Here is a 252,935-nt window from a genome sequence, read left to right as displayed (position 1 = left end):
GAAATAGGTGTGACGCACATCAAACATTGAAAAGAGAAAATCTATGTATTGAAAAAAGTCCCACGTTCTGTTGTGATTTTTCTAAAAATCGGTGATGCTTAGCAAGAGTAGTGTGCAGGATTTTTTTCATTTCAATGTAAATGTTGAAATGAAATATTAAATAATGAATAAAACAATGAAAAAAGGAACACCTTGTTGCATTTTAAACATGTTTAAGCATGTATAATTTAAACACTTTCATAAACCATGCTGTTGTTTTGATCAATCCTAGTGAATAAATGATCTTTTTAACCCCTATCACAGATTTAATCAAACAGACCATGAGGGTATAATGCTGTTGTACTTCAGACTATGAGTGTGTTAACTTTAACTTGTCACACCTACATTTGCCATACACGATGTATCTTCTTTCTCCTGCTCTGTTATCTATGTGTTCTCCTGATTTGCATCCTTACACAAAACAATACCACATTATTTTTTCTCTTTGCAGAGTTACCTTACGGCTGGGAGGAAATTGACGATCCACAGTACGGCACATACTACGTCGAGTAAGTCATCATCAGTGCAGATTGTTTTATCTAACTGTTTCCTCCTCGCTGCTCATAACATACGAATGCATTTCTCTGGATGGATCGCAGCACGAGTGCAGATCACACTGCTTAGTGTACATTAGCAGTGGACCGGCATGAATCATTGTTGTCTAAAAATAAACAAATGGATGTAGCACACGGCTCATTGTGTTTGTGAGGAGAGAAGTTGAGAGTTCTTGTCAGGATTGTCCAATTGCTTACCAGTGGGTGGCAAAATGAAGCTCTGTGGGTAACATTGCAGTGACCTGTGTGTGAACACAACGCTGATTGTGTTCTTGCTATCTCTTGCAGTGATTGTTTGCCAAGTATGTGTATAGAAGTGTCTCTGCATACTGTTTATATGCATAGATTTGTCTATGTGCAAAGTGAGATTTAGTGCTTTTTGTCCATGCAGAAAATCAGTGAAATGGTCAGAGGGAAATTGGGGAGATTTTCATATACAATGCATGGAGGGGAGAGTGTGGGGGGTAAAAGGGAGGTAGCAATCTGTTGTTCTGAAAGGAAAATGGAAATTCATGTCTTTTCTGATTGTTTACACTGCCAGCAGAATCAGCCAGCTTGGACAAAAGGAGTCAACACACCATATTTACATTGTAGCCATTTATCTGTGTCGTTGCCCTCGAAGGAAGCCTGTTGTGATAAAGTTCGACTGCTGTATTCTCAGTCATAAGTCCTCAACAGTCATTATTCTGCTTCTCCATTGATTAGCTGCTGACAAGAGAATGAATAGTTAAAATCCAAGGAGGCATGGGGTCATATTTCAAGATTTGATAACACCAAACATACAAATGTTAACAGCTAGCAGGGCAGCAGTGGCTCGGAAACAGAGCGGATGTAATCCAGATAAGAAAATCAGCACTTCAATCCTCTGCTTGTCCTGCATGTGCGAGTATGCCTGGGTAAGATACTGAACCTATGTGTCCTTGGGCAAGACACATAGCCTCAAGTTGCTCCTGCTTCATCTGCATCATATGATTGTGTGTGAATGAATCAGTTAAAACTGATGGACACTTCACAAAGCAGCCTCTGCCATCAGTCTGTGAATGGGTATGAATGGGTAGGTGTGACCTGAAGACTAGAAAAGCGCTATACAAGCTCAAGTTCGTTTACCATTTATTTATCCACCCCCTCATGGTTGGCTATTAGGACCCAGGAAGAAGCCGACCTACATGATAAGCTTATGCTAGTATTCAGTCACTATAGGTTAGAGTTTTGTAAGCAGGGGAGTGTCGGTTAGTTACCTTGAAATGAGCTCTTTGGAAAACAATGGCTGTTTTATGCCGGGGGGACAACAGGCTGTTTACATGCTGTAGAGGAACAGGATGTTGCTGGCAATCAGAGGTTCATTTCCTACAATATTAGATGGCTCAAAGTCATATTAGCTTCCCCACATAAAGAAGAGGAGAACCGGCCTATACTGTTTGTGTGGTGTGTTTATGAATGTATTTATAATGAAGCCACTATACCTTCCCTCGATTAGAAAATCATTTATAGGGAAGGTGCATACATAATTAATTGAGAAAAATGGTGCAGTGAGCTCAATAAGTCAGAGATGTGTGAATGTGTGTGTGTGTGTGTGTTTGTGTACGTGTATGTGAGTCACTTCTTCTCAATCTCGGCCTGTTTTTGTTTCAGCCACATCAACCAGAAAACCCAGTTTGAGAACCCGGTCCTGGAGGCAAAGAAGAAGCTGAGCCAGGAGACGGCTGCGATCCAACAAGCTGCAGCGGCACCTACCCAGGGTAAAAACACAGAACATGTCTCCCTCTTCAACTTCCTCTCTAGTTGGAAAAAAAAAAACTTCAGGATTTTCTAACTGCAGAGGGGTTAACTAAAGGACATTGGGAATTATTCTTTGAACATATGAGAACCTAGAAGTGTGATATTTCTGCTCTAACAAATGGGACAGTGGTCTTTAAAGAGATACAGGTATATGGCATATCTGCCTTGCTTATTTAAACCCCTGTTATAAGTGTTTTAGTCAAGACTACACCAACCGAGACCAAGACATACCTGAGACGTTAAGGGATCGAGACCGAGTCAAGACCAAGAGACCAAGACCAAGAGACCAAGACCAAAGCAGGAAGAGGCCGAGACAAGAACAAAACCATAAATATCAATAGAAAATCATCATCTTGTGTGCATTGGGCGTGTCACTCACTTAGACCTTAACACTGGGAAGTTTGCGGCCGCAAATGGGGGAACAAAATGGAACTACAAATGAATTGAAGTTATTCGTTCTTTTAGAAAGAGGCGTTTTCCTTCGAATCACAGAAATGGAAAAAACAGTGGTGGTCTGAACTGGTCTTGATTTAAAATCCAGAGTCCGACCAGTCCAAGACCGACACAAGACCAAGTAAAACTGATTTAGATTCTAAGACAAAGCCGTGACCTTTAAAAGGTGGTCTTGGGACCAGTCTTGAGACCAACACCGATTTTGGGTACTACAACTATAACACTACCTGTGTACATACCTTTAAGATTCTGATGTCGTGCTCATATTTCTCTTTATAATATTTAAAAACAGCATCAAAATCGTCAGCTTTTCTGAAGATTATTTTATTTCCTTTCTCATTGTTTTGCACTCTGACCATGAGCTTCAGCTAACTGTCGAACAGTACAAGTGTAATTTCATTACTTTAGATCACAATCTGTATACAAAACACAAACCACCCTCTCTCCTGAGTCAGTGTGATGTGATAGATAAGATTACCCTGGAATAGAGAGCAGTGTGAACGTCATTATTTAACGCAAGGTCAGCTGAACATGTCAACCTTCAAGTAGCCTCGGACAATAATAGACACTCAAAATGACCCTCCACTTCCCTGGTTCGTTATTTAGGTTGGAAAGCTATTTTTCTCCTACAGTAAACATTATGAAGTAAGTATGTTTTCATTACAATAGATGTATAATAGATTACAGTGCTGCAAATGTGGAGATATAAAGGCTTGTGCACCTCCGAAGGGTGTCGGGGAAAGAGAGGGGGAAAGCTGAGGAAGAGGAAGGCTTTTAGCGTCGCACATGGAAAGAGCTTGTGGAACAGAGCGCCAGAGAGGCCATGTAATCAGACATTTCTTTGCTGAGGTGTGTGGGGACTGAAGAAGGCACCATCTCGCCCCTGATTACCGATTACACACCCAGTGAGCTGTCAGACTATCACTGTGATGAAACCGGAGTATCATCAGCGTAGACGGTTACACCTCAGGCTAGAATTGAGATTTTTATAGCTTCAATGATACGAGTTTCTCTGGGAGTTTTATCGCATGGAAATTGCTTCTGTTAAAACATGGATACCCATGTAAATGAACCTTATTGTGGTCCACTACTTCCTACTCCTACTTCCTTATCCTGCTAGTGTACTAACTGTATTAAGTTTAAAACGTTGGAAATTCATAATAAATCAATCTTGTTGCAACTTTACACATTTTAAGCGTAAATGAATCAGGATCATTCTTATGCTTCTTGTTAAAGGGAATTATGGAGTCCATCACCCTGTCTTCTCAAATCTGCAATCTAAAGAGCATATTCATTTGTCGGTTTGTAACATTGAAGGGAAAATTGTTATTAAAAATCAAATAAAGTTCTGTGAATTTTGTCTTGATGCCTGAATATTTGACTTCAGTATGAAATCAGCCTTTTTTATTCATCGACAGCTTTTACTTAATGCCTGTTGATTGCAAAGGTCAATCCACCTTCTGCTTTTATGTCGCTATGTTTAGCTTAACGTGGGCAGGGCATGCCAGTGGTGGCTCAAGTTTTTAGTTCACCACCTGGAGGATACAGAATGAGCATCTAATACCTACTAAGAAATTATTCTAGTGAATTAAAGATATGTTATAATTTCTGCTCAGTATGCCAAGTGCAAACTTTCCTCCACAGAGAAGCAATAATATTTTATATTTTCTCCCTGCATGGATTTTTACTGTTGAACCGAAGTCAACTGTATCTATAAAACAACTTATATACAAATATGTTGCTGAAATAGCTTCACGGGGGCAGAGTTGGTCGTCTTCTAAACGGGAGGTCGAGGGTTTGATCCCCAGTTCCTGCAGCAACAAGTCCGATGTGTCCTTGGGCAAGACACTCAACCCCAAGTTGCTCCTGCCGCTTCGTCAGTGCTCCTGCCGCTTCGTCAGTGGGCTATGAATGTGTATGAATGGGATTAGTTACTTCTGATGGTCATTCTACATAGCAACCTCTACCATCAGTGTGAATGTGTAGGTGTGACCTGCAGTGTAAAAGCGCTTTGAGTAGTCTGAAGACTAGAAAAGCACTTTACAAGCTCAAGTCCATTTACCATTTACATCCAAAAAGACAGGAAATTTGAACAGAAAGTGACCAAAATGTGTACAATTTGAAGAACTCAAACTTACAATTAAAAAACAGTAAATACACCAACAATGAACCAAGACAAAAACAACAACAAACAGAGATCAGAACAAATACAATGATAAAAATATGGCCTGTTTATAAGCTGTGTTGGCAATGTTGAGGTTCATGTTATATGATGTGTTGCTGCAGATCAAACCAGACTGTGTTTTGTCAGTTAGCCAAAAAAGCAGGCTCTGTGCCCACATGTCTTCATTGTCTGTTTTCACTCTGATAGGCTGTCCACATCAAACACAAGGAACTTCCTCTGTTTGTCAAACTCTTGGCCTTGTTGATTTAAAAATTCTGCTGCACAGGATGCATTCGTAGAAAACAGCTGCTTTTGCTGCTCGCTTGATGTACCGAGGAACATGTCTTCCCAATTATGCTGAGTAATGTCACTGCAAGATTTACAACGCAACTGAGTCACACATGAGAAATTAAAAAGCCCGGCTGTCTGATGCTCCGGATCAGATGGTTCTGTCTGCTGCTGGCTTTCAAAGTCTGCCCACAATCATCGGCACAGAGACCTTCTTCGGCCTCTCCCACACAAGTCAAAACTCACAAATCATTTTCTCCATTACAGCTGTCTGTTTCTTCACACACAAACAGGCAGTCAAATGGTTATTTCAGGCGCCAGCGGGGGGAAGATAAAAGAACATTCAGGGCTGAGTTTATCAAGTAATTTGAATGTGATTATGTAAATGAGCTTTGCTCGATCCATGCGGCACTGTGGACATCTGCAGTCCACACTGACTGTGATAAGTTGCACTCGCTCACACCCGTTCATGTCTGCAGTGAATGTTTATGGCTGCTCATCCATTTGCTGCATTTAAATTCCTCACAAATGCCTCCTGAGAGTTATAGAGTGTTTTTAAAATCTAAAGAATGAGAGGGAAAATATGCATCAGTTGCTGATGCATAAGGCTGATGTTGTGATCTTAAATCTTTGATATGAATAAGGTCACATCGTGATCACTGTTCATTCACAATATTCGACAGAGAGCGATAAAGAGGTCAAGCTTTAGAGGAGGTGTTTTCAGGTGAATTGTACACACACACACACACACACACACACATTGATGCAGTCCGCAAAAATCCAATTTGAATTGTCTTCAAAGTGGCAAGTGTAAATTTGACCAAAGGGCACCTGTTCTGCTCTGATTTATAACCTTTGACATGTGTCACATGCTTTCAGATTTTTACTCCATGATGATCCACTTAGCTTACGGCATGCAGCTGCTGTGGTTCTATGATTTACTGAGTGTGGACAAATATCATTAAAAGACCATATCCAATATTAAATGGATCCTTAGAGCAAGTTCTGACTGTAGAGCCAAATCCTTTTTTTTCCCCACAATTATCCTCTGTGGGAGAGAGCGCCATTGTTTGACAAAAACACATCAGTAAGCCACATTGTTGCACTCATTGACATGTTCCTTCATAACAGTAAACCCTCGTTTTTTTTTGTCCATCCCACGTACTCAATCCTGCTGGCTCAAGTACTCACTATAGTGGAACAGTTGTTGAAATATTCCCCAGACATGCACTAAAATAATGTTTGAAGCATAATTTTTGGTCAAGGAAAAGAACTACATGGCCCAGCTGAATAAGAAATGTTTGATCTCATTTTGTAAATAAAACTGTCACACTTACAGATTGAAGTCGTCAGTTGTGATAAAAAAGTTTGGGAAGACAGACTTATGCATTACAGTCAGAATGTCGCCAATCTTATTCCTTACATTTTGCGGAAATTTACAACTGAAAGAGTAATCCAGTTAAACCTGTAAGCAGCATGTGACCAGTACACTTTCGTTCAAGTGATTAAGTTTCTTAAGATTAAGTCAAACAGCAGCAACATTGGAACTTCTGCTAGCTAGCAGCTGCCTACCAGGTGCCTACTTGTATCTGCTAACGTAAAGTTAGCATTAGCCTATTTAAGGAGGAGCTCACTACACTACTACTCCCTTCCTACCATTGGAAAACACTACTTTTTAATTTAAACTCAAAGTGAATGTTTTGAAGTAAATGATGTTTGAGTAAATGTAATGTGTAACTCTTAAAACTGAAAAGCTCATTCATTGTTTATGATAGAGAGTTAAAAAGTATGACTTTGTTCTCAGTATGTTTGCTACTGCATTTCTGTCTCCCAAAAGGGTAGCTGCAGTTTACTCTCCTTTAAATACACTGAAACTGGAAACTTTTTTTTTTTTGAAACGGTGACAGACCATTTTCTAAATGTACAATGACATTTCTGGCATCCCGTAGACAAGCAGCCACATCACACTCTCTTTATATTCACCACACTTGCTGTAATGTGCATCATTTCTCACCAGCTGGCTTCACTTTCACTGTTTTTTGAGTCACAGCTTTAACGCAGCGCTGGCCAGAAACCATCAGACAGGGAGGGGGAAAAAAACGGTGTGTCCATGATCTAAAGTGCTGATACGGTGTAATGCCAGATAGGGAGGCTGCACGGTGTAATGCAGTGTGACCCTGACAGTCGGTTATCTCGTGTATTGCATATGCCAGAGCCAAGCTGCTGGTCCATATTGATGTTGCCACTGACCTTAAGTTGTTCCTTACTCAAGTTATAAAAAGTCGACTGTGACAGAACTCTTTTTCTGTGAGTCACTGGCTGCAGTGTGTAGGGGATAAGAGAGGACACTGAGCTAAATTGGACTCTGTCAGAGGTGTTTTATCTCTGCACTGCTCTATGGTTTTGTAATAGGATCAGGCACTTAACAGTTTACAAGTTAATTAGCATCTAAAGTGAATATTTTAACAGATTTTATCCATCTGTTTGTGCTCCTTTCTCAGCAGGGTTGTAGGAAAAGGTCTCTGTTGATGGGTTTATCTAGTTCAGGCATGATCATCATGCCTGTTAATTAGAAACGATTAATTACAGTGTTGATCCTCTGCACATAATGCGTGTAATTATCACTCAATGCAGACAGGGATGGATGTTTCTGTCTTTCAAGAGGGATGTGAATTTATTTGTTCATTAGAGTTACTGTGTGACCCCTGAGAAGTTTTAACTTGTGTGTTTGATGTATACAGTATATTCATTAACTCTCAGCGCTCTTTAACACTATATAACACATATGACTGCATTCACACTGTGTTTGCAGGTAAAGGAGGTGCGTCTGGCTTCACTGCAGACCCCAGCCAGCTGAAGGGTGAGATGTACCACACAGCGCTGAAGAAGAGCCCACAGGGGTTTGGATTCACCATCATTGGAGGCGACCGCACAGACGAGTTCCTGCAGGTGAAAAATGTGCTGAGCGACGGCCCTGCTGCCCACGACAACAAGATGGCATCCGGTGAGTTTATCCTCCAGTAAAAAATACTGTACATCAATCAAATCTTTCTGAATGGGACCCCTCATGTCTCACTTGGGCTTTATGATATTGATCCTTTTTCATTATTAGAAAATGATTATTTTCTATTTCTGTTTTATCTATCTCATCATCTATCATGTTTGCCACGGGTCCTCTCCAGGGGCGTGTCCAGAGGGGTGGCCAGGGGTGGCATGGGTTGCCCTAGATATGTGATTGGCCAACCTAAGTGCCACCCCAAAAAGCCTAAACTGTGATCTGCAAAGGCTGCTCATAGTTTTTTTCAAATATCAATGTAGAATATTTTCTTTTGTTTTTACTTTAAATTGTAAATAAAAGCTTTGTACACCTACTGAATGTGTGTGAATGTGATTAGTAACTTCTGATGGACACTTTACATAGCAGCCTCTGCCATCAGTGTATGAATGTGTAGGTGTGACACAGAAAAGCTCTATACAAGCTCAAGTCCATTTACCATTTACCATTTTATCAGACTGGCTGATTATGATAGATGTGAAGCCATCTTTGTTGTGTAGTTTCTGATTTTTCCACGGCCTCATGGCTGTCTACCCAAACCGTCAGTTGTCAGTATGTGATGGATACAATCATTGATATTGACAGAAGTCTACGCCTATTCTCACCTTCATGTAGCTTTTGCACAGAGTGCTGTTCAAGTCTTTTTAACAATGGAGCAAGTGGAGGAGGTACAGGGATACAGCAAGACTGAGATAAGAGGAGAGAGAGAGAGAGAGAGAGAGGAGGGACAGGGAGCTGCCAAAATGAGAAATATGGGCGAGCAGTGAAGAGGAAAGGGACATTTTATAGGAAGGATTCATCTGACAAAGGAAAGGAATAAGTGCTTTCCACAGGAATAGAGAGGAGTGATCTCTAGATTAAATATCAGAAGAGGAACTCCCCCTCTCACTTTCTTTTTTCCTCACTTTACTTTTTTTAAGGTGATGTGATTGTTGAGATAAACGGGTTGTCCGTGCTCGGGAAGACCCATCCAGAGGTGGTGCAGATGTTCCAGTCCATTCCCATCAACCAGTATGTGGACATGGTGCTCTGCCGTGGTTACCAGCTTCCTCCAGATGTGGATCTAAACAGCGATGACCCTCTTCCACCTCCTCCGCCCCCGCCTGCCTCTCAGCCCCCGCAGGCCCTGCACGGCGGAGAGGTGGTCACCGCTGTGCCGCTGATCAACGGACAGCCGCTGCTCGTGAAAGGCGATGTCCTCCACGGCTCCTCGCAGGAGCTCCACTACGTCACAACAGACGCCAGCGGCCGACCTGTGGTGGCCGCCATGCCCAACGGCAGACAGGGCGGGGAGTTGGCCGCAGGGCTGCTTCAGCCCGAGCTGGTGAGCGTTCCGCTGGTGAAAGGGCCCGGAGGATTCGGGTTCGCCATCGCTGACTGTCCGCTGGGTCAGAAGGTGAAGATGATCCTGGACGCTCAGTGGTGCCGCGGTCTGCAGAAAGGCGACGTCATCAAGGAGATCAACATGCAGAACGTCCAAACGCTGAGCCACGCCCAGGTGGTGGACATCCTCAAGGACTTGCCTGTGGGCAGCGAGGTCAACGTGCTCGTGCTGAGAGGAGGTGAGAGACTCAAAGTACTACGTTTGTCGGTGTAACAAAGTCTGTTTTGGCAGCGTGTACACATTTGGGATCTCAGACACCTGTCAACATCATCAAGAATAGCTATTTAAAAAATGATAACTTTCTTCAGGGTCTTGTTTGCTTCATAGGTTACATAGTACAGTTTAAAGAAGACCCTAAGACAAAAAGCAGGGATGCATCAGAAGATTTACTGGAGCCAGAGGGGAACGAAGGGATCAGACAGATAACGTTGCACCAAGCTTCAGAGAGCTTTGGAGTCAATGAATAATATTTTGGAATCTAAAAGCCACAGGTAGCCGGCATAAACCAATCAGGTGCACACTATTCTCCAGAGCATATGTGAAGCATATGAAAAGTGAGCCACCAAGAGTGGATTTAAAAAGCGATGGACTAGAAAGGGAATGGACTGATTAAAGTATAAATACTTAACTAAACTGCCAGTTAGCATGAGTCACTTCACTCCAAAAACTAATTAAGATACAAGCCACATCTTAATATTTCAGCAGAAACTAATTGTGGGCCTCTTAAAAGATGCTAATAAATGAAATATATCACCCCCCCGACCCTTTTATTGTACTGTTCCCCCCTCTCCTAACATTATTGTGGCAGTCTGCAGTGGCTGTTATCTTTACCAGCGTTGTTTAAAAAGAAAACCCCTCTCATAAAAAACAGAAAAAGAGAAGACAAACACTAAAAGCATCAAGCATCTTCTGTTTTCTTCTCTAGGGCTTCAAAATAATATCATGTCAAATGACTTGACTGTGTATTTTTACATTTATCTGACAGTCTGAACGGCTGTATGTGTGTGTGGCGGTATCATTCCCTCCATCTTTTATTCTCATGCTTCATGCCCTCTCTTGACATAACTTGCTATTGCTGTCGATACACGTTCAACAGTTCCCCTGGGAGGTGAGGTCAGCGTGCTGATACTGACAGGAGGTGAGGGGGTGCTGTGGCTGGTTGGGGGGGGGGGGGGGGGATCACTGACCACACACTGTTGTTCTGCAGAAGCCTGGGTGATGCCACTGTGTCTGTGGTCTATTGAAGGTCACAACATCCGAGCCTGCTGCCTGTTTTTTTTTTTTTAAATGAAAAGAAGACACCTGCACCCCTCTAGCTGCAGCATTCAAACATCAGATGCGTTCAGATTAAGCCTGAAACACACGTTCTCACTTCCTGCTCGTCAATGATGGCAGCCTATCCTGTGGTCCAAAGCTTCAAAATATGATCCAGGGCCCACTTCAGTAACAGTTTTCTATGTAGTGGTCGAGGCTGCAACAATAGGCCTACATCAGCAGAAGTTAGTCTCAAGCTGGGATGTGAGGTTGTCAAAATGCTTTGATACTTTCTGACACCACATGTTTCAAAGCGATTTAATGCCTGTTATTTAAAATGGAGCGGTACCTTCAGCATCATATTTTGAAGAGTTGGGCCACTGACTACTGGCTAATGCTGCATTTAACGAGCAACATTTACATCTTGAGCATTTTCGAATGCATTTCCTCTGTCTACACTCACTTTGTTGCGGTCTGTTACAAGACTGAGAGCAGAAATTACATAAGTGTGGGGATGTGCCTGATTCTGACGGAGAGAGAGAGAGAAAGGGGGAAGAGGGAGGAGGTATGCACCCTTCAAATGTCTCCTACATCAGCTCCAGCTGGCCCCCGGGGGGGGGGGATACACTGTGTGAGTGGACAAACTCCGGATTGGCTTTGATCATCAGCACAGCACAGGCGATTTCTTCTCCGACTCTCCATCCACGACGCCCGTAAAGAACCGTGGCTAAACGACTGTAGAGGAAATGTCCCCCGAGGGTTCTCCGCCCTGTAGCCGCACCCAAACCCTTTTCTCTCTGCTCGCTTAGCTTCACTGCTGTGCCACCACCACCATGTCTTACTCCACTGCATGAGCGCACAGTCCGAGCAGTGCTGGACTTAGCCTGCCCAGTGGAAGAGCTAATGCCAGCTTTAACCCTCATTAGACAGCAGCCTATGGCTTAGAAGGGGATCCCTGAGTGAGTGTGTGTGTGTGTGTGTGTGTGTGTGTGTGTGTGTATTTGGTTGTGTTTGAGCTTCAGACATCCACAGATAAAGGTGAAGCAGTGCTAAGAGAAAGGATGGAGGGATATTAGATTTCTTTAAGGTGCGTCTGTAGCCAGCTTTTCTTTTTTTTTCCAGGCCTGTGACGACAGTGATGTTGAAGCTTGAATTTTTGCAGTGGAGCAGAAAAACACCACTGCGTCTCCCCTTTTACATCAGGCTCCATTAACCCCTCATCAAGCCAAGTGTCAGCCGGGGCCCCACAGGGCTGCGGGCTCCAGAAGAGTGTTTGTTAATCCAGTTTACGCAGCGAGTGTAGGGCAGAAGAGGGGATGAGGAGGAGGGAGTAAGAGATGATCTGTAGGGAACAATCTTAGCGCCTGAGATGGAGCGTGTGGGTGTACTGTACGGCAAACAGAAAGAAAAAAAACAAGGGAATTATTGGTTATTAATTATATGCATGAGTCTGTAATGCGCTCACAAGCTTCCTGGGCTTTCACCATATCGTCAGCACTCCAGCATATGGACTCCCCTTTAAATTCCCTATGTATCTTTCATTGCACATGGATGTAAATTCCCTAATGGAGCATTCTATAGTGAGTACACCTCTTGAGTTTAAAGCAGCTCACTGGTCTATTTTTATGCCTCCTGCTGCTGATTCTCAGTCAGAGACGCAGTGCCACCTAGTGGAGGAAGATCTAGGGAATATTTGTCCAAACCCTCTATGCATTTCTCACCATGTTCTTGTTGTGTATCGTTTCTCTTCATAGGTCAAACGTCGCCCGTGAAGAGTCTAAAACCTGTGAGTAAAACACATATCTTTTTCCGACTTTCCTCTCCGTCGTTTCCCCCTCAGAGACTTATCCTTCAATTTAATTTCCAAGCTTTTGTGTCCTTCAGCTTAACCAGGAAGCCTCCACGTTGCATGGAATTAAGTGATAGCAATAAATTTGAATATTGATTATACTTCTTGCCGCCTCCTTTTGTTTGCTCTGAAAAACGCTCTTAATTACTTCCTTTCAGTATTCGTATTCTCAGGGCTATTGTCAGGGGATTGCAATGGTAATGAAGCATGGATGAGCCTTTTCGGATATGCTGGTATCATTAATACAACAGTTTCACCAAGAGGAGTTGCCCTTTCTGGTTGAATAGGTCCTTCACAGCCACGGGAAAATCTCCTGTATTTGGCGGTGGATTTATTTTTTTATTTCAATCCAAATCTCATTGTTTAGTGTTAAAAATAAGTGGAGGCATGGAAATTAAAATCAGTCTGCGCCCTAAAAGAAGAGAGCGAGAAGAGTGACCTTTATGGCTTTTGGTAATCTATCACCGTTAGATGCACAGCCACTCGTCTTGTATAATGAGCGGTACAGACTATCAATAACAAGTGTCCTTCATGGGTGAATACCAAAGAATATGAGAGCTAATGACATTTAAATTGTAATAATATTGTAAATGATGATACTTAAAGTCCCAATGAAAGGGAACCTCAAGAGTATCTAACTGCCTCATCGTAAATCCATCTGAAGCCGGATAGAGCCAATCACAAGATATTAGGCGGGACATAACGTTGGGTTGGCTGCGACAAGGCTTTTTAAGTCCAAAAATTAGTAAACACCAAATGGCAACCTCAGGTCTTGAAAAGTAAAGCCAATGCGGAAGTGCAAAATCCTGCAGTTCATCGAGTGTCCGCTTGAATCAGGCTTCAGGAACATCAGAAGTCACATACTGTACAGGCGAAAAAGTCATTTTTACATCAAAAACTAACATGTTTACAGCCATGGTATACGCCCCTGAGTGCAGGATGAGTCCTCAGACACTTGAAATGTTTTACAGGAAGAGAAAAAAGATCTATTCTATTTTGGTCTAAACATATTAAGATAATGCTTTATTAAAAAATACTTACTACCGTATTTTTAATTTAACTTTAAAGGTATATGAGGTGTTGATGGTACATTTATTTCTTCACAGAGACAGGAAATGACGGCCAGCACAGAGACTCTGGATGGCATCATGGACTCCGCCCCCCAGGCGCTGCCTTACCACTCCAACACGAGCACCCTGCGCTCCGTGGAATCCCCCAAACGAGACGCCACCGAGTTGTACCTGAAGTCCAAAGCTCTACTGGACAGCAGACGTATGTGAACACACCATTAGTTGTCTGGTTGAAGCCATAATCCCTGACTCAACCGCCAATCTATAAATCAATAACAAACATTTATATAGCTCCAATCATAAGAAAAGTTATATCAGGCATTTTAAAATCAGAGCAGGTCTATAATGAACCTCTTTGTAATGTTATTTAGAGAGACCCATCTTTAATCAACATGTATAAACCAGACTCAATAGTGAGCAGCCTTCACTGATGACAGAGTTTATACTGTAAGTTTGTCGTTGGCCGTTGTGAGCAGTAAAATATTCAAGTAAAAAAAAAACCTTATTAAGTGTAGTGTTTACCTATCGCTGAATGAGACATGAGACGACGTCGTTTCTACACAATGCAAGCGATGAGCTGAGATCCGCTTCTGGAGCAACGGCGCTCTTGCTTGAAGTTAGGGGGCGTGGCTTTTGAGGGAACACAGAGGAGAGGTGAAGGGATTTAGACCATAGACTGTAGACGGACAACTGAGGGAATGCTACTTTCCAAATCAAGCTAGTTTTTCAAGAATTACCAACCCCTGCGTTTAAATAGCAATGACAGAGTGTTTGGCTGTTTCTGGACGTGTTCTTGAGGTTGAATTTCTCTGTTATGTTTGTATCTGCTGTCAAAAATAATATATCCCCCTCTGCATTCACGACACAATGTTCTCTTTCTCTTGACAGAAAGACCCTTTACAGTGTCATTCATTTCTTGTGTTATCTTTTCTATTTATTTATCAATATGAAAGTTGGCTCTTCTACCATTTTCAGCTATTTTATACTATTACAATTTATTTGTTGTCTGTATGTAAATGCGCGTTTCTGTTTTTTTATGAACACATTACATCCAGAGTTGAATGAATGAAATTGATTGATTGATTTGTTTATTGATCCACAGAGCCGCACACCAAAGACATCGATGTTTTCCTAAAGAGAGACATTGAAACAGGTTTTGGTTTCCGTGTTCTGGGAGGAGAAGGTCCCCAGCAGCCAGTAAGTCTACTATATTTATCATTTGTTTGCATGTTTAAATCTATAATAATATTATGTGTCCTGCAAAATAAAGAGGGGATTAACAGTTCAGTTAAAATCAAGGAAAAGTCAAGGAAAGTGAAAGCACAAAATTAAGCCTGATCAAAAAACTAGACACATTTAATAACTCAGTAAGAAAATCTACAATGTGCTGTAATAACTTTATGTAAGACCGTTCTTCAGTGAATTAACCCTCCATCAGAATGTCTTCCCGCAGGTGTACATCGGGGCCATTGTGCCCAACGGAGCGGCTGAGAAGGACGGGCGCCTGAGAGCCGGAGACGAACTCATCGGCATCGACGGCGTGATGGTTAAAGGTCGTTCGCACAAGCAGGTGCTCGACCTGATGACCAACGCCGCCAGAAATGGTCAAGTGATGCTGACTGTTCGCAGGAAGGTCATCTACAGAGGTGAGGAACGAGCAGAACAGCGACAGACATCTTTTTCTTTTCTTTTTTTTATGAAGTTAGGCCAAAAGTACACTCAATGCTTTTTGAAAGATGTGGAACGTCGGCTCACACTGCGCGACTGAATCATTGATGACGTACAACCAAAGCTCATAATTAATGTGCTCACACTTTACAGTCCTGCGTTTGGTCTCCACCCGAGGACTCACATTGTACAAATGTAATCACGACAGAGCCTTGACAGGTGTCAAAAGTTTCCTTTAAAAACTCTTGACCGGTCATGGATTCAGAGAATAATAGCTTTACACTGACGTCGTTTTCTCTCCACTAACGGTAGCCACTGGCAACCTCTTCACCATCCACATTAAGTAGCTCCTGCTGCACACTGACTTTGTTCATTGGCTTTCAACACTCCTCTGTATTACTTTGATTTGCATCTCTTCCCGCTTGTAAAAATACAGAACATCCACACTGTTCAGTAAAAGCCCTCAGGAGTGCACACACACACACACACACACACACACACACACACACACACACACACACACACACACACACACACACACACACACACACACACACACACACACACACACATACGCACACACACATTATCACCTGTATCCTCTTGTTTCAGACGCCACCGATGAAGAGGTTCTGGAAATGGCTCCAGTGCTGGTGAACGGGTCCCCCAAGCTACCTCGCATACCCATGCCCAGCGCTCTAGACCACGAGTCGTTTGACATCACGCTCCACCGCAAAGACAACGAGGGCTTCGGCTTCGTCATCCTCACCTCCAAGAGTAAACCCCCGCTGGGAGGTAAGCGTGACTTCTGGATGACATCAGTGTTTACATTTTAAGTCACACCGTCGTCATGTTGAGCTGGAGATCTGAGAAGAAAAAACACCTTTTGTTCAATATTCATGGTCACGAGTAGAGAATGAAGCGATAAGCAACAGTTGTTTTTATATTATTGTCTCTTCACTGTTTTTGTATTTTTCATTATTGTAAGTCAAATTAAATAGAAAAATAATCATGCTGAATATAAAGAGGAAAACATGTTTAGCGTTGCAGGATAGAACCTGCAGAAAATAATGTAGGTTTCATATTGATTTTCTTAGTTTGATATGATAACTCATCATGCATATATAAATATATAAATTTATTTATAAAGAATATGATTATGTCATAATGTGACGTCCCGCCCTTTCTGCCTGCACGTGTTAGGTTGATTTGGTTTAACTTCCTGGCTCAATGGCCAATAGGCAGAGTCGGGAAGGACAGCTGGAAAGTGTGTACATCTGACTTTTATGCGCGTTCCCGTTAAGTCTGTGACGGCTCATGGCTGTCCCACTGTCAAATCGTGAGGGATCAAATCGTGAGTGATCAAATCGTGAGAGATCAAATCGTGCGCGGGGGATCTCTCGCTGACTTCTTGAGCTCTCTATGCACCCTGTCCGTAAGTGAGGGAATTACCCATAGTTCATAGCATTGTGACGTGAAACATAAGGTTCCCAGGGGAAGCCCGCAAGAAATGAAACGGCAAACAAACGACATAAAACGGGGAAAAAAAGGGAGAAACTGTAAATAAGCAGGAAGGTAAAACCACTCTCTATTTACAGTCTACCAAAAAGGTTTATTCCGAACTCTACTGCAAGTCTGTTAACAAAAACAAGAGAGACAAAGAGCATATTAGTCCCGTTATATATATATATAAGAGAAACCTTTATTTATCCACCAACGGAGAAATACACATAGCCTATATATTAAGTAGAACTTTTTATAAGGGCAATGGCTGTCAGTGAGTAAAGTCAAAAATGGAAAATAAAAATAGGCTACCTAATGCCACATGACATTGTGCTGTCATGGTTACAGAGATTTTGCAAAATGATGTCCCATTCCTATTTAACCATTTCAAGCTCTTGCAACCTCGTGTACTCGATCACTTTCTAGGTGACGTCAATTAGAAGTCCATAAGGGCTCAGGACTCAGGGTTTAGGGAGGACATCAAGATTTAGCCTCTCTTCCTCTCTTCCTCCCTTCCTTTAAACCTTGTTTCATGTGTGATAACCCCTTCTTTGTCACTTACTTTGAGCCACTTTGTGACACATCAATAGTTAATAAATGTGCACAATTCTTCAACAGTTTGCTTAAAGTGTAAAAACCAGTATATGTGTATTGATAACATTTATGTAGAAGTCATACAAATTATAAGAAAAAACCAGCACAACATGAACATCCAAAGTATTCTGGAGGACGAAAACATTGTAATCAGAGTTTTTGTCTGTTACAATAAAAAGATAAATATACTGCAGCTTGTACCCGGGGAGATTTCTGTCCGTTGCTTTGTATTTGAACGCAGTCACAGCCGTCATTCGTCTCCACAGAGTCTGTCATCACGATGGCTTTCAAAACACGTGAAGGTTTTCGTGAAGGTCACTCTGTTCAACTCTCTTTGTCTCCTCTTCTCTTCATATCTGCCCCTTTCAGTGATTCCACACAAGATCGGTCGAATCATTGAAGGCAGTCCCACGGACCGCTGCGGCCTGCTGCACGTCGGGGATCGCATCTCGGCAGTCAACGGGCGCTCCATCATCGAGCTCTCTCACAACGACATCGTCCAGCTCATCAAGGAGGCCGGAAGCGTCGTCACCCTCACTGTGGTTCCAGAGGACGGTCAGTGTCTCTGTGTGTGTGCACACGTATGGAGTGATTATCCTGATATAGAACTTTTGTGATCAATCGGCTTTTAGACTTTATTGCATTCAAGGGGACACGAAGTCGGCCGCATGTTCAAACGGTCTGAATGTTTTAAAATCAGAGAAGATTCAGGACCTAGTTTGACATTTTCCAAACTTGATGTAGAGAACACCTGTAAACGTTTACAATTCTTCATTTAAGTATGCAAAGTCTTCTGCGATTAGACTCCTCCGTCATGATGACGTCGTGCACTCAGAGGGGCAGAGAGGCCGACATTAAGATAGGATCCCACAGGTGTTGGTGGTGATAGTAGAGTGCAGGATGTGATGAGGAGTGGGTTTCTGAGGCTGTATCTGGACTCTGCTGAGCTGGACTGGAGGTTACCGGGGCAGAGGAGGGTCAGAGTGATCGCACTGAAATGACAAACTGACTGTGGAAGAGAGAGAGCAGATTTTAAAATGTGACAGCAGCAGAATGATTGGTTGAGAGAGGTTGGGGCAGAATCTGGTTGGTTTATTACTTATAGAGTAAACACCCACAATCAGCTGATCACCAGAGCAGGGAGACGGAGGGAGTGGTGGAGAGGGAGTGTCTAAGTTGAATGAATGTGTGAGAGAATATTCTTTCTACGCTGAGCTCTATTTAATTATTGAAACTTAGACAATGATGTCAGGATTTGATTTTAAGGTCATTGCATTAAGTTGGACATTTCTAATGATACTTATTATAACGGTTCAGGCTACATTTCCCCAGGTTTGTGAAGGAGCATGTTTATGATTGGTTGCCTTGAAAAGTTGACAACGAGAAAACATTTTAAAAAAGTGAAAATGAAGGCAGAGTTCAGGGTCTCTTCAGATCGAGATCATGTCACACTCTTTTGGTACAGCGTAACTGATGATTGAGTTTATATAGTCTTTAAGAAGATCTTTCTCACCATGCCTCCGTAATGAAGTGAAGGATTTAATTTTATTTTGCTCAGAGAGAATTTGAAACATTTTGTAGAAGGATTTTTGAAGAAAATTTGCTTTGATGTCTTTTAAATCCTACGTTTTTTTTTTTTTTTTTCAGAATACAAGGGCCCTCCATCTGGAGCGAGCTCGGCTAAACAGAGTCCAGCTCTCCAGCACAGAGCCATGGGGCAAAGATCAGCTCTGCAGGATGAACGGTAAGAATTGACTCTTATTTATATTTTACCCTCGAGGGGAAATTACTTATACACTCTGTCGTTGAGACATGCTACACACACAGGCTGAAATACACACACAGGCTAAAATACACACACATGCACAAACAGGATCCTATGGACATTCACTCATGGAGAGATGTGAGGGACTGCCAGAGCTGTTGGGGGTTTGGCGCCTTTGCACAAGGGGCAACCCCCCGGTTCCAGACTCAAGTCCCAACAGACTGAGCTATTGCCACCCTCAATGTTGATACTAAACAAACATAAAGAAATGCTTTCACTTTTACATCTTAGTAGATTTTATCCTAACTCTGCTTCATCATATAATGCTGAGAATTGTTTGTGTTTACTAAAAGATGTAATATTTCCAGTGCCTATGCACAACAATTCAATATCTATGCCAGTGAAAGAAAGAATGGAAAATCGAAACGGGGCGTTGCGGTATAAAAAATGGCTTGTTTTGTTGCGCTGCTTCATCTTGCAAAGCTGCGGGCTTTTAGGACACTAGTACAGGAAATAGAATCAGGATAGAATCAGGCTGATTTTGTCGCTGATGCTGATTCATGTCGCAGGCTGTTAGGACATGCAAAAAGGCGGAGGGATACACAGTGTGAAAAGTCCCTGTGATGTTGTCCTCTATATCAGCACTCATAGAAGGCCTCTCATCCACGAACTATCTGTAATCTACTCTACATAATGTTATTTGCATTGAATATAAAGTGTTTGTACTGTATTTGACCCTGCAGAAAGAATAAAAATGCAGTATAGTCAAGGTTGCTTATAAATATTTACTGAATAAGAGAGTCTTTCTGATGGTTCATTATAGTAGATAGACAGTTCATTATTACAAAATCTTTGTTAACATTAATGATACATACATGCACATTGCAAGATAGCTCTGTTTTTTTGTCTTTGTTCATTTGCAGCATATTAAGAAGTGAAATATTCCGTTTGAAAAACGCGCATGTTGTTCATTATTAAGACTTTAGACTTAATTCCTTTGACCCTCTGCCTCCCACCCAGATCTTTTGGCCTGAGGACAATATGCACAGAAGTGTTAAAGGAAATGCACCAAGAACAGATTCTAAAATTGAAAAAAAAATGTAAATGATTATGGTGCTAATAATCCAATGATGTTTATACTCGCCTCTGACAAACTCTCATGAAATAAACATGACATAATAAACATTTCCACATCAGAGCAAACAGTAAGAGAAACACATCAAAGTGTGTGAGTGATAATATGGAACATAAAGAGAAAAATACAGCATACAAATACAACATCAAAGTGTAAGAAAGAAGCTCCCTCCTATTTAATATCCAGCATTTTATTGGGTTTTATTGTTTGCATAATTGCATTGTTGTGTCTATGGCCTGCAGTGTGCTGTTTACAGCGTGTTACTGATGAAACGCCTCTCCTGCTTGTTGCAGTTTTAACCTGGACATGGAGGAGAAGAGAGAGGCCGTCAGCTGGTCCGACCACAAAAGTCTCTCCCTGACTGAGCAGGGGACGCTGTGTGTGACAGGACCCAACCAGGTCTGAGTAATCCTCTTATTTCATCCACTATGTGTTTTCATTGTGGAGGTTTATACCTAAAGGGAATTTAAACTCCAATCTTTATGACTGCATATAGAAGTAAAAGTATATTTTTTTCTGTGTTTATTTGTGCAAAATATGTCTGCATATGCTCGTATTTATGACTGTTTTATGTTCCTGTTGTGTAGGGTTGTCTGACGGTGGAGTTGGAGCGGAGTCCCAGAGGCTTCGGCTTCAGTCTGCGAGGGGGGACGGAGTACAACATGGGTCTGTACATCCTGAGACTGGCTGAGGACGGACCTGCTCAGCTGGACGGGAGGATCCATGTGGGTGCTCCTTTTAATCGACAAACAAACATGTATATTTTAACATCAAAATGTCCAAAGAGCGACTCTTAACATCAGAAGGGTGTATTACTGTACTTCCTGTTGGAATGAGCCACTGAGGTAGGATGCAAAGTGATGCTTCCCACGGGACCATAAAGACAATGGATCAGCATGAGGTCATAATGTGAATATTTGCTGTCAACTTTTTCTTTAGCCAATTAACTTCCACTCACATGACCCCCACTCATGTCATAAGCAGCACCGTGAAGTGGGGACGTGGTGAGTCAAATTTGGCAGGAAAATCTTTTTAGAGCGTCTAAAAAAATCCACATCAAGCACCAACGAAAGTCGTATCACAGAAGTCAGGACAACAAAAATATGACTGAATCTACAACATATACTGTCCCACCATTACTCTGAAACTCTGTAGAGTTTGAGCTTCTCTTATGCCAAGTTGAAACTGTCTCACAATACACAACTAGTCCCACCTGAGTGTGAAACAACAACATGCTGCTAGTTTTCCTCTTATTAGAAGTATAACAGCGATGGGGCTAAAAGTGAAAGGTTTGCCTCAGGGTGGTGCTAAAGAAAAGTCACAGCTCATTAATATCTGAGGTCGTTATCTGATGGGGTAAATGTATTTGCTGAGAGTGTTTCAATAGAATGTGAACATCACTATGAGATATTTCTCTGTGCATAGACGAGTTAAAGCAGAGCTTATTATGGAACTTCTACATAATGAAACGAGTTCTCTATACCTAAATACTTTTCAATAAAAAAATTTTTTTAAAAGATGCTCCATTACCTTCATGATTGATATTATTAATGTAAAAGCTAAAATGACACGACATCCCTCAGTGAGTGCTGGATCCAAAAACACGACTAAGAAAAGCAAAGATCCACACACCATGAAGCTCCCGTTTGAAGGAATTATTAAGTCACGTTTCGAGCCAACATGAAATGCTTTTGATAAATCCTTCAAAAGCTGCCTTGGACAAAGAAAGAGAGTAAAACATCGGCACCTAAACAATGCCAACGTATTAATGCAACTTAGACAATGTGCAGGAGTTTGTTTGCAAGTTTTTTAACTGATTTAAAACAAGATATTGATGAATATTTGGTGCCTAGGACTTCTATTTTTGTTGCCGTGATATCAAAACAGGTATCTATATCGTTTGGTGAATGGTAAATGGACTTGACCTGCTTTTACTGTACACTGCAGGTCACACCTACACATCCACACAAAGAGGCTGCTATGTAAAGTGAAGTGAAGTAATGAATCCCTTTCACACACATTTATATGCGAACAACGAAGCAGCAGGAGCAACTTTGGGTTTAGTGTCTTGCCCAAAGACACATCGGACATGTAGCTGCAGGAGCTGGGGATCGAACCCCCAACCTTCCGGTTGAGAGACGACCAACTCTTGAGTACAAACTGAGCCACAGTTTGATTTGACTTGTATCATATCTAATTAGAAAATTCTGGTATTATGACAACCTGAACTTAAACTGTGCTCTGGCTAAACCAGAACTGTTAATATTTGTTCTCTCTGGATCGTATCATCCGCTGTCAGGGACATTTAGCCCGTAATGTTGACATGCCTCTCTCTAGACTCTAGAAGTCTTGAACCGACTGGCCAAATGACAAACTTCAACCCCCGCAGGACCTCAGGCATAAGAAATATCGAGTAAAAACAATCCATTAAAAAGAGTCAGTGCATTGTGGGAAAGCTGATTTGGCCTCACTCAGTATTGTTAGATGATGTCCAGTGTGCTATTAAACATTTTATTACATTGCTGAAATTAAATGTAACAGTTTTTATATAGAAGAGAGGTAGATCAGAGGCTCGGTTTTTACTGCTGTGTGTGGAATTCAGCAGAGATGAAACTAATGAATTGTGTATCAACAGCTGAAAGTTAAAGTGTTGAGGGTTTAAAGCTGTTTATTTTTTATCTGCTATGTGTTTAGAGTTTATTCGTTTTCATTTAGCAAAGTAATTTCAAGCTCCCTTCACAGCAAACACAAAGAATGAAGAGCTAGTCTCTTGTCTCAGGTTGGATTAGATTTATTGTGTTTTTATTTATTATTCAAACACTGTTATTACCTTCTGTACATACTTAGGTTTCCATCCATCCATTGACATCAGCAAGCATGCGTCCTTCTTTTGTATGAGACACTGGCCACTTCCAGTAAGGTCACACTGTAACAGATTCTGCACTTTTTCCTCAGAGGAGCTTTTGGGAGAATCAGAATCCCCCCACAGGGAAGAAATTAACACAGTGTCATTGTTATTATTATCAGGGTGAGAGTGGTGCTGAACAGAAGCTCGGAGCGAGAATCAATCTAAGACTTTCCAGATGAAGATCTGTCGGCATGACTTTGCCTATGGAGGGAGGAGAGAAATGTCAACACAGATTAGATCCAGACAGACTGACATGTTTACACATTTTATCCTGAGTTATGTTGTCATCTCCAATAATAGAGGGACCCTTCAGGGTGTTACAAGGCTCTGCGTGTGTGTGTGGAAAGAAATGTATACTATTTGATAATGCCTGTTCGTGTGGAGGCATATTGCTTCTGTGTGTTTGAGTGACAGAGCGTGCTTGCAAAGCGTCGATGTGTGGGTTTCTGTTTTAAAAGAAAAACATTTTCTGCATTGCTAACAGGTTGGAGATGAGATCGTGGAGATAAACGGGGAGCCTGCACGGGGAATCTCTCACACACGGGCTATTGACCTGATCCAGGCCGGAGGAAACAAAGTGGTTCTGCTGCTGAGGCCTGGAGCCGGCCTGGCTCAAGATGGCAGTAAGTTCTGTATGATTTAGTTCATTCTGTGATCGTTTTAACACAAAGAGAAAAGACCATTTCATATTATCTTCTAAAGTTAACTCTTTGATATGGACTGCCTTCAGGCCTAGAAAGCCAACACTTATGCTTAATTATAAATGACTTTTGGTGTAATGCTAAGGATCGCTGCTTGTAGTTTAGATATGTTTTTAATGAATGACATTTAAAGATTGAGTCATCAGGACCCAGTTGTTCAAAAGTAATCTGCTGGAATTCAAACAATCAGATTGGATCAAATCTTAAAATTTGGTTGTTAAAAAGAAAAGAAAAGTTTTACAAAATCAGATAAAATCAGATAATCCAGTCACGTTTGGATCTTGAAAAAAAAAGTGTTGTTTAAAACTTTGCAGTCGGATTGGTATAACGTTCCAGCAGAGAGCAGGATTCAGACTGGATATATGACATATATATATATATATATATATATATATATATATATATATATAGATTTTCTCCGGTTCACGTTTAGTTAACGACAAAACAAAATCTCATTCTGCTTTTATTAAACAATCTAAAATATCCCTCATCGAGAATCTTGGACGTGAAAATATAAAAAGGCTGTTCAGCGGCTTGCAGCTTAGCACTTCATCTGATACCTACAGCAGCAGTTTTAGGCATTAAAAATTACTATAATGAAATAACCTATCTTGTGGTCGATGGTCTCTTTTTGCTTTTGGAGGCCATAAAGATACATCAGTATGAACTTCAGTCTGTTTCATAACCAATTAAAAACTCCTCATAGTAGCTTTAATACAGCCGAGATATGAGAGTGGTTTCCGTCTTTTCATGTATTTATTTGCTTAATTTACCACACAAAATATCAAACTACTCTTTTATAATTATAGCTTAATAAATATGATTGACAGTCGAGTTTTGCCCACAAAGTGTTTGATGTGTTTTGCAGTAAAACTTGAGTTAGCAACAAGAGTGTATTTATTTCCTCGATGTGTTTGCTGGTTTACGAGGCGGGAGCAGCAGTTAAACACATGTTTAATCCACTACTCCACAGCTAATGTTTTGCTAATGATAATGACTCCATTTGCTTGTAAACTGATGAAGCCTGTTTTGGAATTCGGCCCGTGTTGATTTGGATGCACTGTTTTCTTTATTGGGTGTTTTATTTATTCATTAAATCTCTAACCATCTGCTTCCTTGTGACTCTTCTTCTCTTTCCCCTGATGCAGGTAGTACATCTTCTTCTACTGTGTGCTACTACACTGAGCACCAACACTAACATCTTCACTGCTCTTTAGTGGCCTCTTCTCTTTTACCTTGGTAATTCTCTGCTTTCTAACATACCTTACCATACTGTTGACCTCGAGGTGTAATCTATATTTCCCTTCCTTACTTCTCTATATTTAAAGCCTCTGGAAACACAACAATAAACGCTGAGCTGTAAATTACAATAAATGTATATAAGCATCGAAAAACTATTAGAAAGTAGCTTCAGCCAAAACACAAATATTGTTGTTTAACTTTCTGTAAACTTAACCAATGTTGGTTTAGTGGCTATATGTCTCATAACATAATCAAATGGCCATTGGTGCACCATGAGGATTTGAAGTACGCAGGCAAACGAAGTCCATTGTCCATGAAAAAGATCTTAATTTCAGATGGTTTATTTACTAAAAAGCTCGCAAGCAAACTAAAGAACAAAGAAAACCATGGCTCCTGCTGCACTCTTGATAGGCCCATCGCAGCGCATGCTGGTCCTCTACCTGGAGAATTTCAGGAGGACTGCCCCTGAAATCCTCCTGTTCTGGTTGTTCACACAGGCACCTCACAGTGAGACTATACCTGTTATACAGGGGCGAGGGGAGGGGGGTTAAAATGAGAATATTTGCTTTTATTTCAGTGACATGTGTAGCTACACAGAATCACAATATCCACAAAATAAATGGAGAACAACATACTGGCAAACAGAAAACATAATGCGGCTGTTCAATTACATGCATGGAGATCACAATATTGGCGTACAGACAGTCTATGGTCGTGCTCTGTTCGAAGGGAACAAACCTAACCACCCACTCCCAGTCGCTCGAGGTGAATTCTCCTGCTTCCTTCTCCCATCAGCTAACTCGGTCTTTATTTAGAAAAATACCAGTTAGCTGGTAAGAGAAACTTTTGCCTTGATTTGTACAGTAGGACAGATGAATAGAGACGGTAGTGATTGGAGGGAGAGAGTGTGGGATGACATGCAGCAAAGGGTCAAGGGTCATTGTCCAACCAGGGGCCATTGCATTGAGGACTGTAGCCTCTGTATGTGGGTCTCATGCTTTAACGGATGAGCTTAACCGATGCCCCTACACTAAGATTTTCAATATGTGAAAGTTTATTTTCTCTAAGATTGGAATGGATGCTTAATATGACTTTCACACCACATTTCCAGAGGTTTTAAGTTGTGTGTGTGTGTGTGTGTGTGTGTGTGTGTGTGTGTGTGTGTGTGTGTGTGTGTGTGTGTGTGTGTGTGTGTGTGTGTGTGTGTGTGTGTGTGTGTGTGTGTGTGTGTTTATTTATTCACATGTCAATATTGTGTGCCCATCTGAAATCTGTGCTTCTCTCACAGGTCAACATGATCAAAAACTCATTTCACCCGCAAGCTATTCCGGAGAGGTGTTTTTCTCTGACACATCATCCCCGTCCTCTTCATATCCAACCGGGGCTTCCATGTTTGTTTCTCCTCCCTCCTCCAGCAAACTGAAACATTCCCGCAGCTGGAGCGCCATATCCCCACAGAGTCTCAATTCCCGCAGCAGCAGGGGCTTGAGCTCAGTGGAGGAGATTGGCGAGTGGGCAGACAAGGAGGTAGAGAGGCCTTCTCATGCCTCCCTTGAGCATTTGAACTTCTACAAGAGGACCAGGCCCATAAAAGTCTCCAGAGAGCTAAGCAGCCCAAAGAAAACCGGGGAGACATTTCCTAAAGCCAAAGAGCAACATCACAGTCCCAAAAAGACTGAGAGTCAGGCACAGGACGAAGCACTGAGCAGGAGAAGGACGTCACAGAAGCAGGTGAAAACACGATCCACGAGCCCTAGGAAGTCTCTGCAAGCTGGACAGCAAGTGGCTTCAACCGTGCAGCGCACAGAGCAACAACAAGGACCTCAGAGGAGATTAAAAGACTCTTCCAGCAGAGAGAGCTTGAATCATGAAAAGAGAAACGGCAAAGGGGGGACTCTCGAGATCAGACAGTACTCTCAAGGAAAGGAGATGGAAGGGAGAGGAGATAGAACAAGGTCTGGCCGTGAGCAAGAAAGTGTTCAAAGAAGAGTGGTGGAAGATTCTCAGCACCACAGGGTTTCTCCTAATACAGGGAGACAAGCAGAGAAGGGTACAGGTAAAGACTCAAGGCAGAGAGATGCTATTGGGAGGAGCAAATCTACAAAAGAAAGGAATACAAGTAAAGAGGCAATCATCAGGAGGGAATCACAGTTTTCATTTAAAGATGCGCTGAGTAGGAAAGGTTCTGTTGTTTCACCAAAAGGAGCTGAAGATACATATACGTTCTCCAAAGAAGTCCGTGGTAGGGAGGACTTTGTGGCCTCTACGAACAGTTTCCCAGGGACCCCGCAGAGTCCTAAAGGACCTCTAAGTCCTGGACCTTGGAAAGTACCCAGCTCAGCCAAAATCCTCTCTGCAGCAGAAGTCTTTCGTGACCCTTTGTGATAGAATATTGAATCAACAAGACTAGCGCTGTGCCATGGAAAATTTAACAGCACCCTCTGTGGATTGTTTTTCTGAGTTCATCCATAAAACAGAAAAGCTCAACCCTGTGCCACTTTTATTACCTTTGGACCAGATTTGTCTTTTTTGACAAGGTCTTTTTTTGGGAGTCCTGTGACATCACCTGTGGCATGTAGCAGCTCCCCCTCTCCGCCTTGTCCGCTGCTTCAGCAGTCTTTGATGTGGGGTTTTAGCATGTGCGGCATGCTCGGGGCCTTGCCAGAATTTTTTTTTTTTTTTTTTTTAAATGTGAATATGTGCCAATCCTGGGAGCCTCCTGTGGAACTACGACTACCAACAGCGCTTCACCCATTACAATGCAATGACCCATATGCAAAGAAAGGCCTCTAGCCTGTAGTATACACCACTTAGGACTGTCACCTGGGGTTTCATTTTGCTCTCGAAGTCATTGTGGAATACTTTGACTTGTCTTTTTCTTAAAAAGTTTGCTCAACTGCATGCAGTAGATCCTTCAGTTTGTTTTTTCTGCACGTGTTCTGCACATCACTGAGGATGATCCTGTTTCTTGTTTCTAATTCTCATTCTCGACACCAAGCAGATTTCTAATACAACCCAGCAAGCGCTCACTTTACCAGGGACTCTAGACTGTTCTATGGTTATAGTCACGCCTCTCCTCCGTATAAAAAGTATCATTTAAAAGACCAGAAACTTGTGGTTTGAGATCTTGTTTACCATGTGTATGATAACCAACCCGTGTGTAATTTATTGAGATAATAGATTGATATGTGTATATGTAGCTGTACCAAGCCATTCCACATTTTGATATAGACTTCAAAGATTTGTCCCATGTTATTTGAGCTCTCACTTTCCTTCCAATGTTCTTCGGTGGTAGGACTTACCATGGATCTTGTAGTACATGAACTGTATAGGTAATGTGCAAACTGCTGTACCAAATGTTTGCAATCGCTCAAAACGTGTCTCATTGTGAAATATAATATAATATATATATTTGAATGTGTCATGTTTTGCAGATTCTAACTTTTAAAATATCTATTGAATTCCATTGCACTGCATCTGCCCTTGTAGCAAAACAGAATGACCATGAGTCGTATTTAATTCGTGATGTTGACTTTCTACCATGCATTGCCATTTTTTTTATTTTTTTTTTATTTTATAAAGACAATTGAGTTTTTATTGTAAGTTTTTTTTGTCAATCCTGCTGTGTGATTATGTGCCAGGGTATAGCTTGAAGGATAAAGGAGCTTTGAGAGTTATGTGGAGGTTTAGAAAGATATAAAGCATGCTGCTGATTTAAGACAGGTTTACAGGGATCCAATCTTCCAACACACTTTAAGGGTAGTTTAGCTGTAGGCTTTAAAATACACAACAACATGCATCGGGTCAGTGAAATTGAGACATAAGCTGTGTTTCCACCAAATGAAGCTGGAACTTTAGTCCCAGGAGCAAATTGTCAAGGGATTAACATTTTTGGTAAAACAAGTTTATTCTGTTCAAGAACTAATCATCTGTGTTCTGTTAGTAAAAATGTTCAGCAATGCAAGTCCAACCTGCAAAGTCCAAGTATAAAAAAGGACCCTCCCCCAGGCAGGAAAAAGTACTTTGGACTCTATTTAAAAAGCACGTAAAACCTTGGAAAGTCCATAAGTCCGTCATGGGAGGTTCTCAGGAGGCAAGGCATGATGTAAAAGAATGCTGAAAATGTTTTGCCTTCATATCAATCCGACATGAAATTGGACATATTTATAATATCATAATATGATATACTAATTGCAACCCCTTCCAACTTACCACTTGAACACTTTTCTGACTTTTACCTGCTGTGTTAAAAAAATTTTTACCAGAAAGCTGGCAGGGAAAAGTCAGAGTAGTCAGGGTAAAGTCAGGAGGAGGAAAGTGGCAGTTTGCGTTCACCCAAAAATTACTGAGCTCTGTTCATGTGTGAAAACACCAATAGTCAGTTGCTATGTGAGTCCTCTGAATAATGTGAGAACTCAATGAATCTTCAAGTCCTCCCTCCAAAGTCACGGTACTTTCAGAAGGTACTAACTGACTTGCAGGAACCTCTTGGGTTGTAAAAAAAAGTCCCAGACTATTTTGAGGTGGAAACGCACTGAGAACCTTCTTCAGTCCAAAGACCACGGGGAAAGTTCTGGCAGTGGACACAGCTATAGTCTTGTTTACTCTTAGGTTGGTTTCCAACAAAAATACACAGAACTTTTAATGCCAGAGGTTATTTTCAAAAAATGAAAAGGTAGTGGTCTGTATCTCCCCACTGGTCTTATGACCCATGAGCATGAGCAAATGTGCTGATGTGTAAAAAGTTTGATGCAAGTACTCAACCATGTTCAGCTGTGCAAGTTCCGCCCCTAAAGTCCCAGTACTTTCAGAAAGTACTACTCCCCTAGCAGGAACTTTTGGGATGTAGAATAAAGTCAAAGGGACATGAAGTCTTTGGGAAATTTTGTTTTCCAGGACTTTATCCACCCCCTGATTCCCATTGTGAAATATGAATACCTCCTAAGATCAAAGTCCATGGGGAGGGTTCCAGCAGTGGAAACGCAGCTTTAGTCTAATTTCACTGTTTCTTTAGTTCATTTTTGATGCTATTGCTGTGGAATCTGAAAAAGTAAATAAACTAAACATACCCGCTGATACAACTCAAGAGATTAAGATTTATATTCAGATGAGCTCAGGGAACACAGCGTAGTAGCAAAGGTGCATCACTGTGTGTCAAGTCAATATCAATGAAAGTCAATGGGTGCTTATGTTCTGTGAAAGGCAGTGATGTGGGCCTGTGATTGTAAACGGGTGTTTTCAGGTTAAAAATCACTTGAGGATGTGCCATGAGCCCATCTGTGGTAGGTGTTTGTGCAATAGTTGGGTTGGTAAAATAAGTTGATCCAACCTTGAGTGTCAGGTACAGGCAGTTCACTCTGGTTTAACAGATAATGCCCTTTTTTTTCTATGTCCCTTTATGTCACTTTTGTTCTACTTATGCTTTTATTTTCACCGTTTTCTATCTAATTTTGGTGTCATACTGTGGCCTTGCATCGCTTCATTAGAAAAACAATCCTTGTGGTTTCTTCTACATTCTGTAGGGACGGTAGATGTAAATGTTTGTACATTGTACAGCACCTTTATAAATACTTGCTGAGTGCTCTTTCTGCGGGGAAAAAATAGAGGTATATTAAAATCGCTCCATTATTTTTTTATGTAAAAAAAGAGGAAATATTTAAAAATGGATTGAAAAGGATAGACTATGACCTTGACATGGTGTTCCGTTCATGCACTGAAAAATAAAGTTTTACTGAAAATACTATCTGGATCTCTTTCACTGATAATAAAACTCACAAAGCACAATATTTCAATTTAAAACATCGTATCTGTTTCTGAACATTATGTTTTTGGAACTGCTGAAGATGTGAAAGGGTGAATGGGATTGTGCAAAAGCACTTTGAGTAGTCAGAGGACTAGAAAGGGGCTATACAAGTCCAAGGTTTGTAATGTTGCAGTTCTGATTGAACGTTTAAAATAGTCTACACATTCTTGATCCAACAAATTTATAGTACTGTGCTTTTTTTCTGGGGCGGGGGTCTTTCTATGCCTTCATTTAGAGATAGGACAGTGGATAGTGTCCGCAATCGGGGCGAGTGAGAGTGGGGAGTAACATGCTGGAAAGCAGCCACAGTTAGGATTCGGGCACCCCCTATAGGACTCAAGCCCTCCGTACATGGGTGTGCGCAGTGACCACTAGGCTACCAGCATCCCCCAACAGTAAAGTTTTGAAGTTATCCTAGGAGTCAAAAAGATTCAGTTGGGTTTGTGCTTGCTAGTGTGTTCAAGCTAATCAGCAGATTAATGATTGCTTTCCTTTAGTTGTGGATAAGAAACAAAAACTGGATGATGTGTAGGTTATATGAAACAGACTGCTTTCTCCAGTGTTTCGGTTTAAAGGCTTAATATACGATTTTTTTGATCCAGCAGATGTCGCCCTTGAGCACCAGCATGAAACCAAAACAACTTGCGCTGCATTGTTATGTTAGCATGCTAATGCTATCTTTATTATGCTCGTATCTTCACACTGCATGTAAATTTACCCAAAATGATCATGATCTAAAAACGTTTACATGACATTCAATTAAGCAGTGAGTACAGTATGTTATTCTTCTTTTCTCTAGTCCCTCGGCCGGCCAGCCATCACAAAGATGTAAACTAAGTGAAGCTACGGGAATGCTCTGAAAACATCACAGACAGTGGGACTCAGGTGTTACACCCATTGTAGACAGTCATGACTCACAGAGTTATTTTCAGAGGATATATTGCGTTCTATTACATTTAAGTGTGAAAAATCGCATATTAAGCGGGAGGGAGGGACTGTGATAACAGGTGACTCAGTCGAATGTGTCTGTGGTTGTCGTAGTTTCAACAAGTAAGGAGGAACGGAAAGATGATAAAAAGCTGTCACCATGAATGGCTCTTTGTTTAGTTTTTCATTAGATAAATGTCTGGTGAGTATATTTTATAATCTAAAAAAACTCCTCAAAAAGGCATTAGCATGGACAGCTACATTCCCTGTCCGTTTTCAGCAGTTGTAACTACCGCATTCTGCTGAAGCCGATACACCAGGATGCTGATATCCACTGAGGCAGAGGATATGTGGTAACAAACATGATGATGATAAAATGAGAATAATGAGGAGGAGGAGGATGGGGAAGAAGACAATGGTCTGAAAATACAACATTAATATCATATTAATGTTGTAGAAACACAAGAAAATAGAAGTTAATAGCTGTTTTTCGGGCTAACGTTAGCAACAGCAGGAAGGTCGCTGCTAGCTAAAAGGAATCGTGAATTAAGGTCAGATGAGTTTGCTTTTTCTTGAAGCATTTAATTTATAGAAGTTTTTGCTGTGAGATAGCAAGATAGATAAAATGTATTAATAATAATATTTATTTATTACATTTTTATTTGTAAAGGGCCCATGTACAATATTCAACATAAATGCTAGCATTTGCTACATTCTGGTACAATATTGTACCAGAGTTAGCGTAAAGCTTATTTAATTCTTTAGTCCCTTAGCAGGTTAATCAATGATCCTTTTTTGGTTTCTATTAAGGGTTTGTGATGGTGTATGTGCGCTTTCCATGTGCATTTGATTTATTTATTCTTAACAGGTGGTATTTATAGTTCTTGTGTCGTACCTCACATTTTCAGGTCTTTACCCAGGGTAGTGAATCTCTGTTGTTATATTACATGTTTATTGTTTGATTTGTCAAAAATCATTAGCACCTACTTTAAACAACCTAGAGGTCAAACAAGGTGTCTGATTCTACCTCAGGGATCTCCAGCTGATCTCTGACCCGCTCTTTTCAGTTAAGGGCATCTTAACGGGAATATTTGTATCGACACAGTTGTTAAATTGAACTGTGAACGGCTGCCATTAGCCCTGCTACAAATGGTATCATTCAGAGTTACAGTCGTAAAAGGGTAGGTGTAATGGCTACAGAATGGCTGGTAATTGCATGTGGTGTGATAATGGACTAAATTACTTTAAAATGGCTTCAATATGATACATACTTTCGTTCTATTTCAGGCACAGGCGTATAATAAAGTCTGGAAGAACCTACGATTACACAGCTGAGGTATGTTCTTCTGTGAATGATTGTTTTGAACTTCATTTGAAACTTTTCAGAAGAAAGTCTAAATGTTAAGCTTCACCTTAAAGTGTTTCTTTTGTCTGTCTTTAAAGATAAATATTCTATCTTCTGTTTACCTTAAGAGCAGATAAGAGACAGACAGAATCAAACTTTCTTTATTCCAGTCTGTGCAAAAGTAACACCAGATTTTTTAATTTTGATACGGTTCAAGTAAAAATCCAATGAAATAGAAACTTCTTACAATATCACAGCAACAATAATAGAAGTCCTAGAGACCCATTATTTGGCCTTTTCTGGTTTTCAATCACCACAAACTCGTGCACACTCTCTAAATTCAAAATTCAAATTCTGACGATGATATGAGATTTGTAGGGTTTCTTTTTTTAGTCTTCTGTACTTTTCAATATTATCGATCTTAAAGCTTTAAAGAGATTGTTTTCATTTGAAACACGTGGAATGAAAAAGTTAGCATCAAAAATGTTGACAACTTTAGTATGTATTAATAAATAGCTGCTTTTATTTATTTTTTGGAGGGCTTTTTGTGCCTTTAATGGAGGGACAGGACAGTGGATAGAGTAGGAAATCTGGGAGAGAGAGAGTGGGGAATGACATGCGGGAAAGGAGCCACAGGTGGGATTTGAACCTTGGCCCCCCGCATGGAGGACTATAGCCTCCATTCATGGGGCACGCGCACTAACCACTGTGCCACCAGTGCCCCAATAGCTGCTTTTATTGAAGTCTGTGCCATAACAACACCATCCTCTCCTTCCATTTCTTCACAACAACAACAACAACAACAACAAAAACACATCCAGACCATATTTCCTTTCTAAGTGTCAAACTTATGCTGTGTGCTCGTGCTTATTGTAAAACAAACAGTCCTCTAAATGTCAGGATGTGTGTGTGTGTGTGTGTGTGTTTGTATTGTTTTAGGGACCAGAGTTGACATGATGAGTACTGGGTGTTACATTTCTGCTCCGTGCATTAATGAGAAAGAAGTGATTTTTTTTTATTACACATTATTTTACCATTCAGGAGTATTTGAGCTGCTGTTCACCATTTACACCACTAGATGTCACCAATTTACAGTGAATGGCTACGTATAGATGAAAATGTCTGGGTGAAGGGAGCTGGGTTTATTCTTTGCTGGGGTTAGAAACGGTTTTAAGAGAGCATCATAAGAAGTAAAAGATTTTAACATGTTTGTGGAAAATGCATGTTTCTGGTTGGCAGGAAATATGTATCAATGAATTATATTAATGAAAAATTATTAGGGGTATAGGGATGGGCAATATGGACCAAAAATGATATCTCAATATTTTTTTAGCTGAATAGTAATACACTATATTTTTCTGTAAGGAGATAACACAGACACAGTAGGTTTTATTTCAAATCCACATGAGCCAATTTCTAATTGTCAAACAGGCAATTATTTTAACAGTAAGCTGCACAATGTCAACGTGTACATGAAAAGATAATGAAGACTACCCATTTGTTAAATAAATAAAACAAGAAAAATCTCTTTAATACAAATTAAAAATGTTTGTTTCCTGAATTACAAAATACATACAGCTGCCTATTCTTTTTTTTATGAAGGTAGATTTTGAGTTTTGCTCAGAGAGGGAGGGAGAGCAGGGAGAAGAGGGACAGCCATCGAGAGGAGAAAAAGATGAACTGGTGGATCTACAGAAGGAACATATAATGTTATTTTAATGCGTCATGAAAGATATCGATATAAACGATATTGTCTTACCCTATATGTAATTAGAAAATATATCAATGTATCTTAAAAACTCAACATAATGCCCAGCTCTCATTAAGGGTCATATTAAGGGATTCACAGATCAAGATCCTTCGCTGACATTGTTTGAAAATACAACAAATAATAATTTTAAACTCTTGCGAAACGAGTGGTTTCCTTTGCTTCTGAAAAGAGAACTGATACGTCTTATCAAGGCTTTTGACCCTGCAGCTTCTGTGAAATCTGGATGAATGAGAAAAGAGACCATTTCTATGAAGAAGAAGTTAAAAGATGTCCTTTGTTCGGTAGCATCTTTTGTATCAGACACATGTTTAAAGATACACAGTATAAAGTGTAAAGTGAGGCCTGCTACTCCATCACATCCTCAGAGCATGAGAGAGGTGAACTGTGCAACAGCAGACAGACATGTTGCTGTTGGAGCCCCTTTCATCTATCATCAGACGTGAGGAGAAGCAGCTGCATTCTTCTTGGCTCGTTTTTGAGACGGGAGGTGTTGTAATCTTCCACTCTGGCAGGGTGTCTGCGGAGATAAGAAAAGCAGGTCATGCCACGTCTCTCGCACTTCTAAAGAAGTGGGAAGTTACCAGCTGAACGCCATAAAAGGACATGAGGGGGCAACACACAGTTTTTTTTTTACAGGTGGATTGTGCTGGCCGGGGAATTTTCCAACCACATACCAAATTAAATCTCCAGTTTCTTTTACTCTTAAGTGATGTAATTAGCATTTACAAGAACACTGAGTCTCCCCCATACTGATGTTTCTTCAATGCTTCAGAAAGAGAATACAGCGTGCGAGGGCCACTAAACTTGATTTGCACTGTGTTGGCAGGTTTCTTTGTAATCCGTCTGTGCGTCTCCGTGGAAACCCTGGGTGGAGGAATGAGAAGGACCCTGTCAACAAACTTATGAGGTTTAAAAAATGGGCGGTGGTGCAAACTCCTTGGAATTTACCCCAGTTTGTGTGTGTGTGTGTGTGAGGCTCAGCCCTGTTGTTGGAGAAAACTATGAAATGTATCCATGACAATAACACAAATGCCAGAAAGTGACTCAGACTCTTAATGAGGCATGAAATACAACAAAAGAAAAAACAACTGAATCTAAAAAATCATGACTCAGAATCACTTCTCCTGAGGTTTATTTCCCCCCCAAAAAATATGATCAGCACTATTGTTATTTTTCTTATATTAGATTTATTGTGTCTACATGTCTTAAATTTGGATTATTATGAGCTTGACCACGGGTTCTTGTTGTCACTAAAAAACAACGGAACGGTAACAGAAGAAAAAAGGGAAGGTTCCCCCTCTCTCGAAGAGGAATACCCCTTGTTTCCAGGACACACCCATCATATTAATGTTTCCCTTTTTTTTTTTTCCACTGTTGCAACACACAAGGAGACCTCTCCGCTTCGCACTGGAGATGGGATCAGACTGGGCTGCTCTGACATGGTGGTCAAACTGGGAGTAGCCTATGTGTTTATGCAGTGCTCATTCAAAGAACACTCACTTCTTTAATCACATTTGTGTCCACGTCTTTTTCATTCACAAGTCTTTGTTCACGCTGGGGAGGGAGTGTTTGTGTTGTGTGCGCCTGCCTGTCTTCTACTCCGGCGCCGGGACATGTCAAGTTAACTGCTTTAGACGGAACATTTCCTGTCTGGCCTTTCAGAATAAGAATAAGCTGATAAGTTTTATCAGCATCTGGAGCCAGGCAACTACTGTAGAAGGACAGACAGCTATTGGTTTGTTTATGGTTTTTTTGGGGGGGGTTTTTTAGTTAAAGGGCTCAATGACAAGTAGGCCTAAGATATTTCTACACTACATAAGCAGCAAAACGACACAAAAAGTAAAGAAAGATAATAAATAAACATGAAGAAAACACCCAAATCTTAATTGTATATAAAATCTAACAATGCATCCTTAGGTTCAAGATAGAAAGCAGATATAAGCGTATAATGGAGGTCAATATTATGATTTATCCAATTCACAATATTCTGTGTAGAAAGGTTTAATAATATTTCTTAAAGTAGGGCCAACAGTGATTTGCAATTTCATCTTTCTTGCATTAGCATTAAATATGTATATATATATATATATATATATATATATATTTCTTTTATTATTATTATTTTTCTTTTAATCTAATTTAGTGGTTAAAATAAATTATTTCTGAATTCAAAAGAAACATTGCAAGCTGCGTATTGTGTAAAAACATGAAAAACGGCATATTAAGATTCAATCTGTGAGTAAACCTTAAGTGCTCTTTGATTTGTGTTTATTTATCACACTTCATATAAATATTTTAGTATTGACCAACGATATCTCACATCTCATGTTTCTCCTAAATGTGCATGCCTGGTCAAAAGCAGGGCTAATTATAATGAAAAGTTCTTGCGAAAATATGCTTTTATTGTGAAGGCGGTCTTCAAAGTGCCTGTCCTCGTGGCCTTGAGAGGAGTGAACTTGATAAGCCGGATAGTACCCTGTGGTGGTGCGTAGTGGTGCGTTCAGTGCGGGATCAGTGTTGACCGGCCGCCTGAGGAGAAAGTCATCGTCTCTCAGGATAATTTGGAATTAAAGTGTCCGGATTTAAATCCGAAACTGGATCTTAATCTCCTCCTGCAGACCGACATGGACGTGTTACTGAACACCTGTGGACGGAAAAGAGTCCAAACTGTGCTCTTTGTATTCCTCCTCGTCGTAAACGCAGCAGGTCAGTATATAGCTGAAGTTATGATGAAGCATCAGCCACGCTGTCTGGTTAATGAGATAATATTTATCAACGGAACGAGTCTCATGACAGCTTCTGTTTTAAAATATAACTTCAGTGTATTGCTGTTAGGACTTTATTCCTCAGATCAGAAATCACTGGAAAGCCTATCTTTTTTTTTTAAATAAGCGATTTATAAGAGTCTAAACGCTGACATACTAACTGAATGTAAATTAAATATACGAGTTAACTTTGTTTTTTTGTTTTTTTTTTAAGATATTGATACATGAAAACTGTTCTTTGTAAAGTTTTAACTCTGGGGGCTTAAGTTTTTTTGTAGTCTGTTTAATTTTAGCACTGATGTCATTATCAGTGATAGTATTTTTTCTATAGCCTACTGCTTTATATCATTTATATTTATTTTTTTATGTTTATAAATGTGAACGACAGAAATCATCAATACAACATCGTCAGACTCAGACGTTGACCTCAAGTACATTTTATCGGCATCGAGGTGTCGCTGATGAAGAGGCTCTGAAGTGGGAAGAGGTTTTTAAGTTTTTAAATTCCAGGAATATTTTATTCACCAAGACAACATGAGTCTTCACTTCCTGGGAAGATGACAATAAAAAGCAGACTGTATTCTTTTTGGAAGACATCTGATTTTTTTTCCCAACAGGCTTTCTCTTTCTAATAAGAGAACTTTTACAAAAGCTTCTAAACTTGTAAGTTAAAAAGACATTCTCAAGTGTTAAAGCTGCGATCTTAAAGATTACAAATCCTTTCTGATGGCTTTTTTAACATCCATGAATACTTAACACACTGGTTCCCAACCCTTTATCCCTCTGAGCTAAAAAAAAAAGATGAGAAAAAAGTGAAACATTGATAAAATCAGAATATGCAGACACACTGTGTTGTTCTACCAAAAATACATTTATAGACATTTCCCAGTAATGTTTTAAAAGATTTTATTTAATATGTGCAAATCTCATTTTGACATACTCAGAGCAGCCTAACTTGTCTACATTTCTAGCATCATGTTGAATGGTATAAAAACACAATTTATTCATTTTGACATTTTACAATTGTATCTGAAGATGAATCGATTTAAAACCCTTATGACTTATATAAGTTTATAAGTGCTGCCTTAATATTTTACCTCCCTTTAAAACAACATACTTTATAAACAAAAAAAACTTTTGAGTGACGTGAAAATATTTGACCTGCAGGTCTGATGACCTGTTGAGGAACCTGAGAGTATTACTGACAGTGATAACTGCATTATGACCCAATAGACACACAGCCATTTATATTGAAAGCTCATAAAGATAAATCATTTATTTATGTTCTAAATTACATTTACCACATTAATAATACAGTTGTTAACACTTTATAAATGGCTGCCTCACCACAAAGACAGACCTTTCATGATATGCAAAAACTGAAGGTTTTGCACAAAGGGAAACCAAGACATGACTTTTCCCTCACTTGCTTTGTGTCATCTCTAAAAAATAATGATATTAAGTCTTTTATTAGTTTTCCTTTATGGTTATTTAATCACAAACAGTCATTCAGGTAACCGGTGTTATTGACAAGACCTCGATCATCTGACCTGATTCTGAAACTAAAAGTGCCCATGCTGATTTAGTCTATTTTGTTTTCCCCACAGCTGAGTGTCCGAAGCCTGAAGGAAGAGACAGTATCATCTTAAGCGAAGCAGCCCTTTTGATGAATGACTTTCCCGAGGGCTCTGATGTCAAGTTAGAGTGTGGTACTGGATTTGAGACAGATAGTGGCTCTGGAGTTATAACCTGCATCGACAGGAAGTGGACTGAACCAGATCTCATCTGCAAAAGTGAGTCCTGTTTTCATAATGCAACTTTTATCAAACTATCTAACATTGCTGACAGTGAATGTCAATGAATGCCCGTTAATTCAAGTCAGATTTAATACTCTGTTTTTATTTTGCAGAGAAAGACTGTGGTCCCCCTACACCTTTTCCCAATATGTCCTTTGATTTGAGACAAGGGACCCTGTTCAGAGCTGTAGCAGTAGTCATTTGTGATAAAGGGTGAGTTTAAAATATCCCAAATCTAATTACTATCTCATTGACATGCGTCTAAAAATGACCTTAGTAGGTTCTTCTTAACTCATAAACTGTGTAAGAACTGGACTCAGCCTTTTGATTTTAAAAGTGAAGCAAATGCAGAAGTGCCTTAAACTTGCATTCTTTCTGTTAGCCAGCAGGGGGCGACTTCACTGGTTATAATCTGTAGACTGTATAAACATATGGAAAACGCACCTCAACCTCCTCCTGATGTACAATGATAAAGCCAAAATACCCATGTGAGGACTGCTGGTGTATTGTTTAACTGAAGCCAGAGTATGCGCTGTAAGAGCCGCAGTTTTTAGGTCACGCCCCTTCTGCTAAAAAAACCCCCAACACATTTAAACTTAACAAAAAATTGTCTAAGGTCCCTCAGGTCAGTACAGCCCACAGCAAAAAGATTCATATGTCATTTTGAAACAGCCAGACACTTACAGCTATTGAAAGTTTAACGACTTGTGCTAGTGTTCGTTAAATTCCCTCTCGCAGTTTCTCCCCTTCTCTGCTAATCCAGTGGACAAAGCGTCTCAACAGAGATGTCAATCACGGTGTTTTATAACTGTTTGTATCATCTAATTAATTTAAAGAAAGACACTTTTCGGAAAAAAAGTTGACTTGAACACAAACTAGCATGACAGTAACTATCATGATGAAACTGGGTTTAGTTTAACCCACGTCCCATGCATTAACATGGAAGTCGCAGGTTGTAAAACCTATACCGCCAGTCAGGGAGCTCTAAATCTTTTGGCTTCACTTGAGGTGAGGTTTTGCACTCTCCATTCTGTATAAAGTCTATGGGACAAACACAAGTTAAATTGTGTATAACCACATGAGAAAATGACCACGCTTTCTAGTCGACTAATCCTATTTTTATGACCAGTATCAAGTCTTCTTATAACAGCTCACATCTTTTTAAAGGCGTGTATATCTGTGATTGACACGTTGCTACCTCAGCAATCTGGAAAGACAGGAAACTATGTGGTTCTCATCTTCTAAATATGAGCACTCCAATTCCAAGAAAAAAGATACCAACATTAGTAGAATGGGTGTGTATGTGACTGCCAGGACTTTTGGAACCAGCCTCAAGTGGACACTTAAGGAACTGATTACAACAGCCAAAAATACCTGCTTCAAAACATTGGTCTCAAAAACACATTCGTCTTGCCCACTTATATATACAGTCTACATCTTAGAAGTGGCAATGAGCAAAATAAATATTCTAATAGACTAAATCTTCAGCCTGTCCATCTGCTTCCTTGTATCACTCCACTTAGTCCCTCCCACCAAATGACTCAACAAACAGGTGTCACTGCTAACTGTATGTTTCACTCTGACAGCCAATCAGTATGATGATTTCCTGATGCGTTTTTTAAAAAGAAATAAATACAAAGACAGACGATCAAACATCGATCAGACGCACAATCATTCAAAGAACATTTCAATATAATTTAGTCAGTGACGTGTAATGTTCAAAATGAGTTATTTTTAGCTGCATTTCTAATAAAATAATGCTAGTGAAGCTTTAACCTAGGGAAGCAGGTGTTGGCACGGAGACATCACACATCCTGTTTATTTAGATAATAACTACAAAGTTCCTCTATTTGCTATAGCACCAACAGACGTCTCCTGGCAATCAGGACTGGTGTATTGAACTTGAGGTGTTTGCCTGATGAAACACGTCTCTAAAGAAAACAAAAAGTCTTGAAAGACAAACATGGCAGCGGCTAAAGAGCGTTACATCATAGTTTCACTGATTAGAAAAACCGGATCTCCTTTCACAGACAGCGAGCAACGTTGATACGTAGTTCATGACTAAACTAGAATTTAGGTTTCATTTACCTTCTTATTACAGTGAAAATCCTGGATTTATAGTGTCAATTCCTCCTCAAATAAACATTCCTGCTTGTTTTCTTGCTTTTTTTTCAAACAGCTACAGGGTCATCGGATCCAGTTATAAACAGTGCTTCTCGCTAGGGTGGAGTGGAAGAGCAAAATGTGAAAGTAAATCTCTCTCACTTTTTATCTTTTGGAATACAGAACTAGAAACTGCAGAACATTTATAAAGTATAGTCCTGTTAAAAAAAGATTCCAATATAAAAGCTGTTAAGTTTACATCATAACAATATGGATCATTTGTTTTTATTGTGAATTATTTTGCAGTCAAATGTGTGTTTCCTTGATCCTCAGCTATAACCTGTAGTAAACCTGGTGGAGTGACCAATGGCAGGAGCTCCTGGGATTCTCAGGATGAACCAAAATATGGAGAGACTGTACAGTACGTCTGTGATCAAGGATTCAGTCTCACTGGGAATGACAGCATCATGTGCACTGAAACGGGTGCATACAACGCCGAGCCTCCTAAATGTGAAGGTAAGCTCACTTTATACTTGTGTTTGACATTTGCTGATGAGAGGCAGACTGAGGAGGACAAAGCTGAATGTCTTTCAATCATTGTTGAAGTTATTAAGGGGCCTCACAAGTTTACTTTTGTATGTTTCAACCCATCATTTACAATCCACTTTACATTTTTCAAACTGTGACTCACATTTGTAGATTTCCAGTCTTCTACACAGACGCTGGCTTATATTCATTTCACTGCAATGTGAAAAATCAGCTTGCAGAAACTTATTCAAGATTCAAACATGCACTGTGAACATCCTGCTTTTCAAGCTGGTGCGTTCAAGTACATTCAGACATCAGTGAGATGCATTCACAGGCAATTGAATTGAACATAGAGAAGACTGAAAGTGAGACTAAACCTTTTTGGATTTTTTTTTTAAGAGTAGTATGCTAGCTAACGTTAGCCATATGTTGTTTCTGGAAATATTATCATTCCTGGAAAGTACTGACAATGTCGGGCTAACCTGGATGAATCCGCAAGACATTCCAGAGGTTTAAAACTGAATCTTTAACTTGCATTACCACATAAAGCGTGAAAAAAAGTAGTGCTGACCAAGGTCAAACAGGATTTAAAATAGACCATAACTCCTGTAAATCTGCGCCCTGCCCGAGGATCAGTCTGTGCCAGGAATCCAACTTGTGAATCTTCAGTTTCTACTTGGCTTCTTCCTCCTGAAGGCCGCACAGAGCTCACTAACAAATCTCAGATATGAGAGTGTTGCAACTAAGACGAGTGTTTAGCAAGTAGCAAAGTTCAAGTGAAAGTCGATTTTCATACTGTTGAGAATCAATTTAAAACTGTGGCTGCCTGGAGTATCATACACCAAAAACACCTGCCACGCTTTGAAATGTTGGCATGTTATGTGTGCATGATGTAACAGTTACTGTGCTAAAACATGCCGACGTGGTCCTATAATCACATTCACACACTGCGTGATCAGCTGTGAGTGTGCAATGCACCTTCACGCATCGGTAAATACTGCACTAAATTAAATAAAGAGCACTCATACTGTAGCTGTTACTAAGGACACTGAGCATTTCTCACAGCTGGCAGGTTTAAACATAATCACTTAAAGCCCTCTCACAAACTCCTCTCCAGACTCAGAGCTCTACTCTCCATTCATGTGTGTACTCACTGCACGTTTGTTTGTGTACTAACTGCTACACTTATCCTCCCAAGAGCTTAACCGTGTATTAAATCAGGAGCAACCTTTAGAAAAGAGTTGGTCTAGATTGACTTCACCAAAGTAATTGATTAATTAATTAATCCCATTTCATTTCTTTCTGTGACCCAACATTTAGTACAAAGAGAAGCATGGCACTGATGCAAAACTTTTGTTTGCCGTTCAAACACTTCCTGCATGTTAAAATAAGACTACGTGCATGCTCCTCTGCCATTGTTTTTTAAAACTGCTGATGTTCTTTATTTAAAGGTCAGAACATTTTAAAAGTGTTTTTATTTGTAGGTGTGTCAACAAATGATAGAATAACAATGACAGTGTTTACACCAACACCTGCAACAACAGAACAAGGTATACAGTACAAACATTTTACAAGCAGAAATCGATGATGTATGAAAATGCTTAACATTTTAAACTCAGATTTAAAGATCAAATGATGTATCTTGGGACAACTTCTCTTTGTAGGTGGCAGAGATATTTTGACGACACTTTCACCTATCAAAGACACAACTGTTACAAACAGTGCAACAACTCCTCCACCTTCACTACAAGGTACAGAAACCTGTCTGAAACCAAGTCAGCCAGCATGCTATTACGTTTAAAGAACCTTTAAAGGAAGAATGTGCAACTTTTTAAATCCGGTAGATGTCGCCCCTTGAACAACAGCATTAAACCAAAACAAACTGCGGTTTGGCCACACCTCCACTATTCTGAAGCCTCCGCTCTCTTCCAGCGACACACCTCCATGCTTTAAAATGCTTAACATTTTAAACTCAGATTTAAAGATCAAATGATGTATCTTGGGACAACTTCTCTTTGTAGGTGGCAGAGATATTTTGACGACACTTTCACCTATCAAAGACACAACTGTTACAAACAGTGCAACAACTCCTCCACCTTCACTACAAGGTACAGAAACCTGTCTGAAACCAAGTCAGCCAGCATGCTATTACGTTTAAAGAACCTTTAAAGGAAGAATGTGCAACTTTTTAAATCCGGTAGATGTCGCCCCTTGAACAACAGCATTAAACCAAAACAAACTGCGGTTTGGCCACACCTCCACTATTCTGAAGCCTCCGCTCTCTTCCAGCGACACACCTCCATGCTTTAAAATGCTTAACATTTTAAACTCAGATTTAAAGATCAAATGATGTATCTTGGGACAACTTCTCTTTGTAGGTGGCAGAGATATTTTGACGACACTTTCACCTATCAAAGACACAACTGTTACAAACAGTGCAACAACTCCTCCACCTTCACTACAAGGTACAGAAACCTGTCTGAAAGCAAGTCAAGCAGCATGCTATTACGTTTAAAGAACCTTTAAAGGAAGAATGTGCAACTTTTTAAATCCGGTAGATGTCGCCCTTGAACAACAGCATTAAACCAAAACAAACTGCAGTTTGGCCACACCTCCACTATTCTGAAGCCTCCCCCCCCCCCCCTCCACTCGCGTTCGGACGAAGGAGTTATCAGTTAGAACGCACCATAATTAAGCACCATTAAGCGCAGGCCGCAGACAAAATGTTCCTTTGCTCGAGCTGCAATGGCCTGCATTGTTGTGTTAGCAGACTAATATTAGCGCTCTTTAGTTAGCTCATATAGCTTCATATTGCACATAAATTGATACAGAATGACTGTGATCTAAAGACACTTATGTGACATCCAAATAAGCAGTGAGTATGTTGTTCTTCTTTTCTCTAGTCCTTGACTGAAACAGCTTTAAACACAAGGCCGTCCAGTCCATGTAAATGCGATGTAAACACAGCTCCAACAACAGTACAGCTGTTCTCACTCAGAGAAGTCCTTACTCAGAGAGACATTTACAGAGGATATACAGAACTTTATTTCTGCTGTATTTATGTGTAAAATGTTGCACATTCTTCCTTTAAGACACAGTATTTGACAGCATGAATGGATTATGTGCATGTTGCATGCATGAAGTACTGTAGTTCATCAGTTTAAATAGACTTTTTTAATGATCAACACTTGGACTCTTTATCATTCTGATCGTTCTGTTCAAAGGTGGCAGAGGCATTGTGACAGGTGAGGATAAAGATACTCCAACTGCTGTAGCATCAACAACTTCATCACAAGGTATTGAACGACTCAATGGAAAAGCAGTGAAGTTTTAAATCGTCTTTCCATTTGGAAGTTTTAACGATTACAAGCTTAGGTTTAATAACAGGCTCCTGCTTGTGGAAATGTTACTGTACATCCAACGAGCAGATACTTTTCCTATCAGGACTTCACGTTGTACCTTTAAACTTCAGACAGCTGCAGACTTCTAAACTTAGCGTGTGTCATTTCTTCTTGGTCTGAGATGTGTGCTTTCAAACCCGGTGATTTTTATTGGAACGTGTGTTCTTTATGGGAAAGAAATGACCACTCGTGGAAAGTATAAACAGCACATAAGTGAAAAGTAATGACCTCTTTTCTAAGCTTCCAAACGGTTTACAAGAGAAATAAATAATCAGTGTAGACAGCGAGAAATTGCTCCATTGATGTTCTTAAAGCTGCTTGGTTTGTATCGATTTGACCCCAAAATGTACCTTTAATCTCTTATCTTAGCTTGCCCTTTGCATTATTAAGTAGTGACTTGTTGTAAATTATCTTATCACACTTCCTTTTAACTGTCAAACAAATGTCTTATCTTGAAATTTTGCCGTTTTGGCGTTTGCCTGATCTGACACCTACCCGGTGGCGGCACTTTGAGGCTTGAAAATAGCAATATATAAAATAATCAATCCTGTTGCCGATGGTATGTTGGCATTTATAGATCATATAGAGACAGTAGTATTAATTTGTGTCTGCTTCACTACCAGCTTAAAACTCCTCACATGAAATTTAAAATACAAACACGAACACATTAAATGTACAGAGAGAATGACATTCTGGGAAATACACTTTCTGTATTTGAAGTGTTGGAAGGAACAACATTGACAGTTTTGTGTGTTGAATGAGTTGAGGCTGCTTCTTGGCTCTTAGCAGTTGCTAGGCAACAGATCAGAGAATCCAGGAAGCCTCTTCTCACAGCCGTGATGTAATCTTGCAAATAACCCTTTGTAAATGATTTGTTTTGTTTTGTTAAAGATTAGACAGACAAAGATTAGACAGAGATGACATGTTATGTTGGGAGTTTTTCTGGCTGGATGATTTTGTCTTCCTAGATGTTTCCCTTTTTCCCAGTCTTTGAGCTAAGATAAAATAATCACCTGCTGGATATTGTTCAGTAACAGACACATATGATAGTGGGGATCAACCCACTTCTTTTTACTCTACTAGCTAACCTTATGTAACAAAGTGTATTTCCCAAACGGTCACACTGTCTCTTTTAAGACGGCCTTTCTAATTTGTTGTTTGCAAAGCACAGGACAATCATTTTAATTCACTGACTGGAGAGAACTGTCATTTAATATTATCAGACATGCTTCACTCACTGTCCCTGTTAATATACTAATTAATATTGTGAATATAATTGTGGTTTGTTTTACCCCTCACTGATGTGACATGAAGACACTGAGTCTCTAATCAGCTGTAAACAAAGTTGACTTAAATGATTGTACGAGATGTTCAGTTTGTACTTGTGTTGTAGTACTCGAAATCGGTCTTGGTCTCGAGACCACTTTCTGATGGTCTCTGTCTTGTTTTTCGGAATCAAACGCATATTTACTCGGTTTTGTCTCAGTGTCAGACTGGGCAGACTCTGGATTTTATATCAAGACCAGTCAAGACCATCACTGACGAGCTTCTTTGTCATGTCATCACTGCGATTAGAAGAAAAACAGCTCTTTCTAAAAGAACAAATAACTTCAATTCATTTGTGGGTTGATTTTTATCCCCCGGTTACAGCCGCAACCTTCCCGGCATTATGGTCTAAGTGAGTGACATGCATGATGCACACCAGATGATGATTTTTCAGTGATATTTTTGGTCTTAGTTTCGGTCTCGCCCTGCCTTGGTCTTGGTCCTGATTGGTCTCGATATCTAAATGTCTTGGTCTCGGTCTCAGAGCACTCTGGTCTCGTGTATGTCTTGGTCTCCGTTCGTGTGGTCTTGACTACAACACTTGTTTGTACAGATCTTTTTTAACAGAGGTTGATGTTGATTTTAATGCAGCCGAGCTCAGTCCTGTAATTACGGTTCAACAAGCTGACATATTAATGATACACTTTTATACTTGCAGACATGCATGGTGCAACTGATGAAACCACCCAGGATAACGGTGAGTTCCTGAGCTCCATTCGTACCAAGATGTCAGTATGAGGGGTTATTAATGCCTTTAAAATAACCCTGCATGTGTCTCTTTCAGGACATTTACCTGTTATAATCAGTGTGATATGCACTTCAGCAGGTAATGTAAAAGTCTTTGGTCCAATAATTATTACTTTGTCTCCATTTACAACACAGAACAGAATTAAATATTTTACTTTTTTCTCTGCAGTGGTGTTTGTAGTTGTTATCTGTATAAACAAGTATATCATAAGGAAAAAAGGGTGAGTTTAATATTTTACTTTTTAAATATTTACTGAATGACTCGTATCCGATTCTGCTTTCTATCCTTGCACGTTCTCTCCAATGCACACAGTAACAGGTCAATGTGGGCACCATATTTCTGTGAGCAAATACAGCATGGGTAACTTACTGTAGCTAACTCTGCAGCTGGTTCAGATTCCTCACTGAAATCTAGATGTCTGTTTTTCCGGACTTATGCTTAGGAGAATGAGGGAAGTCAACAGGAAATCCTTTAGCTAAACCTGTTGTGACATGGAAAACTGTATCAGGGGGGAAATCCCTTCTGGTTAGATATTATCCATGTGTTTTTCATGAGTTAAAAACATATGCATGATGTTTGTAAGTCACATTCTGTCTACACAGAAAGAGGCAGACTTACAATGTCTCTTACATGACATTATTTATGCATGACCTAAATGTTGACTAAAAATCAAAAGATGAAAGAAAGTCACTTAAAGTCTGTGTAAATCTATAAAAATGTTTATTTTAAAGGTCCCAAATTCACCATGTGTTTCTAACAATAATATGCGTCCCCAGTCTTTCTACAAACCCCCCAATTATGAGACCAAGTCCGTCCTCTCCGTCTTTTGCCTGCTCCACTGTTCAGAAAATGTGTGCTCAAACAGGCCGTTTGTAGATTATCACTTGGGGGAGGGGTTACTGCCCTTTGTGATATCACAAGGGGGAAAATCTCCAAACGGCCTGTTTGAGCGCACATTTTCTGGAAAGTGGAGAAGGTCAAAGACGGAGAGGATGGGCTTTTCTCATAATTTCGGAATTGTTAACAGGCTATGGACACATATTAGTGTTTGAAAAACATGGTAAAGTGTTTTTTTCTCATTATGTGACCTTTAAGTTTCAAAATCATGAAAAATTAAGCAGTCATTTCTGATCTGCTATGGGCGTGGCCGTTAAAAATGGCCAAAAGCACGCCCACTCATTAGAAAGACACTCCTTGTAAATGTTCAGACGTGCAGTTCAAATTCTTTATATTTTGTCTGCTGGAGAAGATGCACTTGCAGAATGAAGGCATAGCTAACATGACTGCAGAAACCAAAGATGCTAAAGTGCTCAATAGATTTATATCATTGAAGCGCTATGGAGGCGGGATTAACCAGAGGAAATCCCAGTGCATCATTGAGCCCCCCTAATTGGCCCCCAAAAACCTAAACCTTACAGTGATGAAAAACATTCTTGTGGCCAAAATCCTAAAATTCAGTCAGATGAAGTTTACAGTTTTTTCAGATGTTTCCAGCCATTTTTCCCCTTCATATTTATTGTGTTTGGAGACCAATTTCTGATTTTGCTTTACACTGACTTTAACACTTCTAACACCTGAGAGGTTTCCTTGGTGCATGAAACTTCCATTAACTCTAAAACCAAAGCTTTGCATATTGTAAAAAAACATACAAAAAAAATCCAGATTCTCTCAAAGGTGCCGTCACTAATCTATCTCTGTGGAATGCTTATTAAAACTAATAAGATTGCATCATACGAATAACAGAACTGAGTAATTCTGACACGCATTCCTTATTTGATGACACTTTAGCTCATATGACACCAGGGAGGACCTGAAGCCGGAGTTATTACAGTTCCAAAATCTTTAGATTGCCCGCCTCACTAAGGTACCGGTCAACTTCTGTGTATTTACTGTAATTAAAATCTGATACCACCACAGTACCCTTTGAAAACACTTATAAGCTTTGTACAAGATACTTCCCAAATGTTGTACACTCAGTTTTAATGAGGAGCTAGAAATACATTATAAATGCTAAACAAAGAGTTTCAGTTCTCTTTCTGCTCTGCTGTGTGAACGACGCTCACCTTAAACCCTTCTCTCTTCATGTCTTGTCGACTGCAGCTTGATAAATGGAACGTTGCCTATCTGTTCAAGAGCATCTGTGACCCCGGACAGACGTGCCGACAGATTATAGCGGCGCCTCTCGGGGTTGAAGAAAAGGAAATCTCACTTTACTGTCAATGCACTTCAAAACAGCGGATAACCCAAACTGCTGCATTCGAGGCTCATAATTTAAATCAACTACCGACGATCAGAAAAGCACTTTTTGTAATGATTTATTTTTTTATGACCACTTTATTCTAAGTATTGTAAATAGATTGTGCCACTTTAGTTTCACTATTTTGTATTATTGACTTATTTATGTTGTAAACTGGAATTAACATTCTGGTCGTTGTATTATGAGATTTCTAAAGCTATTTAAACTTTTGAGTTCTGAGTTTTTAAGTGTTTTTGTGTTATTAATGTTGCTGTTTTTGTTAATACACATTTGTGTAAAAGGGATACAAGCAGCGAACACTGTGGTCAGTTCAGTATGCAGACTGTAAGAGCGGCTGATAAAGATACCATCAGCAAAATTCTTCGCCTCCTGACTTTCTTTTCATCATTGTCTATTGTGTTGGAGCTCTTTCTGCAAGCTGTGCAAAAATAATGCAAGCCTTTCTATCAAGAAGAAATATACATTACTGCCCAACAATGAACAGCGTCTACCATGTTTATGCATGCTTTCAGGGAAATTCTCAAGGAATTTTGCTAAATCTTTTTAAATGGGTTAAACAAGACACTACTGGAAGATTAGGTTTTAATATGTTCAAACTTTTGCGACAAGTCAGAAATCAGGGAGAGAGAGAGAGAAACAGGGGAATGACATGCGGGAAAGGAGCCACAGGTCGAATTCGAACCTGAGCTGCCCACTTGAAGGACTATTGCCTCTATGTAAATCTGTCCTTTTTGTTCTGCATTTCATGGGACTATATATTCTGTAAAAAAGAATAAAAGCCTCGATTCAAGAGACGACCTTGAAGCTAAATGTTAAACATTTTTCCCTTTTAACAAAGGAACAGTTTTTAGTCCTCAAAGGAGGAACTCAATGGTAGCATTGATAGTCATGGCAGCAGAGAAAGGCCAGGCAGTAATCCTGGCAGGGGTGTGGACGAGTACAGAGGAAATCCCCTTAATAAAAGTGACTCCACTGTTTCATTGTACCCGGGTCTGCCAGAGGCCTGAACTGTGCCCTCAAGGATCAAAGAAAACGTGACGCTAAATTACTGTCAGTCATGTATTACAGTTTGTGACTTTGACAATAAATGAGCTTCAGAGGGATTAAAGGAGGCTGTGACTAACTTGTGAAATCTGGAAGAGGAAAACATGGCCATAAAGAAGATATGCACTCATCATGGCAGTAATTTATCTTAGTTATGTGGACAGACAGTATGATCAGAAAGGGGGGAGGGGGGTTAGCATTTTTCCCAGAGAGAGAGAGATCTGGATCTGAACAGAAGTGGTAGTCATCAGCTATCCTCCACAACCAGCTCCTCCTGAAAAAAAAAATATATATATGAGGTAGCTGGGGTGCTGGATAACCTAGCAGTTGAGCCCCATGCACAAAGGCGTGTCCTCATGGCAGCGGCCAAGGGTTCGAATCCAGCCTCGGCTCTTTGCTGCATGTCATCTCCCTCTCTCTCTCCTCCCAACTTTTCCTGTCTCTCTTCAGCTGTCCTATCCAATAAGGGCAAAATGGCCCCAAAAAGATATTTTTAAAAAACATACAAAAAACCAGGGAGCCACATTTCTGAACCACATTTTTTTCTTTCATTACAATGACTCCAGACACTCTTGTATGGATTTAGAAATGGACTAAATAAACTCTGAATGCTGAATGCCAAGACGAATGTTTCCAATTCATTTGATACATACTCTCCACTTTGCCAGGGGATTTGCCAAAAACTACATTTCCCAGTAGTTTGAGGACATAATGCAACATTTAAAAAGGTGAAAGTTCAAATCTGTGATAGCTTTTGACGTTAAAATGTCTTGAAATGACTGAAAGTATTGAGAACAAACAGTTGGGAAAACAAGAGGCTCTGGAGACAGACGGTTAAAGAATGAGGAGAATTCCGATTCCGATTCAGTTTTATGATTTGCTTACGTTAGACAAAGAAGTTCACAAATTGAACAGATTTTAAAATGTTTGATTATATCCTTCTAAGTGTGTATATTTATCATTTTGATTTAGCTTCCCACCCTAAGTGTGACATCAGAGCAAAAATGGCTGCCTTGTAAAAACGATAGGATACGATCGTAGTTAGATGGCTGTCAGGACAAAAATACTCCAACTCAGAGAAAAGTTCAAATCATGAGGGTGTAACATGACAATTTAAAAAGGATCAGGTCGAACAATCCCTCATCCTCTTAGGACTGTCCACATACAGTGTAATCACAGTTTATTAGATTAATCACCAGGCCTATAGTGCAAAGTGGAGGACCACCCGACTGATGTCATATTATTTCAGCACCTCTATACTCCAAGAAAAACATCATAGATCATACCAAAACCAAGTGAGCACTCTTCAAGGGTGCACGTGAGGGACGAGCCATGTGAAGCTCACGTTACAGGGCAACCTTTCTAAGTGCTTAGTCACCGTACAGTTAACACAGCGGCTTGACCTCAAAATAAATCTGCCTCTGGCTCAAGGATCCACGTTTAATCCAGTAAGGGACTATTTGAGTGTCATAATGACACAAAAACCTGCTTTACTGGTTCACTTCTGTATCTTACAACAGACTGGGAATTGACAAATCACTTGAGTGACAGCAGGAAGCGTTGCCTGGTTTCCTCCCTCAACAAGTTTTCCATTGCTACAACCACAACCACTGATTCATCTTTCTTCTCTTTCTAAACTTGTTTCTTTTCCCACTGTACTAGTTAAGAACCAACATTCCCAGTCTGGCTCGTATCAGCACTGGCGGAACACCTTTGAATTTTTATTTTGATTCCAAAATATGAGATCATAGAGAACTTGTTTGAACAGCTGAGCACCATTCAGGCATTTTAACACGTTTCCAGGTGTCTGTAAAGCCTGGAGACTTTGTAGAGATGTATTTTATGTTTCACACACATCAAAATGAAAACATGACATTTCTATATCCCTCTTGGCTTTCAACAGCTTTATAGTAGGCTTTCCACTGGTCTGTATCCTGTTTGTGAAGGACGGGAACATGGTGATGATTAACGTGTCCATCTTCTTTCAGCCAATCCTTTCACAGGAATTCCTTTTGTACCAAACACTTTCACTTTAACTGAACTAAATACAGACTATTTTAAAGATGATGAGGACATTGATGTTTAACTTTTAGCTATAAAAACACTTATTTTAAATGTATGGACACGCTGCGAGTGGTTTACAGTAAAATAGTTAAAAATACCATCATGTTGTTTTAAATACAGTCTTTAAAAGATTTTCAAACATATATCTTTATAACATGTTTTAAATGTTACATTTCATGTGATCATGGGAATCATTCACACATTTAGAGACACAACTTATCTAAAACATTAACATTTCTAAATATAAAAAAAGAAGCCATTAAAAATACGACGATGTGCTTTTTTCCTGCCTTTTCTGTCAGAGATTGGATTGATTTATAACTCAGAGTGAGAAAGAAGGGAAGGATATGAGGGACAGGAGATAACCCGGGTCCCCCGTTTGGTCTACAACCTCTTTACATGGGGCGTGCACACTATTCACTAGACTACCAACATTTTATAAACTCAGTGTTTTTTCACTGTATATTTAACGTTGATTCACACATTTATAGAGACAACGCCCCCTTTTGTTTTATTGGGGGGGATTTACTTTGGGCTTTTTAAGCCTTTATTGTAGAGAAAGGACAGTGGATAGAGTCGGAAATCAGAGAGAGGCAGAAAGAGTAGTAAATGACGTGCTGGAAAGGAGCCACAGCTCGGATTTGAACCCAGGCCGTCCACTTCGAGGACTACAGCCTCTGTACATGGGGCAAATCCGCCACGGGCGCCCCACAACGACTCCTTTTAACCATTTGTACACATACTGTAAGCACACAAAACTTGCGTTTATACTGCTACATGGGACATAAAGATTCTGATTATTATCTGAAGCTGGTGACAGTTTCCTGGTCAAAATATTCAAGCAAGAAAACTCGATGTGACCAGATCAGAGCTGATTTTTCAAGACCAAGACTGAGAAGCATTTTAGTGGTCACGACTTTATTATCATTCAATTAGAAGCCACAGCAAAACAAAGTATCAACTGTGCACACTTGCTATAAACTGTGTCCTCTCAGTTAGATGAGTATATCTGTGGATATCATAAATACGTGCTTAAATCTAAGTTTAAGAGAGTTTATTAGCAGAACAGACACATTTAAAGATTATTTGTGATGTTCTTAATGTGTCACAGAGATCATTCTCTTTCAGGCTGTTTCAAATCAAATACAATGCAGCCAGACTTTAACCTGGCCCAGTGATATGATCTTTTCAATACGATTAGTTTGTTATAGAGTCGGGTCACAAAGAGGAGGAAATCCTCCCGTCAGGCCTGTGTGAGACTCTCCTCTTTATCTTGTTCCAGACATGTGTTCAAGCATGACTGGAGGGAAATCTCGCCAGAGGAAGTGATCCAATTTACACATGAAGTAAACAAGGAAAAAAATAGCACCCAGCACACACTCACGCTGACACGTTCCTGGGGCAAAATACTGTAGAATGAATGTGGCAACCCAACTGACGTGCATAGCAGAATCATTTACATAGTGACACATAATGTGGGGAATGTGGTTAGAGGGGTTATGGCGCAGCAGAGTTTTGTTGTGTGTGTGTGTGTGTGTGTGTGTGTGTGTGTGTGTGTGTGTGTGTGTGTATGTGGGGGGGGGGGGGGGGGGTGAATAAAAAAAAAAAGGATGAACCCACTTGTTGACAAAAGGCTTCTCTTTAAAGATGTTCTCATGATTTCAGCAGATGGACATCTTTAGAATGAAGACAAACAAGACATAAACCGTTCCTACTGTGGCCTCTGCAGTCAAACAGAAACAGATGTTAAGCGAGAATACCCACCATCAGTGTGGCAGTTATCTCAAAGTAAACATTTACATTCTTTAATAGAGTAACTCTGTGTTATTATTACCTTTAACAAAATGGATTATCAGTTTTATATAGAGAACCACCCCCATTCTAACTTCTCTAAAACATCTTTAAGGCATTACACATCAGGTGAAGTAAATCACTGAGGGCCACAGGTGTTAAAAATCAGCAAAAAGCTACAGAAAAATAAAGGAGTAAAATGTAAGATATCCACTGAATTCAATCACAAAATGACCTGAAGGGAACATGCTGTGTAGAAATACTGGCTTCTCTGACAACAATGCAGCAGACAGTATGTTCTTTTAAGTTTCGATTCCGGTTCGTACTGTATTGGTCTCTATTTGTTTTGCCCAGAGAAGGTTGCGGACAATTAAGCTTCAGTGTTTAGCCAGCTCTTGAAACCTTTCCCTTCAGATATGAGACCAGTTATCACAGCACACCAACAGGTGTTGCAGCTATGATTCAAATATAACTTTTATTAGCTCCATGAGCAGAATCGTGGTAAAACTAGGATAAATATTGGAGATGCTTTTAACAAATTGAGAAAGGTTAGAACACAGAAAGAGCTGGCTAAACACTGAAGCTTCATTGTCCGCGACATGGCAACCGAGAGCATCGACTCTAGGGAGGAGGGGGAGGGGGGAGACAGCTCTTTCCAATTTGAAATGCTACTTGTCAGAGTTACATATTGCGCCTTTAATATAATGCATCTGGCGCTTGTGCCATATTGTATGTAACAGTTTGAAAGCTGTTGCTTTGTCCATGATTCTTTATGTCCGATGACTACTGACACCCTTTTAACCCCCTCTACAAGTATCAGTAATCTGTGGTTCTACTTGTTGCTGTGAGTTATTTCCCTGCCATGACGGATGCTAGCCGTCGGCTGTAGTCTTTGCTGTGTGTTCAAGGGCAACTTTTTATCCAAGACTAAAGGCGACAGCCTTCGTCGCCACTAGTTCTCGGCTGTCTGCTTGGTGTGTCAGGGCCTTAAACCTTTATCATATCCCGCCCTTATTATGACAGCTTGGTTTTACACTTTGCTTTTGAGTTCAGCATTTGAATCAAAAGTGAACCGCTCGTCCTTTTGTTTTTGGGACAACGTGTCTCATAGGATAGTTTTTATTTCATTTTAAATGGATCTAACCTTAGGGGAGGCTCAAGCCCTAAAAGAGAACAAGTTATTGTATTCTAACATTAGCTAATACAATAATATTCTTAAAACAACTGGACATAACAGACCTATCAAGCTTCCAGACACAAGTGGAGACATTTGATGTTATTTTGTTTGGATCAGAATCAGAACATTGTGCATTTTTTTTAAAGTTCCAAAGTCTTCAGTTCAGTTCAGTTCAGTCCTTTATCGTCCCTGCAAGGGAAATTTGATTTACACCAGGGAGTTAAAACACAAAAAATAAAACGACATAGGGCAGTGCAGCACAACCTGATGTAATAAGAACATGAATAGAAAATGTGACTGTTCGTTAAACATATCACTGGAATGGTAGCAATAGGTGTTTTCGTACCGCAGGAACTTTTTCATGGTTCTAGGAACTGTTGGAACCCTCCTCCTTTTTTATTCATTCCACACTGCAGGAGCTTTGAACTATTCTAGTTCCATGAACCCAGTTTAGAGGAACCTGTTTAGCTCCTCCTTCGGAGTAGGTACCATAGCCGTGTGAATACAGACAAAGAAAAAGTTCACATGATGTGTAGTTCTCAGGGAACTCTCTAGTGGATAGTTCTTCTTTAAAAAAGTCCACAGAAGTGTTTAGTACGAAAATACCTAATATAAAGTAAGTGCTGCTTGAAAGTGCAGTCGAAGTGTAAAGAAGATATTGCATTAATTGCATTACGAACATACAGAAATCTGTTGCTGTTAGACCTGGGCAGCCTGTGCCTCTGACCAGAGGGGAGAAGAACATATTCCTCCTAGAGAGGAGGGTCAGAGCTGGGCCAAGATTGACCTCACAATTTGTCAGTTCCAGATATCTGAAAAGGAAATCTCCTGAGTGTCAATTATTTCACTGGATGTTTAAACGATACTGGAGATAAAACAAATGGTTAAAATGGACTCAAAAAAATATCCGTAGAATAAATGCATCAGTGTCTTGTCCAGATGAAAGTATTCAGTCTGTGCAGAAAGTAGAATCTCTGCAGGCCCTTTTTTGCAGATTGTGTTTGTGTTCTGGTCATGATTCAGGTTTTTTTCAATTAAATTATAACAGTCAATATTCTCAACAGTTGTGCCTTCCATTCATTGAACATAGAGGTCCATTTTAAATCCTGACAAACTCTTCATTTCTTGAATATATCGGTTTCTATTTGAATTCTTGCGTATGTGTTTTCTTCTTGTAATTTATTATTTTAATTAAGTTGTCATATTTAGTCTGTTTAAATGTACTATTGAGGTCATCACAAGTGATCACAAAAAATATATTTTACAGTGCTTCAGATCTTCATGTGTGTTACGACTGATCTGAAGTTATAATTATAAGTCTTCCTCCAAAATCTGCTGATCTCAGAGGAAATCCTGACTCTCCAGCAATGTTACACAACCAGAAACACCAGCGGTCACACTCACCACATCACAGGGAAGCTGACTTACACAGCACGTCAGAGCAGGGCATGGGTCCGCTCTGATGAAACCGATGACGCTCCAGCCTGATGATGTCATCTTCAAAAGAGACACTCCTAATGAGTCACACTGCTCCAAAGTGAAACAGCATGAAACAGATGAACAAATAGACACGTTCGTGTTTGTTTGTCGATATAGCAACACGCTCTGCTATGAATACATCTTCACCGTGTTGTCAGCCTGGCTTCTTGCTTACACCAGAGATAGACATAAGATCATGCTGCAGGAGATTGATGCTCCTTTAGCAGTGTGCCATTTGAAGCCTTTTGAATTGAGCTTTGACTTTAAGCTCAACACTTGACCGTCTGTTTGAGAGGGTCAGCAGGTAGAGGGGGGTCATCAGAGCGCTGTGATAGACAACACTCGCCTGCAGTTACCGAGTGAAAATGTTGAATAAAGATCAGGATAAGAAAGTAGATCAGGAAGATGCTAAGACTTGATATAAAACATGGCTGGTAATGACTCAGAGAGACATTATATACTTGATTTCTGCTGTATTTATGTGTAAAATGTCACATATTATCCCTTTACTTGCAACTGATTATTTAATTATTCTTTAAAAAATATTTGACATGCCATAGGCTAATAAGTGGTCAGTATTAACCTCAGGAGTGTTTATCATTAATTCATTTAAATGAAGACTCTCACTCATTGATTCAAAAAGACATCCGTGCTAATGATTCTGTCTGCCCTCAGACGTGTGCAGGGTAACATGCCCGACACTCCAGAGATTTTTTTTTGGGTGTGCTAATATCGACTCTGATTTCCTGTCTGCTCTTCATGTAATGAAACATGAGATCAGCAGGCGGGCACGTATTAAGAGATGACATGCTATAATTAAATTTCCCTTAAAGAGCTAAGCCTCTGAAGAACTGACTCTGATGATGTATGCAACAGGGAGGCTGTAACTCTGTCTCCTATTGTAACTGAGCAGAGGTGACATGAAAGTCTGAAATAATATGACCCACTTAGGCCTATACAATTACACATTATTTATCTATTGGTCAAAATTCTATAGAAAGATGAATTAGCACGAGCAGGGTCGAGCCAAATGTGCTTCATTATTATTATTCATATTTTTCAAGATATTTTGGGCTGTTTTGGCCTTCATTTGATAGGACAGCTGAAGAGAGATGATATGTTGGGAGGAGAGAGAGGTGGATGACAAGCAGCAAAGGGCTGAGGTCGGCATTGAACCCACGGCCGCTGTGATGGGGACTACAGCCGCTATACATGGGGTGCACGACACAACCTTTTTAAAATCTCCTTAAACAACTCTTATCTCTTTCATAGCTTCTAGCCACTTCTGATTATTTCTGTCTTTAAATTGCTTACTCATCTGCTTACATCTTCAGTGCTCTTGGTCTCAACCTGCCTTGCCTGAGTTTTTATGAGCTACTATGTTGCTGATGATGTTCGGGTTCTGATGATGGTCAGGTTTTTGTTTAGGTTCTTTTACTGTTGGGGTTTTGTTGTTGTTGGTTGGGTGTCTCATTGTTGTTGTTGTGGTGTTTTGTTGTTGGTTGGGTTCTTAGGTTTTGTTATGCTCCAGCATGTGTCAAAGCACTTTGTAACTCCTTGTTTTTAAAGATGGTAGACGAATACAGTTATTATTAACCACTAGGCTATCAGGCGTCCTTGAATGTGCTTCATTTAATCAGTGACATTCATCAATATAACACTGTACAGCTTTGTATCAAAACAAGTTTATTGAGCTGTGTAAAAAAATATCAACCCAGCTCCTACTGACCATGCCTCTAGACTGTAGAGGTAACTTAATTATTCTCTTATCTGTGTTTTCTATAACTCCATTTATAAGTCATCTTCATTTTTTTCATATAACATAATGTTTCTGTTTTTTTAATACCGGGTGAAGCCTAGTCATAATGCCTTTATACATTTAAGCATCACATGAGATAGAGAGTTATGCAGTACTGAATAAATCACAGTGATTCTGCACAAAGCTAACAGAAAACATACATAAACACAAATCATCATTTTTGCTCCATCAACTGAAACTGGCCTGTTACCAAGCAACCAAAACATTGTCCCTGCATTCTTGCCACTTGATTTGTATCCATGGTTACCACCTAGAAGCAGCTTTGTTTTATGTACATTTATTTGCATGTTGTGGTTGCGCAGCCAGAATGATCCAGAGATCCTGATTCATCAGGACTAACTCTGTGTGCTGTTGTGTTTATCAACAGTACTCAGAACGTGGGGCGTTGGTGGCGCAGTGGTTAGTGCATGCACGTGTGGAGGCTGTAGTCCTCCAAGCGGGCAGCCCAGGTTCAAATCCAGCCTGTGGCTCCCTTCCCACATCATCCCCCACTCTCTCTCCCCAATTCCCAGCTATATCCACTGTCCTATCTCTCAATTAAAGGCACAAAAAGCCCAAAAATAAATCTTAAAAATATAAAAAAAACAGTACTCAGAACGGCTGAGGTGGAGTGATAGATACATATAGTGAAAAGTCTCAGAACTCATTGTATGCCTCTTAACCAATCAGAATACTTGGTCAGAACTACCTGTTTTTATACTATTATTTATAGAGGAACTATTTATGAAGTTCCCGTTTGTCAAAGGTCCTAATTTGAAATTTCCAGAAAACTGTGACTGTCACTTTGAAGGAGACACAAAGACTTCAACAAGTTTTTTCTTCATTATCTTGTTTCAGAAAGAAGTTCACATTTGGCTTTAGAGATTGTTTTAGTAGTTTATTCTTGGCCAGAGTCATATGTCCTTATGTTTTGAATATGATGCTAGAATGAGGCTTATATGTTGATTTAATCCAAGGAGGAACAACTCCCGCACTTTTGAGACTTCTGCACCGAGCGGGCACTCAACCGTTCAACCACTGAAGCACTGAAGCAGATAATCCATTGATTTATCATCTCAAGTACAGAAGAAGATTGTAGCAGAAAATCCAACACAGCACGGTTGAGTGATGGTCACAAGGTTAAAGGAGAACCTAGATTCTTAAAAAAAAAAAAAAAAACAGGAAAAAAAAAAGACAACAGCTCATCAACTCATGCTTCGGGTTTTCTTTTTTTGTCTCATCAATGATCCTTTCTGGCTCGTTTTTTCCTCAGATGATGGTGTGAATTGCATTGCTGCCATCTTGTGGTGGTTTTCAGGACTTGTTACGTCAGTGCCGGAGCTGAAGACTTGTTGATATTCCCTCCGCATTGTAACCGATTTCAAATGGTGCTAGACATGATGGAAACTCTGAACACCAGAGGAAAACGGTCAGCCTTGATGAGAGGGGGTCAGACAGGCGCACTTATCCCACTCTGCTTTTTCTTCTAATCTCTGGGACATCGGCTGCAGATAGAACCGACTGAGAGAAGCAATCTGCATTTCCATCATCAGTGGATATCTTGTTTTGTTTGTTTTCTACAATCCTGGACTGTTTTACAGTTGAAGGGGTCATAAATCTTGACTAGACCTTCAAAGAATTATGAATAAACGCCATCAAACAGAAATCCCAAACTTTACATTAACTTGAGGTCGTTTCTGTCGTCCCTCCTGGAGTCTGTTCCCACTCAAGAACACCGATTTCAAATGGTGCTAGATGGGATTTTATACTCTAAGACACCATCTGAAACCAGTTCCCTGGGGAGGACGCCTTTAGACAAACCACATTTGGAAGCCATGTCCGCTTCTGCAATGACAAAGAAAAACATCACTGTCGTCACTTTCCACTTGGGACCCTGCCCGAGTCACAGTTCCCGCATGGGCTCATTAAAACAACATTAATCAACATGTTAATGTGTTTTGACAAACTGACAAATTTCAACGAAAGAGCGGGTTAAATGTGTGTCAGTGTGAAATAATATAATGAAGTCTAGATTTATTTAATTTCACATTAGTCAGATCTTCTTTTCCAGAGTGTTGCCAAACTGCTCAATTTATTCACCGCTTTGATTTTTTAATGATGATCATATCTCAAGAGGACGCTGATCTGTCATCTACGTGATTTCAAGAGATCAAAAGTAAGGACAGCTTGAAAAAGAATTCAGCTGAACAACCTAATCTATTTCTCTCTGTTGTGTCTGTATTTAAAGAGGAAAGTACGTTTTCTCTCACAGCTGTTTGAGAGTGAGACTTCAAACACTGAACCCTTTTCTGTACCTGTGGAAACTTCTGCAGATTGATTGAAACTCACCTTTTACATACAGACGTGGTGCTGAAATGACAAATAAAGACAGTAAGATAACATTAAATCAACTTTTAGTTATTTCATGTGTGAGTACCGTGCATCTGTCTTTATCACACACACTTTAAATCAAAAACTAACATGTACTACAAACAGGTTAAATCAACACAGACATGACAATAAAATATTACCAAGTTACCATGGTTACCATACTATGGAAGCATATCGAGTTCACAACTTGCGACTTCAAGCAGACTAGAATGGGCTTTAGGTCTAAACAACTACACAAGACTACCTATGTTACTAAAAGACACAAATGTCTCCATATGTCTCGAACCCAAACTCAAACAAACTGAGATCAACAGTTAGCGCTTGTCTGCTTCCTTAATGAGAGCTTCTTTTGGGATTTTGAGGTACCGATATTTTCATTATTGAGAAAAGCAAACCATATATTTTTTCTTAAATGTGCTTCGATACCATACAACTTTGATTTGAAACATTTAGAGATATGCCGAGTATGTTGATAACATGCAAAGTCCCAAAAGGATTACTATAGGGGTGCAGATGGTATGGGGTCAGGTCACGCCCCATTTAGGAGGATAAAGTCCTCCAAGGTTCAACTCCGGCCTGTGGCACCTTTCCCGCATCTCATTCCCCAGTCTATGTCCCGTTCCCTACTCTATCCACTGCCCTATCTAATAAAGACAAAAAGCCTCAAAATAAATCTTTTGAATAAATCATCATATTGTCAACCAGATTCGGAAACAGGTTTTCTTTTAATGGGTAAAGAAAAAAGAATCACACATCCTTCGTCTTTGTTTTAACCTACTTCCTACAACTACTGCTGGCCTCACCATGAAAACCCACAGCACCATCTAGTGGACTTTAAGAGCAAGTGTTTTTGTCGTTCTCGTAACAAAAGTTGAATTGGTCATTAAAATATGACATTATTGTGTTCTAATAGGTAACAATGGGTGTCTGTGGATACTGCCATTACAAATATTGCAATACTTTGCTCTGTAGTTTTTATTACAAACATAACTTATAGATTGATACATTTGATTTTATTCAAACAGCCTACATCTGACCTGTTACTCCCGTCCTTTAAAACCTGCAGCTGTCGATCTTTCCAAAGAGAGAGATGGACAGAAAAAGAACCAGGGGAAAAAAAAGACGCTGACTATTTTCTGAAACTACGCCTACAAGATCAAATACTGAGTCATGGTCGGCTCTTCGTAGAATGACACTGCATTGAGAAGTGCATCAGGTGTCCGACATCCCATTTTAAGAAAGAACATGAAACAGACTGGCACCAGAGAGGTACCCCACCAAAAACAATCTACGTATCAAAAAAATAAACCTCTGCCGCTCCCTGTGGACTTCTTTAAAATGCACAATAGGATACTGTGCCTGTCCTGGTTCTGCCTCAGGCCTCCCAGTCCTGCTCCTGGTCCAAGAGGGGGAACTGCAGGATAGAAAACTAGATCCCGAAATAGGTAAAGACTCATTAGTGCGAACCCCCCGTTGTCCACTGAATGTCTTAAGAGAGCTCATTTGTAACTTTCTCTACTGTCACTATTCCCGCTGCTATTTAATTAAAAAACAAATGACAGAAAGGCAATTAATGTGGAAAACTGCCCCGATTCTATTTGTAGTTCTGGCAGTAAAAGGCCGGCTTTATCTCCCTCGTATGGCAGAGGCTGTTGTCCTGTTGATGGGAAAAGGTGACGTAGCAACTAATCCAAAACCTTCATGTGTCTTTCGGGGACAATTTCCCTGTGTGTCACTGCCTAATCCTCTCACTGATAGTTAAGTGTTAGCGCTTCCAAAACAGGAGTAGTTGTTGTACTGGTTGGTGACACTGTCACCTCTGATGAGTCGATGTGTATGTGCATGTATTACGGCTATAATTGCTTTAGTGAAATGAACTCTGACTTTACATCCTTGATTTGGACAAACACTCACAGTGTTTACATTAAAGAAGAGTCAACGCTGAGCGTGTCTCAGGCAGACGAAGGCTGAGTCACTGCTTTCATCCATCTCCTCCATGTAACATTAGTGATCTCTAGCTCTCTTTTTTTTTATCCCTAAAAGCCCTTCTGCCGACTGTTTGGTGTGCTGACAATGATTTCTGCACCAATGCATTATCTCTGCCAGGACACCTGACCGTCTACTACTACTTAAAAGCACATCAGCTAACTTTAAAACCAAAATCATTGAAATAACGACTTTTTAAAACTAGATATAAACTCATTCTGAGCTGTAAATATATTTTCTATATTTTCTATATATGTCAAACCGTTTGCGTCGTCAGTAACAAATCTCAGCAACAGAAGCGACATCAACAACTAAAAACCTCAACAACTATCTGTTTCTAATTAAAGAGAGTTCTAAAAAAGAAAATATCCCTTTTGTTTACAACAATGAGATTAGCAGATCCCGCTGTGCATCGGGCAGAGCAGATGTTAAGAGGAGAAACTGTGTCAGAGAGAGAACCACTGAGCCTGGGCCTTTTTATAATTATCACATTTACTTTATGTTATGTAATCTTATCATTTCCAAGGGGGAAATTAACTCTCTTGATACATAACTGATATGGTTATTTTCTCCTGTCGTGCTCACAGTAGGAGGCTCAATCGACGTTATGATGTCATAGTTTTGTCCTCCGGGAAATCTCAGGGTAACTCACGATACGCAATAAGTTGCTCACAATAGAGATAACTAAACCGGTATTCTACTATAGTTAATATAAAAATCATGAAATCTGATTCACTGAAAATGAAATCCCCTTCAAAGCAAAATGCGTAAACAAAGTAATTATTCACTGCAATTTGTTGACGGTTTCCTCTCTTATTTTGCTTCATCTCTTAGCATCTGTTCACATCTGTCTGACATATCCTGCAGTCTTTTCACATTAGCCTAACTCATGTCATGAGCGTCACTATGAGAAATCATGACGTAGTGACAAGATGAGTCAAATTAGTTTAGAAATCCTTTTATATCGCCTTTTTACTCAAACATCGATACTCAGAACCAGTGATATAGTAACTTTACCACACGAGTCAGGACGATATATTGTCGTATTGATACCACCTCTTACAAAAAAGAAGAACTCCATTGTAGCGTTTTAATTTCAAAGCTAATGAGCAACTGAAAACACAATAAACTATGACAATCTGGAGGTATTTCACACAATATTTAAAGTTGTAAAGACACGCGGTAGCTAATTATCTATGTTTTGACAATGTTAAATGATAGAACTTGAAAGGTACCTATTCTAGCTAACAGTAATGTTTGCTATAAAGTGGCTGTATGCTAATGCTAAAGTTTGAGTATGTTATCGTATATAACTGGAAATTCAAGCTAACGGTGATGTAAGCAAGGAAATGGCTGTATGCTAATGCTACAGTTTGATCAAGTTGCAGAGTTTATTACTAGAAATTCTAGATAACGGTGATGTTAGCTAAGAAGGGAGTGACATTAGCTTTAGTCTGATTGTAGCTAATGAGTTACTCATGATGTTGTTTTGCTTAGAAATGTGGAGCCATGTTAATACAAATATTTGTGTTTTCATTATCTGATTGGCCAAAAACACAGTTATATTATAACAACTGTGAGAATTGCAACGATTACACAACTTTGGCGACAACCCAGAACTATGAATTACGACAATAACAGCTTTTCAAGTTCCCGACCGGAGTTTGACATCAGTGGAAAAACTAAGTTAGCTTAACGTGTACCATGCTAACAATCAAACACCTTTTTTTCCTGCTGCCAACTGTGCTCTAAAAACACTCCTTGCTCACCTGTGTCCTAAATAAAATCCTAAATAAAGCATGGCCAATAAGCTCCTCCCACAATCACGTTAAAGTAAGTGAGGTCAAAGAAACACTGAATGCCTGTATGAGTATGACAGTCTGTGTTTGTAACAGTGGAGGGGGGCAGGGTTGTGTGCGTGTGTGCACGTGCAAATAGGGAAGGTGGTTAATCCTCTTACAGATTAGAGGTCCTAATTTATCAGGAGTGAGAGGGGCAAACTCATCGAGGTAATGTGTTTTTAAAAACCACCTCTCAACATTTGTGGAATCACAGAAAAAAGACACAGTGACTTTGCTTAAATTGGTCAGAATATTGTTTAAAATTGAAATATTAATTATTTGTATATACCGTATATAAAAGTAATATGTTTGAACATACATGTATGAGCCGTGATGACCTGCAGCACTAGTACTATAGTAGTTATACAAGTGTTGTCATAAGTAATTGGCAATTTAGAGGAATTCAAACTCCACTGCACCAATCAAAGCCAAAGGTAACACAGACTTCACTTCCTGCTTCTTTAGGACAGTGAGTACCCAAAGTACCATTATGTTTGGATTATGTAAGAGCTTACATATCTCCTTCTACATTGCATCATCTTTTTCTTCGGAGCAACAAATTGCGAAATGTTTGGATATTTGAGATGGAATGAACCTGATCCTTTGGAGAAAAAAAATACAGAGGCTGCAGAGAGAAGAGCAGATTAACACTTTGTCCCCCTCTTCTGGTTCCTGCTCTGCTTGTCGAGGAAAAATAAGATGTCTTGCTGATCGCAGGTTTGGCTTTATGGGCTGAATGTCTAAAGATTTCAAAAGGGGGCTTGAACAGTGTCTTCATAAAGAAGATAAGGTTTAAAAGAAGATGGTATTGATTTGCAGTCAATCTGGAAGGAAACACTTAAGCTTTCTCAAAAGTGTCCCCCCCCATTATTCTTCCTCTCTCGAAGGCCTATTTAGAGATATCAATTAATGAGTACCTTTGCACACTGAACAATTAATGCCATTAATTATAAAAGTGAAGTCATGTACCTCCTGTGTCTCAGCACAGTTGCTTCCAGGTTTTTTTTTTCTCTGCTTGTTTTTCAGCCCGCTCTGTGCCTGGCTGCTGCTAACGACACCTGCGAACGAACGCTGCCTAACACTTGTCTATTAATACATCATCATCATCATCATCAACTCGCGACGAAGCCAGCAGTACTCCAGGTTTAATTTTAGCACTGTCATCTCTTGGCTCCGTACCACCTGCTGTTCTATATAATGTGTGTGTAGGATGGATCGGTTTTTAAAAGGCAGTGGGGCGCTCACCGTCTCGTCTGAACTCTGCTGCGTGTGGGCTACAGGTGATGCTGCTCCACCTGCTGTGAACACATCCGTCAGTGGAGTCGCACTTCTTTCCCCTCAGGAGTCTCTCAAAAGTGCTGGTTTTGCTGCATTTTGGCCGCCGCAGCATCTGCTGAATTGCATTTGCTCCAGCTGAAAACCCCCCCCAAAAAAAACAAAGATCAATTTTTTCAGCATTCAATAACAGCTTCATTTTAACATATCTCTCGATAAAACTAGCTTGAGCACATTTAGCACACTTGTACTAGGCCTTTATGTTAGTTTGGCTTGAGAGGCAGCGCCCCTCCCTGAAAGCACAGCAAAATAACTATTGAGGTCACGTTTCCTTGTCTGTGAAAGTGGGTCACTTGTACTAGAGTTCGGCCTCAGAAGAGTCGGTAAACATTAGTACTGCACAGGACACGACACCGGCCGTAAATAACAAATATTCTGATGAGTAAGTTCGGGGTTATTTGTCATTTCACCTTAGTCCAAACTTGCACACGGGATGTTCTCCATTAAGGTTTGCTTTGAGTGGTAGGCTTGTGATGATTACTCTGGTGACCTTTACCTGTTTGTTTCAAAACTACCATAGTGACTTTCCCTCAGGAGTCAAGTTTCTATTCAGTACATATAATTAAAGCTCTAAAGCTCTCCTTCGCTCCCCTCCCCTTCTCCTCTCTCGCTCTCTCTCTCTCTTTTCAATTCCCTACCAGTGGTTTAGCAATTCGGGAGGTCGACTGCTGATTCACCCACTGACTGAACAAATCCACTTCACAAGAATTGTGTCATTTTCATTTTCATCTCTCATCTGCCGACCCTCTGGCAGGTAAGTGGCAGGAGGCACCACTTCCTTCCTTCACACAGGGTCTTAAGGAGAATACTAGGAGTCATCTACCACTGTGACATCACATCAGGCGTGTCAGGGTCCCTTTGTTCTCTGGCAGGTGTGCATTACAAGCTCTAGTAAAGGGAAACAAATATGCAGGATGGATGTCACACGGCAACAAGAGTTAGAGATAAGAGTTCAAAACTACCGATTAGTTAAACAGCTCATGGATTTGTGTTATTTACTTTCATAACAAGACAGAAAAATAGGTGAAAAAAGAGCAAAGAGATGGAGAGTAAACTGTCTTTTCAGGGGAAAATGAGGAGTTATCTGTTTGTAAACATCCCTTCGCAGATGATAATACAAGGCAAGTATGTTCTTACTCAACAGCGCCATCTATAGTTGGGAAATACAACTTGTTTTCATCATATCAAGTGCGCACTAAAAAGCCAGATTACTATTAAAGACCTCCCGGGATCTCTGTGACGCAGCAAATGTTGTCTGACATCGTCAAAATAAAACAAGCTGCGTCACTTTTGTGTTGCTCACTTCAATTTGAAGTTTTGTTGTCCTGTGAGATGACAAACACAAGAACATCCCGTGCTTGAATGTGTGACCATGTTTGGAAAAGTGTCTGTCTCCTACATGTTTACAGATAAAGAGTTGAATTTGTCTAAGAACCCTAGTTAAAAACACGAGGTGTCAAATGATCGTGCCAATATGAACTGCGTAATATCGTCCTCTCCCACAACAGGATTACGCACTGACCATCTCTTGCGCAGCATCCTATTCCGAGCTCTTCCTTCACACGCCATGCCCGCCGACTCCACGCTTTGTTTACATCCATATCTTGACGTGAAATTCAGACACGAGTCAAGTTTGAAACCGAGCAAAACAAACACTGCCATGCCGTCACAGCATGTTCCTCCATGGCAGCGGAAATTCCCACAGGACTTCATGAGGCTTGACGGGTCCCTCGCGCTGACGCAGTTTAATTTACCTGTTGTCGTGTCGGTGGTGAAACACTCTCGATTTATATAAAGTGTTTATTTATGCTTTCTTAACAAAGCCCTCGTGCCCTGTTTGCCCGAAAAGACACGAATTTTAATTTCCTTCTTTATATAATGTTTCCATTTCTTTTCGACTCTGCCGCTCTTTACTTACCTTTAACTCAGCGCTTGAGTTGTTATGAATTACAGAGTGGTATTCTCTACGCAACATACGCAGCGTTATGTCGTTGTCGCCCTATAAAACATAAATAACTTACGTGTTTATCCCAAAGCATGTGTCCCTCCCGTGCCGACAGAGTTTCATCCATTTCCCATCCGGCACCGCTCAGAGCCGGTCCTCCTCCGACAGTCATCCCGGCTCCCGTTCCTGCCTTGTTCTCGTTGTTATCAATCTCAGAGCGCACATTCATCGAAGTGTATCCCCGTAATGATTTTCCATAGCGCAACACGGTAACCCCGCCCCTGACACTCCCCCGGCCGCTGGTTGGCCAGGCGTCTGGAGAGTCTTTTCCTCTTCGCCAGAATCACATGTGGCTGACGCATGTTTACAAACATCGGTGAGATCACATGGTAATGAGCGCCGTTTTACCGTAAACTACCTCACTTTGACGCAGCTACCAGATGTCGTGCCGAGGTCCTATTATTTACTTTTTCATCTTTTTTCAATTAAAGCATTATGAAAATTACTTAGATGTTACTATTTCAAGATCACAGACAATGCAAAGCACAGCCTGCCGATACATTTTACAGCAAAGGCAGGGATATAAGAGCTCCATCTGAGGCAAATATGGGTGGGGGGTGGGGTAAGTGATGCAGATATATATATATATAATATATATATATATATATATAGCCTATATATCATAGAACAGCAAGAGATGAATATATTTTGCACAAGTTTAATTTTTTTTCTTGTGAATGCTGAATACTTTACCCCCTACATGTCTTTACACATCCTTCAATTAAAAATTTAACAATAAGGAGAATCACTTTAATTGAATTATTAATAAATAAAAAAAAATCGTTTTATTTTAAATGGGTCCCAGGTCAAACATGCTGGTAACTATTAGACATATTGTTTGATTCATAAGTCTTCAGTTGTCCATACTCACTTACTTGAAGCTCTGGTAAAAGTGCGTTTCCCCCCATATGTGTTCCTTTTCTTCTATTAAATCAATGTTCATCAAGTGGCCTGTGAAGTAGATTAGGTGGTTTCGTGGTGGTGTTTTGTTATCCACAACTCACGCAGCAATGTGTGTGGTGACAAGACAAAAATCCTTTGCAATGTTGTTTTGGCTACAACAGATGGCAGTGTTACACTCAGAAAAGGCTCAGCTGAGAGAGTGCAGTGACTTCACGGTTTTTGAATATCCTTTGGCATCACCATTATCCCAAATAGATAGAGCCTATGATCCGCCGAAATCGACTTAAGTGACCTGAAGCAGCTACATTAAGCGTTTCTGGGCTCTATGGCCCCTTAATGTTGAAAGTGCAATGACTTTAAATTGGCTCCTGTAATTTTTCCTAATGGGCCGAATCTGGACAACAACCAGCTGCTTTGTCTGGCACAGGAGGAGCCCTACGTGAGTCGACATTTTGGGAACTTAACACAGACTAGACCTGCTTTTCTGAGTCAGGAAACCGATTGAAGGTGCAATTTTTGTGAAGAATATTAAAGAGCAAACAAGCATGAAATATATAAAAAATAAAAATTAAACAGAATTGTGTCTGTTACGTTATAGCCATCTGGTTTTACGAATGGGCCTATTATATCCATGTCAATCAATGCGATAATGGCCAAGAAACACGCAAGTAAAAGGCTATAGCTTTTATTTCTGTACAACGTGCCCCATTGATGAATATGATTAACTTACGGTAAGTGGCGTGACTCACAGCTCCACTTTACTGGCATTTACGGTAAGATATTTATCACGTCACGACTCGTCATCGACATTTTCGCGGGAAATCGCCCCCCCCCCATGCTGCTCATGTTAGACACGAACCAGTAAGTAGAAATGTTAACACTGGTCTGGTGCGTTCTCGTTGTGAGCCTAACACGTTTAAAATGAGTGCCAGAAGAGGAGTTATGTGGGAAAAGCAAACAACAACAACAACAACAACAATAACAAATAATTCACAGAGAAGAAGCCCAAGTCCCTGTTGATAAACACAAAAACACAGAGTCAGTTTAACTTAATGGTAAAAAAAAATAACGCCGTGTTGTGTGAGAAACTATTCTCTGTGGCCTTCAGTGTGTGGATAGAAAAAGCAACATCATAGCTGAAATGACAGAGGACCCCCAGTAGATGGTGATACAACACTCTTTATTGTTTGCCTGAAACTCAACGAGCCCACAGTTGAAGCTTTAAAATCATATTGTCCACAGATGTTTACTCATGCAGTCAAGTTGAATTTCCCCCCCTTTAACCATTTCTCTCCATGTGGGTCTACTTAAAATAGGCATATCAAAGCTGGAGGCTATATTGTACAAGCACATTAACACTATTATAAAGTGGCCGACAGGACCCTCACAGGTGCACATGGTTGCAGTAATGTACCACGAAAAATGAATCAAAACTCCATGGCACACTGAAAATAACTTTAGTGTACAGCATGGGCAGCTAACAACGCTAAGAATATATAAAAAAAATACATTTGGACTATGTGGACGCGTAGCCTACGTAATGTTTGCACGTTTTAGTTTTCATTCGAGGCTGTGACCCGGAATAATGTTTACTGTGATGGTTGGTCATGTGACCAGCCTGTGTATGCGCTGTGGTTGTTGTGGGCGAACATGAGGAAGCTACAGGCGAAAGGCGCTGTTCGCCCACAATAAAATGCAGTAACCTATAATGTTATTTTCAGTGTGCCACAGAGTTTTGATTCATTTTTTCACGATTATGAAGTTATAAATATAAAAAGCACCAACGATCATCAACATAAATTGATAAAACTTTTAGATACACGTGAGGTGTTTAACCCAAGTGGCAACCTCCGGTGTTGAAAAAATGAAGCCAGTGCAAAAGTGCAAAATCCTGCAGTTCATCAAGTGTCCACTTGAGGCTGGCTCCTGGGACCCCGGAAGTTACACACACATGACTGGCAATTAAGCAGTTTTTGACAGTATAATTAAACATGTTTACTGCTTGGTACAAAAAAAACGAAATAGGTCTGATTAGTTATTGTCATCATGGGCACACACTGTGGGGTGGGTTAATTTAATGAATACATGTTATCCATAGTTAGGTGCGTAGCTGACTTGATTGACAGGTGGAAACGATGTAACAGTTCGTCAAGAGGCTTAAAACCCGCCTCAGCTCCAGCTCTCAGCCTGTTGTTAGGTTGACTGATAGTTAGACATTTACAGTCTGTGGTTTAACCTTCATCAAGCAGTTTCACTGAAGAGGGAGGGATGTTAGTATCAGCAGGTCTGTGTTTCAGTCACAGGCACAATGCCACTGATTCACAGCCATGTAGATATACAGCTGTAGGCCTCGTAAGGCTATACAGTTTTTAAAATTAATTCATCTTTATTTGAATCATTCGTTTGGCTCTGATGCCACAACTATAGTGGCTCCCAAAATGTGTGAATAAGTCAAATAAACTGCACCATAAGTGTCATAAACATTGGAAATTCAAACACACTGATAGTGTGGACAAGGAGAGCTTTGATGTGTCCGTGTAAACACGCGTGTCCTGATACTTGTTGTTTTAAGAGTAATCTTCGGTGTTGCAGTGACACGGCCTTGTTCAGTGTCACTGGCGTGCTGCTATCAGTAAACACAACACTGACCTTCGCACTCACTCAGCTTTACACCCGCTGTGTAAGTGAAGCGTTACAGCAGGCATGTATGGGCTGTCAGAGTGTAACAACAAGGGTGGAAAAAGGTCACATCAGCCAGAGGGACAGCAGTGGTTAATTTGCTGTGGCTGTACACTACACTACACACACACACACACACACACACACACACACACACACACACACACACACACACACACACACACACACACACACACACACACACACACACACGCACCAAGTCTGACTTTTCACACACTTCCTCTCTCTCCAGAGAATGAAGGGTGACCTTGTGACCAAGCTTTGTGTGACTGAAAAGGTCACATTCCAGTACTGTAGGTTGTTGCATTTTTGTCCCAAAGCACTTGCCTGCATCAGAACTCAACCGTCTCTGTCAGTGAAACCAAAACAACACTTTCTTCTTGAAAAGTAACACCATGGATTTTCTATTTCAGGGAGAGCAAATGTTGTAGTAGGGAGATTATATTTCATTACCATTTATTTTTTTTTGGGGGGGGGGGGGTTATTTCAGAGAAAAGATAAACTTTCAGGGTGAAGTCATTGAACCTGTTGGCAGGGAAAGTATTTGAAAGTAAAAAGATGAATGAGTATTTAATATCTGTTTACCATATCTTTCTGCAAATGATATGCTGCAGTCTTTTGCAAACCGACCTCTTTAATGGCTATAAGGCACCCAGATCCATTGGTCAGTCATGTATACTTGTAGTGATGACTTGTCTGAACAGTGATTGTCTTGCTACTAGCGGTTTTGTGTTTTCCAATCTGTGGCCCTGGCTCTCATAGGGTTTGTTTTCTGTACTCCCCCAGTGCAGACTCCGCCCCTCCTTTAGTGTCCAGACTGAGGGCAGCCGTTTATAGGATATCACTGATATGCAGCCCAAAGATGATTCAGTTCAATTGTGCTCTTGCAATGTGACAATACATCGCCATTGTGCCTCTTCAAACAGCGTCACCGAGTGCAGATAGTGTCTATTTGTCTGTCTGTCTGCGTATCTATCCATTCATCTCTTTCATCCAATCACCATAATACATTCATTTCATTTAATTGTTTATTGATATCAGTATAACAGTAACACAAACACTATACCATGCACAAAGAAAATAAAAAAGCATGTATGTGTGTGGGTGTGTTATGAACCTTTATATTGCTTATATGGATAGCACACCAAGAAGACATTTACAAAGTTTTACAAAACCACCACAACAAACTAAACACCAGAGATCAAAAACAAGAGAGCAGAAATCAAATAAGATTAAAACTATTTTTAAAAATTTAAAGGAGCCAAACAGATTATTTCTCTTAGTGGTAGTTAATGCTACGCATTATACGTTTTTTTTTTATCATCACAGAATTTCTAAGTCTTCCTTTGTACACAAACAATGACTTAAAGGGATAAATGACATGAACATTTTCATTCCATCTGAAAACTCCTGACAGTCCATTGAGAGTAGATCAAAGTTTTATACAAGTGATGGAGAATTTTTGCCGCCTCATTGGATGATTACAAAATCCTGAAGATTTACCAAATAATATCCACGACAAACAGTTCTGAGTGATGATAGATACTATAAAGATACATGTACAGATTTGAATAATGTTCATGTCTGAAAAGGTCGTGCACTTGATGCAGAATTGGAAAAAGAAGTTCATCTAAAAAAACATTTCGGCAGCTGTGATGTTTAATGCAGATAAGTTTGAAACAATATTACTGTATGATAAATATAATTGTAAATATGTCACTCTCACACCTAGTGTTTAAAATGGGTACTGCAGTTCAAATTCAAAACATTAACGAGAGCTGTCTCCCCCGCCCCCTCCTCTCTAGAGTCAATGTGAACGCAGATTGCCATGTCACAGACAATGACAAAAGAAAAAAAAAAATTCAGAAGCTTCTCCAATATTTATCCTAGTTTTACCACACGTCTGGTCGTCGCGCATATTAGAAAAATGCAGAGGGATTTTTAGGTCGTTTTTAGGTGGTTGGCGTTTGTCTGGCAAACCGAGGGGCGTCCAAAACGACCATGTGGGCGTGCCTCAAAACAGCCTACCTTCTCTGGTAAAAAAAAAAAGGCATTTTTTTCTCTCATTAAAGGCACAAAAGGCCCCAAAATAAATAAAAAACCTAGAAGGACATGCTGACTGTGTTAATGTCAGAGAAATCAGCACTTCAACAAAGCATGTTTCCTAAATGTCTGATGATATAGTTAGGTCATTTTCTGATTTAATTCAGTACATATCTTATTCATCCTTTAAGAAACAATTGTTAAAAAAACATTTATTTATATCACCTTTTTGCTGTCAAATTGAACCTGTTCTCTCCCATCGATTTTATTATCAATCTCAATACTCAAAAATCATCTCAAAACTTAAATTATTTAACCGTGTCCAATAAGAAGTTTCATTTGTTCAGTTGTACTTCATATTACCTGCATGTAACATGAAATTAGACTTTAGACGAAGGTCGTCAAAATATTACATACTTGATACCACATGTTTTAAAATCATCCAATCTCTGTTGTATTGAAAGATCGAATGAAAAGGGCCAAATATATATTTTTTAAACTACAGATCTGAAGTCTTTTTTTTAACCTGAAGTTGCCGCAATCAGTTATCTTGTAAAGACAGCTCTGTCATACAGATTTGTGCAGTGCACATTGACACATACATGATTAATTCACTTGCAGACAAAGTTGAGTTTTTCAGCACAGTCCCAGCTCTCCCAGCGCCCTTCTTCCGGTGAGAGAGCCCCACAGCGGCGAAGTGGGGCAGGGCAATGTGGCATCCCCTCTGTGCCCCAGGCCTGGTAGTTCATCATTCCCCCACCTACCCACAGCCAGGTATCTGCCAGGTAGCGCAGGCCGGTCCACACTCGAGTCGTCTGGGCTGCCCTGCTTATCCCTAGGGTTGCATCTAGAGCAGATTCAGAGTCCATGCTGACCAGCTCTCTCTGGTCACTGCGACAATGCTCCATCGCCTCCTCCCATGTCTTGTTCTCCTTCACCAGCACCATCTCAATGTGGGAACAGTAGAACCCCATTTTTTGTCCGCAGTCCCTTTTGCGCCACATTTTCGTTTTTTTACCTTGAGCAGCACATCTGTTGTCTTCTTCTGAAATGTTCTTTTGTCCCCATTTAAGGAACAATGCATTTCTCCCATCAGTCCACGTCCATGTATCACTGTCATCTCTGGAGAGACCGATCCAGGCAAAAGGCCTTCCTCCCTGTCCCCGCAATGCGTGGAGTGCCTCATTTTCCTCCTCGTTGCTGATTGAAGACAGATCAGTGTAATGCATTTTGCAGTGTTCTCTAGCCTCTAACCACGTCTTCTTGTCATTAACATAAGTGTCCCTATAAAACAGAGCCAACTCGAGGAGACCTGTGACCATGACAAACCTGAGAGCACTTTTCCCCATGTTGACTCGATGTCAATGTGGCCTTCTGAGCACTAACCTCACCCTGTCAACGGTCTTTAAGAGACTTGCAGGAGCAGTATAGGCACCCAATCAGAATGCATCTTAGGCTGTTATGAAAATAAGCAAAAAGCATATACAAATGAGGGCACTTAAATATTTACAAATAAGGCTTAATGGAAAGGCTTTATGGAAAACTGGTTTGAACTTGTAGGAAATGTTCATGCCATCCCGAAACACCTTCCACACCCATATCGAGACAATGGAAAAACAAACAGATTTAACCCTTAAAGTTAGTATTTTATGCGACTGCATGCAAAAAATGTGGCACACTTAACTTTCATATGAATAAAATGTTCATATCCCTCTTGCACATTTATTCTGCCATAAAAAATATATTTAGTGCAGTAAAATTGTATTTTGCTTTTACAAACAGGATTTTTCCTATATTACAAAAAAATAAAAAATACAACCACACTGTGTCATCTTGACTAATTCATTTTAGTAATAAAGGATTGAAATGTGATCAGTTCCATCAAGTGTTTCGGCCTGTGATGCACAGAATTTTCACTAGACTTGAATTGTTTCTTATACAGTCCAAATTATTGACCTGGCTAAAGGGCTCAACAAGCCCAGGTGCTCTAAATTGTACCAGCCAAACCCTCTTTGAACATTGAAACAGAACCAATTAGTAATAAACCTGTTTCTAAACTAAGGCAGTGACAGTCACAGTACCCGGACAGAAGTTTCAATGAAACACCGTCTATTTAAAGGATATTTATCTTCACAATATGGTGGAAAGAAGATGAATGAGTGGAAATAAAGAGTTGGAGTGGTTTGAGTGTGCCCTTCCATTTTAAGCAAATAATAAAAAATAAATCAACATTACACCCACTGAGGCATGTTGCTTACGATGCTTTGAATACCAGATTTGCTTTTTCAATGATGATCATTCAAACTACGCTCTTTAGTTCTCCAGTTTGTTTTTGCTCTTCCTCATTCAAAACACTGATTTGCATTTCAGTGGAAACCACAAAGGAAGAGTTTGCACGATCTAACCACGATATGGTAGGAGAAACAGTTCTCTCTTTACCACCATAATAATTCACACTACGACTTTAAATCTCCTTTGATGTTTGCTAAATAACAAATGAGGTGTTTGTATTTCATTTTGAGAGTGATACGAGAGTGGGTTTTAAAATGAGCTTACATTTAATTTGTCATTGCCTTTGGTGGAGAATAAATCAACATGTTGTTTGCTTCGTATTTTTACTTAATCAGATTTTCAAGGATCAAGAGACTGCTGCTCTGCATGAAGTGATGTGTTGATTGTGTTTTGGTGAAGTAATGATGTGTGTTTCTATCTTTTAGTGATATTATGGGTACACCAGTACTTCTAAAATAAACATTGGATCATGGACCACTGATGTGAAGTAGCTGGTTTCCCTTTAAAGCCCCTGTGTGGAGTTTTGAGCTTGTTATAAACAGACTGAAATGATTATTGATGGCTCTTTATGACCAGCAGCAAACCAGACCATCAAAAGCAAGATTGGCTTTTCCTTGTACAGGACAGAATCAGCAGAGATTAAGTGTACTGTTTTGTCCAGAGGGGGCGCCACAAATCAACAAAACCTCAAGTTTCCCACCAGAGATTTTAAGAGCACATTGCTCTTTAATATACAGTGAGACTTTATATCTTTCACATAGAGCTTTCACACATGCAGAAAACTCCTGATATTTACAAAAGGAGCCGTGTTTCATGCTCTGACTTCACCCAGAGTTTCTCCTGCCAGACCCCTAGTATTTTTATCGCAGCAAGTGATGTGAGCTGATGTGAGAACGCAGCAGGATATTCTCTGGAGAATTCAGCTCCAGCCAATGGGAGGGAGAGTGAGGTTTATAACCATTACGATCTCTGTGCACTAAATAAATGGTAATAAAAGCTGCATTGTGTTTTCTGTTCATCAGTATGTTGTTCTCTGGTCTTTATTTGACATTGTGATTCAGTGGAACTACACATAGCATTGATATGAAGGCAGGTATTCTCATTATAGCGTCGTATAGCGACTGTTCCTTCGTCCACTTCTTCTGAGTCATTTTTTTTTACATAACGTCTTACCTGAAGAGACCCCCCCGTCCCCTTTCACGTCTGACAGGGATAGTCTTCTGCTGTGAAGAGCACATATGACCAGCCAGGTCAGGAGAACCTCAGTAGCAGTCCTCCTGAAGTTATGTAGATATTTTCAGGAGTGCATGTGTGAAAGCGGCTAAAATCCTCCAGTATATCATTGGATCCATGTCTGAACCCTCATCTGTTCCCAGTTTTTTGTTCATGATACACATTTGTATTTACTGGCCTGAGCTATAGCTGATTTCTTTTTCATGATTTTCCACAGAGTATTGTTTGAGTGAATATTTCTGTGTTTATGTGGTAGCCTACTGATTGCTCTCCTGAGTCTAATTTAGCATTTTATAACATCATAAAAAAAACTATTTACTGGCACTGGTGATGAGGAATGAATATGTATGAACATATTTAAATGTTTCTGTTCTTATACCAAGTGAACACAACACAAGTAAGCTGCAGACCACCCACAGAGATATTGGAAACAGTCACAGTTTATGAGTGAGGCACAGGTACAGAGAAAGCAGGCATATTTACACATGCAGCACATTATGGAAGCAGAGGAGATAAAAAAAAAAAAAATGTGTATCACTGATGTAAAAAAAAACAGGTTTCATTTTTGGGAATGCTGAACCTGCTTGATGGTGTGTTGGAATTTCAAAGCTTTTTTTCATTTATTTTGTGCTTATTTAAAAAATGTTGCTGATCATCATTCCCAACAACAGAAGAGAAATAAGAAAGAAATGTAGACTTTGATAAAAAAACACTGTACACTATGACATCATGAAAATCAAGACACAACCACAAAAATAGACAATGTACTCTGCAACCTATCTCAGTTCAACTCTGACAAAAAGGTTAAGTTGTTCATCATGACACAAGTCTAAATTACTAATGCAAATACTAATGGCAGAAACTATTTTCCATCGTAAGAATAGATTGTTGTTAAAAACCATAGATTGTATATTAAGATGGACGGAGAAACAGCCGCTTCGGAGTAAAGCCAAAATGTTTAGAGCTCCCCCTGCTGACTTTCTGCAGCAATAGACCCCGCCTCCTCTACATTAACAGATGGGACAAGGGTCATCTGTCTAAAGTGAAAACAGTTGTCAAATACATTTTTGTCAAACCCAGAATCTGTTTTTATTTTCAGCGCTGATTGATGTCCACGTCGCCATTTTCTGAGTAGATATTTTATGTGATGCAAAAAATGCGTCATGATCGACAGCTCGGTTGACAAATGAAGTTCCTTGCAGCATTCATAACCCGATGAGCAGGTAGAGGAGGAAAAGTGAGAGAAAATGTAACAAGGGAAAGATAAAAAATTAAAGAAGGTTGTAATGGTTTGCAAAATTTTCAGAATACCTTCAAACTGGCCAGATTGGTGTATTAGCAACACATTTGTTAAAAAAGTATTTTAACGTTTGTTTGATTTCATGGGAGCTTTACTTATTGGTTTGTTGCTAACACTATGTCAACTGTCTTTGGTTTCTATACAAAAATTTTAACATCACTAGCTTTGTATTTCAGTTTGACATATAAGAAAACATGGCCGACATTCTTTGTATTGAGACTTTTTTTTTTTTTGCCTGTCATTCACTTACAGGTTTAAATAAGGTAAAAGCAAGAGGGGCTACAAAGATCATCATTTCTTGAATCACAGAGAAAAAATGAAGCAGTGAGCTTCAGTCCTTTTTACAACAGTATAAAATCTGGTGGTCTGCCTGGCTTGATTGGTTGAAAAATTTCTCGGCTTCTTCGTCAGGGATCAACAGCACTTATTTGGCATTATTTGGGGATTTCTAAATGATTGTGACACACACGCTGAAGTCAGGGCGTCTAACAAACCACAGTCAGTGCCCTGCTGAGTCCCCAAAACAGCGTACGCAGACTCCTCAGTGATCCCCGAACTTTTCACATTACAGGCATTGTCATTATCTTCTTCATAGTCATGAGCTTCATCATTGTTGTTTTCATCATCGTCCCGAGAGATGCAGGTGTAGAAGAGGAAAAAGGGGGAGGTGTATTTATTCAGTGGATTGTTGTTGTATTTGTCTCAGTGTGTGGAGAGTCTCTGAGGGGGATTGTGGGTAGTGAGTCCCAACCAGTGACAGTAGAGCGGGGGGGGGGGGGGGGGGGTTCATGATTCACATCTCCGTGTCAGCCACGGGGGTCTGGGTGGCAGAGTGTCCGTTAGTGGTGGGGGCGGGGTTGTTCCCGTTTTCAGGTGGAGACTCGCCGTTTACCGTGGGCTTGTCGAGGGGCTCCTGAGGCAGGGGGGCCACGGACACCAGGGTGTTAGCCTGGTTCTCCTCGTCCACCTGGAAAGTGTCAGCCTATGACAAAAAAAAAAGAGTCAGATTTAAGAGCTGATTCAGCTACTTTTTGTCCCCAATGCCATCAAATATCTTAATCACACTTAAAAGAGAGCCTCATACCTCATACTGCACAAAGCTTGTTATATCACTACTGAACACCCTTTAATATTCACCAATTAGAATCTAGTACCCTCCTTTTTACTGTAGACATGAAATAAATAACATTTTTGCACACAAGTTAAAGCCTAATTTCTTATTTTTATTCTTTTCTATTTCACACAAGGGAGGCGATGCGATGCAAAGTGCAGCTCTGCATTCTGGGAAATAAACATGACATGTAAACAGAAAAAAAAGCATTCAGGTAAAAAGAATGCTAGAATAAAGAGATGGAAAATAAAACCTAATTGATAAGAGAAGAAAAAAGAAAAAAGAGAAAAAAGACGATGACATGAAATTCATTCATCGTTGAAAAATAAACTTAGCAACACAGAAGATAAAAGTCTAAAAGACTGCCACAGAAAAATCTGCTCTTTCATGGCGGAAGTTTTTAGCTTCTTTTAAAAGTAATTAGCAAGCTAGCGCCTTGATTAGGAAGTGCGTTCTTTCGAAGTTATTGTCAAGATTTAATCTCAGATTTTCTTTGGGATTTGGGATTTTTGGGAAACCAATGAACCAGCAGCAGCGGATGATCGCAGAAGATACACATTTAACACTAACTGTCCAAATCTGACGTGCAAACCAGCAGGAAGGTGTGTGACTGTAAACGGACTTGTTTCTGTGGACGTTGCTCAAAAACAAACAGATACATTCTTCGTTAATGATGTTTATGACTTTCAGCTGTGCGTGTGCTCAGAAGGGTGTTGGTGATTGCTTTAACGTTTGCAGGGGTTTACAGTATGTGCGCATGCTTGTTGTATTTACTTTGACCTCGAGGTGAAGATGTGAACCTTTGTTTAGCTGATGCTGTTTCAGTTTGTGAAGTGCTTCTGTCAGTCTATGCAAACTTTGAGGAGAATCTAAACAAAAACTTTTGTTCAGTAAATAATACACCAAACAAAGACAATCCAACAACCGGTTCCGTCTGAAGCGTCACATGGGTGCGCCTCCATATGTAAGTGTTTTATCATGTGATGTAATGAGCCTGAGAGGGAAAAAACTAAAACCATCTGTAGCCCCCTGTCAAGGGGCTTCAGCAGAGAAAACATGAAGGACTCAATGCTGATTTTAATTAGGGAGCATGTGAGTCTTGTGTGTCCTTCGAGTGAGGAATAGACTGAAGGATAACCATATGTTTGACCTCCAACCTCATGTACTCTTTTTGAATAAACAGTCAATGTGTGTGATTTCCTCAGTGAACCGCAGAAATCAAATCAATGGTATCATGTTGTTAAAAAACAACTTGAGTGTTTCCTGAAATAAAACGTCATGCTTTATGCGTATAAAAGGAAGAATGTGTGACATTTTTCCGGCTCCTCCCCCGTTGCATGTAAAAGTCAAGGAGTAAGTAAGTAAGAAAAGAATAACACAGACTACTCAATGCCTTTTCTGATGTCACATAAGCGTTTTTAGATCGAGGTCATTCTGTGTCAATTTACACACAATGTGGTGTTTTTAATGCTAACTTAAGTGTGCTAACATTAGCCCACTAACAACAATGCAGGCCACAGGCAACTGCAACTCAAACCGAGGACAATTTTTGGCAGTCGCTTGCGCTTAATGATGCTGAATTATGGTGCCATCCGTTCAGTAACTCCTTCATGTGAACGTTAGTGGAGGGGGGTTGGAAGTGGGTCATTGGAGGAGAGTGGAGGCTTCAGTATGGCGGAGGCTTTGCCAAACAAACAGCAGTTTGTTTTAATTTCATGCTGGTGTTCAAGGACGACATCTACTGGATCTAAAAGTGGACCATTCTCACTGTAAGTATTAACAGTATGACACAGCTCCTCTGTTCTACTCACCAGTCGGACTCCTTTGGAGTTCTTGCGATGGGTCTTGAGGTAATAACCTGCCATCAGCAGTGCAGCCAGCAGCAGACCGGCCAGCAGCAGAGAGACCAGCACCAGCTTAGAGTTCTTCCCCCAGCGAGCGACAGCCTCCTCCACATCAGTCTGATAATGAACGAGAACAAAATTATGAGTCAAGCATTCTTTCAGTGCTATACTGGCAGGAGAAGAGCTTGATAATCTGGTGAATATTATCACTTGAAATCTTGACTGAAAGGTAGAAATATAACAACCGCACTTATTAAAGAGATCCAACTTGCTGGCATTAAAAGCAGTGTGAAAACATAAAGAGGCCAGAGAGCAGGCAGACACACTTTAAGGAGTGACTGATGAATATCTTTTCATGTCATTCAGTATGTGGTGGAGTAAAAAGGGAAATGTAGTGTATGTTGAATGCAGAGACACAGGATAGGGGTGTGACAGACACACCCATAACCCCAGACTGTTCTGCAGAGACTTGATGAAATGTTTTGCAGCTGAGAGGTGGATTGTTTGTGGGCTTTTTGTTTGTCACACTAACTGTCAGTCTGGCAGCTTAAAGCCTGAACTCAACTCAGGGAGAGTGTTTTTCTTCTCCCTGGAGGATCTTCCCGTCGACTTCGACTATGAATCAACAACTGTATTTATGGTGACTTGTGGGTGTCACTTTTTACTTTACTGGAAGAGCATTTTTTCAGGCCCTTTCACAGTGTGATGTTTGCCTAACTTGTGACATAATCAAAGTATACATCACAATGCATTTGGAGCAGAATAGCGGTCACACAGTTTATTATGACTCCTATTCCGAACTAAACTGAACAATCAATAATATACATACTTGTAAACAATAATGCTGAACTTTAAATACATAAACGTATATCAATAAATAAAGGACATGATAAATATACATGTGTGGAGTATTTGTAGTATAAGATATAATGGATACTTTACCTTATCTTTAATGTTGTCGTTGTTGAACTTGTTAGCCATGCCCGCCACATCATCTGCAAATAACAAAACAAAATATTGGAAATTCTGGAAATTCTGGTTTTTACAATCAGTTATTGAGAGATATGCCTCTGACACAGATAGGCCAGAATTACACACATGCACAAACAGGACCTGTGGACATGCAGAGGTGGAGAGATGTCAGAGGGGGGCTGCTACACAGTGAGCCCGCCAGAGCTGTCTGAAGCCACTGAGCTACTGGGGTGAAGCCCCATTCACACATGAACAAAATTCTTGAAACTTTCAGAAATATTTTGGGTTGTGCTGCATGTGTGAACGCGAACATCTGAATTTTTTTTACAACAAATTTACTTAGATGGTGTTTAAAATTTGCAATCTGGAAGTCGAACTAGTATACAGGATGGAATCTGTTTTGGGGGGTCTACCAGAGGGAAAAAAAAAGTTAAAACTGTATTCCTCGCGAGACGATTTGCATTTTGTTCAGCAAAGACCACAATGTGTTGTCTCTGTTTAGCTGTGTAGCTCTTTCTAGTACCAAAGTACCAATCCTGCCAGCTACCGGCATGGGACATGAGCTCTTGGCCTAGTAGTGAAGGTCATCGCTGGTAGTCATGAAGTGTGGACCCGTCAAACTGCGACCAATTTGCCTAGAGGTCTTAATATCAAACCAGCACTTGGCAAGCTTTATTAACCTCACCATCCATCCCAGCAAGCTTTATACAGTGTCCATTGGCAATAAACAATAAAAGTGGCATCAGGTCGTAGTAGGTGATGATGACGGCTGCACTTTAATCATGACGGTTCATGTCTCAGCATTTTATACTGCTACATATCGGTTGCACAAGTATGTAGAACGCAGCCTACTTTTTAGATGACAAAATTGGTATTAAAGTGCGTCACCAAATGAAACGGTATATCCTGCGACCAGCTTTTAGCACTAAAGTTAACATCAAAGCTTGGTGTTGTGTCCATCTTCTCTTGTATAAAATCAAAAGAATGTTACTGACCTTCAACATACTTTCCAGATACAAGTATGTCATCTGTGTTGTCCTCCTGGTAGATTTCCAGCTTACAGTCCTCACCACACAGCTCCTCCAGAACACTTTCAATCTTCACTTTGGTGTCCTCCTGCAAGGAGACCCAGATAACATTTAATTAGCACTGAAACATTTTCAACCTGACATGTTTACTTAAATTAATCATTTCTGTATTGACCAAAGTGATGCTCAATGCAAATCTCAAATGATAAATACTCAGTCGATATCACAACACGATATCTGACTGAATCTTCCACTAAATCTGTAATCCCTCCACTCACTGTTCTGTTATGTTCTTTTTGTCTGTCTAATCCAATCACGCTTTCACCACCCTGTGCACAACCTTTTCCCTGATGTTATCTGATCCAAACATCACAATCTGACTCACTAAAGGAGCGCTGCATAGCTGTTCATTAGTGGATGGCTTTTTTTTTAAAGAATGCATAGCTATTTGATTGGACCTGGTGACCTATCTTTGTCTTCAGATCCTCCTTATGTAATCTTTTTCTTCACATTTGATCTACTATGGTATTGAAAACCTAAGCTTAAAGATGAGCCTTTTCTCTTCTCTGCTGTAGATGATGATATCATCATGTATAATGCAGCAGCCATCTCGCCACTATATTTATATTTTTTCGCCATTATCAGCTTTCTCCATAGAGCCTGTTAGCATAGCTTCCAAGCAATATGGCGGACGTTAAGTTTCAATTCTGTGAGTGAGTTCCCACCCACTGATCTGTGATTGGTCTGTAGCTTCAGTGGTCGAAAATATGAGGAACTAGCGTTGTAGTTTCACCCCGCTGATCGCAACAGCTTCCAGTGATGCAAAAATTGTCATTTTGCGTCACTGGAAGCTCCTTTTCAGACTTAGAAATACAAAGATTTCCCATCTCAGGGGAAAATGAGGGCGGGATGCACAACCATTAAAAAATACTACCAGATTTCTAATGATACAAAGCTTAATGCAAATGCGTGAAGTATCCCTTTAAGTATATTCTCACATTGGGACAGTAGACTGTATTATATATGGACCATGGGGGTGCAGTTTGACCTTGTGGTTAGGTCCTGTGCACCATGTTCAGAGGCTGAAACAAGCACCAAAATGATCAACCTTTCCAGGAAAGGTAAAAAAACAACAACATACTTTTAAATAAAAAATCTTAGTTCTGTGTGCACTTGACGTCTTTGTCTGAGTAAAAAAGAAGCCCTATGTATATTCTGTATATGTATGCTGCTTACAGCTGTGTATGAATTGCTGAAATGTTAAATAATGCATTTATTTATGTGCGCTGAAGCTCTGTTGGGTTCATAGCTCCACACCGCCGCTGTGATTCCTTCAGACCTCAAAGCTGTTATCCTGAGGCTCTGAAGAATTTGTGTTTCCAAACACAAACACACCCACACTGTTGCTTCAGGCCTCTATACATTTCATATTCTACATCAGCACACAGCAGCAGACTCAGCGAGCCCACCCATTGTGCCCCTCTCCCTCTGCCCCCTCACTCACTATCCATGCCCTGAATGCCATCCAACAGAAACCCTTTGGCTTTTCTCTCTACCTGAGAAGTAAACAGAATATCAGAGGTTTCTTAGTAGTTTTGCTGATTTATGGAAATCAGTGCAGAGTTGGTGTCTTTGTGTGTTCATAGTCAATAGCACTGAAATCTGGATCTTACAGTATATGTTAAGCAAAACTCTCTTTTCTGCGCTGTAGCTTAAACAGATTTTTTTTTTTTACCACAATCAAGCACACACTTGAATCGACAAAGTGATTATTTCTGAACTTACACAGGTGGAGGGGGCCTTGAGTTTAAGACTGACGGCATTTTTGTCCTGGACTGCCTCTTTGCTGACGCAGACGACGTCTACCCGTGGAACGAGCTGCAGAGAGAAACAACAATATCATCAGCAAAAATGTTAGGTGCATGGCGGATGTATTTAACATGAAACAGTAAACAGTTTGTTGAACACTTCATTCAAACAAAACGTTTTTGTGAAAATGGATGGACAGTCAGTGTTTCTCTTGCTTCATGGATATATGAGCAACGGTCTCAGCTCAAGTTCATCTCTGATAAGCAACTTAGAATATCATCCAAACCAAGCTGGGATTTACTTTTTGTTTCTTGCAGTTGGTAGTCGGCCATGACCTGCACTCTGTAATGAATAATTTTTATTCTGAGCTCTGTATCTGAAATAAGTTCTACATTAATATCTTAATTTTAAACTTCTCCACTTACAATCACATCACATGTTTCAGTTAATGTAAACCTGAGATACAGTGTACTTAGTGTTTGTGTCCATTTCATCATGTGGTCAACGTAAAATCAATTCTTTGTCTTACCTGTGGTATGTTGTTGTTGGGGCCGTCACCTCTGGGAGGCATAGGTGGCTGGGTCTCTGGTTCCACTTTGGGAGTATCCGTTGGTACCTCATCTGTGACCATGGTGTTCTCACCAGCTGTTATAACTTCTATATCTCCAGGTCCGCTGTTGCCATTGTCTCCTGTCATTTCTGCTGCTGTAGTTTGATCAGTCGGTTCTGTAGTTTGATCAGAAGGGCCCATGGTTGGTAACATCATGACTTGTGGATCTTCTTCTGAACCTGCAAAAGCAATTCAAATTATAATTTCTACATGGCACTATTCCTCTTTTCACTGAGACTTACACCAAACACTGGGAATGTGTATGAATGGAAACAAATGTATACCCGGTGGAAAGAAATTATTTTGAAATTTGAAATGTTTTATTTCCCTTAACCACTTGCTATTTCTTTAATATTTGCCTAAAACTTCTAAAAATGAAAAAGAAAAAACACTCCTTTGGCCTGGGCCATCGGACTCGCTGGACTTCCTGTTCACATGTGACTCAACGCGTCATCTGTCGTTCGACGCAGGAAAACAGTACCCGTACTGGATTATTTCCCAGCACTGACCTGGTTTCAGTTATTTTATTTGCTTTAGGTTCTGCCTCACGCCTATGTGCTGTTGTGCTTTTTCCTGGCTGATTGCAACGATGAGGAGGAAACACAAAACGGTCCAGGCCTCCCAATCAAAGAAGCAACATGTAAGGGAACATGTGCATCTGGCTGTGCGCAAAATGTCATGTAAGTCCCCTCTGACACTGTTCTTCCCCTCTGACACTGTGGACTTAGTCCGTCTAACTAGTGTCATGACTTTGTATGACAATTTCACCCTTACTTCAAGTAATCAATGTGATTTTAGAAGGGCGTAGCTCTAAAGAATCCTACAGGAGATCTTACAGAAATGCTTGATTGTTTTGTTATTGTTGATGTCTGGTAATGTTGAGCCCAATCCTGGCCCGGACATCCCTTCAGGTTTTAACACCCCAGCAGATTTTAAGGAAAGATCTGGTCTTGGTTTCCTTCACTAGAATGTTCGTAGTCTTGCTGCCAAAATGGACATGATGCGTATCTGGGCACAGACTTATGCGCTCATTAGCCAGTTTTACATTGCTTGTTTTAAGATGGTACTGCTACGTCTCTGTCACATACTGCCTTCATTGTAAATGAGGTGAAAGGATGAGGCCGAGTCATTCTACCACTGAGCCAGCATCAGGGATAGAAACAGAGGTAAAACACTGTCACTAAAAATCACAGTCAGCAGGACAGGACAGCGCTGTGTATGTTTGTCTGAAGCTCCCACATCATGCCTCCCATCATACACAGTGTAAAATCACACTTTTCTGACGCCATTACCTCAATTATGTCTCAAGGACGTGAGAGAACACTATTAGTGAGAAGTGCTAGTTTTACCAATCATTGAGTCATTCCTCCATGCTTACATTTTCAGGTTACTCTAATACTTTAGGCAAACCAATAACTGTTTTTAGTAAGTAAGGGATAATGATGGTCAGTTTTTCTTACTTGGAGCTTTAGTTGTCATTGCAATCCCGTCTCCTCTTATGAACTCTGCTACTCTCACGGCCGTCGTTGTTCCTGTCACAACTTCGTCGTCGTCTTCCTGTGCCATGACTCCTGCTGCGAAAAAACAGAAAAAGAATTAGTGTAACAGTGATCGAAAAAAAATAAAAAATCTCTTATTAGCTTTGTGTTCGTCTCAAAGCAGGGATTTGATTTGCTGTCAAACATAACAACAACTCTAACAACGTGACCTTAAATCGACCTGTCTCAGCTAAAATATCCATCATTAATAACCTCCTGGTGGACTTATTTCTCAGCTCAGTCTGTAAAAATAAACCATCCCTTAGTCCCACAGGACCAAAAGCTCTGACCTCTTGTTCACTCCCACTGGGATGAATGCTATGAGCTTCTCAGGGAAATCTGTCAACTTATATAATAAACATGCCAAAGCAATATATTTGACTTGTGCCAAAACCTTTAAAAAAAAAGAATCCTTTATTCTCAAGATGTGTTTTACACAAATGTTGCAGTTTATACTTGTTAAATGGATAGTCACTGTCAACTATTGCAAAGACTTCTGTTCATGTTTTGAAAGCCTTTTTGTGATTGATACAAAAAATGTTCCAGGCACACTTTCGCAACTCACTGAAAACCACTTTTGGGTCCTGCCAGTTGAGAACCACAGCTCTACTCCAGCAGTGGTTGGGTAGGTAGTATCGGCATTGTCACTATTTGGAGCCTGCATCAACACAGCCTGGGTCTTTTAAAGGTGGTAATGCTGTTTTGGTTGCTGTGGCAACTTAGGGCCATGGAGTAGGTTATGCAAATTTACCAGTCTGGCATAGGAGCATAATTGGGATGATGGATGTCTTCAATGAGCGCTTATCCTTTCATGAAGGCACAAGTACACTGTTTTTATTTTAAACACTATATCAAAATATCTTTATAAAGAAATTGGTGAGATGATAAAGGCTGTTTTGCAGTTTTGTTTTGTAGTTATATTCACTAAGAGGAATCCTGAGTTTTTTCTGATTATTGTGTTGCAGGCATGATTTGTTGTAACGTGAGGCAGTAACTAATGGCTCCGATGGTCTGCAGACTTCACATGAGCAGTTCACAGACTCCAGTTATCATCCTAATGTATGAAATCATGCAGGGTGTGAAAGCCCTTTGATGAGCTCACAATGACTTTTTCTTTGTGTCCCGAGAGGCAGATTAGGTGATAGATCTCATTGCAGCAGATAGCTGATGCTCTCAGATGTGTGGATCACATCATGAAGTCTTTTACTTTGAGGTGCAATCTTCTCATTCTGAGGTTTTCAAAAGATCCTGAGGCCACAATGTCTCACTTTAGGTAGGCCGCCAATGGGATACACAAAAATATGTTTCAAAATGTGAGTGGTATGACTTTCCATCGACCCTGTTAAAGATTTAAAAAAAAATGCCCTGTTAAGATGTGCTGCTGTAGGTGCTAGGCAATGGTGCCACTGAAAATATCACTTTTTCCACATTTTTGAATAATGCAAAAAGGCCATTACACCAGTTTCCATTTTCAGGAGTCTTATGACTTTCAGGCAGCAGTCCTTGATAAATTGAGACACTAAATCAAAGCTTGGTTTTGGATATTTCTTGTCAGCTGTGAATGACTTCACCTCGAATGTTGTAATAGCCTGGATAACTTCCAGAGCTCGTTTTATTGCTAATTAGCTGAAAATGCAACCACACCCTGCAGTCTGTGACCCGCTCTGATTCAATCACTCAGGTCAAATACCAAGGTGAATATCGAGAAGTCAAGGTTTGCCTTCCTCTCACCCAGGTTTCCCTCTCTGTGTCTAACAACAACAGAATTACCTCACTCTCAAAGCATTCCCATAATGCCTTACTTCTAAAGATCTCATTACTCCTTGCTCTGCCTTTCTTGCGGATGCCAGATTGAGTTTGTGATTGATTTCAGGTTTGTTGGTGTGCTGACCCCTGTTGACCTACATTTTCCTTCCACTCCTGCCTTTGTTCACATTGGATAGAATTCAAGTGATGGCTTTGTTTATGACAAAAAACAAAGCCTCTTTTGTAAATCTGTGACATACAGTGTACCCACTTTAATTGAAGATAAAGATAATGCACAATTTGTCACTGTTTACCAGACACATGCTGATCTGCTGTGTTTGAAAATACAACTAAAGTAAACCAGCACAATGTATTGTTTGTTTTTTACTTATTTAAGAACTCTTGAATTGGAAACCTGTTAATCTAAGAGTAATTACACATTCAAATACTGAGTTTTTAACTGCAAAAGTCAAAAAATTCTTCAGTCAAAGGGAAATTGAAAACGTAAGACACATCTTATTTTTTTTGCCCTATGTCACATGGCTTGAATCATCTTCATTGTGGGAGTTCCTTTAGAAGGAAGATATCTTCTTATGTAATCAAACAAAACTTTTAAATATGTCAGAAAATCTGAGTTAAATGTACCATGATGAGTTTTTAAGAGTTTATTAGACCAGATAATTTTGTTACCGAAGCCTCTATATAGAAAGAGCCATCGAAAACTTGGGGTAGACTCAAGTGGAGAATTGTTATCGGGCCATTGTCTCCTCCCGGTAGTCTCACTGTCTTCAGTCACTGCTTGAGGTTTTCACACATGAGGTGCATATCTTCACACAGTGGTGCCACTGAGACACATGTCCGCACACCTCCTTTTGTAAATCATGGTGACAGACAGGTGCCACTAGCACAGAGTAAATACTGTGTGTGCCGTGCGAAGCAGATGGGGCAGTAATCTCTGAGGAGGTCTTTTAGTGGAGTCAGCAACTGTCCACTGCAGCTGTCTGTCATGCAGGCGGAAACAAAAACCTACACTTTGTCCCTGGATCAAATAAACAGGACATTTTGTTCTCTTTATTCCCCAGTGAAACCTACAATAAAGGGCAGGAAAGCTACCTCGTAGACATGCTCATGTTTCACTGGAGACAGAGTGTAGCAGAATTTAGTGCCACATGGCGTCTTGACTTTACTATTAGGAGCATTAGCGTGGGTGTGGACCGGCAACAGGTCAAGGACTCCCTAACCTTGTTAGGTCTGTCCATTAGGGCCCATAGTCTACAGCCCGGAGGAGAGTACAGCTGCCATCCCTCTGCCGTCTCTGGGTGGTCCGTCTGTTTATTTTACCGGAAAGGATGAGGTTCGAAATGGGTGAGATGGTCGGGCATAAATCAGGTTTTCTCGGACAATTGTGACACGCAGGAGTGTGAGGCTGAAAGGAGTTGTTTCAGCTCTGTGATCACTACATGTCACCTGGGGATTTGGAGTGGACTTTGAGGTAGCACCCTGTCAGCTGTGTTGTTGAACGAAAAAAAGACAAGATTGACGCTGTTTAGGTTTCGGTTACAATGTGGGTTTTTGGAATGTCTCTGGTACTGGGGAAATACAGTAGTGAGGTTGGGATATGAATCCACATTCCCTTCTCAAAGAGAACCACAGTATGATTGGCATAATTTTAATGCATTTTCGCTGTAGGGTTATAACAATACCAGATTTTTAAACTTTGATATGATCCTAGAAAACATCAAATGATATTGATACCACTGGGACAAAAATAGTCCTTGGCATATTCTGAATTATTATTTTTTTTATTTACCAGAGATTGCAGGCAAACACTTGTATATTGTCCATATTTTACTAATATGTTGTCAACTTTTCAGTACCGCAATGTTGCCAATGTATTCGTGCAACTCAGACAGTGTTCTCATTCTTTTTTGCTCGGGGCAGCTTTTGGTAAAAGCAATGACTGAAGACCTAAAGCTCTTTTTAAGATTCAGTAGGCTACTTTTAAATACCACGTGATCTGTATCGTTTTAAAACACTTGGTATCGAAAAAAGTAAAGTATTAAACAGTTTTGACAACCTGACTCTCCTGTGTGTACCTGTTTGATAAATCCATACAAAAGCAACATATTTCATGAGTCTTGTTCTAATTATATCACCTAAAAAGCACTCTTGTCAAATTGGGCTGCTGCAATCTCTGAAGTAAAGCATGCTTGTTAAGCTCCGACACAATAAGACACAGCCTGCTTTTTTTGCAACACTGCCAACAAAACCAGTAAACTCCATCCAGCTCTCTGACCATCCATCACTCGTTGCACACAAACAAACTCTCCTGACAGGCCGGAGCTCTGCAGGAATTAAACCTCTGTGTATAACTGCCTCTTACGACCAACATTTACAGAAACAGCATGATCCGAGTGATTCCCTTTTATTGTTTTGTTTTTGTTGTAGACCTAGAGTCTGGATTTTATGAAGTTTGGGAAAGTCCTTAATTTTTTTAAGGCTTGTTACAGGATACGTTCTGAAACCATAACCTTAACTTCTGGATACAGATTTAGACTTAAAAACTTGACTATTTTATTTGTCAGCACCCCTCCATCAGAGTAATTTTTAACAGCTATGTATTAGTAACTTAATATAGCTGTGATTTGATTGCTACCACTTGTACGTGACATTGATCATTACACTAAAAGAAAAAACCTTATAACAAGTGTTTTAACCTCAACTTTGCTTGAATTATACTTCAAATAAATAATTTACCAAAAAACAAATACACCCTACAAACATGTGACAGTTACGCAAACTCTTTGCTAGTTTTCAACAACCTTATTGTCAACCTTAACCAGCCTGCTGTTGTTTTTGCCTTTGTTGCAGGATAATTTACCTGAAATCGCTTCATCTTGATAACTATAAAACAGTAGTGATTAGGGGTAGATATATACAAAATTCTGGCTGCTTTATGTCATATTTAGGCGGGGCTCATAAATGATAGTATTGGATCAGTGTAATACCTGGTGTACCTGCTGATACACCATGAGCATCTTACTCTTTAGCTGAGGGTTTTCAGATACTGGGACTAACAAAGTCTACCTCTACAACAACAATGAATTATTGCTTCCTTATGTAACATTTGTTCCTTGTACATTTAGGCAAGAGGAACTGCAAGTCACTTTCTTATAGCCTTGACCTGTACTGTTGTGCTGTACCTGATACAGTAATGACCCTGGTGTTTGCTAAAGCTTCCTGCGTGAGGTCGGCACACTTCCTGACCTCTTTATCCGTCAACACATCACTGCCCTCTACCCTCAACTCGCTCACTCAGCAGGAGCCACAGCTATAGGGGTCATCTATCACCCAGCGTAACTGAAACATTTCATACTGTATATCAGAAATGTCCACATTCCCTTAGGCCCAACTCCCCTAACCCACACGGACTTGTCATTCATTCCTTCTCTTTGTGTCACGTCAGAAAGCAGCCAAGATATCAGTCATCAGTCACACAACTTGCTATCGTTGCACAAACACGACAAACCTAATCAACCCTGACTCCATATGTTGCACAGCCTTGATTCTGACTTCATTGCTCCTCTTGAAGATTTTCCCACCATATTTCTTTGAGTGATGGCTGTGGTCTGGAAATGCTCTGCCCCCCCACCCACCCCCCGTCTCCTGGGACTCCGGATGGAGGAATGTGGCAGGAGGAAGACAGGCCTGCAGCTCAACGGCCTCTTCCCTTCCGACCCTCCCCATCCGCCTGCCCCGTCCCAGTCACGCACAGCTAATCCCAGGCATTTATCAAGGTGAGATGTAGCCTTCAGCCTTCACACCTCCGACACCACAGACTGTAATATAAAGCAACATGCTTTACAGGAGACATATAGAAACAGCCACTTCCTCTTAAGCGGTGCTAGAATGCTTTGCCTGCCTTCAGTGTAATGCCGAAACATGCAAGAGCTGCACATGTCCACTTTGCATAACTTTGCATCCATGCTTGTGGTTTTCTCATAATGAGCACAAGTTTAAGAGCTCTACAAGTAGATGCTTCACTGCCCACATTTGTTCTAGTTCCTTTAAAGATTTGAATGGAAAGCTTTCTTTCTTCTACTAGTAAAATGTTGTGCAATGAGATGTTGTCAATATCATAAACTACTGTATATCTTTCACTAAGCACCTTCTTTCTACCATCGTCAGATAGTGGCCATGTTCCTCTGATGTTAAGCGAAAGCACCAGGTCAGTCAAAATGTTGTACTGCTGTGCTCCAAGTTTGCAAATCAAACATTGTGTATCCAATCACTTGTTATTTTTAACCCATTGTGGCTGAAAATAAACTAGATTAATTAGTTCTGAAAACTATATGGATGTCGGTTCTTATTTAATAATAACCACTTTTGCAGAATGCTAAGCCATCAGCTAACATTAGCATTGAACCATCTTCTAGCAAATAAATAGAATTGTAAGGCTGTTGGCAATATTAGCTAGAATTGAGTTGGAAGCTAACACTGTCGTAAGCTAGTGTTAGCTTAATGTTTAAGTAGGAATTCTTGCCATTTCTATGGTATTGTGAAAAGCTATCGATTGCTAACATTAGCTTGGTAGGTTTAGCTGTTGTCTAACATCAGCTGATGAATTATGATTATTATGTTTTTTACTTGTCAAATGGCCAGGTGTTCCTTAGGGCTGTCAATATCCATTGTCCTTTATGTTGCTGATCAATACAGAAGCAGTGAAAGAGCAGATTTTTGTACATTTTGTAAAAATTAAGCACAGCACTACGACTACAGCATTGAAGCTTCCAATCCTTAAAAACCGGTTGGTCAAGTTCAATTTAAATTGAAGGCTGGGTCTTCAGCAGCGATGTAAAAATGTCAAGGGACTGAGCAGTTCTTATATGGATGGATAGACTGTTCCATAGTTTAGGAGCAGCCAACACAAAGGCTTGATCCCCTCCATGTTTAAGTTCAGATCTCGAGACTGTTAAGAACAATTGGGTGGCCGACCTAAGTGCACTCACACGAGTTTAGTATTGCAGGAGATCAACGAGATACAAAGGTGCCATAGCATTAGAGACCTTAAAAACACTAACTTAATCTTAAAATCAATTTTGAAACAGACAGACAGTCAATGAAGAGAGGCAAAAATAAGTCCCGGTCTGGTTAACAGAAAAGTCTTGTTTAAAAGGGAGGAACCCAAAAAATATGGCTGTATGCCCACCCCACACGCCCACTCTCTCCCTGCTTTGCTTAAGGGAAACCCTGTGCTGTGTAATGGTGCCTGGTGAGGTGATAATGGTCTGAACATGTTATTGGACCACCGTGTTAAAGTCTTAATGATTGAGGTCCTACTAGTACCCTTCCTGCCATGCTTGGGCAATAGTTACCATATGACATGATCCTTTTTTTTGGTGATTATGATTTCTTTCCATTTTTTTTCAAACCACTAATTAAATCTGAAGCTTTGACAAGATTCAAAGCACGTTCCGGTGATGCTGAACTGACATGTTTTAATTACTTTGACTGAGTGTGTGAGAGTCTGCCCGGCCAAGACAGCTACTATAAACACTCTCCAGACAAGTAGCCCCTTTTTTCTATCTTGAATGTCCTGGAAATATTCCTTATGTCTCTAACGACAGAAAATGTATGGATGCCCTGTACAGTGTTGACAAGTGGGGGCTGACTGTGGGAAGGTATACTGGTTGGACAGCCCAGAATGTGAGTACCAAAACGGCCGTGCTCTTGGATTCCCATGGAGGTTGATCATTAGGTCAACAACTAATTGTATAAATCAGTTGCCAAAAGAATTGTGTTTTCAATTTAACTTTAGGGCCTAATTAATGGTAACTTCAGTGCCTCCTATATGGCAAAACGCAACATAAGTCAAATTCCTTGAATGTGTAAATGTACATGGCAATAAATACAGATTCTGATAAACAATTATTTCAGTCTTTCTGAACATAAAATTGAGATAAAAAACAAATTATGGTGCCTTGAATTCCTTTTTTTTTCTCTTTGCTTCTACTGCCACATGCTATAACTCAAATGTGTACTCAACTACCTCTTTGGAGGCGCTGTGACATCACAATGGCATAGATTGGCTGGAAATTTGATCTAATAGGTCTCCTTCTTAACCCCAGCCCACCTGCATTCAACTGAAAGGGGATTGTAAAAGAACAAATAGAGGGGCCATGCCAGTAAAGACTTAAGTTTGCCTAATTGGCCTCCCATAATTATGCCCAAAATATGTATGTTGGTGATTTCTGAATGCACTATAAGAAGAAAGCTGATTGCTGTTATTTCAAAGTAGTATCAGAAGTTAATCATATGACCTTATTGTGGAATTATTTAAATATATTGCCATAAGAAGATGTGTTGTGTTATTTTTTCCTCATCTTGTGGTTACCTTTATTGGCTTTTCTAGACCGTCTTCTGCATTATTGAAAACACATTTCATTCAATGTGTCATGATTTAATATCCTTCTTCAACTCTTTAAGAATCTACATGTGAGGGTTTAGCATGCGGAGGAATGTGACATTGGAGCTTTTAGTCCCTTAGGGTTAAACGTGCTCTGCAACTCTACCCGCTCTGAAACAACACACCGCTGACCCCACTATCTTGACCCCCCCTCCCCCCCACCACCGCATCACCCCCCTCTCCTGTTGTTCCTGTCACAGCGATTAATAGCAGGGCCCAGCCCATTCTTCTCTCTTGGCAGAAAGGCAACTGGATCTCATGGTTTCAATCAGGCAGGCAGCACTTACTTCACCCAACTGTGCTCAGCTGCAGCGCTGCACCCAACCCCACCCCAACCCCGCCAACCCCGCCCCACCCCCGGGCGAATGCAGCTCCTTATCGAACGCATGATGCCTGTTCCTGGAGGAGCACAATCAGGAAACATGCCATCTGCTTTCAATTGGGAACATTATATCACCCCCCCCCTACTCAACACACACATGCTCATAGTTACCCACTACAGTCTAGCTGCCTGGTGCATTACATGGAATGAGTCTGTCTGCTTTGAGTGTGTGCAGGTAGACTGTGAGGGGATCCTGTTGCAGAGTGAAGCAATAGCTCAGGATCAACATTGATTTGGTCCAGAAAGAATTTGAGACGCACTATATCTTTTACAAATCTATAATTTCTTGCACACAGCACACAGAGGCGATAGCGAAAAAAAAACAGTTTAATTTAAAGAAAAATCTTTTACCGTTCTTTTGTTTTATTATCCTTCTTTCTTATCCCTGCTGGTTTTCATGGTTTTCTAAACTTTTTTTTAGCTGCTATACACAATTATTACATGATAATGCTGAGCTAAAAATGACTTTTTAAACATGCAAAGATTATTTGCCTCTTTCCTTTTACAGTATGTGTTTCATTGTTGCTCAGTTTCTTTTGAAAATTGGCTCTTTTAAGCAAACCAGGGAATCCAAGTCACATCTGAGAGCCAATTTCCTGTGTTTTTCTTTGGTACGTAATTAATTATTAATTAATAAGGGTGTTTCTATAATGTTTTTGTTCAATAAGATCCAGAAAAGTCTAGTTTAGCATTAAAATTCAGAGTAAGTTACGATGACCTCGGGACTTTTGAGTGTTGTGGATTGATTCATAGCAATACATTTTTCAATATATATTGAAATATTGTTTGATCATTTTTAATTCAAAGTTTTAATATCAAAAATGTATGTACGATTATGGTATTCTGGTTAATTTTATACTGAATAAGTTATGTGATTTATGTGAAGCCATTTAGAGCAAGAGTCTGAACAATATCTCAGGCTGGAAGAGCCGCCTCATTGACGTCACGACCCATCCGTTTACCAGAACACAGATTTAACATGTTGAGGAAACAGCAAAGATCCCTGAGATACAGCCGACAGCAGAACAGATTATTGTGTTTTGCATTGTCCATATTCTACAGTCTATGGTGTACTCATATCATACATGGCTCAAAACATTGCTACAGTATTGACTGAGTTGTGAAACCCGAAGTGTTAGGCTGCCTAATAAAGATTAGTTTGGGAGCTGGGGCAATTGACAAGTCCTCTCACTTTCGCCATTTAACACTCAAACTCTGGCTTCCTTCCCCTCCCATGTGTTTAATCTGCAGATCAGGGCACATACTGGCACCTCCTGGTCGTTTGATAAAGCAGCTTGTTTGGCTTCAACATGTCAGCGCTTATTGTTCGAGAGCACACACAAAATAAATAGAGTTCAGGAATTGGAAAAAGTTCAAAGAGAAAGCTGTGAAGAGCAGAGTGGAAACCCAGCCTCTCTCTCTTACATTAGGATGGGATGAAAACACAAACCCGACTGAATGAAGATCTAATGTATGTGTGTGTGTCCAGCTGTCTTCAAGCCCCCGCTGGCACACTTGACTTTGGGGTTTTCTGCCTTCTTAGTCACAGAAACAAGCGCTCTGTTGTTGACATTGTGTCTGCGCTGCATCTGTTACTTCAATGAGAACTACACAAACAATGATTTCCATAATTACATGCTGCAGGGTTGGCAGCGAGGTTGGGCAGGGTTTTGTGCTTAACTAGAGAGCCTCCTAAAACCACTTCAGAGTACAGGCAGGGCTTAAACTGTATTAAGAAAATTCTTAACTACATTTTCTTTGTATATTTGAAAGGAAATCTTCCAAATATCTAAGCATCTTTAAGTCCTTTGTCTCGCCCCTCTTAGAGCTTTCCTTAAACGATGTCTCCAACACACTCCCAGCAGGGGTTTCCCCCCATGTTTCTGTTCATCTTCTGTTTAACATCTGCGACCACGGCCCCCTCTCCACGTTCTCCGTGCAACCGTTACGCTGCATGGCTAACATCTGTGAATCCGCTCTGACCTCATCATGACAGTAAAGTTGTACAGTGAGCCCCTCTTTCCTAAGCTTACATAACTCTGCCCTGCTGCCAGCACAACAGGCTGACGAGATAATTCACCGAGAGGGAGATCTGGCTGTCTCAGGAGACTTTTTTATCTTCTATTTGAATTCAACTTAAGGGACCTATCTCGTCTGTGTTCTGTTTTCCATCTGTATGATATTTGCTTCAGTGGCTTTTTTACACATTTGGCACATCAACAGCGTGTCACATGTTTTGAGTTGCTTTGCGTTGGCAGCTTGTGATTTTCAGAGGAGATAAAAACTACAATCCACATAAAGAGCTTGAGTTTTGCCTCCCTTAAGAGCTGAAATTAAAGTTTGTCTGCCTCTCTTTCATGAGGTAAAGGCAGATCAGTTTTTTTCAAAGCACATGCAGCTGCCTTTGCCTGCTGATGATCTCATTCCTATAAGCTTTCTATAAGAACAAGACATACGGTTTGAATTAAGCAATGTGGTGGGTGATTCATTTCAAGCCACAACTGAGACAAATGGGGATGATGGTATAGCTCTCGTCCGTCCTCAGCTCCATTTTCAGACGTCTTTGACATTTTTCCCCGTGTTTATTTTCATTTAAGCTTGTCTTATCCAATAAAAAAAGATTGACGGATATGTTTTCACTACATTATCCATGTTTTTAGTTTTCCTTCTATAGCATTAAAAATGTAGTTTTGTGTGATCACTCATCCAGATAGAACAACATCTTTAAAATCAGTCATTTGATATTCATAAATGACCCATAAAGAAAATGGATCCCCTTATTTGGTCTTGTTTTAAACAACATCTATGTCATGTTTATCAGATTTAACTTTTATAGGCTTGGGACAAGGTTAAAAATAGGCCGAGACTGAAGTCAAACGAGGGGAAACTACATTCCTGTCTGATGGGAAAAGATGATGAGTGAAAAAAGTAAAAAAAAAAAAAAAAAAAAAAAAAAAAAAATGTAAAGGCTGCATTGTGCAGAATCTGGTGATCCAATTAGAAACAGACAATCTGAGATGAGTTGGCCACACCCTAGAGGTGTAACAATGATGAAATAATGAATTGAAGATGTTTAGTGTAATACAGCCAAAAGATAAGATTGTTCCAGTCCAGATAAATGTTGTTTTGTAGATATTTTTGAACAGCATTAGAAATGATCTGCCATGTGAGCTACATCATGTCGTATTAAAAGAGTTTAACATCATCAGTCATTCATGACGCCTCACTATAGCTGCCTCTATATCAGCATGACCACATTTGAAAAACTCACATTTACAACACACCCTCCTCTCACGCACTCTCCTGCGAGCCTCACATTACAACCAGCTAAATATAAATACACACATTTCCCAAAGTCCTTCAAGACGTGGGAATCAGGTCAATAACACTGCCTACATGGCTCGAGTGGGAGGTTCAGATATGGTTAACTACTGTATAGGGACAGTGGGAAATGCAAAAAGCTGAGTTATTTGGTCAAATAAAATCTAAGTCCAGGATAAAAATGATCTTCTATATATCATCCTTCAAGACTTCCCTTTTCCTCTATTTAATTGCAGCAGTGTTCCCCTCTAAAGACACCCCCTTTGTTTGCCAAGTACACTCCAGGGTAATGTTTTCCTGTCTGCATCATCAGAGGAAAAACAGCAACATGTTTTTGATTTGTTTTAAATGTGGAGATAGTATCTGTGCATTCCAGAGAGTAAAAGGGTTGTAGGGTTAAAACCTGGATTCAACTCTAAAGCCCATTCAAACAAACACTCCTCTAACCCCAACCCCACCCCTCCCCTCCCGTCCCTCCCTTTCCCTCCTTTTTGATGGCCATTTGATCCCACAGAAGTTGACCCTCTTTAAACAACTTACCATTGAAGAGTGGAACGATGACAATCAAAGCAAAAGCCAGCATTTTGATGAGTGCGTCTGTTTTCCGTGCAGATGATGCAGCCATTCTGGTCCTGAGCACGCACACGTTTGACGGGTGTGAGTTAAAAGAAAGTGAGAGACAGAAAAGGGTGAAGCTGCCTGAGCCGGAGCACTTAAGGGTTTCCTCTTACCCAGAGCGGGACAGGGTGGATAAAGCCCCACTTGTGCTCTGTCACTTTTTATACAGCCCCCCCCACCCCCCTCCTCCAACGCCTCCTCCCTCACTGAGGCCCTGCCCTACACCCCGTCTTCCAGTGGTTACTTTAACCCTTCAAATGTGCCCCCACCCTCATAGGAGAAGGGCCGAGGAGGGAAGGAGGAGAATGGGCTCTTGTTGGGATGAATTTAAAAAAATACTTTTTGCAGCATTCCCTGAATACCTGTCAGTGTTTACATTTATATGTACATTAAACATGTGCCTCCATCTGCCACATTCTTAAGACGCCCAATTGTCCAACATCAGTTCAGGGTGAAAAGGTTGAATGCGCTTATAAAAGGATAAAGTTGTTGCTCTGTTTTTTTAAGGTTGCAAATTGTATATAGACAACAAGACTTATAAATGGTTTTCATTTCAGCGCCTCCTGATTGGTTAGAAATTTAAAAAACAGTGGAAAGGGAAAATCCTTTTCCACCTTTTTCCACTTTTGTTGCTTTAACTTAAAATATAGATGCGTTTATGAAAAGGATAACTCAGTGGGCTATTGCTGTGTTCAAGGTTTATTATTGTATAACCCCAGGAGTCTGACAAACATTTTCCATTAAGCTGCTCCAATATATTAATCAGCAACTTCAGCTACTACCTAGTCAATATTACAGTGATAGTGTTACACAATATTAGTATAAAGTCCCAGCCAAACGCATGTTAGCTAGGACGATATACCTGTTACAAAAAACTTCTTGTCTGACTAGGTTCAATGCTAATGGTATGCTAACAAGTAGTTGAACGCCAACATCTGCTGTCTCATAAAAGCGAATGTGTTAATACATTTTTGTTTGAACCTGAATTATAGATGCTGTTCACAAAAGGTTAATTCAGTACTGCTATGTTCAAGATTGTAAATCATGTATAGGCTAAGAGTAGAGAGTTGCACAAATTGTTTTAATTTCACTGCTTCCAGATTTATCAGATGATGAAAGAGACTAGAATTATTTGGCTAAGGTTAGTATTTAGCTACTTCCTTGCAAACATTGCAGTGTAAGTCTTACATGGTTTGATATTAAAGCTAGCTATAAGGTATGACCAGCTAACCTATAAACAAATTGTTCCATTACAAGTTCTGGCTCATATGTTCCTGGCTAACGGTACTTTAGCAAGGAAGTGAGACTAGCTAATCTACCTGTCCTGACTAGATTTCTGGCTAACCACATAGCTAGGAATAACAGCTAACCTTTTAAAACTACTTGTTGCTAGATTTCTTGCTAACTGTTTGTTCATGGCAAACAATAAGGAAGTGAGACAAGCTAGCCTACTAACTTTAGCCCATTTCATAGTGCAATTCTGCAACAACACTGTAACAAAGCACTGATGTCATTATCCAAGAGTCATTATCCCTTTGTCCCCCCATTTCACCTCCGCAACATTCATTTTGAAGGCGGAACATCACAGGGGTGTTAATATCGCACAACAGCAGTCTGAATGTGACTTATGTTTCAGTAGATTACTAGCTAACGTTGCTGATTTAATCTCAAATATGTGTTTTGAATGGCCGTGTGGATTTCCACCATCAAGGCTAGGTTGTCTTTTTAGTTGTTGATCAAATTGGAAACTGTGAAATTCTACTTTGGGAGATTTCCCATGTTTATTGTACTTGCAAAGTTGAACAAAGCAGTAAAACATAGTAGCATAATTTGATGTACCCACCCTGAGTGTGACGTCAGAGGAATATAGCTGTCATGTGAATATTGTCTGCTTGAATCCACCTTGATAAGGCTGCAGCCTGAGCTCAACACTCATTATTTACCCCTTTCTTACTCTGGCTTGGGCTGCAATCTCTGTCTGGACGGCAGCAGTAATCCACCACACAATGAAAGGTGATAGCTGACAATAGGCAGTGTCACATTGGTCCTTAATAGGCTTACTGAGATAGACCGTGGAGCAGAATATCATACTCTTAACAAAAAGTGTGATCCACTGTTATGCTAATGCTATTAATCCTTTTCAGTGACCCTGAAGCCCCCACCGCTCAGCCAGGCCATCAATCAACAACAGCCATCCTAGTAGTGAAGACACCACAGGTTTCATTTAAGCCTTTCACACTTCTACAGGGTCCTGAAAGCACCCCCCCCCACCTCACCCCCCCCACCACACACCCCCTCTGCAACTTGAGGATCTTTGCTTTACTTTTGTGAGCTACTTTTGCTAGCAGTTCTCATGCTCTCTATAAATCACACATCTGGAATAACTTGTGAAGGTATGCATAATGACTTGTTAAAGAAAAAAAAAGCTCCACCCTCTCAGACAACAAGAAGTAGCAAAACAACAAATTGAGAAATGTTAACTTGACCACAACCTCTTCTTTTACATGCTGGAGAAACGGTCATGTAATTTGACACCGCTCTCAGTGCCCAACGCCCCCACACCCCCCAATCACCCCATTTCCTCCCTGTTACCCCCCTTTCTCCTTTTCCAGTCCCCTCAAACACTCAGCTCAAACAGCAGGGCGTTGGGGTGGGCAATTTGCCCCTCGCTGAGCCTCAAGATGAGCTTTGCTGCAAACCCCAGAGAGAAAATTCAGTGGCATGCCCGTTACAGCAGCCACAGCTGGACTGCAGCAGTCCTGTCACCCCACTAAAACATTAATTAGACTGTTAGCTTGTATTAGCTTGCTAAGTATTTTTGCTACTGGAGTCCTCATGAATCACAGCTTCTACTCAGATGTCAGAAAGAAACAAGACAGAACTTTAACCCTAAAGGAAAGAAGAACCCTTTCAGTTTTGTTTTTCTCTCTTTTTTTCTTTTACTACATCTTTAATTATTACCTATTTTTGAGATATTCAATACTCTGAGGAGTTTCTAAATGTTATAAAACAGTCTTGTTTGAATACTGTTACCCCTGTATGACCTACAAAGCAAACCAGACCATCAGCTAGAAAATTAGCTAAATGTATTTATTTATCTTTAATGGCCATCATTTCTGTAATGGCGTTGGACTCCTAGGAAGGGACATGAGTCATTGAGAACAATGAGTCTTTGTCTACATTTTCACCCGAAATTCGGCAACTAGTAGCATGTTATCCAGGAAAAAGGAAACGAGTTCATTTTTTAAACAATGCATTCGAATCATCATCATTAAACCATCTTCTTCCGAGACATTTTTTAGTCTATTATGCCTGAAATATTAATTAAATACTCTTCTAGTCATGAGTGTATTAACTCCATGCAAGTCAAGTAAGGAATTGTGCTCATCACATGGGTCATAGCAGAAGTAAACAAGACCCCAACTTAAATCATCCTCATCTATATCAATCATTATTTGTATATCGCAATTCATAACAAATGTTATCTCCAGACACTTTACAAAAAGCAGGTAAAGGACTCTTCTGTTATATTATCTGCAAAGACCCAAAACCAATCCATCATGAGCACTAAGCGATGGTTGGTAAAGTTACAGTGGCAAGAAAGAACTTCCTTTAAGAGGCAGAAATCTTGAGATTTCTTGCAGTTTGTTTATTTTAAGCTTCATTGAATTTGAAGCATGAGTGGCAGTGCAAAAAACAAAAAATGCAGTTCCTCAGTTGTCCACTTGAGGCGCCTCCAAATGACCCAGAAGTCCCAAACACACACCATCTTAAAATGTAAATTTTGACAGCAGAAAAAATCAAGTTTACAATCTGGTACCAAAAAAACCTTTCAGTCTGAATAGCTTGTATGTTTATGGGCTCACACTTAAAATGGGTTTAATTGTGTTTTACTCATCCCTAAGACTTAAGGCCCGCCTTAGCTCCAGCTGTTTACCTACTACTAAGTTGATCAGTTAATTTGACGTGTCTGCTGTAACGACTGGGCATTTTGATAAGGGACCTCAGTGGGATCCCTCTGGTTTGGGAGCCAGGCTCAAGTGGACACACTAGGAACTGCAGTTTTTTACACTTCCAAATTGGCTTAATTTTCCAAAACCAGAGGTTGCCAGTTATTTTAAAAGCACAACATAGACAAAAATTCAATTTTTATACTTAAGGCTTAAACTTTTGTCCCCACAGGGAGCACCAAAATCAACACCAAAAGAATATCCTCACTGCTGCTTAAAGTAAACAGAGTTAAGTATATCTTTTGTGTCTCTGAAACTTGAAGGTAAGGATAAACATTCGTCTGTGAGCACAATCAGAACTCCTTTTTTAGACACCAAACTTCCTCATCCCGGCCTTTCTTTGTGTCAGCGTTTGCTCTGAAGTGTCACGGAGTAGCTCATCATGGTCACACAGGAAACCAGCACAGACACCAAGTGCATTCCTCGTCGACCTTTACAGAACACCAATCTGGAAAACATTTCTACCGCTGGCATCCTGTGATTTAAAGCCCATTGGCCTGCCTTCATATGGCTTTATTTGTTTATAGTGTATTGACTGTTCTTCACATCTGCTGCCGCTTATAGAGTTTGAAAACATACCCTCCCTTCACCTTGTAGCTGCTGCAGTGTTTTTCTTCACTTACAGTACATCACATTATCATAAATCTGCTGCTGTTGTAGATTGTTTCTGACAGCAGTGTGTATTTTGGTTGAGGTAACAAGTGTGTTTTAAACAGATTTGAGACCTTCTTTTTAGCTTCATGCTTTGATGGAGGCTGTGTGTGTGTGTGTGTGTAAAAGCGTTCTGAATTGTATAATCGTGGGTCCCGGGAGAGTATAGGAAACCGGTTTAGATATCAAAAGAGAGCGTCGTGCTTTTGTGCTTGTACTTTCTCACGAGGACTCCCTTTAAGATTTCCCTCTATACTTGGAAAACCACAGAAATCCAGAGCTGGTGCCAAACATTTTGTGAACAATCATTTTTATACTTTTATTCATGATGCTTTTTCTTTCTTTCTTTCTGTCTTTTCAGAGCAGATATAGTCACACATGAAAAAAAAAACCTGTTTCTAATCTCAAACATCAACTTCATAGCTTCTTGAAGGCTTGCATGCAGTAAGGAAAAGTTTGGGATTACGTTTAAGTAATTTCCAGGTCTGGATATGGAAAACAGCAAAAATAAATTACTTCAAAACTGTTCATTTATTTATTTCAGAATGTTGCCCATATTCTGCTACACATGAATATAAGAAAACTGTAAATTGATCCTACAAGCAAAGGCAGCCTGGGTATTAAAAATATTTACCGCCATGTGTAAGAGTACAAAGCAAGATTGAAAGCGAGACAAGAAGTATGGCTCATAACTCAAGCCCTTTACATGATGCAATTCTGCAACACCCCCGTAAAAAATTCAGTCGTCATTGCGCAGTTTTTACGATTTCACATTATGTTATGTTGTTGCAGAGGCAAGAGAGGCATGGCATGTGAACAGAGGGAGCTTCACACACACACACACACACACACACACACACACACACACACACACACACACTGTAAAATGCATGGAGCGTCACAAATAAACAAATATTAAGCCATGTCTGAGGTAATGCTCTGATTCATTAACTGTTGTTTCCATGGACCCAGTGAGTAAACAAGCTGTGAAAATGAACTTCACTTGGGACGACAGATTTTCAGTTCTTCTATATGATGACCCTGATGAAAGGTCACAGACTCAGACATGCGCACACTTAAACACAGCGACGGCTCTGTCGATCCCGTTCTGTTCAGTAACGCCTCTGTTACCTCCTCCGATAGTGGCATATAGGTGGGATCACTTCCTCCCCACATTTCAGCCCTGTGCGTTCATATTGAAGGAAGAATGTCCTATAGAGGAATAAATATGACACCATAAACTGGTACTCTGAATAAGTCTTATGTGTGAACGCAGCAGGAAATACTGAGACTGAGCGTGCAGGGGTGATGGTGTTTAAATCACCCAACGGCTGGGCACCCAGTTCCATCTTTGTGCATGTAGTTAAGCTATTTCATACTTTTTTCTTCTTGCAAGTTAATACTGACAGTACTTTAAAATAATCCAATGTGATGCATGAAAGCAAAATCAGTCATTTTAGTTTAAGACTTTGTTGTTTTGCAGCCACCTCTGTGTGCTCCTTTTATGTCATGCCTTCAGTTCTTATTAATAAAAGTGCTATATAATAATAATAATAACCTTTGTGACTTTGCAAGCAGGCTTATTAGAGACGTGTGTTTCATCCTGTATCAGGGTATAGATTCGATCTCCAGCCTCTGTGCTGCTAATTTAGTAAATTTGGTACCTAAGAAAACCTCTTGAGTATTGCTGAGTTCCATTTACCTCGGATCTCTAATCTCGGAACTGGGAATGACGTCACACTTGGGTTAACTGCGTTCCAGTTGCAAGTCGGAAAAGCAACATGGACGCCTCCAGGAGTACCTTTGTTTTGTTAGCTAATACCAGACGATAACAACACACTACGTGATAGTTTCTAACCGAAAATAACATGACAACACCTCCACAGGTGTGACTGATTTAATTACACAAAAAGACGACGAAGCGACGTAGCAGCCATATTGGATTTGAACTCGGGCTACTGAAGGTTCTCAGAGTTCCCGAGTCGGAATTCGGGCCTTCAGAGGGCGTTCCTGATGATGCATCAGGCCGGCAACTCTGAATTTCCGACTTCCGAGATCAAATGGAATGCAGCATATCTTCAGTGAGCATTGCATATTCTTTATAGGGCTTGAAGCTGCACACTGTGCTGATACAGGTATCCCTGACAGCTTGCCTTTAATGTGTCTGTAATATTTCACCTTGTGGGTGTGTTTCAGGCAAAAGGTTGTTCTAGAAGTTGTATTAATGGAAGAGGAAGCTGCTAATTGGACACCTCTAGGATCACTGAGGCCACTTTAAATGGCAGATTCATCCTCACTCACAGGAGAGCTCATTAGCAGGAAACAGCATTGATTTAATTCACAGGAGACTCCTGCTTTGTTTTTATTTATTTTTTAATATTTCCATGCATATAACTTTAGGCTTTCTGTAAATCATAACTTATAAGAGAGCTTTTGTTTGTGAATGTGTTTGAAATGTAAATCTTTCAAACGTTCTGCAGCTGCTGGCTGTGTTCGCTGTTTATTCTGCGTGAGAGCAAGAGTTCACCAGCAATGGATTATTTGTAAGAGCCCCCGGGGCGAAAACTCTGAAGAGGAGGTTGTAAAACATCCACTCGAGTAATGTGACGATCTTTTGTGAAGAGGAGAAATTATTTTCCACAAGTTCATAATTAACAACAAAGTGCGTGAGATTCATGGCTCTTTTTTGTCTCCATTCACAGGAAGAGAGAAAGCAGTATAGACACTACATTAATGACAAGTTCCTCCTTGAAAGCTTGCCCCTAATTTAATTTAATTTAATTTATTTCTACAAACACAGACACGCACAATCACAGAAGCACATGGACGCTGTAGTACACATTTTATGGAGCTTTGAAAATGGGAGCCATAAATCCCACAAAGCTCAGCGATTGGCTGCGTAGGAGCGAGACTGTGTGGAAGCGATTTCAGGAGGAGGGAAAGGGAGGGAAGATTCAGGAGAGGAAGAGGAGGAGTGGGAGGAGGTTTAAAATTCAAACTGCAGCAAATGTTGACCGTTACCTCTCGCTCTTTTTTTCTTGTTAACCTTTATTGAAATGAAAGGGACTTGAGACTGAAATCTTTCTTTTGGGGGGCGACCGAGCTAAAGCAGCACGATGCTCTCTGTTAAAATAAATATAAAGCACAAAGAGCACAACTGTACAATCTCTCCATGACTGCTGTTGCACTTATTTTGTAATGTATTGATTTAAATATTTTATGCTTTACTGTTTAATCACAAGCCTGCTTTTTTTTAATTCTACTTTTACATTCTTTGTTTCTTCACTGAAAAACACCAAAAACAAAATCCTTGTATCTGTACTTGGCATCAAATTTGATTCTGCTTCTGGAAAAAATAACATTGCACTCACAAGATAAAGATTCAATTAAGAAATACATAGATATATTGTTGACTGGGTCTGTCAATAGGACCCTGTCCTTAAGGTCACACTTTAGCTGGAAGGAGAAAATGAAAGGAAAAGAAAGTTTTGTGTTGATGAAGTCACGTCTTTGCAAAACAAAATGTGTGTAAACGACGTCCCTGTGTGAGTTCTTGGCTTTGAGTGTGTGTTAAAATCTTGACCAGCAGACCACCCCATGGCTGTGCAGATGTTCCATACACACACACACACACACACACACACACACACACACACACACACACACACACACACACACACACACACACACACACACACACACACACACACAAACCCTCAGGCAGAACAGAACAGACACTTTTTTGTCACAGACACATGTTTCTTACCCTTTGCCCTCCTCTTGTGTCACACTGACTCTCACATGATCCTCCTCTGTTCAGTTCAGTTTATAAGCTTTTTGTCATGAAGTTAAAGCTGTTTTTCATTTCTAGAACATTTCAGGCAGACTGCAACTAGCTTGTTCACTAGTGCACCTCCAAGCGGGGGGGGGGGTCTTAGGTGAACATGAAATAAGAAGCATGAAACTGAAGAGGTGGATGAAGCGACAGAATTTGATGCTATGATGACAATTTGATTGTCATGCATTTTTTTCATACGTCAAATGTCATCATCCTCTCTGCTCTCTTGCAATGAATTTTGTTGAATATTATTATCTCACATGAGCACACCCTTACTACACCCTGAAAATGTACCAGGGGGCTGGCAGGAAATAATTTCGGTTGATGTATTGGTTCATACTTTCATGTAAGCACCATAACAGAGACTACATGTCCAAAGCCTCAAGTGATGACACATTGAAAAAAAAAAAAAAAAACATAATTAAAATCAAGTGATAGCTGTTTTTTTTGTGTGTTTGGGAGCTTCAGCTCTGGAAAAATTCAACTTTTCCTTAAATCAGCATCTCTACATACATGTAAGCCGATCTGTTGAATTTCAACACAAGCTCATCTCACTCTTCTAAATGAGACACTGATTGCTGCAGCTTGCTCCAACTGCTGCAGTGCATGCATGGAAGCTGTAGTTATAATTCAGGTTAACATACAAAGTATTGATTTTAGAAATCTTCCAAAGTTAAAATATTTGTATTCTGTTGTGTAGAAATGAATTTCAACTTGTTTTAATTTGTAATTTCAATGTTTCATTTAAAGCAAAACATCTATATGTAAAACCAGTGATTTTTTTTGCAGTAGTCTTTCATTTTTTTCCAGCGCTGTTTACACAGAATTTAAAGGGATGCTGAAAAAATGGACTGGCTCAAATGACTAGTAAGTCTGAGCTATATTATCAACATTTAATTTGTACAATTCAACTTAACTTGTTTAATGAAGTTAAAAAAAAAAAAAAGAAAGCATCTATTTTTGTCTTAAATGTGTTAATGTGTTTATTTGTTAGTCAGAGTTTAAGTGTCAGTATGCATGTGATGCTTTTGTCATTGGATTGTTCAGATACAAGTTTGTGCTCAAACAGTGAATGAATGAAAATGGCACATTCTCATTCAAGTCACTCAGTCCGTCTTTGTCTCCACATCCTGCTTGTAATGCCAACTCTGACCAGAAGATGGCACTGCTAGACTGATGTGCTGTCCTCATCAGCATACTGGACTTTAGCTCCACCAGCAGCTCGTTCATTATATCCTTCATTGCTGTATATTTTTGTGGCACTGAAACCATTTCCAGCATATAAAGGATGCAGCTGTAAGAGTCAGATTGTGAGAAATAAAGGCAGTTATGACCTCAGACTGCAGGTGACCATTGTCGCTAGTGGACAAAGATTTATTACTACAGCAAACTGGAGAAATAAAATGTCGTCATGCAATAAATCCTTTAAGAAGTTGTTGCTGAAAGAGGCGGAGTGGTTGGTCATTAGGGATTTTATTTTTTTATTCTTGGGTTTGGACAGCTGTCTTTTGTCCGCGCTGAAAACAAACAGATCAGTGTCTGCTTGATTGTGTGCACTCTGATATTACAGTATGCATTTAATCAGCACAGCAGGAGAGTGATGCTCGCAGATCATGATCGCCTCGAGACTGTGTGTCAGCGGTGCTTTAGGGAATTTGATGCTTGATTGCACAGCAGAGAGGGGGAACAATGTGGACATGAAAAAAGAGGAAACAAAGGTGTGACACGTTAATGTCTGCCTGTTTTCTTGTGAGCTGAAATGAATGAATGGGAAAAACCTTCTGTATTTCAAAATGATGTGTGATTGTTGTCTGTGTGTATCAAACATGGATCATTATAAGATACAATAGGGTAACATAGGGGTATTTTACTGTATTGAAATCTGTCAGGATTTCTTTGCATTAACTCGACAAACCTGAAACCCCCTTCAGAGGCCATGTAAGCTCTATTTACAGATTCTGTATAAAATGCTAAATCTGTTGGTGCAGGGCTGGATGTTGCTGTCAGAAGTGTTCTGGTGTACAAGAAGTAACATCCCCTAGCATTTCCAAACAGCAACCTGTCAACTGGTGTTAAGAAGAAGCCAATGCAGAAGTGCAAACACCTGCAGTTCCTTGAGTGTCCACTTGAGGCTGGCCGCAAGTGGCCGGAAGTCACATACACACCCCATTCAAAAAAGCCAATTAAACATGTTTACAGCCTAGTTAAATGAGAAAACGAACCTTACATTATATGAATATCTCATGTTTTTATTGTAACGCACACACGTTTTTATAAGTCATATTGATTTGACGAAGTATAAGAGTTATTCATAATATGGGGCGTGGCTTATCGTACTGATGGATTTGTGGGTGTGTTGCAGCTGTTTGTCTAGATGTTAAAGGCCCGCCTCAGCTCTATCTCCTTGCCTGTTACTAGGTTGACCAAAAGCTAATTTGAGACAGCATTTTCAAAAGTCTGCTTCAGAAGCCAATGAATGATGTCACTGAGACTACGTCCATGTTTATACAGTCAGTGGTTTCGGTGGACATTGTTTGTATGCAGGAAAAAGTCTGTGTGAAGAGCAAGGTGATAAGAATTTCTGCTGTAATGCTGGAACCCCTCTTGCTTATTTTAAAATGACATTTTACATTTAGTTGGAAATAACGGCCATAATCAGATATCTGCATAAAGTTCAGCAAACATTCAGCTCCCAGATTTGTTTCTCAACACCGACTCCATTCTCGTTTCTCCTGTTGCTAGTAAACAATGCAATAGAAGGAAGTCTTGGCCAAAAGTTGACCTTTAACCATTGGCTACACCAAAAGCCCCCCAAAAGTTGGCTGTCAAACCCAGAAGCTGGATCGTTCTCACAGGACAGCCGGTGGGTTCCAAAATTGAAGAAGAGTGTTCACAAAGGTGTCAGTTGTCTCTGTTAACCCAGGTTTTCTGCTTCAGGCTCTTTTGGCTTTTATACGTAAGAGAAATCTTCATGCGTAGTTTGACTTTTTTTTTCACTGGACATTTGCTTCGGTCAAAAAAACAATTAAACCATTAAATGGCAAAGAAATATCACTGCCGCTGCAAATACTAAAAATATTGTAAAAGAGGACTTACTAATCATTATCAGTTATTAAATCGCTAAGCTTTTTTTTTACCACTCCATGCACTCCCCTTTACTAATATGACATTGTAGAGCTCATAAACTTCCAATATGACACTGGTTTTATGAACAGTGATCAGTGACATTTCAGTGACAATGTTATAGTCTCATAGGTAGCGATGGGCAACATTTTGGGGCTACTGGTGTAGCCATTGGTTCGCCACGAAAGACTTCTGGCCATGGGTTCCTGTTACATGTGGATCATAGTCGAACTGTAAGTTGAGTCGTATCATATTTATTTTGTGTCATGTCTTATCATGTCGTATCGGGATGAAAAATCAAATACAAATATATAAAATCTTACAACAGTGAGACAAAATTATTAGCTGGGAATTTTAGAATTTTGGCTTTAAAACATGTTTTTCTGAAAAGCCGCGTCACGCACTGCATCCCTGTTTTTATGTTAATTGCATTAAATTTGAGATCTATCTTTATTTAATGGCTAAAGTGATGAAAATCAATCAAGTGCTGCAGCACATCCTGCGCTTTATCCATTGACTATTAACACAAAGGTGCATAATGCAAGTTTTTTTTTCATTCAACATTCACTCCACAGTCAGAGTCACCGTTTGAATTATTCCACAAGATCTGCAGTCTGCACGTGTAACGTCCATTTTCCCAGGAATCAGATATTCGGAGCCGCAGGAGAAGCAGAGGATGTTTTATACCCAGTGATTTAACCGAGTTTAAGCAGTTTTATTTTACTTTATGTTCAAGATATAAATCAACTGCGTCAATCAGGAGTCAAAGCAAAATGAGTTGTTCTGAAGACTGTCTGGATTTGATAGAAGAATGATGGGCTTGTAATGGTTGTAGAAGCTCCATAAACCTGTCTGCTTCCATCCAAACACACAGTCTATCATGAGATATCCCGCGGCTCGCTCAGCTGTCAGTAGAGGAGGTTTGAGTCCTAATGATGCTCCTGTGTGTGTGTGTGTGTGTGTGTGTACTGCATGTGTGTGTTGGAGTGTGTAGTGTGTGAATAGAAATTGCAGGCTGCTGAGTGTAGGCCTTCTGACAAGCAAAGAGAAAAGAGAGGAAAGACGAGGGGTTAGAGTCTGGCAGTTGTACAGAGGACCCTTCAGTATGCTGATGACACCCCCACCTGGATCTGACAGGTCTGTGTTGGGGGGCCCTGGGTGTTCTCCTCCCTCCTTCCCCCGTTCTCCTCCCCCCATGCCTGCCCAGAGCCCCGAGGGTTAAACATGAATAATGAATTCAGGCTCCTTATGGCAAGTGCTGAGGAGACCTTATATACAGCACACGTCATTACAAATACTGTCAGAGCAGACCAGTATTGAGAAGCCGTTGGAGCCTTCTGTGTGTTTGCTTTCAAATTGAAAGGGATTTTCTGTTTTTCTCCAGGATATCTCTTCATTTCTGTTGTTGTTTCTACTTCCATGTGGCACGCTGAGTTTTAATTGTGCCGTTAAAATCTATTTATAATGGTCAGATGTCATTAAAATTATTGCAAAAAAACAGCTGACATCACAGGCTGCCTTTGACAAACTGATAATCTTGTTACTTCCTGATTCACTATTAGTTTAGTTTGGTTTGCTATCGCTTCATGTATTAGTTGTTCGATAGAGGACATGCACAGCTCAACTGGGGGGCAGAGTAGTGTTGTAGTACTCTAGTAATCTCAACACTAGTCTTGAGGCGACTTTTTGAAGGTCTCTGTCTCCACTCGGAATCAAAATAATTTTTGCTCTGCCTCAGACTGGGCGGACTCCGGATTTTAAATCAAGACCGGTCAAGACCACCACTGAAAGGCTTTTTTTCCCTAGTTATTACTGTGATTAGAAAGAAAATGCATCTTTACCTGCTCCACACAAAATGATGACTTTCATTGATATTTATGGTCTTGCTCTTGTCTCGGCCTCGCCCTGCCTTGGCCTTGGTCTTGACTCGGTCTTGATCCCTAAATGTATTGGTCTTGGTCTTTTCTCGGTCTGGTCTCCGGTATGTCTTGGTCTCGGTTAGTGTGGTCTTGACTACAACACTAGGCCAGAGTTAGCTTTATAGCTAATTTTACATCAGGGCACCTTTGACAAGAAAATCTAAAAAACAAACTGCATACATGAAAAAAAAAGCATTACCTTCCCTCCTTGTTTGAAGACGGTTCCAGTGATTTAAGCAACCCAGCAGATGAAAATGTGCTTAATAGTCTGCCAAATGTACACTGTGTGTGATTATGAATGGAAATTGCAGTATGTGAGGTATTTTTGGTAATTTTCTTCATCGTAGCTTCACGACAATTAAGGAACTGAAACCTTTTACAAAGATGCATATGACCTGGTTCAAAAACACCATCTAAAGGAAAATGTAACATCATTATAAAAGTTGTGATCTTGAAAGTTTTCCAGGCAAGTTACTATCTTATTTTGAATGAGCTAACACAATACAGCCTGTGGGTCGCAGATTAAATTCATTGCATGTGCATTATTCTCTGTTATTACCCCCCTGTCAGTTTACTTGACAACCTCCAAGAAAAGAAAAAAGACACCCTGCAGAGAGAGAGAGAGACTAAGCAGAAGCTACAGTATATACTGTTTTTAGGTATAAGGTAATTACACCTCACCAAAGAAAGAAAATAAAGTGTGAATTCAGAGAAAACAAAAAAAAGGTGATAATCAGATGAAGACAAACAACCATCAAGGACTTTGTTTAGATCTTTAGAAACTCACCTGCTGTTACGGCTTATCCCCAACGGTGCTGCAAAAAAAAACCCAGAGAAAACAACACTGAGACTTTGAGACGACACCTTAAATTGAACTTAAAATAATCTACCTGGCATCGCTCCAACAAGGCAGTGTGATGCTTCTTCACACTAAACTCTCATTTTCAGTATTGACGGTGAGAGTGTGGAACGGCATGCGGGGAAGAAACCACATGTCGCAGGACTAAAACACATAGGGCCCTGACCACTTGCCCACTGGCACCCCCACCCCCCCATACTTTTTACGCTATTCCCTGCCTCCTGAAAAAATGAGTTTTATCTAGAAATTTTATATATATTTTTTTTACTTGGCCCTAATCCTCCGTCGTACCATTGCACATAAGAGCAACAAATTACACCTTTCTTTTCTTTTTAAGGCCAGTAATGTCAGACCTGGCTGAACAAGAGTTGTGACCCGAGGATTTCGATTGATCCATGACATCATTGTCTTGCAGTAAGTGCCATCCAATATAAAACCCAATAACACTTAAACTGTCAAATCAGCATGCGGGTGTTCCCCCAACATTGTAAGAATAGATTATCAGGTTGAATGAGTCAGAGTTCAGATCCTCTTTAAATGACCTCACCTCCAGACACTCTTTGTGAAAAAAGAAGCTCTGTCGCTTTAATTTATGGCTCATAGGGGGGCGCTGGTAGCCTAGTGGTTAATGCGCGGGCTCCATGTACAGAGGCTGTAGTCCTCCAAGCGGGTGACCCGGGTTTAAATCTGACCTTTGGCACCTTTTCCGCATGTCATTCCCCACTCTCTCTCTCTCCCCGATTTCTGACTTTATCCACTGTCCTATCTCTCAAAAAAAGCCCCGAAATAAATACAAGTATGGCTCATTAATTAACGAACTTTGGACAATTTTTCATGTAATACAATCAAGCAGGGCATGATGTATAAGAATTCAACACTCTAAAAAGGAGTCCAGGCAAAAATGATTCTCATCAGCTGCGCATTTAATGTATAACAACAGTACAAAGTGAATCTTTTGCTTGCAAAATAGGAGTGTTCTTTATGTACAATAATATATACAATAATATATAGTTTAAAAAACATTACAGTTTTAAATGTCTGACAGTTTATTGCACAACACATTTATAAATTATCATCAAACCACACATGAAGTTTCACATGAAACTGACGTAGTCTCCGTCACATTTGGACACTGAACAGGAAATGCGTTTATTATTATTTATCTTATTTTATCTTTAGGTTAGCATGAGTCAAGGTCCTGTGGGGACTACGTTAACCCCACTGATACTGAAATGGTAAAAAGAGCAGCGCTGCAGAATGACACTTTTAGACTGTCACAGCGACTGTGACTATGGAGCCGTGAAACAGCCTCAAGCTCAGAAACAAGTTCATGTTTCATCTTTGCAATGGGTGAAAAATACAAACAAAACTAAAAAAAACCTGAACAAACTCGATGCCTCAGATCATGATAATCATTTTAAAGTTCAGATATGGCACTCTATAAATACAGCAGCGAGGAGACAACAAGAAGGCGGTAAAATGTACATTTGATAAAACAGGATTAAAACTTGAGAATCACACGCTCGAACACGGAGGTGATGATAGAGCTGGGAAGCAACAGACAAAAATTAAGTTTTCAAGGACGGACTGCTGATTCAAGCAAATATAATTAATCTTATATCCACCCAGTGTACAAAATACTAGGAACACCCACTATACTCTGAGCAGAACAGATGTCTGCAGAGATCCTCCTCTATGTTAAAATTCAAGGATGCGTTCAAAGTGGATTATCGCGAAAAATCAATACAGCATCAAGGCCTCCATCTAACTTAATCTGAGCAGATTACTTCACAGGAGCAGCAGGTGTTCCAAATGTCTCGTACACTCTGTGCATTTCAAGTATAACTAAATGTAAACAATGACTGATGAGGGGGGGGGGGGGGGTAGGGGGGTAGGGGCCCTGTCGCCAGGAGTTAAGATAATCTGATCCACGATCAGACTCATAGCATCATTAATCATGCTTTCTGCTACAGTTCAATTTGGTCTCCACTTATCTTTGAATGCTTGAATTGGTGGTCTATCGATCATCGCTGTACAGAATGTCCCATCTCTAATGGGATCTCTTCTCTTCAGTGGCGTGTACTAATAACAGCTTTTAACAGAAATGAAACATTAGACATTATATTTGGCACAAAAGCCAGGGATTGGGTCTGGAAATATCTCTCCATTTAGTTCACATTTGAAGGTGATTTACCATATTCACACGGCAGCCATATTTCCTCTGATGTCACACTCGGGCAGTGAAGCATTAATGCGTTTATCTTACTGGTGATGTCCAGGTTTGTAAATTCTATTAACATTAGGAATATGACCAATTGTTTTAATTTCACTGGATCAGGTTGATCGGTACCTGAAAAGAAAATGAATGGTGAAAATGTTGAGAGAAACTAACCCAGCATTTAGATGCTTCAAAATAACCAAGCGTGAAAGGCCTTCTTTACAATGTTGCTGTGTCGACAAACTTTTTGTTTTAAGTGACAAAATATTTTAGCGCGAGGCTTTGTCCACTCTGAGGAGGTTAAAATTCAATTTGCACAAAGAAACATGATAGGACACTTAGCCTACTAGATAGTTGATACAAAGATCTTTAGTTAAGAAGAAGTATGTATAGAATTATTCTGCTGGGATTTTATCAATGAAAACTTTTAAATGTATTTTAATTTCTGTTGGCCACTTGTATTTTTTTCCCCTGATTGGGTCTTTAGGGTTCTCAGCTTGTCTTAGATACGAGTCGGAGGGTTTTGTGACTTAGCTGTCATTAGCTGATGAGTTAGCAAATATTTAATTTCCCTGGCAATATTGCCAAAGTGATGGTATCTACTGGATTTTCAGATGCGGATCCATCAGTAAGAAGTAAAATGACATCCATCTGTCAGATTGACACAACAGCTAATGTTAGCATTCACCCAGTTCCTAGCTAACATTAGCAGGAACAGTTTATTGGTTGAATGCTAACATTAGCTGCTGTGACCTCCAGTTTATCTTGACACATGGGCTGGAGTTGACCTTTCATTGTTCTCTTCAGTTACAGATTAATCAATAACAATGAAATAAAATGTTGTCACAGGTATCAGTCCAACGTGATTATAACATCTGAGCTTCCGACCCGTACAGTGATGTCAGAGGAAAATGACCACTGTGCCAATTCGGGGCCTTTCTGTTATTAAAGAGCTACCCCTTCACTTTCTTCGTGATTCGTTTTCTTAAACTGTTCAGTCTCGAGCAGACGTGTAAATTAGAAAATCTTCATCTAAAAAAAATAAATAATGACATAGAGTTTGCCAAAGTCTTTAGTGTTTTCTTTTTGAAGCCTTTAAAAGGCAACAGGAAAAAGGCTTAACAAACTCACAGTTACACATCTCTGCCCCCGATGGCTCCAAATGACGATGTCACTCCAAGCCTGTGATATGTCGTGTGAAAAAACGTCCTTCATCCCTGACGTGTAAAAGAACTCGGAGTCTTGTCTCACCGCATGTGCTGTCCCATTAAATTGGCTCCTGTCTTTGCTGCGCTCCTCCAGTGACTTTTCAAGTTGAGTCATTCTTTATTAAGCGCCGCTCTCGTCTTCAGAGCTCCAGCCACGCCGCGCACACGCATACACACACACACACACACACACACACATACACATTTAGGAGAAGTAGAAGCAGCCACTACAAAGGCAAGCCACTATCCAGCAGAAAAGAAGTGGCTGCAAATTCAGCAGCTGTGATGGCCCAAATCTTTTCTCTCTCTCCTTCTTTCTCTCTTTTTGTTTTTTCTGGACGGGAGCGCTTTCGAAGCTGGATTTTTGCCTGTTGGAGTTTCTTCAGTAAAAAACGATGACATTGGACTCAAAAGTCGTGCTTTGGGACGTTCTGCTGTTTGATGTGTAGAGTGGTCTGTGTATGTACATTTGTATGTGTGTTTGCATGTGTATGAATCTCTTTGTGTGTGTGTGCTGTCTGTTTGTTTATACAGTAGGTCCATTAATCCGCAATGTCTCTGCGTACATCCATATGCTTGTTTGTGTGTGTGTGTGTGTGTGTGTGTGTGTGTGTGTGTGTGTGTGTGTGTGATGTGTGTGTGTGTCTGTACCCAACGTGCGTCGCAGATGGGTTTAGAGTCCTCAGTTAAGGATTACGTGTGTGTGTTGTCTTTGTGTTAATGTATGTATGTGGGTGTGTGTCTCAGCTCTCTGCAGACATGGCTGAGATGATCTGCTCCAATTTATACGCCAACTTCTGCTTCTGGGCCTGCTCATCCTGCTCCAGTGCCTCAATGATCTACAAACACACAGAAACACACACATGCACAAACTGTGAATTGAAGGACACGAGGCATATTGTTCTCGTCGGCTGTGGGACTTATATGTACATGGACATTAATCAAACACAACAGAGCTTCTGCTTTTAATTCTATACTGATTATTTAATATATTGTATGTTTTGCTGCATTTCATCAAAGGGACATTTCCTGGACTTTGTTTGCAGGGTAATTTAAATGATACATAGCTGAGTTGATTTAAGAGATACACAATTGGGTACAATACTCTATAGTACATTGCTCCTTTAACTCCTTATAACCAGCGTCCCATTTAATCCTGCTGTCGTCTCCTTTATTTTATGGCTGTTGGCTTCTTCTTTTTAACTCCTGCTCACATCACCCTGAATCACGTGTTCAGCGCCATCGTGAGGGGTCATGAAGAAGTGACGTGGTGAGCTAAACTGACAGCGCTTTACTTTTTTTTTTTTTAAGGAACATATCGATATTTGATACCAGCGATATGATAGTAATATTTTGTCCCAATCCTAATGTGACTGTTTAACAGCTGAAAGATTGACAGTGTTGCCATGGCAATCCAATCCCAATTTGACGGTTTAACAGCCTAAAGATTGACAGTGTTGCCGTGGCAACCTCATTTTTTCATTTTTTTATTCCTAAGTGATCGTATATGGACGACAGGGTGGACACTCATAGCTTCATCTGGTTAACAGGTTGTAATAAAAGCAACTTGTCAATCACAAGTTTAATCACAAGTTAATTTGGAGTGAAGTTCCTTTGAGAGTATAAACTCATGAGTTAAATCTTTACTGATGTGATTGGCCGTTGTGTCATTTTCTGGTAGACTTCCAGAAAAACAGACTTCTCTTTGCAGCTCAGTCCCCCCCTGCTGGCCATCAGTAAGGATGCAGGTTTAAGGCAATCTCACATTGGGTTCACTCTTATAACTTAAAACTTATTTTTGCTTGGTTCTGACCATTATAGAACAAAATCATTTACTCATCCATTGAAAATCAGTTGACAGTTAGATCAACGCTGAAAAATCACCCCTAAAGCCTTCAAACAGTATCCTCTGAAAAGTGTGGTTGTGCTGACCTCCTTTGGTTTACATCATCATCTTGCTATGTTAATGGGCAGGTGTACTTTGTATTGCCGTGACATCCATCCTCACCAAATTCAAACACACCAAGCAGTGACGCTGCAGCATTGAACCAAAGAGGGTAGTAAAGCTCTCTTACCAGGTTTTAAGCCGATCTTTTAACTTTCATTCAAACCTTTGCACTACTTCAGGGCATTAACATAAGTTAAATGCATGCACACATGAGACACAATAACCTTTCTTGATATGTTGCACTTGTGCTGTTAAGTATCTACACAGAGCTACATTTGCAGTCAGTAAGATTCCTGTTTGCATCCTTGCGATTTATGTAAATCATATATTTGAGTTCCTGCATTGTCCTGAGGGAATATTCTGGTTCTGCAGCGGCTAAATGCTCCACTGTGGTCCCCGTCTGGTCAGTATTTTTGTCTGACTGACAGCTGGACAGGCAGCATGTAGAGGGTTTATCAGACATAAGCTGTTATTGGCTCTGCCGTAAAGCAGTCTGCTGATAAATCTTTGTGGATTCACAAATATGTGCCCTGCCTTCTACAGTTAACAGTAATTTTACGCTGTATTACACTGTTTAAATATATGGAAATGCTACCTGCAGAGGGCTAACCACACCTGCAGGACCTGTGCTGCACATTTGTGCGTCGCAGTGTGTCTACCGGGTCTCACCTCTTGGCTGTACTTGCTGACGTAAGCGTAGATCTCGTGGAGGGCACTGAGCATGTTGAACTCACTGGAGTGAAGGCGAGCCTGTTCAGCCAGATAGGCATTCATATCCTGATCACTGATGGCAGGCAGGCGGTTTATGTCAGCGTAGTACCTGAGAGGACACACACGCGCACACACACAATGTCAAAGTCGAGGGTACACTCATGCATGCAGAGCTTTTTTCCCTCTGTTGGAGTCGGCCTTTTTTTAAAGGTGACAGCAAGTCTGAAGGGGCTTCAAACCACACCAGCGACCTTTTGAACACAAAAGTAAAGTCTAATTTAGCTGTGCTAATGTTTGCTTTCATCATACTGCTTATTACTTCACTCCGATACCTTTAGGGCTGCATGGTTACTTGCGCATGAGAAATGAATAGTAGCTCTGCATGATATCTCTCTCTGGTAAAGGTTAGCTGGAGTAAATGCATCTTCCATATCTGGCAAAACCTAATACAGCTGGTCTGAGAAGAACAGAAATAGTAACCAATGTATTTTTGAGTGAGCTGAATAATAGGGAAACGGTAAAAAATGTGGGCAGTCTTTTATAAAAATCACCAGGATTGATCTAGTCTGCATGTAATGGATGCTTTAAAACTCATTTAGCATGACCAGAGTTGGTTTTTAGGATGCATGTTTGCTCTTGTATGTTGGGGAGCAACCTGAAAATCAACCTGTTCTTTGTCAGGTGATATCGTTCACACACGTTCACATTGGAGAGTCTAAGCATGAATGCTACCTGCAGCTGCTCTTCTTATTTATAACTAAAACAATTATCAATGGTTAGCTTCACCTAAAACACCGGCTCTTTGTGAACCTTGTGACGAGGAGATGTCCACAAAGAGACCTCATTTTGGGTCTTCCATCGTCTTTCCATCCTTGTGAAGGACACTTATCTTAACATGCACACACACACACACACACACACACACACACACACACACACACACACAAAAGCATGCTGTACACACCTTTCTACCCAGCTCTTGTAGTGCGGTATGTCCTTGGCGTAGAGTAGTTTGGTGGACGGCGAGTCTTTGCCCAGACGGTGTTCAGAAGTGGAACACGAGTCCATAAAGGTTTGGGCAACCACAGACAGACAGGCGTCTGTGATGCTGTTTTTATGGATGTCGAACACAAACTGAGGATTCTTGATCACATTTACCCAGAAGCGCAGGGGAAGGCTGCAGATATCGAAACAGAGAGGAGAGAAAGACGAAGAGAGATTGAACACATTTTCAGAGTTGACTGCAAAATAAGAAAGTTTTACAAAATGTGTCAGAATATGTTTTTTTCTGATATGTCTTATATTGATTTTTAAATTGACTTTAGTTATGAGGAAAAAGCTGTGGAAAGAGTTCAGAAGACTATCTGAAGTCTTAAATCCGAATTTAAATGAATACAGTTACAAAATGTGGAAAAGAAGGGTTTTTCAAAGAGCAGCATCAAACACAGAATAAGAAAAAGGGGCATCAGTGTTTCAATAATTCTGTGATTTTCATCAGGCCCCAACTTTTGAATCAACTTGGTTAAAATCAGGACCATTGTCATCAGACAGTTGCAATAAATGGGGACCAGTCACATTTTCTCTCACCAGTTGCTCTTCCAGGTGTGCCTCACGTCCGTGTCATGGATGCCGTGTCTGTCTGCCTGCTCGTCCAGGAAGTCGAACATATATTTGATAGCCAGAGGCAGCGCGGTGCCCCGACACACAGTGCTGAACAGCGTTTCAAACAGGTCGTCCACAAACTTCTGCAGCGTGCCCTATGAGAAAACAGTGTAGAAAGTTATTATTTGAAGTGCTTCTTATTGAGCTCAGCAGTTAGTATTTTTTTTATAACTGGTTATTCCTATAACACTCATTAAAAAAAATCTTTTTGTTTTTATTGCCTCTTTTGGCACAGAGGCGTGATAAACACTTTTTATCTATTAATCTCTTATGGAACGTTCACCATCTTACATAAAGTCTATGCCGAGCTGGACCACTGGACCATGCCAAGCTCGTTCTACTGATCGCATGTCGCCTCAGGTCCTGCAGGGTTCACTCTCATCTGGAAATTCTACATTTAGCTTTTGTGCTACAAAAATGTGGAGTTATTTACAACACACTCTCAGGACTAACACTCTCATTTCGCTTGGATAAATCTTAATAATGATCTCAAACCACTTCCCTACACTGTGCAAATGATCTTTTCCTGTTTTGTTCTGACTGCAATTTTGTGTCTTGAGACGTAATTCTAAATGAGGGGAACCTCATTTTTTTTTTACCTTGTGTGATTATGGCACAGAGCTGCAGCAGCGTCCCTGAGCTCCTTCACTTCATAGGCAGAAGTTTGTTCCCTAACAAGTGAACCACTGTTCACCGTACAGTTTGTCTAAAGTGGCAACTAAATTGTAGCAATTAAAAGAACCAGAATGACTTATTTATTCCATCATGTGTAACACTCTTTCTCAAACAATGTTTTAAAAATGTAAATGGGGGGTCCTGATAGTCTAGCAGTTATGTCATGCGCCCCATGTACAGGGGGTATAGTCCTCCTTGCAGTTTCCGTGGGTGCTAATCTGACCTTGGCCCTTTTCTGCATGTCATCCTAACATTTCCTGTCTCTCTTCAGCTTCTATCTAATAAAGGCAAAAAGACCCAAAGAAATAACTTTCAAATATGTAAATCATAAATCAGATCTTGTGTTGGGAGAAAATCTGATTTTTCAACTGCTGAAGTCAAACAAAAATCAAATCCAAATGTACTCTTTTGTCTAACTGTAAGAGATCTGGCCTTTCTTTTCATGGTTGATAGTGGAAGAGTTCACACATCCGATTTTGTCAGTTACTTCAGTAAGTTAAATCTTCTGCACCTTTGTTGCGAGTAGCCTCGTCAGGTAGATCTCTGACACCATCTTGCTGCCACGCTCGCCCTCTTTCTGGTCCCCGTGGTCGTGGTTCTTGACTAAGTGCCACACTTTGACCCCGCTCTCCAGGTCTGGGGTCAGCATGGGCACTCGAGAGTGGGGGCTGTCTGGGCTGGTGGGGGTTGAGCGGAAGGGGACGTCCACACCTGGAAGGTCAAATATATATATATCAGAAATAAGGAAAATAAACATAACAAAAATCCTCGAGGCCCAGTAGTTCAGAGGGTTTGATCTGGATAAGAAATATTGTAATTTGTAAATCCACTTATTTTATATCCCAGATCAGTTAAAACAGTTTATTTTTACTTTTTAGTTTGTTCAAAGGAAGACTCAATTGGATCAACTATATCCAGATACAGAATTTAATGGATTACCAAATCCGGATTACCAGTGCTCTAAATGGGACTGTATATTATGTATTTTGTTCCCAGGGGCACTAAAATAAAATAAAAAAAAACAAATATAAAGTTCCTCACTCTCCTGTGAGGAGTTTTTAGTTGGTTATGAGACAGACATAAATCAATACTGATGAATCTATATGACCCAATAAAGCAAACAAGACCAGGAGCAGAGACAATGATTATTTCTTTAAAGGAGCAATATGTAACTCTGACACCTAGTGTTTAAAATGGGCACTGCAGTCAAAATTCATAACATTGGAAAGAGCTGTCTCAAACCCGACTTATCTTCACTCAACACACACGCAGGTTGCCATGTGGTGGACACTGAAGCTTCGGCGTTTAGCCAGCTCTGCATCAGTCTGTAAACCTGTCTGCTTTCTAACCTCTCTCCATTTTTTAAAAAGTATCTCCAATATTTATCCTAGTTTTTTTTTTATGTTTCTGCCCGTGGAGCTCATCTGGAACATGCAGAGGCTTTTCAGGTCAGGTTGAATCAGTTTTATCTGAACCAGTTCTCTTGCCCTCTCTTGCCCACTTCCATCACTGCAACACCTGTTGGTTTGATGTGATAACTGGTCTCATATCTGGCAAACTGAGGGATGTCCAAAACGGCCGTGTGGTGTTGCCTTAAAACCGCCTACCTTCTCTGGTCCAGACAAAAACAGGCAATTCAGGACTGGAATCTAGACTTAAAGGGAGGACATACTTGCTGCTGTGTTGTTGTCGGAGAATCCAGCACTTCAACACATCAGCATGTTTCCTTAATGTCTGATCATATAGTAAGGTCATCTTATGAATCAATTCAGTAGATATCTTACATATTGCTCCTTTAACATGTAAAATGACTGACTGTAATCACGACTGCAGAGTAGTTGGCAGATGGAGTTTAAAAAAAAAAAAATTTTTAATAGCAAAGATTCTAATGAGATTAATGAGTAATACATTTGACTGTTAAAATGAAGCGGGATAGAATTTACATGTACTGGACAAAAAAAAAAGATTTTGCCAAGAGGGCTTTTCAAGATGGACACAAACTGAAAGTTCCTCTCGCTCTATGTGAAAAGCTTTATCTTTGATATTCACAGGCTTGGGTTAATTATTTTCAGTCAACACCCTTTATTTATTTAACAACCTGAACGTCTACTTTTTGTTCCCTATGAGATACAGTTTGTGAACAGAGTTTATTTCATCAGATTAATCGGTTTGTGAGACTGCCCTGTCTGTCAGCAGTGTGTGTGTGTGTGTGTGTGTGTGTGTGTGTGTGTGTGTGTGTGTGTGTGTGTGTGTGTGTGTGTGTGTGTGTGTGTGTGTGTGTGTGTGTGTGTGTGTGTGTCTGTGTGTGTGTGTGTGTGTCTGTGTGTGTCTGTTTGTGTGTTCAGACTGTGAAATGCTGTCACAATGATTCCATTGGTTGCTGTAGTAATGACGCAGACGTGCCCTCGTTCAATAAAAGCATGTTTTCTTTTCAGGCTCTGATCCTCGCTGTCTCTCGTTCTGTGTTTTGTGCTTTCTGCTCTTGTTGTCATCATGTTTGATCTCACATGTGTCTTACTTTTAATGAAAGAATTCTTAAAAAACAGGAAGGAAAAGTCACTGATCTGCTGTTTCAGAGATGAGATTTAATCCAGGATGTAGTTTATAGGAATCTAAAGTTATAAAATCGGCTATGAAAGCTCCTCTCAGTGTCTTATTCATGAACGTACATATTTAATGAGCTTGTATAAACAGATGTAGGATGATTGAGTTGTTTTGAAGTGACAGAACTTTTCAAAGATTTTGATCTCATTGCGTGTCTCTTAACATTTAAAGTGCTGTGATTCATAACAGTTCCTGCTTTAAAAACATGCTTTCTTACAGGCTGATGAATGGCAGTAATAGCAGCGCTGAATGACTACAAAGTATTGTGTTTCTCTCACAGTACTGACCGTATCTGCTGATACTGCGAGGGAAGCTGGCTGAGGACGGGATGTTGAAAGAGGACATCTGTTTGGGCACCAAGGCCACCACACAGCGCTCAGACACCTGCAACACAAAGGTAAAAGCATGGCTGTTATTTTAAGGAATGTGCGGCTCGCAGCTGTTGGTCAGAACTAATAATGGCTGCAATTTCAAAAATGGTTTGCGTTTAAAAAAAAAAACGATGAATGGCTGATAATGGAAAGATGATTCAGAGGTTTCTGAATGTCTGTGATGTCACAAGACAGGAAAGCACAAAGCGTTGGCCTTAAATTCAAGTAAAACGTTCTGGAAATTTCTTAATTTCTTTCTTATAAGTACAAGTACAAAGAGCAGAGCGATGATCACAAAAGACTCAATCACAAAAGCAGACCAAACCTTTTGAAAATATTTCTCTATCAACTGATTGAATTCCTCAAAATACGCTTCACTAAAAGCTTTCAAACATTTAAAGGCAGAATGTTCAACATTTTAAACATGAATTCAGCAGAAATCAAGTAAAACCTGTGTAAATGTCTCTCTGAGTCAGGACTGTCTACAATGAGTGAGAAGCGTGAGTCGTGCCAGCTTTGTTGTTGTCAGAGTCGTGTTTACATCATGTTTACGTGTATAAAAGCTGTTTTAGTCAAGGGCTAGAGAAAAGAAGAATAACATACTCACTGCTTACTTACACATAAGTGTGTTTAGATCACGGTCATTCTGTGTCAATTTATGTGCAATATGAAGCTATGAGCTAACTTAAGTGTGCTAACATTAGCCTGCTAACACAACAATGCAGGCCACAGCCAATTGCAGCTCGAGCAAAGGACAATTTTGTCCAACGCTTGCACTTAATGGTGCTTGATTGTGGTGTGTTCTAACTGATAACTCCTTCATGTGAACTCAAGTGGGGGGGGGGTGTCGCTGGAGGAGAGCGGAGGCTTCAGAATAGCGGAGGTGTCGCCAAACAGCAGTTTGTTTTGGATTTAATGTTGGTGCTCAGTCGCGATCAAAAAGTCGCACAGAAAGGCTGTTTTCCAATACCTGTCGTAAATAATTAAAGTACGTTATATGCAGTAGGTGACGAGTACCAGGATGTCTTTCATACATCTTCTCCTACTTAGCATTATGCATTGGCTTTTCTAAACCTACAGTCCTCTGCAGAGAAGAAATATTGCGCTGACTGAGCCACCCTCCACATCTCTGTCAGGCTGAATATTGTTTCGTATCTCGAAGGCAACGATTTTTCCAAAAGATTTAAAATGCTGCTTTACAGACCCTGTAGTAAAAATAAGGAAGGAAATGTAAGGTTCTCTGTTACTAACAAAGACAATGTCAGCATAACTCCATGAAGTAGTGGTGCTTCTCAGCTCAGGGAGGACATGGTCATAATAACACTCAGTGTTGACTCAGAAGAGGCTGAGGTGATTACATTGATACAAAGGTTTTGTCAGCTAACTGTGTTAGCTGACAGGGACAGGTGCATACTGATAGCCTTAAAAAAAACCCTGAAGTTAATTACTGTAATTTCTTCACTTAATTATACTCTTCTGAGTTATACCTCCATTAGCACACAAAGATGACACACATCCACGAAGGAACTTAGACAGTCACTAATGAGACGCTCTGCAAAACCTGCTTGAGAATTCTCATATTTCTGAGATTCTTCATTATCAGTTTCATCCAGTATTTGTTCAATGCACAATAATGAGTACACTGCCAGCAGGATCTGCTGCAGACAGTCAATTCAGCAGGCTTCAAATAGCACTGATTTGCCTAAAAACAAGGCTCAACATATTAACAGAGTCTAAAAGTAGCGTCAAGAAGGCACAGTTGTCTCAGTTTGGTATGATGTGTGTTCAATTTGCCTAAAAATGCAGATAAAAGTATATTAAATGTATTTTGTCTGAATATGTAGAAATGTATGCCTGACTGTCATTTACTGGCTGCTGAATGGTTTGATATTATCATGGCGAAGCAGAGGCTTTTTGGTCATCTGCTGGACTGCAGAGCTGTAAACCACTACCATGCATTAGCTCCAAATGTAGCGAATACAAATCCAGTTCAGCAGCGAAACAAACGTTTCCACACCTGAAAGAGAGATGAGGAATTTGAAACTAAGGAATTGTTCATGAGAGATAAGAGGTAGGACATGCTTTCTTTAAAAGAAAATGCTGTTTTTCTTTGTGGTTGTATTCCTCTCTTTGTGTGTATTGTAAAAAGTATGTAAGTCATAAGTATTCTGCACTGAAACTGCAATGGCTGTGGGAGTGTTACATTCGGCCCAAAGATGATTTCTGAGACAAATGGTTGAGTGACGGAGGAGCAAGATGACTCATTCCGGGTTTGGTGACCTGTGGAGTAGCATTTATGAGCAGAACAAAAGATGTTGGAAAAGACACAGAGACAATAAGCCCATGTTCAGGTTGACTTAGTGTGCTGGTGACAGGGATGTTGATCAAATGGTGCTGCTGGTGAGATGAATGATGTGAATATGAATGAGTACTGCCCCGTCCTTCATCAATAGTACCTGCTCTGACAACTTTGAGGAGCTTGATTGTTGCCATTTTTAAATATGTTTGAAAGAGTCCGGGTTTTCAAGAGGATTATAAACGAAACCTTTCTTAAGCATCGAATAAAAAGCATCCGAAATGACTAATATGGGACGTTTACTGCTTCTTAAAAATGTGTTTCGACTTAAAGGTCATATATTATGCAGAATAAACTCTACCATGTTTTTCTCACTCTAATATATGTCCCTAATCTGTCTACAAACCCCCTAATTATGAAAAAAGTCCATCCTCTCTGTCTTTTCCCTGCTCCACTTTTCAGAAAATGTGTGCTCAAACAGGCCGTTTGGAGATTTTCCCCTCATGACATCACAAAGGGCAGTAACCCCTCCCCCAGGTGGGTGACACGCCCACAGCTAGGTCCTTGTTTAATAAAGGATTGTTATACTGTCATTAGAGTGTCTCAGACTTCCAGTTTACATCGCCTTTCTTCACAATGAACATTGTTTGTAATCAGGACAGCCATTTATGTTTTAGCTATGAGGAGAAGAGATTTATGTAAACGTGTAATAATTTCTCACCCAACGTGAATTTACATGGAGGCCTTTATATATCGGACGTGCTTTCAGATGAAGCTCAAGATAGCTACCCTCACATTAATTGATTTTTTTTCCCAATTTAGTGTTGAAAAAAAATGAACAGACCTGGTAGTGCATGAGTGTGTTGAGTCTCTTCCAGTCGCTCTCTATCTTGGTGGTGATGTCCTCATCCTGCAGGACCACTCGAGCTGTTCTGCCTTGTCGCCACTCTGAAGAAAAACACAATTGAACGTTAACGTGTGACCGCTTTCATTTGTGTGAATGCTTTACCCTGGAAATTACATAATGTCCATCCCACTGTCAAGTCAGACGATTGTTCTATGTTCTGTAAATTGTCATGCATGCCGGGTATAAAGCCACCCAGAGAGTTTTCTGTATATTTTTCGTCAACAATTAAATCCACTGTGCAAACAAAACACAACAAGTGACACAGTGTCTTCATGGGGAATTAAGCTGCCTGAAGCAGCAAGGAGTAACTGATCCTCTCCCAATCCCCCGACCTGTAAAAGCTTCTTAAGGTGTAAAACTACAAACCCAGAGCAATGTCAGCCTCTACCTACAAGGCATCTTATTTACTCCTTTTGAAGGAACGTGTCAGCTGGATTTGGGCCGAGTCGTTCACTGTATGATGACATGATGTGGGCGTAATCCAGAGAGTAGGTGAGCTGTCGGTAGGGTTTAATGTCAGAGCTGGTAAATGTTGCTCTAGTTCGGGGTGTAAACAGGTGTGGGGAGGGGTTGTTTCCCAAAAAAAATGTCCCGTTAAGCCCTTTGTTTATGTCATATAGCTTCAGTGAAATGTGTGCTATCTCTACAGACATGCCATCGACAAACCATGAACATGCCTGCTGTCCTATTTCCAACATTTTGTGTGCATGACCAATTTTAAGTCTATGTTTATTTCAGAGTATTTAAGACAATTAGTGGTATGAAATCAGTCCTTCACAGTGTAAATGCAGCCAGTGAATACTCACCCAGATCCATGTCTGCAGCCCGTGGTCGCTGCGAGTACGGCATGTTCTTATACACCGCGTCCAGGATCTTCTCTTTTACCTGGGTAATGGTGTCACAGTTGAGCACCTTAACAGGGATTTCTGGGCTGTTCTCATAGTCTGGGTTCACACAGCTCAGCGTCTGGGGATGGAGGATACAGAGAGAGAGAGAGAGAGAGGGTGGTAAGAGAAAGGTGTTGCTTGCCAGAGAAGTCCTTTCATTACCCGCTCCTCACCAAACTGTCCTGGTGGAGAGGATCTTGGCCAGAAATGTAATTTCACACCTCCAGATTGTGGCTGTGCGGCTCTAGCAGGGGCATTAAACAAGTAATGAGACACAGCCTCCCAGACTGTTGGACACGGATATCAGAGAGGTGTCATCCTGTCGCTGGCTGGCTCTGCTCTGCAGCTAAAGCCTGAGGGGGAACTTATTCTGACTGGCTGCTGGAGACACCCGGCCGGCCTTATTTTAATAGAAAGGTAAAAGAAAGAGGCATGTTGTGTTATTCAGGTGGCCCTATCACATGACTTTGTACTAATGGACATATACAAGCCACATTTTTTGGACTCAGTATTCCTGATTATTCTTGTCAGTTAATTAAAGGAATCGTTATTATTTTAAATAACAATAGGGCAAAATAATAAAAAAATAGGCCTGTGGTGACTTTAAAAAGATTATGAGGCTCAGAGAACATTAAGGCAGGTAGACAGCTTTAGAGAGGCCAGCAAGACTAGATTTGAAATATACCAATTGTAAGCATTAGGATTGAGAAGAGGAGTGACGCATGTTGTAGAAATCAAACTTATAGACTGCATATAACAGGGGTGTCCAAAGTGCGGGCCGAGGGCTATTTGCGGCCCTTGAGGGGATTTTTTGCGGCCCGTGACTTCAAATAAAGAATCAGAAGATTTTGGCCCGAGGCATTGATTAAGATTGGCACATTATCTTATTTTTCTTTTTCATGTTAACAAGGGCTGAACAATATTCCTAAAATAGAAAATGTTCAGTAACATGTATGTTGTTTTTTTTTTTTAAATCTACAGCTTTTACTATTTTCCAAATTTTTTGTAAACTATGAAAAAAAACATATGCAAAGTTTTTGCAAACAAGCGGACTGTTGTTTAATCATTTAATGATCTGAGCTAAATGCAGAAAGCTTTTCCAAAAAAATTAACCATGTTACAGGCTTGATTCTGAGAAAAAAAACAAATAAAGTAGAACGAAGAAATCAAAATATTTGATTTCCTTTTATTAAAGGGTTCTTTAGTGAGCCTTTTTATTCTGATCTACAAAGCCTTACTATTTTTTCAACTACATTTTAAAAAACAAAACCTGTGGCCCGCAAACGATTCTAACACGACAATTTTGGCCCGCAAGAAAAACCACCACTGGCATATAACATGGTCTCAGTTATGTCATCCATTGGTTTCTAAAGAGGCGGTAAGAAGGCCACAGTGGCAGTCGCCATATTGGAATGGCTGACTCCAACTAACATCCAGCTTAGATAAAAAAAGCAGCAAAAACAGAGGCTGATGCTGCAGCCTTGCCAACCTCCAAACAGCTACTACACACCCACCTGTAGGTCTAATCAGCCACGCCCCTTATTATGCAAATTGATGCACACATCTTAGCCAAATGACTTATTAACCCCTGTACAGTTGTGACAAATAAAGATATGAACTAAATAGAGCAAAATCATTGTTTGCATTAGGCTGTAAACATGTTTTATTTCTGATGTAACAATTAGCATTTTAATATGGGGATTCATTGGCTTTTGGAACAAGCCCCAAGTGGACACACAAGGAACTGCAGCTTTTTTTTTTGCACTTCTGCATTGACTTAATTTTTTCATCATCAGAGGTTGCGTCTTGTGAGGTTGGGATTAACTTCTCAGAATATTTATGAGTAAACATTATGAACATTATGACGTCTTATTTCCGTTTAAACTTTGTCTAAATGTCCTCAAGCTTAACAAGACAGACATGTGGCAATGCAGGAGGATTGGTGCGCTGCCATCATGTTACTGAAACTCTCCAAATATTCAAAGCATAAAAAACAATCACAAGCACAGCCTTGTGCACATGCCACATTTCTTTCAATCTGTCATGGCAATTTTCCAGGAGAAATACAAAAAAGAAGAGAAGGAAAAGAAAAAGGGTTTTCTTTCTTATCAATGTGGTTGTGACTCACCAGCGTCTTGTATTCAATCTGCTGGCGGATGAGTTTGTCCTCACTGAGGGAATAGCGTGCCTCCCCAGTGATGGAGTCTATCGGTCCCTTCTCCATTTGCTGTTTGATGGCACAGAACAGCATGAAGAGAGGCTCGCCAGCACACTCCTTTGTTTTGGGAGGAGACCCGAGGAGGAGAACGAAAGGTGGGAAGAAAGGAAAATAAGAGATTGGAGGGAAAGGAAGTGAAGGAAGGAGATCTGTAATCATCATCAGCGCAGACTTTGAGACTCGGTAACCAGAATTGAACATTCTCGCCCTTTTTTTGAATTGCAAAGCTGACATATGAATGACCCCACAGGTAACAGTTATCTCTGCACAACGTCCACACAGCTTATCAGTGTGAGACTCTTAAAGTGACAGCTCCAACAAAAAAAGAAACATTCACAGCAGTCTACGGGAAAATCAATGCAAAGATTTTAAAAAGCACCGCCCTCGTGCATCACAATGACACCTGTAGAGATAAGGCGGGAAGGAGATTTCACTTTACCTTGAGAAATTTGTGCAGCAAGAAGGCGAACCAATTTGTCAGCATCTTCTCCGCCACCGACTCGGTTCTGAAATTGAGGAGAGGAAAGCATGTTGAAGAGCAACAGACGTCCCACAGAGAACTGGAGTGCTCTGATTATTCTTTTATAATTCAAGACGTAGAAGCGGCTGACATTGTTGGAGCAGAAAAGAAACATGACATGGAGAGTTTACAGAGAGAAAAAACATCCTTACTCAGGCAGCCGGTCTCGAAGGGACACGTACTTGGATATACTGTAAGTTAAGTGCTGCTCGTGCAGAAGATATTTGGGTCATGACATAAATGTGCAGACGACCACTTCAAGTCTTTTCCCACTCTTCCTTCTTCTCTCTGTCTGCTCTTAGCTGCTTAACATGGGTGCAGATGGGACAGATTTTGTGATTTACCAAAGTAAATCCTTTAATTCATGAAACTGTACCCGTCAAATGGTGTGTAAGCTCTTTCTAATCTGAAACTTATCCAAAGTCTGCAGCTTTAGATGCATCGCTCTCCTTCCCTCCCTTACCTGCTGTCTCTGTCACTTCCTCTACCTGTAGTCAACCTTAACCTTAACCGACTCGCTCCTCTTCACAACATCCTATTAAATGGAAGAGTTTTTTCCGCAAGGGCAGCATGTTTAGGCTAACAAGTTCTTGTTGTGCCGGCTCCCAAGCGAACTCATCCTTATATTTAATGAGTGTGCTTCAGATTGAGAGAGCCCTCTCTTTCAAAAAGGGGGGGAAAAAAAGGAAACTCATGAAAGATTCAGGAGGCCAGGCTCAGCGCTGGGAAAACAATCGGCAGATAACCAAAGTCGGAGGGAAAAGCGGTAGAGAGGGCGAGAGAGGAGAGGTGACGGAGGGGAAGGAACGTGAGCTACAGCTGAATGTTTCATGAGCGGCACACAGAAGATAAGTCAGACTGACAACGACTCTGCTGCTGCCGCTGCACTCACTCTTCCCCATTAAGTTTCTCTTCCTCTAGCCGGTCCCTCCCTCTCTCTATCGCTGTTACCGCTGCTGTCTTTCACCTGTCTGCTCAGGCTCACTGTTTCTCACACAAGCTCTACGGCTGTTTTACGCCGCTGCACAAAACAAAGCTGAGCAGAGGTGGGCTCTCCGTCGCTGGCCTAGTTACTCAGCCGACACAAGTGAGGTAACTGGGCTGGGCACAGAGGAATGATCTGTGCCAAGATACAAGCAGCGCTGATCAGATACAGTCAGGTTTAAATGTTCTGACCATGGTGGAAAACACGGACAGAGATGTGAGAAAGAACATGCTGGATTTCTATTCCCTCCAAATAGTCAGATTTGGCCTCAAATGTGTCCAGGACTTGACAGCTTTCCCACTACAATGTTCATGTGCATTTTGAGTCCATTTGAGGTGAATTCTTTGCCTTTTCTTAAAGTGCAGCCCTCTGCTTGTGAATCTAAGAGTATTTGGTGGAACCTATTGCACTCGTTCCAGTGATTGGCTGATACTTAAGGTCCCCCGGCACATTCAGATTTGGGAAAGACTGCGTTTTCATTCAATGCTCCGGATTCCTAGAGTGTCATCCAACAAATTAAAAAAATTAGGATTCTGCCCTCACATGCAGCCTTTAAGGCCATAGTAACGGCCCATTGTTCATCAATTTGTAACTGTTTTTATCTGTGTTGCTGACTGTTTCCTGGATATGTACTTTTTCTAGCTGATTTTTTTACTTGCTTTTATTTGTATCTCCTCTTCTATGCTGTGAGCTCCACATCACTGTAAATGAGGGAAACCTCAGTGTCTTTCGAGTTAAAATAAAGGTTTTGAATTTGAATTTCATGAAAACAGTCTTACTAAACCAGGTTTTAAGGGATCAGTTAGTAGCATGCGTCTCAGGTTTCTACAGTAGTCCTTCAAAATCGTCAACAGCAGCCAGGTTCAATAGCTGTAGCTGTAAAAAGGCAGTCCATTGAGGGTGGGACATCCCTTGTTGTGAAAATAACTCAACAGGCCTTTTACCAAAGTGTGCTACATAAACATACATCATTTTCTATTGTAGCTTTTGGTAAAACAGAAATCTTCTGGTGTACCTGCGCAGGAGTAGTTTAGGGTGGTTCTTGCTCTCCAGGTTGCGTTCGATCAGGTCTGAGAGAAGGTGTTTGAGGATGTCCGTGGCGTACTCCAGGCGTCCTTGCAGAGCGGTCATGATGAGCGAGGCCACGTAGCCGCGGTCACGCATGGAGAAGGAGCGCTGCAGCTCCAGAGTGCGGATGAATGTCAGCAGGAAAACTTTGTTATTCACCAGCTGAGCGAACTGCTTCAAGGATTTCTCCACACTCTGCTGTCCGCTGCCCGGCACCTGCACGCAAGCACACATCAGGAACACATGCTCATTAGTTCAGACTCACTCAAGGATGAGGAAAGTCAAAACATAGGTGAAGGAACATGAATCATCCGCAGGCATTTAATGCAAAACAGACTCAGGGCAGGGTGCTGCTTCAGGCTTAGCCTGGTAGAAGTGACGTAGACCTCATTTGCAGGACACATTCATCCATGCAAGAACAGTTCTGAGTCATAGTTTCAACTTCTAAGTGTATAAAGAAAATTCATAAAATAAGCATCATGATTCTTCATTAAATACATTACTAGTTCATTAAGAGAGCTTTACAGTAGAGAGAGTCTTTCAAACTGAAACTCATTTACACATAACAGCTTGAACTTTAATTCACACCAGCGCCCAATTCTGACCATAAATGCTGCTTCAATTACAAATGGAGACTTTTATTCATACTGTTATAGTGTATTAGCATACTTTCCCGTGGACAGGGGGCCCATTGAACTGTGTCGGAAAGGGAAGCACTTAGCGAGACAATCAGTCATAGTATATCAGTATACTTTCCCGTGGACAGGTGTTGCAAATTAGCATTTTGCTATAAACACTAAGAACAGCGCATCTGGGACAGGCCCGCCCCCAGAAATGGATGGGCTCCTGAAAGGCCTACACATTCAATCAGTAGTGTTAGCGCTAGCCTCCTGGCTAACATTAGCTTCCTCTGGGCATGCTTCCGTCAGTAATATTACCACACACAAAGTTCCTTATTATTTTAAGTAGAGGGGTTTGACATTTTAAAAACGGGATACTACTCCCTGATCTGCTGAGATGTTGACGTACTTTCAGGGCCTCATTACTGTGTCCTTTAACATCAAACTCAGCGGTGCACAGGATTTTGACAAAGCAATATATAAACATTTGACAACCACATCGTACTACCTGTAAAAAAAAATCCCCTGATAAGGAAAATGAACCGTGTGAGATGTGGTGTAGAAAACATTTTCATTCTAAAGTTTTAAATGTCAAAAAGTGTGAGTCAGAGACTGAGAAGAGTTTGACGTAAAAGAGGTGAGTGACTGAGACTAAGGAAGGGAGAATCTACACACACCTACACACAAACTCTTCCAGCCGATGTGGACAGCATTACACAAACAGAGCTCACAGCACAGTGGACAGATTTGACATTTTTCACTCCGCTCTGTCTGACAGCAGTTTGACAGCACTCGCCAACAAGCCAAAATCAATTTAAGTATACCGAATCCGTAAGGTCAAGATGTCGGAGGAATGTATGAAACCGAATCCAAAAAGTGCAGCGCTGCTTCGGGGTGTTTTACCTCCAGCTCTCTGAGTACGGGGTGATCATCGATGCCGGGGAACAGGACCCTCATGGAGTATGTGCGATAGTCCAGGAAGGGGATGCCGGCTCGGTCCAGATCGCTCGTTAACTCGTTGATGTCTGTCTGCAGCTCTGCAAAGGCTGTGTGGGACAAAAGTGTGTGTTAAACATCTGCGAAACATGACGTGGTAATGATGAATTAAGCTGTTAATCACGGTAAACACAACTTAAGAGATTCTCGCCTTCTCTAAGCTGTGTTTGTTTTAAACACTACAGAAAATACAGTTAAGCTCACCTGATTACAATAAAAAATATATATGGTCTGACAACTTTGATTATTATTTATACTGATGTAGCCCCAGCCAATGAATGACCATTCAGCTTTTCATGATTTCATTTACACCATTGTTGTTGCATGGTTGAAAACTCAATTCTGATTGGCTGCAGGGAGGCATTCATTCCTGATAATGGACAAATTGTAAGCAAGCAGCAACCTTAATGTCAAATATTAAGGTCAATGCAGGAGCACAAAAAACTGCAGTTCCTCGAGTGTCCACTTGAGGCATGGTATAAGCAAGATGCCCTTCTAAGTGTCCTCTATGAACAATTTATTGATTTTACTGAGGCCAGACATCTATAAACTCCCTATAATGGGCATTTAATGGAGCAATATCCTTTGATTTAATAAATATTTAATAAAAATAAGGATTTAGCAACTTAAAGAACCTTTAAAATGATGCTGTGAGGCTACAAAGACTTAGGAGGTCTAGTTCAAATTTAAAGTTCAGGTGTGTCTCGCTCACCTTCCTTGCACTCCAGAGCCACTCTGGACTCCAGATTGTCCATCTGCATCTGCAGCCGCTTCAGCGTGAGGTCGTTCTCGTGAGACTTGCGTCTGTAGGCCAGCAGGACGATGACGACGATGATGAGGAGCAGCCCTCCTCCAGCTGTGATGCTGAAGATAGCAGGGAGGGTGAGCAGGCTGTCAGAGCGGATGTGAACTTCTCCCGGAGAGATGTGGAGTCCTCCTACTTGGACCTGAAGGATATTTACACAGGCATTAGCACAACATTTTAAAATTTAAAAAACTATAAGTAATGAAAGTGGCTTGTGATTAATTGAAAACAATGTTGCGGAAGGTTTAAATCGGCAAACAGGATGGCGATATGGACAGTTTCCCTGAACAATCAACTTTAAAGAAAGATCATTTTTTTTCCACATTTCCAGGCACGGCACATATTTTCTTTTTCCTGTTCTTTTCTCATTATTTGCAAGAGTGCCTGTCCATAACTCTGGAGGGCAGAGTGCTGTAATTGTGAACCTACCAGACCATGAGTGACAGACAATAACTGAAAGCCTGTCGTTGACCCACAAACACAGTGACACACACACACACACACACACACACACACACACACACACACACACACAAGCTCCGACCTGCACACAGTGACCCACATCCATGCAGACAGACAATCACAGGCACAGATGGACAGAAAATAGCCTAATAGGCAGAAACGTCTCCACACTGACCAGGACTTTGTGCTGCCCGGTGAGGTTTGGAGGCTCGCAGAGTAACTGAGTGTCAGACACGGTGAGAGAGCAGGGCGTGTCTCCAATCAGCACCGTGTAGTTCAGCCTTGCCCCGCCCGACGCAGACGGCACCAGGTTACGTCCCTGAAACACAGATCGAGAAACGATTATTGCTGCAAAAATGGAATTCATATCAAAAAAGTGCAGAAGAGTATTTGCGCCAGGAATTACAAAAACTTGAGGGGAGAAGGAAGACTGCTTTTTTTCATATTATGAGTATAAACATGACATGCTGTGATCAAATCAAATCAAATGGAGATTTTGTGGTTGTGAAACTAACTGTGAATGTGTTCACATATATGAAATGAGTGTGAGTTAGTTGCCATTCATAGCTGCAATAGATGCAAATCTTTCTTCACACTTTTGGATCTATCTATCATCTCAGTTGAAAATAGTTTTTGAAAAAAAAGTGTTTCCATACAAAAATCCTCCGCCTCAGATGCAACATTTCTTTCCACATAATTTTGGATAATTTTGACATTTGACTCTAAACAACTGACCGCAATCTCAACTGTTGACTGGAAAAAATGTGTCTTCTTTGATTATATAATTTATCATATCCTGCAGTAACTACCACACGTTTGATTGTATTCCTAACATTTCAGTTTTTATTCTCTACAGATTTTTTTTCATCCTCGAATTTGACTTCTTAAGAAAACAAAAAGAGAAAAGGAAAAAAAACTATCTTTCATTAGATTTAGTTTATCTTTTACTTAGCATGAGTGCTGAAAGTTTCTTTATTCTCCACATTTAGACTTTGAATCTCAAAATTCAAAAAAGTCTTCTTCCTCAGATATTTTTGAAGGCACTTTGCCTGGTCCTAAAAGTCTTCCACACAGACTAAAAGGTTCCTAACAGAAAGGTTACTGATTCAGATCCTGTTCGGTTTTGATGAGAAAATATCCCTCTCTTTTAAACCTGTGTGTGTATAACGTCAGTTTAATGTTTTTACCTGTTGTCAGTTTTCTCCATTTTATTTTCTTTCCGAGCTCACTTGACCTACGTTTGACTTCATGAACTTAACAAACGATCACCATGCAATCTGAGCCACTACTATAATGACTGCAATCATCTTGTTGAAATCTGGCAGACGTTTTCATGCTGCATCCTTCTCTGTGAGTCATATTTGGAGGGAAACTGGCTGAATTGTTTTACCTAACAAAGACATATTTCTTCAATATGCAGAGCAGTCTGTTGTGCTGTTTCTCTGTGACAAACTGAGCTAAAGATATGGAAGTGCTTAGGGTAAGTAAAACTATTTGATAAAACCCAGGAAGAGAGGAGGATCGGCCCCTCTTTGTGACAGCTGGGAGTGACAGGACATGTCATGGGAAATGTAGTTTTTGAAAGACACAACGGTTCGACAAATATGAGACAAAGGGGGAGCGATAGCTTTTGTTACTTATTATTCTGTTTGTTTACAGCATGTTTTTAAGGCTTTAGCCTTCATTTTATCATAAAAAATGATGACTACAGAGTTAGAAATGTTGTTTGTATGTGTCTCATCAAGATAAGAGGAAAGTAGTGAATGCAGAGGAAAGGTGGAATAGTTGACATTCTTATTGTCACTGCGAGATACTGTACTTTTAGTCTTGAAATGTGTGCCTGTTTGAAGTAGAGAGCTACAAGAAAACCACATTACCTCTAACTGGTGACTTACTTTGAGTATGATGGGCGCTCCTGGCTTCTGCTCCAGCACACCTGTCAGGCTGAGGGGCTCCAGGTAAGGGTTGGGGTAGTACACAAAGCTGGTGTTGTTGTAGGTGAGCAGAGCCTGGACGTTGTTGAAGACAAAGCCAAACTCGTCAACATGTTTGATGGTCTCCTGGTCTGAGGTGTACTCCGCCTTCAGAGAGGGGGCGAAGCAGCTGATGGTGGTGGTGTTTAGCACTTTGCACACCTGGAGGGGAATGACATCAGATGTTACTACACGTGATACAGAACATAACCTGACTTGAGTCAGGTATGTTACAGAAACCTGGTTATGAAGATTATTGTTCACATATTTATATATTCATACCAAAATGTGAAACATTCACTTCTAATTTTTTGAAAAATATTCACTCTTTTAATCGCACTGACAGCAGCCTCTCCCCGTCCTGAGGGTATTTTGACTTCACTTTTGTATAGCAGAAGTAGACATAGATTTGTTGTCCATGTGAATGTACAGTCAAAGGTCTGCCCTCCTTTGTTTCACCTTTCACTGTAAATTTATGAAAGCTGCTTTTCCACTTTAATTACTGCAGTACTGTGCCGGCATCCCAGAGACCAGGGTCATGGATTAATTGAGAACATTTATACACCTGAAATTACAAACTACAACCTGAAAAAACGTTATATAAAACCTTTTACTCACTCCTTTGACATGGTTAATAGAAAATGTCCTCAGAAGAGGTCATTTTCACTAGTTATTTGTATTTTCACAATGAATAAAACCTATGCTATCATCATGCTTTTTCTGTTTTGCTCCCCCAGTTCTTGAAAATCCTCCTCAAAATCAAGCGGAGCCTTTAAATTCTCCCTTCGCTTCAGGCCAATTTCTAAGCAGCGTTTTTATCTGGGGTTTCACAGAAAGTTGTTTCCAGTCAATTAAATTCCAAACACTTTAAAGTAATTCCAGTTATGTTTTGGAGATCAGTGCGATAAAGAGACTGCCCTCATTAAATTCACCAATGACCCTCTTTTAGCTGCTGATTCAGGTTAAAGTTCAGCTTTAATCCCTTTAGATCTCAGTGCTGCCAGTGACACTGTAAAACATGCAGTTTTAATGACTTGCTCAAATTCAGCAGGGACACCGTCATCACCCCGACATTTAATTGGCTCATGGTGAACCTCACATACACATGCTGTGTTGTCTGCAGAAAAAAAAACATGCATGCTCTTCAAACATATTACATTTGAATCTGCCAAATATTCAGTCGCATCATCTGAATTTCTCCTTTTCCTAATATCTACTATGTTCAGACTCAAAGTTTGTTGTGCCAGGAATACAGGTACACCCAATGATACTCCAGCATACAACAGGTCAGCCATGAATTCGACTTTAACGCAGCAAGTTTAAACTTCTGAAACCTCATGTGGGGAAGGCAAGGTCAGTGGCAGTAGGCTGAGCCGGTTGACCAAGATGTCCATGTTCCTAGCAACTTTTTCAAACGCCTCTTTTGGGATTCTGGGGTGTTCTCAGGCCAGATGAGATAAATGACCCCTCCATGCACTCTGGGTCTACCTAGGGGTCTCCTTTGGACGTGCTCAGAAAACCTCCAAAAGGATGCGCCAAGTATGTATTCTTATCAGAGTCCTGACCCACCTGAACTGGCTCCTTTCAATGTGAATAAGCAGCAGCTCTACCCTGAGCTCCCCACTATCTCCGAGGATGAGTCCAGCCGCCTTACTGAGGAAACTCATTTCGGCTCCACTTGTATCTGTAATCTATTTCTTTTTGTCGGAGCTCATGACTCACAGGTTAGGGTTGTAATTTAGATGAACTTGTGCGTTGAAATCCAAAACAAATGTGACGCATCCTCTTGTTCTTTTGGGGTTGTTATAGGTTATAATAGGTTAAGTGTGCTTCCAACTAATCTTAAAATCTGTGGTTGGATTCAGTCCAAAAAAACAAACTGTGCTCAGGTAAGACACTGTGAGAATGGATGATGCAGCACTTGTGTAAAAAAACGGAATGATGAATGGATGGTTGGATGAATGGATGGATGAATGGTTGGGATGGTTGGATGTATAGATGGATGAATGGATGGATGGTTGGATGAAAAGGTGGGTGAAAGGATGGATGGATGGTAGGTTAGATGAATGGATGAATGGATGGATAAATGGGTGGATAGATGGATGATGGATGGATGAAGGATGGATGGATATATGGATGAATGGTCATGTCTGCATTATGTGAGGAACAGTTTGGGGGGAGGAGTTCAGAGACTTTACAGCTAAAGGGGAAAAAGCTGTTATGGTGTTATCCTTCCCTTTGTGGAAGCTTTTCACTCGTTGATGGTTTGAAATAGATTTTTTTATGGTTACATTGATCTTTCTCAAGTTCAAGCCAAAAGTTCCCTCCTAAAGTTTCGACCCTGTGTGCAGTTTTGGATCCTCAGGCCAATCCCTGACAGGTCCAAAGTGGAAACTTAAAGGCTAAAGGTGAGCAGACTTTTGCCATCAGGGCTGCAACACATTGCAACTATCAATCACTTTGAAGGGACTTGCCTGAGGAGCTCATGCAGGCAGAATCAGCGCCATAAATCACCTCCAAAAAACTGAGTTATACTCTCGTGTCAGTTTTTTTAAAATCTCATTTTGGAATGAATCTCTCTGTGTGCAGCCTCTTTTGAGCCAGGCTTATTTATGGCTCTATTTTTACACCCACAACATCTCTGTCATTTCAGAAACTATGGTCTATTACATTTCAAACTCTTGTTGGTTAATTTGCCCTTCCTCCCAGAAGCTCTTTGGTGCAAAGAAAGGTTATTATTTTTTACTTTGTTCACACTTACTGAAGGTCGTTGAAGAATGTTTTGTACTCAGAACTGAACAAGCTCTCAACTAGGATGTCATAAAAAAATGTTTTGTGACTTTAACTGTATGAATGCTTTTGGCTATGTTTAGAAATAGTCACTACAGATGAGTTATAAAAACAGATCACAACAGATTTAAGATCATGATTCAGGATTCACTACAGCTCCAAATCCTCCTCTTTACATGGTACATGCCATGTACAATACTTAATTATGATTGGTCAGTTTCAGCATTCAGTCTTTTAATTCTAATATTTAATTTTTATAAATGTTATTTATCAGCCCACTGATGTGAGAAACTCAGTTCTGATCACAGATTATGGAACATTTCATGCAATCGCATCTATCTGCAAAAGGGTATGTGCTCCATTCAACATCAGCTTTATATGGTTAATAAAAGAGAAGCAGAAAACAAGGCAGCAAAATGATGAAACACCGAAAGAGCTCAACACTGTAATCTTTAAGATACATTCTGCAACTTTGGGCGGTAGCAGCGTCTGCCGTCAGTGTGTGTGAATGGGTGAATGTGATGACGTTTATCGGCGCCCTCCTTTGGATTTAACTTAAAAAATGATCTGATCATGTCTGAATCAAACAACCAATCAGGGTTAGCTTGCACGTTACTAGCCAATCCGAGTGGCTTTATGAGGAGACTGCAGCTTTAACACATGATCTAAAACCTTCATGCCAATCGGCGTTGGCTGTGACTGTTTTTAAAGACTGTTCACCAGAAACTTTTTTAACAGGTGTTGTATTGATTTATGTTGTTCTGTAAAACTTTGCTGTCATCATCATCAATGGAAACGTTCAGTTTAATAGCAATTTAAAGAGCTCATTGCGATTCGAAAACATTACCAGTTTCCAGTGGGGAAACCCATTTGCCAATTGCTGCTATGAATGCAGTTCCAAAGTAGAGTTTAATAGACCATTTTTTACCATTTTAAAATCAATAAAAAATACCTTTAGATTTATTCTGTTAAGCTTTGTAATAAAATGGATATTGAACAGCATGCCTGTGTTTTTTCCCCTTTAACAACCTGCTTGCTTTACTTTAATCCCTCATTTGTACTGATGTCGCTAACTTTCAACAAAGATCATCTTCGCTGTTACATCAATAATAAAGCAACATCAATAAAAAGATCTGCAGTATGTTCGCAGTTGTCACACTTACATTGACAGATTCATGGCCGGCATATTTGACTCTGACCCGCGGCTCCTGGACTACATCCAGGTTGGTTCCAGTGACTGTCAAGGTGGTGTGTCCACTGCAAAGATGGAAAGAACAAGTTTACTCACTAAAACAAGAACACCTAGTGAAATATGCACACATAGGCATACTATATCACGACTCAATTTGCATGTAGACTGTATATAAACACATGCTGCCTTTTTTGCTGCCTTTTTAGCATGATTTAATTAGAATGACGTCTGCAGAGAGATCAGTCTTTTTAACTTGCAAACCAACACTTTGGAGAGAAGCTGCATTAATACAGGTTAGAGGAGGTATAGCTGGCACAGAGGCTTACTCTTTGTTATTGGTCAGGAGAGCCAGATCAAACGGGGAACCAGCTGGCTGCTATTTTATATTCAGCCATGATAGTGAGGCTGGCATAGCATGAATACAGGTGCTGCTTGTTTACATCTCCGTGCTAGATGTGATTAAAACAAACAAGACGCTCTAATTTTGTAGAACCCATGCTGCGGAGTAAAGCTGCAGGATGTAGTTGGAAAGTGAGAAGGAGAGAAAAAGAATTAAAAAGGAAAAAATGAGGAAAAATGGCTTTTAAAAAAAAAAAACTGGGCAGGATAGTGAGCTTGACAGAGTGCCAATCCTTCTCTTCTCACACTTCAAAGGCTACCTAAGCTTGTAGGGCCACACAGTGAGGCTGCACATTCATGATGAGGGCTCTTGATTGCAGAGCCACAAAGCTCCTCCTGTCACCCAGCTGAGGGCCAGGGTGTCTCTCTGAAGTCTAACCTGCAGGGATGTAGAGCTGGGTAATCCCACCCCGTACCACATAAAGTCCCATCTTTTATTCAGTGGAATACAGGTAACTCGAGTACTGTTTATGCAGACGGTCCTTGCAACGCTGGCAGCATCACTCTCATTCATCAAAAATGTGTACAAGTGTCTCAAAGGCAGATTTTCATTTCTATATTTACTGAGGTCACCTTGTGATTACTTAATAGAGAGCCATGTTTAACACACTACCAAAGCATCGCTGTTATGTGCATTACTCTCCATTACCCTGCTATTTATACTATTGGATAACACCTTCATTATTATTCTGATGTTATAAAAGTAATGTTAGAGGTGAACAGAGAGTGTCCTTGTCTGTGTTTTGCTCAACATGCATTCACTTGTGCTAATGAGTTAAAACTGTGTGAGTCCAATAGATTCTACACGTTTCTTCAAACAACCCTCCATTGACACACAGTGCTACTGACATTGTATTTCCCAGATAGAGATTTGTTACCCATGCAAAGTCTTTACATTTACTTGTCTGCAACATTGCATGGATTGGATGTGATTGTATTAACACTGCAAAACTCAAGCTCTTTATGCCCACTTTAGCCCCTTATACATTAGAAATTCTGCAACTTTTGCGCCTGAAGTCCCTCCTTCACTACTTTGTACTTTGACATTGCATCTGATACGGAGTGATACTGGTGGCTCTGGCCCTGTGACACCTCTGTTACTACCTGCGTTAGTAGATCAGGGAATCGATTTAGCCCTACCATTACCCCGCGTTGTGTTTCACCCTTCAGACGGGGCGTGACAGGGGGGTAAATGTCCCGCCTTGAAATGGCAATGTGTAAAGGGCTTTTGAATCTCCAATTTAACATTGGCAAATGTCCAACATGCAAGCTGCAATTTGTTCAATGACATTGCTTCCTCTCATATCAGTCGGTGAATGTTTTCTATTAAAGATAAACTTCACTTGTAACTCATTAAAATGTTACAGCCCTGTAGTACAGCCAAGTTTATCCCCAATTTGCAATCAACAATCTCGTCTTGATCTGAATGCTCTGACATTTGCAGTCTGCATACAAGCAGTGCTTGCAAATCACTTTGGGACCGGCCCTTAATTAAGTTTGAATGTCTCTGACTTTGTGTAGGGTGACAACCCCATTAAAGGAGAAGAGTTGTTCGAGTTGTTAGAGGTACCCTAACAGGGACTGACTATGATACTTACACTTCAAATCAAGTTGCTCTACTCTGCCTCTGGATTGTTAGGGCTGCCAGAGATACACTTGGTTTAATGGCAGCGAAGGAGAGAATTTGGGGTAATTTATTACATCACCACATAAGCAGACAAGCTTAGTGTGATGCTTACAGACACTATAACGCTGGTCAGAGTAAAATGTTTGCATTTGTGAATATTTCACAGTGGAAATGTCCAACCAAAATGACGATTTGTGCCGTATGCAATGCTTCTGTTCCAGTGGTGGTGCAGTCAAACAGCATACTCAGTAAAGCAGTACAGAGTATTAATTAAATGTATTTTACAATTGAATAATCTGTTAATTATCATCACCATAATCACGATATCATACTATGCACTGTTTTGTCTCCTTGGGGACTTACTGTGAACTTATCCACTTTTAAGAGATCCACCAGATCCTGGATAGTTCAGCAACAGACCTGTACTCATGTTTCATCTTCTCATGTTGTTTGTTGCTACGTCACATATACTGTAAATGTGTCTTACTGTAACTTGATGTACCCAGTTTTAAACTGTTTAAATCTGTTATTTACATACTTAATATACAGTACGACTGAGTGTTACCTGGTAATGCTCCACAGGGGTTCAATTCGCTGGACTGTGGGGTCCTCTATGTACTCGAAGGCCAGACTCCCAGGAACTCTGGCCCAGTCCACACTCAGACTGACCTGCACAGGTCCGGCTCTCGTCACAGACGGAGCAGAGAAGCACACGATCTCTGACATGGTCCTCCTGGTGGGAAAACAAAAAAAAGGAAAGGGTGATTGAGACTGCCCCACTCGGTGCTGCTGCTTGGTGGCATATCTCTGACTTCACCCCAACATGAGCCATGCCCCTCTATACAAGAGGAGAGGATTCATTATAGACTGTCCCATCTCCTCCTCGTTACAGACGCATTAGGGATGAACAGTGTAATTAGAGAGCGCTCCAGCTAATGGCTTCCTCTGCTCACCCTCCTGACTCCTACCATGTGAGGCTTTTTGAACTTTAAATAGATATCTATAAATACACAGAGAACAATACCTACCGCTGTGGGTTTCATCACCTCCTCTCCAATCATTGCTAAGACTTCTCACTTAATGAAGGTTCACTTAATTGTATCTAAAGTGTGCTGCTTTAAATAGAGTGATGTCTTCCTGTGTTTTAGAGAGATTAAAGAAGGCTTTAATATTGCTGGAGTTATTCTCAGTTTAGTGTCTGGGAATCTGAAGTCCAAAGGAATATGAGGTCAAAACAAAAGTGCGTTATGAGACGTTGATGCAGCCTCTTGATTTTACAAGTGAAGCCAATGAAGAAGCAGCTTAAATCTGCATTCTTTCTGATGGCCAACAGGGGGTGACTTTTCTGGTTGCAAAAATAAGTTATTAGCCTTTTTCACAACTGTTTTAGTGCTTCAGTTATCGCATGTCCTTTTGAGTGTAAGGTCTCAGTCACTATTTTCAAATCTTTGGGTAAGGGATAAGATTTTTGGTGTAAGGAGGTTTCCTGTTTTCGTTTGAAGTTCCAGTTGTAACATCTCTTAGCGTTTCAGTGGGCATTAGGCGTTTGTAGGAAGAGACTGAGGAATACTTGCTCAAATGCCACAGTAAGTGTTTATTCCATCAAAAACACAACATTTCAACCAGAGGTCTTCTTCAGGTGATCATTTTTTTAGGTAAATAGGAAGACAGCTCCTGTGTAGAACAAAAAGAGGCGGAACCATCATCTGACGGAAATGTAGCTCTTTCTAAATCACTATGAACACAAAACTGCATTTCAGATGAGAAAGCATCCAGTCATTGACGTTATTTTGCAGCTTACTTCTTGTGTCTTCAGGGCTTGTGACCCCTAATGCCCTTTTTTTGCACTTGCAGAAAAGCACCTGTTTTCAGTACAAAACTAATGCAGTTCTGTGTGTCTAATCATTTAAAAAAAAAGTTCAATTTTTGAAACACAGCGGCGCTCGTCAATCTGAAATTCAACCTCATCAACCAATCGACATTAGAGGGATGGGACTTCTGATATCAACATTTACAACAAAAATGAACTAATCTTGGCATTTTTTTGAGGATACAATTTCCAAGTGAAGAGCCGCTGCTAATGCTGGGACACAATCCCTTTCCATTGTTTTTACATCTTCTTTGTAAAATGTCCTTGAGTAAAGGTAAAACGTAACAGTCACTACCAAGGGAAGCAGGAGTGCCAACTTTTGTAATCTACCATTAGTAAGTAATCAGCATCCTGAAATTGAGGTTGTGGCCACTATGGAAAAAATGCTTTAGTGGATACAGTTCCTAACTTTCTAGAAAGATTAGAAACTTAAACATGGAAAAGGGAGTTTTTGCCCTGAATCTTTGACTGCCAGTCTAAATACCCCCTAGGAAGCCCCATGAAAAATGGTCTCTACAAAAGGCTTATTGTTGTATCATGATAGGAGAAGGATTTTATCATTTGAGTGGGACACAATGTGTTTTCATGCTATTTTTTTACATTCACTTCCGTCTCTAACCAACTCATGGTTTTATTAGCGGGTTATATTATTATCAGACTCACCTGTACAGCTCACAGGTCTGATTTCCAAAGTACACATTAACAGTGCTTCCGGCGCCCAGGTTCTCCCCGACGATGGTGACCTTCGTGCCCCCGGATTCAGGTCCTCTGCCTGGAGTCAGGGCCAGCATGGAAGGAGTCTGAGGAGAATGAAAAGTCATTAATTTTTCATTCAACACAGGTCAAACACTGAATGCAGTGTGTCTTATTAATTATCTGATTCTGAAAGCTTTTCTTCTCACGGCTTTGGCTGGAAAAAAAAACCCTCAGTGTTAAAAAGTTATGAAAAAGAGTTTTAGAAGGATGTGGATGAGGAGCTTCCTGAGGTACAAAACAGAGAGTTTAATAAAATGTAACCCCCATCAAAAAGACGTTTAATAATACTGCAAAAAAGTAGAATGGTCAAAAGTAATTATGTGTTTAGCAACTTTTTTATCTGTCCATTAAAATGAAATAAGGCAAGTCGACTGATCCTAAAGCAAGAAAAACACCGAAAAAACAGTTTAAACAGTTGAAATTGAGCTTTGTTTATTTAACATGGCTTAACTGTCCAAACCATGTTGCTTGTAGCCTTTCTTATTGATATGTAGATTATTAAATGGCACATTCTCCACAACACATGGTTGCATTGTGGACTACATTCATAAAAAACAATAATATTTAGTTCATGCCTATGGAAATGTTGGTGCTGACTAGTGAGAGTGACAAAATGTAATCGTTCCATCGACTAATTGCTCACATCCCAGCCAAAAGCAGATTAACAAATATGAAATTCTGTGTTCTTCCCTGGGAAGTCGGGGGGGGGGGGGGGGCTGAGGGTCCTGCAGCAACCCTTAGAAATCAGGCAGAATAAAAACTAACGCGTGTAAAAACGTTAAACCTTACATTTTGGTTTGTTTACTCTAGCAGTCTGTAACTTGTTTTATTAAGCGTCCTGCAGAGTGATACAACTCACAGCAGGGCTGAGGTTTTCCAGCGTTGTGCACACATTGAGGGGGTTTGGAGAAGTTAAGATTATATCCTTTAGAGATTATTCTTTTAATACCTATGACACAATGTTGAGAGAGAGAGAGAGAGAGAGAGAGAGAGAGAGAGAGAGAGAGGAAAACTGAGCTCATATGGTCGAGCGATAATGAGGGAGCGTGTCATTACATGTAGCCTATGTGCAGAAGTGGACAGACAGGAGACAAAATCTCCACATGACCATCTGTAATGTACGTAACTCTGTTTAGCAGTCAAGTGTGTGAACGTCTACAGTGTACGTTAAAGTGGGAATTAAAATGCATGCATCTACTCATCACCTGTAAGAATCTTCAGTGCTCTATCTATACTAAACTATAAACTGGTCATATGAAAATGTTTGTGTGAACTCTGGGTGGGAGGTTTGTTGTCTGCTGAGTTGTAAAATGTTCTGAAATCAGGTTGAGCTGCTGTTCATACTCTAAGTATTAATCATCCTAAACAATAAAATACAATGAACTTAATATAAATCTGGGCAGTAGAGGGTATGACGCCATCATATAGAATAACTTATCTAACAACGCCAACTGTGACTGACTTCTAGCGCCCTGGTTCTTCCTCTGTTTGTGATTGTAGGTTGATTAGATCAATTTGTGTGGATTTCTTTCACCAGGATTCTCATGTTCAGCCTAAATCATTGCAACACTCTCTTAAGAGAAAATGGACAGATGAATGTTTCTTTCAGTGTCAGATTTACCACAAAGGAGTAGAGCTGTGGGGACTGTGCACGTAGTTCTGGTCTGCATTCCCCAACACACAGCTTCACTGGACCTGGTGCATTTCCTTTAGGAGCCGCAGCCATCTCACAAACAATCCTGAAAAACAAAAATAAATGAACGTCAATGCACAAAAAAAAGGAAAAACCATACATAGACAGACATAGTGTCATGCATTTAGGTAATAACACAAACAGCAGCATCAGTGCTCTGTGTCACATCTGAAATGAATCGAGCGGGGTGAAGATGGCCTCTGCTGGCCGCTGTGATTGAGGCAGACTTTCATACAAGTTGTGGGTCAATACGGCGGGCCATCTTTCTTCCTAATGGGAAACCTATAACAGCAATATAACTCAAATGATAAACTGTCCCCCCTCCTCATCTCCGGCACCATCGCCACCCACCATTACCTCCGGTTGCCATGACAACACAGGGGTTTCTTCAGTAAATCAGTATTGCCTGTCGGGTCAATAAGATAAAGTGCGCCATGAATAAGTCATTACAGCAACTGACCCAATGCTGAAATTAATGGTTGTAACAGCTGTAATGCCGTGTTTTAAAGCACTGTGTGTGCCGAATGAATGGCCCGGCCAAACGCACAGAAACACTGCGTCCCTCCGATACAATAAGAGCACCCAATGAATTGTCCCTGCCCGGCCCTCCTATTCATACATCACCAGAGTTTTCCAATTTTCTGCTGGTATGTTCTTTTTTCTCTTTTTACAAGGATATAAATAAAGTCCCCGCAGCCTGAGCCCAATCGCATTACATGGCTGTGAGAGAAACACATGGCTAACAGATTGTCCCTCCAGTCAGCGACATGCAGCGCATTTCAATTACAGCTGCGCTGACAGCCTCATAACGACAACGACACAAAGAAGACCGTCTCTTCCTTTGGCTCCGACTGCACCAGAGCAATGCAAAGCCCCGCGCACAATCCTGCAACCTGATGAGGCTTCACAGGGACGAGGCTTATTCACACACTGTGCAAGAGTCTGTGAGGATATTAGTGTGAGGCAGAAGAAGAAGAGTGTTTATTTTCTTCTTGTGCATCTGTACAGTATATATATATATATATACTGTATACGTACAGTACATTATGAATCAATGCGTGTCTGTGAAGGGGAGGGTTTAAGAAGGAGTGTCTCTTACTGTTCTGCAGTGATGTATCCCTCCTCCTGCGGGGTGCAGCGCACACCCGCCACCTCCACGTTGCCCTGCAGCTCAGAGAATGACAGACCCAAGTTCAGGCCCTGGATGGTGACCAGTGTGCCCCCCTCTAGAGGTCCTGATACAGGGCTGACCTGTATGAGAAGAATGAGAGCATATTAGTTACATGAAGAAAGAGATGACAGACAGTGTAAATGCACTGGGAATGACCAACATTAGTTTAAGAACCTCTTCTGAAGCCTGAAGTTCAGCATTTTTGCCTTCTGGCTCTTCTTTTTTTAGAAGCATATTTGGAGAACAGGGTGGACTTACAGTGTTCGATCCCTGCAATGGTTGCTGGTCTATGTCATATGTCATTGTGACTTGCCAATCACAGATAGCAACACACACTGAAAGCATCCCCTGGTTTATTGAAAATGATATTCAAAATTTGGAAAAATCAATCATTGATGATACGAACATCAAGTTGTACTGAAAATGCTTAAAACCTGCAGCAGAGGCAATGAAAATGTTTACTGAGGGAATAAATCAAATGAAGAGCGTGGTCATTTCTCCATCTGGTGTCATAGAAGTCTTGCTTCGGTTTGCATTCATTAGAGTCGCCCCCTGCTGGCTGTTAGAAATAATGAAGGTCTATACAGTTCCGCATTCTGGAACCCCTGCAGTATAAGATGCAAAATGGTAAACCCCCTGTCCTCAAGATATTCTCATATTAGAGAAATATGTGTTACAAAACGTTTGATGATGAGGGTAACCCCGGTCCTGCGATAACTGAGTAAGGTATATCACATTGGTGAAGCTCCATCTGGCACGACCAATCCAAAATCAGTTCAAAGTTACATAAGAAGTTTTAGAGTTTAGAGTTAGGAGGTTTTAATGGATTTCCAGTTAGAGAGGCGTAAAAAAAGCATGGTTAAATATTTATCCTATATCAAACCTGGTCAGACATGTGTCTAAAAATAAAAAAAGAGTACTCTCACAGAATCTCAATTATTTCCTTTTTTAGTAAAAACTTTAGCACGGTGCAAGTGTTACATCAAAGACGGCTCAGTTTGCCCTGGTGCATGTATTTTAGATTCTCCACAACTTGCCGACTCTACATGATAATCAATCTTTGCACAATGGGTGTTCGTAAACATTAGGTAAATCTACCTGAACTCCTCGTGAAATCCTTTATTCCCACACTAGCAGGGTTTATTCAAAAAGCCTTGCAATCCACTATAATTCAAAACAAACTTTAATGAATAATTCAGTGAATGAGAGAGCCTTGAGAAAAGCATTCAGTGAAAAGTTAACCATCCCAGCAGGACACCTTCGGACCTGCCGAGCAGAACAGGAGCAATGTCGGAGCAACACTCCCTCCACTCCTGAGCGGAGCAGGACTTGGGGGTCGATTCATTCTGCCGAAGCTCCTTCAGAAACACTAATAACGTGACAGCAACATCAAAGGCTCGCGGCTCTTTGATGTGGCAGAGCCTTGCATCTCTGTGCCTGACCCACTGTGCCTCATTCAGGAGGATGAACAGGAGTTTGTGACATAAAAGATCCATCACCACTCTCCAAACAAACTGAATTCGTTTAGCTGTCAAGCACTTTCAGTATGCAGTCGGCGAGGGGAGAAAATGTGCGACGGTCTCAGGTAAACAGCCACTTGGGAAACTGGGAGGTTAGTATTTGATGTGTTAGTTTGAAATGTTCTGATATACAGAGTAAAACCAGGCCAGTAAGTGGATATTTATGATATTGGGATATTTATGGTGTTTATGGGCTGCTGTTCAAAACTTGAAATCCCCAAAGCTCTAACAGCCAAACAACAAAAAGAAACAAAGGAACAAAGCTAAACTATGCTAGCATGATGTTGAAGAAGCTTTAAATCTATTTTATTAACAATAAATCGACATAGTGTCCACATTCTGGTGACGCACAAAACTATCCAACAGTTACTTTCTGCAGAGTCAGAAGGTTCGAGTTTGTATGAGAAGTTGCTGGGTTTGTTTGTGGATGCAGCTTCCATGACTAAAAAGTGAAGACAATGCAAAAATGCTTTAAACCTGCATTGCCCTTTACAGCCAGTAGGGGGAGACTCCACAGGTTGCTGCAAAGAGGCAGCTTTTATTAAGCTCTATGAGGTCACATGTTCCACCTAAATGATAAACTTAATTTTTGAGCTGAGATGCTGAGTAATTTATTAGATTCAAGTCTTCCTCAGTGAAGCATCATGTCCGGTTTAAAAGTTCGGTACCACAGAGCAAAATAGAGGATAAAACTGGGCTTACCCGCAGCGCCAGTTCTGCTTACCAAAAGTGGCCCACTAGGGGGCTCGAATTCAACTGGAGCCGGGCTTTTAACCCATTTAAAGTTTGGGAATAGGTTGAGATCGCTCTGCCCCCAAGACCTCTTATCATTCGCTTTACCAGATAAAACTGCAAGACTGAACGCCAGCTATCCTGAGGGAAACTTCGATCAGTCATTCACCCTATACGCAGGTCTGACCACTGATTTGCACCTCTATGGCTACCTGTAAAATGCCCTGTTTTAAATTTTGGTTGTACTAAAAGACGGTAATCTCCTGTCTATATTCCCTGTAAGTACATTTTTAGAGCTTGTTTTGGCTAACGTTAGCATCAACATTAAACTCACTTAATTATCACAAGGTGTCTTAAAGGTTACATCCTTGTGAACAAAGTTAGTGCTAGCATTAGCTGATTATAAAGCATTGTCTAAGGCCTTCCCTGAGCTCCTGGCTCCAGAACATCATGATGGGTCCAGGTCTACACTCCCTCCCGCCCACTACGCTCTGCCAATGAAAGGCGTCTAATCCAACCTTCACAACAGGGTCCTAAGTCTCTGATCAGACTCTTCTCCTCTGTTGCCCCCCGGTGGTGGAAGGAACTTCCAAACTCCATTGGATCTGCAGAGTCCCTCTGCACCTTTAAGAAAAAGCTAAAGACCCAGCTCTTTCATGAATACCTACTAACTTAATGATGATGGTTTCGATATCATTGATGATGATGATGGTTGTCACGATTGTTTTTGTTTGATAACGATGACTTATAAGATGGTTTCTATACTGATTGGAGCTCTCAAGAACTGCCGTCAATGTCGTGCTTTGCCTCTGCTCTGTGCAATGCCTGTCAGCACCTGTGTGTCCAATCGGACTCAAAGCTGATCGTTTGCTCTTACTGACATTGTTCCTTTTTTTCAAAGATCCTTGCTTGTGTTGTTCTTACTCTCTGATGTATGACGCTTTGGATAAAAGCGTCTGCTAAGTGAATTGTAGAATTGTAGAATGGTACCAGCTTAAATGCCAAATATGAGGCCTCTAAGTAGAAGTGTAAAAACAAATTATGAATCAAAAGTTGGCTGCGTCTATTTCTTACATACAGCCTGTGGACAGAACAGATTGAAATGAAGTAGATTCAGCTACTGTATCAACATTTTTATCTTGGTGTCTCTATCAGACATGCCTCTTCACACACTCTTATCTTACAGTCAGCTACAGAGACTCACATCTCCTTTGTGTATAACTTAAATACCCCATATGTTAACACTTGATCTTTAAACTGACTGACTACCAGACTGACTAATGGACCCACAGGCTGAGCCACAGGGCCAAACAAACAGCTCACCTCAGTGATGCGTGGGTTGGTACACTTGACGTTCCTGGCAGAGAGGTTGAGCCAGCGGCTGGCGTAGGGGGAGATTGGAGGACAGTGCTGCTTCATGGTGCATCGGCCCTCACCGCTGCACCAACCGCACTGAAACTTCCTCTCCGCCCGCAGACACATCCCACAGCTGTCCCGCTGGGCGCTGCACTTGTAGAGGTTCACTGTGGGGAAAAAAAACACAGAAGATATCCTGTTAGTCAGAATGAAGTGATTTTGCATGTTAGCATGTATGTTCCATATCACTGCTATCAATAGGCTCAGTAATCAGGCTGATAGGAGCCAAAGTCAAGCTGATATGTGTTTTTAATTTAAGCATAAAACCCGGAACATTTGTAGTTTTGGGAATTCACATTTTTTCAGACTTGGAGGCACCACAGAAAGGCTTCTTGTCTGCTATGATGGCTTTTTTCACTTTCCACCAAAACCAAATTCTGTTTTTTAAATGATATTCTCTAAATTTAATAAGATATCACATAAAAATGGATGTCTGCCCTTATGCTTTAAAGAAGCCACAATGCATTTTGGGCCGTTAAGTATGACATGTTAGCTCTTGTATCATACTTTAATGGCCTATCTAGTTTACATCTGGCATTTTGTACATACACAAAATGTCACACTATAAATTCATAAAACACCACATACTCAGTGTTATGTCATTCTTATTAATGTCCAAGTTGTGGTGTAGTACTTTGAATAAGTCTTGGTCTCAAGACTGGTCTAGAGAACAATTTTTGAAGGTCTCAAGACCGCATTATTACTTGGTCTTGTCTCTGTCTCAGACTGGGTGGATTCAGGATTTTAAAAGCAAGACCGGTCAGACCACTGCTGATAGGCTATTTTTCCATGTCATTACTTTGATTCAAAGGAAAACGCCTCTTTCTTAAAGAACAAATAACTTTAATGCATTCATAATGAGTTACTTTTCCCCTGGTTATGGCCACAACCTTTCCGGTGTTGTCTAATATGATAATTTTTCTGTGATACTTATGGTCATGGTCTTGTCTCGGTCTCAATCCCTAAATGTCTTGGTCTTGTTTTGGTCTCGGAGCTCTCCGGTCTCGGGTATGTCTTGGTCTAGTATGGTCTTGACTACAACACTATTGTCAAGTTTGAAATTTTTGGGATTCAGCCTAATAGTGGATTATTTCTCAGAAGCTGTCTAAAAAGCAGATATCCTTTGGATACACACCTACTAACCTGAAAGCAAATGACTGCACCTGATCTTATTTTTGAGTTTTCACAGCACTTGATACCTTTCAGATTTCCAGTAGTAAATAAGTTAAGAATATGTTATGTCCCCCTTACTCCTCAAAAAGTATGGACTATTTTATGTTGGTCCATTATGTCAGACTCCAGTTCAATCCATTTCAATTTGAAGTTGTAACAATAACAAGAATATTCTTATTATTATTGCTTGTGAATTTAAATCAAATTCATAAACCGGATGTTTGTGTGAATTTGTTCTTGGAAGAATGAAGAAACGGATGCCAAAATAATCCCATAGACCTCTCTTTGAAGTCTGTCTCTTACATCCTCCCTCCTGTAAACTGCCTATATTTTGCAGTAATGACAAGGCCTGTTAAAATTCATGGCCGTCACTCCCTTGACTGGGAGGATGTATTTAATGTTCTACCCACAATGACAACTGACAAACACCTTTCATGGCACGATGATGGAGAGGAAACCAAACTGAGCAAATATGAAGATTCACCCTTCATCCCCCTGGGGCACACAAGTGATTGGGTGCTTTCTGATAACACTCCCTGCTATTGTGAACTTTCTCCCAAGGCCCTTTTGAAGCCTTGATGTGATCTATATGACCCATCTATCCCCCGTGGATTGAGTGCTTTACAGTTCTCTGGCCTGGCAGTGATGGATGGCAGAAGCACCTTTAATCTTCTCGGGATTGTCGATGATGAAATTGCCGTTCCATACGATGGAGAGGTCCACGGGCAGGTCGCTGATCCTCACACCCTCGTACATGTACTATAAAGCAGAAACAGAGAGTGAGCGAGTGTGCTGTAAGTGGATCCAGAATGAGAGAAAGTCAGGATAGAGTACAGGAAAATAGGTACAAAGACAGACAGAGTGTGTGTGTGGGGGGGGGGGGGGGGTAAGAGGATGAAAGGGCAGCAGAGAGACGAGGCTTTTAACCATCTGTCATTTCTGCCATGCTTGTCTGCTCCTCTCCTCCTTGACATGTAGAGACACAAACCCTGGCTGGGGTGGCCGATCATCCACATCTGAGGAAAATGGCCTTTTCATTCATTGTCACAGTGTAGTAGGTGTGCCTCGCATTGTAATTTAGCCTGTCATTTGCATTGTGCGACTAAAACTCCGGAAAAAAAAACCTCCTGCATCCTTCCCAAAGTGGAGCAGTGTGCTGGGAATGTCACATTTATGCTTTTGAACGCTAAATTTCCAAAATCTGACAATGTGTAATCTGAGAACCCATCAGCTACTGTATAGTTTGAAGGCCGTACAGCCTTTAGTGGTCCAACAACTTTTGGCTTTTTGTCTGGTGACATAGGCAGTTATTCTGATAAACCATAAAGGATTTCTTTGCCAAAGACTTTTTTGTTTCTCGTTGTAGATTACAGTCTGTCTAGGAACATGAGACATTTTCAGAACATCAGAATTTTAGCCACACTTATATGCAGATGTCTGTTCATACAGATTGGTAAAAGCTAAACAACTCTTAGTTAAAAGTCTACCTGCAGAAATCTCAGTGAACAACACTACTATTAAAAAACAAAGAGTAAGGTCTCTTACCTGCTTTTTGTAAAGTGTCTCTCGATAACACTTGTTTTGAGTTGACGCTTTACAAATAAAGATTGATTGATTGATTGACTCAGACTACAAACGAGTACAAGAACACTTCCAACATCCAACCTTGTGCCCCATGTTGACAGATTTTGTCTTCATTTGCAGAATCAGATAAGAGTGATCTGCATTACGCAACGAAACTTTCATAAAAATTGTCTGCCTTCACCCAAAAACTGTAAGTGTGGGCTAAGAGTATTACATTTATGCTTTGTGAACACTTAAGATTTAATCTGCAAACCCATCAGCCATCATGTGACGACAATAGCTTTTGAGAGTGACAGCCAATTTTAAATGGCTTTTGGTGTTCGCCAGCAGTCATTCGGATAGATTAAGATTAAGATTACGCATCTTAAAAGATAAGGTCATATTGAAGTCATGGTTGTCTTTTTGACTTGAGCTGTACAACAGTTTTTGCTTTTCATGTGTTTTCTGTCCTTATTTTCATTTCTGCCTTCTGCCACTTTTTTTTTTTTTTTTTTTTTTACTTTTTCCCTCGTCACCCTCGCTTTCCCTTTCCTCTACTTTCTCCTCAGTATGCTCCACACCTCGGGCGGTATTCAGTGATGTACCCCGTGTACCTTGCCTACACAGCAACCAAGCTGTGCGCCTCATTTGACAGCTGTGAGAGTCCCACAGGGAGTGTTTGAGGTCATACCGAGCTGTTCTGGCACTGCACGCTGGTGCTGTTGAAGCGCAGCGCCGTGACACGGTGGCTGACACCCTGCACATGAACGACGCACTCGTAGCCCCGCTGGCCCGACTGCGGCTGCGGAAGGTTTCGGGCCCTCAGGGTGATGGGTCGGACCTCGCCGGCTGGAATGAGAATTTCCCCGGAGTGAAGGAGCTGAGGGCAGTTCTGTGAAAAAAGAAAACATATAAACAAACATAATTGCACCATTGAAAGAAAGAAAAACATGTTTTCACGCTTATTCTGCTGTTCTGCCTTAATATTACTCTCATGCATAATGTATGAGAAGTATTTGCATAACTAGTTTCTATATTAATATTTACATAACTACTTTCTATACTAGTGTTTGTCAATCATTTGATCCCTCTATAATTGTAAACTGCCTGTAATCTGTGTTAATACATGTGAATGTTTATAGAAACATGCAGGAGTCATGTGACCCCGGGATTAATAAATTAATCCAAATTGAATTTGCATGCTATTGCTAAATTCTTCTGCTCTCACAATGAAACCATATGTCACATTGTCAGACATGTAGTAGCCTATATGCTAAATAACACAAGATTATTATGTCATACTTTTAGTTTATGTTTTTTAATTCTCTATTCCTGCAATAATATTGATAATAATTTATTTCTGTAGTTCTGTAAGCCTCTTAATACCCAGTCAGTTTTTTTTATCAACTGTGCAGTGAGGCTCAGTAGTGCTGATGACAGATGGTCGTCCACACAGACTTAAATATTTATTTAAAAAACTTAAAGTAGAGTAATATTTTGTAATATGTGTATTCCATTGTAGCTCAAAATAGAAAAATAAAACTGCTAGTCCGTATCTTTGAGGCAACTTCAAGATCTTCAACCGAGTCCAGTTGCCTTTGGATTAAGCTTTGAATTGACCATGACCTTGATGACTGAGAACCTACACAGACAATGTTATTCAGTATCGTCTTTAGATTCATGTTTATATAAAATACCTCTGAGGCGTTGACTCTGCCCTCCTGGAACGAACAGCTGCTGGGGTCGTGGGTGCACAGGTTGCGGTATTTACACCAGTGGCAGCGAAACGTGCTGTTTACACAGGACAGACACCTGCAGGACACAATGAACACTTGACTACATACTGCAGAGTTTAAAAAATACCTCCTGTAGCCTATCGACTAATGCATTGACACAGCATCCAAGAAACAAGAATCCCTTTTGTCCCCCTATGCATTCTCTGTCATCTTCTCCTGGTTGGATAGCATTTCAAATGGAAGACTATTAAAGAATTAAAGCTTTCTTATACATCGATCTTGTCAGTCATAAAAAGAGCAGGTGTGTTTCCAGTTTCTATGCAGACATAATGAATGGTTGTCTTTTTGTAACAGGCGTCAATAAATGACCAAAGCACCACGTCTTGTCAGGAAGGTAACTATTCAAGTGTCCTTGTATCCTTGCAGCAATTTTAAACAGCTGTAACAGTGTTAAAATGTACTTCATTCACAAGGACAAACAGTAGCCTTGTTACTGATATAGAGCAACCACGAGCCTTGTATTTTATTATTTATTATAGTTATAATTTCTTAAGGCAACCCTGCGACTCTGGATTCAATCCAAAATCTGACAGTGACACTGTCAACTCAATTTTTGATGGGTAGAAGGGCACAACTTTTTTGGCTCTGATTCAGCGAACTGCAGCCAATGGTCAGTTGCGAGTTAACGTTCTTCAACAACAATGCAGCTACACTGGGTTTAATCAAATTGAAGTGGGGAAACAGGCATTATTTCGATGCAGCTCTGGGTGAAGAGATGGGAGAACGGGGATGGATGATGCGTCATTTTTGATCCACCAAACAGTGCAATTGGAGAGCTGAAAATTGAACATGTTCTCTCTCCTTTAGGGGCTGGTGTGGACTCTGCTGTGTATAATAGAGGTGTACCACTGTGCAGAAAACAGATCAGTGTACTATCACAGTCTGTTCCCTTAAATTCGGTCCCGAAATAAGATAAACCACAAGCAGACTAGAAAAAAACTCTAGCAGCGCTTCAATACTGCAGCTCATATCAAGCTACAAATGCCAATAAATGTAGTGCAGCACCATTAAATTTTGATATTAATTAGTCGCCCAGGGCCAGTGTGGACATAAAAACGTGTGCTTGTGTGTAAGAGAGAAATTTGGGGGCTGGGTATTAATAGAACTGGACTGGCAGGGAGCTGCAAACACTGGATAATTAATTATGGAGGTTTGATGCTGAGGTGATATGGGGGGGGGATTGGAGGGGGGTGGAATTGGAGAGGGGAGGTGGTGGAGGAAGAGGTGCTCGGTTCGGAGTGTGTTTGGTCTGAAATATTAATCACAGGAGTTCACGGGGTCACTCTGCAGCTAATGGAAGCCGTATTGGTGTGGAGCGGATGTGATGAGCTTCCCACTGTTTCTCTCTAATGGCTTAATCTGGTTATACTGGGGCATTCATGTCGCAGTCAAAGAGCATTTTTGAATAGGTGGTGTGTGTATCCACTGCGGGCTAATTTCCTGGGTTTGGCTGTGAATGCAACATCAATCAAATGTTGGCTCCCAGGGTAGACTTATTGAATATCCCTTTATTAAGCTTGTGTTGCAGTATAATTTAGTTGAAGGGTGGATGAAGCGTACGTGTACACCTGTCAGTTATATTACAGTAACACATTTACAAGAAAATATTCACCACCTAGTATCAGGTGTGAGTGGGGAAGTAGTTGGTTAGAAATAAAGAGAAATAGCAACATAAATAAGCAAATTGTGAGAAAGTCAGACGGTTCAATCGTTATAAAGCTCTATGAAGGACTGTCAGGATGAACTGCACCATGTCTGAAATGTTGTGCTAATACATCGGTTCACTGCAGGGTTAAATATGTCATCTATGTCATAAATATTTTACACTGGTGACCGCTGAAGTTCCCATCCTTGTAGAAAGATGGACGTATCTGATGACACAGTCTCAGTGAGACTCTTACTGCAGAGTGATTCTAAACTTGGCCCAGTGGTCGTGTTCTTTTCTTTTTTTTGTGATCATTTTTCCTCATTTTAATGTCAGCAAAAGACAAGTCCAGATGTTTGTATCTAACTTGGCATGCCAACAGCCCTTTTCACAGCCGGTTTAACATCCAAATGTTTGGGAATGGTCATGCTGTTTAGTGTAATGGGTACAAAGTATTTGTATTTTAATCTTTGATACAATGTGTGTAAAAATCAAATTAACAATAATTAAAATAACAAAGATTATATTGCTTTAAACACATTTGGTATTGAAAAGTATTAAACCACTGAACTTCTTTGAAAACCACAAAGTGGCCGGGTGACATTCTTTCTGCTGTAAAGCCAGCAGCAGAGTAGAACGAGAGCTCAACCATCATCTACATACATGGGCAAACTGGCAGCACAAGACAGCAAAAGTGTTTTTCTGTGTTTTTGTTAATATCACTTCCTTTCTAATCCTGTAACACTAGCATGCTGTTGAATATCACTTATTGGGACAGAAATATGGCGTTTGTGGTTAAAAAGTGATAAAAGAGTCAAAATAAGCTAAGCTAGGCTCTCATGGCAGCATCTGAACAAAGAGCCACACTATGTATTTATGTATTCTTTAATTACTAGCTGCCCGCATGAAAAGTCGATATTCAATATGTCATCTTATGTACGATAAGTATAAATTGAATTTGCATGGTATGATTTGACCTTTCCTTTGCTTTGTTAAACTGTCTCATGTTGCAGTGAAATCTCATTAAGATTTTGATTTGCAGACCTTACATAAAGCTGGCAAACGCTGTCTGCCACGGTAATTGTCATCCTTTCTAATAAGCTCCAGCTTTTGTAGCACTGTGAGCTATTGTTATTCAGATAGAAACACCCTTGTCATAGTTTACTCTTACGGTAAATATAGTTGACATTAGCATAATGGCTCAAAGTCAAAGCAGTTTCCCTGAACAGTTAGGAAGCTTATGTATTGGTGGGGTAAAAAAAAAAAACAGATGAGCATTTAAATGAAGCCCCCTCTTTAATTTACATCATTTTATCTACTCTCAAGGCACCAGAGGAAGGCTAAAAAAAATCAAAGTTGTCTTTATGTCTCGTATCTAGTTAACACAATTCTGCAGCGGGGCCTCTCGGGATAGAGGCGAGTCAAAAAGAGGTGAGTCTACCGCTTATCTTTTTGGGGCTCCTTTGGGAATGCTGGCCTACAATGAAGCACACTAAGTCGCACAAGTAGAGCTGCTCTGTTAGGAAAAGTGAGTATTTAATAGACAAGTTTTAAGGGGTGAATACGTATAAGGTAATGCATTAGAAGAGTATAAATCGTTTGCAAATGAACCAAGCATTTAAAATAGATTGCTGAGATTGAATTACATGACATCAGTAGTTAGCGGTGTTTACAGCTTTGAGCAACAAGCCCACAAACTGCCAGTTTAAGCAAAGTCGAAACAAACAGGCCATGGCGAATGCATCATGTTGATTCAAATGAAACCTGACAGATAAATTGAACTCAGAGGTTATCTAACAGCCGATCTTAAGTGGAGCTGCGAGCGTCAGTACATCATTGCCCTAAATTAAGTTGTGCTCTTCCATTTATTGAACAAATCAAAGGCTGGGGGAGGCAGGGAGGGGAAGGCTGGCGGGGGGGTGGCAGCTGCTGGACTCACGTTTTATGTGTGCTGCAGTTGTAGAACTTCACCTCTGTGCTGGCGACCATTTGGCCCGTCTCTTTCGAGTTCAGACGAAGCTCGACGCCGGCCCAGTCTGAGAGAGAAGCGGGCAGAGAGAGCGTGATGAAAGTCCGGAGAGAGAGGGAATTAAAAACATGAGAAAAAGTAAAGCGAGAGAGAGGGAGAGAGAGAGAGAACAGTGTGAAGGGAGAGAGAGGGAGAGAGAGAGAGAACAGTGTGAAGGGAGAGAGAGAGAGAGAGAGAGAGAGAGAGAGAGAGAGGGAGAGAGGGTGGATGAAAGGACGAAAACAATGAGCGGAAAGAGGAGGTCAAAATGAGAAAAAATGCGTTAATACTTTTATCACATTTCTGTAAAGAGCCACCTGGTGTCTGCGTCTCCGCAAGGGCACGCTGCTGTTGTCGTGAGAAAAACCTTCAGTCAGAAACTTCAATTGAGGGATTAGTGCATATGCTCTGTGAAAATTTGACTGCTCCTTGGTACTTATCAAACTTTCTGGATAAACAGAAAATACAAGGTGGTCCATCTGAAATGGAGGCAGTTTTTTACGTGTCTGGAATGTTAATGTTTTAAGTTTTATTCACCTGACATTGACATCAAACCCCCCGTCTGTATATGCAGGTGTTCTTCGCTATTTATTAGTTGGGTTTTTTAAAAATCGTATTATGTCTCACCTTGCCCCTGTGGGATCTGAGGGACCTCCTTCCCAGCCGGGGACAGACACATCACCCTGTTCCCGTTGACGTGACCCTCCACTTGGGCCTGCTGGCCGAATGAACAGGTGATTCCAGCAGAGAGGTCTGGAACATTATTCACCTCCAGCAGAAGCTTAAAGAAAAGAAGAGTGAAGCAACTCGATTTGAGACCAGATTAAAGCATCATACATTAACCATTATGCCTACAAAATATACCCCAATTTTTCTCGATGTCTTATCATCGTACAACCTGTCAATTCAAAACCAATGCAGTTCAGCGTTTAAAAAAAACAACTCAAGTGTCAGCTGTTTTTTTTATCGCTAGGCTCACAGCTCCCTCTCTGTTGAGAACAGTTCAATGTTTTGAACTCCGCCATTTTCATTAATGTCACTTTGATATTTCCTTGAATAAAGGAAAATATTAAGAAACTGGCCTTACAGTCACTGCGGAGGGAAGCAGACGTTAGCTTTCATAGCAACAATAAGTGCCGGGGAGAAGTGCTCGCGAACTGAGGTGGACACAGGTCAACATTTATTGACTTGTTCAATTCACACAAGCTCTCACACCCCCTTCGATCCCCTCGCACCGCCCTCATGTATTTTGAAACCTATCCTCACAGGGAAAAATAATTCAGCCATAGAGACCTAAACTCCTTTTTTTTTTACCAGGCTGTAAATATTTAAATTTTAGCTGTTAAATTGTTATATCATAATATGGGCTCTAATTGGGATTCCTTGGATTTTTAAGCCAGCCACATGTGGACGCACCAGGAACTGCACTTTTTTTTTTTTTTGCACTTCCATGCTGACTTTATTTCAGAACAACAGAGGTTGCTGCTTGCTTTTCACAGACTAAAGAAAGTTTGAAATATGCTGATTCACTTTTTTGCCAAGAGATAGAACTTGAACTTGAGGGGAGTTAGCCTTTCAGCATTGTAGTGAGAAACAGTTAGCTTGGAGCCGTCCAAAGGTAACAAAATCTGACTAACTATACTGTTAAGCCCATTAATTAGAAGTCGACCTGTAAAAAAGGTAAAAATATGGCTCCAGGAAGTTATTGCAATTGGCAAAGAAATAAAATGTAGCCTTCCTGTAAAAGACTCATTAGTTGTTTTTAAACTTGTGTTTTTGAATGGATCAAATAATGGGATAACCAGATTTTTAAAAGTGCTAAAGGGAAGCTGGACATAACAAGGCTAGCTGCTCTCTAATGTATGTGCATAGTAAAGGTAACCAGCAGCTAGCTGCAGCTTCATAAACTATTTAACAGACAGATACGAGAGTGGTTTTAATCCTCTTGTTTAACTCTCGGCAGAAAGAAAGTGTTGTTTTGTTTTTATGCTGAACTATTTCCTTGAGCTAATCCCTGCTCCTACTGTACTCCAGTCCGCTATGCTCTTGACGACAGCACAGAAACAGCTGAATTAAGCTTTCAGGAAATGTAATCAACCTTTTGGCAGATGCATCAGAGATGCAGACAGAGCAGCTCACTGCCACAAAAACAACTCTCACCCAATTTTTTTCACTTGTCTCCCGTCCCACACTACACGTGTTTACAGCAAAAGAAACTGAGTGAATACCCCCCAGGGAGAAACAGTGAATTCTGTTTCTGTCTACATGTCTCACAGAGGTCTATGAGGGTGGAAAGAACATGTCGATTCATGTTACTGTTCATGTACAAGGCTACTCTGAGCGATTGTTCATATACATGGGCTCAGTGTGTGTGGAGTGACAGTGATTGGTGCAATGATAAAGCAGACTTACAGGCACACTATGTGCTGATACAGCGATGCTGTCAGGGTGAGCAATGACCTTCACACAGCGGTCAATGTCAGTGGCAAATCGGAACGCCTCCTCCGCCCTCTGACACCGATCTCTCTTCGAGCACCTGCGGAGAAAGAGGGACAAATTTTTCAAAATACATAAAATAGCGCAGCAAGTTTAATGTTGAAGATTGGCCGGCAAACACATCCATCCTTGGGTTATGACTCTATAAGGCAGTGTTAGTACATCACCCACCTCTCTGAGATTGAAATGTATCACCATCAGCTTTATATATTGATAACTTGAGTAAACATGTATTGTAGCCCATGGATGAATCTTATTTCCCGACTGGCCACCCCTTGCATTTCCCTTACTGACATCACAAAGGGCGGTAACCCCTCCCTGATAAGGCTGACCCTCCCACAGCTAGGTGTTTGTTCTGCCCTCTGAGTCTGCCTTCTCACCGTAAACAACAGGGCATGGAGCGAGGAAGCCGAAGCCACCCAAGCCCTTCCAGAGAGGGGGCGTGGTCAAACACAGCTCATTTGCATTTAAAGCTACAGACACAGAAACAGCTTGTTCTGAGCACGGCTTTAAATAGAAGGGTTTATAGGAGTTATCAAATGGAGTGGATTTTGGGCAAGAAACTTAACAGACATGTCTCATGTCTGAGTCTTATTTTAACTTGCTGAAAAGGAGTATAACATGTCACCTTTACACATTACATCTAACTGTGTATATCTAGGTAAGTTCAGTTTAAACATGGACATCCGCAGCCAATTGCTGTCTGCCAGATGCTCAGTCAGATTGTTCTTTTGACACTCTTACTGTGCTTTTCTTCAGCACAAATTACTCACAGTGCAACAGAAGAATAAACTTCAACTCTTGGATCCTCCTACATCCCAACAGGCAATTAAAAGTAAGAAGTTAGAGTGTCTGCACCAGAGTGTGACCTTAATATAGTCTTGTAAGGGAGAAATGTTATGCAAAAGGACATTAAAAGTTACGGCCAGGCATAGAAAAGAGGTTTAAAACTTTAAGCAATTCGCCCGGTTTTTCAAAACAGGGATTTGTGGATGAGATAGTTTGATTGGCTTTGTGCTGATGTAGATTTCTATTAAAGAACGTGAGTCTCTGCAGGCTCAGATAGTAACAGGCAGGCTGTGTTTAAACATAAACGCTGCATTTAAAAGAACAAGAGTCTCTCAGCTGATGACTTAAATCAAAGTGGCAAACTCTCTGTGTTTTGGCTGCACAATATCATCTCTTTCTGTTAAATGTGTAAAGCGCACAGGGAGGGGAGGCGGTTCTTAATACACTCTCTCTGATGCTGCTGATGGGGCGGCACCTCCTGAGAGAGCTCAAAGAGCACCGAGGCCTCTGCTGTAATTACAGCACAATATAAGGGCGGTATGGAAACCCGGTGACAGCTGCTGCTGGCTCGGCTCCTTGAGGCGGACCAGCGCCACAGGAGTACAGACAGTCACCTCCTGACCGCTCATCAGCTGAAGTGCCTCGGAAAAAAAAACGGACGCCTTTCATCTCTCATCTCTATTATTCACCGTGTTTTGTCTGATGGAGCCATTTGTTCCCTTTTCCTCCAGGCTTTGTACATGTTCAGCTACAGCCTCCCTCACACACACACACACACACACACACACACACACACACACACACACACACACACACACACACACACACACACACACACACACACACACACTCTCTCTCTGTCAGAAAGGTGCTCTGGGGCACTCTGCCAGGGGTGGGAAAGTGAGCTCCTGAAAGAGGTCTACATGACACAGCGTGACAGACATTCAGAGCCTTGAAAAAGACCCCAATCTGGGTTTATTAGACAGAAAAATAAAGTAGCCTCATTCTGCAATGTGAGGGATAATGATTCACTTTGGGTTACTTGAGGGAACAGCAGCCTATCTATTCACTGATAAGTGTAAAGCCTTAATTTAAATAAACAGTGTAATGGGTCTTGCAGACAAAGTCAGCACTCAGGAAAAAAGGGAAAAAGAAAACAACTGCTTAATGAGGTAATTTAGATTAAAACAAACCCCATTATTTTCCCCCCTCTCACTTTACTGGCTGTTTGATAACTCGGAGAGCTGCAATTTCAAAAAAGGCTGATCATCATCAAGATATTGCGAGCTGAAATGCAGATGTCATAAGTTGAGGCAGTGGGTAAATCCCCCTCGCTGAGGTCAGCTTCAAACTCAGCAGCTGGTTCAGAAACACAGGGTTTTTAATCTCCTGAATCCCCTTTGCTCCATATCGAGGTATTATGCAAGCTAACCTCGGGGTCAGATAATTAAGATGGGGAGAGATAAGCTTCGTCCGCCAGGTTCAAAATGTTCCCCGGGTATGTAGAGGTGCAGTTTGTCCACCCGCTGTGCCTCACAGACTATAATCCCTCCCTCCACCATTAACACCAGTCGCCCTCCTGCCTCACAGACATGACAATCCCGTTTCTGCTGTCCTAAATAGCGCTATTAAAGAGGGATCACTCTGCCCAACAACCCTGTTCTGGTTCTCTGTTTGTCCTGCCAGCTGCTGATAATGGGGAAACACAGGGAGTATAATAACTCTGATATATTAAACTGCTCAAATCATACGACCACGTGCAGCCACCACTTATTTATAGCTCTCTATGAGCTGCTTGTTAATGTTGCCGTTTTAATCCCTCGGCTGTAATGTCTGATGCGACCAGGAGGGAGATAAAGGAAGCAGACTCACATGTTGTAGAGCACACACCAGCCACAGTGAGGGTCACCGGAGCTCAGACACTCAGCACAGGTCCCGTACTGTCCGCAGGCCTCCACAGGCACCTGAGACAACTAGAGCAGAGAGAAGACCAAAAAGGGTTACAATGTGGAGTAACACATGTTAATTAGATACACAAGTCATCTTTAAAGAAAATGAGAAAAAAGTATTTTTTGAAGGAGAAATAAAAACTGCATTAATCTCTCTCTCTGCACATCATGTGTAAATATCTTTGATGTACAAGCTGCATGCTCAAACGTCTAAGTAGGTTCTCAGTCATCCAGGTCATGGTCAATTAGTAACTTGCCTTTTGCCCCAAGAGGGAATAATAAAGTTGTTTGACTTACTAGAATTGAAATGTTCAACTTAAAGATGTAGCATCCATCTTGCCTTTACATGACATTTAGGGCCTGTTCCCATTGACAGCGCTTTTTTGTGCTGGCTGAGGCGCTCATTGCCTCAGTGTCTTTTTGCCTCAGTGTCTTTTTTCAATAGCTTTACGTGCTTGATATTTGTTTTGTTCAAGGAATTACCACCAACAAAACACCAAAGAATCGTGTCCTGCCATAAGCAGCAACTGCAGATATGGAAATTGTTTCAGTCAGATGAGATTCTCCTTCATCACTCTTATTGACAAAGGTGATGTCAGATGTTCTGCCCCTTCTTGATTTAGTTAAGTTGTTCACTATTTTATTTGAATCCGGGACAGTGAACAAAAATTTTTCCTAAGAAGAGAAAATAGGCTTTGTACCAGATTTAGCTAACTAGCTCATATGTTGTCCCTGGGACCTGATTGGTCGTGAGGGAGAAATGACATTGATGATCCCAGCGCTGTTCTAAAAGTTGGACTGTATCAACTGAGAGCACAGTGAGCTCAGCGACAGAAAAACAGCAGATGCTCAGGGTGTTTTTACACTGATGATGCTGAGTGCTGAAAAAGCTGCCAGTGCAAAAAACTGGACATAGACCATTAAAGTGTGAACTTTTTATAAAGGTAATAATGCGTCCTGGCCTCAGTTTAAATCAATAACAGGAGTCTTAAAGCAGCATTTATATAATGGCCAGCAGGGGACTGGTTGCTAAATGTGCCTAACTTTGGAGAAGTCGATGAGAAAATGTTCCCTTTTCTTCTCTGCTTTATCCCCTTATTAAAACATTATTTTCTGAGTTTATGATCTTAATCACTAGTTTCATGTCTTCTTATAAAAGTTTGAATTTTTTTTTTTTAACAATGGTCCCATGAAGAGTAGAGTAAAATAGGATAAAGCAGGGTAAGTTTTACGGCCCTGTGATCAACAAGTCAATACTTCAGCTAACGGACTTCTATGAGGTTAAAGTTCGGAAATTCTTTCTGGAATCACATTAAACCTATGACATTAATGAACGATATCAAATATCAGCTACTTCATGTGAGGATCTTCTGCTAGTTACTGCTGTACATCGATGTTACCTGAATATCTTTGTTTGGAAAGACAGCGGGCATTTAAGGATGCACCTTGGACTGGAATGAATGTGTCTCTGTTTTATTTTGTTAAAGACCAAACAATCATTGAATCAAGAGTAAATTCAGTCAATGACCCAACACAGACTTTTTTAAGTTGTTTCCTTTTCCTTTCTTTTTTTTGGACATTTTCTGAAGGTTATAGAGTGAACAAAACATTTGGTGTATATTTCACTTAACTGGCTCGTCAATGAGGAGAACAAACCGCAGGTGTAATTCTGTGGACTTTCGGCTCTTGGCTGCTTATTAATCAGAGAAACAGAACGATTTCTAAATTCAAAAACCATTCCGCCCTCTTAGAGTGTTTAATACAGTTTCATTCGGTCATTACAGTTAAAGCAGTTATATCCTCACAAAATTGTTACATATTTTTCACAGGACCAGGACGAGGGTGCAGTTTACATTTTGCACCCTCAATTGAATGAATGCAAACAAAAAAACAAAAAAAAATATATTTATTCAATAATTAATCAAGTGGCAACAGTGACTCAGATCATGTTTATTATATCCATGATCTGACAGTCATGACATGTGACCTGTCAGTTCAACAGGGACCACATGCGACACCGGGAGCCATACAGTAACACCTACAGTACGCTATTTTCCTTTGCTGTTTCCGGTCCCTGTAGCTGCACCACCTTTAATCTTAGATGCTCCCTAAGTCATTTTGTTCTATAACCGGGCATGGTTATTCACAGTGCAGAGATGTCATAGTTTGAATATTTATTTGTATAATTTAAAATCTCAACCATAAAAATTCAGCTCTAAAAACCTTTTTTGGCCTGAATACTTTTTGAAAATCACAGTACTGTGAGAAGGACCTCTGATTGTTCTGATTATTTAAATGTCCATTTGTTTATTCAAGTTTCAGTCTCTTAGTGTAGTTGATAATGACTGCGTGGGAGTCAAAATAAGATCAACAAAGGCGAGCAACCAAAGCCCTCTGATGAAATAATAAGCAAGTTTTGATGAGGAGAGAGAGAGAAAGAGCGATACAAAACCTGTTTCATCACGTTGTCTAGTATTTTGCAGAATGTAAAAGCCTCATCACAACTCACACTGTGCAAAATCCCAGAGGAAAACAAGCCTGTTTTCTTCAACTTCATGCTGCTGACACCACATTATTAACATGCAGCATTGTGGTTCTGCCCACAAAAGGAATTGTCTTTTTTTTTTTTTCCCACAGATGTCAGAAAGAACATGAGACGACACCTCGACTGTTTTTTTTTTGCAGATTATCTTTTTTGACTTTCTTTAACTGATAAAGGATTTTTTTTTGTGTGTGTGCATTATTTAAGCATTTTGAACCCTTGCAATAGTGATTACACACAATGTGCAGCTTTTTTTCACACACACACACAAAGACAGAAAGCGTCCACACACTTTCCTTCTGCTGCCACTTCCATCATGAATGTCTGGCAAAGCATAAGCTCTTCATTAACCGCTGTGAGAGCCGCTGCTGTCGCCCGGCCAGCATCACCCCTGCATATAAACCAGGCCGGAGCTGCAGCCTGAGCCCACTTATTTTACACTTTGTTATTATTCAAGCTCTGGACGTGTGATGCAAGCAATTTCCTGATGTAAGCAATCACAAATGAAGAGTGGATTATAGATTAGAGTGTCTCCGCTGCTCTTGATAGCATAAGTGGCTGCTCTCTCAGGTCTGTGTTGGCAAAATGGATTATCTGCTGCTCCCGATGAAATAACTTTCGCTCTCTTTTCTGCTGCAGTTCAGAAGCAATTCGGCGGCTTTCCATTAGCAAAATGATTTTGTAAGCTCGGAAGGGGCTGAGGGCTCCGTACCTGACGCAGCGGGAATAATCCATGAATTGTTGTGGACCGGAGCTGGACTGAACTAACAAAGTTGCTCTGTGACCTTTCACAGGCAGAGAGTTATGGATGTTCCAGTGAAGAATCAAATATGAGGCTCTGTCTGAACATCAGAAATGATTTGTTTAGTGGATCTGACCCGAGTGCACGGCGCGGAATCCAAATAAGATTAAAGTACATTGTCTTTGTGGTTTTTTTTTTTGCATTTTGCTTTCATTCGATTCAAGGTTGAAATGTAGGGTAAATGTTGCTGCACGATTTTAACAGTCATGTGAGCTTAAACCAGACGACAGGAATGCTGGATGACAGACCTCTGTATGGAAACAACAGTGTCTAGTCAGGAGGAGACACCAGGACGTTAAGCTCCATATGGAGTTGTAATGTAGTGCAGGTTGTCCTTTAATCGTGTGCAGTCCAATGAAATCAATCAATCAATCATTATAGCGCCAATTTATAATAATTGCTATCTGGAGACGCTTTACAAAAGCATATGGGATATTATGCAGGAAGGATTTCTCCTTTGTATTCCTCATGTTCCTGTTGTCCACACTTCCTTGCCCCTGAGGTGGAGGTCAGAGCAGGCTGTGCATGAATGAGGACGACGGTGGTTGTCAGGACGACACAGTCTGAAGGTGGTGAATGGAATGAAGGTCCCCTTACAGCATATATACTTATATATAACATGAATGTTATTGGACATAGAGGTTGCTCTACATATGTCATTGTTGTACCTCAATTCAAGTTGAATGTTTTTTTTTAATTTTAATTCCACCTTGTGTCTATTGAGCTTCATTTCACATATAATTCTTATTCTCTGTTCATCCCAATTATCTCTCTACAATCATGGATAACTGGATTAGGCCTTCATCCTCAGTTTATGTTTAATGTACTGTACTCCCTCATGCATCATTCATGAGAGCAGACATTGGTAGTAATTCTAATCAAGGTTTTGTTTGTCTTCTCTTCTCTGAGATCATTACTTCAGGAGAATCCGATCATTAAAAGCAAACAAAGAAAAAACTTTTTTTTTAAAAACCCAGAGAGAGGCGAGCTCTCATCCCGTCTGCCACTGGATGGTTGTCTGCATTATATCAAGGCACAGCTGTATGATCACGTCCACTTTTCCAGCTTTGGGAATTACAAAGTCTTTATCTTTTTCATCACATGTGGTATGCCCTTACACTAATGCCCCCCAAACCTTATCATCTCACCAGTTCGCAATCACTTTAACTCTTTCATGAGGATTTTTTTATGGAACTTTGCAAGCTCTGTCATGAACATAAAGGCTTTTCGACTGCGACACTCCTGTAATCCTACATCCTCATCCAACTCCATGACCGTAAGTATCGTGTGACGGCGGGGGGTTATCGAGTTAGATCAAGGATTCTGTGCCTTTTTGGATTCAGCGGAAATTAAACGAAAAGCAAAGAAAGACAGAGACGTCAGGAAGAAAGAAGAAGGTATCATAAGATAAGGCTTGTCAAAGGGAGTTCAATCACATGGGGGGGGGAGCAATGGTACAATTGAAATGAAATATCACTCCTTTCCTTCATGGCCAAAAAACGATTTGTAGTTTCAGCAGTTAACTGAGCAAAAATGAAAAAAGCAAGAAAAAAAACATTATTATTTCTTAAAGCTCCTTTGAGGACTTTATGCCTTTTTGGATTCAGCGGAAATGAAATGAAATGCAAAGAAAAGAAAAGAAAAGAAAGAAGCGGAAGGATTAGTTCTGTTATATCAGTGGTTGATTGTTTCTCTTCAGTTTAAGGTCAGATTTTATTGAACAGCATAAAAAACGAATGAGTATTCGTCTTAAATAGTGGGCGGAAAAAAATCAGTATTTTATATTGAAGCACACCAAACCTCAAAACAAAGCAAACAAAACAGATCAAAGTTACTGAGTCAGCCCCGCACACTCAGGGACGATATTAGTAGAGACATGGGTGAGTAGATTTGCCGCAAGAGTAGAACTGAAAGACGACCTACAGACTTTGCAAACCTGGATACAAGACTGTATTGCAATAAAATACCTCAACCCAATCAACTTTGAGCAGCATTTCAGAATGGAGATCAGTCGTAAAATCAGCTAGGACACTAAGGGGATGCGGGGGAGGAGGGGAAGCGGTGTGTTTGAGAGAGACTGGTGCTAAAGTGCAATATCTACTGGACATCTACTCTGATGCCAACACTGCTACTGGCAACAGGATAGCTGATAACCCACCTAACTGGCTCAAATAACCTCTGAACACAGGGTGACCATTCGTACCCATTTGACCGGTCTCGTTTTCAAGCTCTGTTTACCAAATCTCCCCCCAAATATCTATTAAACAGTCCCTGTCTCGGTTATAGCCAATGAAAACAATACACCATGCTTACAACACTGATTTGTCTGTAAATATGTCAATCAATGTCGTTGCCATTCGCTGTCGCTGTTTTAACCAATTAAAAAAACATAACGCAAGACAAGTCAAAGTTCAATACTGATTTGTCTGTACGTGTGTCAATCTATCTCAGAGTTGGGGCTGTTGCTTAGCTAGCCCAGTTTATCATACTAACAGAACCTGCTGCGTAACGACAGGTAGGCTAGCTGTCTTACTGAAAAGGAAGTCATAATTTTCCAAAGAGCTCCAGGAGAGTTACAACTTCCTTTGAAAAGCGCCAGGCAATGAATATAGCCTACTGCGTTTTACACACACTTCAGGTGTCCTTTTTCCATCGCCTACATTGGAAATGCAGACATACAAAGCCATATTAAAATGAGCAAACACCACTGGTTGATACAGCCGGGAAGTAGCGCTGTGTATGTCTATTTTAGTGAGGCAAATGATGGGGACAACAAACTGAATTGGGCTGCTCAGGATGGCACCTTTACCTGCCACCTTGTGTGATCAGTGCAGGTCACCAATCCGTGGATCGATACATGTCGGTTTTAAGTGTCCCGATTTGGAGGTTTGTAAATATAATCAAGCTACCTAAACACTGTCTGTCAGGATCATGGTCAGGATGGAGTGTTCATTCATAAACTAGTCAGGAAAACTTGAAATCCATATTTAAAAGAGCTTTTTAGTTGTGATGAAGTCTGCTGTCTGTCGTTTCGAGCAGCTGTAATACAATGTGACACACTTGAATGAACCTGGAAGAAGGAAAAGTGCTGTACAGTAAACTCACAAACAGGTGAGATAGTGAAGCTAGACAGACGGAGGCAGAGTGATGCAAAGTAGTGAATGTGTGGGATTACAAACGATGATCTAACATTTTTCAGAGTGGCACTTTGAGAGATTGCCCTGGAAAAACCCTGCAGCAGTCCTCTCTCTCTCTCACACACACACACACACACACACACACACACACACACACACACACACACACACACACACACACACACACACTTTCTCTATGTTTAAAGCCTCAGCCATCATCTCACATTCAGACGGTCGACATTCAGTGAGGTTATTGTGCGTTTGGTGATACTGAGAATTTCTATTGCTAGAAATGATCAAACTAAAGGCATACTGAGAAAAAAGATTAACTGCTGTGAAGATTCTTTTCTTTTTTCAAATCCATAATGGTTCTTAAATGATGTTTTGGTGCTAACACAGACACATGCGCACACACACATGTATATCCAAAGACTCACTGATTCCCTCTCTTCTCTCCTCACTCTTCATCATCATGCTATCCCTGCGTGTTTCACTCGGCAGGAGACAGAGAGGCTCATTGTTATTCCACGAGGGTCGGCTGATCTCAGCCAAATCTGTCTGTGCCTCGCTCCTCATTCCACATCATTCCTGCATTGTTTGGCTCCCAGGAATCACAAAATCCTTCATCTCAGGGATCTACTGGAAATGTGGGAAATCTGTGAGAGAAGCCCTCTCCCCAGGGGATTCCTAACGCCTGAAAGTCTGAAGAGGGAAAGCTGAGCAAAGATGGAGAGGGAGACAGATAGAGGAAGGCTTTACTCTGCTCTAAAACTCCTGAGGGCTACAAAGCCAAAGCTGATCTAATATTGAGCGAAAATGCCCCGGCCGAGCTGGGTTTTTGGGGGTTTGTGCTGGGTTATTTTATGTCACTGGAGGCGGACTGAACACAGTAGCTGGCTATCTCCTTGAAGGAAGCATGTGTCTCTCCTTGAACGACCGGAGCTCATCAATAAGTGATGTCCTGTCTCTTCCAGTCTATCACACGGAGGGAAGAGCTGCCTTGATTTGTTTCTGAAGACAGTACTCAAGACACAATGCTGCCTCTATTCTCGCTCGCTTCTCAGATGACATCTATTGCTTTCTTAAACTTGATACTTTTATAGGTTTTTTCAGTCTGCTGGTTGCGCTCACAGAGACTTTTGGAGTTGCTCTTTAAGAAACAGTTCAGGTTTCAGAAGTGGGGCGTTAAGAAAAAAAGAAAATATGGATGCAGACACTGATAGCACCGTGAACTGCATTTAACCTGACACCGCTATCTGTTCTGACTCGAGGTTCAAATCGCAAAGCATTTTTATTCCAGGGGAAAATATCTCCAAACCACCGCTACAAGTGGAAAAAGTGTGCCCTTATGTGCGGGTCAATTTAACCTGTGAAATAGTAAAACACTATTTTCAGAACATACTGTATTTACAGACAGTTCTATTTCTTAGATTACACAAAAGTAGGACTGTTGTCATGATCGGTGTAAACGCTTACACCACAAACTCTCCATGGTGCTTGAGGTGATTGAGCCCCAAATGCCTGGATTATAGCTAATTTTATTACATGCCAGCATCCGTGCATTGGAGTTGTATTTGTACTACTCCAAAGCTAAGGTGCATTTAACCTGTATGAGTGTCCTTTGAGGATTAGACAGGCTGAGTAACAAATATCTTCAAACCTCCACATCTGGACACTTGATTTTTTTACCGCTAAGTACCTATTTATCGATCCACAATTCGCTAATCTGCACTGGTCACACAAGGTGGCAGGTAAAGGTGTCTTCCTGAGCAGCCTGTTTAAGTTGTTTGTCACCGTCGTTTGTCTCACTGAAGTAGATCGTAACAGTGATACTTCCAGACTGTACCCACTGTTTGTGTTTGCTTATTTTAATATGGCTTTGTATGTCTGGGCGACTGAAAATGGACTCCTGCAGTGTGTCCAAATCACAGCATATTCATTGCCTGGTACTTTTTTAAGGAAGTGGTAACTCTCCGGGAGCTCTTCGGGAAAAAGCTGACTTCCTTTTTGGCATGACATCTAGCCTACCTGCCGTTACGCAGCACAGCAGGTCCTGTTTGTGTGATAAGCTAGGCTAGCTAAGCAACAGCCAAAACCCTGAGATAGATTGACACATGTGCAGCCAAATCAGTATTGAACTTTGACTCGTAGTGCATTAGTGATGTTTTTCTATTAGTTAAAACAGAAACAGCCTTGGCAACGATATTTGCTGACAAATCATTTTTTCCAGGAACCAAACCGACCCAAAAACAAACAAGACCATCAGCAACAAGAATGATTTTGTCTTCATTGTCATTGTATGCCTGACTCTTGTTTTACACTTTCCAAGAAAAAGGAAGACATTTTTTTTTGGTTTGATACAAGTGAAGGCCACGTGTTGCAAAAATCAACACCAACCTTGAGTTCCTGACCGTCGCTTAAAAATGACTTGAAAACATAAATTTGGGTATACCCTTTTCATATAATTTCACTGCTTGTCAATTCTGACACAACATTTGCACAACTTTTTTCTTTTTTTTGACTCTACTAACTGTACAACATTCAAACTCATACAGTACACACATATTAGGTAATACACTGTCTATCAATAAACGCCTTATACAACCCCACTCCAAAATATCCAAACTATCCCCTTGAATTCCTGACACCACTGCAATCGCCCCATTGCCCTCTCTGTCCTGTGACTCTGGCTCGATACATTCCAGCAGTCAGCGGACATCCCAGAGCGGTTATATGGGCATTTTTTTTTTTTTTTGGCCGCACTGACACCTAATCCCATTTCACAGTACCATGCAGCCGAGCCAAAATAATCACTTGATGGGAGTTGAAAGTGATTACCACTGTTCACTCTTATCTCCAATGAGTGCAGAGAATATTGTCCAACAGCAACAACAACTGCTCGCCTCTGTGATGCCGGGCCAAGTGAGGAGCAGACGAGGGGGGATATACAACCACACAGGGGAAGAAGAAAAAAAAAAGGTTTTGTGTGGGGTGCGTGTGTTTGTGTGCGTGTCACATACAAAAGATGCATGCGCTGTAAGTCAATTCGCATGGATAAGTAATTAGAACAGTGGTCCCTCCCCTTACACACAGCCTACATATTTAACAACCCCGACTCGAGACAGACTCCTCGTGAATGTTTGGGTCCTGCCACATTGGGTTGAGGGGATAAGGCATTATCATCTGGTCTGAATCCAGATAAAATAACAAACATTTATCATTTAACATAAATTAACGCGCTTGGTTTGAAAGAGTTTTAATGCTCATCCACAAACTGTACAGACAAATACAGCTAGCTGCTCAATGCTAATTTCTGGACAGAACAAAGGCAAACATTTGTTTTTGCATTATCCTGATAAACTGAATTCAGTTAAATTCTAAGAAAAGCTTAATACTAATAAGTTGTGTATCAAAATATGTCAGGCCCCTGAACCAGCCTTGAATGTGGCATGGTGTATTGCACCAATGCACCAATCCAATACCATCATTTTAAAATCCTTCCTAAAAATCTACTTAATTTCTCAGAAACAGTTGCAGTTAAAATAAATTACACATTATATTATATTATATTAGCGGCTGTTTCAGGGTCGTGGACAACAATAGTGCAGTGTTGGACAAGTATTTAATCTCATACAACAAAACTAGCTAAATATGAGCTATCAGTAATTTCAATCACAATCAAAGCTGTATTTTTGTGTAAATTTAAATTCACGCCAATCAAAAGGGGTAAAGAGAAAAACTAAAGCAGTCTCAAGATGGCATTAGCCGAGCTATTGCTCACATGAATTAACTTTGTTCCAGGCTCTCAGCTGGTTTCTCGGTTCCCACAGTGTAATGAGCTACAGGCCATACAACAATGATTGCAAGAATATCCTTACAAACGTTTCAGTATAGCTCACACACTAGTAATTATTTTAATATCTGTTTTAATGTTCTTGTGTTATTAAGGTAGGACAACTGGGTATCAATCAATTCAGAACTCAAGATTTTAGAAAAGGAGGAAAAAAACGTTTTCTGAACACCTTTACCTAGTACACATTTAAAACTACCTGCCTTGTAATGCCCTCCATCACAGGGGCTTGAACCCATTGGCTTGTAGCTGAGAGTCTCTCTACTCTACATGACCCCAACGCTCTAGTTTGTCCTGACAACAGCAGCAAAACGAGGACATCTTCTTACCTGATTGTCAGACATGACATAAAGAGAGTTCCTGTCCAGGGAGAAGGCCATGTCCCTGAGGATGGGGCTGCTATCCTTCATCACGGTCACTGTCTCGTACAGCACCCCTCCCTCCAGAGGACCGTCCACTCTGATCTGCGGAGACACGGACAAATACAGAGACGAATAGACAGTGAATGCCTCGCTGCAGGACATGCTCTCTGAATGGTTACTTTACAATTGTGGAGTGACATCTGTTGTTGTGCATCTGTCCCTCCAGAACTCTGATGTTCTCAGAAAATATTCATTCAAATCAAATTGAATCAAATCAACATGTATTTCCATTTTGGTTGTGCGGAGCAGAATGAGTATCTATCTAGCGAATCTCTTACAACCGATGTACATATGATATATATCAACAATGTTATAAAACACCATATTAAACACAATACAGTACCTGAGCCCAAAACAGCTTAAAACAGGATAGGTAAAACTGTTGAGCTTTACAAGAAACCTCACTTTGAGTTTGGGCTACCATCCATTTCACCAGTTTTGTTTTGCTTCTAATGGTGATAAATAGACAGGAAACTTAATAGTTTTTGACTTCTGGGTAAGGCAACAACCTGACATTCCTGGTAAGTGCAGTAATAAGTGAAGCAGAAATCAAGAAAATAATAACTTAAAAAACCTGAGTCAAACTATTTCACTGTACTGTGCAAAATCCTCTTATGAGCCATTTGCATGTTTTTATCTGTGGACTATGTACTTATCTGAAAAGGACTAATAAGCAGTAAATAACCCTCATCCTGTTGTGCAAACATTAGCTCTTTAACAGAGAAGCTGCCTATCTGAAATGACTCATAATTGGTCTGTTTTTGTATTTGTGCTAAAGCAAGAAGCTTTTGAGAGTACATTAAATCCTAAAATTATGCAGTACAAATCAATTCTAATTAAAGCAAACTTTAAAAGACCCCTTCTTGATATTTGCAATTAAGTAAAAAAACAAAAAAACCTGACTAACATACTAAAACTTTTCAACATCTTTGGAAACATTTGATTGCTTTCTTGCTAGTAGCTATGATAATGTACATTATTTAAATCTATTTAAATCCATTAGATAGGTCCTGTGTTTGCCTAGCTCAGTATCATCGAAGCTCCACATAAGGGAGGAAAAGATCAACTTTGCAACATTTCCAAAATTGGCATGTTTGGCTACATGTTGTAGCCAGGTTAGCTAGAAATGTGTTTATAAACTAGGTTTGAAGGTTGGAATAAGGAATAACCTACTTTTAAACAAGGCCTATGTAATTGAAAACATACAAATCGATTCTTACTAGAAGCAAAATTGACCTTAAGATTAATTGTGGCCAACGTTAGCAACCTTTTCAATAATCCCTCAACAGATTTGAGCTTTCAATCTTTTCGCAAATGTTCTGAGTTGTTTTGAGCTAATTATGAAGTAGTTTACACCAGTTAAAACACCTTTTCATCCAGTAAAGAGGTCCAGGGTGAGTTACTAGCTTTAGCACTAAATCTTTCAGTCGGGGGAACTTCTGGCCTGAACCTCAAAATAGAAAACTGTCTCTCCTTAGCTTGCAGGCTAGCCATAAAAGTCTATGAACTAGGTTTGAGTCAGAGCTCCAGCAGTGTCCAAGTGATTTTTGAGTTGGTGCCCATGCAGAGTCACTGTGAACTTTTTGTTTTTCTATACAACACCTCCAGATAGTTTTGGGGTTGTTGACATGACCGCAGGTACAGCTGGCATCAGCACTGCAAGCTACCTGACGTGATAGAAAATTCCCCCTCATTCATTGTGTATTGCAAGCTGTTACTGCATAAAACGGGCTGAGATGGATAGTGACTCTTTTCTCCCACAGTTGTTCATGTTCATGCATTTAGTAAATAAACCTTGTGGTGCTCTGGTTTGAGTGAAAAACTCCTCAGTTAAAGACAACAAGTGAGCAGAGGTTGGTCATGTGACTCTAGGCTTATTTGTCGCAGGTTGTCGGTCCATACTTCACAACTTAATGTAAAATTGAGAGCTCAACCGTTTTAGTAGCAAGCAGGATAAAATACCACATGGTAAAAACATATGTTACGAGAAAGAGCAACAGCTGCACAGAAACTGTACGTTGTGGACTTTGCTTAATGTACACAGGATGACAGTTTAAGCCTTTTTTTTCCTTTGGGAGACCCCAAAAAAACAAATGCGTCATATATACCAATGCAACTTATAGTCCAGATTTTATGGTAGGCTAATACTTGACATAACAGCACTTAAGTTATCCAAGTGTTGAATAATTCCTTTGCAAAGAAAGATCAGTTAATCTGCTCTTCATTTCACTGTTGAATGGCTTCTTGATATCTGCTTTTATCTGGTCACTAAATTAGTATTAGCTCCACTGTGTGACGGGGAGCTTACACAGTAAAGTGCAAGTACTTGTGATACTGAGAGCACAGAAAGATTTAGGCTATCTGCAGCAACTAATTCAGAAGTCCAATTGAACACCAGTCCCACTCTGACGGAAATCCACCCCTGAGGTTATAGCCATGACGCAGTTCAGTTTTGAAACGTGTTCAGTGAGCTCAGCCTTAATTTGACTTTGGAACGACTTTCCGGCAGCAATCTTGTGGGGCTCATTAAATGCAGACATGGAGAACAGATGCCCAGTGGTGAAGGGTTTTCGATTCTCTTCTCCCACCTCTGCCTACAAACAAGATGTGCTGCTGCAGTGAAGCAAACAAATAAGCAGGTCTGTCTTTGTAATAAGCGTCTTACTGATGCTGGAGCTGTCGAAAGGCTGCCTTGTGAGGAGGTGAAACAGTGTGTAATGATTCAGAGTGGTGGGTAAGCTGAAAAACCCTTTATTATTGCTGATATAATCTCTCTGTTTGTACTCACTACATAATGAAAATGTTTAGACTTTTTATCTCACCACAAAGAGAACTCCTATTTCATAACCATTGCCCTTTTTTTTCACAACAAAAATCTAGGCAGTGGTTCAATTTTTTTTTTTCTTATTTCACAATGATGCCTAGTTTTGCACTCACCGAACCCATCTTGCACCACAGGAATGATGTGAATCATTGCAGCACAGAAATGATGTGAATTGCATCATAGGGTGATGATAACCTGACACTTGTAATATAAGTCAGGAATGTGAACTGAGAGTCTGAATTAAGCATGATAACCAGAGGAGGAAAATGCTCATTAGCTATGCAAACCAAGGTTGAAGCCTAATTTAAATCCCTGGGAGATCAGATCATTAAACATGTGATGCAATTACAGTAAATCTGAATTAATCTCTCAATCATGATAATTCGACTAAATGCAAAAATAATTAAGGAATTGGAGCAGAGAATTGCGGAAGTGTTGCGAACGTCTGCAGTGCGATTCTGCCAGTCTTCCCTGCATGCATCCTGACGCGTGGACTTAAGCAACCTCACCATCCAAATCAAATTTGACTGCAGAAGATTTTGAGTGTGTGCCAGGTCTCGCCTGCACACGTGGTGGCAGAGCCTCAGCGGTCTCTCAATGGGGACAGTCAATCAATACAAACTGATTACATGATTGGATCCCCTGGGCACCGAAACTTCATCAATCAATCACGCCTCCACCTTCCAGGCAGCTGTGTCTCTCTGACTGTCAGCTCTGCCAGTGAGGAGGGAGAGAAAATGTGCAAACTTTTAACTTCTATTTTTATTTTTTATAAGTATATTCCCATCCCCTGTTTTCTGGAGCTGCTGTAATGCACAAATTTCCCCCACGGGGGATCAATAAAGTTTATCTTTATCTTTTATCTTTATCTTTTTGGGTGTATCGCTGTGTTGGTTTACTGGAAAGGAGGGGCGCTGTGTTCCACATGCAAACACACCAAAGTAACAAGCTCAAAGCACCATATTCACATGGGGGCCATTGTCCTTAGACATTACTCTAAGGGTGGGAATCTCAAATGAGTCATAAATGGTACCCATGTTGTTAGTCATTAAGATGCAGGTTATCTGACAGTCGTTCTCATTTTAGCCCATTGTGATAAAAATGCAACTCAAAAGACAAATGATAGTGAATATCCTGAGAAAAATCTGGCAATATTATAAAGTGAAAAAATATATTTGCTTATGCTTAAGAAACAGCGTTTATAAGCATTCTGGCACTTAGATAACATAATGTTAGCTGACGTTACCCATTGGTTTATCAACTGTGTATATGAAGCCTTGAGTTAAGCTTATTGGTCATCAACATAGGTATCCACCTGTCACCCAACCTGAACATAATCTTAATTATGTATAACTTTAGGTTTGATATCATGAAAAGTAAGTGTCATGTAAAGACAGAGTAGCTACAGAAGACCAGAAAAACACTTTTGTATGAGGCTCAAGGAGCCTATTGAGTAGAAATGAAGACACAGGCAAAGGGATGACAATGCATATGTATTTTCTGATTTGGAAATATTCCAGACATTCGTTCAGATTATTAAACAGAAAAATCGGCTCTACGTTGATTGATGAGTACAAAATAAAATGCAGCATATTTTTTTACATAATAAAAATGAATAATGCCAACATAAAGGCTCAAATATAAAAAAAAAATAAAAGACTTCACTAAAGACATTTTCACCAGCTATGAGGCTGGTTTTGCTCTGTTTGTATGAATCCCCGAGCCTCATACAAACAGGGAGAGTTTTTTGAGTGACGATCCGCCGCCAGCACCGAGGGGCCACGCGGCCTCGGGTGCGGGGATCTCAACCGGTAAACTGCTGCAAAGTTTGGTATTTCAATATGAGGCCTAATGGGGATTCTCAAGCTTTTAGAGCCAGCCTCAAGTGGACACTCTAGGAACTGTCTTTTTTTTGGCATCATTTTTCAGCACTGGAGGTTGCTGCTCAGTAAATACTGTCCGTAATGGTCTGAGATTATTTGTTACACCAGATCATAAGAGGACTCTGTTTGTCTCTCACATTTCATTACCTCAGCACTGTGCACAATCCTATCCTCTAAATAGTTGTTTCATAGACAGATTTATCTCCCAGCTAAGCTCTTTTTCTTCGCTCATTGTCTGCTTTCTTTCTCTTGCCCTGTCTTCTCCTGCTCCTACACTACCTCCTCCTCCCCCTCCTCCTCCTCCTCATCTTATCCTCATCCTAATTCTCCTCTCCCATACTACAGTCCCACGCTGTAACTGAGCCAGTTTACATTATATTTTCCCACACTTCTCGTTTCATAAATAGCAGAGATGGAAACCAGAGCATGTTAGCGTTTCTGTGGTGAAACCATGTTAAAGGAAAAACCAAACATTAGTCCAGAGAAGGACGGATACAGAGTCCTGTGTGTGCTTTTTAGTTGGCTATGAGGAGGCTGACAGAGGGCCAAGAGTGCAGGGATGAGCTCAGACAAATTCTGACCCATCGTGACCAACCTGCGGTGTTTGATTTCAGCGGATTAAAAGTGTTTTTATCATTTAAAACAGGGCTGACCAGACAGGAGCCCTCTGGGAGTACAACAAGGTCCTCAATCTCTGCTTAAGCCTCACAGCTCCATAATGAGAGTAAGGCGGGTTTAATTGGTTTTATAATGAGCCTGACACACATAAAGTTGCACACACACACACACACTCACACTCACACACACACACACACAACACGCACATACTCACCTACACACACAGGCATGCAAACAAAGACACATATGCACCATGTGCACACAAACACACTGTGCACACACTCCTTTTGTTGGTGGATCTCATTAAATTTGTCGTTGTACATTGTGTGCATGATCACTTGTTTAATCAATACATTATCATGGATTACGGCATATCAAGAACACACACGCAATATGCAACAATCAGCGTCGTCAATGTGACACCCCAATTTCCATTTCCATTTTTGACTGTAAGTTAAACGACAAACTCCAGACCAGAAATATCATTCTTTTTTTTTGACATTAATATAAAATACATTTGAACTAATATCATATTTATCATTATAAGCAGTAGAAGTTAAATCATTAGTAGTAGTAGTAGTAGTAGTAGTTGTTGTCCCTTTTCACAGATTCACTCCTGAAACTTTCCCTTTAGAACAGCCTGCCCCTGAAATGTTCCTGAGTTGGGAGGCAAGATGCAAAAAGGATCCCATGGGTGTCACTGTGTACTGTTACAATATGGCAGACAAAGCAACAGAGTCTGACACAATCATGACAGTTTTTGCCTTTGTATCAATGCCACATGTAATCATACACATTCCCAGACTAAAGTGTGGAAACAGACATACTGGAAAACAGTAAGGATTATGGAGCAGCTTTGCAATGTGCATGAATATCGAACTTGTTGCACAGTGGTCGCAGGATTTAAATGTCATCTCCCCTGCCCGCTTGCTTGTGGTTAATTTTCCTGCATATCACTAGCTGCGTTCACACATTGGCTCATCCAAACTTCTTAAGGACATTTTTCTATGGGGCTTGCTGAAAAAAATCAGAGTGAAATTCTTTTTATTTTTTTCGGCTTAGCCTGAAAATTTCAGGAGTTTTGTGCATGTGTGAAAATGCTTATTGTTATAGTTGTTATTGTTACTTCATCATCAGCTGTAACGGTTGGGTTTCCGGTGACATGCAAATTAGGATTGCAACTACTTCGGGGCAGGCTTTGGGTGGTGCAGTAATGTACATGAAGTCTTTTTGTAAACGACAAAAACACCAGAAGAGAAAAACTGTTGAAGTCAGCTTTTCTATAATAGTAACAAAATCTGATCACCGTGAGAACCATGACAAGACTGTGAAAGCGTAAATGGTGATATATTTAAATAGTAGTTTTTTTTAAAGACGAATTTAAATGCTACACATGTAACCCTCTGTAACCCACCCTCTAAAATTCAAGCAGATTTCCCTTGTGTGGTCTGTGTCATGTAACAGAAGAACTAAACTGGTTTAGCATTAATACCACATGTTCCTGACCTCAATGAGCTGCTCCTTAAAGTCGCTCTTCCCAGCGTCTCAAAACTGAGTATATTTAACCCATGAGTAATATTCAAGCCAATAACCACAATATCCTTCCTGCCGCTGATATTCCCTCGCAGAACAAGCGGTGGGTATAAACAACCCAGCTTAGCATGGCTTCCCCAAACAGATACGCAACCTGAGCCCATGTGTTCTTAAGGAAAACAGCCTCCTCTTCGTGGCTGGGTTTTTGCATCTTTAATGCCCGGCCTCGCTCTCATCCTGTGAGAGCCAAAGAAAATAACAAAAAAAAACCCTAGACTTCTAAGATGTCACTTGGCTCGAGCCCGGTTGGCTCCGCTGTAAAGCTGCCAGACCTTCAATGAGCAATACACTCACCCAAATGTCTCTCCTGTGAGTATTTACACGAGATTCATTTCAGCCGATGATTTTTCATCAGGCTGAGAGAGGGGGGTATACATGCAAATGTCCAGGAAGACCTGCTTTCCTGCTGCAGTTTGGGAGACCTGTTTAAGGCAGATGATTGCGATGTTTATGTGGTAACGTCTGTCCAATCTTGAAAAAAAGTGAGTCCATATGTGACCAGCCGGTCTGTGCCCTCCACTTTCAGTCTGCTAACCTAAACATATGGATGATGACCCAGGAGGGAGCAGGCACTCTGCTCAACCAATCACATCCAATCTGCCACTCTTGACAAGGTTTCATCTGTCCCTGAAGACCGCCCTGTCCGGCTTGAACAGCCCACGAGGAGGTCGGTTCATTTACTCGACAACAAACCGGTCATCTGCAAGTCCTGTCCTCTAGAAATAATGTTCATCTACAACTTGTGAATAAATACATTTTGAGGGAAATGCAATGCCCTATAAATGGCATATTTTTCTTTTTCTGCTTCCTCTACAGAAACTGAATCCCCTTTTTTTATAGAATTCTGCACACTGTTAAAGCATAGCAGGCAATGCTTTTAACATAAGTATTGATTATCACTATGTACTGTACATCATATATCAAGCCCTAAGGAAGGAGTCTGACAGAGAGAGTTTGTCCACAAAACTAAAGCTTCTTTCTTTACCATGTGACCTGTTCATGACTCTGCACTTTTTGCAGTACGCTTTTTCTATTAAGCATAACATGCAGGTTTTATTCACCATGTGGTGTTTGCAGTGTCAAGTTATTCTATTTTGACGAAGTAGCTCTACTTTTTTTTTCTATGTAGCTTGAGTAAACTGCTCTAGTTGATTTCTTTCTTGGGTTGCTGTGCTGTGGTTCAACTTTCTCCATACACAAAACATTGTTTATTGATATAATCCAGGCTTCGATTATATTACAACCGCAACTTGATTAGAAGAGCAGATTATGAACTAACTATATTTCCAGAGTCGGGGTTGCTTCTGCAGTCCTCTTGACATTTTCCTTAATATTATATTATCTTACATGCAAACATCTGATTGCAGGCTTAGAATTGTAAAAAGTAAATCAATCACAATGGGGCAGGACGCCACACATAAATCTTCCATTATACTGGAAAACATGAGAGCAACTTTCTGCCATAAACCTGTTTGAGTTGGTATTGGTTTTTGCTGGCATGTGACCTTTTGCTTCATATTTTGTTACCATTTCATTAAACATTGTGATTTGATATCTGCTGCATCAAGACGTCTGTACTACATTTCCAAGAAAGACTAACATAACCAAAGTAGATGACTCGTGCAGTAGCTCTGGTACTGTTTGAAGAAAAAAAACAGGCAGTGATAAAAGTGTCATCACTACTTCATTAGGAAAGCAGTTCTGAAATACAAATGGATTTTCCAGTTACCGGGGTTGCTTCTGTCTTTTCATGACATTTCATCTTAAAATCCTGTCCTCTGCATGCAAAATGTGATGTGATCCAAGGAAATAACTGTTTTTCATATAAAATCACCAAAAAAGTAAAGAAGTCACAATTTATACTTCGAAATTTTGTTACTTCATCAGAGCACTGTAGAGTCCAAGACAAATGTCCCACTAGGACATTAAAGTTCATTTAGTCAACCCAGGAAGAAAAGGTATTTCTGCTGTAACAACTAATGGGGATCCAATGAAAATAAAAATAAAAATTGTATATTATCCAATTTTATCTTATTTGGCAGTAAGCCACATGTTTCTTAGACAGATTTATCTCCCAGAGTTCACACACGTTCCTTTATGCTGGAAAACAAGTGAACTCCAATAAATTACATTGAGTTGAATTGATTTTCTGCTGGAATGTGACCGCTGTAACATAGCTCATAATGTTTTAATACATGTACATAGCTCATTTTTTCTTCAAACTAAGTTTTCTAAGTAGATTTAGTAAACAAAACAACATCTCTCCCGATAAGGTTTCTTTACTTTTGTTCAGCTTTATTTTCAGAGTGAAATAAGAACTATAGCTTACAATGCTATGTGGTCCAAGTAGCTTCCTCATACTGCAGCCTTCTCCGAGGATGCAGACATTTACATAAATGTTGTGTTTCACTAAGTCAAAAAAGGGAAACTTTGTTGATTGACATAATAACATAATCCAGTCATTACATTGTCTCCGTAACTTGATTAGAAAAAGCAGTTTTGAAATACAAATGGATTTTCCAGGGAACAGGGTTGTGTCTGCGATCTGACATTTTAACTTGAATTCATGTCCTCTGCACGCAAACGTCTGATCAGAGGAAAGAGTTATCTTTCATATAAATCCACCCAAAAACTAAGGAAGTCACAATCGGCAGGAAAACCAATAAAGCTTTCATTACACTGGAAAACAAATGAGCATGTTTCACTATAAACCAATTGAACTGTCTTGTTTTTTTTCTGGCATATAACTTTTTGTACAATATGCTGTTTCTAGTTCTTACCACACCCATATTTCTAATTTTTATCATTTCTGTCATTTCTGTTTAAGTACTTCTTCTAAATAATTAAATAATTAAATAATAAATAATAATTTCATCCTCTGCTAGCTTTGCTAAATTTCAAATGTTTTGATGGAAAAAACTTTGGCTATTGATATAATCCAGGTATTGATTGTATTGTCTCCACAAATTAAGTAGGGAAACTGTGATAAACAAATGATATTTCCAGGAGTTTGGGTTGTTTTGATGTGACATTTTGCTCCACATCATGTCCTCTTGCATGCAAACTTCTGATTCCAAGGAATGTATTGTCTTTCATATGAAACCCTCAAAAGTAAAGAAGTCAGATTCTGGCGGGAGACCTCACATAAATCTTCCATTATACTGGAAAAGGTTGCACAGAATGAAAAGACACGCACGACTGGATCTGAAGTAGATGTAGACGGACTGTAAAGAAGACAGATTTTGGCGCAGACTTTTTCTCAATATTGTGACACGGGACACGCAGCGACATACGGTCAGACAACTGGCCACCTTTAGGGTTGAGTGGACGTGCATATGGTCCAATCGTGGACGACAGGGGAGGAGAGCGGGCATTGATTAGCCCATAAATCCATCACGGCTCTGTGAATGCTAATGAGACAACACTCAGGATAAAGCTGAGGGGTCACTGAGGTGGAGATGTGTATTACAGGACACGACTAATCATTCAGCCATCACATTAACTGCAGTCACAAAGAGAGGCGTATTGATCGCAGCCAGTAGATACGCTCTGTGTTTGCAAGTGCACGTATCCAAACACGATTACTAACTGGGTTAGAAGGCAGGATGAGGTGTGTGTGTGATCGTGCATGTGTGCTTTTGAACATTATTGTGAGAAGTTGCAGCCAGCCAAGTTGCAGCCAGCCAGATTCTCCGCTCTCTCTCTCTAACCTTCAGCTGCGTGGCGAGCTTCCAAGTCTTCATACCACGATTTTCTGCAGCTTCACCACAGTCTCCTCTGAGTCTCTGAAAGTACACGTCTTTTTCTCTCTCCTTGAGGACCCGGTTTCCTGTTCTCTGTTTCCTGTCCTCCTCCAGACGCCCACGGTACCTCAAAATCATTCCTATTGTTTGTCAGGTTTCCCATGGTCCACCAACAAAAGCAGTGGGAAGTGGGGGACAGTGGAACAATTCATGGTCACCGTATGGTCTTCATTTTCCTGACCGCAGTGCAAGACATGGCCCTCATGTGTGTTTCCATTTGTGTGACCGAGTGGGGGGAAAGAGAAAGACGAGATGACGGAGAGATAGAGCTACCAAAGCAGCTGTGTTGACTTACTATGAAGCTTGCAACGTTGAATTAAAAACCATGTTCACTCTGAGCATGGCCTTTTACATAATGGGGACATTATCTAATTCTTACTTTGTTCTATCTTGATAACGGTTACAGAATATTCATGCTGACGAAAAAAGAATGCTTTGTAGATTATAAACTTATTGAACAGTCAAGACAAATTTCATATTCTCAACCAGTGAGTCAGTATGTTTACTTTTACAGTTAAGTCGAGCTACGGTTTAGCACGATTAGGCCTTTTGTATTGTACTCCTTGTCCCAGTATACATACTAAAGGGGGAGAATCGATTTATTGACAAAAGTTTGAAAGACTTTGCTACAGTAGGTGGCGTTTTTCCCCCTTTCAACAAGTTACTACTTGACCTTCTTCTGGATGAGCTTGCTAACAAGACAGCGGTAAAGGTTGTTCATCGAAAGGTGAAAACATGCAGAACGTACTGACTGTCAGCATGACTGTTTTGACAATTTGAGGGGATGTGGATTAAACACATCTATGCATGTTGTCCATAAAGGTTTTTTTACTGTGTTTCAAATAAGATCATGAATATTATGAGCAGAAATGTTATCCTCAGATCCATTAAAGATGAATTCTAGTTCAATGTTCTCTCTCCTAGTTTTTCACTTTATATTTTTACTGTATTTTCACATACATTTCATGTAAATTTTGTGTCCTAATGTTTATTTTTATCTCTGTCTATTGCTATTATGTAACCTATCCTAACATTGCATCTTTTTCATATTGATTTTTGAAAATGTATGCAATTATTGTATGTATGGTAAATCCATCAGATTGAAAAGCAGAGAGACGGACACCTCATACTTCCTCATAAAATGATCTCTCTGAAATACCGCTGTACTATTTCAGCTGCACTCAGACATCTAACAGCGATCTGCTCTGAAGACTTTTTAGCCTCAGGTCCAGTTGGCTTCTTGCAGATAATAAAAAAAAATCCTTTCAATTTAGCCTCAAACACACCTTCTCTGCAGCGTCCATTCTCATGATTTCTATCACCTAATTTCCCCTTCCTGGCCCTCCTTAGAAACCGTGACTTTGGAAAGTCCAACTCATTTAGCCGTTCACTGGAGAATTTCCCCACCGGGTCAACTCTCAATAAGCCTTAATGAATCTGCTATTTGCTCAAGAGAGAATTTGACTAAGGCTTTATTTGCCTTGAGCTCAACATTTTCCACCATTTCTTGGGAAACAGTGCAGCTTAAAGTAATGCTTTTGTCCGCCTTCATTTCCTTCATCTCTTCCATTTAACATTTTCTGCATCCTGCAAATTATATTTACCCTCACCGAGCGAGTTTGCTTATAATGACTGGACTGTAGAGGCACCAGTGACTTGCTCAATGGCAGTATTTAGGCAGCTGCAGGGATCACATTTTTGATGCTTCAATGAAAGGAGTTTTTTCACTAGATCACCCTCCCTGCATTTTGAGTCTTTTGTTTTAAATCCTCTGGGGTTTAATCATATGTTAAGATATGACTGCAGTTTCTCAGAGGCACGTATGATATCATTGCTTTTCCCTCAGAAACAGCATGACACATAACCACAGAAGTTATTTTGATATTGACTTGCACGGTCCACATCTTCAAACACTGTCAGGAGAACATCCGGCTCTGCACTTTGCAGCCCTTTCAAGAGTTACGTCGCTCTTCAGAAACATTTCCTCAGAAAATCAATTCCACTCTGCGCCTGTTGTGTGTTTGAGGCTGCCACGGGGTGAGCACAGGTACGGCGCCTCTCCACAGTATGTTTGCTGCTGACTTACTTGAAAGGCTACAGTAGGAAAAGGGGACAGAGACTGCTGTCCTTCATACCAAAAGTGGAACTGAATAAATCCCCAGAAAAGTCTTTACAGTCCTTTCATAATTGGGCCTTATCACTTAACATATCGATACAGCTATCACATTAGACTATACTAACACTTGTGACTTACAGGGAAAAAAGGGAAAAAAGGGTAAAAGATGCAGGATTTAAAGAAAATATTTAGTAATCAGGCTCTGATATTTCTATATGAAGGCTGTAAATGCCAAGTAAGACGGTTTGTAGTGTCCTGCCTTTTTTCACATTTACCACAGCCAATATATACTTTTTAATGAGTAAACCTTCCTTACTCATGAACCGAGAGTGGAGACATAAAACTTATCTGCAGGCACCAAAATTGACACAAACAGAAAGTTCCTCTCTGGATTTTATAGCATGTTAAGTATTTTCACCATTCACCATCCTAAATCTCTTAGTTGATGATCAATGGAGTAACAGTAAAATGATAGCGATGTTTCAGATTCTCAGAAGTTACATTTAGGGAAAGCAAACTCTTTAGAAAACTTGAAAATGTGACATGAAATGAAAGTATCCCCATGTGAAATGGTGGACATACTTTTATGCTTTGTAACATGCAAACATGTTACATGGCTAACAGCATGAGACCTCACTCCATTTTGATTTGCTCCTCTAGGCAATCACCTAATCAACATCACCTGTTTTACCCAGCAACTGAATGATCAGCACCTAAGAGGCTCCATAAAAATACACACCAGCTCTGCAGCAACAGCTCTCTGCCACTCATGTTGGATCATCAGTCTCTGCCAGTTTTGTTTTTGGATCATTGTTCTTAAAGTTTTGTGGTGAAGGTTGGACTAGGAAATTTGGGGTTTGGGGTTTGGGGCTACACTTACTTAGTTGACTTTGTTAGAAACACTAGTTAAGTGTGGTTTGTGCCACCCATGTAGTTTTCTCTTTCAATATTTTGTAGAGAAGTTAGTTATAAGTTTGTTATTGGCAGAGATTAGCGACTAGTTAGGTCTGGTTTTGTTTTGTTGAGTTTATTTGTTTGGTGCATCCACTTTGTCCAATCCTCACCCCCACCTTGTTCATCAAATTCAGTTTTCTTTTGTTGTTGTACAATAAACCTTTTCTCATTGATAACAACAACTCTTTGGCTTTGTCGGTTCTTGGGTTGTCATTTACTTCTGTGCTGTTTCTAGGGACATAACAAACATTTGAAGAAACACTCTTTTGTAAAACTGCCTTTCAGTCAAGCACCCACTGCAAACATTGTGCTTTGTTTTATAATTGCTCTTTATCACAATGAATAAAAAATAATTTAAACAAAGCAATGGTATAGCAGAAGATTTCTATTCAGTAATTACAGGAGATGAACCTTTCCAAGGTTGCTTTAGTGCACAAAAAGGATGAAAGACCGTCAACACAGTCATGCTGTGATTTGATATCTGTCAGTCTGATGCATTTATGTTGTGTGTGGTGCAATAAGGGGGTTGCAGGCTAATGCTGAAGCAAAAAGCAAAAGGCAAAACTTGATTATTTAGCAAACAAGTAGACAACACAATTATCATGTATAAAAAGTGAAGTTCAGCAGCAGCGTCATTTTCTGGTTCAAATTTCTTACAGTTCTGAATATAGATAGGCCTTAATAAGATCAGTTCATCAAGTTAAAACATATAGCTATAGAATTTAGAGAGCAGCATTGTTTCTTCACCCTGGCTGTTGATTATTAATCTTAAAATCAGAAGGGTCTGCTTTGCAGCATTATTCAACAAGTGGTGCATAAAAGTGTTTAGTTAGTTTGTTTGGACTTGTGCTCGTGTCCGAATTCACCCAGCCAACTGTTGAATCGGGCACAGTACATAAATGTAGTGGTATAGCTCTGAATTACATTTTCATTAAGTTAGTGTACTACATGCAGAGTGTAAACTTAGCCCATGCAGCAAATATCAGGCAAACAAAGTGATTGAATGTGTAGATAATTATTTGGAGACATGGTTGTCATGACAAAAACGCCTGGATTCACCTACATCTACATATTATGTCCTCCTGCAGTGTGTGAAAGCCCCTTTTGTATCAGCCCAGAGTTACCCACTGGGGGGTATCACTCACCTCAAATCAACCACCAGGTGCAACCAAGCTGTGTCAGGTGATGATAGAGATGTCCTGTTAAATTAGGAACAGGAACAGCCTCATTGAGACACACTGATGGAAACATCCACATGCTGCATGGAGCCTGAATGCTGAGACTTCTGGTTAACCCTGTGACTTTTAACCCTGGCTACACCCTTCCTATGGCAGGCTTGACCTTTGCAGCGACCCTGCAGCCTGAGTGATCCGCTGATGGCATTTATAGTCATGCCTCATTTCCACTCAGCCTGTCCAATTGAGGGTGATGGACTAGGATTGGAGAGGTGACCCGTGCGCCTCAGAGGCTCCTGGGAGTCTGAATCATGGCTGCACACTCTGTCAGTGTAATGGCAAACTCTGGCCTTTAGACGTTCCCCACTTTAAAGCAGCGATGATGGATTTCTCCCTCTGCTCACCTAAACTTGCTGCTCACTTCCTCAAAAACAAAAGAAACGGCTTTTTTTTCTGCTCTGTGCGATTCAAGGTCTACCATCTTTGTTTCCTAAATCTGCCCCTAAGAACTTTTGGTGCACCCTGTGGCCAAAGAGGAAAACTCTTGCTGATCTTCTTCTGTAATTAAGTAAATAATTAACGTTTAAAAAAAAAAAAAAAAGTCTCACCCTGCTTTACATTAACAGCTTCATGTAACTCTAAGAAAAAGCTGGTTTCTGCAGCGTGATGTTGATCACTTTGTCTGACAGCTACCCCTCAGCAGTGGCATCAAGCATTTAAAATAACAGTCTTCGTGATTATGGTCTCATTTGCTTTTTTCTTAAGGTCATACAGGGGCATCAATATTTCTATGAGTAGCTTATGTTTTATAACCAGGTTAAAAAAAACTCCTCCGCACAAGCGCTTTAAAGCAAGCTGTGAAAAATGCTCATCATCATTTCTTGAAGCCTTCATTGATATCAAATCAGAGATGTTTGGATGCTGTGTTTTTATTACCCCGATAACGATTCTGATAGACTCTGGTATCTGTGGAGAGTGTGTTCCTCTTGGATACTGTCATTGGATTTTTCTTGGGCTAATTGCTTATGGCATTTTGACTGATTCATTGACTGGCATACTGTCCCTTTATTCTGTACTTTACGTAGCATCAGAGGCTAAAATTATGTAGGTATCGAATCAGTTCTACTTTAAATAGCTTCAAAACCCATACAATATACTCTATTTCACTTTTATAAAGAAAGGGAAAGAAAGCAAATCGGTACAATTAAGAAGCAAGAACCAGCGATAGTTTTCCGAATCAGAAATACTTTATTAATCCCAGGGGGAAATTTGGTAAATATGTTGATATATTTAAAATCTTTGCGTTATAGAGCCCTCAAATTATTGAATTATTATCAAAATACTTGCAGATTATTTTTCTCCCCCCCAAAAAATCTGTTCTATTTGTCCCTTTCTTTTTCTCACTTTCAGTCTCTGTCTTTTTACCTCTGTGTCTTTTGTTTCTCTCTTTCTTCCCTTTGCAGTTCTTCTGTCCTTGCCTCACACTAGCTGTCTGAATTTCTCTTTCTCTAGCTATGTTGTGTTTATCCCCAATGGCTCTTCCAATGAAAGAGCTTCAGTGATGCTATCTGTGCTACCAATGTGTGTGTGCGAGTGTGTGTGTGTGTGCGTGCGTCTGTGTTTGTGTCTAGTGTGTCAGACAGATTGCTCCTCATAAGACTGAGGCCCCCGGGCTAATGTCACAACAGTCCTCTCGCACATTTCCACAGTCGCTCGCTCGCCGTACGACTGTACAGGAAGCAGAGCCTGCGGTGCCGCCGAGTCAATCCAGTTAGATCAAAGACAGAGCTGTATGGGAACTTGATTATAATATATCATTACAGTATGCATTTGAAAGGAAAAGAATGATGGACAATGAGCTAAATCAACTTCATGAACCTCTCGGAAAGAGGTCATCGTATGTCTGTAAGGGTTCGCAAGGCGGTGAGAGAAAAATCACCAGAAAGGAAGTGAGCGAGGACACATTCCCGTAGACGTCTGTTTTCTGTACGTACGTCGAGTTTTACATTAAAAGTGCATTTTCTGTTTGCTTGCTTAGCTTTGAAGGCCTCCTCAAAACACACCATGTCATCTATGGGGCAGTACGTCGCAGAGGTTGTTGCATTCATTGGGGATGGCTGTGCTCAGAGTCGGTCGTCTCTCAGCCTGAAGGGTCATATCTCACACCGTTACAGGACACACGGCCAGCCACAGTTTGCCAACATCAGGCGTCAAAAAAATGATCATGATTGAGGTTTAAAAAAATTGGTTGATGGGGTGCAGGTTAGTGCACACACCCCATGTACAAAGGTTATAGTCCTCCAAGTGGGCGGCCTGGGTTCAAATCGGACCTGTGGATCCTTTCCAGCATGTCACCTGCTGATTTCTTACTCTTTCCACTGACCTGTCTCTAAAATGAAAGCATTCAAAAAAAAGGTCGACATCGTGGGTAGTTTTTGAACGCACAAACACAAGTTCAACATGATAAACAATTTTTAGGTTACACAAGTTGGTTGGTTAGACACACCAGTTAATTCCAGTCACACCCTGAGCTTCACACTGGTAACTACTCTGTATCCATAATATTACTGATGATGCAATCAAAGCTGGCCAGCACAAAAATATTGTAAACCATCTATGAACCAGATTAAGTTAGATTAAAAAAACCACGAGAGCAGAGGTTAGACTTGGAACGAATGGAATCTTAATTTAGATTTAAAATGAGTAATACTTAAACTAGACTTTAAAGGATGAGACTGGAGGTATTCTGTGACTTTAATTGTTGTTTTTTTTAATCCAATGGAACGACCAAAAATAGTATTTCAGTCAATCTCTTAATGTGTTTGGAATTCCCCAGCTGCTCTGTGGCACTCAGCCTCTTTCTGTTTCCCCTGACTTAAATCTTTTATAAAAAGGGGATGTGGAAAAAAAAAAAGAGGTCGAGAGTATTCTTTCATTATAAAGGAAGGCTAAAGCTAAGTGATTTCCTATTAACAGCTGGTGCCTGCAGGTTTCAGAAAAATGTCACCAAATGGGAGTAAAAAAGTGCATTTGTTGGGGATTATTTTCAGCTGCAGATGTGGTGACAAAATACAGCAGCAGAACAGTGCGCATGTGGGCTTACTCAAAATAAACAGTGTGTTCATAAAACATGTCAGCCGGTGCAACAGTGAGGCTCATTCATGTGTTTTTTAATAGCTTAAGAACAACAATGGAGCTATGTGGCACAGAGACATGGGCTATATCAGGCATTGGAGACAGGGGGCAATACAAAAAGATGATTTTAGTCTTCCTTTATAAAATATCGTTGGATATAACCTTCGAATAAAAATAAGTAAAACTTTGAAACCTTGAAATGAGGAACAAAAAGCCCCGAAAGAAAGGTAAAGAAAGAAAGAAAGCAGAATTGAAGTAAAAGTAGAAATGCTAAAGTTAGCGTACTGCCTACGATGGGGTATTGGATGTCACCCAGTCTCTGTACCAATCCAACACCATCCAATTTTTTTGTCTTTCTCCAAAATTATTTCCAACATAGCAAATATATACATAAGTGGCCACTATCAACCATGATGTTGAGTTTTTGAACAGAGCTCTGCTAGGAAAGAAAGTAACGTTTATTTTAAACAGAGCGGCCAAGTCTCATGACCATGAGCATCATGTGCATGTGTGTATATACTTCAGCCTATGTGTGTGTTGCATGACTACAGAGTGTAAAAACTGAAATTTCCCCTTGCGGTGATCAATGAAGTAAATTAGAATCTTATGAGAGTTACGCAATTGAGCATCTTCATACGGTCACATGCTAATCCTCCTATTTCACCCCCCCTCATATGTATCCTCACCTGCTGCTTGCCGTACTTGGGGCCCTATTCTGCCTCTAATTGGCTTACCCAGATATTAACCCGGACCAATCATATGTCCTCGTGCTTATATCTAACCTATCCAACAAAATTCAACTAGTACCATCCAATCAGAGGCAAAGTATGACGGGTCAAATCGGACCTGTGGATCCTTTCCACAGATCCTTTCCTTTCCAATGATATGAATAATGTCGTGCTCGTCTTTCAACTGAAGAGGAAGGTCAAACGATAGATAACCAACTCATTTTGATGTGAATGATGGGATTTTTCTAGATTAATAAGATGCTGTTTTAAATAGCGACTCCAAGTGGGTGTAAGTTAACATTTCACTGACTTATCAAAGAACAGGTTGCTGAATGCAATGGATTCATTGACAAACAGCTGTAACGAAGGATCGAAAATGATTTTTCATTTGAGTTTAGAGTGTCAGATTGGATTTAAAAACAGGCATCACTCATTTGCTTGTGAGCTAATTGATACTATGAGACTGTGTTGGTCATTCCTTCACAACACTCTAGACTTCTTCTTTTTAAATGTGTTTTAAAGATGTCAGGGAAGAAGCAGAGAGACCTGCTTACCTTCTGGGCAGCGAAGGGTCAGCCGACCCCCCCTGCCAAAAAAAAAAATTGCCAGGTCAGAGGAGTCAGACAAAACGGTGGAGGAGACTATGAATTAAACGGGGAATGACACAGCGGAGGAGAATGAGACTCCAGAGGACACAGAGGATGAGAGAGTGGAGGAAACAGTGGAGAAGACGGAAATGAGATTTGACTCTACATCTAGCTTCAAACAACCGCATTTTTTTCTTTCTCATTTCAAACTTTTGGAAAAACTTGGCAGCCTTTGTTTTGAAACGCACAGGATGTGGATTCCGTTGCCAGGGGGATCTCAATCAAAACAAAAACAAAAAAAGACGTCGAGGCTGGCGGGGAATCATGAGAGTGATTCTCTCTGCTAATCATGAGAGTGATTCTCTCTGCTACTCCCAACCCCCAGTTGAAATGAAAACGAACCCCAAGTTGACCGTAGTCGACACGAACGGGCGAAACAGACCTGAGGCAGAGAATCTGTTCATCGACGATCTATCCAAGAATATTTCACAAGGTTTTTATCACAGCAACACATACAGCAACAGAACGGCAGCTTTCAGTGGCATCTTATGTAGCGGTCTTTGACAAAACATCCGGTGTTTCCACAGCAACGATAAACATGTGGTGTCTGTCATGGCAGACAACACAACACGTCCCATAACAACTGTAAAATTAAAAATGCATCTGGCTTTGATAACTGTTGGAAATATTTGAGATAATTTAACTACTCAACAGAAAATTATATATCACAAAGATTTAGTCATTTTTTAATTAATTCATATATTTTAGTGGAAACATTCCAATAACATTTTACATATTGTACCTTAAAGCTGGCAAAGTGTGTTTTCCATTCACGCATTTAAAAATCTGAATTTTTGTTCAAAATTGAATGAAAGGTGATGAAAAGTGTTTCTCGAGCACTCTCATGAGCGTCATAAGCTGAGCATCTGCTAATGTTAGCAAAGCTAGTTTCTAAGTGCTAGGCCTAATTCAAGTTGAGATTTTCTCCAATTTACTGGATCAGGCCAAAAAACAACAGGTAGTATACCTTAAAAAGTCTACCTTTTCTCTTATTGTGCAAGTATTGAAATGGTGTATCTTGAAGAAAAAGCAAAGTATTTGTGAGAATGGTTGCATTCTCCTGTGACTTACAGGGATTGATTTATATCCGTGATTTGAAGCTGCCTTCACAGACCACCTATGACTATGTCTGAGTTCATTAATATGTCTAAATTCATGTCGAGTACACAGGGATAATATTGAGAGTCAGTGAAGTGGTCCTCCAAATGCTAACAGCTATCCAAACCAGACATCCACCAGGACAGTGTTTGACAAGAGGCATAAGAGCTGCATAATGTTCTGATACTAATAGAACTGAAACAAAGGAGAAGACGGAGCAGACGAGCGCTTCAGTTCTGGCTCAAGTAGTCACCGGTGGAAATTTACATCGATTTTGTCCTCGTCTGGGAGCACGAGATGTAGCGCTTCACAGCTGCTGTACCTTTGTTCAGCTGCATAATGTCCCACCGTAATCACTGTGATACATTAAAGCCAGCCAGTTATGCTAATTAGTCCATTAATTGATCAGATTATTGCATTAATTAGTGTTAATGGATTAAAGGTCATTAAATGTGCCGTGGAGGTTGGACTCAAAAACAGCTGCGGGTGATGTACCTCTCCGATGTTTTTCTTGTGGGCCCATGATGTTGCGGGAAGCTAGTTTGCAGGAACCTTTAAGGTAATTTACGACATTAAAGGGATGTTCCGCTTTTTAAGCACGTGAAGACCACTTAATTGGAAATGGTCGGTACATAGCAGCATGTGAAAACAGTGTTACTTTGTTGCTCTTAAGGAAACACTTTGGTTTAAAAATGTTTGCTGATAAACTTTTGTTTTATTGCCGTCGTCTAATTGCACGTTGAAGTGCATTATGGGAAATGTAGGTTTTCAGCATTTGGGATTACATGCCCAATGTAATCTAGAAGTCTGGATAATTTAGTGTCCCCGTTAATGATTTTGATTATTTTTCTTCCCCTCATACCAACAGTACTAAATCCAACGAGTCCAACTTTTATTCAGAGTTGTCAGGTTTTGCTGCAGGTCCCACAGACTCTTCATTTTGCAGTGAATCTGTTACCTGTTACATTAGCATGGCCTTACTAGGTCAAGGTAAAAATTAGACCTGACCTGAATCCTTAAACAAAACATAAATAACACAACACATGATGCTTCAAAGCATGTAAAATTCATGCTCAAGTTCATTAAGATTTTATACATTAGCATAACTTGATCAAAAAATATTCCTTTTTTCTTGCTACAAACAGATCTGATGTCGTGTCGTAGCAGCTGCATAATAAAGCTATTACCTAAACATTTTTCACATTCCTCATACATGTGTGGGTTTAAAAGTTTTTATTTTAGTGTTTAAACAGGAGGCCGTAAATTGGTCCAGCAGATGCAGACGCATTAATGCTTTTTTTTTGCTTTATATCTTTTGCAATTTTCCTTTCTTACAGCAAGGTCGCTGGCTAAACTCCTGCTTTCATGTGTCGGGCAGCAAGTGGAAAAAATTGTTTTGACCTTTTTGAAGATTCATGCAAACACCCCCCAAGTCGGATAGACATGAACAGAAAGTCTATGATGACCTTTGGTGCACTGCTTGCAGATTTTACAGATTTTACAGATTGTATGCCATATAATTCAGAAACACTAAAGTAAATGTTGGCTTGGTGGTGAAAAACGTTTCATTTAATCACATTGTGCCTATTTACCTTTTTCTTTTTTACATTTGATATAAGGCTGTAACGATAAGTGACACGTAAACTCATGAACACACCATGCGAACAGGATAATGGAAGCACATGAGGAATATATGAATACATGGTGATGAAGGAATTCTTATTATTTTATGTTTCTTATATGCACAACATCAGGCGTGTTTGCATCACTGCACTAATCATGGGTGTGGGGAGCAATTGAGGTCCAAGCACTACTTTTTGCATTGGTATTCAAAAACAGAACCAAAAAGATAAATGTGTGAAGAGACAGGGATAAAAATGGCTCTCTGTTAGCGGCCTCAAAAATCACTGTTGTGTTTTCAGTAGATAAGTGATGTTATTTGTCATACAGAGGAGCATAATGAGGAGAACGGCAGGCAAATAGACTTTAAACAACCACACCATCCCTGAGGAGAGCTAAAAAGGCAAATAAAGCCTGTCTTTTCCAATAGTACACATTATTGTTTTAACTGTTCTCACCTTCTTCACCCGTCCACTCTTGGTCCCCAGAAACACCACACTGTGGCCGTTGTAGACGTAGGAGGTGACAGAGGTCAGCCTGTCCCTGCTCTCTGTGTACACCGTCCGACCCGACACCAGCTGAGAACCCCCCAGGGGCTGGTTTATATCCAGGCCGCAGAAGTGATCATCGATGGGAACCGGCTGCATGGAGAGAAGGAAGGTGGGGTAAAGGAGGGGGTTAGGGAGAAAAAAACATCAAGAGTGTGAGGTGGTTTTTTTTGTTGAGAAGATGTGAGGGAGAAAATGGGAGAATCAGTTACGGGAGGCAGGGAAAGGGAAAAGGAGAGAGTGAAAGGAAGGAGGAGTAAGGATGACAGATATTAGGAGGTGAGGTGGAGGTAACGAGAGAGCGTAAGTGGGAGCCGGAAAAATGACTGATATCACTGGAGACACATGCAGATATGTGAAGAGAACTCAAACTGACTCCTAGTAAGAGTAAGATGCGTTGAGGGCACAGAATTCTCGGCTACTTCAAACGAGTTCAGGGCTGCTGGATTTATCAACAAGCCTTGGAGCAGGCAAATTTTGCAGAAGCAGACTAAATGCTGATGGCAAACACGAGACAGGCTATGTGTTTTGCGCCTGTTTCTGTGAATTTTTTTTTTTTTTTTAAACGCTTGATCTGACATCACACAAACACACAGCACAAGAGATGTCAGGGTTTGATTAGGCATCAAAGAGAGCAGCATGCTAAGCAGTCCTGTTACATCTACTAACATGAACCTCAAGCCTGTGCTAATTGCTTGTCATTCAGTGTATAAATCTACCTTTTTGAGGGCAGCTAATTTCTCATTCCACATCGGCTACTTATTATGCACATATTAGTGCTAACTGTATTCCCTTTTTTATCAAGATTTACTGAATGTGATCAGTGGAGTAAACGCCATAACTTAACCCAAACCTGCTTTCAAAAAAGTATTCATCACTTCTCTGTTTAGCCACCTTAGATTGATGGCATGTTTGAGTATTTACTTAAATAGTAACAATGCTTACAGTGGACTGTTTGCAGAATGACATTTCTGATATTTTGATGCTATTTTATTTTCTATTTAACGCTCATCATACCCACCAAGCACAAAATAAGGGATTCATCTTTTGAATAGACATTCTTCATATTCATTCATATTGAGTTCTACTTATATACACTTTAAAGTTATTATTGTTATGATTTAATACTCAACACATTTTTCTCAAGATCAGAAGCTATAGATACTTTCTTCCTCATTGGCTCTATGGCTTTAATTTCTGATTAGAGCAAATGATCAAGTGTTGCTAACACTGGGACAAAGTATCAATACAGCAGTATATGGTTTTTCCTGACTCGTGTGGTTTAATTATTGAATCACTGGTTGCAAATGTCTTTTTTTTCATGTGGCTCTCTAAACACAGTTCACCCCCAATTTAAATTGTGAAAGGAAACGTGAAGAGAAGTTAAGAGGCCAAAGAAAAAAATTCACAGTCAGATAAAAGAAGCAGAAAGCAGGATTGCTTAGTGTATTTTAAGTGTACAGCCTATTAGCTGTACCAGAGTTAGCTTTAAGCTAATGTACATCTGTACTTCCTGGGTAGGAGACAGAGACTGCCTGCAGCTGCTGATATTTGATCTTATCTTATCATGAACGACAGCAGTAAAACAGAAGTTAAGAGATGAAGTATGTGAAACTGACCAAATTGCAATGACCAAGGTCATTCTACTCTCTCCCAAACAGGCTGTCATTCATTTTTCGAGACCGGAGGTTGCCGCTTGGTCACACTCCCACAGCTAGGTGTTTGTTCTGTCCTCTGGGTTTGCCTTCTCACCGTAAACAATAGGGCATGACGCAAGAAAGCCCGAGCCACCCACACCCTTCCAGAGAGGAGCGTGGTTTAACACAGCTGACTTGCATTTAAAGGTACAGATACAGAAACAGTCTGTTCTGAGCAGGGCTGAAATAGGGGGGTTTATAGGCATGATCAAATACAGGATCAGAGTGGATTTATGGAAAGAAACTTTACAGGCACTTTTGGGGACCTCTGAGACATCTTTAAACTTGTTGAAAAAGGAGAATAATATGTGACCTTTAAAGTACCTCTGTGGTTGACAATAGTCTCACAGAGCTACAAGCAGGACTGCACACTCCTGTGTGTTGTTATCCCTGAAATTGGCAGATTGTGAATTTTGACTACTGCAACAAAATAACAATAACAAGTAAGAAGAGTTAAGCAATAGAATAAATCATATTGGTTGCTTCAGTTATTATAATAGGACAAGCACTTCTTCAAACCACGAGACACAAGAGGATAAAAAGATTTCCTTGAAAAGCCACATCTGTGCATCAGTGGACGCACTGTGGATCTTTCACTGAGTGATTAATAATGCAAACAAAGAAACAGAGTATCTAATCTTAACAGAGATGTAGCACTGTGTTTCATTTACAGTCAATTTTAAGTATAAAGTCTTTTAGTAACTGTACATCGAGTGTTAATTATTGAATTATTATGTGTCTCTATCCTCCTTCAGCTGCTTTAATGAATAGCATTACATCTTATTTGTTTAAACGCACGGGGAAATCAAAGTACATGCAGGGAACCACAACAGCAAAGGATGTGATGAATATCATTGTTTTCATGGTTCGCTTTCAACTTGTTTCATACAAGCCGCTCATTATGCAGAATTGTAGCTTTCACAAAAGCAAAAGACTTGGACATTTACAAGAAAGCCTTTTTCTCTAGATCAAGAACAGGTCTCAGAGGGTTCAAATAGTGCTGACAGCAACAGCTGAAGACGTAAGGAGGTGAGGAGAGAGAAAGAGAGGGAGGGAAAGGGGAGGAGAAGAAGGGCACCCAAACCCCCTGAATGAAATCAAAGCTCCTCACAAGACTCCTCTGATTAGCATTGTGAAATTAATCTCCTCCAGCTCTTCTGCGCTTGTGGGATCCTGAAATCCTGAATGGCCTTCAACCCAGCTCTAACTGCCTGCCTATCAACTTATAGAGCTGCTAACATGGATAATCAGAGTGCCAACTTTTAGTGAATCTATATCAGTGTTGCTAACCTATGAGGGATTAATGCTTAGGCTGAGTATGTGTGTGCATACTTTGTATTTGACACATTTTTACCCTGTTGTTTAACCGTTGCTTGCGCAGGTTAGACAACAAGATTTTGGATGTTTATTTGCGTTGTTCAACACAACCCAAGGTAATTCAATCATTAATAAACTTAGTTAATAAGGGGGTGGCGGTGGTTCAGTGGTAGAGTCGGTTGTCTCCCAACCGCATGGTTGGCAGTCCGACACTCATTGTGTTTACATGGACTGAGTGGCATGAAAGTCCCCAAGAAACAGAACTTCGAGAGCATCTTAATGAAACGGGATAGAACCCAAGATAGAAGGCGGGACATAACGTTGGGATGAATTTGATTGGATTGTTATCTTTGACAAAGCTTTTCAATTGGTTGAAAATAAGTTGACAATATGTTAATACCCCTAGTTAGTGCAGAAAGAGTCATCAGACATTTGAAATCTTTCAAAGGAAGAGAAAATTATGTTATTTTAATGTAAAACAACTCAGATATTGCTTCATTGAAATATGTTTGGCAGATGATGAGGGATAAATGAACATTCAACACATGATCGCTGCATTGAAAACCAGGAAAGTGTGTTTTACATTTCATGGGATCAGTTAATACTAATGGGCACTTCAGCATCTTCTGCCTCAAGTGAACAAATGTGTGTGAATGGACGACAGTAACATGTAGTTTAAAAACGCTTTAAGAGGTCAAAGACTAAAAGCACTGCTTTCATGTTATGCATTTAACACCCAAAAGCTCTCTAGGTTCATTTTCATATCACTGGAGGAACACACAGTCCAGTTATTTCTATGCTTTGTCCAGGAACAGTTGCTGGATCAACCGGTCTGAAAAATCCAATAATTTGTAATTTCATTGTTACTGCAATATGAGCATTCACAATAAACACATTGCAAATGTCTGAATATGTCTCAGAGAATAAGAACACATGTTTTATGTAAACAAGCAATGCCTTCTCACTCAGCATGAGAACATTTTAACCTGTATGATAGAGACCTGGGTATAATGTCTCACGATTCACGTCATTTTGATGCAGCCAGATGAGGTAAGTTAGCTTTCTGCTACCATTAAATTAATCACTGAAAATTTATTTTGAAATTATAAGGAAGTTGTTGCAAACAGGTATTGTGTAAAACATGAAGAACACTATATAGACATATAAACTGTGAGTAATAGCTAATGTGCTCTCTTTAACAAACTTCATTGTGGCTTTGAAATATTAAAAATGTCTAATCCCACCACTGACCTAACATCTAAACTCCAAGCCAGAAATATTTGCCTCACTTTCGGTCAGAAAGAGTGCACCAGTGCTGTCATCTCCTTACTATCCACCTACCGCCTTTGTGCACTGCACGTCCTTTCCCAGCAGCCAGTGCAGCTCCAGGTTTCCCTCGCCCTGGTAACAGGACTGCAGTCGCTCCTTGATCCGAGTGTTGATTTCTTGGATGGTGAAGACGCAGAGCGCGGTGTGATCTGGAGGGTCGTGCAACTGCTTCTGTCCCTTAGAAAACACAGCAAAGAGCACGTCCTCCTGGGCGCTGATGTTGAGAGACTTTGCCAGAACCCTGCCGGACTTGGACAGGTAAGCAGCCTGTAATAGACGGTATTCCTCACCTCTGTGTACGCACCCCACAGGAAGTGACACGTAGGAGTGAAACTTCTTGTCACCTTTGCAGAGGCGGATGATTCGAGAGGTGTAAAACAGGTCGCCAGGTGAGCTTCCTGCAGGCATACCATTGTCAGGCGTCTCCGGCTGGACTGTCATGAAGTAGACAAAGTTTCCGCTGGCAAAGCCGTAGATGTAGTAGATGTCAAAGTGTGGAACAAGAGCCAGTGTGTCCGAGGGGATTTTAATGAGAGAGGAAACAAAGTCAGTGTGAAGCTCGTAGTCCAGCATTGCAGAGGATTCTGGGTCTCGAGGCAGCTTTCGGCTGGAGATCGTTGGAAAGTAGTCCTGTTTGCCTCCGACAGCCGTCCCAATGTACAGAGTGGCATCCTGATTCTGCGAGGGCACGACAACCCCGAACATAGTCCCCGTCTGGTTGTCACTGGACAGGTAGTGCTCTTTCTTGTGCGTGGGCTCCACAAGAATAAACAAGTCATCCAGCCTCATCAGCTTACAGACGCCCTGGTAGAGACTGCCGCAGGCCAGCAGCCGGTTGTGAGAGTAGTCGATGAGCAGCAGTTTGTTCACATTGTCGGTAGAAGCAAGAGATTCAGAACAGGGCTGCACAATCAGAGGAGGATAACACGCTTTGTTGTCGTACTCTGGCCCCGTGTCATGGGACACCAGGAGGGTGAGATTGGCTGACAGCTTGTAGATTCTGTTTACAGCTCCGACATAGAGAGCACCAGTGGACTGATGCACAGTCAGGTGGTTCAGCGACCACTCCTTCCTCTCTGATTGGAAGTAGTTTAGAGTCTGCCCAACAGTCTTTTGATTCAGAGAGATTAGAGTCAATAGCCACAGTGCCAGAGGCCATGACATGACCTTTAGACGGCAGTGTCCTTTAGTGAGGCTGCAGTAAGTCCGTCCTCTATCCAAGCACGTCCCCATCCCAACAGGGCTCCGAAAACCACCAAGCACAGGCAAAACTTCTGGGATTGAGTGTCAGGATTGGGGCTGAAAAGATGATTTGAAGTACGGTCTCCTCCTTTTTAAGTGTTCTTCACATATTTCTGAAAGACACAAAGAAAAGATATTTGTTTTAAACTCAACAGATCCTTGATTATTCAAGAGTGGAAAAACTGCTCTCAGGGTATCATTAGACACATCATCTGGAAACCTAGAAATATATGTGCTTGTTTCCCCCCCTCAGTCCCTGCTTAGTCAGACACATGAGACATCAAAGAAACAAGTAATCATTTGTTCAAACTGTCTGCCCATATTTACAAGCCAGAGAGATGGTCCAATTTCCCCCCTACCAACAGGGGGGCTCATTATATCTTCTTTTGAGTAACAGAGAACTAACTGTGGCCTATTACTTGAACAAAGCAGTGACAATCTGTAGCCGTTCCTTCCCTCTGTTTCGTTGGCTAATTAAATGATTCAAATGTATTAATTATGCGTCCATATTTTGGGCTCCCTGTTTTCCTGTCTCCCCTCCTCCTTGTTCGCTTAAATGGTTGAATCCAGGAGGAATTAATCACTCTCCACTGCGGCCGACATTCCTAAATTAATCAGGCTTTTTCCAGGGATGGCGGCGAGTCATTAGAGATTCAGAGGCAGGCAGCATCAAGCCTCGCACTTCCCCTGTTTAATTTCATTAGCATATTTTATGTAGTTATTTCCAGGGGACAAACAATGTCCCTCAAACACACCATGGGCTGGAGGATGGATGAGTTAGACGTATGACAAAGGATGTTTGATGTATTCACTGTTCTTTTCCCCTTGTCACAGCTGTTTTGTGATGCACTTTTCTGTTTGAAACCAGATAAGACAAGAAGCTAATTTGGAACAAAAAAAATAGATTTCTTTTTTTTTTCTCAAATGAAATGAGATTTGTTTTGTAAAGGCATCACAAGCATTGTGGATATAGTGGCATCAGATACGCTGTTACTTCATAGAGTCCATTAATGGAGTAATAAAACTGTCTGCATAGGAGGACGGACCATAAATTAGGACACCTACACCACCCTCAATCCTGCTTGTACCACCAGAAGCGCTTCCAATCTGCCTCCCAATGGCTCTTCCCATCTTTACCATCCTCTTTTGTTTTCTCCAATGTAATATCTGCCGCAACCTTCACACTCGTCCAGGGACGGCTGGTATAATGGGCTGGCAGGGCTAAGCTTTCCCTTTCTTATACAAAAAAAGTAATTGAAAAATAACTTTCACAATCATTTTAGAGGAACCTAAAGTAGCAATTGAACCTAATAGACATAAGAAAAACTCATGTATGTATAAATTGGCTAACTTTTTACAACCCACTGTAGCATTCTCTTCCATTCATAGTGTAAATGAGGGACAAGTGTCATGGTACACCCCTCAATTTGCTGATTATTGTGGCTGAATTCATTCAGCTCACAGGCCACAGACTTTTTTTTTTGACACAACTGTAGTGTTACAGGCTTTGGAGATGATAAGACACAAAATTTGCATCTCTTTACTTCTGGGATGATCTATAGCACTAAACATTGTTAAAAAGTAAAATAGACAAGTGGGATAAGATTGATATTTTCCAGGGCTTTTGTGCCTTAATTAGACAGGACAGTGGATAGGGTAGGAAATCAGGATGAGAAAGAGTGAAGAATGTCATGCAGGAAAAGAGGCGCAGGTCATACTCGAACCTGGGCCACTCACTTGGAGGTCTATAGCCCCTGTACATGAGGCGTGACCTATCCTCTATAAGTCATCAGAGCCCCACTTAACATTGTTCAGTAAAACAAGTTGATTCTCTGCAATCCCGATGCTAATTCTGTTAGCCTGTTGATAAGACATTTCCATGACGAGACACAGGATACTTTACTGTCACTATATGCAAACAACAAAAGTGATTTTGTAAAAGTCGGCCCAGCAGCAATAAACTCTCATGTGTTAGCACCAAGCTAACGGATGAAGATGTACATCCCATACATCTGTGAGAAATTTCTACCCTCCTAGAGAACTGACGCCACCGTCCTCTTCCAATAATACTTTTTTGAAATTTTTCAATGGAATACATCTAAATAACTCCATCAGATTTCCTGCCAATTGCTAGAAGGCTGTAGCTCAAAGGCAACTGTCTTTTTTGGCCGGAGCTAACGTAAACAGGGTGTTTTCTCAGCGAGACTTCCTCGGTATAACTAAAGGTTAAATGAAGACAGCCATGTCAGGTCCTAACGCGGGGGTCATGATGCGGTGGGTGCTCTCCATTGGCTGTCTAACAGGACTTCCAGCTGACTTGAGCGGGAGCCAGGGAGGGAGCGGATGGACTAGCACTGAGCCTGCTGGTTCGAGTCCAGCTCCACTCCAGCATCTCCTGTCCATCTGTCCACGCAGCGCTCACACCAGGGGGGAAAAGTCACTCGAGTGTCTCGACCCACTCTGCTCAATTTGGCAGAATCCATGTGAGCAACTCTTGCAGTAATTGGCCACCGAAGAGCAGCATCTGAAAAACACTGTGTTGTTGGATTTAAAGCTGAAGTTGAATGTTTGCTTTTTCTTTATTTATAAGATATGACATTTACCCAGAGCAATATGAATCAACTCAAGTCACACTCTGCTCGTCCTCTTTCTATCTTTATCCCTATGTCTTTTAAATGTTGGATGACAGACGCTGCTTCTTTTTCTTTTCTTCGCTATAATTTTTTCCTGACTGGACTCAACAACTGTGTTTGCTTTTATTAGTTCTCAGGAAAAGCTGAGATTTGGCAGGACACGTTGGCTTGAATACTTACAGCTTCTTTATTTTGGGGAATATAGTGTCCAGCAAATTCCTTCTGGAAATCCCTCAAATCATCCGCTTTTCAAGCTGACGAGTCCCTGAACCATTTCTGTTTTGTTGTTGACGCAATTTTCAATCACTTGTTCTTTTTTTTTTAAGAATACCATACGCACTCAGGTCTTTTTGAAATGTCTCAAAGGATGCAGTGTCCATCATTTATTGTGATGCCATCTTGGTTAACGAAAATATACACCCTGTGCAGCTCTTGTGTTTGTTTTTTTTTTTGTTTAGAAAACCACATTTCCTAGCCCGGTAGTCAGCAGAAAGCTTTCGTGTAAACGTTTTTTTTCGGATTCTTTTCTCTGCATTTGTGATGTGGGCTTTATGTTGTGAAAGGGGAATGCTGAAATGGATGTAATGCATCAAAGAGCTGTTTGAAAGTGGGCGGGTAAGATCACAGAAATCTGACTCAATCCTTTGTGCAGCATCTTGAGCTGCCACAAAAAGCAGCAGACAATTGCTTTTCTGTTTACCAATTCAACTAGGGTTGTCTGCTTTGTGAAATTCAGCAGAATCCCATTACTTTGAATTTCTGTTGTTCAAAATCACTTTGCAAACTTCCAGGAAGTGACCTTTGGTTGGATTTTGCATTGTAATCTTATCAGACTTTCTGTCCTTTCCAAACTAGACATAATTAATAAGGCAGGGCTCTCCAGGTCCACAGTAAATATCAGATTGAGTGATATTTGCAAAGCAGGGTTTGAGTCTTGCATGACCTTAAACATCCGACACCAGCAGTGCCACCCTGAGGTTAATTCAGTGTTGAGACTCTGCGGTCAAATCCTCGGAGGAATCAAAAAAAGAAGGAGAAAACAAGAAAAGAAATGAGGAAGTGCTGGTGGCAAACGAAGCCGGGCAGGCATGCGGCAGCCTCATCGTTTCATCCATTTCTTTTCTCCCGGCTTTAGTCACGTCTAAGGCGTGCAGTCATGCTGCTCAGTGTTTACCCTGGATTATAGAGACAACTCTTTGCCCTGCGCAGTCCTCCCCGCCGAATTCTCCGCCTCGCCACTCAGACACGCTCCAACCCAGACATGACTCATTCACACTCACACACGGGAACACGGTTTGCTGAGGCCCTCTGGGGACTCGAGCTCTCAGCAGGGACCAATCACAGCGCAGAGGAGGGAGACGACAGCCTCTTGTGCTTCCACAAACACGACCCTTTGACCTGGATCGAGATCAGTGGAACCAAAGCCATCCTGTGGGTTCAGCTTTTATTGGGGTGAAATGCTGTCACTGCTGCTGCTGCGCCCTGTTAGCCATGATTCATGGCACAGCGGGGATGTTTAGCTTTTTTTCTATTCCGTCTTTTTTTGACCCATCTGCCATCAGAGAAGACCCAAAATGTTTCTAGTGGATATTTCTTTCTTGGGCTGTTCTTTAGCATTACTATCACTACTCGCTAAAGTTAGACTGCATGAAGCTCTGTTGTGTCAGAAAAATTATATTTTGGAGGGATTTTTCAAGGAGAAAATTTCACCAATTTTTTCAAATTTCTTAAAATTCATAGTTCAAACAACCTCAAATAATATCTAATTTGATGCGTTATTTGATCTCTTTTTTTCAGTCAAGATCGTGGACAGAATCTGAATCGGTTCTGAGAACCTTCTTAAAACGAGTAGGTGAAGTCAAGAATTAATTGTGTATTGTTTTTTGTAACGTTTGTGTGTTTACCTGCCCAGGGACTGCAGATGGAATCTAACTAATCAGCTAAAACTGGTGCAAGGCATTAGCTGAGATAAATGTATACGTTATGCATGGTCTCGATAAACTAAACAATAAACTTAAATAAACTTAAAAGCAAAACTACAGTATCACTATTCTAAAAGTCTTGATATTTTGGCAATATTACAACTGCAAACACCAGAAATAGGATAGCAAAGTCGTATATTTTCTCTACAATAGGTGTAAAAGTAGAATCTAACTTGATAAGTATAACTGTATCTAAAATTATCCAGACGTTGCCAAAAAATTAAGTAGTGGGTTTAGACCATTTTGAAGTCTAAACATCGAATAATTCTATAAATAATTAAGCTAGAAAAGACTGTGAATGTAGTCAAAGCTATCATTGAGCAGTTTTTCCGTAATACATTTTAAGACCATACATGTCTTTCAGTTATTTAAAGATGATTAAAAGAGTTAAACACCACAATAAAGCTTAATGGTATAACAATCTGTTTCTCTGGACTTAGAAAGGGCTTCAAGCAGATCTACTGCTGATGTTAGCTTAGCTTGTTTCTAGGTGCTCAGCTTTTTTTTTTTTAAATGTAAGACGTTAAAAAATTGGGATTCTACAACAACGCCTTTACAAAGTTCGGCCGTCATTACGCCTTTGAGACACAGCAAGAAAACACACAGCAGGAGCTCCACACACACACACACACACACACACACATCATGACTGTTCTTCCCACCCGCTCCGACCTTATACATTGCCATCGTCTCGTCTCTGTTACTACCTCTGATGTGTGGCAGGAATGACTTTGCCCCATCATTCTGCCTCCATCCATTACACATCTCAGACCAGGCGTATCAGTGGTGTTAATATCCCGCCTTGAATTGCCAATATGAGCAACAACTAAAAAAACGTCAGTAACCTGAGGCAGGCAATAAAACAATGTTAGCAAACATTTCAAACAAGTACAGCAACAGAAGCTTTCTGGTGATTGAATGTTTTCAGCCGGTTTTGAAGATATTGCATCAGAACATCTCTTAAAATAAAAGATAAAGCTCACAAAGTATGACCTTCAGGGTGATCTTAATTTTCTTTAGGCTTATAGGTCCCTATGAAATCTGGAGCACTGTCAACACACTATGCCACCATCTTTGTAAAGGTCAGACGAAGCATCTCTGCTCTCACACTTAGTCAACAATGGGAGTCATTGTCAGCAGCATCAGAGGTGATAAAAACATTTTTTTTTCTTTGCTGTTGTTATGTGTGCCCTAGATTTATAAGACAGCACAGAAAGTAATAACGGAGGAGGACCAAGAGGGCAGAGGAAATGTCGGACTCTGAACTACAACAGTCATATCAGCCTCTGTCCTTTATGATTACAGGGCGACAGGGCAGAAACACACAGTTAAGAAACACACTTATTGTGTCAGTGTTTTGTATTTTTCTAAGACAGGGATAATTTCAGATTTAGTGGATAAAGTTTTGGCTGTTGCACTTCATGGTTATGTTCTGTATATGCATTTACAGTATGTGAACCCTCATAGCATGGGTGGGGATACTTTTGTCAGGGGTTTCCTGTAAATTCACATGGACGAGTCATTGGGGGAGGGCCGGGGTTGTACACATTACACATGAATGAGTTGGGAGGGCGCCAGCCGCTACAGAACTTGACTTCCAAATGAATAAATGAAGGCAATTAGTAGATCTGTTTACAATGTTGTGGAGACAGAAGTAGGTCAAACGTGCCAGAGACAGGAGGGAGGAGGGAGCCCGGCAAGCCAGAGCCAGGGGCTGTCGCTGGTACCTACAGTGATGAGTCGGGGAATTAGGACATGAAAATGCCGTCTTTATTAGCGATGACTTATAACTGAATGTCATGTTGAATCACAAGAGAACCGGTGGGGTTTGTAAGAAAAAGGAAGGTTTTGTGATCAGTCCACCGTGTTATATACGTGGATGGCGTTGTGGAGGGGATAGCCCTGAGCGGGTTGGCTCCGCCTCATAAGGCCGCCTTCATACAGACTGGAGCCTCAGAGGGGCCAAATGTGTAGCGTGGATGCTCACACTTTATATACCCACAGGAAATCTCCACTTTGATGCCAAGCAGTGAAATTATGTGACAGTTGGCCTGTGGTTAATTTTGATGTTCTGCTATGTAATCAAACAGCAGTGCCCCCCCCCCCCCCAAGAAATGTCTCACAACCAGGATGAAAACACTAAAACAAGTATTTAGATGAAACATTTTTCAACACTTTTAGATGATACTCTCGAGAAACAAGGGCTGTTAAGTCATATCATTTGTAGTAATTGCCTGTTTATACATGTTGTTGTTTTTTTTTTTTTAAAGGCTGCTGGAAATGTGGCTTCAAATAGTCAAAAAGCGTGTCTTGTTTAAAAGTTTAGAGGCTTAATGAGCATCCTCAATAATGTGAATAAAAACAAGATGAAGATGAAATGATCCTTTATTGATCCCCAGAGGAGAAATGCAAGTGTTGCAGCAGAAGAAAGACAAGAACAAGAAAGCAATTAAGTACAAATAGAAATAAGAATAAATAAAAATAAAGCATGTTTACACAGCATTTAAGAAAAAACACCTATATGGCCACACGCAAAAAACAACACAGGACATTTAGACATGTTGTGCAGTAAGTGGTAAATGTCCATAACCTTTGAAAAATCTATTCCATTTTGCTCTTTAGGACAATATCACACTGAACCTGTTTGTTCTTGTTTTGCGTCCTAATGTGGAGAAAAGCCATCTTTAGCACCTTTACTCTGAGCTGATGGAGTTGTTTTTGTCCACATTAAGATGATGAGCCAGGAAGGGGAGGGGACACTTTTCCATGTTTTATCTTGATGCCAGACTTGAAAATGATAAAGATGACTTTTCACTGTTTAGAACAAAGCTCCCTCTCTGAATGGAGAAAGCAAGGGAAACTGGGTGATGTGGATGAAGTGTGGAGTCGCTGACCGCCCTGGGCTGATTCGAGCTCTGATTATATTAATAATGTCCAAGTAATATTTACAGACTTTAACAGATCATTTATTTTCAATTCATACTGAATTGTTTTCCGGATCATTGGAAAGCTTGCATGTTGTATCTCTTATAAATACTGCTCCACAGTAACCCCCAGCTGAGTACAAAGTACAATCCTTAGGCATTCATTTCAGTAAGCAGAAAGGGAGAAAAGGAGAAATTTCGCCAATTTAATACACCGGTCTCAATGGCGTTAAATAGCAGCACTGTAAATGCCTGTGGCAATCAGTGCTGGTCTTACTTGAAGAGGTGGTATTTGCAACGAGGCTTATTTGCATAAAGGAAGAGGGCAACTTTGCACCAAATATTGGGTTTTATATTTTCAAATATTCCCTGATTTACATGCAAATGTTACAGATGCACCCAGGACGTTATTAGCTTGGCAGTTACAGTACAAGCCCTCGCTGCAGTTTGTTTGCACTGGTGTGAAAGAAATCAATCAATACCTGATGGGGAAGGAACACACATAAATGGGACCGCTTGAAAAGGTGGGGCTCTGTCAACTTATTTTTTCAGACTCCGATGCAGTTTGTTTGTAGTAAGAACATGAACAGACCTCAATCTGACTTAACTTCAGGAAGCATTGCACTTTCTTGGGATTAAACCCGCTGCTGTAGCCAGTCGCACAGTGCTTTATGGTTATAATTGTTAGTCTATCACTTCCACAACAGCGGCATGATGAATCATGGACTGATGTGGACTGGTGACGAGATGCAGTTGTTAATTAAAATGGATAACCAGTGGGCCAAATCAAACAACTGTAGACATAAATAACCAAGCACAGTTGATGCTAAACACCTGCAAACAGTTTAAAATTACTTGTTGGGCGTCAGGTAGCCCCCCCCCCCCCAAATGTACAGAGTCTTAAGTTCTGTTCAGCAGCCATGGGGATCAAATCTGACCTCAGCCAGTTGCTGCATCTCATCCCCCACTCTCCATCCCCAGCAGCTCCTATCTCTCTTCAGCTGTCCTATCCAATAGAGGCAAAAATGGCGCGCAAACAAAAATCACTCTGGGTCAACAAAGCTACATAGCTACCGTGAGCATAGGGTAATTATACAAATGTTGTTATCAATATCAAGGTCAATCCAGCAAAAGTCACATCTATAATGACAGAAAAGCTTTCATGAACAATTTATAACATTATATTTCAAATTTTGGTTTAAACATGTTTAGGATTCTCTGGCGACGCTTACTGTTATATCACGTGCATTAACCCTAGAACACAGAGTTAGAAGACTGTTGTTGATTTTGGTTCTCCTATCCCTTTTTAAATTAAACGGTAGCTGCCTTTTTTTTCTACTTGTTTAGTTTATTGGCCAGCGCAGATATTGCACGCTTTAGGGCTCTCCAGCCAGCCACTAATCTTGATGGTAGAGCAGCAGAGGGTGTCTGAGGGGAACACTAAAAACAGCACTACGTCATCTCAGCACGCTCTGCTCCTAATAACTGCAGGACGCTGCGAGGGACCCGGGCAGAGGTAAATGTGACAGAGGGGACCAATTCCAACACATCGCCACAACACAGTCAGCAGCCTCCTCTGCAATGCATGCCATTATCTCAGCTATATGCATTATACATGCAGATACAGTACTATGTCTGAAATTGCTGTTAAGAGCATGGAGCAGATGAAGGGCACTGCAGCCACAGTCAGATTTAACCATGCATGCCTTTCTACTCCCGTCCCTCTTCTCAGCTCAGTCTCCTCTTCCATAAATCTCATTGTCGGTCTTCTCCTGTTAATGGTGACCTCAAGCAGGCTCCTCTCCACTGCAGAAGCCCTCGTGTTGCATATATGATGAGTACAGAGGGGAGAGTCAAAGTGACCTCCAGCTCTGTGATGAAAACCCATGCAGCTCAAGTGCAATAGAGGGTCTTCTATAATTCAGCGAGTGAAGAAGACAGAGCAGACTGACTGCCTTTTCTTTTGGAAACCTCGCAGCCTTGCGTGAGAGCCGTGCTGCCGGGGCCGCTCAGCAACCCCTCATCCATAACCTCGCTTAAGTGCAAGAAGAAGAACAAGGGGTAAACAGAGGAGTCCGACCGAGGCTTTGAGTGATATATGGACGGTGCAGCTGAGGGGAATACAGAATGAGGGGTAGTGAAATGTGAGCTCTACTCTCCTGTTCAGAAAAGCTCTCCAGACGTGTTTTTTCTCCTCTAAGAGACATTTTTACTTGGCTCAGTGACTACCAGCCTGGTATACATGCCTGCAATTTTATTGTCTGCTCCATCTTCTGAGGTAGTAGTGTCTTTATTTGTCTGAGTTGACGATGCTCTTTCCGTAGAACAAAGCTGCATCTCTTGCTCAGGCTGATTCAGTTACAGATGTGCAGCGCTATATTGCTTTTGCATGCATAAATCATGGGGACCCGACAAGGAAAAGACATTACATTTGGCAGAGACTAGACCCCAGTGTGTGTACGGATGAGAAAAATAATCAAACACAGCAATGCAGAGGAAACATGTGAGGCTGTGAAGCACATATGTCCATAATTCCCACACCACAGCACACAGAAATCAAAGAACTCATTCCAAAGACGCCTGCATGTTTCCCCACGCTTCCTCCATCTTTGCCCATATGGCTCCGTCGGTTGGAGGATGCCAGGGTTGGAGGTATCTGGCACGAGTAATTACGATCAAAGACATTACAATGCAAAAGGAACAGCTGCTACCTCCACCGCTGACAAATCACTGTGAGCGAGCGGTGACGGGGAAAGACAGCGAAGAGGAGGAGAGAAGCCGCGTGTTCTACTATTAGACAACTTTCCCCGCTAAGTATCTGCTGCTCTAAAACCCATTTAACATTTAATCCGCAGTGCAAATAAGGCCTTTGGTGGCCATTCACCCAAAAGCTGTACAAATACAAGCATCTGCCCAGATTATCTCAGTCTGTCTCCACGGTCCGCCCGGCTCGTCCCTAATTCTAACCCTGTCTGTGAAACTCTATCCCGCCTCCTGAGTCCTTGAGTGTGATTTTGGGGGAAATACAAGAAGCCGCCTAATGTTCAGAAATAGAAATCGCCTGGTTAAAAGTACAGCACCCTGGTGGGCTTGGGGTCTACAAGGACTGCAGACACAGGTGGATTTCACTCAAATAGAAATTCTCTGGAAGGCAAATGGAATACAAGGTTTTTAAAAGCTGCATTAAACACAATAGTGGATAAACAGTGCAGCATATACAGCAAACACACAGCAGAGAACTATTCCCATCGCTCTTACATGTCCTTCTTAATGCGATCTGATCCTCAAATTAAATTGAATTCTACAAGTCTATAAATCAAGTCCCACCTAGTTTGTGTGCTGCCATGGGCTGATCACTGATGTAGTCCAGGTGCTGTGGGCTTCTGGGAAATTTGGTCCTGCAGGTTAGTGATGGCTTACTTCTTGGATAAGAGCAGCGAGTGTTGGGCTGCTTTTCCCTCAAAAAAAACTCTTGTTTTGAATCAAGTCAGGATTTTTTAGCTGTAACCTTGACCTTTCATGAATTTAATATCATTAGAAAGCTTCACTTCCAACAGGTGCCTCCAGGCACAGTTTTGTCAGGAGAACTGAGCAGACTTGTGACTAAAAGACTGAAACCTGAAGGTCATGTTCTTTTAAAAACTGAAGTTAAATTCTTCTGTTAAGCTGTGATGAATGTGGAAACTATCCAAAGGTATTGATGTTATTATTTATTGTCATTTTCATCTGCTTGCATCGTCCTTGTCATTCCATGCTGAAAGTGTACAAAAACATAATTTTCTAGGAACAGAAAATGATTTCAGTTGGAGGCGTTTTCTGAAATGGAGGCGAGCAGAATGTTTAAAGTGAAGAGACACGGATTAGCCATGGATTGTCTTTTTTACATTAAGACCAATTTCCATACATTTTCCATCTTATATAACAACGTTTTCCATGACCAATATATGCATTTCATGTTAGATTTTCACATGGTAATTTACAGCTAATTCAAATGTTCCAAGACTCCTATTTCTTGGTTCCCCTTCTCATAAGCTGTATGAAATCAAACATTATGAATTTTAAAAGTCGGCAGCATCCATAGGAGACAGTTCGGACCAGTTACAGGGACACTCATGTGGTGTAGCTTTGTGAGTTCATTACATTTCAGCACTTGCAAGAGACTAAATTAATCAAAAAGAGATGTGATGAGAGTGATGAAGATGCTGCCAAAGTATCCTGAATTTTATTCCCTACAGTCCTATTTAGACTGCACTAGTATTACCAGGGGACGTCTGGTAATTTGTCATAATTGGAGAGGCCGCCCTTGATCTAAGTCCCTGTCCCTTATTTGCAAAGTGAAAATCACACTACAAAATACCTATTCCCCAATTAACAGATTTTTCGCCAAAAATAGACTTCTTGAAAGACTCTGAGTCCCGTGTGAACATCCACCGGTTATTTGAGGTCAGAATTTTTTGAAAGATTTTAAAGTTGGATACATCAACACCTTAATTTATGTCCCTGTATCATTTTAAATGTCATTATATTTTAAACTTGTAAAGTGTATTTTATCTTTGTAGTGTAAGTGTCAATGTTTCAGTGTCAGTGTAAATGTACATGTACAGTACAGTTCCTGTTTTTAGACTATTGTTCACTCCTCAAGCCTTTTCACAGGCTCAAAGGACGACGCAGTAACGGCAGATAAATCAACAGCTTCCAGTGATAAGATTAAAGTTTTTGACTTTATTTCAGTGCTACACATAACTGGACGTATTCCCACTATCAGAGAATGGGGAGGTAAAAAAACATCCTGGCATGCAGTAAAGAGTAAGAAGCAGATTTAACACAAAATCAACATATAAACGTCATCACCCTTGCTGCCTGTTCACTCACAGTGAATTTTCCAGAATAGTACCTACTGTCTTCACATAGTGGCTCAGCCAAACTTCACAAGAAAATGTTACAATGGGGCTGGCAAGAGCAAATTAATGAACAGTCAGGGTGAAAAAAATGGCGTTTTGTGTATGTGTGTTCCTGTCTTTAGTTTTTTTTCTCCCTGCCCTTTTCCTGGTCAACAACGATAAAGGTCGCTCTGGCAATTATACATTTAATTATTAAGTAGTTTGGATGCCAATTCAGGAAGTTCAAAGGGCAGAAATCAATGACAAAAACATGAAATCTGGACGGATGCTGAGAGCATTTTTCTATCTTACAAGGAGTTCAACAGTTGTGACGTGGTTGCCCGTTATTAGTTACACAAGACAGCACATGTTGTGTAGAGCCCTGACAACATATCTGACGGGAATATAAGTGAATTCAAAAAAATATACAACTCTTATTTGATTATTCTGTTTGAATGTGCCACAGGTAAACATCAAAGTCTTTCTAACCAGAAAAAAAAACCCTGACCTTGTTTTGAAGATTTTCTATTTAAAGTGAAGTGTAACCTAAAGTAACCTTCACAACACCACCAGGAGTCTTTGCTTCTTTCAAATGTTTTTTTTTCTTCTTAAAGTTAAAGAACCTTCAGTGATGCATTTATGCGATGAGTGTCCTTTAAAGAGAAACAACCCTATGAACTATTCAAACTTATTTGTTATGAGTCAACACTTCCCTCTGTGGGAAAGGAAACACACACTACTCCTTTAACTTTGTTGGTGTTTCTTTAAATTGACCATATGCCATCTGTTCACACTGGTGCCAGAGAGAACCACGCAAAACACACACATCAGCAAAGTTATCGCACTGTTTGAATCAACAACGGTGTGACAATCTGGAGGCGATGCGCCATATTGCAAGACCGCCATCACTGCATGCTGAGGGGCTGCCAAAGCAGCCATCTGGCAGGTGAGCTGCACGATTTCCACTTGTGCCTCCTCCTCCTTTTTTACTCGTCTCCTTTGCTGTCTCTCTCTCTCTCTCTCTCTCTCTCTCTCTCTCTCTCTCTCTCTCTCTCTCTCTCTCTCTCTCTGTCTTTATTAGCCTCTCTTGCTTCCTATCCTCTTTCTTCCTTTTAATCTCCGCTCTAACAGTATTTTCCACCTTTATCTACCTGTACATCCACCTCCCCCCTAAGGGCTGGACCACACAGGGACGTGTGAAGATTGAAAGAGAGGATTAAAGAGTGGGAAAAACAGCCTATCAGTTGTGCTTGATGATCTGCAGAATTTTGTTTTATCTCCATTTCTTCTTTCCTAGTCGTGTTCACGTCAATGTTTTCTCTTTTCTCTTCTTTTTTTTTTTTTTTTTTTTACACTTTCTCTCCCCCCTTCCTTAATGCACACACTCCTATGCAGAGCCACACGGGTCAATACATAAATAACAAGCACTTATGAATGGATGCACACACATACAGTACATGCAAACACTAGCACACATACAAAACACACATAGGGTGCTGTCCTCCGTCTTCCTCCTCTTCCTCCTCGGGGTGTAGCATCTGAACAGTCGTGTTTAATCAGTGTCTCCGTGGGCAACCGGGAAAGCGGTAGGGGGGGAGGGGGGAAGGGTTTTGAGGTGGGGGGTCTTCATCTATGTGTAGTAGGGGCGAGTCTGCTGTGCACTCACACACCGTGTAATTGTGTTACATACACTAATTCGCCTGATGTACTACTGCAGCAACTCGGCGTCGCCTTTGCCCCTGACCCACATCCATCGTGCTCCCTGATATTCAAATTTACCCAGAATCAATGTCATACAATGAACTGGTGGACATTTAAATCAAAGAGCAGTAACAGACTTGTGTTCCTTATTTCATCCTTTTTTTCTGTCGTCTCAAACCTGCATTCTCACTCATTAATCTCTGTAAAGTGGGAGATAATACTTGACTCCTGGCTTGTGGGTGAATCGACAGAGACAGATGTTCCAAATTACTTCACCTACACTGGTCCGGTGTTGTCTGCGGGGTTAAAAGACTCCAAAATAATGTAGTTTCACATGCAATCCCTCTGCAGCCAAAAGTACCACTGAAAGAACTGTTTTAAAAAAAAGGGACGAAAAATCCTCAAGAATGCAAAAATCCAAAAGAAACCTTTTTTTTTTGTCTGCTTCACTTTGTTGGACGTGTCCTTTGAAGTCTAATTCTACAATGTCTATATCTCAAAAACGAGTTTAACCAAAGTACTACAATGAAAAAAAAAATGTTTTCATTGTGTTAAGCCAATAATAAATATCTGATTCTGTAACTTAAGTCTCTGCCTAAAATGCACACTGTGTAAATGTGTTTGTCTGTCTCAAAGCTTTGAAAAATGAAAAATGTAAATCCCCAAAAGATTAATTTTTCCAGGGAGTCGTGTTTAGGAGACACTGGACAATCCACAGACTTCAGTTTACTCGGAAAAACAAAAGGATTTCTTTATAATTTAAAACTGATCAGAGTAAAGGCCGTGTATAATCCTGAATTAGAGGAACACTGTTACCAAAAAGACTTGTAGATTTTAAATTTCATCCAAACCCAATTTGTGTTTCCAGCATGTTTTTGTGACGTCATGGAAACACAGTTATCAGAGAAAGGTGTCTTAAAGCTACAGTATGTAATGCAATGTTACATGCAGAAGGACTTGGACTGAAGCCTAGATCTGACGGATATTCAAACTTCAGGAAGATCACTGAATATTTCCATAGCACACAGATGGATCTAAATCATCCCTAATTAGTACTGATCAGCAATGAATTCTGGGTAGGAAAAGCTGAAAACACAGCTGAAGATTCAAATGCTTCAAACTGCTCTGCAGCTCTGCTCACTCCAGAAGAAACTGTTTGCCTTCTGGAGAAAATCAATACTGACAACAACAATAATGTACGAAATAATAAAAGATATGACAGTAGATACTGTTCATACAGAGTCAACAAGGGCATCAGGATTGTCCCCTTGAGCAAACAAATTCACCCAACGGTGTCCTCACTGCTGCATCAACAACAAGAATGAGATATGTCTTATACCGTTCAAATATCGGTGCTATAGGTCCGAATCTTTAACTCAAAGGTGATTAGTCAGTATCTAACTTGCATTATACTGACCCACCGGTAAAATTCCAACAAGCTGAACTCTTTGGACAATTCATGAAACTGGACCCAAAGTGTCATGGCAAAAAAAAAAAAAAAAACAAGGAGGAAGAAGAAACTACTTTTTCGTTGTTTTTCTGGCCAAACTGACCCAATAAAAAGAGTCTTTTTAAGAGTTTCAACTGGTTTACCTCTGAATTACTTTGTATGAAGTCCTCATACCAACAGAAATTGTCCAAAACACAAACTTGGGGATAATATATTGCCTTCAAACCAGGTGAAAGGGGGAGACGCAGAACCAATGTGGATATTCATTTAAATTCTAAAATTAACAGGCAACTGATAAAGTGGCAGAGCTCATGACTGGCATGAACAACCAGACAGAGAAGCCAATCTCTCTCTCTCTCTCTCTCTCTCTCTCTCTCTCTCTCTCTCCCTCTGTGTCCATGAGAGGCTTTACCCGCTCTGAAGGGGCCAGGAGAATAAAAGCTGGTCCAACTGGCCGGTTAGATAAGCCGGACCAGAAAGAGCATACAGAGGCAAGAGGGCTTCATCTGGTTTGCATGAGGGCTAACAGTCAAAGAATCCAACCACCAGCACCACCACCACCACCACAGCCCCCTCTACTACCACCCAAACACACAGACTAGGGGCTCCGACAAAGATGCACTTGGTCAACAGCATTGTTGGGGTTGGCACTGCTACAGCTGTGTGTGCTTTGGTTGTTTCAGGCTCAGGCTGCCCGGGCTTATCAGCGTCCCAGTGGCTTCTGCTCTGCAAGCGCTGCCAAGGCTGCACGAGGAGGCAGCAGGGGAGGACGGGCTTCAGTCTGCTATCCTCCTGATGACCACTGAATAAACCACATGTGCAAAGAGTTCTGGGAAATAGCTGCACGAACGGGCATGCTTTTTCGACAGTGGAGCGAAATGCATCCTCATAAACCTGCACTCTGCCTCATCTCTGTGACGAAGATGCGGCTTCAGAGCATCTGCCCACATCTGTTTGCTGTTACAGGTGGCCATCGGGGAAATAGAATCTAGATTTTTTTTAACATGCAGCATCGTAAAACAATACCCCGATTTAAAGCGCACAATGTCTTTGGACGTAGCCCTCTGCGTCCAGGACGCGTAAAGTCTTACCCAACTTTCCCCTCCTGCACATTACAGGCATGCAGCTCGGTCAGAGGAGAGACTACTCACCTTGAAATATGAGGAGACTCATTCATGAGTGGAGCAGATCCGGTTATTTCGCAGAGATTTTTCAGGGTGGATCGTCCCGCGTTTCAGCCAGTAGTCAGTCAGTCTCGTCAAATGTGGAGAAACAGCGAAACAAACTGAAACTGACGGTCAATCTCTTCCACGCGCAGCCGGTAAAGTCATCTGGGCAGCGGTGTGCATCTCTCCGTGGGTGCCGGTACCGACTGACCCTCCCACCTCGTTCAGGGGTTGATCCTCTTCTGAAACATGCTGTCACATAACCTCTCTCTCTTCCCTCTCTCTCTCTCTCTCTTCCCTATCCCTCTCTCTCTCTCTCTCTCTCTCTCTCTCTCTCTCTCTCTCTCTTCTATCGCTCTCTCTCTCTCTAGCTCTCTCTTCTCTCTCTTCTCTCTCTCTCTCTCTTCTCTCGGATGCTACATGAAGTCACCCATCAGTTCACTTGCACCTCACGTACAGTGTGCTGCGCGCTATAGACCCAACCTCCCCCCCACGCGTCATCCTCTGGCTCAACTTGAGCACGTTGCAATACATTTTATTTTTCTTTCATAAAAGGTTCAAAATCGTATTTCAATAAAAGGTTCATGGAAAATCGTATTTATCCTTCCTTCCTCTTAAATAAAGATCCAAAATGGATTTTTATAGTATATGAAGAATGTAATTATGTCAACTGTCTAGTGTGTCTGTTATCAGCAGCAGGCAGGATGGAGATAATGTCAGTGTGTAAAATAGACCTGTTTGTCACTTGATTTTCATCTTTATGTATTTGTAAAGTGTCTGTCTCCAACGTGTACAAATCCTCTGTTTATGCATTATATTTGTACATGAGAGACATTTATTCACTCAAGTACATGAAGTAAATTTAACATTTGTTTTAGTACAATGAAAAAGAAAATGTTGTAACAACCGCAGCTCACTTGGCTGATATAAAGAGACACACTCAGACCCGTTTCAGAGTTTTTAATGTCGTCATATAACCATTAATACATTTGACAGTGAATTCATTTCTCCTTTCTTTTCATTCATCACTACACAGCAGCATGACCTTAAAGTATCCTGTGAAATACTGCCATCTGTAGGCTGAATCATGCTACTGCATACCAACCATGTATTGTGCACACATGGACTTTGACGTTAACTTTATTCTTTATGTAGAAGAATGAAAATCTACAATATCGTTTAACATAAAGCTTTGATACAGAGGTGGAGTGATGACGCACAGATACATAATTAGGGTTTTCAGGGATCTGTGATTTACAGGGTATTTATTTATCTGGCATATTTTTCACATTTCGTCCTGACATTTTAATATTTACCTTCTACTCCTAATGTTTTGAAAATGAACTCATTACTTTAGCTTTAATGCTTTTGAGTGAAATAATCTTTATTTTTTATTGATTTTAACCTTAATGGATGGTATAATAACACAGACAAAAGATGATTTTTTTTGGAGTATCCATCAGTGTATATATCAGGCATGATGGATGTTATATGACAACAATGTCATAAGAGAGACATATATGTAACATAGTCTGTTACTGCGGGGGCCTTTGGAGTCCCATCGATGGCTGTTGCCGTGCAGGAAAGGCTGTCAGTTTTATCACACCCTAGGATTTCTGTTGCGTGTGCATTGTCCCTGACCAAAGGTCTCTGAGTTTAACTGCTAAACATGAGACATAACTTCGGTTAGATTATTTTCGGCACCGGGTAAAGCTGCTAAACATGAGACAACGATGACAACGATACTACACAGCCTAACATTACGATGCAGTCTCTTATGAATAATATCTGCAGGGACGTACGCTTTGCATCTTGCTCTGTCACTCTCTCTTTTTCTCTTCTTCATCCGTCACCATCTTATTCTGTCTTTTAGCCACAGCCATTGTATCAAACAGTTTAGAGACAGGCTAACTGGCTAGTACCGTGAACATTTCTTAGCCTTTATGTTTTAAATTTTACTTTAGTAACAAGTTGAATCAGGACTTTGCCTACACTTCTTCTACTTAGTAAAGAGTAAAGAGTAAAGATTGTGTGTTCTCCCAGCTTCCAATACAGAGTTGGGGATTAGTTAAAAAAAAAAAAAAAGCGCCATTATAGAGCTGCTGCACGTAAAAGCTAAACTACATGATGTATGAGTACCCATTCCTTTGAAGGACAACTATGCACACAAACACAGCCAGCAGTGTGTCCAGATGAAACTCTCCACTCACACAGAACTGCTAATGCTGCTGAAAATCTCAGAGCTGACATTTTCCCTGATGTTGGTGAAGAGGTGGGGGGGGGGGGGGGGGGGGGGGGTGTCCAGCACACTGGGTCCAGCGGCCAGCTGTCTACCCCTCATTATTAGCCATTTGCAGGGTTGGAGATGAGTTAGAGATGTCAGACGGACTACCTGTTAGGGCCCAACAGCTCTGGGTGGCCGGCGGACTCCCTCAGGGCTGACCAGATGGCAGCTAGTTCTCACTGGCCCTGCGTCAGGTGCTGGGGTCTATGATTCTCATTATATACACACAAACACACACTGTAGCGCAAAAACACACACGCCTGAAAGAATACAAACACATGCAAACACACACTGGAGGCAGGCACAACTAGGAATACAGGTGCACTCAGGGCTGGATGAAAGCCACAGCTTCCATTGTGGTTAAAGTAAAAAAAATAAATTAAAAAAAACATACTGAGAATAAAAATGTTCTCATACAGGAATGTTAGGTGGGGGTTATTTCTGTAGTAGATAGACAATTATGAAATCGTGAAACAGACTGTAGATTTATTCAGCCATGGTCAGACAACACAGAAACACAACACACATGGCTGACAAAGTGCAGACCATCGCTGACCCAGATCTCACAATCATTGACAATCATTGGCAAAGTGGCCATCATGGGCAAAATGGCAAAATGGCCAAGTCTTCATCACACAGTATGGCTTATATTCTGCTAGAAGGTACAGCCCACAAATTCCTTTCTATTTGGGTACATCACTATAAAACAATAAAGATGACATGACACTGATTTGTATACGTAACAGATGTAGACTCTTTGTCTAGCAAACAGTTGTTGACAACACATGGTTGGCTCCTATCCAAACATAGATCTGCTACAATTTACATGTTTCACCATATAAGGTTACAGCTTCACAGACCCAAAAGTAGAATTACTGTGAGATGGTTGACACAATTTAAAGATATGTCCACAAAATTATCAATGTGAATGAATCCATGAAAATACGTACTAACAATGAACATAGAGAAAGCTTCCAGAGATGTGTGGGGGTGCGATTGCTAGAATAACTCTAAAGGTTGAAATCAAGCAAGCTCTAGTGCGAAGAAATTAAGCCAATGCCTCAGTGCCAGAAACTACATTTCCCTGAGTGTCCACCCGAGGCTCCCTCCCAAAGTGAGTCAATCCCCATTAGGCCCCATATTGGAAAAAGAAATCCCAACATTACAGCAGAAATTAACATGTTTTGGGGCTCTCAGGAAAAAAAAGTATTTAGTTTTTTATTGCAGATTCTCTGAATTTTATTCAGTATTTTATTAAGGCTTAAATTTATGAATAGTTAGCTCAACTGCAGGTGGGAGGTTCATGCTGTATATACTCTGCGTCACCTCAGCTAATCAGGGTATTGAACTTTCTTGGCCTTCATTAAAATCAGATGAATTATATTGTACGGGCTGCAGCAGTGATCATCAATGGGCGGCCACCGGGACACATCCGGTGTCCCCAAAGCTTCCCATCCATTTTTGTGTCAGATAATGTGAGGAGGAAAAAAAATGTTGTAGTTTTAGGGTATCTTTTTGAAATCCATATAGCCATTATAGCAACTCAACACAATTGGGTATAAAAAAATTTTTTTTTATCAGGAATGACTTAATGTTTGATCTGTTTAACATAAATCCACCTGTTGGCTGTCATTGACTTATATTAACAGGAGTACAAGTGTCTTTATTGAACTTTAATTTAGCCAGAAATCAAATGTTGCTCTGCACATCAAATATAACGTTCTGGAGCCCAGACTTGTGATTAAGCAATAAAGATAAAACTAAAATCATTAGGCGTAAAAACTCACATTAGGTTAATGTGATAAATCACATTTCCCCTCTGACATCAACTCATTGACATTGGGCTTCACAGCTGTCAGCCTTATATCAATCAAAGTGTTATCTTGAGACGCTTTACAAGACAGCATATGGGATAATATGCAGAAAGGATTTCTTCTTTGTATTCCTCGCGTTCCTGTCGTCCACACTTCCTTGCCGCTGAGGTGGAGGTCGGAGCAGGCCGTGCATGAATGAGGACGGCGGTGGTTGTGGGACGATACAGTCTGATGGTGGTGGCTGGACGTCAGGCAGTTATGTGCAAGGACATTTTAAAGTGTGAAACAGTGACTGAAAGAAGCTGGCCCTTGTACAAATGCAGATGAAGATCCCTTTCCTACAATTTTTTTTTTTTATCTTCTCCTACATTGCTTACTGAAGGCAGCAATGTTTTCTGAGAGTGGAACAGAACTGTCGATCGTGATATTAAGTTGCAATCACATTGGTGAATACGTTTCCAAGCAGCTCTGTAACCCTGTATTATCCTCTCCTCAAGAGCAGCTCTCGTTTTCCTCCGACTCCTGAGAGATCTCTCAGAGAGAGGAGAATCTACAGGTTAGCCAAGCTAATTGAAGAACATCTGAATGAGAACTGCTGCTGCTAGAAAATAGAGCTCTTTTTGAAACACTTCATTATATCATTTGAGCAGGAGAGTGCTGCTTAAGATTTCCCGTAAATGTGTTCCTTTAGGCAAAGAGTACAATACTGCTTCTTTTATTTCCTCTTAACTGTTCAGATGATGTGGTTTCCATGGCAAGACAGACTGCGAGTGCACGGCGGGACCTACAAATGGATTAACTTTTCTTTGATTTGAGTTTTTAAAATAATGTTTAAGTCACTATTCGAGCGTAATAGATAAAATGACAAGGTCAATAGGTCAAGGTCAGCATATCTTTGTAAGTTAATCTTTGCTCATTAACCATCTCCAGAATATAATGTCAAATCAGAGAGCAGCATAGTTTACCTTCAATGACCATTTCATTTTTAACTCCAATCTTTAAAATTTTCATCTTCATACACACCAATGAACATTTCTTTGTGATAATGGATTGTTTAAAACCATGGTTGTGTTTCATAGACTATTACTATTGACGCATTCTACTTATCGCACTCTACCCATATCACTCTTACGTTTTATTTCACAATATATAAAGAACATATTGGCAGCCGTGGCTCGGTTGTAGCGTCGGCTGTCTCTCAACCTTAAGCTCCTGCAGGCGCTTATCTGATGTTTCCCCGGGCAAGACACTAAACCCCAAGTTGCTCCCACTGCTTTGTCAGCGGTGTGAGAATGAGATTAGCTAACACTGATGGACACTTTACGTAGAAACCACTGTCATCAGTGTGTGAACGTGGTGTGACCTGTTATGTAGAAGCGCTTTGAGTAGTCAGAAGACTAGACAAGTGCTATACAGGCAGGCTGAATATTTTAATTTGACCAGAACACAAAACCTTTGTCTAATTGTAATGTGAAGGAATAAATTACAAAGCATAAATGTGGCTATTAATTATTTAAAAGAATAGATTTTTTTATTTGTTTTATGATTCAGAAATAAATAAATCTTTTTGCTCTGTAAAGTTCTTATGAAGGAAATCAATGCAGCAGATTTCACAGCAATGCATTGTAGTGTACACAGCAGTACAGAGAGACTCTTCCCTCAGTGGTTGTTGTTTACAGCATTGTCACCTTTGTACAATTATGTAGCTAATGCACAATAATCACAATATGTGCTCAATTACTTTAAAAATAACAACTGGTCAGGTTTGTGATGGCTCTGAGAATTCCTCTCAATGCCAGGTTGATAAACTTTAGGACAAACAAACTTGATTTAAAATAATATATAGAATAAATGTCCAAGCCAATCCCTCCAAATACAAACATGTAAACATGCATTGTTTCACTTATGGAGTAGGACAAGTCAAATATCTAATTTTTTTTTTTTTTAAATGACTAAGCCTATGTTATATTTATTTTTTTGTTGAGTACTTACATTACCTCAAATATTTCCAATAGTAATCAAAGCCAGGCAGGGAGTAGCAGAGAGAACTCCCATGATTCCCCGCTAGCCTCGACGTCATCTTTTGTTATTGTTTTGATTGAGAGCCCCCTGGCGGCAGATTTGACATACTGTTTGTTGAACTCCCATTTTTCTGCTACAGTTTTGCAACTAGTGTGTCAGCTTTTGCATCTGGAAGACCACAAACAAGTGCAATGGAAACACATGCAGAGTTTGTGATTTGACAAACTTTTTACAGTCCTGCGAAGTCTACAGACACGAGACGTTGTTTCTTGTTTTCTTTCTGCAAACATACAGCATAGATTATTACCTATTATATAGTAAAAAGCTTCAAAAAAATGAATCATCCACCACAGCTTTAGGTGCTTGGTGTTTTGTTCAGTAACCTGCTATTTGCCATATCAAGCATAAGAAGAGCCTTCCATTATCAGTGCTACCTGAGTCACTTTTATTATAAAGGTAGTCATTGCTAATTTGAACTAAATGGCTTTAACAATCTGCATACATTGATTTTAAAAATGTCCAGACTCCAGAAAAAAAACTAGTTAGAAAAGGCAGGAGAAGGATGACTCTTACAGATGTGAAATATTGGTTTATGTACAGATTTGTACAATCATAGGGTATGAATAGTGAAATAACATAATGTAACGAAACAACACACTTCATTTTTTCCTTCATTTTACGCCAGGAGGGACTTACACTTGGGATCCACGCAGCTGATTGGTTGAAGTTTTTGGGGATTTTCAGCTGGATTGCTGTTCCTAAATGAGCTCTACCCACACATGAACCCCTTACACACAGTCAAGATGTGTTCATCATGATTATTACGCCGTCTCTCTCCGCGCTTCTCCCACAAACGGGACCAGCCTACAGCCGTCCAGATGCAATCTACTTCATGAAAATTACCATAACAACACAAATCTGTGGATGGGGACACGCATGCAAATGAAACGGCAATGAAAGAAGACCGCAGGCCCAATCAATCTGTCATAACATGGAGAATAATAACAACTGGAAGCCATTAAAACCTTTCAATCCGAACGGCTACACCTCAGTGTGCAAAGAATAGGACTGAGCGGCCCTCATAGCCCTCATTTCACCTAAGCAGCCACATATTCTCACCAGGTTTTATCCAGCGCACATCCATCATCTGTAGATTATAATGAGACATTCATCAAGAGGAGTCTAATGCTGAGAAACAACTATCAGTCTCCATGTCATTTGTTCCTCTTTACATTGCTCATACACATTTTTCTGTTGTCCATAGAAACATTTTAAGATGCATTTCTCATCTCAAAGAAAAGTGAAACCAGGTGCATTGTTCAGGGTAGATTGATGGTTTCTATTTGGGGGCTAACACAGACTGTGAGGCTAAGAAATCCAAAGACTCTCAAACAAGCACTCCTGAAATCTTCAAGAAAATTTAGAACAGCCTGCCACTGAAATCTTCCCCAGTTGGTGTCCTATAAAGGAAAGACATGACTTTAAAAAAGCGGAAGTCACAGTGTAATGTTAACAACGTTTCAAAGATGGTGGATGAAGCAACAGCATCTGATGCTATTAAACATTTGTTTCTTTAACTAAATGTTGCTTGATTGGATGTATTTTACAGGAAACAAAAACACAGAGAAGAAGAGGCTGGCAAGGAGAAAAGATCATGAGGGAGCTTTATAACAACCGTATCATAACCGTACTTCACATGAACATTTTTCTAGAGGGCTGGGAGGAGAAAGTCCGGATAAAGTCATGTTGTGGAATGCAGGTGTTTGTGTTCACACATGAAGCTCAGTCTGAAAGTTTAAGGGAAATGTTCAGGAGTTTAGTGCTCGTTTAAAAACACTATACTGTAATCTTGCATTGTAACATTTTCCTCCAAACATGTGAAAGCCAGTGACATTTTTTCGTCATGCTATCTTCCATTTATCATCTGGTGCAATTTAAGTTTTTACTCCTCCTCAGTACACCTGCCAACAGGTAGATTTAGTTGTAGAAGTTTTACTTTAATCAGCCTGAATTATTTCTCCCGCCTTAAAAAAAATCACATTGAAGTTTTTTATAAACTACAAATAACACAATGAGGAAGTAAACATGTAGGCTGAAGCCTAAGTTTATTATTCCAACCCTTTTAACACTAAAAGGGCTGGAATCCAAGCGTGACTCACGAAACAATACTACAGTATACTACCGTATACGATACGATATGAAACCATGCGATACGACAAGGAAAGACAAAACCTCTAGTACTTTAGTAGTTTTGGACCATCAGGCACAATAATTTACTTCAGGATAAATAAATTCTACCATATTTTATCTTGTCATTTTTGTAAAGCTTTTGTAGAGACTGACAACTGAAATCTAAATCTTTAAATGTGACACAAACCTAAGTGCAGAAACAAGTCGATGTAACTACCTGACAGATATTGCTCATGAAAGTAATCCTCTGTGTTGTAGAACTTTCTGTGTTATTATTTTTTTTAATGAGACTCTTTGACTTTGATTCATCAGCCAACCTTTAATTAATTCCTCTGGGAAATTAATCTTGAGAATATGAGCACTGACGCTTCCCCTCAATCTCACTGCATCAATCGATCTCATTGTGAGACAACACTCGATACATTCAGATGAACAAATTATTAATTTACTCATTAGAAATACTTGAAATTCAAACACAGAAGCATGGACTCATTTCAACATTAACACAAACATTTGCACACGTGCATCAGATAAGATGAACTTTATTGTCTCAGTGGGATATTTGGACTTCACAGAGCTCTGATGACATCAGAGTTTCAGGGTGTTTGATATTTGTTTGCTTTCTTACTTTGGACACAACTTACCTTTGTGTTCGTCTCCGTGGTAACTTTGTATTAAACATTCAGAAAGACAACACTGGCAACTTTGAGTCTGATGCTATTTCATCTTTTTTTTCAGTTCTTTTCATGAAATGTAAACGTCTGTAGATCACACACCTCTCTGTGTTTGCGTTAGAGTAGTGGCTGCTGCTTTTTATACAAACTATCGAGTCTTTCTTGTTCAGAGATCAAGATTAGATTAGATCATTTTTGATGAAAGAATATAATTGGATGATTTTTTTAACCCAGGGACCAGAACACTGTAATTCACACATTTTTAGCTAAATTATTTAAGACCATAAACCACACACCTCCCAGCATCATTTATTCCTCAGCACTCAACACCTCAACACTAATATTGAACACACATATTACAATTTAAGTAATTTAATCTCAAATATCAGCATTGATTTATGACTTTAGAACTTTAGTTTCACCAGACGTTAAAACATTTGAATGACATCGTGCAACACATTTCTCTGTCAGGGTTCAGCAGTCAATATCGCACTTTTTTCATCCTGTGCAGTCGCCCCCTGCTGTGCATTAGAGAAAATGCATGTTTATGTCACTTACACATTTGCACTGCTATCCTGTTGAGCTACAGTAGATACAACAAAAGGTCTGAAGCATTGGCTTCATCGTCTGAAAGGTGTAACTGTGTTTTTATACTGTGGTGTTGTGTTTGGTAGGGATTGGAGGTCATGACATTTCAAGTTAATTGCAAACATATTGAAGGTCTTGTACAGTTACAGTTTGTGCTTTGGACACATTCAGACCTTGTTCATAAGTTCCAGACAAACGAGAATTAGGGCAAAATATTTCCAACTCTCTGTACTATGTGAATAACCAACCACCGCTGCTGATTGACTTCAGTTTCCTCTTCTGCTGCAGTGTGTAAATGAAGTTCTCTGGTGTGTTTATGTGAGCTCAGTGTTTATCATCACTTCATTACCCTCATTGACTCTGAGGGTATTTTGCAGGATGCAGCGTCCCATAACAGGAGGAGGGGAGGCAGACAGTGAGAGCCAACTGTGTGTGAATGTGATATGAAAACACACAGTTCACCCATCAGTCATGCATTTTCATCAGCTGACATTCTCTGACATTTTGTAGCTTCCTATTTATGCAAGCGCTTATAATGCAATAAGTCAATACTGTAAATATCGAGCAAACTAAGCAGGTGCCCGGGAAATTAATAGTTTTATAATTATGCTGAGTTCATTTTTTATCTTATCTTAACTTTTAGGGAATTTATGTGGAAATAAAAGCCTCCATAAAGGTTGAGAGTCGTTTGAGCAAGCATGCATGTTTTCCAACCCCTTAAGCTTTCAAAATGTGCATCTTTATCTTTCTCCCAGCATGTACACAGGGCGGCTGTGGATCAGTTGGTAGAGTCATCGTCTCTCAACCAGAAGGTTGTGGGGTTCGATCCCCAGCTCCTGTGGCCTCATGTCCGATGTGTCCTTGGGCAAGACACTTAACCCCAAGTTGCTCCCGCTGCCTTTTCAGTGGCATATGAATGGGGTTAGTTATTTCCGATGGACACTTTACTTAGGAACCTCTGCCATCAGTGTATCAATGTGTAGGTGTGACCTGCAGTGTAAAAGCACTTTGAGTAGTCAGAAGATTAGAAACGCACCATACAAGCTCAAATCCATTTACCATTTATTTAATTGTGGCATTAGCCATTTTCTTTTTCCATCAAACCAGGGGCATTTGAATGTATAATTTGAAACTTTTTAGTTATTTTATGTGGCCATTTTTGCCTCTATTAGATAAGACAGCTGAAGAGAAACGGGAAATGTTGGGAGGTGAGATTGGCATGTAGCTAAGGTAGGATTCAGCAACATGTCCACAACGACATCCAGCATCCCCGATAATATGAATGTTTTACACACTGAGGGGTCAAAATAGATCTGAGTTTAATTTTATGTTTACCTATCCAAGCTCTTTCACATAACGGTCAGACCCCTGAAGAATTGATCTTTGTACTCTCTAGGGTTATTTAATTTGGTTACCTGGGCCTGAGTGAGGTAGTGAGTGAGTGAGGTAGAATATAATATTTACACAGTTTTATCTTCAGACCTTCAAATAACTATCCAGTCGCTGTTTTGTCATTATCTTAGCTAATATGTTCAAATCCATCAGAGCAAGTAGAGCGTCATGCCTCCCCTTAGGGGTCCAGGACCCCAGGTTGGGAACCAATGGTATAAAGTATAGGACAGCATCAATAGCACTCAAATTAACCTTTACAAAATTATTATTCTGTCAACCAACATCTCCCAACTTATTGCAACGCTATCTACTCAACATTAAGGAACTTGTCCTGGGTATATTTAAAGCTAAAGATGTGACACTAAAAAACAATGAAGCTCGCTAGTTACACTGATTGACAGTTATACTGTGCTACCCAGAAACCCAGATGGCCCCTTGTGTTTCCAATGTTTCAGGGTATTTTGCATCAATTTCACTTCCTAACACTTTGCCTTCCCATCCTATTTAAGTTTTGGATTTAGCTTTACCTCACTCTGCTTCCCCCCTGTATGTTTCTGGCTTCAATCTTTTCATCACTGTGCGTTACCTGCAAGCTTGGCATGAGCACAATCTCCCCCTTGCTGGGATGTCTACCTGTTCCTGGAGGTCATTCCCTCTGCGAACAGGTGGGCAGAACTCAATCAGCCAACTCAGCATTTCCCCTCATCATGTGGAGCAGGATGCACTCTTTATGCCAAATCACTCTGGTAACCTGCCCAGTGCACACATTTTAGCCATGTGTATGCTTGAGACCTTCAGGGAAATGTCAGACTCCTTTTTTACTATATTGTGAAGTGAATAGGTTATATTTTTGTATTTAAATAGTCTTAAAATATTCTATGTTTTTTCTTATCAGGCAGGACTATCTAGCAATCAGGGCAATGTGCGTCTATTTTTAGAGCACTTCAACACTTAGATGAACATCATCAGACCCTTTTATGAAGAAAGTCTTAGAAAATCTTGAATTTGTTTGACCTTCTTTACTGGGATTCATTTGCATCGGGCTTATTGGATGAAAGCAATTTTGTGTGCCACTTAAATTGGCATTTCCTTGTCGGAGGAAGATACTGCATGTGTAAATATTCAGCAGGAATAGACTGAAATCTTCCCTTGGGCTGCAAATTAAACGTACTGCAAAATAAAATTGGGTTTTTCAGACTATGATGGAGTCAGATGGTGCGGTCAAAAAGGGGCAGAGGTGCAAGGCTGTGGAGTTAAAAAGGAAAAAGAAGAAATTATCTTTGAGCAGCATTTATTTGCAGCTCAATCTCCCTTTTGCAGATGTATTGGTGGAATAAACTCAGTGTAAATTTCAAACCAGACTTCAATTTAATTTGTGCAATGTGAAATGTGAAATGTACCACAGGCATCAAATAATGATAATTTTTAAATTGGCTCCTGGAAATGGCTTCTGATGAGTCTGCGGCATACGTTGGACACTGGCTCGGTACAATGTGCGACGCTGATTAGATCTCTGCAGGGTTTCTCTCACTTCCAGCTTTATTATTGGATTCTTTCACAATACACAGAGAGGATGAAGCCTGTGCTCACAACAGAGTTTAATGTGTGAAGCCTCCACCTCGGTTCAGGAAATCATTGCACAGTGGTTGAGCAAATAAAAGGAAGTGAGGGAGAGAGAGAGGAAGATGGGGAGTGAGCCGCAGAATCCACCCCCGGTTTCTAGAAAGACGGATGGAAGGATGATGGATGGATTGATGGAAGGATGGATGGATGGGGATGGATGGATGCATGGATTGATGGATGCATGGATGGACGGAAGCATGGGGATGGATAGATGGCTGGGGATGGATGGATGGATGGGTTGATGGATAGATGCAAATGGATGGATGGATGGATGCATGCATGCATGTGGATGGATGGATGGATGGATGGATGCATGCATGCATGTGGATGGATGGATGGATGGATGGATGCATGCATGCATGTGGATGGATGGATGGATGGATGGATGGATGGATGGATGGATGGATGGATAATCATAAATGAATGCATGAATAATGATTTCACTCTTATACTCAAACTTTATAGCAATAAAGGGAACTGTTTGTCAGCCTTAAGAGCACTCTTGCTTCTCTACAAACTTTGATACTTTGATACGTTTGTCTCTGTTAAATTGTGACTTGTGTTGTCACAGTGAGCTATTGCTATACTTTTACCGAAGCTAAGGCTCTTTCCATCACTGACAGCAACAGCTGCACATATTCAGTCTTCATTTAAAACCAGTTTTGACTCACAATCTTGAGATAAAATAAGGCCTAATGAACAATTTATCCCCTCTCTCACTTAATCATAATAACAATAAAAGGCTCTGATGTGAGGAAGGCGCAGAGTTAGACAAATGGTTTTTTAATTAGCGTAGAAAATGCATCACAAGAAATGCACAAATGCACCCAAATAACCTGTCGACAAATCATCAGTGTCATCCTCCCTACCGCCGGATTAGCGTGGGAAAAACAACATTAAAAGAGGGAATAATGGGGGGAAAATCTTTTAATCCTGTGTAGCATTTCCTTCATGTGTATATCTGGGTGATTAAATATCAAAAACAAAAATGGTTAAAGAAGTAAGAAATACTTGAAAAGCAATATTTCAGGTGTGTTATCTTTGAAAATGCAGCTCAATGGTCTGCTTATTAGTCAGCTTGCCTTCAATGCATTTTAAAATAGGATTCTGCTGATTGACACTCTGTTTATCAGGCTTCTAGGACTCAAAATCACCACAAAATAATCATTTATTTAATGTAATGAAATGTCTGTCAGTGAAGAGCTTGCAGCCAGGGGAAAGCAAACACATGTGTCGTTGTATGTCAATTTCAGCACCACGGACAGCTGCACTCACTCATCCTCCTCCACACTGCGTTTGGAAATTGCCCGTCCAAAGCAATCACAGAAGTTTTGATGAGTATACATCTGCACCCGCAAACTTCGGATTCAAGCAGAGAATGCCCTCAGACACGAGACAACACACACCTGAGGCAGGAATCCACTTTTCCTCCTGCAGTAAAATAATTACAGCTCTGACAGGCTGGTCCAGCCCTCATATCACACCATCATCCCTGCTGCACTTCCTTATCTTCTTTGTCATTTGAATTATGTGCTGCACATTTCCAGAGGTGAGGCCAGGCTTGTGTTGGCTGTCACTATGGGAGAGACGATGACCCGCACAACATGCTCCCCTGAAAGCCTTAATAAGCGTAGCCCGGCTCCGCCACCGAGGAAGATCTGCAATATCAACCATCTGATCAGCAGGTCAGCCGGGATTTGTATCCTGGATCTCGTCTGATGAATGAATCATTTCCTCTCATCTCTCTCACTCAAAACACGTTGTGTCAAAAGGCTGGACTGTGAAGGATATCAAATACAGACAGCGATGTGAAGGGAGGAGACAGCGCTGTCATGAATTTATGAAGAGCCTCTTCAGGGGGAAACATGTGAAGGGGAAAGAAAAATGTTTTTGTTTTGAATGTCTTCAAAGATTTTTTTTCATTTCCCGGTCATTGATGCATTATTTCATGAAAAATTACGATTTGACTTTGTTACACTGCTCTCTCTTTGTGTCTCCCTCTGTGTCTTTGTTTCTGTCTCACTTTTCGCTTAATTTATTTTAATTAGGCCCTTGAAGTAATTGCACCTCGTTCCTTGCAAGCTGAGTGATTTTATTTTATTAGGAAACAGCGGCCTCCCATGAACACGTTGGCTGCAGGCTGATTTAGTCTTGGAGTCCCCCAATGGTTGTTATGTTGTTATGGTTGTAGAAAAAGAACTAATCTGCCATAATCTGCTACTGTTGAAATCATCATCACAATTGAAACACCTTTATTATTACCTGGATTTCCACTTTTATTTAAGTTAACCCTTGAGATCCAACACACAGTATATCAACAACTTTTGGATGAATTTCCTCAAATTGTAGTACAAATGTTCAGGTTACCCAGAAGATATATCTTCTGACTATTAATCCCGCTCCACTGTGAGTTCGCATTTCTGAATTTAAGAAACTGTCATGAATGCGGCTGAACCCAAATGCAGCCCAACAGGTAATTTGTCAAAAAATCACTTTATTCAGAAACTCGCAGGGCTGAGGTGTCCAGGGCTAGGGGGTGAGGCACTGAGCTGGATGTGGCAATGAGGCAGAATGGGGAGGCAAAGGTCTGTGAATGGCGCAAGGATCCAATAGAGAGTGTTGGTGCAGGGTTCTTGTAGGTGAAGTTGATTGCGGGCAGGTGTGATTGCAGATTCAATGCAGGTGAGAGGACAGAGTGGAAGGGCTGACGGGAAAACATATCATATCAAGCACTCAGACAGAAATAAAATAAAGACACCCACCTAACGTAAACTGAAGTCATGGATCAGGTACAGTGACAGCAACAACAACAAAAACTGTTAGGTGTAGTAAAATCTGGGATGCTGGACATGATTTGCATGCTGGACATGATTACTTGCAATCAAAAGGCATTAAGTTTGCCGGGATGACATCATCATGATGCAGAAAAAGAGGTAATAAGTCACGACTTGTGAGGTCTGTCCTCGAGAGGAGAAGAAGACATCTTTTAAAATGTTTGTTAGTTGAGTGGAGGTTGGATCAATCACTTGTGACACAGAGTCAACTTGTGGCTCAAGTTGAAATATTTGATCTATAATTGAATGTTGGCTGCACTTTATGCAAATACAAGTTGATAATGATGAATATATCATCTTTAGGAAGGCCCCCAGAGACGGTGAAGTCAGGAGGGCAGAAAACATTACGTCTGTTCTTTGCTGTCCACATGGACTGTTTTTCCGGCACACACCTAAGCTTCCTGATGCATTATTGGTCAATTACAGCTCAGCCTACGAATTAGTGAGCATGCGTTGCTTGGCAAATCTGTGGACGGACTCATGCTAGCCTTTTTCAAGTTGTGTTCTCAGCTAAGCTGGCTTTATATTCACCGTACATACATGTACATACATACACGAGAGTAGAATCAGTGTTCTCTTCTGTCATTCAGAAAGCATCTTGAAGTGCTTGGTCAAGCATCTTGCCCGAAGCACTCATTGGACATGTGGCTGGTAATCGTACCCACAGCTTAGGTTGAGAGACGACCGACTCTCCACTGTCGCTCTTTCATTTAACCTCCAACCTCTAATGTTTTCAAAAGCATCTTTAGAGCCCAACACTGAGAGACCATTTAGCAAGAGGCAGCATTTAGCTTTTTTTTTTAAATAAATATGGGCACAGTAGTCGACTTGATAAAAAGAAAGCAAACACAGAAACTATCTTTTGCTGAGGATCTGTCCACCAAAGTGCACTGTTTACTCCCCTCCTTAGCGATGTTTCCTGATGAATCAAGTGATTAACAATTTAAGAAGATGACGGAGCCTTTATGAAACTATATGTCTAAACTGTTTTTAGGTACTTACTCAGGAGGAACCAACAGGCTTTTGAGCTAAATGACTCAATCATGAGGAATTTGGCCAGCACATTTATGGTTTCACTTTTTTTCATCGGATTTGTCGACTTATCTAGAAATAAAGAATGTCACCAGACGGATCCTTTAAAGCACATTTGATATGCCTTGTTTCATTAGCAGGTGTGTCCCAGTGAGTGATCACCTTTTAAACGTATGCTCTGATTCTACAATTAACATGGGATTACATTTCTTAATCACAGGATTTCAAGCTTGGACTGCCTGTATCTCAAGTGAATCCACATTTATATTTCTCCACCTCAACGATGATCAACCTCTGATGCAGCCTTTCTTCCACAATAGCTTCCGCGAGCCGACTAATCCCGGGTTTTCTCTGCCAAGACGTGCCGACATATTATCAAAGGTTAAGCTACCTCGCAGACAGGGAGGGAGCCGACAGAATTCAAATTTCAGGACAAGTTGCTTTAGGGAGCTAATGAGAACTGGGGGATTTATTAGAGTTATTGGCTCGATCAGGTCAATTGGAAGGTATTCGGGCATCAGGAGGCTGAGTCGGGTCGTATTTCTGCCAGAGGAAACAGCAGCAAGAGCTCCAAACCGTCTCAGTGACAAGCAGACATGCTCCGGGTCATGCACAGTGGTAATTCCAAGAAAGGTCACACAGAAATGACACCCAGCGGCATTAAGCCCGGCCCCGCTCTCTCCCCTTTCTCTCTCTCTGCAGACCTATAATCTGTTTGATTCGTTCTCCTCGCACTGCCTGTGTCATCTCTCACCCTGCTTTCAGTCCCGCTAATGCCACCTCTGACAAGGAGAGGGTGGAAAAGGGCGATCTCTGTCACATTCCTCAGACGTAACGTATCTAAAGCTGCATCGTCTCTGACTTAAAGGCAAAACCCTCCCGCCGTGTGTAACACCGGGGAAAAAAATCAATGAAAATGGATTTCACAGAAGAACGTGTGTACGTTTTTATTTGTTATTTTATTACCTGAGGAGGGAACAGTACGTCAAGGATTTATGATGGAGTTAGCATCACAATGCTAAAGCAATTTGGTCAACTCCGGCAGTAAATTGGCTTGTCACATAAGATAGCATTAGCGAGATGAACGGAAAATGCCAGAGAGCACATTAAATTATGAATGATGGGAATTATATTAACATTTAAATGAGACAGTCACGGTCCAGTGGGAGTACAAGATTTCAGTGTTTATGGCGGGGGGAATGATGAATCGCGATGAAATCAGAAATGAATTTCGGTGTGTTATTACATGCCCACGGTTGTTCTTCACACAACGGCAGTTTATGGCATCCTGATGAAGCTGACGTGATATCACTAATCATCATGATGGGCCCGTTAACAAGTGCTGAGGTAAATAAATAGGAGGAACAAGGAGCAGTAGGAGAGACTCCATAAGTTCACCTTCTCATACATCACGAGCAATATGAGGAATGTTGAGTATTTTTCTGGAATCACAGCTCCCGATCCCCACCCCACCCCACCCCACCCCACCACTGCAACTCCAGCAGGCTATAAGCAATCACAGCAAAACATGTCCAGAGGGGACGAGGAAGGAAAATGAAAGCTGCAAGTACAGGCAGTGACCTTTGCAGACTCCTAGCATGATAAATGTCAAAGGTTTTCTGTTTTTAATTTGTCAGAGTTTCCAGAGAAGCCTGACCTATGCCTACTCTCAGCCGCAGCGTTCCCATCACAGCAGTCGCTGAAGCGGCACCTCAAAACCTATTACTGCCCGCCTTTGCTGAGGCTGCTGCTGTCAAAACTGCAAATTAGCCCATTTGCAACCTCTCATAATGCACTGTAGCAAGGAACAGCTTGTTTTTCTCAGGGAGGGCTGATGCTGAACAATGTAATGTACTGCGAATGTGACATATTGCAGACAAACCAGCGAACATGCATTCAGATTTGGCAGCTGTCACGTCCGTGCCGCTCTGCAGTCCATTATGCTTTTTGTGCTCGATGTGGGACACGTTGACACAGGAAAAAACTGCAGTGTTGTGAAGTCAGGGTGTGGTTTGATGTTCGTCAAAGTCAAAAACTTTCAAATTCATTCACTCAAAACGTCACAACATTAAACACTGAGATCAGCCACTGAAATCTCCTGTGTAAAATATCTCCAATGACATCATCTTCTATTTCCCATATACACATGTTGTGTTTCTTCTTCGCACTCCAGGGAGGAGAGTAATTTCAGTCTCACAGGTTATATTCCAGCTGCTTGATTTCTTTGAAACACGATTTCAAGAAAAATAAGTTCAAGGTCAAAACATAAAGATGCCAAGCAAGTTAAAGATTCAGGGACACATCTTTGCACAAGACTTAATAAAGAAACCTAGAGGCCTTTATGTAGGAATCAAAACCGTCCCTGAATGAATGTTTTCATTTTTTACATTTGAGTCTAAGCAGAAAAGAAATGTTTCCATCTTGATGGAACTTGAGCTTTTGCATTAAACTATGATGAATACATACTGACTTCATAGATGAGCGTCAACCTCTGCTAGCAGGTTTTTGTAGGTTTGTTTATTTATTGTGTACGTGGAGTATGAAGGACACAGAAAAGACAAACGATTTGAGATTTCGAGATTCAAGTCGTAATATTTCAAGAAGAACGTTGTAAGAGAAGAAAGTGGAAATATTACCAGATTAGAGTCGTACATTTACAAGAATTATGTTGTTAACAAACAAGATTAAATTCCTAAACTTGCAAGATTAAGGCCATAAATGTACAAGAAAAAAGTATGATTATTGACATCAATTAATTGTCTGACGTCATTATAAAACTGGCTGTTTGCATTCACACAAGCAGCATACCTCGAAAACTTCAGGAAGTTATTTATTTTTAATATATAGATATTTATTTGGGGCTTTTTGTGCCTTTATTGTAGAGCTGGGACAGTGGATAGAATCGGAAATCAAGGAGAGAAAGCATGGTGAATGACATGTGGGAAAGGTTCAAACCCGGGGCCACCCGCCCGGATGACTGCAGGCTCCATACATGGGGCACGCTCACTAAACACTATGCTACTGGCGCCCCAACTTCAGGAAGTTTTAGGTAGTTTTGTGTAGGTGTGAATGCACAATTAGATAGTTTTGAAGTGTAAGCTTGTTTGCATTCAAACTCTACTGCTGCTGGGTTGCCTTATTACAGTTTCTGATTAACAAATTAGCTTATTTAATGTGCAAAAGATTTGTCTAGCATGATGAAGAAGACTTTGATTTTTCTCTCTTAAATCCAGCAACAGACATCTGAGTGTTTGTTTTATTGTGAAGTAGCTCTTCTGTGCTAAAAGCAGCATCAGAGGACTCATCCCCCTCAAAAGTATTCTTTCTTCTTGCCTTGAAGAGCTTGATCAATGAACAGCTAGTAATCATTAAAAGACCCGCTGGTCGATTCTGCATTAGACTCCATCCTCCTTTATTAATGGGCTTTTCTTTTTTCCGCCTCCTCTGTGTTACAAGAAAGCAAGATGGTATTTTAGAAGATCTAAGTGGCCAATGTTGGTCTTCGCTTTGTGATCGAAATGTGCAAAACTGCAGCAATTATTGCCACATTACATTTCTAATCATATCTCAAACCAAGAGCAGTATTTATGTATTTAGAGAGGAAATGAAGCCTGTTGGCATGACTACAAAATGTTTGACCTGTCATATAGAGTCAGAGGGAGCCATCCTCAGAGAGCACCCTTTTCTGTCAAAGCAAACAGAAATCTTTCAAAATCCACCCGTCTGAAAGCAGCAGAGCTCGTCAGCATGCAGCGAGGGGCGTCTGCAGAACGTCGACCTTCCTCCCGTACCTGACCCTCTCTCCCCTCGCGAGGCCCGGTGTGATGCTGGTTTGGACGTTTTCCAAGGTCGGGTGGAGGGCCTCCATCCTGTGGGGAGGCGATGAGGTGATGTGTTCAATGCCCTCTGCTGTTAATGAGCGTGTCTTAAAGGACCATAGGGGGTAGAGGTACGGGCTGGAGGTGAAAGGGTCTCACACCGTCGGACTAAACGTGGCGGATGTGTGTGTGTGTGTGTGTGTATACGGTGTGTGTGTTAAGAGACTGTGGAGTCAGTGGTCGTCATGGGGACGTACACTCTCGGTTCAGAGCTGAAATGAACAGTACAGTGAAAACATGAAAATTAGCACCATAGATCATTGCTGTAATTATCTGTGAGAGATAATTACCAATAATTTCAAGGTTTAATGATTTAAATACAGAAAGATAGATAAGATCTTTTCTCAACCTGTTGCATGTTGTTTCTTCTCTCTTAAAAAAAAGTGCTTCTAACTGGTTTTTTTTGGAAATGTCTTACTGTAACAGATTTTTATATTTTATCAAACTCATACCAATTTATGACAAAAATCAAAGTATTCCTTCAAAACTGGACAACAACAGAAAACCACACCGATGATATCTTAATCCTGCGAGTTTCGATCGATCTTTTCACGTGAATGCTTCCCTACCTACCAGCGTCTTTAAATATATCCAGTTTCAAACGGGTAAGAAGCAAACCTACCTTCAAAATAAAAGAAAAAAGTATGGAAAAACAGATAAACACAAAACATTGAAAAGAGAAAAGACGACCTTATGCTACAACAAAGTCTTTCTTTTTTTCATCCTCTTGAGTGGTCCTTTACAGGGGCAGATAAATAACAAACTGTTCATCTAGCAGCAATGTTTTCTGCTATTATTAACTCTGGAGTAGTTTTTTTTTTATGTGACATCAGATGAGGCTGTACAGGTAAAAAAAAAAAACCTGGCTGTTCTATAAAGGCTAATCTGGCACTACTGCTGTGCCATTGATCGTCTGGCTCACTGTGGCGCTGCTCCAGACAAATGAGTTGATACATTATTCAGAGCATTGAGACATCTACAAAACCCGTGACACTACAGGGAACTAGTGGCCTCGTCTGCCTAAAATATCTTTATCATCATGAATGGAGCCATAGATTTGCACTTCAGCTGTCCTCGTTTTTTTTCTGTTGGTTTTCTTTTCTTCTGAATTGTCCCGCAGCGGGGATTTAGACTCTTTATATGTGTCAAACATGGTACAAGGTTTACACAGCATGCAGGTTAAGAGGCAGACAATATAACATACTTAAGCATGAATTTGTTCATTTGTTCGGTGAAAAAGCTCTATTAGTGCTATTGTCTTATTAGTATAAATTATTTTGTGGTTGGCCTTTCACTCTTTCAATATTGTTTACCAGCTGTTACTGAAGTGTGTCGGGTTGAGGCTGAATTATTTTTATTGGAAATATTTTAGCATTTGCTTTTCTGAGGGAGACCAATTAGGACTGACAGAAAGTTTAGTCGTGACCAGAATTAGTCTGGAACTGTCTAGAGATTGTGTGGGGGGGGGGAAACAAATTAATAAGTAAAACTTCTTCCAAAAGCTTGGAAACTTTTATAAATGTAAATATATATGGGAGGAGTTTTTTGTAAATTGGATCTATATAAACTTTGTCTTCAAACGTTTATAAAGTTCTCTCGCTTTGGGCTGCTGTGCCTGAGTGTAAGATGGTTATCCAGTAATCAGAAGATCAGCAGGTTTTGATCCCTCAAGGTATAACCATCAGTGTGTGAGTATGTGCAGAATATGTGTGAACGTGAAATAGATCTATCCTGATGCTGTGCGTGGCAGCCGCTGTCATCAATGTCTATGAATGGGTGATTGATGACAAATGGCATGAAGTGCTTTGAGTGGTCACATGACTAAAAGAGCTATATGATAAATTGTAAATGAACAGTACGTGTAAAGAGCTTTAGTTTTCTGCCCACTCAAAGTGCTTTTACACTACATGTCACATTCAAACGTTCACACACATTCATACACTATGGGCACTCTGTAAATGTTCCTCAATAACCCCATTCATACACATTAGCACAATGCTATAAAAGCATCAGTGTAAAATGGGTAAAAGTGCTGAGGTGCATAAAGTGCACAGGTTCCAATCATACAATACATCAAACAAGTTGATCTGTAAAAGTTACAGAGCCGAGAACAGCAAAATAAATAATAAATGAATAAAGAACCAATAAGAAGCATGACCACAGCTTCCCAGTCTGCTATCTCCGCCCCTCCATTCAAGACCTTCATACAAGTAGACCGCATCAAGCAGCAAAGAGGAAAAACATGACACACACAGATACACTATGACTTGTTCCGCTCTATAATGGCTGCTGCCACACAGCTGCTCCTAAAGCACTTTCTTCCAGTCTTCGTCCAGAAGGTAGGAGCTGAAACTCACAGAGGATGGGACTCGTTGCACCAGCTGCACCTTCTAGGCATTCATCCAAAAAAAGTTAACAAGCTTATCAGTTTAAAGGCTATGATGAAATTGCAGTGCTTTTTAAAAGAAATATTAATATGAGGTGGTTAAGAAGAATAAACGTTGTAAAGAAAGTTGGTAATAGTGATTACAGTGCAGGACTGTTCGGTTCTCTAGTAGTCTAGGACATGTTTCTTTTGTGTTTTTAAGTCTAAACAGGAAATGTGTCTTCACTCGCTGGAAAAGCTGTTTGGATATGATATATTTCCTTGATTACCACACTGGCCTCATAAAGTTGCCCCTTTTTTGCAGTACCATAAAGATCCAACAGGTGGCACTCTCTCCTGCCCCATTTCCAAACACTCACACTGATAACAGTGACTAGACTCACATTCACAAATTGTCCCACAAGCTCACAAATAACCTTCTAAAAGTCAACAGAAAAGTCAAAAGCAAACTTGGTTGAACGATTTCTGGATTTATTTTCACAGCAGGACACCGAAACCAGCGAGTGTGTCGTTTAATTTGCGAGGCGGTCCACCTCAGCGGGCTGTGGAAAGCAAAATATTCTCAGCCCGCAGGCCTGTTTGATGCTGCGATTCACTCAGCTGGTAAAAAAAACTCTGATACGTCTGTGTGAGTGCTCTGCTCATGTATTTTGTAATCACTCTGACGGCAGCTGTTCAATACACAGAGGATCCATCAGATCTATTATTCAGCTTTAAGTGGGTGTAGTGACACCACTTACTCTGAAAAATCACAGCCAAACTACATTTTTCATACACGTGGGAGAGACACTCCTTGTCATCGCATGCCAACAACTCCTCACTCCGGGCAATTTATCATCTTATATACATCCCATTAATACTTCAGGACTGTGTGATACATTCATGTGCTGAGTAAAGTATATATATCTTTATATCAACATATGGAAGCAGTTTTTACACTCTGGTGCAGACAGTAGCTCAAAAGAGGAAGATCAGATAGAGCAACATTCTGCCTTAAAGAGGACCTAAATGTAACAAAAAGGGTCGATCTCTGTAATAATCTGATGAATGATGTGGCAACATACTCAACTATTTCCAAACCCCTTGATACCAACCAGTAGTGTTGTAGTCAAGACCACACAAATCAAAACCAAGATGTATCTGAGACCAGAGTGCACAAATTTAGGGATCGAGATCAAGACAAGACCAAGGCAGGGCAAGACCAAGACCAAGACCAGGACCAAGACCAAGACCAGGACCATAAATATCACTGAAAAGTCATCCTCTTGTGTACAGTGGATGTGTTACTCACTAAGGCCGTGACATCGGGAGTTTTTTCCTTCAAATCTAAGTAGAAAAAAATAACCTACAGTATGAGTGGTGGTCTTGACCGGTCTTAATTTAAAATTCTGAGTCCGCCCTGTCTGAGACCGAGACAAGGCCAAGTAAAAATGCTTTCAATTCTGAGACCTTAAAAACGTAGTCCCAGCTACATTTCAAAAACTATTTTTTTCCGTCCTTAGTTGTAATAAATACTTTATTTTCTACTGTAAATACATTATGAACCTTTACTGTGCTTTTGTAGATCGTCTAAAGACAACATCTGGACATTGTCTAATCTGGACCTTGAGTCTGTAATAAAGTTTTTAATGAATTAATTTAGATAATTAGCCCTTTTACCAGCTAATGAATTAACCCCTCTTGTATAGACTTTTCAGTTTTAATAACTGAGTATATGCTAACCCTTTGTTTCCCTCCATCCCCGCCATCTCATCCAAATGTGTTAACTTCTGGCTCGAGAAAACCAACATGGCGGCATCCAAATGACTCGAGGCTTCAAAAAGGCAATCAACAAACAAATAGGCGATGTCAGGATGGCTATCAGGGGCGCGGCAATCTTATTGCCCCCCTCAGGTGCCACCACCACATCCTAAACTATGATTGGCTAATTGCCTCAGAAGTGGGACTTCAGGCTGCATATTTTTGTTTTGTTTGGTACTGTAAATTGACTTTCCCATTTTTATATCAAGAGAGGTTCATAGGAGCGGAAAAAGTCCATAAAAATGTGCAAGCAAACTCCTGCACGCAGTCTAACTTGCTACGGACTAACTAGCAATGTGTCTGTACATATCATGATAAATGAAATTCATTCACATGCGAGTGCACACAAACATCATGCCAACCCTGCCTACGTTAGTGCCAAGTTTGGCCAACCCGTTCAAAAAGGTCTGGTCACACCCCCTGATGGCTCAGTCCATTATTTAAACTGTCTGTCTCCAGTATTTTTGCCTCCAAATAGAAAAAGCTGCCCTCTAATGTTCTCATGAAAGCATATAACTGTGTTTCCTTTCTACCATTAGAAGGTCAAGGTTACTACCTGCTGAAGTGCACTAATATAAAATAAACCTCCAATTTATATTTTGTGTTATTATTGATCATAACGTCACAATGAATGATGTTTGATTGCGTAAAAGGCATAATAACATATTTCCATGAAATAGCAAATCCATATAATAAAAAAGGGGGGGGAAATAGTTCTTCATTGATTTGTTTGGTTTTCATCAGTTTTAAATCTGTTTATATTGAGCTTATCCAAGTTGCACACTAGCTCAGACTTTTGTCCTTATCTGTGTGGATTTCACTGCAGCTACAACTCGAGTAACTCTGCTCATGACCGAAGCCAACTGCAGCAAAAATAACTGGAAATGATTATAAGAAAGCAACCTTTTATCTACCTGACACCCAGACCAAATCAGTAAAAAGTACTCAATAAGAAAATAGTCATTTTCTACACACATCACTCCGCACTTCTTTGGTAGTAGTGGGATGAGATATGTGCGGCTGTTATGTCAGAACATGCCCATGTTGTATAACTTTACAAGCTCGGTTGCTCCGAGGCACAGATAGTAATCTACGCCTGTTTAATAGAGCAGTCGTAAAGGTCTCCAACAGCTTTGAATTTAGAGTTTTGGGTGAAAAACTTCCTGCTGCTTTCGTGGCTTTTTTTGGTGGGAGTATCCTACTGTAGGTGCACAAGTGCATTTAAATTACTTAATTAAACAAACGTTGTAAAATAAATTAATGATACCATTCAGGCTCATTCAGAGAACACAGCGGCTGAGATTACTTGTATTTAAAAACTTGCTCTGTGCAGGGCCTTTGTTTGAACAACGATGTCAACAGAGTAAACACAACAGGACAGGGCTACACTTTAAGTAACAGCTTAACAAAATCCCCTGAAGGGAGAATTAACGAGCTGGACACGATGTGCACATGCTTAGTATCTTAACATAGTGTTACTGCAGAGATGCCGTCCCCTGCAGACTTGCTCCGTCTTGTCTACATTCCTCAGTGAACTCAGGGGAAGTGGCTCGTGGAAAATTCCACCTTTGTGGCATTTAGCAGTGAAGATGGGAATGATAAAGGGCAGGAACCTAGTTACAGCTACAGTAGGTCTGACACTGAGAAGGTTATGTTACTTTTTGATTAAAGGTCGGTGTCGGGACTGCTGGTTTAATTTCATCAGTGAGAGATGAAAATACTTGTGAATACACCATTCACACTTCAGGTGTTTACCTCTATGATATTATTTAAACCTATTGGGAAAGCACTTTGGGGATTTTCTTACCAAGAGATTGATAATATGATGTCCATAATAAAAACCAAGCCAAAGCTGGCAGCCAGTTTGTTTAACTTTAAGCCTTTTCACACATGCAGTGCACTCCTGAAAAATTCCCGACATTTTCTGGGTGAGCTGCATGTGTGAACACAAACAGCTACATTTTTCTCCCGACTTTATCTGGAATTTTTGCTGCCAACTCTGGTGAGGTGAGGACGTTCATGTCCTTTGATCGCTGCTTGATGACCAGGTCTTCATGTAATGAAGCTGCTTTATTCTCTCTAAGCAAATTTAAAAGTGAAAATTGTTATCTTAATGTCTGACTCTAGTGCTTCATCCACCATCTTGAATATGTTGCAAACATCTCACTGTGACTTCTGCGGCGTCCTTTTTACATCATGTCTTGCCTCATGTCGGATTTTCTCGAAATTTTCATGAATGCATGCATGAAAGGGCTTTAGCCTCTCAGAAAGACTAGCTGTCCCAGGGTACCTTCTGTTTCTTTCTGTTTCCATTTTTTTCCCTTAGCTTTCTATTTTATCTTCGCTCTTATATTAGTTTAAAAAACGTCTTAGGCTACAACTGTTTGTTATGTATACATTTATGTTTGGATGTAAAAAAGGCAGTAAAATATGTCATAGAAAATCGTCCTCACATGTCAGATATTTTCTTTGTGTGGGAAACTCAAATTCTGTTATGAAATGTTAATCTTGACCTGCTCTTTTCGGGATTGTGAGTCATATGAATGTATCAAAACTGCAAACTGTTCTTATTTCATGTACAGCAAAACCAGAATTGATAGTAATAAAATAATAATACCAATAGCCTATTTCAATGTAAAACAACATAAATTTGTGTGAAATACCAGCTAACATTAGCATTCAGCCACTACTTACCTTACATCAGATATTCTCACACAGTACAATAGGAGAGCCGTAATTCCTGTTAGCTAGAAAGTGGATGAATGCTAACATTAGCTGTCTGATTATAGCTGATGAGTTATCAGATATGTTGTTTTACCTTGACTTACAATAAGATGTTCCTCTACATTTTCAGCATTATGTTGTGTTTGTAGTTGCCGATCAATTGGGAAGCTTTGAAATGACAACGATTTATCAGCTATTGCTTTTGTTTGTGCAACTAACATTCTGAATTACAGCTAGCTATTTGACGCTAACCTGTTGCTAACAGCATTTAGCTCCCCATCCTGAATGTGACATCAGAGAGAAATGGTTGTCATGAGATTATACTAAAAGGTATCAGTTTACTCATATACAACAAACAGCAAAATGTCTCACTGTAACTTTTAATATTGACGTTCATATTTTAGACATTCAGTCTGTTTTCTGAATCTCAAAATCTAAAGCGTGAGTAGTTTTAACTCCTCACCCATAAACAGAGCTACATGAATGTTGCTAGAGTTTTTAAGTAGAGTCTGAGGGCTGAGTTTTGCATTGTGTTCAGATTTGTTAGGTATTTTATTCTAAATACAGAACGAATGAAGTGAGGCAGCAGTTTCAGATTCAGGTTCACCATTATTCCTGGAGTTTAAGTTCACTGTTCAAAGCGTTGGTTTGCTCCCTGCCATGCTCGCTTCCTCTTAACTACAACCATTTAAAAAGATTAAAATTTGGGCGCTGGGCTTTTTGCATTCGCACTGAGCATTCAGAATGAATCAACGTC

At 40.5% G+C, this 252,935-nt stretch overlaps 4 protein-coding genes and 1 long non-coding RNA gene across 10 annotated transcripts in view; 2 read left to right on the top strand and 3 right to left on the bottom strand.

The window, feature by feature from the left end:
- LOC109991190 (membrane-associated guanylate kinase, WW and PDZ domain-containing protein 3) overlaps positions 1 to 31,145 on the top strand; it is a 177,617-nt gene extending 146,472 nt beyond the window's left edge. The window contains exons 7-22 of one of the 2 annotated variants that reach the window (XM_065955101.1): positions 491 to 548; positions 2,226 to 2,332; positions 8,090 to 8,281; positions 9,253 to 9,894; positions 12,725 to 12,756; positions 13,926 to 14,091; positions 14,992 to 15,086; positions 15,328 to 15,535; positions 16,170 to 16,352; positions 18,024 to 18,209; positions 19,302 to 19,398; positions 20,848 to 20,953; positions 21,142 to 21,279; positions 23,947 to 24,085; positions 25,312 to 25,402; positions 26,694 to 26,832. In XM_065955101.1, the coding sequence (XP_065811173.1) occupies positions 491 to 548; positions 2,226 to 2,332; positions 8,090 to 8,281; positions 9,253 to 9,894; positions 12,725 to 12,756; positions 13,926 to 14,091; positions 14,992 to 15,086; positions 15,328 to 15,535; positions 16,170 to 16,352; positions 18,024 to 18,209; positions 19,302 to 19,398; positions 20,848 to 20,953; positions 21,142 to 21,279; positions 23,947 to 24,085; positions 25,312 to 25,361 (2,399 nt within the window). In that variant the 3' untranslated portion in view covers positions 25,362 to 25,402; positions 26,694 to 26,832. Of the gene's footprint in view, positions 1 to 490; positions 549 to 2,225; positions 2,333 to 8,089; positions 8,282 to 9,252; positions 9,895 to 12,724; positions 12,757 to 13,925; positions 14,092 to 14,991; positions 15,087 to 15,327; positions 15,536 to 16,169; positions 16,353 to 18,023; positions 18,210 to 19,301; positions 19,399 to 20,847; positions 20,954 to 21,141; positions 21,280 to 23,946; positions 24,086 to 25,311; positions 25,403 to 26,693 lie in introns of both variants that reach the window. The other variant, XM_065955100.1, reaches the window with a different exon arrangement.
- Positions 31,146 to 37,741: 6,596 nt separating this feature from the next.
- im:7151449 (complement decay-accelerating factor) lies at positions 37,742 to 51,841 on the top strand. Of its 4 annotated transcripts, XM_065955097.1 has the most exons (15): positions 37,743 to 37,957; positions 39,624 to 39,809; positions 39,926 to 40,025; positions 41,992 to 42,062; positions 42,249 to 42,431; positions 43,928 to 43,993; positions 44,108 to 44,194; positions 44,465 to 44,551; positions 44,822 to 44,908; positions 45,668 to 45,739; positions 47,829 to 47,867; positions 47,955 to 47,996; positions 48,087 to 48,138; positions 49,707 to 49,782; positions 50,019 to 51,841. In XM_065955097.1, exons 1-14 carry the CDS (start codon positions 37,876 to 37,878, stop codon positions 49,762 to 49,764), a joined length of 1,212 nt encoding a protein of 403 aa, XP_065811169.1. In that variant the 5' UTR covers positions 37,743 to 37,875; the 3' UTR covers positions 49,765 to 49,782; positions 50,019 to 51,841. The 4 variants fall into 4 exon arrangements, with proteins under 4 accessions (XP_065811170.1, XP_065811169.1, XP_065811168.1 ...); XM_065955096.1 differs by lacking the exon at positions 49,707 to 49,782; XM_065955098.1 differs by lacking the exons at positions 43,928 to 43,993; positions 49,707 to 49,782 and having other exon boundaries at positions 37,742 to 37,957.
- An 8,467-nt stretch (positions 51,842 to 60,308) lies between these two features.
- Positions 60,309 to 69,265, bottom strand: LOC114920801 (uncharacterized). Its single transcript, XR_003809097.2, has 4 exons — positions 69,103 to 69,265; positions 66,992 to 67,159; positions 61,878 to 61,898; positions 60,309 to 61,373 (listed from the first exon to the last, which is right to left on the bottom strand). It is a non-coding gene; the product is annotated as an uncharacterized lncRNA (long non-coding RNA).
- Positions 69,266 to 78,679: 9,414 nt separating this feature from the next.
- si:ch211-286o17.1 (hematopoietic progenitor cell antigen CD34) lies at positions 78,680 to 101,143 on the bottom strand. 2 transcript variants are annotated; one of them, XM_065955085.1, is made up of 8 exons: positions 100,925 to 101,143; positions 88,392 to 88,502; positions 86,851 to 87,110; positions 86,298 to 86,390; positions 84,480 to 84,600; positions 83,455 to 83,507; positions 82,480 to 82,629; positions 78,680 to 80,539 (listed from the first exon to the last, which is right to left on the bottom strand). In XM_065955085.1, the coding sequence occupies exons 1-8, from the start codon at positions 101,007 to 101,009 to the stop codon at positions 80,351 to 80,353; spliced, it is 1,062 nt and encodes a 353-aa protein (XP_065811157.1). In that variant the 5' UTR covers positions 101,010 to 101,143; the 3' UTR covers positions 78,680 to 80,350. The 2 variants fall into 2 exon arrangements, with proteins under 2 accessions (XP_065811157.1, XP_020499076.1); XM_020643420.3 differs by having other exon boundaries at positions 88,392 to 88,505; positions 100,925 to 101,142.
- Positions 101,144 to 116,307: 15,164 nt separating this feature from the next.
- LOC109991178 (plexin-A2-like) lies at positions 116,308 to 225,393 on the bottom strand. Its single transcript, XM_020643412.2, has 32 exons — positions 224,923 to 225,393; positions 206,972 to 208,314; positions 202,527 to 202,709; positions 179,782 to 179,916; positions 169,045 to 169,145; positions 166,300 to 166,423; positions 164,515 to 164,668; positions 163,819 to 163,915; positions 160,136 to 160,250; positions 159,130 to 159,330; positions 157,538 to 157,634; positions 155,610 to 155,809; positions 151,963 to 152,114; positions 150,792 to 150,909; positions 149,078 to 149,214; positions 147,110 to 147,277; positions 144,490 to 144,583; positions 140,459 to 140,698; positions 138,739 to 138,882; positions 138,009 to 138,243; positions 137,204 to 137,346; positions 135,628 to 135,896; positions 133,547 to 133,613; positions 133,018 to 133,164; positions 130,809 to 130,968; positions 129,940 to 130,043; positions 126,716 to 126,812; positions 124,336 to 124,535; positions 123,075 to 123,244; positions 122,452 to 122,664; positions 121,446 to 121,596; positions 116,308 to 119,667 (listed from the first exon to the last, which is right to left on the bottom strand). Exons 2-32 carry the CDS (start codon positions 208,190 to 208,192, stop codon positions 119,572 to 119,574), a joined length of 5,733 nt encoding a protein of 1,910 aa, XP_020499068.2. The 5' UTR covers positions 208,193 to 208,314; positions 224,923 to 225,393; the 3' UTR covers positions 116,308 to 119,571.
- Positions 225,394 to 252,935: the final 27,542 nt, after the last annotated feature.

The sequence above is a fragment of the Labrus bergylta genome, chromosome 5, assembly GCF_963930695.1.
Source record: "Labrus bergylta chromosome 5, fLabBer1.1, whole genome shotgun sequence".
Classification (NCBI taxonomy): Eukaryota; Metazoa; Chordata; class Actinopteri; order Labriformes; family Labridae; genus Labrus; species Labrus bergylta.
The sequence above is the reverse complement of the archived record's forward strand: the minus strand, read 5'-3'. Positions and strand labels throughout refer to the sequence as shown.

Bases quoted from the DNA above. Each gene is read 5' to 3' on its own strand.
- im:7151449 (XM_065955096.1), top strand. From the start codon at position 37,876: ATGGACGTGTTACTGAACACCTGTGGACGGAAAAGAGTCCAAACTGTG. The intron at 40,026-41,991 runs GTGAGTTTAAAA...TTTTTCAAACAG, and splicing joins GTAGTCATTTGTGATAAAGG to CTACAGGGTCATCGGATCCA. The intron at 47,868-47,954 runs GTGAGTTCCTGA...TGTCTCTTTCAG, and splicing joins TGAAACCACCCAGGATAACG to GACATTTACCTGTTATAATC.
- si:ch211-286o17.1 (XM_020643420.3), bottom strand. From the start codon at position 101,009: ATGGCTGCATCATCTGCACGGAAAACAGACGCACTCATCAAAATGCTG. The intron at 83,508-84,479 runs GTCAGTAACATT...TGTTATTTGCAG, and splicing joins ATCTGGAAAGTATGTTGAAG to ATGATGTGGCGGGCATGGCT. The intron at 80,540-82,479 runs GTGAGTAGAACA...TTTTTGTCATAG, and splicing joins ACTCCAAAGGAGTCCGACTG to GCTGACACTTTCCAGGTGGA.
- LOC109991178 (XM_020643412.2), bottom strand. From the start codon at position 208,192: ATGGGGACGTGCTTGGATAGAGGACGGACTTACTGCAGCCTCACTAAA. The intron at 150,910-151,962 runs GTAAGAGACACT...TTTGTTTTTCAG, and splicing joins GGATACATCACTGCAGAACA to GATTGTTTGTGAGATGGCTG. The intron at 122,665-123,074 runs GTGAGAGAAAAT...CGATATCTGCAG, and splicing joins CACACCTGGAAGAGCAACTG to CCTTCCCCTGCGCTTCTGGG.